Below are 242,688 nucleotides of genomic sequence, written 5' to 3'. Positions count from 1 at the left end.
ACCTTGCCTAGGTAGTTCACTGTGCTTTTGCCAAACTCACATTTTTCGAGATTCAACACCAAGGCTGCATCAGGCAATTTCAAGAAAACTGCTTCAAGTGTTTTCATATGTTGCTGCCAGGTATCTGAAAATATAATCAAATCATCAAGGTAAGCTTCACAACAAGGTATGCCCTTAAGTACTTTATTCATTAGTCTTTGGAAAGTAGCTGGGGCATTTCGTAGGCCAAAAGGCATCACAGTATACTGCAAAAAACTGTCAGGTGTAGCAAATGCAGAGATCTCTGAAGCTCTCTCAGAGAGAGGAACCTGCCAATAACCCTTCAGGAGATCCAATTTGCTAACGAATTTAGCAGAGCCTACCTTGTCCACACAGTCTTCCATACGAGGAAGAGGAAACGAATCGGGTACCGTAACAGAGTTAACACGGCAATAGTCTGTACACAAACGATATGTCCCATCAGGCTTAGGCACCAACACACACGGTGAACACCAAGCACTGGAACTGGGTGTGGCGAGACCATTGTCCAACAGGTAATCTATTTCCTTACTTAGCCGTAAACGTTTTTGTTGGCTTACTCTGTACGGATGTTGTCTAATGGGAGGATGACCTTTTACATCAATATCATGTGTGAGGACGAGTCCGAGTAGGTACATCCACAAAGAGAGAAGGAAACCGATCTATCAATGTACTAATATCCTTCTGGGCAGCTAGGGGCAAGTAGGAGAGTTTAGTGCACAGACCTTGTAAGGCTTCAGAGTTGGGAAGTCTAGCCGTAGGCACACAGTTCCTGCCTAGATTGAGATCATCTTGCTCTGAGGAGTAGGATGACATCACTGGTTGAATAGTGGATTGGGAGGCAATGGCTGTAACTGGCATGGGTTGTGGGTGTACAATATATGGCTTAAGCATGTTAATGTGGCACAGACATGTTTTTCGCCTACGATCCGGAGTACTCGGTATATAGTTCACAGGAGACAATTTCGTTTGGATCTCATAAGGACCAGAGAAACGTGTACTCAAAGCAGAACCCGCCACAGGTAAAAGCACTAATACCTGATCTCCAGGCTCGAATGAACGATCAACTGCTTTTTGATCGTAAGTCGCCTTCATGGAGACTTGGGCTGTTCCAAGGTTTTGTTTGGCTTTTGCACAAGCAGCCTGTAAACGCGCCTGAAGCGTACTTACATACTTGTCCACAGATGTGGCTGACACTGGAGCTAACCAAGAGTCATACAACATCTTAAGTGGTCCACATACAGTTCGACCAAACACAAGCACATTTGGAGAGTATCCTAGCGATTCATGAACAGTATCACGTATAGCGAATAATAGCAGAGGGACACCATCATCCCAGTCTTTCCCTGAGTCCAAGCAATATGAGCGAAGCATGTTCTTGAAAGTCTGATGGAAGCGTTCTAAGGACCCTTGGCTTTCCGGGTGATTCGCACTAGATGTTTGGTGCTTAATGTCTAATTCAGACATAACCCGAGCAAAAAGCTTAGACATGAAATTAGACCCTTGGTCAGACTGTACAGTTCTAGGTAGGCCAAACGTAGTAAAAAACTTCACCATGGCTTTGGTGATGGTTTTGGCATGGAGTGACCTTAATGGAATAGCCTCAGGGAATCTAGTAGAGGAACACATAAGAGTCAACAAATAACTATTGCCTGAAGAAGTTTTAGGCAAAGGACCTACACAATCAATGATTAATTTCTCAAAAGGTTCACCTATCACAGGAATAGGACGCAACGGAGCACGGGGAATTACCTGGTTGGGTTTACCAACAAGTTGGCATGTATGGCAAGATCGACAATAAGTAACTACATCATTTCGCATAGCAGGCCAAAAGAAATGTTGCAATATCCGACCCATAGTTTTTTTAATTCCTAAAAGACCAGACAATGAATGATCATGAGCCAAGGCCAATACATGTGCTCGGTAGGGCTTCGGAACAACTATTTGGCTTATCTCCTCAGCCCCTACCTTATCATTAGTCGGAGACCATGTTCTCATGAGTACCTCATCTACAATGTGATACCTAGTCGGTAAGACACTGTCAGTGATCGACTCAAAACAAGGCACAAGTGTTGCATCGGCCTTCTGAGCAGCAACCAAGGCAGCACGACTCACAGAGTCCTTACCAGATAAAGGATCCGGTATGAGGATAGTTTGCTCCATCATTTTAGTAGGTAATTCTGCACACGAGTCATTATTCATAAATGTCTCCTCCAGACTGATTTCATCCAGCTTCTGTCTTTGCCCACGAGTCATGACACATGCAGGAAATACTGACTCCATCCCTGGGCTAGACAAAACAGGTGAATCCACAGGGTTGTCACCACTTCAGGGAGGCTAACAAGAGAACCTCCCGCGATGTCATTACCCAAAATAAACGAAATCCCTTTCACGGGCAACGCTGTGCTAACAGCCACTTTAACCAACCTCATATTCCCATCTGTGCATAAATACACATAATGCAGAGGGACCCTCCGAAACCCTAACTCAATGCCTTGCACAAGCACGTCACTGCCACAATACGTATCACCAGAAAACGGTAGTATACCATCCAACACAAATGACTGGGCAGCTCCCGTGTCCCTCAGTATTTTAACCGAACGTTTCTGATCACCACTACTAGACAAAGCTATTGTTCCATGGAGTATGAAAGGATCAAAAACAGGGTCGACTGAAACAGTATCCGTGATGACATTCGGCATGTCTAGAGCTACCTTACGATATGTATTAACCTTCCTAATGACAGTTTTCATGCAAGCATTCTTACGCTGCAAGGCAGGACAACCAGCTACAATATGACCCGATTTGTGACAATAAAAACACTCACACGTCTCCGCTATGGCGTCACCTGGAGTCCTTGTGTTCCCACTTGATACTGGGGTCTCATGTCCCGTTTCACGGGAATTTACACCGTCAGCCCTGTCCTTTCGGGAAATCGGATTAAAAACAGTCTTGTGGGTTAGAACAAATTCATCCGCCAAGGTAGCAGCGGCATACAAATCCTCGGCCTTTTTCTCATTCAAGAAGACTGCCATACGCTCAGGCAAACAGTTTTTAAATTCTTCTAGTAATATCAACTCTTTAAGCTGATCGAAGGTAGTCACCTTACTAGCCATACACCATTTATCAAAGGAACTAAATTTCTCCCATGCAAATTCTATATAAGTCTGGCTGGGTTTTTTCTTCAGATTACGGAATTTTTGCCTGTATGCTTCGGGTACCAACTCATATGCTTTCATAATTGTGGCTTTCACACATTGGTAATCCAAACTTTGCTCCAAAGATAAGGAAGAACATACCTCCTGTGCCTTCCCTGTAAGCTTGCACTGCAACAATAACGACCAAACACCAGGTGGCCAGTTCAGAGTAGTAGCAATACGTTCAAAAATAGGGAAGTAGGCGTCTACTTCATGCTCCCTAAATATCGGAACCAGACCTATGTGTCTTCTGGCATCAAAAGTCATGGAGTCACCAAAGGAACTGGCCGAATTAGTCAGATGACCAGAGAGACTGGTTTTGACTGGAGCCTTGGTTCGCACGGCAGGCTTTGGCGATTCTGAGATTGCTTCAGGAGGAACAGACACAGGCTTCTCCAAACCCATGCTCATCCTCGCCATAGCAATCTCTTTGTCTGCCTCCAGTTCAATCCCACATACTCGTAAGAGCTCGGTCTCATGTTCCTGTCCATGAATTTCCAACTCCAGTTCTTTAAGTTTAAGTGCCAGCATCTGATCATGTTCCACAGCTCTGAACCCACTTGCATCTGACCCTGCCTTACCTTCAGGAGTAGTTGAAATGCTGGCAGGATCTGGTTCCTGCGGTTTCTCAGGAACAACCGCAGAAGAACTAACTCGAGGTGGAAGCACTCCCTCTTTCACCAACCAAGCCTCCAAAGCAACCTTAATCTCACGTTTCGGAGCTGAGCGTGATACTTCCACACTATAGAAATCCGCTATCAACAATAGGTCAACCTTACGGCATTTGTCAACCTGCTCCCATGAGGGATACACATTAAAGTCAGCCAAATCAAAGACAACCGACATGATGGCACAAAAGCGCTAATGCCAATGCAGCCAAGCTGCAAACCACACCCCCACCACACAAAAAAAACCAGCCAAACCCAAAACACAGCCACACCAACCCAAAACGGAGAGACAAAAAAAAAACCAAACCAAGGAGAGGAGAAAAAAAAAGTAGACGAGCCCCCAAACTGTTACGTCCCTTGTCTAGGTAAAGGCCGCAACGGTATGTATGTGTATAATCTGTACTGATAAGGGTGATGGAAGAAATGTAAATCCAGGACAAAGTTATCTGATTTCTGAAACAAGAAGTTTTACTGGCACTGGCAATCGTCAGGAGTGGCAAGGCCAAAATAACAAACAATCCCCCCCCCTTTTTGAAAAATAATATAACTACCCCTAAAACAAAAGTACAATGCTTACCTACACTGACAACAAACAATCACAAACCCACAAAAAAAAGCACCACTCCCTACAACCAGTATCTAAGCACAAATATTCTCCCACAGGGCTCACACGAGACAGAATACTTATCAAGGACAACACACACCAAGACACAAAGTTATACAACTACACAAGAGCTAGCACACAATATCACAAAATATCCAAACAGTAGTATCACACACACAAAGCCTCTCTATCTCCTCTCAATCTCTCCCCCTCCATCTTGGGATCTTCGTCCTCTTTATCCACGAGGCCTAAGTGGAGGGGCGGAGCCAGAGCGAGGTGGTAGCCAAATCCCGGCCCGGAGGATCAGGAGATGGATCCGGCAGCACAGGATGTAACACCTGGTGTAAACAGGAGCCGTGGGTAGTCCATTGTTCCGTGAGTTCCTCGACTTCACTCCAAGCGTGTGTACAATATCCCAAAGGAGCATCAGAACGAATAACACAGCTCCGCACTTATCCGCCACAGTCCCCAACATAATGACCAGATATAAACCTTATTAATATTACAAATTGACCTTAAAAATAGAGAAATACACCAAACAAACAAGCCAGATGTCTAGGGTCAGCACTCCCATATGCTCCCCTAGAGCAGGTATCACCAAATGGCGGACCGCGGTCCGGATCCGGACCCGAACGCCGTCCTGTCCGGACCCAATCACATTCCTGATTAACTGGATACGGACCCAAATGCCAAAAAAAATTTAACGGGAGACTATATTTTAAACCGGAGAATTTATTTTCAGACGAGTGTTACGTTCACCCCCCATTTGAGTGTTACGTTCGCCCCCCCCGCGGATCGCGGAAAGATTTAATTGATTACCCCTGCCCTAGAGGATACATACATAGACAAGATACAGTGAAGGAAACCACCCCAGGTATGTGAACCAAAAGTAGCCTCCCGATAAAGTCCCTCATAACTGTGTGCTCCCAGTTAATGTTTACTCTCTCTTATCTACCACAAACAGTGCTGAAGAGGCTCTTCCAAAGCATATGTGCTACTGTGATGACTTAGGCCACTCTGATGCCAGCAGTTGACAAGAACACAGTGAGGACCAAATGTTCCCAAGCACCAGTGTTTTCATAATGCAAAGTCCTCCCACACAGTACTGGGCTAGGCAGCACACCCAGACGCTCCCTACGCTTTGTCTGTCCTGATCTGTTCTGGCTACAGAGCACTCGGCACTGGGGCTCACCAGTGACTGACATTTATCACACTTTGATGGCATCTTGCAGACTAGGTGGTAATCCCACCTGTCTGGTGGAGTGGTTTTTTTTAATCAAGAGAAAGACGAGTGCAGTTCAGTAGCAGAGAAAGTTGTCCAGCAAATCTGATTAAGGACCCCTCAGTTCCCTAAAAGATCCATGTTATTGCATTTTTCCATCCATGTTTATGTGTGGTTACTATTACTACAGGTTTTGGCCCTAAGCAGTTTACAGTAATCAATTTCTAAACTATGGATCTATCTACATTGCTAATTTATGGGTTTTTCATTTGATGCTTATTTACAGATGTTCATGTAGACTTTGCTTAAACACTGAGGCAACACTAGAAACTAAGGTAAATAAACACCGGTCGCATACATTGGACGAGAACGAGATGTAATGAAATTGCTCCTATTTGAGGATAGATGTCAGTTAGCCTGTAAGTACTTATTTAAACAGCTGCTTATGTAAACAATGCCTCACCAGGTTTTGGGGCAGACCCAGAGTCTTCAAATGATAAAGTGTGGGACAGTGAGAGGCTGCTGGGAACAGAAGTTACAATACACAGATAGTGGCAGCAACACCAGTCTACACAATGGTCTATTTTTACTGAATTATCACATTTACTGATTTCATCACTGCACTGTAAAATGTGATAAGTTGACCTTACGTAAGCCTTAATGGAAGCTGGTACTGGATTAGAGAAAGGGATACATTCAGCAGAAAGTATGCTTCACCCTAGCTAACAGAAATTATTGATTATGTCATTTTTGGTGCACGGACCCTCGCACCGCTCACAACGCGTTAAAAAGCTGAATATAAGCCCAGCGCAATGAACAAAGTTGGGTTGCCGGGTCCATACACCTTTACAAGGTGGAATTCAAGCACTTGTACGTCACTTTCAAGGTCCATTTCAATATTTCCCAGCACGTTCAACATAATTAAGTTAAATATTTATACATATACTAGAAATCATTCGAAATAATTCACTTTTAATCACATTATTTAATGGTGGTTTATTTTCAAAATGCCCAATCTTAACGTCTTCACGTTCTCTCATGTTTCGTCACGGAATTACAAAGATTTCGTATTTGTTAACGTAATACAAGAGAACTGGGTATTCCACAAAGTGGGTTTAACGAACTCCTAACCTAACCCTGAACTCCGAGTTGACTTACCTCACCACGTCATACTCAGAGTTTTCAGTTCCACAGCAGCTGATCTGAGTTAGGTTACTCAACTCTGAGTAGGTTGACCCAGACAGAAGCGCGGTCACGCGTAACTATAAAAGGCATTCTTAATGGAACGCAGAAAATAAGATTTATCATGGATTTAAATGCGAAAATCAGCCAAGCATCGTATTTCACACCACTGTAGCTTGAAGTATTAATGACTGCGTATGCAGAATATTTAGATATTATTAAACATAAATGTAATACTGCGGTAGCTGGTAAAGAAAGGCAGTCAGCATGTCAAAAAATTGCCAACAGAGTTAATGCGTGAGTGAAAATGATATTTTTTTATTTAGCAGAAGGGCGCGATTATTTTATTATATTCTCCACATTTATAATACTGTATTGAGGTTTTAATTTTTTTTTATTGAACACTTACTAATTCCAGGTCTAATCCGAGTGGTGTAAAAAGCATATGGCATCAGATAAAAATGAAGTTTAAGAATGTAGTACAAAATGGTATAGCTGTACATAATTGGTGCATGATTTAATGTGAAAATCAGTGATTGCAGATGGAATCTCTGACAACTCTACCATCTCTGTTGTCACCCACATGCATAAGGTTTCTCGTCTGTGGGCATGTCTGAGTTGGTAGGTTGTCGCTGTCCCTGGATGGTTACAATGTTGTGTAATACCACATATGAAGATGATGATAGATACTTTATTAATCCCCAATGGGGAAATTCAATTGTCCAACAGCACACATAAATACAATATGAACACACAAAATATACAGAACATACCATACCCAATTAAAGTGCTTAGTGAGTGCTTGATTAATAAGTACACCTATTGTATGTTGTTGTTTAGCAACCTAACTCCCGCAGGAATGAATGATCGCCGGAACCTCTCAGTCTTGCAGCATAGAGAGAGGAGTCTATCACTGCGACAGCTCTTCTGAGCTACCAGAGTCCCATACAGAGGGTGACTGCTGTTATTGAGGATGCCATGCATTAAACACCTCATCCTCTTTTCCACTAACTCATCCACATAGTCCACTTTCCCCCCCCCATCACTGACACACACTTCCTTATAAGCTTATCCAGCCTGTTCCAGTCTTTTACCGACATGCTGCTTCCCCATCAGACCACACCAAAGAAGACAGCACTGGATACGACAGAATGATAAAATGTGTGTAGAAACTCATCACAGACATTAAATGATCTAAGCTTCCTAAGGAAGTAAAGCCTGCTCTGTCCCTTTTTGTATGCTGCCCTCGTATGCACTGACCAGTCCAGTTTGTTGTCCAGATGGACTCCGAGATACTTATAAGACTGAACATTCTCAATCTTCTGTCCATCAATGATAACAGGCTGATGGGACTGTTTCAGTTTCCGGAAGTCCACGATCATCTCCTTGGTCTTCAGTGCATTAAGGAGAAGGTCTTTTCTCCTACTCCATGCTGCGAAGGCAGCCACCAGATCGCTATACTCTCCTTCATCTCCACCTCTAATACATGCTACTACTGCTGTGTCATCTGAATATTTCTGGATGTGACAGAGTTCAGACACATGTTTAAAATCAGCAGTATATAGGGTAAAGAGGAAGGGTGACAATGCTGTACCCTGAGGAGCCCCAATGTTGGTCACCCATCTTGACATACTGTGGACGTTCCGTGAGGTAGTTGTAAATCTATGTTACCAGCGTAGAATCCACACCTATCTTCTCCAGCTGTTCCTTCAAAATATGAGGCCTGATTGTGTTAAAGGCACTGGTAAAATAAAAAACATGAGTCTCACACATCCCCCTGACCCCTCCAAGAACGAGAGGGTCTTGTGTACCATGTAGACTAATGCATCATCCACGCCCATGTTCTCCTGATAAGCAAACTGTAGCAGGTCCCCAGCCTGCTGCACCTGAGGCCTGAGTATCCAGAGCAAAAGCCTCTCCAATGTCTTCATAATCACTGAGGTTAGGGCCACTGGTCTGTAGTCCTTCACTCCTACCGGCCTCCCTATTTTAGGGACCGGCATGAGGCATGATGTTTTCCATTTGACAGGCACTTGTCCAGTGTGAAGACTCAGGTTAAAGATAGATTGTAGAGGCCTTGACAGTCCTGATGCACATTCCCTGAGTAGCCGAGGCGATACACCATCAGGACCAATAGCTTTCCCTGGTCGCAGCCTACGTAGCTCAGCCCGGACCTCATCCACAGAGAAGCCATGTGGAGTCACAGCAGTAAATCTGGGAAAGTCACTGCCTGGTGTAGAAAAGCAGGAGGTCACATCAGTAGGGGTGGTACAGCTGCTGGATGAAGCAGAGCAGGTGGTCACAGCAGAAGAGTTGGAGAGATTACTGGATGCCATTAATATGTGGCACGCCCTATCAGGGGTAACTCTGAGCCACTTCAGGCACTGGAACCTGGCCTCGATGATTCCTAGGGTCATTTCAGTTCTTGCCCTGGTTTTGCTGTGGGCCTGATTGTATTGGGACTGTGGTCCAGGTGCAGGATCTGAATAGGGAGTCATGAGGTAGGGCAGGCAGTGATACCCTCTGTCTCCATGAAGGACGCCGTCATGTCCTATAATCACACTATGGTTTTCAATTATTTAACTATTACACTGCATGTAACCAAATAGCAAAAGTACCGCAGGCCTACCCTGTTCAAATTTGTTGTACAGTGTGGAATCATGCACGGATCCTGGCCATCTGGCTTCAACATTTGTGATGAGGTGGGAAGCATCACATATGATCTTGATGGGGAGAACGGTCTGTTACAATAGCTACGTTATTTTTGTTACCATTAAAGATAAGTACATTATTCATTAAGGGTTATAAAGGTTAGTACCTGTACATGCATTCTATGGATGGATTTTCTGTTTATGTAATTGCCTTCATGTTTTAATGGTGCTGTAATAGGTAGCATATGTGGGTTCCATCAATCACTCTAGGAAATCCTTAAAATGTAAATGGAATGAAGTTCGTTATATATTGCTTCTCCTTTGCTTAATTTCTTTATTGTCCGTGTGAATTAAAGACAAACCAACGATGATGTGGAATTCCTCTTTGATGTCAATAATGCCCAGGAAACACAACAAAACTGGGCACTAGCCATTTTAATGCCAGACATACTTTTCAGACAGACCGACATACAGTAGCTTTAATTTGCTGACAGGTTCCGCATCTCCTACACCAGTGGTTCCCAAACTTTATCTGCAGTGCCCCCCTTTAGTAGATGAGAATATTTTTGCGCCCCCCCTACGCCCCCCCATATTGACTAGGGATGTGTTGAAAACTTACAAAAACAATAGGTTCACAACTTTGGTCAAACATGAAAAAAATAAATAGCAAGAAACCTTTTAAATGGTTCAAGAATTCTAAATATAATTGAAAATAAATAAGGAGATGAAATAAGAGAAACAGCAATACATATGCGGCTAGTTTGCAAGCGCAGACATCACGCAGAGCACAAAGCATGTAACGGCCAGAAATATGTGTACTGTCTCTTTAAGGGAGCGAGTTGAGCGCGCGTATGGAATATTGTTTTTTTAGCTTTCTGCCGTAGACCGAGTCAGACCACTGCTATTTAATTTATTTCTGTAAGTAACGCATTCAATGAGCTTTGGACAACTCACCAGTTCATGTATGAACAGTGAAGTATTGCTGGAGCCCAGGTTTATTTTGGTCAACCAGCAAATAAACGGACTAAGTGAAATACCACCAGCGCGAGTATTAAGGTTGAACTAACTCCGAAAAGCAAGCAATACAAGCATAGAATTAGACTGAATAGATCTGTTTTTATGGATCGGTCACATTGTCCCCGATACCCGATCTAGAATTTTTTCAGATATTAATATCGGAATCGGTGCATCCCTAATATTGACACATGTGCACATGTTTTACTTCCAAGCTCCGCGCCCCCCCTGCAATAGCTCCGCGCCCCACCTAGGGGGCGCGCCCCCCACTTTGGGAACCACTGTCCTACACTATAAAAAAAACTTCCACTAGCAAAAAAACGAAGAGCGATGTATAAAAATCTGGAGAGAATTGAGGGCTGCGATGTGTAATATTTGAAATGTGACGCGTAATAATGTTATGGCTGTAAGTAATGGATTGTGCTGAAAAACGATAACTTTCATTAAAAAATAATCCGAAAATGATAGTAGGCCTAAGTCTATTTGGGGTTTTATAAGGCGTTTCCGACGAAGAGCTCGGCGAATAAACTGCGCTTCAATATCCACATGATCTTCGAGGAAAGGACACGTCAGGATGACGTGTTGGTAAACTCTGGTTCAGGTCCAAGTTAACCTGCTGCCAGCGAGCAGGTTAGCTTCAGAGCACAAGTTGCTATAGTAACTGACTAAGGTTTTCTCTAAGCTCGGTTTCTGGGACGGAAAACCTTGAGTTTCCGTGTATTCTGAGTTAACTTACCCGGTATTCTCGCTTAACCCGCTTTGTGGAATACCCCCATGTTCAGTTAGACATCTATTTGTTGTGAAACGAAGTAGTTACAATGTCAAGTACTTTAGCCTAAATTCCAGCACTTTTCAATCCTGAAACACACTGAAACACAAAGCAACATTAAAATTTGTCAGGTAAATGTTCATTCCCCTGTTTTTGAGGGGTGTTTCTTTATACTACCACATATTGTTTTGGACAACACTGCAAAGAATGTGATGTGGAAAGTATAAACGTCTTCACCATTCACGGTGGTTCGCGCGAGGTTGGCAGAGTCGAGCACTACGGTCACTCGCAAAAGTATAAACAAGGCTTTATACTTGACGCGTCACGAGCGGCGTGAGTGCGTGCGGTAAAAATTATGTAATCGCAGTGGCGCCGCCCGTGCGCGAGGGCCTAGCGCGCTGTCGATTCGCGAGGTCGTGCACCTCTCGAATTTTGTAACTTCTTGTGCAGCGCCAGGGAACTGGTCTTGTGACTGGAGGGTCGTGGGTTCGATTCCCAGACAGGCCATGACTGAGGTGCCTCTGAGCAAGGCACCTAACCCCAACTGCTCCCCGGGTGCCGGGCTAGGGCTGCCCACCGCTCTGGGTACGTGTGATCCACAGCCCCCTAGTAATCACTAGTGTGTGTGTGTGTTCTGACTGCACAGATGGGTTAAAAGCGGAGGACAAATTTCGATTGGGGTGTAAAAATCACAATTGACAAAATATGGCTCATTTCATTTATAAAACAATTCGCTTTTTATCACATTATTTAATGGTTGCTTATTTTCAAAACGCCCAATCTTAACATCTTCACGTTCTCTCTCGTTTCGTCCTGGAATTACAAGATTTTTGTATTTGTTAACGTAATACAAGAGAGCTGTTCAGTCAGACAGCTATTTGTTGTGAAAAGAAGTAGTTACAATTTCAAGCATTTTTAAGTACTTTAACCTAAATTCCAGCACTTTTCAAACCTGAAACACAAAGCAACATTACAATTGGTCAGGTAAATGTTCCTTCCCATGTTTTTGAGGGGTGTTTCTTTATACTACCACATATCGTTTTGGGCAACACTGCAAAGAATGTGATGCGGCAAGTATAAACACCTCCGCCATTTGCGGAGGTTCGCACAAGGTGTGTGGAGTTGCGTGCTACTGTCACTCACGAAAGCTTATCCAGCCTTAACTAATACATGGCTGAACGGTTCATGTTTCAGTTTTGTTCACGGCCTCAGGGACCAGGAGACGTTATAAAAATGTTATAAAAATTTATAAAAAAATAATTTGCAACTAAATGTTGGGTTTATTATAGGAAATATAAATCACATTACAAATACAGTAATCCCTCCTTTATCGCATTCTGGAGATTCCAGAACTACCTGCAATAACCGAAAATCCGCGAAGTAGAAATGGTATATCGAATTGTATACGAATCAGAGAATGAACAAGAGCTCTCAGTTCATTGAACGAATCAGAAAATGAACGAGAGCCCTCAGTTCAGTGAACGAATCAGAAAATGAACGAGAACCCTCGGTTCATGAACGAATCAGAGAGTGAACGAGAGCCCTCAGTACAGTGAATGAATCACTGAGCATGCGCAGTTCCCTCACAAGGAATGTCTCCGCCTCCAGATTCGTGGTTGATTCGGTGATTCACAGACCACACAGCAGTTCCCCCGCTGGCCTGCACGGTCGCTGCTGAGCTCAACTTCTTCTTCTTCTTCTTTCGGCAATTCCCGTTTAGGGGTCGCCACTGCAGATCAAACTCCTCCATCTAGCCCTGTCCTGAATGTCCTCCACTGACACACTAGCCACCCTCATATCCTCTACCACTGCATCCATAAACCTCCTCTTAGGTCTACCTCTCCTCCTCTTGCCTGGAAGTTCCATCCTCAAGACCCACCTACCAATATACCTCTCCTCCCTCCTCTGTACATGTCCAAAACAGTAGTTGAGCTGCTGAGCTCAACTACTGATCTGAAAAAGAAACAAATCAGCTGAGGAAGTGAATCGATTCAGTTCGTTCACTCAAATGATTCATTCATTTGAACGAATCGTTTGCGAAAGACACAACACTAGTCACGAGGTCGTGCACCACTCGATTTTTGTGCATGAAATTCATGCACTTGTACAGCACTTTCAAGGTCCATTTTCAAAATTTTCCTGCACCTTCAGTTTAATTGACATGTTTATACAAATACACATATACTCAAAATAATTTGCTTTTTATTACATTAAAAGAGACGGTATTGTAATTGATAAGAGCAGAAGAATAAGTGTTTTACATAAGCTTGTTGGCATTTTAATGTACATATACTGGCCTTCCACACCTCCAACATCGAGTGATCGTGGCGGTGAGGGTGAGGAAGGAGACCACCCTTGGCCCTACTTAGAGACAATGTTTGAGGAAGGAGACCACCCCTGGCCCTACCTAGAGACAATGTTTTCATTTTCCAGAGTGAAATAAAAATCCAGAAGTGAAGAGCCTACTCATAAAGAGTTTGAAATATTGGCCTTCAAAAATTCATTTTCGAACTTGAAGAAACACATCAAGGTAAGTTACAAATATAACGCACAGAAGACACACCAGCTTGAGCTGTCGCGCTAATTAGGTTAGCTATCTTAGCTAACTAACCTAATTATGTTCATGATGTGCTGCAGTATTCACTTAACATTAGCTGGCAATCATAAATGCTATGTAACACTGAATTGTGTTTTTAGCTACAGTAAGCCGTGTCTCTTTTTGTGCTGACTAATCATGTGTAATCCCAGCTGACATTTCAACGTTGAATCAACATTAAATATTATGGTTGAATCAACGTTGGATTGAACATTTTAATTTATTAAAATTTATTTTTTCTTCTTACATAATATGCGCGGTATTATAGCATAGGGGAGACCGGGTATGGTTGTAACACTTTTTGCTTCAGCACCAGTAGCGAACCGTGACCATTAAACCTGGGCCCGCTCCCAACCCCCGAAAAAAAAAATAGTTTCCTCTTTTAATTAACTGCAATAAAGAAAAAAATTGAGATGACAGTACAGCTTTAGAAACGCAATAAGCAATAATATCTGTACTAGATAAATTCTTAAGCAAAATAAGGTTCCAACAAAATAAGGTTTCACAGCTCCGTGTTCCTCGGAAGCGGAATATGTAAACAACGTGCACTAGGGCATCAAAGGGATGAAACGAAACTAGCTAGCAGTGGTGCTAACAACAGCTAGCGTCGCCACTGCGGGCGGAAATCATCATATAGTTAAGCCCGCCCACTAAGAGGGAAGATTTCCTCCCCCCAACCACAATCCACTCCAGTCACTGGTCCCCCCCCCCCACTCATTCTTGCAGCTGAGGATGTTAGACGGGTGCTTTGTGCTGTGAACCCTAGGAAGGCTGCAGGTCCGGATGGTGTACCAGGGAAGGTGCTTAAGGCATGTGCTGACCAGTTAGCACAGGTCTTTTCCAAAATCTTTAACCTGTCACTGGAACAAGCCGTCATCCCAGCTTGCTTGAAATCAGCCACCATCATTCCAGTCCCCAAAAAATCACCTACAATCAGCCTCAATGACTTTCGCCCGGTAGCACTCACCCCAGTCATTACAAAGTGCTTTGAGAAACTAGTTCTGAAGCATATCAGAACCTGTCTCCCCCCTACTATGGACTCACATCAGTTTGCATACCGGACCAACAGATCCATAGAAGATGCAATATCCATCGCCCTCCATTCAGCAGTTAGTCACCTGGAGAAATGGGGGAGCTACATCAGGATGCTTTTCATCGACTACAGCTCTGCCTTTAATACCATAATACCGGACATTCTGATCCCCAAATTAGCCAATCTGGGGCTTCCACCATTGACCTGCTCCTGGATAAAGGACTTTCTGATCAACCGTCCCCAACAGGTGAAACTGGGTCCTCATCTCTCTTCCATCTACACCCTAAGCACTGGCTCCCCCCAGGGGTGTGTGCTCAGCCCACTCCTCTATTCACTCTACACATCTGACTGTAGCCCCACCCACCCAGAAAACATCATTGTGAAATTTGCAGATGACACAACAGTGGTGGGACTGATATTAGGGGGGGACGAGACAGCATACAGAGATGAGGTCCTGAAACTTGGTGAGTGGAGTGCAACTAACAACTTGGCACTAAATATCAACAAGACTAAAGAACTCATCCTGGACTTCCGACGGAACAGGGCCGCCCCTGCCCCCCTGCAGATCAATGGTGAATGTGTGGAGCGAGTGGAGTCTGTCAAATTCCTAGGAGTACACATCTCTGCAGACCTCTCCTGGACAGCCAACACCTCTGCACTGGTCAAGAAGGCCCAGCAGCGGCTACACTTCCTGAGGGTGCTCCGGAAGGAGCAACTAAGCACACGCCTGCTGGTGACCTTCTACCGCTCCACCATAGAGAGCCTACTGACCTATGCTGTGTCAGTATGGCACTCTAGCTGCACAGAGGCTGAAAGGAAAAGAATGCAGAGGGTGACCAACACCGCGGAAAAAATAATTGGCTGCTCTCTGCCCCCAATAAGTTCTGTATACAACTCTCGCCGTCTCAACAGGGCCAGGAATATTGTAACGGACAATACCCACCCCGGCAACCACCTTTTCAACCTTCTGCCTTCTGGCAGACGTTACAGGTCCATACCGGTCAAAACAAACAGACTCAGGGACAGTTTCTTTCCAAAAGCCATCACAATACTAAATAGGAAATATAGCCGCAAGCGGCGATAGGCGGGTTCACACACACAATAAGCAAAAGGAAGCCCAAAAGGTCCTTTAGACCTAAAAGTGAAAAGAAGCTGTTTGGGGTTGGCCAGTGTGTGCTCTACAGATAGTGTGTAATGACATCTGCATGTGTCAGAAAGGGAGACACAGAAACAGCACATCTGGCTAGGGCTGCATCTATGTGAACAATATAGGAAGGCCTGCATGTGTCTATACATGATTGGGCCTGTATATCACCGACAGAGATAGATTGAGGGAGCCAGAGACTATGCTTTGTTAATTCACTCTTTACACACCTAGCATGCCTAACATGACTGCCCATGTATTCAAAGTATGAATGTAGTCTGCAAAGCCTGGCATTACATGACTGACATGACTGGCATGACTGGAATGACATCACTGCCATGACGAACAAAATTAACATGACTGATATGACTGACATAACTGGCATGACTGTAATGATTTGATGATTTGACTGACATGACTGATATGACTGGACTGAAATGATTGGCATGACATGACTTACATGACTGGCAGAACATGACTGGCATGTCTGATATGACTGACATCACTGGCATGACTTACATATACTATACATATACTATAGATATGCATACAAACTACATACATTTAGGTAGAAGTGTGTGTGTGTGTGTGTGGTAGTGTATGTACTCAAACTATGACAACATATACTAATACATACATACATAAGTATACATAGAAACTATACATACATATAGGTATAAAGGTGTGTGTGTCTGTGTTTGTGTGAGAGAGAGACAAAAAAGAAGCCAAATATCAGTTTGTATGAGCATGTGTTAGTCACTGAGATATGGGTGGGTATGGCTAGGGAAGTGTCATTGTGAATGCTATAGGAAGGCCTGCTTGCGCCTGTATGTGTGTGTGCCTGGTTAATAGACACAGAGAGATCTAGGTAGCCAGAGCAATGTTTACTTAGGGCACAGAGATGGGAGGGGGAATGTGGGTGAGAGTGTGAGAGAGACTGAGAGTGTGAGTTTCAGCTTGCGTGCGTGTGAGAAGGAGAAGGTGACAGAGGGACTTTACATGCATTCTTATGCATTGTATATAATACTGCACTGTAGAGCCATACGATAACCGATTTAGATGAAACTTGACAAATTTGTTCAGGATGGGATTCTGAATGGGCTTGTGCATTTTGGTCAGAATTGGGTAAAATATGAAAGAGCTTTAAGAATATGAATATTATATGTATCGATGCTGTCCATTAAAAAAATATTTAGCAGGTATAAGTGTCCTCAAATCCAAAATCTTTAGATTGTTTTTTGATTTCACACTCTGTAGAGTATTATAAGACTTTGCTTGACATGATAGTATGAAAATCCTAGGAGGAGTATGAAAAGTGATGATTTCAAACTATTATTAACTGTAAATAAACTGTGCATTTTTTAATAGGACATGTAATGGGAAAGTTGTTCGCACTACTGCAAGGAATCAAAAGAGTCCAATTGCATGTTCCCAAGTGGAATTATGTAGGGGATACACTTGCTTTTTTTGCAATAGCGCCCCCCAGTGGCCAATCGACACCTGGCTGGATTATGTCATAGGGGGCGTGCACTTGTCCACACCCAAGAGGTTTCGTGCAGATCGACCAATGGTAAGCCTGTCAAACGCGTGCCGATCACTGATTGGCCGATTACGTCAGCCATTTTGGAAGTATGGAGTGTCTGCTTTAGGACCTGGTTCCCAGAGGCCCATAGATGATGTCTGCCAAGTTTCATGTGGATCGGCCAATCTGAGTGCATGGGGCAAATTTTTGCATGTTATAGCGCCCCCTAGCAGGTGAGGTATGGCAACCTCTGCGAGCTGCCCCAGACCCTCACAGGGAAGCTGTCTGTGAAGTGCCATCTCATTACATGCAAGTTTTCTTAAGTTAGAGCTCCATATGCGCAAAATTTACTATTGAATTTACGCCTCCTCATTTGATTGGCTTATACTGACTAGGTAGTGAAGAAATTAGCATTTTTGTTGGATAGATTTTAAAGTTCAGACTCTTCTGAACGTTTTGATACCACATATGTGCATGTATGTGAAAAATCCAGGGACTAGTTTGCGCTCAAATATGTGTGTGATTTTGCACATTATGCAAATTAACTCGAAATCTAAGTGGGCGGAGCTTAATGGTTGTATATTAATTGTCCTATTGAATTTAGTCAAGGAATGTATAGGAACTGGAATTTTGGTTCTAGGACTTACGGTGTAGGAGATATGGACAAAAAGTCAATATGGTCTGCTATAGCGCCACCATCAGGCCAATTTGGGTCCCTGTATGGGAATCTGGTCCTTGGAGTTAACTGAACCTTTTTGCCAAGTTTGGGGTTTCTAGGCATTACGGTCTAGGCTGCACAATACGTTTTAGGTCAAAAAATGGGACAAAGAATAATAATAAGAAAGAAATATAGCCGCAAGCGGCGATTGGCGGGTTCACACAAAAAAGGCAAAAAAGCCCAAAAGGTCTTTTAGACTAACAAATTGGCCTCTTGGCCTCAATAGGCAAAAAGAAGCCCATTAGGTCCTTTATACCCAAAAGTGAATAGAAGCTGTTTGAGTGGAAAAAATGCACAAATAAATCAATGTGACAAAACATTCAATTCAACTGAGGCACTAAAGGCCCAAAAGGATCACAATAATGTGTACTGGGAAATTGAGTCAGATCAAAAAGCTAAACCACATGCTGAGATCAGCTTTGTGTGTGTTTGTGTGGTATTTCATGTGAGCAATAGTTTTCAGTCAGTTCTGGAATATGGCCACTAGATGGAGGCCAAGTACTACCATACTGATATCTCATTAATCTCAGTAATGAAATAGGACATTTTGGTGAAATAAAAGGTTCATTTCTGGTCAGGCAGTGCACTTTTTGTTATGAGATGTAATTGCAAAGTTATAGACCTCATTGATCTGAATCATACAAGCCCCATTACTTGTCTGTATTCTGCATAACAACATTCCTGCATGAGTTTTTATGATTTCTTAGGTTTTTGGGTACTGTAGCGCCCCCGACAGGCCAATTTAAACCAACCTTGGCATACCTCAGAAGGACCTCAGGCTATAAAAGGCTGTCAAATTGGGAGTAGATTGCATACATGGTTTATGAGTTATAGCAATATAGGTCATTTATGGCATGGCCAGAAGGATATAATGGAAAAATGGACCTGCCTGAATATTTAAAAATCCAACATTTTTAAAAAAAAATTTTACCTCCAGAGTCTACAGATTATGCTCATATCATTTTTTCCATAATTGCATCAAATTCCTAGGACTAATTCCAAAAGAGCTATTTTCAAACAATTGATGAATGTGACAAAAGTATGCATTTTTTAATAGGACTTGTAATTGCAAAGTTGTCAGGTCTACTGCAAGGACTCAAAAGAATCAAGCGGCATTTTCCTAAGTGAAAATTTGGAGGAGTTATGCATGATTTTCACAAATAGCGCCACCTAGTGGCCAAATGTTTCAAAACTGCACAGCATGACACATAGTCCTGAGAAATGCACAGTGGTGAGGTTTCATGTTGATTGGGCAATGTTAAGTCTGTCAAATGGCCAATTAATTCAAATAAAAATTAATTGGCTCATGGCGGCCATGTTTTTTGAGTGATGAGGTCATCATTGTGTGCCTTGATACTACTTGGGCCCCTGATGATGCCTGTAAAGTTTGGGCTTGATGTGACTAATGGTTTCTGAGAAACAAATTTCCCCATGGTATAGCGCCCCCTATTGGACAATCGTGGCCAGCTTTGACCTGTGACCTCTGAGTCATGTGCCCTAACAACTGATAAATTTTCATAAAGATAGGTCAAAGCATTGCTGAGATATAGCTGCTGAAGTGAATTTGGCCACGCCTCAGAGCTATTGATTGACATGTCACAACGACACTGTATGCAAATGTAACAATTTTGTTCAAATTTATTGATAATGAGATTCTTTTGAATATTTTGACACCAAGATTGAACAAATCCGATGAAAAACCAGGGACTAGTATAAAAAAGTAGGTTTTGCATATTATGCAAATTAGCAAAAAATCTAAGTAGGCGGAGCTTAATGGTTCTTGAGGCTTTTTTGTTTGTCTGGAGCCAAGGAATGCACCTGAAGTGGAATTTTGTTTCTAGGACCTACGGGGTGGGAGATATGGACCAAAACGCAAAATGCTGCGCTATAGCGCCACCATCAGGCCAATGTGGGTCTCTGTACTTTAGCACGGTCCCGCAAACAGACTACACCAGTCTGCCAAGTTTGGTCTCCCTGGGCCTTACGGTCTAGGCTGCAGTATGCGTTTTATGCGGAGAAAAATAATAATAATAATAAATATAGCCGCAAGCGGCAATTACGGGGTCCAAGCTGAGGTTTGGCAAGATTTTGCACCCACTGGTACATCATGTAAAGGTATATGAAATGTACATGAAAGTATATGAAGCACGTTCGTGAATGAAGTACCTGCTCAAAAAACAGAATCTAAATTGCAGCTTTTTAAACTTATGGTGGAATACTGCCCAACGTGGGATTCGAACCCCCGTTGTCCACGTGCATTGTGGCTGGGAGCACATTGCTCTACCCATTGAGCTAATGGGTCTGACTGGATTACAGGCTCAACTCTAACTCTTTTGAGGAAAAGAATGACCTTTGATCTGCATGCATGTTCGGCATAGAAAATGAAAATATTCACAGTACAACCATTTGTGGATGGATTTGGCACAAACTTGGCAGATATCACCTCAGTGGTCTTCTGAATGTGTCTGTCCATTTTCATAACAAATCAGACATTATATAGGGGAGTTTTTGAAATATGCAGTTCATATGTCATGACGGTACCATTGTGATGCATATGAAAAATATTAAATTGCAAGAATCTTAGAATTTGTTCCACCAGTTTTGTATTTCACATGCTGCTGGATATTATAATATGTGATTTGAGGTGATGGAGTGAAAATCCTAGGACTAGTATGAAAAGTGTAAATTATATGTATTGGATTATACACAAAAATCTGTACTTTTTTGCAAAGCACTTGCAATTACAAAGTTGTTAATGATTTTGCATAGAATCATATGAGATCATGATTGTCCTTCTACATGAAAGCATGTAGGAGTAATTCAGGAATTTCTAGTATAGCGCCACCTAGTGGTGCAATTCCCGTCATACTTTGATATGTATTAGAGGGTGTGTAGATGAACATAATATGTGAGTTTCATGTTAATTGGCATATGATAAGCTTGTGAAAGGTGTACTGAAAGTTGATTGGTCGATAGCGGCGGCCATATTGGACATATGATGGTGCAGGTCAAGGACCTGTGTCATAGGTGCATATAGATGATGCGTACCAAGTTTGGAGTTATTTGGCCAATCGGTGTGGGCAGGAGAGTTTTTTGGCCGTTATAGCGCCACCTAGGTGTGCATGTCTGCCAAAATGTATGTGCCGGTCTAGACACCCAATAGGTACATGTGTGTGAAATTTGGAGTGAATACATGAAAGTATGCCTGAGATACAGCAGAATATGTGGATTTTTGGCGAAGGAATTTTCTACGCTTGACTTCTGATGCATGTGGCCACGCCCATGTGCAGAAATGTGCACTTTGGCTCCATAACAATTAAAGTTCAGACTCTTCTGAACGCATGGATACCACATATGTGCATGTATGTGAAAAATCCAGGGACTAGTACGCGCTCAAAAATGTGTGCGTATTTGCACATTATGCAAATTAGCTCGACATGTAAGGGGCGGAGCATATGGCTTCAATGGAACTTTTTTTAGATGAGCACATGCCTGATCAGATGCAGTTTGAATTTTATCTCTAGGACATACGGTTTAGGAGAAACACCTGTTTAAACTTTTTCATGCGTTTGTGTGCGCTATAGCGCCACCTAGGGTCGTATCGGGCTGGCGTGTTGCGCCTGAGTAGCGGAGAGGAGTACTACAAGTTGGCCAAAGGAGAAGTCTGTAGGTCTTACGGTTTAGGCTGTACAACGCGTTTTAGCGGAGAAAAAGAATAATAATAATAATAATAATAATAAATATAGCCGCAAGCGGCAATTACGGGGTCCAAGCACAGGGTATTGGCACCATCTGGCACACCTGAGATGCGTAAGCATGTGTGTGTAATCACTGGGTAGGTATGGGTGAAGCAATGTGTATATGAAATCTATAGGTAGGCCATTGCATGTGTGTGCATGTGTAAGAAAGATGTAGGGGTAATTCAGGAAATTCTAGTATAGCGCCACCTAGTGGTGCAATTCCCGTCATACTTGAGCATGTCTTAGAGAGTGTGTAGATGAACATAATATGTGAGTTTCATGTTGATTGGCATATGATAAGCTTGTGAAATGTGAACTGAAAGCTGATTGGTCGATAGCGGCGGCCATATTGGACATATGATGGTGCAGGTCAAGGACCTGTGTCATAGGTGCATATAGATGATGCGTACCAAGTTTGGAGTTATTTGGCCAATCGGTGTGGGCAGGAGAGTTTTTTGGCCGTTATAGCGCCACCTAGGTGTGCATGTCTGCCAAAATGTATGTACCGGTCTAGACACCTAATAGGTACATGTGTGTGAAATTTGGAGTGAATACATGAAAGTATGCCTGAGATACAGCAGAATATGTGGATTTTTGGCGAAGGAATTTTCTACGCTTGACTTGTGATGCATGTGGCCACGCCCATGTGCAGAAATGTGCACTTTGGCTCCATAACAATTAAAGTTCAGACTCTTGTGAGCGCCTGGATACCACATATGTGCATGTATGTGAAAAATCCAGGGACTAGTACGCGCTCAAAAATGTGTGCAAATTTGCATATTATGCAAATTAGCTCGACATGTAAGGGGCGGAGCATATGGCTTCAATGGAACTTTTTTTAGATGAGCACATGCCTGATCAGGTGAAGTTTACATTTTGTCTCTAGGACATACGGTTTAGGAGAAACACCAGTTTAAACTTTTTCATGTGTTTTTGTGCGCTATAGCGCCACCTATGGTCGGATCGGGCTGGCGTGTTGCGCCTGAGTAGCGGAGAGGAGTACTACAAGTTGGCCAAAGGAGAAGTCTGTAGGTCTTACGGTTTAGGCTGCACAACGAGTTTTAAGGCAGAAAAAAAATTGGCATATGAAAAGCTTGTGAAAGGTGTACTGAAAGCTTATTGGTCGATAGCGGCGGCCATATTGGACATATGATGGTGCAGGTCAAGGACCTGTGTCATAGGTGCATATAGATGATGCGTACCAAGTTTGGAGTTATTTGGCCAATCGGTGTGGGCAGGAGAGTTTTTTGGCCGTTATAGCGCCACCTAGATGTGCATGTCTGCCAAAATGCATGTGCAGGTCTAGACACCCAGTAGGTACATGTGTGTGAAATTTGGTATGAATACGTGAAAGAATGCCTGAGATATAGCAGAATATGTGGATTTTTGGCGAAGGAATTTTCTACGCTTGACTTGTGATGCATGTGGCCACGCCCATGTGCAGAAATGTGCACTTTGGCTCCATAACAATTAAAGTTCAGACTCTTCTGAGCGCCTGGATATCACATATGTGCATGTATGTGAAAAATCCAGGGACTAGTACGCGCTCAAAAATGTGTGCAAATTTGCATATTATGCAAATTAGCTCGACATGTAAGGGGCGGAGCATATGGCTTCAATGGAACTTTTTTTAGATGAGCACATGCCTGATCAGATGAAGTTTACATTTTGTCTCTAGGACATACGGTTTAGGAGAAACACCAGTTTAAACTTTTTCATGCGTTTGTGTGCGCTATAGCGCCACCTATGGTCGGATCGGGCTGGCGTGTTGCGCCTGAGTAGCGGAGAGGAGTACTACAAGTTGGCCAAAGGAGAAGTCTGTAGGTCTTACGGTTTAGGCTGCACAACGCGTTTTAGCGGAGAAAAAGAATAATAATAATAAATATAGCCGCAAGCGGCAATGAGCGGGCTCCTCGCAAGTGGCATAGGTACCGACTTGCATGCCTGCGGCGAAGGCATAGTAGATATGGCTAGGCCAGTGTGTATGTGAAACCTATTGGTAGGCCAGTGCATGTGTGTGCATGTGTAATAGAGAGAGAGAGGGGTTTGGTGTGATAATGTTTGTTTTCATCAGTTAGAGCTGTGTATGTGTGTGAGTGATTGCATATAATGGGCAGTCTTAGTTGTCACAGTGAACTCACATGTCTGACATGACAGTGTATGTGCTCAATTTGTGATGCATACACATAAGTAGGTGTATGTGTGTGTGTGTGTGTGTGTGTGAATTAGGTGTTTATATGTGTTACTCTAATGTATGAGTAGGCATGGCTAAGGCAGTGTGTATGTGAAGCTTATAGGGAGGCCTGTTTTTTCTGTGAGTGCATGTGAAATAGAGAGAGGGAGGGGGAGACAGAGACCATGGGTTGTTAAGTGTTAGAAGGTTGGGGGAGTGTGGGGGGGAGTGGATGAGAGGGGCACTCTGCGTGTGTGAGAAGTGAGTGCATGTGAAATAGAGAGAGGGAGTGGGAGACAGAGACATGGGTTGTTAAGTGTTAGAAGGTTGGGGGAGTGTGGGGGGAGTGGATGAGAGGGGCACTCTGCGTCTGCGAGAATGAGAGCGTGCGTGCCTGCAAAAGGCTCTCTACCGCTCCTTGCACTGCTGAGTATGGAAATTGAAAATATTCACTGTAGAGTCATTTGTGGACGGATTTAGCTCAAACTTGGCACATATCACCTCAATGGTCATGTGAATGTGCATGTCAATTTTCATAAACATAGGACATACTATAGCGGAGTTATTAAAATATGAATTTGATGTGTTATGATGGTACCATTGTGATGCATATGAAAAATATAAATTTGTGGAAATCTTAGGATTTTTTGCACAACATTTGCATTGCATAGTCTGCTGAGTATATCAAGGTGTGATTTGAGGTGATGGAGTGAAAATCCTAGGCGTAGTATGGAAAGTGGAAATTATACATATTTGATAATATATGAAAATCCGTACATTTTTGTAAAGCACTTGCAATTACAAAGTTGTTAAGGATTCTACGTAGAATCATATGAGTCCAAGTTTGTTGTTTTATGTCATACTATGTGGGCGTAATTCAGGAGTTTCTAGTATAGCGCCACCTAGTGGTGCAATTGCCATCATACCCCAGTATGTCTTAGAGGGTGTGCACCTGAACATGCCATGTGAGTTTCAGGTCAATTGACATATGTAAAGCTTGTAAAGCTTGTGAAATTGTATACTGACAGCTAATTGGTCGATGGTGGCGGCCATATTGGACATATGATGGTGCAGACCTAGGACCTGTCTCAGAGGTGCATGTAGATGATGCATACCAAGTTTCGTGTTATTTGGCCAATCGGTGTGTGCAGGAGAGTTTTTTGGCAGTTATAGCGCCCCCTAGGTGTGAATGTGTGCCAAAATGTATGGGCAGGTGTAGACGCCCAACAGGTACATGTATATGAAATTTGGTGTGAATATGTAAAAGTATGCATGAGATACAGCAGAAAATGTGCATTTTTGGCTGTGAAATTTTTGCCCCTTGACTTGTGTGGCATGTGGCCACGCCCATGTGCAGAAATGTGCATTTTTTGTTAAAGATTATTAAAGTTCAGACTCTTCTGAACGTTTTGATACCACATATGTGCATGTATGTGAAAAATCCAGGGACTAGTTAGCTCTCAAAAATGTGTGCGATTTTGCATATTATGCAAATTAGCTCGAAAACGAAGTAGGCGGAGCTTATGGGTTCTTGAGGCTTTTTGGTAGGTTTGGAGACAAGGAGCATGTATATGAAAAAATTTTTAATTTAGGACATACGCGGTACTGGCAATTTACTTGAATGCGTTTGCGTGAGCTGTAGCGCCACCTATGGGCGGATTTGGCTGGCGTCTTGCGCCTGAGTAGCGGGAGGGACTACTACCTATTGACCAAGTTTCAAGTCTGTAGGCCTTACGGTTTGGGCTGTGCGATCCGTTTTAAGGCAGAAAAAGAATAATAATAATAAGGAGAAAAATCCTAACAATTACAATAGGCCTCCAGCACCTTTGGTGTGTGCATGTGTAATAGAGAGAGAGAGGGGTTTGGTGTGATAATGTTTGTTTTCATCAGTTAGAGCTGTGTATGTGTGTGAGTGATTGCATATAATGGGCAGTCTTAGTTGTCACAGTGAACTCACATGTCTGACATGACAGTGTATGTGCTCAATTTGTGATGCATACACATAAGTAGGTGTATGTGTGTGTGTGTGTGTGTGTGTGAATTAGGTGTTTATATGTGTTACTCTAATGTATGAGTAGGCATGGCTAAGGCAGTGTGTATGTGAAGCTTATAGGGAGGCCTGTTTTTTCTGTGAGTGCATGTGAAATAGAGAGAGGGAGGGGGAGACAGAGACCATGGGTTGTTAAGTGTTAGAAGGTTGGGGGAGTGTGGGGGGGAGTGGATGAGAGGGGCACTCTGCGTGTGTGAGAAGTGAGTGCATGTGAAATAGAGAGAGGGAGTGGGAGACAGAGACATGGGTTGTTAAGTGTTAGAAGGTTGGGGGAGTGTGGGGGGAGTGGATGAGAGGGGCACTCTGCGTCTGCGAGAATGAGAGCGTGCGTGCCTGCAAAAGGCTCTCTACCGCTCCTTGCACTGCTGAGTATGGAAATTGAAAATATTCACTGTAGAGTCATTTGTGGACGGATTTAGCTCAAACTTGGCACATATCACCTCAATGGTCATGTGAATGTGCATGTCAATTTTCATAAACATAGGACATACTATAGCGGAGTTATTAAAATATGAATTTGATGTGTTATGATGGTACCATTGTGATGCATATGAAAAATATAAATTTGTGGAAATCTTAGGATTTTTTGCACAACATTTGCATTGCATAGTCTGCTGAGTATATCAAGGTGTGATTTGAGGTGATGGAGTGAAAATCCTAGGCGTAGTATGGAAAGTGGAAATTATACATATTTGATAATATATGAAAATCCGTACATTTTTGTAAAGCACTTGCAATTACAAAGTTGTTAAGGATTCTACGTAGAATCATATGAGTCCAAGTTTGTTGTTTTATGTCATACTATGTGGGCGTAATTCAGGAGTTTCTAGTATAGCGCCACCTAGTGGTGCAATTGCCATCATACCCCAGTATGTCTTAGAGGGTGTGCACCTGAACATGCCATGTGAGTTTCAGGTCAATTGACATATGTAAAGCTTGTAAAGCTTGTGAAATTGTATACTGACAGCTAATTGGTCGATGGTGGCGGCCATATTGGACATATGATGGTGCAGACCTAGGACCTGTCTCAGAGGTGCATGTAGATGATGCATACCAAGTTTCGTGTTATTTGGCCAATCGGTGTGTGCAGGAGAGTTTTTTGGCAGTTATAGCGCCCCCTAGGTGTGAATGTGTGCCAAAATGTATGGGCAGGTGTAGACGCCCAACAGGTACATGTATATGAAATTTGGTGTGAATATGTAAAAGTATGCATGAGATACAGCAGAAAATGTGCATTTTTGGCTGTGAAATTTTTGCCCCTTGACTTGTGTGGCATGTGGCCACGCCCATGTGCAGAAATGTGCATTTTTTGTTAAAGATTATTAAAGTTCAGACTCTTCTGAACGTTTTGATACCACATATGTGCATGTATGTGAAAAATCCAGGGACTAGTTAGCTCTCAAAAATGTGTGCGATTTTGCATATTATGCAAATTAGCTCGAAAACGAAGTAGGCGGAGCTTATGGGTTCTTGAGGCTTTTTGGTAGGTTTGGAGACAAGGAGCATGTATATGAAAAAATTTTTAATTTAGGACATACGTGGTACTGGCAATTTACTTGAATGCGTTTGCGTGAGCTGTAGCGCCACCTATGGGCGGATTTGGCTGGCGTCTTGCGCCTGAGTAGCGGGAGGGACTACTACCTATTGACCAAGTTTCAAGTCTGTAGGCCTTACGGTTTGGGCTGTGCGATCCGTTTTAAGGCAGAAAAAGAATAATAATAATAAGGAGAAAAATCCTAACAATTACAATAGGCCTCCAGCACCTTTGGTGCTCGGAGCCCTAAATATAGCCGCAAGCGGCGATTGGCGGGTTCACACACAAAAAGGCAAAAAAGCCCAAAGGGTCTTTTAGACCAACAAATTGGCCTCTTGGCCTCAATAGGCAAAAAGAAGCCCAATAGGTCCTTTAGACCCAAAAGTGAATAGAAGCTGTTTGAGTGGAAAAAATGCATAAGTAAATCAATGTGACAAAACATTCAATTCAACTGAGGCACTAAAGGCCCAAAAGGATCAAAATAATGTGTATTGGCAAAATGATTCAGATCACAGAACTAAATCACATGCTGAGATCAGCTTTGTGTGCGTTTTTGTGGTGTTTCATGTGAGCAATTGTTTTCAGTCAGTTTCGGTGTTTGGCCACTAGATGGAGCCCAAGTACTATCATACTGATATCTCATTAATCTCAGTAATGCAATGACATTTTGGTGAATTAAAAGGTTCATTTCTGGTCAGGCAGTGCACTTTTTGTTATGAGATGTAATTGCAATGTTATAGACCTCATTGATCTGAATCATACAAGCCCCATTACTTGTCTGTATTCTGCATAACAAGATTGCTGCGTGAGTTTTTATGATTTCTCAGGTTTTTGGGTACTGTAGCGCCTCCGACAGGCCAATTTGAACCAAACTTGGCCTACCTCACAGGGACCTCAGTGTATAAAAGCCTTTCAAATTGGGAGTTGATCACTTACATGGTTTATGAGTTATAGCAATAAAGGTCATTTATGGCATGGCCAGAAGGATATAATGGAAAAATTGACCAATCAGACAAATAAAAATGCAACATTTTTTCCATATTTAGTTAACTACAGTGTCTACAGATTATGCCTATGCCATTTTTGCCATCATTGGATCAAATTCCTAGGACTAGTTCTTAAAGAGCTATTTTCAAACAATTGATGAATGTGACAAAAGTATGCATTTTTTAATAGGACTTGTAATTGCAAAGTTGTCACGTCTACTGCAAGGTATAAAAAGAAACAAGTTGCATGTTCCTAAGTGAAAATTTGGAGGAGTTATGCATGATTTTCACAAATAGCGCCACCTAGTGGCCAAATGTTTCAACACTGCACAGTATGACACATAGTCCTGGGATATGCACAGTGATGAGGTTTCATGTTGATTGGCCAATGGTAAGTCTGTCAAATGGCCAATTAATTCAAATTAAAATTAATTGGCTCATGGCGGCCATGTTTTTTGAGTGATGATGTCATCATTGTGTGTGTTGATATCACTTGGGCCCCTGATGATGCCTGTAAAGTTTGGGCTTGATGTGACTAATGGTTTCTGAGAAACAGTTTTTCCCATGTTATAGCGCCCCCTATTGGACAATCGTGGCCAGCTTTGACCTCTGACCTTTCAGTCATGTGCTCTAACAACTGATAAATTTTCATGAAGAAAGGTCAAAGCATTGCTGAGATATAGCTACTGAAGTAAATTTGGCCACGCCTCAGAGCTATTGATTGACATGTGACAACCAGACTGTATACCCATGTCACAGTTTTGTTGATATTCCTTGATAATGAGATTCTTGTGAATGTTTTGACACCAAGATTGTGGTGATCAGATGAAAAACCAGGGACTAGTATAAAAAAGAAGGTTTTGCATATTATGCTAATTAGCAAAAAATCTAAGTAGGCGGAGCTTAATCGTTTTTGTACCATTCTTTTTGGCTTGAGCCAAGGAATCCATCAGAAGTGGAATTTTCTTTCTAGGACCTACGGTGTGGGAGATATGGGCCAAAATGCAAAAAACTGCGCTATAGCGCCACCATCAGGCCAATTTAGGCCTCTGTACTTAAGCGTGGTCCTGCAAAGAGACTACACCATCCTGCCAACTTTGGTGTTTCTGGGCCTTACGGTCTAGGCTGCAGTATGCGTTTTATGCGGAGAAAAATAATAATAATTAGACCAACAAGTGATATGAAGCTACTTCAGTCCAAAAAATGGACAGATAATGTAATTTGCAAAAAAATATTCAACTGGGGCAATAAAGGCCCAAAAGATCAAAACAAAATGTATTGGCAAAATGATTCAGATCATAGAAGTTAATCAAATGCTGTGATTAGCTTTGTATGTGTGTGTTTGTGTGTTTTTTCATGTATGCATTAAGGGCTTTGTTGGTTGGCTTGAGCCAATGAATACAGCTCAAGTAGAATTTTGTTTCTAGGCCATACAGTGTGGAAGATATATGCAAAATAATTCAGACCATACAACTAAATCAAATGCTGAGATTAGGTTAAAAGCACTGACCCAGGGGCCTAGTCAAATAAATATACCTTTGGCTGAATTTGACTGAAGTTGTGATCATAGCAGCAGGGGAGCTCTTGTTAATGCCCCACATGTAAACCCCACTCTTTAACCCTTTTCATTTAGCTGACAAAATCTGTCACATGTGAATCTCAAACAAACCAAAGAGTGATGGCTTACTATACAATAAAATAACACAAATATTCTTATCTTTGCCTGTTCATGATGTTCTCATCCCTACTCTGACATGTTCTCACTGTTGTGCCCTTAGTAGGGAGGCCACTAGGAATGTGTATCTAACAAGACTTTGATGATAAGTACAGCATGCAGTTATTTAGAGGTTGTGTGTGAAATGTGAATTACATGTCTCTGTCCTCTCTTATGTCATTTCAGGATGTATAGAGGGCATGTGTTGAGAGTGTGGATGGAAAAATAAAGCTAAATATCAGATAGTGTGTTGGAAATGGCTAGAGAAATGTATATATGTAGCATATAGGAAGTCCTGTGTGAGGGTGTGTGGAAAAAAGAAGTTAAATATCTGTATATTAGTCACTGGGTAATTGGTAGTAATGGCTAGAATTAGTGTGTATGTGAAACCTATAGGCCAGAGAGGCCTTTGTTTTTGTGAGTGCATGTGAAAGAGAGAGAGGGGGAGGGAGAGCCCAAGGGTTGTAAAGTGTTAGAAGCATGGGGGAGTGGAGGAGGGGGGCAGCGTGTGCGAGAATGGCAAACGTGCGTGTCTTATTCAACTGAGGCAATAAAGGCCCAAAAGATCAAAATAAAATGTATTGGCAAAATGATTCAGATCATAGAAGTTAATCAAATGCTGTGATTAGCTTTGTATGTGTGTGTTTGTGTGTTTTTTCATGTATGCAGTAAGGGCTTCTTGAGGCTTTTTTGGTTAGCTTGAGCAAAGGAATACAGCTGAAGTAGAATTTTGTTTCTAGGCCATACAGTGTGGAAGATATTAGCAAAATGATTCAGACCATACAACTAAATCAAATGCTGAGATTAGGTTAAAAGCACTGACACACTGACCCAGGGGCCTAGTCAAATAAATATACCTTTGGCTGAATTTGTCAGAAGTTGTGAACATAGCAGCAGGAGAGCTCTTGTTAATGCCCCACATGTAAACCCCACTCTTTAACCCTTTTCATTTAGCTGACAAAATCTGTCACATGTGAATCTCAAACAAACCAAAGAGTGATGGCTTACTATACAATAAAATAACACAAATATTCTTATCTTTGCCTGTTCATGATGTTCTCATCCCTACTCTGACATGTTCTCACTGTTGTGCCCATAGTAGGGAGGCCACTAGGAATGTGTATCTAACAAGACTTTGATGATAAGTAAAGCATGCAGTTATATAGAGGTTGTGTGTGAAATGTGAATTACATATCTCTTTCCTCTCTTATGTCATTTCAGGATGTATAGAGGGCATGAGTTGAGAGTGTGGATGGAAAAGTGAAGCTAAATATCAGTTAGTGTGTTGAAAATGGCTAGAGAAATGTATATATGAAGCATATAGGAAGTCCTGTGTGAGGGTGTGTGGAAAAAAAGAAGCTAAATATCTGTATATTAGTCACTGGGTAATTGGTAGTAATGGCTAGAATTAGTGTGTATGTAAAACCTATAGGCCAGAGAGGCCTTTGTTTTTGTGAGTGCATGTGAAAGAGAGAGAGGGGGAGGGAGAGCCCATGGGTTGTAAAGTGTTAGAAGCATGGGGGAGTGGAGGAGGGGGGCAGCGTGTGCGAGAATGGCACGTGCGTGTGGGCTGAGCAGCTCTCGTCTTCTCCCTGCACAGCTCAGTATGGAAAATGAAAATATTCACTGTAGAGCTGTTTGTGGACGGATTTGGCTCAAACTTGGCACACAGCACCACAATGGTCATGTGAATGCGGATGTCAATTTTCATAACAATCAGACATACTATGGCGTAGTTATTGAACTGTGAATTTGATGTGTTACGATGGTAGCATTGTGATGCATATGAAAAATATTAATTTGTGAAAACCTTAGGATTTTCTTGCTAATCTTAGCATTTCAGAGTCTGCTGAGTATTACAAGGTGTGATTTAAAGGTGATGGAGTTAAAATGCTAGGACTAGTATGAAAATGACAAGTTATATATATTTGATAATAGTGAAAAAGTGGTACATTTTTGCAAAGCACATGTAATTAGAAAGTTGCTAGGAATTCTGCATACAATCATATGAGTGCAAGCATTTCTTGATAAGTGAAAATATGTAGGAGAAATTCTGGATTTTCTAGTATAGCGCCACCTAGTGGTGCAATTCCCTTCTAACATGAGTATGTCTTAGAGGGTGTGTACATGAACATACCATGTCAGTTTCATGTGTATGTACCTATGGTAAGTTTGTCAAATGGCCAATTAATTCAAAGTAAAATTTATTAGCTCATGGCGGCCATGTTTTTTGAGTGATGATGTCATCATTGTGTGCCTTGATACCACTTGGGCCCCTGATGATGCCTGTAAAGTCTTGGCTTGATGTGACTAATGGTTTCTGAGAAACAGTTTTTCCCATGTTATAGCGCCCCCTATTGGACAATCTGGGCCAGCTTTGACCTTTGACCTCTGAGTCATGTGCCCTAACAACTGATAAATTTCCATGAAGATTGGTCAAAGCATTGCTGAGATATAGCTGCTGAAGTCAATTTGGCCACGCCTCAGAGCTATTGATTGACATGTGACAACCAGACTGTATACCAATGTCACAGTTTTGTTGATATTCCTTGATAATGAGATTCTTGTGAATATTTTGACACCAAGATTGTGGTGATCAGATGAAAAACCAGGGACTAGTATAAAAAAGTAGGTTTTGCACATTATGCAAATTAGCAAAAAATCTAAGTAGGCGGAGCTTAATGGTTCTTGAGGCTTTTTTGTTTGTCTGGAGCCAAGGAATGCACCTGAAGTGGAATTTTGTGTCTAGGACCTACGGGGTGGGAGATATGGACCAAAACGCAAAATGCTGCGCTATAGCGCCACCATCAGGCCAATGTGGGTGTCTGTACTTTAGCACGGTCCCGCAAACAGACTACACCATTCTGCCAAGATTGGTCTTCCTGGGCCTTACGGTCTAGGCTGCAGTATGCGTTTTATGCGGAGAAAAATAATAATAAATATAGCCGCAAGCGGCAATTGGCGGGTTCACACACGAATAGGCCACTTGGCTTCAATAGGCAATAGACCCAATAGGTCCTTTAGACCGAAAAGAAGCTGTTTGAGTGGAAAAAATGCACAAATAAATCAATGTGCAAAAAAATGTTCAATTGGGGCACTAAAGGCCCAAAAGGATCAAAATAATGTGTATTGGCAAAATTATTCAGATCACAGAACTAAATCACATGCTGAGATCAGCTTTGTGTGTGTTTGTGTGGTGTTTCATGTGAGAAATAGTTTTCAGTCAGTTCCGGTGTTTGGCCACTAGATGGAGCCCTAGTACTATCATACTGATATCTCATTAATCTCAGTAATGCAATGACATTTTGGTGAATTAAAAGGTTCATTTCTGGTCAGGCAGTGCACTTTTTGTTATGAGATGTAATTGCAATGTTATAGACCTCATTGATCTGAATCATACAAGCCCCATTACTTGTCTGTATTCTGCATAACAAGATTGCTGCGTGAGTTTTTATGATTTCTCAGGTTTTTGGGTACTGTAGCGCCTCCGACAGGCCAATTTGAACCAAACTTGGCATACTTCACAGGGACCTCAGTGTATAAAAGCCTTTCAAATTGGGAGTTGATCACTTACATGGTTTATGAGTTATAGCAATAAAGGTCATTTATGGCATGGCCAGAAGGATATAATGGAAAAATTGACCAATCAGACAAATAAAAATGCAACATTTTTTCCATATGTAGTTAACTACAGTGTCTACAGATTATGCCTATGCCATTTTTGCCATCATTGGATCAAATTCCTAGGACTAGTTCTTAAAGAGCTATTTTCAAACAATTGATGAATGTGACAAAAGTATGCATTTTTTAATAGGACTTGTAATTGCAAAGTTGTCAGGTCTACTGCAAGGAATAAAAAGAAACAAGTTGCATGTTCCTAAGTGAAAATTTGGAGGAGTTATGCATGATTTTCACAAATAGCGCCACCTAGTGGCCAAATGTTTCAAAACTGCACAGCATGACACAAAGTCCTGAGATATGCACAGTGGTGAGGTTTCATGTTGTTTGGCCAACGGTAAGTCTGTCAAATGGCCAATTAATTCAAATAAAAATTAATTGGCTCATGGCGGCCATGTTTTTTGAGTGATGAGGTCATCATTGTGTGTCTTGATATCACTTGGGCCCCTGATGATGCCTGTAAAGTTTTGGCTTGATGTGACTAATGGTTTCTGAGAAACAGTTTTTCCCATGTTATAGCGCCCCCTATTGGACAATCGTGGCCAGCTTTGACCTATGACCTCGGAGTCATGTGCCCTAACAACTGTTAAAATTTTATGAAGATCCGTCAAAGCGTTGCTGAGATATAGCTGTTTAAGTAAATTTGGCCACGCCCCAGAGCTATTGATTGACATGTCACAACGACACTGTATGCAAATGTCACAATTTTTTCCAGGAATATTGATAATGAGATTTTTCTGAACATTTTGATACCAAGCTTGTGGTGATCGGATGAAAAACCAGGGACTAGTATAAAAAAGTAGGTTTTGCATATTATGCAAATTAGCAAAAAATCTAAGTAGGCGGAGCTTAATGGTTCTTGAGGCTTTTTTGTTTGGCTTGAACCAAGGAATCCATCAGAAGTGGAATTTTGTTTCTAGGCCCTACGGTTTGGGAGATATGGACCAAAACGCAAAATGGTGCGCTATAGCGCCACCATCAGGCCAATGTGGGTCTCTGTACTTTAGCACGGTCTCGCAAAGAGACTACACCATTCTGCCAAGTTTGGTGTCTCTGGGCCTTACGGTCTAGGCTGCAGTATGCGTTTTATGCGGAGAAAAATAATAATAAGAAGAAAAAAGAAAAATTCGAGCAATTACAATAGGTTTCCCACACTACGTGTGTGAACCCTAATAATAATCGGAACAAAACCAATAGGGTTCCAGCACCGCTGGTGCTTGGACCCCTAAATATAGCCGCAAGCGGCAATTACGGGGTCCAAGCTGAGGTTTGGCAAGATTTGCGCACCCACTGGTACATCATGTAAAGGTATTTGAAATGTATATGAAAGTATATGAAGCACGTTCGTGAATGAAGTGCCTGCTAAAAAAACAGAATCTAAATTGCAGCTTTTTAAACTTATGGTGGTGTGCTGCCCGACGCGGGATTCGAACCGCCATTGTCCACATGCATTGTGGCTAGGAGCACCTTGCTCTACCCATTGAGCTAATGGGCCTGACCCGATTACAGGCTCAACTCTAGCTCTTTTGAGGAAAAGAATAACCTTTGCATCAGCATGCATGTTCAGCATGGAAAATGAAAATATTCACAGTACAACCATTTGTGGTGGTTTGTAACAAGTTTGGAGTTATTTGGGCAATCGGTGTGGGCAGGAGAGTTTTTTGGCCGTTATAGCGCCACCTAGGTGTGCATGTCTGCCAAAATGTATGTGCAGGTCTAGACACCCAATAGGTACATGTGTGTGAAATTTGGAGTGAATACGTGAAAGCATGCCTGAGATACAGCAGAATATGTGGATTTTTGGCGAAGAATTTTTTTACCTTTGACTTGTGAGGCATGTGGCCACGCCCATGTGTGGAAATGTGCACTTTTGCTCTGCTAGAATCAAAGTTCAGACTCTTCTGAACATTTTGATACCACATATGTGCATGTATGTGAAAAATCCAGGGACTAGTTCGCGCTCAAAAATGTGTGTGTATTTGCATATTATGCAAATTAGCTCGAAATGTAAGGGGCGGAGCTAATAACTTCAAATTAATTTTTTGTAGAATGGAAGATGACTGATCAGATGCAATTGGAATTTTTTGTTTATGACATACGGTGTAGGCGTGACAATTTTTTGCGCTCTATAGCGCCACCTATGGGCGGATCGAGCTGGCGTGTTGCGCCTGAGTAGCAGAGAGGAGTACTACAAGTTGGCCAAAGGAGAAGTCTGTAGGTGTTACGGATTAGGCTGCACGATGCATTTTAGCGGACTGAAAGCTGATTGGTCGATAGCGGCGGCCATATTGGACATATGATGGTGCAGGTCAAGGACCTGTGCCGTAGGTGCATATAGATGATGCGTACCAAGTTTGGAGTTATTTGGCCAATCGGTGTGGGCAGGAGAGTTTTTTGGCCGTTATAGCGCCACCTAGGTGTGCATGTCTGCCAAAATGTATGTGCAGGTCTAGACACCCAATAGGTGCATGTATGTGAAATTTGGTGTGAATACGTGAAAGCATGCCTGAGATATAACAGAATATGTGTATTTTTGGCGAAGGATTTTTTGACCTTTGACTTTTGAGGTATGTGGCCACGCCCATGTGCAGAAATGTGCACTTTTGCTCTGCTAGAATCAAAGTTCAGAGTCTTGTGAGCGCCTGGATACCACATATGTGCATGTATGTGAAAAATCCAGGGACTAGTTCGCGCTCAAAAATGTGTGCGTATTTGCATGTTATGCAAATTAGCTCGACATGTAAGGGGCGGAGCATATGGCTTCAATGAAACTTTTTTTAGATGAGCACATGCCTGATCAGATGAAGTTTACATTTTGTCTCTAGGACATACGGTTTAGGAGAAACACCTGTTTAAACTTTTTCATGCGTTTGTGTGCGCTATAGCGCCACCTATGGTCGGATCGGGCTGGCGTGTTGCGCCTGAGTAGCGGAGAGGAGTACTACAAGTTGGCCAAAGGAGAAGTCTGTAGGTCTTACGGTTTAGGCTGCACAACGCGTTTTAGCGGAGAAAAAGAATAATAATAATAATAATAATAATAATAATAATAATAATAATAATAATAATAATCGGAACAAATACAATAGGGTTCCAGCACCACTGGTGCTTGGACCCCTAATAATCGGAACAATTACAATAGGGTTCCAGCACCTTCAGTGCTTGGACCCCTAATAATAATAATAAATATAGCCGCAAGCGGCAATTACGGGGTCCAAGCACAGGGTATGGGCACCATCTGGCACGCCTGAGATGCGTAAGCATGTGTGTGTAATCACTGGGTAGGTATGGGTGAAGCAATGTGTATATGAAACCTATAGGTAGGCCATTGCATGTGTGTGCATGTGTAAGAAAGATGTAGGGGTAATTCAGGAAATTCTAGTATAGCGCCACCTAGTGGTGCAATTCCCGTCATACTTGAGTATGTCTTAGAGGGTGTGTAGATGAACATAATATGTGAGTTTCATGTTGATTGGCTTATGATAAGCTTGTGAAATGTGAACTGAAAGCTGATTGGTCGATAGCGGCGGCCATATTGGACATATGATGGTGCAGGTCAAGGACCTGTGTCATAGGTGCATATAGATGATGCGTACCAAGTTTGGAGTTATTTGGCCAATCGGTGTGGGCAGGAGAGTTTTTTGGCCGTTATAGCGCCACCTAGGTGTGCATGTCTGCCAAAATGTATGTACCGGTCTAGACACCCAATAGGTACATGTGTGTGAAATTTGGAGTGAATACATGAAAGTATGCCTGAGATACAGCAGAATATGTGGATTTTTGGCGAAGGAATTTTCTACGCTTGACTTGTGATGCATGTGGCCACACCCATGTGCAGAAATGTGCACTTTGGCTCCATAACAATTAAAGTTCAGACTCTTCTGAACGTTTTGATACCACATATGTGCATGTATGTGAAAAATCCAGGGACTAGTATGCGCTCAAAAATGTGTGCAAATTTGCATATTATGCAAATTAGCTCGACATGTAAGGGGCGGAGCTTATGGGTTCAAATGTATTTTTTGTAGAATGGAAGATGACTGATCAGATGCAATTGGAATTTTTTGTTTATGACATACGGTGTAGGCGTGACAATTTTTTGCGCTCTATAGCGCCACCTATGGTCGGATCGGGCTGGCGTGTTGCGCCTGAGTAGCGGAGAGGAGTACTACAAGTTGGCCAAAGGAGAAGTCTGTAGGTGTTACGGTTTGGTCTGCACAACGCGTTTTAGGGCAGAAAAAGAAGAATAATAATAATAATCGGAACAATTACAATAGGGTTCCAGCACCTTCAGTGCTTGGACCCCTAATAATCGGAACAAATACAATAGGGTTCCAGCACCGTTGGTGCTTGGACCCCTAACAAGCGGCAATTGCGGGTTCACACACGAAAATTCAAAAAAGCCCAAAAAATTGGCAAAATGATTCAGATCAGAAGTAAATCACATGCTGTGATTAGCATTGTGTGTATGTGTGTTTGTATGTTTTTTGATGTAAGCAGTACATCTTGGCTTGAGCCAAGGAATACAATAGAAGTAGAATTTTGTTTCTAGGCCCTACAGTGTGAAAGATATTGGAAAATAAAAGTGAAAAGAAGCTGTTTGGGTTTGGCCAGTGTGTACTCTACAGATAGTTTGTGATGACATCTGCGTGTGTCAGAAAGGGAGACACAGAAATAGCACATCTGGCTAGGGCTGCATCTATGTGAACAATATAGGAAGGCCTGCAGGTGTCTATACATGATTGGGCCTGTATATTACCGACAGAGATTCAGGGAGCCAGAGACTATGCTTTGTTAATTCACTCCTTGCACGCCTAACATGACTGTCCGTGTATTCAAAGTATGAACGTAGTCTGCAAAGCCTGCCATAACATGACTGACATGACTGGCATGACTGACATAACTGATATGACTGGAATGACTTCACTGGCATGATGAACAAAAATAACATGACTGATATGACTGACAACTGGCATGACTGGAATGAGTGACATGACTAGCATGACTGATATGAGTGACATGACTGGCATGACATGACTGATATGACTGACACGACTTATGTCTGACATGACTGGACTGACATGACTGACATCTGCTTGTGTCAGAAAATGAGACACAGAAATAGCACATCTGGCTAGGGCTGCATCTATGTGAACAGTATAGGAAGGCCTGCATGTGTCTATACATAATTGGGCCTGTATATTACTGACAGAGAGAGATTGAGGGAGCCAGAGACTATGCTTTGTTAATTCACTCCTTGCACACCTTGCATGCCTAACATGACTGTCCGTGTATTCAAAGTATGAATGTGGACTAACATGACTGATTTGACTGACATAACTGGCATGACTGTAATGATTTGATTATTTGACTTATATGACTGACATGACTGATATGACTGGACTGAAATGACTGGCATGGCATGCCTGATATGACTGATACGACTGACATTGCTGGCATGACTGACATATACTATACATATACTATAAATATGCATACAAACTATACATACATTTAGGTAGAAGTGTGTGTGTGTGTGTGTGTGTGTGTGTGTGTGTGTGTGTGTGTGTGTGTGTGTGTGTGTGTGTTTTAGTCAAAGAGTAATGGGTATACATGGCTAGGGCAGTGTGTATGTTAAACCTATAAGTAGGTGTGTGTGTGTGTGTGTGTGTGTGTGTGTGTGTGTGTGTGTGTGTGTGTGTGTGTGTGTTTTAGTCAAAGAGTAATGGGTATACATGGCTAGGGCAGTGTGTATGTTAAACCTATAAGTAGGTGTGTGTGTGTGTGTGTGTGTGAGAGAGAGAGAGAGTGTGTGTGTTTTCAAAAACAGAAGCTAAACGTCAGTTTGTGTGTTTGTATCTGGGTTACTCATAGAGAAATGGGTAGGTATGGCAAGGGCAGTGTGAAAGCTACAGAGGCCTGTGTTTTTGTAAGTGCATGTGAAAGAGAGGGGGAGGAGGTAGAGCCCATGGGTTGTAAACTGTTGGAAGCCTGGGGGAGTGTGAGGGGAGTGGAGGAGGGGGGGGCAGAGTGTGTGAGAAAGGCACCTGCGTGTGTCTCTAATCCTCCCTCCACTGCTGAGTATGGAAAATGAAAATATTTACTGTAGAGCTGTTTGTGGACGGATTTGGCTCAAAATTGGCACATCGCACCACAATGGTCATGTGAATGTGGATTTCAATTTCCATAACAATCAGACATACTATGGCGTAGTTATTGAACTGGGAATTTGATGTGTTATGATGGTAGCATTGTGATGCATATGAAAAATATTAATTTGTCAAAAACTTAGGATTTTCTCGCTAATCTTAGCATTTCAGAGTCTGCTGAGTATTACAAGGTGTGATTTAAGGTGATGGAGTTAAAATGCTAGGACTAGTATGAAAATGACTAGTTATATATATTAGATAATAGTGAAAAAGTGGTACATTTTTGCAAAGCACATGTAATTACAAAGTTGCTAGGAATTCTGCATACAATCATATGAGTGCAAGCATTACTTGATAAGTGAAAATATGTAGGAGAAATTCTGGATTTTCTAGTATAGCGCCACCTAGTGGTGCAATTCCCTTCCAACATGGGTATGTCTTAGAGGGTGTGTACATGAACATACCATGTCAGTTTCATGTGTATGTACCTATGGTAAGTAGGTCAAATGGCCAATTAATTAAAATTAAAATTAATTGGCTTATGGCGGCCATGTTTTTTGAGTGATGAGGTCATCATTGTGTGTCTTGATACCACTTGACCCCATGATGATGCCTGTAAAGTTTTGGCTTGATGTGACTAATGGTTTCTGAGAAACAGTTTTTCCCATGTTATAGCGCCCCCTATTGGACAATCGTGGCCTGCTTTGACCTGTGACCTCCGAGTCATGTGTCCTAACAACTGATAAATTTTCATGAAGATTGGTCAAAGCATTGTTGAGATATAGCTGCTGAAGTAAATTTGGCCACGCCTCAGAGCTATTGATTGACATGTGACAGCCAGGCTGTATGGAAATGTCACAATGTTGGCGATAGGTTTTGATAATGAGATTCTTCTGAGTAGTTTGATACCAAGATTGTGGTGATCAGATGAAAAACCAAGGAGTAGTAGGCAAAAGTAGGTTTTGCATATTATGCAAATTAGCAAAAAATCTAAGTAGGCGGAGCTTCATAGTTGTATATGAAATGTCCTATTGAATTGAGCCAAGGAATGCATAGGAAGTGGAATTTTGTTTCTATGACTTATGGTATGGGAGATATGGGCCAAAATGTCACATAGTGTGCTATAGCGCCACCATCAGGCCGATGTGGGTCCCTATAAGTGAGTGTGGTCCTTTTGACCTAGAGAACAAGTTTGGCAAGTTTGGTGTGTCTAGGCCTTACGGTTTAGGCTGCAGTATCATTTATAGACAGCAAAATGGGCAAAAGAATAATAATAATAAGAATATAGCCGCAAGCGGCGATTGGCGGGTTCACACAAAAAAAGGCAAAAAAGCCCAAAGGGTCTTTTAGACCAACAAATTGGCCTCTTGGCCTCAATAGGCAAAAAGAAGCCCAATAGGTCCTTAAGACCCAAAAGTGAATAGAAGCTGTTTGAGTGGAAAAAATGCATAAGTAAATCAATGTGACAAAACATTCAATTCAACTGAGGCACTAAAGGCCCAAAAGGATCAAAATAATGTGTATTGGCAAAATGATTTAGATAACAGAACTAAATCACATGCTGATATCAGCTTTGTGTGTGTTTGTGTGGTGTTTCATGTGAGCAATAGTTTTCAGTCAGTTCTGGTGTTTGGCCACTAGATGGAGCCCAAGTACTACCATACTGATATCTCATTAATCTCAGTAATGTAATAGGACATTTTGGTGAAATAAAAGGTTCATTTCTGGTCAGGCAGTGCACTTTTTGTTATGAGATGTAATTGCAATGTTATAGACCTCATTGATCTGAATCATACAAGCCCCATTACTTGTCTGTATTCTGCATAACAGCATTGCTGCATGAGTTTTTATGATTTCTTAGGTTTTTGGGTACTGTAGCGCCCCCGACAGGCCAATGTGAACCAAACGTGGCCTACCTCACAAGGACCTCAGTGTATAAGAGCCTTTCAAATTGGGAGTTGATCACTTACATGGTTTATGAGTTATAGCAATAAAGGTCATTTATGGCATGGCCAGAAGGATATAATGGAAAAATTGACCAATCAGAAAAATATAAATGCAACATTTTTTCCATATTTAGTTAACTACAGTGTCTACAGATTATGCCTATGCCATTTTTGCCATCATTGGATCAAATTCCAAGGACTAGTTCTTAAAGAGCTATTTTCAAACAATTGATGAATGTGACAAAAGTATGCATTTTTTAATAGGACTTGTAATTGCAAAGTTGTCAAGCGTACTGCAAGGACTCAAAAGAATCAAGCGGCATGTTCCTAAGTGAAAATTTGGAGGAGTTATGCATGATTTTCACAAATAGCGCCACCTAGTGGCCAAATGTTTCAAAACTGCACAGCATGACACACAGTCCTGAGAAATGCACAGTGGTGAGGTTTCATGTTGATTGGGCAATAGTAAGTCTATCAAATGGCCAATTAGGTCAAATCAAAATTAATTGGCTCATGGCGGCCATGTTTTTTGAGTGATGATGTCATCATTGTGTCGCTTGATACCAATTAGGCCCCTGATGATGCCTGTAAAGTTTTGGCTTGATGTGACTAATGGTTTCTGAGAAACAGTTTTTCCCATGTTATAGCGCCCCCTATTGGACAATCGTGGCCTGCTTTGATCTGTGACCTCCGAGTCATGTGTCCTAACAACTGATAAATTTTCATGAAGATTGGTCAAAGCATTGTTGAGATATAGCTGCTGAAGTAAATTTGGCCACGCCTCAAAGCTATTGATTGACATGTGACAGCCAGGCTGTATGGAAATGTCACAATGTTGGCGATAGGTTTTGATAATGAGATTCTTCTGAGTAGTTTGATACCAAGATTGTGGTGATCAGATGAAAAACCAAGGAGTAGTAGGCAAAAGTAGGTTTTGCATATTATGCAAATTAGCAAAAAATCTAAGTAGGCGGAGCTTCATAGTTGTATATGAAATGTCCTATTGAATTGAGCCAAGGAATGCATAGGAAGTGGAATTTTGTTTCTATGACTTATGGTATGGGAGATATGGGCCAAAAAGTCACATAGTGTGCTATAGCGCCACCATCAGGCCGATGTGGGTCCCTATAAGTGAGTGTGGTCCTTTTGACCTAGAGAACAAGTTTGGCAAGTTTGGTGTGTCTAGGCCTTACGGTTTAGGCTGCAGTATCATTTATAGACAGCAAAATGGGCAAAAGAATAATAATAATAAGAAAAACGCTAACAATTACAATAGGGTTCCCACACTATGTGTGTGTGAACCCTAAATAGCCGCAAGCGGCAATTGCGGGTTCACACACGAAAAGGCAAAAAAGTCCAAAAAATAGGCAAAATGATTCAGATCAGAAGTAAATCACATGCTGACATAACTGATATAACTGGCATGATGGAATGACTTCACTGGCATTATGAACAAACATAACATGACTGATATGACTGACAACTGGCATGACTGGAATGAGTGACATGACTAGCATGACTGTAATGACATGACTGATATGAGTGACATGACTGGCATGACATGACTGATATGACTGACATGACATATGTCTGACATGACTGGACTGACATGACTGACATCTGCTTGTGTCAGAAAAGGAGACACAGAAATAGCTCATCTGGCTAGGGTTGCATCTATGTGAACAATATAGGAAGGCCTGCTTGTGTCTATACATGATTGGGCCTGTATATTACCAACGGAGAGAGATTGAGGGAGCCAGAGACTATGCTTTGTTAATTCACTCCTTGCACACCTTGCACGCCTAACATGACTGTCCGTGTATTCAAAGTATGAATGTGAACTGACATGACTGATATGACTGGACTGAAATGATTGGCATGACACCACTTACATGACTGGCATGACTGACATGACTGATATAACTGACATGACTGGCATGGCATGCCTGATATGACTGATACGACTGACATTGCTGGCACGACTGACATATACTATACATATACTATAAATATGCATACAAACTATACATACATTTAGGTAGAAGTGTGTGTGTGTGTGTGTGTGTGTGTGTGTGTGTGTGTTTGTGGTAGTGTATGTTCTGACATTAATCAGATTAAGCAAATAAAGTCACCCATTGTCAATTGTCTTGAATCTCAAGAAGATATGCAGGGGCCCTTGGGCCATATAGGATATGAGCATTGTTTAGAGTAAATAATTAACCTTGGATTTGAATACATGTAGCATGCTCTGAAGTATCAGTGTCCATTTAACTGGCTTATGAGTCACCAAGGCCCAAAAGGTCACAAAACATTGTAATGGCAAAACAATTCAGATAATAGATCTAAATCACTTGCTGAGATTATCTTAGTGTGTCTTTGGATGACAAAAATAAGCTAAACATCTGTTAGTGTGTTGGAAATGGCTAGAGAACTGTGTATATGAAGCATAATTGTAGTCCTGTGTGTGAATGTGTATGGAGAAAAAAGTTAAATATCTGTGTGTGTGTGTGTGTGTGTGTGTGTGTGTGTGTGTGTGTGTGTGTGTGTGTGTGTGTGTGTGTTTTAGTCAAAGAGTAATGGGTATACATGGCTAGGGCAGTGTGTATGTTAAACCTATAAGTAGGTGTGTGTGTGTGTGTGAGAGAGAGAGAGTGTGTTATCAAAAACAGAAGCTAAACGTCAGTTTGTGTGTTTTTATCTGGGTTACTCATAGAGAAATGGGTAGGTATGGCAAGGGCAGTGTGAAAGCTACAGAGGCCTGTGTTTTTGTAAGTGCATGTGAAAGAGAGAGAGGAGGGGGGAGGTAGAGCCCATGGGTTGTAAAGTGTTGGAAGCATGGGGGAGTGTGAGGGGAGTGGAGGAGGGGGGGGCAGCCTGTGAGAAAGGCACGTGCGTCTGTCTCTACTTCTCCCTCCACTGCTGAGTATGGAAAATGAAAATATTCACTGTAGAGCTGTTTGTGGACGGATTTGGCTCAAAATTGGCACATCGCACCACAATGGTCATGTGAATGTGGATTTCAATTTCCATAACAATCAGACATACTATGGCGTAGTTATTGAACTGGGAATTTGATGTGTTATGATGGTAGCATTGTGATGCATATGAAAAATATTAATTTGTCAAAAACTTAGGATTTTCTCGCTAATCTTAGCATTTCAAAGTCTGCTGAGTATTACAAGGTGTGATTTAAGGTGATGGAGTTAAAATGCTAGGACTAGTATGAAAATGACAAGTTATATATATTTGATGATAGTGAAAAAGTGGTACATTTTTGCAAAGCACATGTATTTACAAAGTTGCTAGGAATTCTGCATACAATCATATGAGTCCAAGCATTTCTTGATAAGTGAAAATATGTAGGAGAAATTCTGGATTTTCTAGTATAGCGCCACCTAGTGGTGCAATTCCCTTCTAACATGAGTATGTCTTAGAGGGTGTGTACATGAACATACCATGTCAGTTTCATGTGTATGTACCTATGGTAAGTCTGTCAAATGGCCAATAAATTCAAATTAAAATTAATTGGCTTATGGCGGCCATGTTTTTTGAGTGATGAGGTCATCATTGTGTGTCTTGATACCACTTGACCCCATGATGATGCCTGTAAAGTTTTGGCTTGATGTGACTAATGGTTTCTGAGAAACAGTTTTTCCCATGTTATAGCGCCCCCTATTGGACAATCGTGGCCAGCTTTGACCTGTGACCTCCGAGTCATGTGCCCTAACAACTGATAAATTTGCATGAAGATTAGTCAAAGCATTGTTGAGATATAGCTGCTGAAGTAAAATTGGCCACGCCTCAGAGCTATTGATTGACATGTGACAGCCAGGCTGTATGGAAATGTCACAATGTTGGCGATAAGTTTTGATAAGGAGATTCTTCTGAGTAGTTTGATACCAAGATTGTGGTGATCAGATGAAAAACCAAGGAGTAGTAGGCAAAAGTAGGTTTTGCATATTATGCAAATTAGCAAAAAATCTAAGTAGGCGGAGCTTCATAGTTGTATATGAAATGTCCTATTGAATTGAGCCAAGGAATGCATAGGAAGTGGAATTTTGTTTCTATGACTTATGGTATGGGAGATATGGGCCAAAAAGTCACATAGTGTGCTATAGCGCCACCATCAGGCCGATGTGGGTCCCTATAAGTGTGTGTGGTCCTTTTGACCTAGAGAACAAGTTTGGCAAGTTTGGTGTGTCTAGGCCTTACGGTTTAGGCTGCAGTATCATTTATAGACAGCAAAATGGGAAGAAGAATAATAATAAGAAAAATAGCCGCGAGCGGCAATTGGCGGGTTCACACACCAAAAGGCCTCTTGGGCTGTATAGGCAAAAAGATCCCCAAAGGTCATTTAGAACTAAAAGTGAAAAGAAGCTGTTTCAGTGGAAAAAATGCATAAATCAATGTTCAAAAAAGGTTCAATTGAGGCACTAAAGGCCCTAAAGGTTCAAAATAAATTGTATTGGCAAAATGATTTAGATCACAGAACTAAATCACATGCTGAGATCAGCTTTGTGTGTGTTTGTGTGGTATGTCATGTGAGCAATTGTTTTCAGTCAGTTCCAGTGTTTGGCCACTAGATGGACCCAAGTTCCACCATACTGATATCTCATTAATTTCAGCAATGAAATAGGCATGTTGATGAAATAAAAGGTTAATTTCTGTTCAGGCATTGCACTCTTTGTTATGAGATGTAAATGCAATGATATAGACCTCATTGATCTGAATCATACAAGACCCATTACTTGTCTGTATCCTGCATAACAAGATTGCAGCATCAGTTTTTATGATTTCTTAGGTTTTTGGGTACTGTAGCGCCCCCGACAGGCCAATTTGAACCAAACTTGGCATACCTCACAAGGCCCTCAGGCTATAAAAGCCTTTCAAATTGGGAGTTGATTGCTTACATGGTTTATGAGTTATAGCAATAAAGGTCATTTATGGCATGGCCAGAAGGATATAATGGAAAAATGGACCCACCTGATTATTTTAAAATCCAATATTTTAAAATCAATTTTTACCTCCAGAGTCTACAGATTATGCTCATACCAATTGTTCCATAATTGGATCAAATTTCTAGGACTAAGTCCAAAAGAGCTATTTTCAAACAATTGATGAATGTGACAAAAGTATGCATTTTTTAATAGGACTTGTAATTGCAAAGTTGTCAGGTGTACTGCAAGGAATCAAAAGAATCAAGCTGCATGTTCCTAAGCGACAATTTGGTGTTGTTATGCTTGATTTTCACAAATAGCGCCACCTAGTGGCCAAATGTTTCAAAACTGCACAGCATGACACATTGTCCTGAGATATGCACACTGGAGAGGTTTCATGTTGATTGCCCAATGGTAAGTCTGCCAAATGGCCAATTAATTAAAATAAAAATTATTTGGCTCATGGCGGCCATGTTTTTTGAGTGATGATGTCATCATTGTGTGCCTTAATACCACTTGGGCCCCTGATGACGCCTGTAAAGTTTTGGCTTGATGTGACTAATGGTTTCTGAGAAACAGTTTTTCCCATGTTATAGCGCCCCCTATTGGACAATCGTGGCCAGCTTTGATCTGTGACCTCTGAGTCATGTGCCCTAACAACTGATAAAATTTCATGAAGATTGGTCAAAGCGTTGCTGAGATATAGCTGCTTAAGTAAATTTGGCCACGCCTCGGAGCTATTGATTGACATGTGACAACCAGAATTTATGCAAATGTCACAGTTTTTTTTGATAATTATTGATAATGAGATTCTTCTGAATATTTTGACACCAAGATTGAAGAAATCCGATGAAAAACCAGGGATTAGTAGGAAAAAGTAGGTTTTGCATATTATGCAAATTAGCAAAAAATCTAAGTAGGCGGAGCTTAATGGTTCTTGAGGCTTTTTTGTTTGTCTGAAGCCAAGGAATGCACCTGAAGTGGAATTTTCTTTCTATGACCTACGGGGTGGGAGATATAGACCCAAACGCAAAAGGCTGCGCTATAGCGCCACCATCAGGCCAATTTGGGTGTCTGCACTTTAGCACGGTCTCGCAAAGAGACTACACCATTCTGCCAAGTTTGGTGTCTCTGGGCCTTACGGTCTAGGCTGCAGTATGCGTTTTATCAGTAGAAAAATAATAATAAGAAAAAGAAGAAAAATTCGAGCAATTACAATAGGTTTCCCACACTACGTGTGTGAACCCTAAAAACGCTAACAATTACAATAGGGTTCCCACACTATGTGTGTGTGAACCCTAAATATAGCCGCAAGCGGCGATTGGCGGGTTCACACAAAAAAAGGCAAAAAAGCCCAAAGGGTCTTTTAGACCAACAAGTGATATGAAGCTACTTCAGTCCAAAAAATGGACAGATAATGTAATTTGCAAAAAATTATTCAACTGGGGCAATAAAGGCCCAAAAGATCAAAACAAAATGTATTGGCAAAATGATTCAGATCATAGAAGTTAATCAAATGCTGTGATTAGCTTTGTATGTGTGTGTTTGTGTGTTTTTTCATGTATGCATTAAGGGCTTTGTTGGTTGGCTTGAGCCAATGAATACAGCTGAAGTAGAATTTTGTTTCTAGGCCATACAGTGTGGAAGATATATGCAAAATAATTCAGACCATACAACTAAATCAAATGCTGAGATTAGGTTAAAAGCACTGACCCAGGGGCCTAGTCAAATAAATATACCTTTGGCTGAATTTGACTGAAGTTGTGATCATAGCAGCAGGGGAGCTCTTGTTAATGCCCCACATGTAAACCCCACTCTTTAACCCTTTTCATTTAGCTGACAAAATCTGTCACATGTGAATCTCAAACAAACCAAAGAGTGATGGCTTAGTATACAATAAAATAACACAAATATTCTTATCTCTGCCTGTTCATGATGTTCTCATCCCTACTCTGACATGTTCTCACTGTTGTGCCCTTAGTAGGGAGGCCACTAGGAATGTGTATCTAACAAGACTTTGATGATAAGTAAAGCATGCAGTTATTTAGAGGTTGTGTGTGAAATGTGAATTACATGTGTCTGTCCTCTCTTATGTCATTTCAGGATGTATAGAGGGCATGTGTTGAGAGTGTGGATGGAAAAATGAAGCTAAATATCAGATAGTGTGTTGGAAATGGCTAGAGAAATGTATATATGTAGCATATAGGAAGTCCTGTGTGAGGGTGTGTGGAAAAAAGAAGTTAAATATCTGTATATTAGTCACTGGGTAATTGGTAGTAATGGCTAGAATTAGTGTGTATGTGAAACCTATAGGCCAGAGAGGCCTTTGTTTTTGTGAGTGCATGTGAAAGAGAGAGAGGGAGGAGGGAGAGCCCAAGGGTTGTAAAGTGTTAGAAGCATGGGGGAGTGGAGGAGGGGGGCAGCGTGTGTGAGAATGGCAAACGTGCGTGTCTTATTCAACTGAGGCAATAAAGGCCCAAAAGATCAAAATAAAATGTATTGGCAAAATGATTCAGATCATAGAAGTTAATCAAATGCTGTGATTAGCTTTGTATGTGTGTGTTTGTGTGTTTTTTCATGTATGCAGTAAGGGCTTCTTGAGGCTTTTTTGGTTAGCTTGAGCAAAGGAATACAGCTGAAGTAGAATTTTGTTTCTAGGCCATACAGTGTGGAAGATATTAGCAAAATGATTCAGACCATACAACTAAATCAAATGCTGAGATTAGGTTAAAAGCACTGACACACTGACCCAGGGGCCTAGTCAAATAAATATACCTTTGGCTGAATTTGTCAGAAGTTGTGAACATAGCAGCAGGAGAGCTCTTGTTAATGCCCCACATGTAAACCCCACTCTTTAACCCTTTTCATTTAGCTGACAAAATCTGTCACATGTGAATCTCAAACAAACCAAAGAGTGATGGCTTACTATACAATAAAATAACACAAATATTCTTATCTTTGCCTGTTCATGATGTTCTCATCCCTACTCTGACATGTTCTCACTGTTGTGCCCATAGTAGGGAGGCCACTAGGAATGTGTATCTAACAAGACTTTGATGATAAGTAAAGCATGCAGTTATATAGAGGTTGTGTGTGAAATGTGAATTACATATCTCTGTCCTCTCTTATGTCATTTCAGGATGTATAGAGGGCATGAGTTGAGAGTGTGGATGGAAAAGTGAAGCTAAATATCAGTTAGTGTGTTGGAAATGGCTAGAGAAATGTATATATGAAGCATATAGGAAGTCCTGTGTGAGGGTGTGTGGAAAAAAAGAAGCTAAATATCTGTATATTAGTCACTGGGTAATTGGTAGTAATGGCTAGAATTTGTGTGTATGTAAAACCTATAGGTCAGAGAGGCCTTTGTTTTTGTGAGTGCATGTGAAAGAGAGAGAGGGAGGAGGGAGAGCCCATGGGTTGTAAAATGTTAGAAGGGTGGGGGAGTGGAGGAGGGGGGCAGCGTGTGCGAGAATGGCACGTGCGTGTGGGCTGAGCAGCTCTCGTCTTCTCCCTGCACAGCTCAGTATGGAAAATGAAAATATTTACTGTAGAGCTGTTTGTGGACGGATTTGGCTCAAAATTGGCACATCACACCACAATGGTCATGTGAATGTGGATGTCAATTTTCATAACAATCAGACATACTATGGCGTAGTTATTGAACTGTGAATTTGATGTGTTACGATGGTAGCATTATGATGCATATGAAAAATATTAATTTGTGAAAACCTTAGGATTTTCTCCCTAATCTTAGCATTTCAGAGTCTGCTGAGTATTACAAGGTGTGATTTAAAGGTGATGGAGTTAAAATGCTAGGACTAGTATGAAAATGACAAGTTATATATATTTGATAATAGTGAAAAAGTGGTACATTTTTGCAAAGCACATGTAATTAGAAAGTTGCTAGGAATTCTGCATACAATCATATGAGTGCAAGCATTTCTTGATAAATGAAAATATGTAGGAGAAATTCTGGATTTTCTAGTATAGCGCCACCTAGTGGTGCAATTCCCTTCTAACATGAGTATGTCTTAGAGGGTGTGTACATGAACATACCATGTCAGTTTCATGTGTATGTACCTATGGTAAGTCTGTCAAATGGCCAATTAATTCAAATAAAAATTAATTGGCTCATGGCGGCCATGTTTTTTGAGTGATGAGGTCATCATTGTGTGCCTTGATACCACTTGGGCCCCTGATGATGCCTGTAAAGTTTGGGCTTGATGTGACTAATGGTTTCTGAGAAACAAATTTCCCCATGTTATAGCGCCCCCTATTGGACAATCGTGGCCAGCTTTGACCTGTGACCTCTGAGTCATGTGCCCTAACAACTGATAAATTTTCATAAAGATAGGTCAAAGCATTGCTGAGATATAGCTGCTGAAGTCAATTTGGCCACGCCTCAGAGCTATTGATTGACATGTGACAACCAGACTGTATACCAATGTCACAGTTTTGTTGATGTTCCTTGATAATGAGATTCTTGTGAATATTTTGACACCAAGATTGTGGTGATCAGATGAAAAACCAGGGACTAGTATAAAAAAGTAGGTTTTGCATATTATGCAAATTAGCAAAAAATCTAAGTAGGCGGAGCTTAATGGTTCTTGAGGCTTTTTTGTTTGTCTGGAGCCAAGGAATGCACCTGAAGTGGAATTTTGTTTCTAGGACCTACGGGGTGGGAGATATGAACCCAAACGCAAAATGCTGCGCTATAGCGCCACCATCAGGCCAATGTGGGTGTCTGTACTTTAGCACGGTCCCGCAAACAGACTACACCATTCTGCCAAGATTGGTCTTCCTGGGCCTTACGGTCTAGGCTGCAGTATGCGTTTTATGCGGAGAAAAATAATAATAAATATAGCCGCAAGCGGCGATTGGCGGGTTCACACAAAAAAAGGCAAAAAAGCCCAAAGGGTCTTTTAGACCAACAAATTGGCCTCTTGGCCTCAATAGGCAAAAAGAAGCCCAATAGGCCCTTTAGACCCAAAAGTGAATAGAAGCTGTTTGAGTGGAAAAAATGCATAAGTAAATCAATGTGACAAAACATTCAATTCAACTGAGGCACTAAAGGCCCAAAAGGATCAAAATAATGTGTATTGGCAAAATGATTCAGATCACAGAACTAAATCACATGCTGAGATCAGCTTTGTGTGCGTTTGTGTGGTGTTTCATGTGAGCAATTGTTTTCAGTCAGTTTCGGTGTTTGGCCACTAGATGGAGCCCAAGTACTATCATACTGATATCTCATTAATCTCAGGAATGCAATGACATTTTGGTGAATTAAAAGGTTCATTTCTGGTCAGGCAGTGCACTTTTTGTTATGAGATGTTATTGCAATGTTATAGACCTCATTGATCTGAATCATACAAGCCCCATTACTTGTCTGTATTCTGCATAACAAGATTGCTGCGTGAGTTTTTATGATTTCTCAGGTTTTTGGGTACTGTAGCGCCTCCGACAGGCCAATTTGAACCAAACTTGGCCTACCTCACAAGGACCTCAGTCTATAAAAGCCTTTCAAATTGGGAGTTGATCACTTACATGGTTTATGAGTGATAGCAATAAAGGTCATTTATGGCATGGCCAGAAGGATATAATGGAAAAATTGACCAATCAGACAAATAAAAATGCAACATTTTTTCCTTATTTAGTTAACTACAGTGTCTACAGATTATGCCTATGCCATTTTTGCCATCATTGGATCAAATTCCTAGGACTAGTTCTTAAAGAGCTATTTTCAAACAATTGATGAATGTGACAAAAGTATGCATTTTTTAATAGGACTTGTAATTGCAAAGTTGTCAGGTCTACTGCAAGGTATAAAAAGAAACAAGTTGCATGTTCCTAAGTGAAAATTTGGAGGAGTTATGTATGATTTTCACAAATAGCGCCACCTAGTGGCCAAATGTTTCAACACTGCACAGTATGACACATAGTCCTGGGATATGTACAGTGATGAGGTTTCATGTTGATTGGCCAATGGTAAGTCTGTCAAATGGCCAATTAATTCAAATAAAAATTAATTGGCTCATGGCGGCCATGTTTTTTGAGTGATGAGGTCATCATTGTGTGCCTTGATACCACTTGGGCCCCTGATGATGCCTGTAAAGTTTGGGCTTGATGTGACTAATGGTTTCTGAGAAACAAATTTCCCCATGTTATAGCGCCCCCTATTGGACAATCGTGGCCAGCTTTGACCTGTGACCTCTGAGTCATGTGCCCTAACAACTGATAAATTTTCATAAAGATAGGTCAAAGCATTGTTGAGATATAGCTGCTGAAGTAAATTTGGCCACGCCTCAGAGCTATTGATTGACATGTCACAACGACAATGTATGCAAATGTAACAATTTTGTTCAAATTTATTGATAATGAGATTCTTCTGAATATTTTGACACCAAGATTGAAGAAATCCGATGAAAAACCAGGGACTAGTATAAAAAAGTAGGTTTTGCATATTATGCAAATTAGCAAAAAATCTAAGTAGGCGGAGCTTAATGGTTCTTGAGGCTTTTTTGTTTGTCTGGAGCCAAGGAATGCACCTGAAGTGGAATTTTGTTTCTACGACCTACGGGGTGGGAGATATGGACCAAAACGCAAAATGCTGCGCTATAGCGCCACCATCAGGCCAATGTGGGTCTCTGTACTTTAGCACGGTCCCGCAAACAGACTACACCAGTCTGCCAAGTTTGGTCTTCCTGGGCCTTACGGTTTAGGCTGCAGTATGCGTTTTATGCGGAGAAAAATAATAATAATAAATATAGCCGCAAGCGGCAATTGGCGGGTTCACACACGAATAGGCCTCTTGGCCTCAATAGGCAGAGGCCCAAAAGGTCCTTTAGACCCTAAATGTGAAAAGAAGCTATTTGAGTGGAAAAAAATGCACAAATAAATCAATGTGCAAAAAAAGGTTCAATTAGGGCACTAAAGGCCCAAAAGGATCAAAATAATGTGTATTGGGAAATTGAGTCAGATCACAGAACTAAATCACAATGCTGAGATCAGCTTTGTGTGTGTTTGTGTGGTGTTTCATGTAATAGTTTTCAGTCAGTTCCGGAATATGGCCACTAGATGGAGGCCAAGTACTACCATACTGATATCTCATTAATCTCAGTAATGAAATAGGACATTTTGGAGACTTAAAGGTTAATTTCTGGTCAGGCAGTGTACTTTATTTTTAAAAAAAAAGATTCAGTTGAGGCAGTAAAGACACAAAAGGTTCAAAATAAATTGTATTGGCAAAATGATTTAGATCACAGAACTAAATCACATGCTGAGATCAGCTTTGTGTGTGTGTTTGTGTGGTATTTCATGTGAGAAATAGTTTTCAGTCCATTTCGATGTTTGGCCACTAGATGGAGCCCAAGTACTACCATACTGATATCTCATTAATCTCAGTAATGCAATATGACATTTTGGTGAATTAAAAGGTTCATTTCTGGTCAGGCAGTGCACTTTTTGTTATAAGATGCAATTGCAATGTTATAGAACTTATTGATCTGGATCATACAAGACCAATTACTTGTCTGTATTCTGCATAACAAGATTGCAGCATGAGTTTTTATGTTTTCTTAGGTTTTTGGGTACTGTAGCGCCCCCGACAGGCCAATTTGAACCAAACTTGGCATACCTCACAAGGACTTCAGGATATAAAAGCCTTTCAAATTGGGAGTTGATTGCATACATGGTTTATGAGTTATAGCAATATAGGTCATATATGGCATGGCCACAATGATATAATGGGGAAATGGACCAATCAGATAAATAAAAATCCAACATTTTTTTAATCAGTTTTTACCTACAGAGTCTACTGATTATGCTCATAGCAATTTTTCCATAATTGGATCAAATTCCTATGACTAGTTTGTAAATAGCTATTTTCAAACAATAGATGAATGTGACAAAAGTATGCATTTTTTAATAGGACTTGTAATTGCAAAGTTGTCAGGTCTACTGCAAGGAATAAAAAGAAACAAGTTGCATGTTCCTAAGTGAAAATTTGGAGGAGTTATGCATGATTTTCACAAGTAGCGCCACCTAGTGGCCAAATGTTTCAAAACTGCACAGCATGACACATAGTCCTGAGATATGCACAGTGGTGAGGTTTCATGTTGTTTGGCCAATGGTAAGTCTGTCAAATGGCCAATTAATTCAAATAAAAATTAATTGGCTCATGGCGGCCATGTTTTTTGAGTGATGATGTCATCATTGTGTGTCTTGATATCACTTGGGCCCCTGATGATGCCTGTAAAGTTTTGGCTTGATGTGACTAATGGTTTTTGAGATACAGTTTTTCCCATGTTATAGCGCCCCCTATTGGACAATCGTGGCCAGCTTTGACCTATGACCTCGGAGTCATGTGCCCTAACAACTGTTAAAATTTTATGAAGATCCGTCAAAGCGTTGCTGAGATATGGCTGTTTAAGTAAATTTGGCCACGCCTTGGAGCTATTGATTGACATGTGACAACCAGTCTGTATGCAAATCTCAAAATGTTTTTAAGCACCTTTGATAATGAGATTCTCCTGAATATTTTGACACCAAGATTGTGGTGATCGGATGAAAATCCAGGGACTAGTATAAAAAAGTAGGTTTTGCATATTATGCAAATTAGCAAAAAATCTAAGTAGGCGGAGCTTAATGGTTCTTGAGGCTTTTTTGTTTGGCTTGAGCCAAGGAATCCCTCAGAAGTGGAATTTTGTTTCTAGGCCCTACGGTTTGGGAGATATGGACCAAAACGCAAAATGGTGCGCTATAGCGCCACCATCAGGCCAATGTGGGTCTCTGTGCTTTAGCACGGTCTCGCAAAGAGACTACACCATTCTGCCAAGTTTGGTGTCTCTGGGCCTTACGGTCTAGGCTGCAGTATGCGTTTTATGCGGAGAAAAATAATAATAAGAAGAATATAGCCGCAAGCGGCGATTGGCGGGTTCACACAAAAAAAGGCAAAAAAGCCCAAAGGGTCTTTTAGACCAACAAATTGGCCTCTTGGCCTCAATAGGCAAAAAGAAGCCCAATAGGTCCTTTAGACCCAAAAGTGAATAGAAGCTGTTTGAGTGGAAAAAATGCATAAGTAAATCAATGTGACAAAACATTCAATTCAACTGAGGCACTAAAGGCCCAAAAGGATCAAAATAATGTGTATTGGCAAAATGATTCAGATCACAGAACTAAATCACATGCTGAGATCAGCATTGTGTGCGTTTGTGTGGTGTTTCATGTGAGCAATTGTTTTCAGTCAGTTTCGGTGTTTGGCCACTAGATGGAGCCCAAGTACTATCATACTGATATCTCATTAATCTCAGTAATGCAATGACATTTTGGTGAATTAAAAGGTTCATTTCTGGTCAGGCAGTGCACTTTTTGTTATGAGATGTAATTGCAATGTTATAGACCTCATTGATCTGAATCATACAAGCCCCATTACTTGTCTGTATTCTGCATAACAAGATTGCTGCGTGAGTTTTTATGATTTCTCAGGTTTTTGGGTACTGTAGCGCCTCCGACAGGCCAATTTGAACCAAACTTGGCCTACCTCACAAGGACTTCAGTGTATAAAAGCCTTTCAAAGTGGGAGTTGATCACTTACATGGTTTATGAGTTATAGCAATAAAGGTCATTTATGGCATGGCCAGAAGGATATAATGGAAAAATTGACCAATCAGACAAATAAAAATGCAACATTTTTTCCATATTTAGTTAACTACAGTGTCTACAGATTATGCCTATGCCATTTTTGCCATCATTGGATCAAATTCCTAGGAATAGTTCTTAAAGAGCTATTTTCAAACAATTGATGAATGTGACAAAAGTATGCATTTTTTAATAGGACTTGTAATTGCAAAGTTGTCAGGTCTACTGCAAGGTATAAAAAGAAACAAGTTGCATGTTCCTAAATGAAAATTTGGAGGAGTTATGCATGATTTTCACAAATAGCGCCACCTAGTGGCCAAATGTTTCAACACTGCACAGTATGACACATAGTCCTGGGATATGCACAGTGATGAGGTTTCATGTTGATTGGCCAATGGTAAGTCTGTCAAATGGCCAATTAATTCAAATAAAAATTAATTGGCTCATGGCGGCCATGTTTTTTGAGTGATGAGGTCATCATTGTGTGCCTTGATACCACTTGGGCCCCTGATGACGCCTGTAAAGTTTGGGCTTGATGTGACTAATGGTTTCTGAGAAACAAATTTCCCCATGTTATAGCGCCCCCTATTGGACAATCGTGGCCAGCTTTGACCTGTGACCTCTGAGTCATGTGCCCTAACAACTGATAAATTTTCATAAAGATAGGTCAAAGCATTGCTGAGATATAGCTGCTGAAGTCAATTTGGCCACGCCTCAGAGCTATTGATTGACATGTGACAACCAGACTGTATACCAATGTCACAGTTTTGTTGATGTTCCTTGATAATGAGATTCTTGTGAATATTTTGACACCAAGATTGTGGTGATCAGATGAAAAACCAGGGACTAGTATAAAAAAGTAGGTTTTGCATATTATGCAAATTAGCAAAAAATCTAAGTAGGCGGAGCTTAATGGTTCTTGAGGCTTTTTTGTTTGTCTGGAGCCAAGGAATGCACCTGAAGTGGAATTTTGTTTCTACGACCTACGGGGTGGGAGATATGGACCAAAACGCAAAATGCTGCGCTATAGCGCCACCATCAGGCCAATGTGGGTCTCTGTACTTTAGCACGGTCCCGCAAACAGACTACACCAGTCTGCCAAGTTTGGTCTCCCTGGGCCTTACGGTTTAGGCTGCAGTATGCGTTTTATGCGGAGAAAAATAATAATAATAAATATAGCCGCAAGCGGCGATTGGCGGGTTCACACAAAAAAAGGCAAAAAAGCCCAAAGGGTCTTTTAGACAAACAAATTGGCCTCTTGGCCTCAATAGGCAAAAAGAAGCCCAATAGGTCCTTTAGACCCAAAAGTGAATAGAAGCTGTTTGAGTGGAAAAAATGCATAAGTAAATCAATGTGACAAAACATTCAATTCAACTGAGGCACTAAAGGCCCAAAAGGATCAAAATAATGTGTATTGGCAAAATGATTCAGATCACAGAACTAAATCACATGCTGAGGTCAGCTTTGTGTGCGTTTGTGTGGTGTTTCGTGTGAGCAATTGTTTTCAGTCAGTTTCGGTGTTTGGCCACTAGATGGAGCCCAAGTACTATCATACTGATATCTCATTAATCTCAGTAATGCAATGACATTTTGGTGAATTAAAAGGTTCATTTCTGGTCAGGCAGTGCACTTTTTGTTATGAGATGTAATTGCAATGTTATAGACCTCATTGATCTGAATCATACAAGCCCCATTACTTGTCTGTATTCTGCATAACAAGATTGCTGCGTGAGTTTTTATGATTTCTCAGGTTTTTGGGTACTGTAGCGCCTCCGACAGGCCAATTTGAACCACACTTGGCCTACCTCACAAGGACCTCAGTCTATAAAAGCCTTTCAAATTGGGAGTTGATGACTTACATGGTTTATGAGTTATAGCAATAAAGGTCATTTATGGCATGGCCAGAAGGATATAATGGAAAAATTGACCAATCAGACAAATAAAAATGCAACATTTTTTCCTTATTTAGTTAACTACAGTGTCTACAGATTATGCCTATGCCATTTTTGCCATCATTGGATCAAATTCCTAGGACTAGTTCTTAAAGAGCTATTTTCAAACAATTGATGAATGTGACAAAAGTATGCATTTTTTAATAGGACTTGTAATTGCAAAGTTGTCAGGTCTACTGCAAGGTATAAAAAGAAACAAGTTGCATGTTCCTAAGTGAAAATTTGGAGGAGTTATGCATGATTTTCACAAACAGCGCCACCTAGTGGCCAAATGTTTCAACACTGCACAGTATGACACATAGTCCTGGGATATGCACAGTGATGAGGTTTCATGTTGATTGGCCAATGGTAAGTCTGTCAAATGGCCAATTAATTCAAATAAAAATTAATTGGCTCATGGCGGCCATGTTTTTTGAGTGATGAGGTCATCATTGTGTGCCTTGATACCACTTGGGCCCCTGATGATGCCTGTAAAGTTTGGGCTTGATGTGACTAATGGTTTCTGAGAAACAAATTTCCCCATGTTATAGCGCCCCCTATTGGACAATCGTGGCCAGCTTTGACCTGTGACCTCTGAGTCATGTGCCCTAACAACTGATAAATTTTCATAAAGATAGGTCAAAGCATTGCTGAGATATAGCTGCTGAAGTCAATTTGGCCACGCCTCAGAGCTATTGATTGACATGTGACAACCAGACTGTATACCAATGTCACAGTTTTGTTGATGTTCCTTGATAATGAGATTCTTGTGAATATTTTGACACCAAGATTGTGGTGATCAGATGAAAAACCAGGGACTAGTATGAAAAAGTAGGTTTTGCATATTATGCAAATTAGCAAAAATCTAAGTAGGCGGAGCTTAATGGTTCTTGAGGCTTTTTTGTTTGTCTGGAGCCAAGGAATGCACCTGAAGTGGAATTTTGTTTCTACGACCTACGGGGTGGGAGATATGAACCCAAACGCAAAATGCTGCGCTATAGCGCCACCATGAGGCCAATTTGGGTGTCTGTACTTAAGCACGGTCCCGCAAACAGACTACACCAGTCTGCCAAGTTTGGTCTCCCTGGGCCTTACGGTTTAGGCTGCAGTATGCGTTTTATGCGGAGAAAAATAATAATAAATATAGCCGCAAGCGGCAATTACGGGGTCCAAGCGCAGGGTATGGGCACCATCTGGCACGCCTGAGATGCGTAAGCATGTGTGTGTAATCACTGGGTAGGTATGGGTGAAGCAATGTGTATATGAAACCTATAGGTAGGCCATTGCATGTGTGTGCAAGTGTAAGAAAGATGTAGGGGTAATTCAGGAAATTCTAGTATAGCGCCACCTAGTGGTGCAATTCCCGTCATACTTGAGCATGTCTTAGAGAGTGTGTAGATGAACATAATATGTGAGTTTCATGTTGATTGGCATATGATAAGCTTGTGAAATGTGAACTGAAAGCTGATTGGTCGATAGCGGCGGCCATATTGGACATATGATGGTGCAGGTCAAGGACCTGTGTCATAGGTGCATATAGATGATGCGTACCAAGTTTGGAGTTATTTGGCCCATCGGTGTGGGCAGGAGAGTTTTTTGGCCGTTATAGCGCCACCTAGGTGTGCATGTCTGCCAAAATGTATGTACCGGTCTAGACACCTAATAGGTACATGTGTGTGAAATTTGGAGTGAATACATGAAAGTATGCCTGAGATACAGCAGAATATGTGGATTTTTGGCGAAGAAATTTTCTACGCTTGACTTGTGATGCATGTGGCCACGCCCATGTGCAGAAATGTGCACTTTGGCTCCATAACAATTAAAGTTCAGACTCTTGTGAGCGCCTGGATACCACATATGTGCATGTATGTGAAAAATCCAGGGACTAGTACGCGCTCAAAAATGTGTGCAAATTTGCATATTATGCAAATTAGCTCGACATGTAAGGGGCGGAGCATATGGCTTCAATGGAACTTTTTTTAGATGAGCACATGCCTGATCAGGTGAAGTTTACATTTTGTCTCTAGGACATACGGTTTAGGAGAAACACCAGTTTAAACTTTTTCATGCGTTTTTGTGCGCTATAGCGCCACCTATGGTCGGATCGGGCTGGCGTGTTGCGCCTGAGTAGCGGAGAGGAGTACTACAAGTTGGCCAAAGGAGAAGTCTGTAGGTCTTACGGTTTAGGCTGCACAACGAGTTTTAAGGCAGAAAAAAAATTGGCATATGAAAAGCTTGTGAAAGGTGTACTGAAAGCTTATTGGTCGATAGCGGCGGCCATATTGGACATATGATGGTACAGGTCAAGGACCTGTGTCATAGGTGCATATAGATGATGCGTACCAAGTTTGGAGTTATTTGGCCAATCGGTGTGGGCAGGAGAGTTTTTTGGCCGTTATAGCGCCACCTAGATGTGCATGTCTGCCAAAATGCATGTGCAGGTCTAGACACCCAGTAGGTACATGTGTGTGAAATTTGGTATGAATACGTGAAAGAATGCCTGAGATATAGCAGAATATGTGGATTTTTGGCGAAGGAATTTTCTACGCTTGACTTGTGATGCATGTGGCCACGCCCATGTGCAGAAATGTGCACTTTGGCTCCATAACAATTAAAGTTCAGACTCTTCTGAGCGCCTGGATATCACATATGTGCATGTATGTGAAAAATCCAGGGACTAGTACGCGCTCAAAAATGTGTGCAAATTTGCATATTATGCAAATTAGCTCGACATGTAAGGGGCGGAGCATATGGCTTCAATGGAACTTTTTTTAGATGAGCACATGCCTGATCAGATGAAGTTTACATTTTGTCTCTAGGACATACGGTTTAGGAGAAACACCAGTTTAAACTTTTTCATGCGTTTTTGTGCGCTATAGCGCCACCTAGGGTCGTATCGGGCTGGCGTGTTGCGCCTGAGTAGCGGAGAGGAGTACTACAAGTTGGCCAAAGGAGAAGTCTGTAGGTCTTACGGTTTAGGCTGCACGATGCGTTTTAAGGCAGAAAAAAAATAATAATAATAATAATAATAATAATAAAAATCGGAACAAAAACAATAGGGTTCCAGCACCGGTGGTGCTTGGACCCCTAATAAATATAGCCGCAAGCGGCGATTGGCGGGTTCACACAAAAAAAGGCAAAAAAGCCCAAAGGGTCTTTTAGACCAACAAATTGGCCTCTTGGCCTCAATAGGCAAAAAGAAGCCCAATAGGTCCTTTAGACCCAAAAGTGAATAGAAGCTGTTTGAGTGGAAAAAATGCATAAGTAAATCAATGTGACAAAACATTCAATTCAACTGAGGCACTAAAGGCCCAAAAGGATCAAAATAATGTGTATTGGCAAAATGATTCAGATCACAGAACTAAATCACATGCTGAGATCAGCTTTGTGTGCGTTTGTGTGGTGTTTCATGTGAGCAATTGTTTTCAGTCAGTTTCGGTGTTTGGCCACTAGATGGAGCCCAAGTACTATCATACTGATATCTCATTAATCTCAGTAATGCAATGACATTTTGGTGAATTAAAAGGTTCATTTCTGGTCAGGCAGTGCACTTTTTGTTATGAGATGTAATTGCAATGTTATAGACCTCATTGATCTGAATCATACAAGCCCCATTACTTGTCTGTATTCTGCATAACAAGATTGCTGCGTGAGTTTTTATGATTTCTCAGGTTTTTGGGTACTGTAGCGCCTCCGACAGGCCAATTTGAACCAAACTTGGCCTACCTCACAAGGACCTCAGTCTATAAAAGCCTTTCAAATTGGGAGTTGATCACTTACATGGTTTATGAGTGATAGCAATAAAGGTCATTTATGGCATGGCCAGAAGGATATAATGGAAAAATTGACCAATCAGACAAATAAAAATGCAACATTTTTTCCTTATTTAGTTAACTACAGTGTCTACAGATTATGCCTATGCCATTTTTGCCATCATTGGATCAAATTCCTAGGACTAGTTCTTAAAGAGCTATTTTCAAACAATTGATGAATGTGACAAAAGTATGCATTTTTTAATAGGACTTGTAATTGCAAAGTTGTCAGGTCTACTGCAAGGTATAAAATGAAACAAGTTGTATGTTCCTAAGTGAAAATTTGGAGGAGTTATGTATGATTTTCACAAATAGCGCCACCTAGTGGCCAAATGTTTCAACACTGCACAGTATGACACATAGTCCTGGGATATGTACAGTGATGAGGTTTCATGTTGATTGGCCAATGGTAAGTCTGTCAAATGGCCAATTAATTCAAATAAAAATTAATTGGCTCATGGCGGCCATGTTTTTTGAGTGATGAGGTCATCATTGTGTGCCTTGATACCACTTGGGCCCCTGATGATGCCTGTAAAGTTTGGGCTTGATGTGACTAATGGTTTCTGAGAAACAAATTTCCCCATGTTATAGCGCCCCCTATTGGACAATCGTGGCCAGCTTTGACCTGTGACCTCTGAGTCATGTGCCCTAACAACTGATAAATTTTCATAAAGATAGGTCAAAGCATTGCTGAGATATAGCTGCTGAAGTCAATTTGGCCACGCCTCAGAGCTATTGATTGACATGTGACAACCAGACGGTATACCAATGTCACAGTTTTGTTGATGTTCCTTGATAATGAGATTCTTGTGAATATTTTGACACCAAGATTGTGGTGATCAGATGAAAAACCAGGGACTAGTATAAAAAAGTAGGTTTTGCATATTATGCAAATTAGCAAAAAATCTAAGTAGGCGGAGCTTAATGGTTCTTGAGGCTTTTTTGTTTGTCTGGAGCCAAGGAATGCAACTGAAGTGGAATTTTGTGTCTAGGACCTACGGGGTGGGAGATATGAATCCAAATGCAAAATGCTGCGCTATAGCGCCACCATGAGGCCAATTTGGGTGTCTGTACTTAAGCACGGTCCCGCAAACAGACTACACCAGTCTGCCAAGTTTGGTCTCCCTGCGCCTTACGGTTTAGGCTGCAGTATGCGTTTTATGCGGAGAAAAATAATAATAATAATAAGAAAGAAAAATCCGAGCAATAACAATAGGTTTCCCACACTATGTGTGTGAACCCTAAATATAGCCGCAAGCGGCGATTGGCGGGTTCACACAAAAAAAGGCAAAAAAGCCCAAAGGGTCTTTTAGACCAACAAATTGGCCTCTTGGCCTCAATAGGCAAAAAGAAGCCCAATAGGTCCTTTAGACCCAAAAGTGAATAGAAGCTGTTTGAGTGGAAAAAATGCATAAGTAAATCAATGTGACAAAACATTCAATTCAACTGAGGCACTAAAGGCCCAAAAGGATCAAAATAATGTGTATTGGCAAAATGATTCAGATCACAGAACTAAATCACATGCTGAGATCAGCATTGTGTGCGTTTGTGTGGTGTTTCATGTGAGCAATTGTTTTCAGTCAGTTTCGGTGTTTGGCCACTAGATGGAGCCCAAGTACTATCTTACTGATATCTCATTAATCTCAGTAATGCAATGACATTTTGGTGAATTAAAAGGTTCATTTCTGGTCAGGCAGTGCACTTTTTGTTATGAGATGTAATTGCAATGTTATAGACCTCATTGATCTGAATCATACAAGCCCCATTACTTGTCTGTATTCTGCATAACAAGATTGCTGCGTGAGTTTTTATGATTTCTCAGGTTTTTGGGTACTGTAGCGCCTCCGACAGGCCAATTTGAACCAAACTTGGCCTACCTCACAAGGACTTCAGTGTATAAAAGCCTTTCAAATTGGGAGTTGATCACTTACATGGTTTATGAGTTATAGCAATAAAGGTAATTTATGGCATGGCCAGAAGGATATAATGGAAAAATTGACCAATCAGACAAATAAAAATGCAACATTTTTTCCATATTTAGTTAACTACAGTGTCTACAGATTATGCCTATGCCATTTTTGCCATCATTGGATCAAATTCCTAGGACTAGTTCTTAAAGAGCTATTTTCAAACAATTGATGAATGTGACAAAAGTATGCATTTTTTAATAGGACTTATAATTGCAAAGTTGTCAGGTCTACTGCAAGGTATAAAAAGAAACAAGTTGCATGTTCCTAAGTGAAAATTTGGAGGAGTTATGCATGATTTTCACAAATAGCGCCACCTAGTGGCCAAATGTTTCAACACTGCACAGTATGACACATAGTCCTGGGATATGCACAGTGATGAGGTTTCATGTTGATTGGCCAATGGTAAGTCTGTCAAATGGCCAATTAATTAAAATAAAAATTAATTGGCTCATGGCGGCCATGTTTTTTGAGTGATGAGGTCATTATTGTGTGCCTTGATACCACTTGGGCCCCTGATGATGCCTGTAAAGTTTGGGCTTGATGTGACTAATAGTTTCTGAGAAACAAATTTCCCCATGTTATAGCGCCCCCTATTGGACAATCGTGGCCAGCTTTGACCTGTGACCTCTGAGTCATGTGCCCTAACAACTGATAAATTTTCATGAAGATAGGTCAAAGCATTGCTGAGATATAGCTGCTGAAGTCAATTTGGCCACGCCTCAGAGCTATTGATTGACATGTGACAACCAGACTGTATACCAATGTCACAGTTTTGTTGATGTTCCTTGATAATGAGATTCTTGTGAATATTTTGACACCAAGATTGTGGTGATCAGATGAAAAACCAGGGACTAGTATAAAAAAGTAGGTTTTGCATATTATGCAAATTAGCAAAAAATCTAAGTAGGCGGAGCTTAATGGTTCTTGAGGCTTTTTTGTTTGTCTGGAGCCAAGGAATGCACCTGAAGTGGAATTTTGTTTCTAGGACCTACGGGGTGGGAGATATGGACCAAAACGCAAAATGCTGCGCTATAGCGCCACCATCAGGCCAATGTGGGTTTCTGTACTTTAGCACGGTCCCGCAAACAGACTACACCAGTCTGCCAAGTTTGGTCTCCCTGGGCCTTACGGTCTAGGCTGCAGTATGCGTTTTATGCGGAGAAAAATAATAATAATAATAAGAAAGAAAAATCCGAGCAATAACAATAGGTTTCCCACACTACGTGTGTGAACCCTAATAATAAATATAGCCGCAAGCGGCGATTGGCGGGTTCACACAAAAAAAGGCAAAAAAGCCCAAAAGGTCTTTTAGACTAACAAATTGGCCTCTTGGCCTCAACAGGCAAAAAGAAGCCCAATAGGTCCTTTAGACCCAAAAGTGAATAGAAGCTGTTTGAGTGGAAAAAATGCACAAATAAATCAATGTGACAAAACATTCAATTCAACTGAGGCACTAAAGGCCCAAAAGGATCAAAATAATGTGTATTGGCAAAATGATTCAGATCACAGAACTAAATCACATGCTGAGATCAGCTTTGTGTGTGTTTGTGTGGTGTTTCATGTGAGCAATAGTTTTCAGTCAGTTCTGGTGTTTGGCCACTAGATGGAGCCCAAGTACTACCATACTGATATCTCATTAATCTCAGTAATGTAATAGGACATTTTGGTGAAATAAAAGGTTCATTTCTGGTCAGGCAGTGCACTTTTTGTTATGAGATGTAATTGCAATGTTATAGACCTCATTGATTTGAATCATACAAGCCCCATTACTTGTCTGTATTCTGCATAACAGCATTGCTGCATGAGTTTTTATGATTTCTTAGGTTTTTGGGTACTGTAGCGCCCCCGACAGGCCAATGTGAACCAAACGTGGCCTACCTCACAAGGACCTCAGTGTATAAAAGCCTTTCAAATTGGGAGTTGATCACTTACATGGTTTATGAGTTATAGCAATAAAGGTCATTTATGGCATGGCCAGAAGGATATAATGGAAAAATTGACCAATCAGAAAAATATAAATGCAACATTTTTTCCATATTTAGTTAACTACAGTGTCTACAGATTATGCCTATGCCATTTTTGCCATCATTGGATCAAATTCCAAGGACTAGTTCTTAAAGAGCTATTTTCAAACAATTGATGAATGTGACAAAAGTATGCATTTTTTAATAGGACTTGTAATTGCAAAGTTGTCAGGCGTACTGCAAGGACTCAAAAGAATCAAGCGGCATGTTCCTAAGTGAAAATTTGGAGGAGTTATGCATGATTTTCACAAATAGCGCCACCTAGTGGCCAAATGTTTCAAAACTGCACAGCATGACACATAGTCCTGAGAAATGCACAGTGGTGAGGTTTCATGTTGATTGGGCAATAGTAAGTCTATCAAATGGCCAATTAGGTCAAATCAAAATTAATTGGCTCATGGCGGCCATGTTTTTTGAGTGATGATGTCATCATTGTGTCCCTTGATACCAATTAGGCCCCTGATGATGCCTGTAAAGTTTTGGCTTGATGTGACTAATGGTTTCTGAGAAACAGTTTTTCCCATGTTATAGCGCCCCCTATTGGACAATCTGGGCCAGCTTTGACGTGTGACCTCAGAGTCATGTGCCCTAACAACTGATAAATTTTCATGAAGATTGGTCAAAGCGTTGCTGAGATCTAGCTGCTGAAGTAAATTTGGCCACGCCTCAGAGCTATTGATTGACATGTCACAACGACAATGTATGCAAATGTAACAATTTTGTTCAAATTTATTGATAATGAGATTCTTCTGAATATTTTGACACCAAGATTGAAGAAATCCGATGAAAAACCAGGGACTAGTATAAAAAAGTAGGTTTTGCATATTATGCAAATTAGCAAAAAATCTAAGTAGGCGGAGCTTAATGGTTCTTGAGGCTTTTTTGTTTGTCTGGAGCCAAGGAATGCACCTGAAGTGGAATTTTGTTTCTACGACCTACGGGGTGGGAGATATGGACCAAAACGCAAAATGCTGCGCTATAGCGCCACCATCAGGCCAATGTGGGTCTCTGTACTTTAGCACGGTCCCGCAAACAGACTACACCAGTCTGCCAAGTTTGGTCTCCCTGGGCCTTACGGTTTAGGCTGCAGTATGCGTTTTATCCGGAGAAAAATAATAATAATAATAAGAAGAAAAAAAAAAAAGAAGAAAAATTCGAGCAATTACAATAGGTTTCCCACACTACGTGTGTGAACCCTAATAATAAGAAAGAAGAAAAAACCTAACAATAACAATAGGTTTCCCACACTACGTGTGTGAACCCTAAATATAGCCGCAAGCGGCGATTGGCGGGTTCACACAAAAAAAGGCAAAAAAGCCCAAAGGGTCTTTTAGACCAACAAATTGGCCTCTTGGCCTCAATAGGCAAAAAGAAGCCCAATAGGTCATTTAGACCCAAAAGTGAATAGAAGCTGTTTGAGTGGAAAAAATGCATAAGTAAATCAATGTGACAAAACATTCAATTCAACTGAGGCACTAAAGGCCCAAAAGGATCAAAATAATGTGTATTGGCAAAATGATTCAGATCACAGAACTAAATCACATGCTGAGATCAGCTTTGTGTGCGTTTGTGTGGTGTTTCATGTGAGCAATTGTTTTCAGTCAGTTTCGGTGTTTGGCCACTAGATGGAGCCCAAGTACTATGATACTGATATCTCATTAATCTCAGTAATGCAATGACATTTTGGTGAATTAAAAGGTTCATTTCTGGTCAGGCAGTGCACTTTTTGTTATGAGATGTAATTGCAATGTTATAGATCTCATTGATCTGAATCATACAAGCCCCATTACTTGTCTGTATTCTGCATAACAAGATTGCTGCGTGAGTTTTTATGATTTCTCAGGTTTTTGGGTACTGTAGCGCCTCCGACAGGCCAATTTGAACCAAACTTGGCCTACCTCACAAGGACCTCAGTGTATAAAAGCCTTTCAAATTGGGAGTTGATCACTTACATGGTTTATGAGTTATAGCAATAAAGGTCATTTATGGCATGGCCAGAAGGATATAATGGAAAAATTGATCAATCAGACAAATAAAAATGCAACATTTTTTCCTTATTTAGTTAACTACAGTGTCTACAGATTATGCCTATGCCATTTTTGCCATCATTGGATCAAATTCCTAGGACTAGTTCTTAAAGAGCTATTTTCAAACAATTGATGAATGTGACAAAAGTATGCATTTTTTAATAGGACTTGTAATTGCAAAGTTGTCAGGTCTACTGCATGGTATAAAAAGAAACAAGTTGCATGTTCCTAAGTGAAAATTTGGAGGAGTTATGCATGATTTTCACAAATAGCGCCACCTAGTGGCCAAATGTTTCAACACTGCACAGTATGACACATAGTCCTGGGATATGCACAGTGATGAGGTTTCATGTTGATTGGCCAATGGTAAGTCTGTCAAATGGCCAATTAATTCAAATAAAAATTAATTGGCTCATGGCGGCCATGTTTTTTGAGTGATGAGGTCATCATTGTGTGCCTTGATACTACTTGGGCCCCTGATGATGCCTGTAAAGTTTGGGCTTGATGTGACTAATAGTTTCTGAGAAACAAATTTCCCCATGTTATAGCGCCCCCTATTGGACAATCGTGGCCAGCTTTGACCTGTGACCTCTGAGTCATGTGCCCTAACAACTGATAAATTTTCATAAAGATAGGTCAAAGCATTGCTGAGATATAGCTGCTGAAGTGAATTTGGCCACGCCTCAGAGCTATTGATTGACATGTCACAACGACACTGTATGCAAATGTAACAATTTTGTTCAAATTTATTGATAATGAGATTCTTCTGAATATTTTGACACCAAGATTGAACAAATCCGATGAAAAACCAGGGACTAGTATAAAAAAGTAGGTTTTGCATATTATGCAAATTAGCAAAAAATCTAAGTAGGCGGAGCTTAATGGTTCTTGAGGCTTTTTTGTTTGTCTGGAGCCAAGGAATGCACCTGAAGTGGAATTTTGTTTCTAGGACCTACGGGGTGGGAGATATGGACCAAAACGCAAAATGCTGCGCTATAGCGCCACCATCAGGCCAATGTGGGTCTCTGTACTTTAGCACGGTCCCGCAAACAGACTACACCAGTCTGCCAAGTTTGGTCTCCCTGGGCCTTACGGTCTAGGCTGCAGTATGCGTTTTATGCGGAGAAAAATAATAATAAATATAGCCGCAAGCGGCAATGAGCGGGCTCCTCGCAAGTGGCATAGGTACCGACTTGCATGCCTGGGGCGAAGGCATAGTAGATATGGCTAGGCCAGTGTGTATGTGAAACCTATTGGTAGGCCAGTGCATGTGTGTGCATGTGTAATAGAGAGAGAGAGGTTTGGTGTGATAATGTATGTGTTCATGAGTTAGAGCTGTGTATGTGTGTGAGTGATTGCGTATAATGGGCAGTCTTAGTTGTCACAGTGAACTCACATGTCTGACATGACAGTGTATGTGCTCAATTTGTGATGCATACACATAAGTAGGTGTATGTGTGTGTGTGTGTGTGTGAATTAGGTGTTTGTATGTGTTACTCTCTAATGTATGGGTAGGCATGGCTAAGGCAGTGTGTATGTGAAGCTTATAGGGAGGCCTGTTTTTTTTGTGAGTGCATGTGAAATAGAAAGAGGGAGGGGGAGACAGAGACCATGGGTTGTTAAGTGTTAGAAGGTTGGGGGAGTGTGGGGGGGTGGATGAGAGGGGCACTCTGCGTGTGTGAGAAGTGAGTGCATGTGAAATAGAGAGAGGGAGGGGGAGACAGAGACATGGGTTGTTAAGTGTTAGAAGGTTGGGGGAGTGGGGGGTGGGGAGTGGATGAGAGGGGCACTCTGCGTCTGCGAGAATGAGAGCGTGCGTGCCTGCAAAGGCTCTCTACCGCTCCTTGCACTGCTGAGTATGGAAATTGAAAATATTCACTGTAGAGTCATTTGTGGACGGATTTAGCTCAAACTTGGCAAATATCACCTCAATGGTCATGTGAATGTGCATGTCAATTTTCATAAACATAGGACATACTATAGCGGAGTTATTAAAATATGAATTTGATGTGTTATGATGGTACCATTGTGATGCATATGAAAAATATAAATTTGTGGAAATCTTAGGATTTTTTGCACAACATTTGCATTGCATAGTCTGCTGAGTATATCAAGGTGTGATTTGAGGTGATGGAGTGAAAATCCTAGGAGTAGTATGGAAAGTGGAAATTATACATATTTGATAATATGTGAAAATCCGTACATTTTTGTAAAGCACTTGCAATTACAAAGTTGTTAAGGATTCTACGTAGAATCATATGAGTCCAAGTTTGTTGTTTTATGTCATACCATGTGGGCGTAATTCAGGAATTTCTAGTATAGCGCCACCTAGTGGTGCAATTGCCATCATACCCCAGTATGTCTTAGAGGGTGTGTACCTGAACATGCCATGTGAGTTTCATGTCAATTGACATATGTAAAGCTTGTACAGCTTGTGAAATGTGTACTGACAGCTAATTGGTCGATAGTGGTGGCCATATTGGACATATGATGGTGCAGACCTAGGATCTGTCTCAGAGGTGCATGTAGATGATGCATACCAAGTTTCATGTTATTTGGCCAATCGGTGTGTGCAGGAGAGTTTTTTGGCAGTTATAGCGCCCCCTAGGTGTGAATGTGTGCCAAAATGTATGGGCAGGTGTAGACTCCCAACAGGTACATGTATATGAAATGTGGTGTGAATATGTGAAAGTATGCATAAGATACAGCAGAATATGTGCATTTTTGGCGGTGAAATTTTTGCCCCTTCACTTGTGTGGCATGTGGCCACGCCCATGTGCAGAAATGTGCATTTTTTGTTAAAAATTATTAAAGAGCTGACTCTTCTGAACGTTTTGATACCACATATGTGCATGTATGTGAAAAATCCAGGGACAAGTTTGCTCTCAAAAATGTGTGCGATTTTGCATATTATGCAAATTAGCTCGAAAACGAAGTAGGCGGAGCTTATGGGTTCTTGAGGCTTTTTGGTAGGTTTGGAGACAAGGCACATGTATATGAAAGAATTTTAAATTTAGGACATACGGGGTAGTGGCAATTTACTTGAATGCGTTTGCGTGCGCTGTAGCGCCACCTATGGGCGGATTTGGCTGGCGTCTTGCGCCTGAGTAGCGGGAGGGACTACTACCTATTGACCAAGTTTCACGTCTGTAGGCCTTACGGTTTGGGCTGTGCGAACCGTTTTAAGGCAGAAAAAGAATAATAATAATAAGAACATGAAGGAGAAAAATCCTAACAATTACAATAGGCCTCCAGCACCTTTGGTGCTCGGAGCCCTAATAAATATAGCCGCAAGCGGCGATTGGCGGGTTCACACAAAAAAAGGCAAAAAAGCCCAAAGGGTCTTTTAGACCAACAAATTGGCCTCTTGGCCTCAATAGGCAAAAAGAAGCTCAATAGGTCCTTTAGACCCAAAAGTGAATAGAAGCTGTTTGAGTGGAAAAAATGCATAAGTAAATCAATGTGACAAAACATTCAATTCAACTGAGGCACTAAAGGCCCAAAAGGATCAAAATAATGTGTATTGGCAAAATGATTCAGATCACAGAACTAAATCACATGCTGAGATCAGCTTTGTGTGCGTTTGTGTGGTGTTTCATGTGAGCAATTGTTTTCAGTCAGTTTCGGTGTTTGGCCACTAGATGGAGCCCAAGTACTATCATACTGATATCTCATTAATCTCAGTAATGCAATGACATTTTGGTGAATTAAAAGGTTCATTTCTGGTCAGGCAGTGCACTTTTTGTTATGAGATGCAATTGCAATGTTATAGACCTCATTGATCTGAATCATACAAGCCCCATTACTTGTCTATATTCTGCATAACAAGATTGCTGCGTGAGTTTTTATGATTTCTCAGGTTTTTGGGTACTGTAGCGCCTCCGACAGGCCAATTTGAACCAAACTTGGCCTACCTCACAAGGACCTCAGTGTATAAAAGCCTTTCAAATTGGGAGTTGATCACTTACATGGTTTATGAGTTATAGCAATAAAGGTCATTTATGGCATGGCCAGAAGGATATAATGGAAAAATTGACCAATCAGACAAATAAAAATGCAACATTTTTTCCATATTTAGTTAACTACAGTGTCTACAGATTATGCCTATGCCATTTTTGCCATCATTGGATCAAATTCCTAGGACTAGTTCTTAAAGAGCTATTTTCAAACAATTGATGAATGTGACAAAAGTATGCATTTTTTAATAGGACTTGTAATTGCAAAGTTGTCAGGTCTACTGCAAGGTATAAAAAGAAACAAGTTGCATGTTCCTAAGTGAAAATTTGGAGGAGTTATGCATGATTTTCACAAATAGCGCCACCTAGTGGCCAAATGTTTCAACACTGCACAGTATGACACATAGTCCTGGGATATGCACAGTGATGAGGTTTCATGTTGATTGGCCAATGGTAAGTCTGTCAAATGGCCAATTAATTCAAATAAAAATTAATTGGCTCATGGCGGCCATGTTTTTTGAGTGATGAGGTCATCATTGTGTGCCTTGATACAACTTGGGCCCCTGATGATGCCTGTAAAGTTTGGGCTTGATGTGACTAATGGTTTCTGAGAAACAAATTTCCCCATGTTATAGCGCCCCCTATTGGACAATCGTGGCCAGCTTTGACCTGTGACCTCTGAGTCATGTGCCCTAACAACTGATAAATTTTCATAAAGATAGGTCAAAGCATTGCTGAGATATAGCTGCTGAAGTAAATTTGGCCACGCCTCAGAGCTATTGATTGACATGTGACAACCAGACTGTATACCAATGTCACAGTTTTGTTGATGTTCCTTGATAATGAGATTCTTGTGAATATTTTGACACCAAGATTGTGGTGATCAGATGAAAAACCAGGGACTAGTATAAAAAAGTAGGTTTTGCATATTATGCAAATTAGCAAAAAATCTAAGTAGGCGGAGCTTAATGGTTCTTGAGGCTTTTTTGTTTGTCTGGAGCCAAGGAATGCACCTGAAGTGGAATTTTGTTTCTACGACCTACGGGGTGGGAGATATGGACCAAAACGCAAAATGCTGCGCTATAGCGCCACCATCAGGCCAATGTGGGTCTCTGTACTTTAGCACGGTCCCGCAAACAGACTACACCAGTCTGCCAAGTTTGGTCTCCCTGGGCCTTACGGTCTAGGCTGCAGTATGCGTTTTATGCGGAGAAAAATAATAATAATAAATATAGCCGCAAGCGGCGATTGGCGGGTTCACACAAAAAAAGGCAAAAAAGCCCAAAGGGTCTTTTAGACCAACAAATTGGCCTCTTGGCCTCAATAGGCAAAAAGAAGCTCAATAGGTCCTTTAGACCCAAAAGTGAATAGAAGCTGTTTGAGTGGAAAAAATGCATAAGTAAATCAATGTGACAAAACATTCAATTCAACTGAGGCACTAAAGGCCCAAAAGGATCAAAATAATGTGTATTGGCAAAATGATTCAGATCACAGAACTAAATCACATGCTGAGATCAGCTTTGTGTGCGTTTGTGTGGTGTTTCATGTGAGCAATTGTTTTCAGTCAGTTTCGGTGTTTGGCCACTAGATGGAGCCCAAGTACTATCATACTGATATCTCATTAATCTCAGTAATGCAATGACATTTTGGTGAATTAAAAGGTTCATTTCTGGTCAGGCAGTGCACTTTTTGTTATGAGATGCAATTGCAATGTTATAGACCTCATTGATCTGAATCATACAAGCCCCATTACTTGTCTATATTCTGCATAACAAGATTGCTGCGTGAGTTTTTATGATTTCTCAGGTTTTTGGGTACTGTAGCGCCTCCGACAGGCCAATTTGAACCAAACTTGGCCTACCTCACAAGGACCTCAGTGTATAAAAGCCTTTCAAATTGGGAGTTGATCACTTACATGGTTTATGAGTTATAGCAATAAAGGTCATTTATGGCATGGCCAGAAGGATATAATGGAAAAATTGACCAATCAGACAAATAAAAATGCAACATTTTTTCCATATTTAGTTAACTACAGTGTCTACAGATTATGCCTATGCCATTTTTGCCATCATTGGATCAAATTCCTAGGACTAGTTCTTAAAGAGCTATTTTCAAACAATTGATGAATGTGACAAAAGTATGCATTTTTTAATAGGACTTGTAATTGCAAAGTTGTCAGGTCTACTGCAAGGTATAAAAAGAAACAAGTTGCATGTTCCTAAGTGAAAATTTGGAGGAGTTATGCATGATTTTCACAAATAGCGCCACCTAGTGGCCAAATGTTTCAACACTGCACAGTATGACACATAGTCCTGGGATATGCACAGTGATGAGGTTTCATGTTGATTGGCCAATGGTAAGTCTGTCAAATGGCCAATTAATTCAAATAAAAATTAATTGGCTCATGGCGGCCATGTTTTTTGAGTGATGAGGTCATCATTGTGTGCCTTGATACAACTTGGGCCCCTGATGATGCCTGTAAAGTTTGGGCTTGATGTGACTAATGGTTTCTGAGAAACAAATTTCCCCATGTTATAGCGCCCCCTATTGGACAATCGTGGCCAGCTTTGACCTGTGACCTCTGAGTCATGTGCCCTAACAACTGATAAATTTTCATAAAGATAGGTCAAAGCATTGCTGAGATATAGCTGCTGAAGTAAATTTGGCCACGCCTCAGAGCTATTGATTGACATGTGACAACCAGACTGTATACCAATGTCACAGTTTTGTTGATGTTCCTTGATAATGAGATTCTTGTGAATATTTTGACACCAAGATTGTGGTGATCAGATGAAAAACCAGGGACTAGTATAAAAAAGTAGGTTTTGCATATTATGCAAATTAGCAAAAAATCTAAGTAGGCGGAGCTTAATGGTTCTTGAGGCTTTTTTGTTTGTCTGGAGCCAAGGAATGCACCTGAAGTGGAATTTTGTTTCTACGACCTACGGGGTGGGAGATATGGACCAAAACGCAAAATGCTGCGCTATAGCGCCACCATCAGGCCAATGTGGGTCTCTGTACTTTAGCACGGTCCCGCAAACAGACTACACCAGTCTGCCAAGTTTGGTCTTCCTGGGCCTTACGGTTTAGGCTGCAGTATGCGTTTTATGCGGAGAAAAATAATAATAATAATAAGAAAGAAGAAAAATCCGAGCAATTACAATAGGTTTCCCACACTATGTGTGTGAACCCTAAATATAGCCGCAAGCGGCGATTGGCGGGTTCACACAAAAAAAGGCAAAAAAGCCCAAAGGGTCTTTTAGACCAACAAATTGGCCTCTTGGCCTCAATAGGCAAAAAGAAGCCCAATAGGTCCTTTAGATCCAAAAGTGAATAGAAGCTGTTTGAGTGGAAAAAATGCATAAGTAAATCAATGTGACAAAACATTCAATTCAACTGAGGCACTAAAGGCCCAAAAGGATCAAAATAATGTGTATTGGCAAAATGATTCAGATCACAGAACTAAATCACATGCTGAGATCAGCTTTGTGTGCGTTTGTGTGGTGTTTCATGTGAGCAATTGTTTTCAGTCAGTTTCGGTGTTTGGCCACTAGATGGAGCCCAAGTACTATCATACTGATATCTCATTAATCTCAGTAATGCAATGACATTTTGGTGAATTAAAAGGTTCATTTCTGGTCAGGCAGTGCACTTTTTGTTATGAGATGTAATTGCAATGTTATAGACCTCATTGATCTGAATCATACAAGCCCCATTACTTGTCTGCATTCTGCATAACAAGATTGCTGCGTGAGTTTTTATGATTTCTCAGGTTTTTGGGTACTGTAGCGCCTCCGACAGGCCAATTTGAACCAAACTTGGCCTACCTCACATGGACCTCAGTGTATAAAAGCCTTTCAAATTGGGAGTTGATCACTTACATGGTTTATGAGTTATAGCAATAAAGGTCATTTATGGCATGGCCAGAAGGATATAATGGAAAAATTGACCAATCACACAAATAAAAATGCAACATTTTTTCCATATTTAGTTAACTACAGTGTCTACAGATTATGCCTATGCCATTTTTGCCATCATTGGATCAAATTCCTAGGACTAGTTCTTAAAGAGCTATTTTCAAACAATTGATGAATGTGACAAAAGTATGCATTTTTTAATAGGACTTGTAATTGCAAAGTTGTCAGGTCTACTGCAAGGTATAAAAAGAAACAAGTTGCATGTTCCTAAGTGAAAATTTGGAGGAGTTATGCATGATTTTCACAAATAGCGCCACCTAGTGGCCAAATGTTTCAACACTGCACAGTATGACACATAGTCCTGATATATGCACAGTGATGAGGTTTCATGTTGATTGGCCAATGGTAAGTCTGTCAAATGGCCAATTAATTCAAATAAAAATTAATTGGCTCATGGCGGCCATGTTTTTTGAGTGATGAGGTCATCATTGTGTGCCTTGATACCACTTGTGCCCCTGATGATGCCTGTAAAGTTTGGGCTTGATGTGACTAATGGTTTCTGAGAAACAAATTTCCCCATGTTATAGCGCCCCCTATTGGACAATCGTGGCCAGCTTTGACCTGTGACCTCTGAGTCATGTGCCCTAACAACTGATAAATTTTCATAAAGATAGGTCAAAGCATTGCTGAGATATAGCTGCTGAAGTCAATTTGGCCACGCCTCAGAGCTATTGATTGACATGTGACAACCAGACTGTATACCAATGTCACAGTTTTGTTGATGTTCCTTGATAATGAGATTCTTGTGAATATTTTGACACCAAGATTGTGGTGATCAGATGAAAAACCAGGGACTAGTATAAAAAAGTAGGTTTTGCATATTATGCAAATTAGCAAAAAATCTAAGTAGGCGGAGCTTAATGGTTCTTGAGGCTTTTTTGTTTGGCTTGAGCCAAGGAATCCATCAGAAGTGGAATTTTGTTTCTAGGCCCTACGGTTTGGGAGATATGGACCAAAACGCAAAATGGTGCGCTATAGCGCCACCATCAGGCCAATGTGGGTCTCTGTGCTTAAGCACGGTCCCGCAAACAGACTACACCAGTCTGCCAAGTTTGGTCTCCCTGGGCCTTACGGTTTAGGCTGCAGTATGCGTTTTATGCGGAGAAAAATAATAATAATAATAAGAAAGAAGAAAAAACCTAACAATAACAATAGGTTTCCCACACTACGTGTGTGAACCCTAATAATAAGAAAGAAAAATCCGAGCAATAACAATAGGTTTCCCACACTATGTGTGTGAACCCTAATAAGAAGAAAAAGAAAAATCCGAGCAATTACAATAGGTTTCCCACACTACGTGTGTGAACCCTAATAAGAAAAACCCGAGCAATTACAATAGGTTTCCCACACTACGTGTGTGAACCCTAATAATAATAATCGGAACAAATACAATAGGGTTCCAGCACCACTGGTGCTTGGACCCCTAAATATAGCCGCAAGCGGCAATTGCGGGTTCACACACGAAAAAGGCAAAAAAGCCCAAAAAATTGGCAAAATGATTCAGATCAGAAGTAAATCACATGCTGTGAGTAGCTTTGTGTGTATGTGTGTTTGTGTGTTTTTTGATTTAAGCAGTACATCTTGGCTTGATCCAAGGAATGCAACAGAAGTAGAATTTTGTTTCTAGGCCCTACAGTGTGAAAGATATTGGAAAATAAAAGTGAAAAGAAGCTGTTTGGGTTTGGCCAGTGTGTGCTCTACAGATAGTGTGTGATGACATCTGCGTGTGTCAGAAAGGGAGACACAGAAACAGCACATCTGGCTAGGGCTGCATCTATGTGAACAATATAGGAAGGCCTGCATGTGTCTATACATGATTGGGCCTGTATATTACCGACAGAGAGAGATTGAGGGAGCCAGAGACTATGCTTTGATAATTCACTCCTTGCACACCTTGGACGCCTAACATGACTGTCCGTGTATTCAAAGTATGAATGTGGACTGATATGACTGACATAACTGGCATGACTGTAATGATTTGATGATTTGACTGACATGACTTATATGACTGACATGACTGATATGACTGATATGACTGGACTGAAATGATTGGCATGACACGACTTACATGACTGGCAGAACACGACTGACATGACTGGCATGACTGACATGACTGATATAACTGACATGACTGGACTGACATGACTGGCATGGCATGCCTGATATGACTGATACGACTGACATTGCTGGCATGACCGACATATACTATACATATACTATAAATATGCATACAAACTCTACATACATTTAGGTAGAAGTGTGTGTGTGTGTGTGTGTGTGTGTGTGTGTTTGTTTGTAATAGTGTATGTTCTGACATTAATCCGATTAAGCAAATAAAGTCACCCAATGTCAAATGTCTTGAATCTCAAGAAGATATGCAGGGGCCCATGGGCCATATAGGATATGAGCATTGTTTAGAGTAAATAATTAACCTTGGATTTGAATACATGTAGCGTGCTCTGAAGTATCAGTGTCCATTTAACTGGCTTATGAGTCACCAAGGCCCAAAAGGTCACAAAACATTGTAATGGCAAAACAATTCAGATAATAGATCAAAATCACTTGCTGAGATTATCTTAGTGTGTGTTTGGATGGCAAAAATAAGCTAAACATCAGTTAGTGTGTTGGAAATGGCTAGAGAACTGTGTATATAAAGCATAATTGTAGTCCTGTGTGTGAATGTGTATGGAGAAAAATGTTAAATATCTGTGTGTGTGTGTGTGTGTGTGTGTGTGTGTGTGTGTGTGTGTGTGTGTGTGTGTGTGTGTGTGTGTGTGTGTGTGTTTTAGTCAAAGAGTAATGGTTATACATGGCTAGGGCAGTGTGTATGTTAAACCTATAAGTAGGTGTGTGTGTGTGTGTGTGTGTGTGTGTGTGAGAGAGAGAGAGAGAGAGAGTGTGTTTTCAAAAACAGAAGCTAAACGTCAGTTTGTGTGTTTGTATCTGGGTTACTCATAGAGAAATGGGTAGGTGTGGCAAGGGCAGTGTGAAAGCTACAGAGGCCTGTGTTTTTGTAAGTGCATGTGAAAGAGAGGGGGGGAGGTAGAGCCCATGGGTTGTAAACTGTTGGAAGCATGGGGGAGTGTGAGGGGAGTGGAGGAGGGGGGGGCAGAGTGTGTGAGAAAGGCACGTGCGTGTGTGGCTTAGCAGCTGTGTATGCCTCCCTCCACTGCTTTGTATGGAAAATGAAAATATTCACTGTAGAGCTGTTTGTGGACGGATTTGGCTCAAAATTGGCACATCGCACCACAATGGTAATGTGAATGTGGATTTCAATTTCCATAACAATCAGACATACTATGGCGTAGTTATTGAACTGGGAATTTGATGTGTTATGATGGTAGCATTGTGATGCATATGAAAAATATTAATTTGTCAAAAACTTAGGATTTTTTCGCTAATCTTAGCATTTCAGAGTCTGCTGAGTATTACAAGGTGTGATTTAAGGTGATGGAGTTAAAATGCTAGGACTAGTATGAAAATGGCAAGTTATATATATTTGATAATAGTGAAAAAGTGGTACATTTTTGCAAAGCACATGTAATTACAAAGTTGCTAGGAATTCTGCATACAATCATATGAGTGCAAGCATTACTTGATAAGTGAAAATATGTAGGAGAAATTCTGGATTTTCTAGTATAGCGCCACCTAGTGGTGCAATTCCCTTCCAACATGGGTATGTCTTAGAGGGTGTGTACATGAACATACCATGTCAGTTTCATGTGTATGTACCTATGGTAAGTAGGTCAAATGGCCAATTAATTAAAATTTAAATTAATTGGCTTATGGCGGCCATGTTTTTTGAGTGATGAGGTCATTATTGTGTGTCTTGATACCACTTGACCTAATGATGATGCCTGTAAAGTTTTGGCTTGATGTGACTAATGGTTTCTGAGAAACAGTTTTTCCCATGTTATAGCGCCCCCTATTGGACAATCGTGGCCTGCTTTGACCTGTGACCTCCGAGTCATGTGTCCTAACAACTGATAAATTTTCATGAAGATTGGTCAAAGCATTGTTGAGATATAGCTGCTGAAGTAAATTTGGCCACGCCTCAGAGCTATTGATTGACATGTGACAGCCAGGCTGTATGGAAATGTCACAATGTTGGCGATGGGTTTTGACAATGAGATTCTTCTGAGTAGTTTGATACCAAGATTGTGGTGATCAGATGAAAAACCAAGGAGTAGTAGGCAAAAGTAGGTTTTGCATATTATGCAAATTAGCAAAAAATCTAAGTAGGCGGAGCTTCATAGTTGTATATGAAATGTCCTATTGAATTGAGCCAAGGAATGCATAGGAAGTGGAATTTTGTTTCTATGACTTATGGTATGGGAGATATGGGCCAAAAAGTCACATAGTGTGCTATAGCGCCACCATCAGGCCGATGTGGGTTGACATGACTGGACTGACATCTGCTTGTGTCAGAAAAGGAGACACAGAAATAGCACATCTGGCTAGGGCTGCATCTATGTGAACAATATAGGAAGGCCTGCATGTGTCTATACATAATTGGGCCTGTATATTACCGACAGAGAGAGATTGAGGGAGCCTGAGACTATGCTTTGTTAATTCACTCCTTGCACACCTTGCATGCCTAACATGACTGTCCGTGTATTCAAAGTATGAATGTGGACTAACATGACTGATATGACTGACATAACTGGCATGACTGTAATGATTTGATTATTTGACTTATATGACTGACATGACTGATATGACTGATATGACTGGACCGAAATGACTGGCATGGCATGCCTGATATGACTGGTACGACTGACATTGCTGGCATGAATGACATATACTATACATATACTATAAATATGCATACAAACTATACATACATTTAGGTAGAAGTGTGTGTGTGTGTGTGTGTGTGTGTGTGTGTGTGTGTGTGTGTGTGTGTGTGTGTGTGTGTGTGTGTGTTTTAGTCAAAGAGTAATGGGTATACATGGCTAGGGCAGTGTGTATGTTAAACCTATAAGTAGGTGTGTGTGTGTGTGTGTGTGTGAGAGAGAGAGAGAGAGTGTGTTTTCAAAAACAGAAGCTAAACGTCAGTTTGTGTGTTTGTATCTGGGTTACTCATAGCGAAATGGGTAGGTATGGCAAGGGCAGTGTGAAAGCTACAGAGGCCTGTGTTTTTGTAAGTGCATGTGAAAGAGAGGGGGGGGGGGAGGTAGAGCCCATGGGTTGTAAAGTGTTGGAAGCAAGGGGGAGTGTGAGGGGAGTGGAGGAGGGGGGGGCAGAGTGTGTGAGAAAGGCACGTGCGTGTGTGGCTTAGCAGCTGTGTATGCCTCCCTCCACTGCTTTGTATGGAAAATGAAAATATTCACTGTAGAGCTGTTTGTGGACGGATTTGGCTCAAAATTGGCACATCGCACCCCAATGGTCATGTGAATGTGGATTTCAATTTCCATAACAATCAGACATACTATGGCGTAGTTATTGAACTGTGAATTTGATGTGTTATGATGGTAGCATTGTGATGCATATGAAAAATATTAATTTGTCAAAACCTTAGGATTTTTTCGCTAATCTTAGCATTTCAGAGTCTGCTGAGTATTACAAGGTGTGATTTAAGGTGATGGAGTTAAAATGCTAGGACTAGTATGAAAATGACAAGTTATATATATTTGATAATAGTGAAAAAGTGGTACATTTTTGCAAAGCACATGTAATTACAAAGTTGCTAGGAATTCTGCATACAATCATATGAGTGCAAGCATTTCTTGATAAGTGAAAATATGTAGGAGAAATTCAGGATTTTCTAGTATAGCGCCACCTAGTGGTGCAATTCCCTTCCAACATGAGTATGTCTTAGAGGGTGTGTACATGAACATACCATGTCAGTTTCATGTGTATGTACCTATGGTAAGTCTGTCAAATGGCCAATTAATTCAAATTAAAATTAATTGGCTTATGGCGGCCATGTTTTTTGAGTGATGAGGTCATCATTGTGTGTCTTGATACCACTTGACCCCATGATGATGCCTGTAAAGTTTTGGCTTGATGTGACTAATAGTTTCTGAGAAACAGTTTTTCCCAAGTTATAGCGCCCCCTATTGGACAATCGTGGCCAGCTTTGACCTGTGACCTCTGAGTCATGTGTCCTAACAACTGATAAGTTTTCATGAAGATTGGTCAAAGCATTGCTGAGATATAGCTGCTGAAGTAAATTTGGCCACGCCTCAGAGCTATTGATTGACATGTGACAACCAGGCTGTATGGAAATGTCACAATGTTGTCGATAGGTTTTGATAATGAGATTCTTCTGAGTAGTTTGATACCAAGATTGTGGTGATCATATGAAAAACCAAGGAGTAGTAGACAAAAGTAGGTTTTGCATATTATGCAAATTAGCAAAAAATCTAAGTAGGCGGAGCTTCATAGTTGTATATGAAATGTCCTATTGAATTGAGCCAAGGAATGCATAGGAAGTGGAATTTTGTTTCTATGACTTATGGTATGGAAGATATGGGCCAAAAAGTCACATAGTGTGCTATAGCGCCACCATCAGGCCGATGTGGGTCCCTATAAGTGAGTGTGGTCCTTTTGACCTAGAGAACAAGTTTGGCAAGTTTGGTGTGTCTAGGCCTTACGGTTTAGGCTGCAGTATCATTTTTAGACAGCAAAATGGGCAAAAGAATAATAATAAGAAGAAGAAGAAAGAAAAATACCAGCAATTACAATAGGGTTCCCACACTATGTGTGTGAACCCTAATAATAAGAAAGAAAAATCCGAGCAATAACAATAGGTTTCCCACACTATGTGTGTGAACCCTAAAAAAACCCTAACAATTACAATAGGGTTCCCACACTATGTGTGTGTGAACCCTAAACAAACTGTGATTGTCTGTGGGCTGTGTGCCTATCTGTTGTCTGAGTGTTGTATGTTTGAAAACCCCTTGCACAATAGCACTTGCACAACAGCACTTATATGTTTGAAAACCTTTTTGCACAATAGCACCTTTTCTTCTTTGCAGACTAATTTATTTAGGTTTTTTTTGTTGATCATATGTTTACATATTGCACCTTGTTCTCGTCATTATATGTTTACATACACTTGTAAGGAGCAGCTTTCCAATCTCGTTATACTATGTATACCGTGTGTGCTGTGTATAATGACAATAAAGGCTTTCTATTCTATTTCATTCGATATGATTGGTCAATTTTGCTGTCATTTGAAACTGGTATTGCGCTGAATTATAACTGCCAGGCCCTCTGTAAACGAACAGCGGGCATCACAGTCCTGATAGGGGGAGACACAGGCTCACAGGCTTCCACTTAACCCCTCACCTTCCAACACAGATTGAATAGACACGGGTGAATAATTTATTTGCTTATATTTTTGTAATTGTTTAGATGCCGATTGTCAAACTATAAGTAGATAAAATAAAATTGGATAAATTATATTATATATATTTATGTTTTAAGAATATTTGTAGGCCCTCTGAGAGGGCGTAGAGGGCCCTGACGGTTCCCCACTGTTCAGCACCTATAACTCACTGAATTTTTGAGCTAGAGGTCTCAAACTTTTATACAAAGTACTGACATTTGTCTGCTACAAATGGCATCAATTCAAACCTCAATTCAAATATCACAGCCCTCGTGAGTTGATGTCAAATACAAGGTGTTCCCTTGTTACAACCTACCCCACTACCGGGGTAGGTTGTAACAATTAGACAAAAGAAGCAAAAACAGAGGCCACACCATGCAATATGCTTCACATTTTTTTTATTATAAAATAACAATCCAGAACAATGTCTCTCTCTGTGACTGACCATAACTCATATCCACTTTCTCTTACTCAGGAGTGTGTGTGTGTGTGTGTGTGTGTGTGTGTGCGTGCGTGCCAGCCATTGTTTAACTAGCTGTATTAGCAAGGTGATTTGAAATTAACAGGGGAAAAATGCATCACAATTTACCTGAGAAACTACAGTTTGACAGTGGGGAACCGTCAGGGCCCTCTACGCCATCTCAGAGGGCCTAAAATATTCTTAAAACATAAATATATAATATAATTGTCTCCCTCTATCAGGACTGTGATGCGTCCGAAGAATGTTGGTGATTGGTGGGCCCGCTGTTCGTTTACAGAATCCATACCAGGGTTAGCAGCAATCGCTACGCCAGTACAACTCATTACCGTATCTTACAACGGTTGACCATCACTTTCACGACTACGATAGGCCTTCAGCATGTTGATATGACAGACACGTTTCTTACGTTTGCGGTCGGGAGTACAAATGACGTAGTCCGTGTCATTAAGCTTCTCGTCAATCATGTACAGTCCAGAAAACTTAGCTGAAAGAGACAAACCAATAACAGGGAGCAACACTATCACTTTGTCACCTGACTGAAACTGTCTACAAACAGCACGTTTGTCATAGACTCGTTTCATCCGTCCTTGGGAAACACTCAAAGCCTCACGGGCTAAAGCACAAGCATTATGTAAGCGCTCATGGAAAGTACTGACATAATCCAATATGTTCTGTGGTTTACGGTTCTCATTTAGAAATGTCTCTTTGAGAACCTTTAAAGGACCTCGCACTGTATGAGCGAATATTAGCTGAGCAGGACTGAATCCTAAGGATTCCTGAACAGCCTCACGAATAGCAAAGAGCACCAAGGGTACCCCCTCATCCCAATCTCGGCCTGTTTCCAAGCAGTATTTACGAAGCATAGACTTCAAGGACGGGTGGAAGCGCTCTAACGCACTCTGTGACTCAGGATGATAGAGACACGATGAGTGATGTTTAATGTTGCCAAAACTTGTGAGAAAAGTTTAGATAAAACATTTGAGCCCTGATCAGTCTGTACAGTCTTGGGTAAACCAAATGTGCTAAAATATTTAATCATCGCTCTAACTACAACTGGAGTAGTGATTTTCCGCAACGGAATAGCTTCTGGAAATCGAGTCGTAGCGCACATAATAGTCAACAGGTACTGATGTCCAGCTTTCGTTTTAGGTAACGGACCTACGCAATCGATCAAGACCCTCTCAAACGGTTCAACAATCGCAGGAATAATACAGAGAGGTGCTGGAGGAATAACCTGATTAGGCTTCCCAACACGTTGACAAACATGACAAGACCGACAAAAATCTGCAACATCTTTCCGAAGATGAGGCCAAAAAAAATGACAAAGAATACACGAGTATGTTTTAGTGATCCCCAAATTGAAAAGTGCTGGAATTTAGGCTAAGTAGCCTACTTGAAAATGCTTGAAATTGTAACTACTTCGTTTCACAACAAATATCTATCTGACTGAACAGTTCTCTTGTATTACGTTAACAAATACGAGCCTCTTGTAATTCCAGGACGAAACTTGAGAGAACATGAAGACGTTAAGATCGGGGGTTTTGAAAATAAACCACCATTAAATAATGTGATAAAAAAGCGAATTATATCGAATCATTTCGACTATATGTATAAATATTTAACTTTAAGTTCAAAGTGCTAGGAAATATTTAGTGCAATAGTGCACTTTAACAGTGTAAGGAACTGTGTGACGCAGAGCAGAGAGGCGGACACAAACGCTGAGGAGAGTGAGATTTATTGAATGGACAGAGTCGTAATAAGGGGCAGGGGTCATAACAGGTAGGCAGTCCGAACATGAAATATAAACGGGCATGGTGGCACAAAGAATAAAACAAGGCAGGGGAAACAAAGACTAGGCTGAACGTACTTATGACGAAGACGAAACAGAAACAGTTAAATCCACTAGAGCACGAACGAGGCAAGAGAATAAACAGGTAAGTAGCACAAAATAACCGATACCGACATGGGAGACACAGGGACTAAATACATTGAACTAGACTAGAAACAGGCAGGGTTGCCAGGTCCTACAAAAATATCCAAAGTCAGTGTAAAACCCGCCCTTCAGCAGCCTAAACTAGCCCAAAGCCCAAAGTAGTTGACGGGGGGGAGTGTTTAAAATGGAGACAAATTAAGTATTATATCGCGATCGATTCTTTGTGTTGACTTGTAACACCCGTGGTGGCCCAACTCAAAAGTAGCCCAAAGACCCGCACCCCGCGACCCCAAAATTTTTACCCACAGCTGGATTTTCTTTTTTTTTTTGGCCCACATCCACCCCCTCCCCATCTTTGGAGGACAACTTTGTTTTTATGTAGAGATTAAATGGCAATTATAACAATTCTGTATAATATATAGTATAGTGATAACAATATATAATATAGTGATAACAATATGCAAAGTGATATTGGGGTTAGGTGGACCAAGAAAAGAGGGGGAGAGAAAGAATAAAAAGGGAAAAGACAAAGAGGCAGGAAAAGAAAGAAGAAGAGAAAGAAAAAAAAATTTATAATAATAATAAAAAATAATAATGATAATAATAAAATAAAACACGCAACCAGCTCAAATGACCACTGCAAAGAAGAACAGAAAGTAAACCAAATACATATAGTACAAATGAGTGCGATGTATGGGTGTGTGTGAGTGTGTGTGTTTATGTGCAACCTAAAAGTGCAACATAGGATAGATGTATGGAATGTACTTACCAGCCAGGGTGGATTCCCCCAGAGGCCAGAGGCGGGCAGAGAAAGACCCGGGAATCATACCCGCCCACGGCCCCCCAAGGAGCGGTGGAGTACCAGAGCCGCACTTCCCAGAAACCCTCACATGCCCGCCCCCACAGGCGGGAGAGAGAGACCCCGGACAGCGCCCCACCAGTCAAGGAGCGCAGATCCGGGGGAACCAGATGGAACAGAGCCCCCCCCCCCCCCCCCCCAGGATGCCCCCCCGTCATGGGCCAGCGGCAAAGCCACGGCGCCACTCACCCGGAATGCCACCCACCACCCGGCAGGGCCCACCTCCCGCCGAGGAGCACCCGGCCGCCCCGAACCACAACCGCCCAGGAGAGCAGACCAACCGCCCCCCCGCCGGGGAGCCAAGCCAGACCCCGGAACCCCAAGGCGCCCTCCTCTGGAGTGGTGCAGTGATCTCAGGAGAGCATCCGGGAGTGAACCGGGCACGACCAGCCCCGTCCCAGAACCAGCTGTCCTCACCCATACACTCAAACTCAGATTTGCATTCGCCCCTATACACCCCTACCATGCAAACACCCTCCCCCATACACATATACATACACTCAAATTCACCCTCACACGTAGACCTTTACACATATACACCTACATGCATGTTCACCCCAACATAAATTCCTTCACACATTCGACCACACCCATAGACACTCCTGTGCACATATATACACCTCCAAATTTACCCACACATGCCCATATATCCCCTCCCTCCAACACGTACTCATTCGTCCACTTATTCAAAAAGAAACAAGGACACACACGTATCCAAACTAGCACGCCCTCCGCGGCGGGGGCAAATGGATTGACCAGCAAGGACCGGTAGTAGTCCTAGGAAGCCACCAGCCCAGTCCCGCGCCAGCGATCCACCCCCGCCCCGGCAGGGACCAGGAAGCGGGTGAAGGAAGGCCTTCCCACCCCTCCACCCCCAGTGCTGTGTTGTGTGTAGGTGTTGGTGTATATGCATGTGTGGTAGTGTGTGATACTATGGTGCAGTTAAAATTGAGGGGACAGGTGCTAAGACAAACGTGGGCAAGGCACCGGGCCACTGGTCAGTGTATGTCCACACTGTCCCCTCAAAGGCCCTCAATGTCTAAAGTGCAATAAAAACTGAGGTACAGACAGTGGTGAGGAGACGGGTGAACCATGGCAGCAGGCCCACCTCATCAACCTCTGAGTACATGCCTGCCCCCAGAATCCTAAATGTACAAGGACTGTATGTGTGTGTGTGCGTGTGTGTGTGTGTGTGGGGGGGGTGGGTGGGTGCAGAGGTCCAGAGGAAAGGGTCCTCTGGAAGAGGAGAGCCAGCTTGCTAGCTGGCTCATTGAGCACCGAGCCTCGCTGCCCCCCCAGCTCAAGGCAGGGAGCGGCCGACCCGGGGAGACCAGGGTGGCAACCCTCCCCATCACTACATCCAAGCTCAGATCCACACCACCCCCACCACAGAGAGCAGCCGGTCCGGACATCCACATACATCTAGACACTCATTTCCTTCACACACGTATGCACTCACACATATTTAACCCATAAATATATACATATATACACATATACATACATACATACATATATATAAATATATACATACACATACATACACATACATACGTACATACATATATATCTACACATACATATACACCCCTATACACAACACCCCTGTGTAAGCACCCACAGCCATACCAATCGCACAGTGAACAAACGATGACAGACATCAACAGTATTGAGGACATGCTGGTCGGAATCCGGAACCCTACCTCCCGGCCCACCCCAGACATCCCCATCATCCACCACCCCACTCCCACCACCCAGGCACCTCAGAGCCACAAGGCCCAGACCCAACGCCCCGACACAAGGCCGACCGACCCACCCCACCCAGCGTTGCAACCGCAGCGGCGCAGGTCCCCCGCACGGGCAGGGCCCTAGCTCGGGGTCGGGGGGCCCCAGGCATCGGGCCCCGGGTCCCGCCACCTGACCGGAGGCCAGCCACCCCGCCGAGGGCCAGCATCTGCTCCCCCCGCACCCCGGCCCCACACCCCAGATCCCAGAGGGAGCGCCACCCAAGCCCCCCCACCACCGCCCGCCAGGGCAAACACATGATATCCCAGGTCGGCAGCCCCGGCCCTCCAGCCCAGAAAGTGGCCGGCACGAGCAGTCTCCCCGGGGTCGACCCCCAGCCACCAACCGGCCCTCCGGGAGCTGAAGTCCCCGCCAACCACCCCGACTAGCTAATGGAACTGATCAGTGGGAACCAAAGAGAATTAAATTCCTCCAACTGGTCTTTAGAGGAAGCAGACATTCTCTCCAGACAGATGTGATCGAGTAATAAATTTTGTAATGAGTAATATGCAGGTTCTTTTTCGTTTTCCAATTGATGAGGATGGTTTTCTTGGCGATGCATAGGGCAGTGAGAACTATGTGTGATATGTTTGCCTCTGTATCTAATTCACTGACGTCTCCTAAGATGCACAGTCTGGGGGAAGTTGGGATGCAGCTTTTAAACCCCGTGGACAATTCTACACATACCTTCTGCCAGAATTCCTGGACAGGCCTACAATCCCATATAACATGCATATAGTTATCAATTATATTGCCTGTACAGTGGGTACATATGTTTGATTGTGCTAGGCCCATTTGGAACATCCTTTGTCCTGTATAGTGTGTTCTATGAAGGACTTTGTATTGTATAAGTTGTAAGTTGGGGCTTTTACTTATTTTGAAGATATTTATACATATGTCGGTCCAGAAATGTTGATCTGGATTAATAAATAGGTCTCGTTCCCATTTGGCTATCGGAAGGGAGATTGAGTCATCAAATTTTAACAATAATTTATACAGTTTTGATAATAATTTAGGAGTATATAGATTTAAAAATTCAGTTACCCATGGTGATATTTCTAAATTCAGTTGATTGCGGTTGAATCTTTGTTGAATGATGGATTTTAATTGTTGATATTCCAGAAATCTACTGTTGTTTATTCCATATTCTGATACAAGTTCCTGAAATGTGACAAAGTTTCCATCTTTAATAACATGTTCTAAATTTTTTATTCCCTTGTCATGCCATGATGTGAAATGTAGTACTTTCTTGTTCTGACAGATGTCTGGATTGTTCCAAATGGGTGTTAGTTTGCATGGGATGAGTGGGGACCAAGTTAATTTAAGGAATTCCCACCAGGCTGTCAGTGAAGTATTTATACTATAGCTTTTAAAACAGTCCTGACGCTTAATATTAGAGCTAATGTAAGGTAGGTCTGAGAGTTTTATTTTCCCGCAGAATGCCTGTTCTAGGTCTAACCATGGCCTGTCTATTAAGTCGTATTTGACCCATTTTAAAATGTACTGTAATCTATTGGCTAAGAAATATTGATAAAAATTTGGTAATTCTAAGCCACCATTGCGTTTTGGCTTTTGCAAGGTTTTCATACTTATTCTTGATGGCTTGTTTCTCCATAGAAATTTTGAGATGTTTGAATCTAAGGATTTAAACCAAGCAGCAGAGGGTTTATTTGGGATTAGTGAGAATAAATAGTTAACTTTGGGTAGAACCATCATTTTAATGGTAGCGACTCTCCCCATGAGTGATATAGGTAAAGCGTTCCAACGTGTGAGATCATCTTCTATTGTTTTTAATAGAGGGATATGATTTAACTGCACCAAGTCTAACAGTTTAGCAGAGATATGTATGCCTAAATATCTAATATTACCTGATTGTAGTGGAGTGTTGGTCGTGTTCTGGTAACTACAATTTATAGGCAAAACTGTTGATTTGCCCCAGTTGATGGAATATTCTGTTATAGAAGAGAAGCTGTCTATAAGCTTGATTGTATTCGGAAGGGAAGCTTGTGTGTTCTGTAGGAAAAGTAATACATCATCTGCGTAGAGACTTATCTTATGGTTTGTGGTTCCTGTGTTAATTCCTGTAATATTTGCATTTTGTCGAATTGCTGCTGCTAATGGCTCAATGAAGAGAACGAAAAGTGAGGGTGATAGTGGGCAGCCCTGCCTGGTGCTCCTCTGCAGAGTGAAGCTTTGTGAGGTGGTGTTGTTTGTCCTAACCCGTGCATTAGGAGAACTATGTAAGGCTTTGATCCAGTTTATGAAGGATGAGCCAAATCCAAATTTGTGTAGAACTGCTAATAAATATTTCCAGTTTACCCGGTCAAATGCTTTTTCCGCATCTAAAGATACAATGGTAGACTCTAATTTGTTAATTGTGCAGTAATCTATTATGTTTATTAGTCTGTGTGTATTGTTGGCAGATTGTCTACCCTTGATAAAACCTGTCTGGTCTGGATGTATTATAATCCACAGCTGGATTTTCAAACAAGCCCAATTTGCCGTGAAAACCGCAAACCTGGCAACTATGGAAACAGGTGAAGACAATAACGACATGAGCGTGGCAGACGTGGGGAAACCATAGAAACACACAACAAGGTGGGCTCAAGGAGCAGGGAACAACAGACACGAGGAACAGGGAAACCGGAGTGACAGTTAGGAGAGGGGGGCGTAGCCCTTCGTGACACAGTGTCATGTGTGTTGTTTACATTTTTTGTAGTGCTGTCAATTCCAGGTGCCGCTGGCTCTCCTCTTCCAGAGGACCCTTTCCTCTGGACCTAAGCATTCCCACCCACCCCCCCCCCCCCCCCCCCCCCCACCCACACACACACACACACACACACACACACACATCCTTGCTCATTTAGGATTCTGGGGACAGGCATGTACCCAGAGGTTGACGAGGTGGGCCTGCTGCCATGGTTCACCCGTCTCCTCACCACTGTCTGTCCCTCAGTTTTTACTGCACTTTAGACATTGAGGGCCTTTGAGGGGACGGTGTGGACATGCACTCACGTTTGTTCTAGCACCTGTCCCCTCAATTTTAACTGCACCATAGTATCACACACTACTACACATGCATATACATCAACACCTACACACAACATTGGGGGTGGAGGGGTGGGAAGGCCTTCCTTCACCCGCTTCCTGCTCCCTGCCGGGGCGGGGGGAGGGTCGCTGGCACGGGACTGGGCTGGTGGCTTCCTAGGACCACTACCGGTCCTTGCTGATCCAGCCATTTGCCCCTGCCGCAGAGGGTGTGCTAGTCTGGATAAGTGTGTGTCTCTGTCCTTGTTTTCTTCTTGTTTCTGAATGGGTGGATGAATGAGTGCGTGTTGGAGGGAGGGGACATATGGCCAGGTTTGGAGGTGTGAGGGTGAATTTGAGTGTATGTGTGTGTGTGTGGGGGTGGGTGTGTGCATGGTGGGGGTGTTAGGGGCGAATGTAGTGTGGGTTTGGGTGTGTGGGTGAGGACAGCTGGTTCTGGGTCGGGGCTGGTCGTGCCCGGTTCACTCCCGGACGCTCCCCTGAGACTACTGCACCACTCCAGAGGGGGGGCGCCTTGGGGCTCCGGAGTCCGGCTTGGCCCCCCGGCGTAGGGGCGGTTGGCCCGCTCCCCTGGGCGGTGGTGGTATGGGGCGGCCGGGTGCTCCTCGGCGGGCGGTGGGCCCTGCCGGGTGGTGGGTGGCTTTCCGGGCGCGTGGCGCCGTGGCTTTGCCGCTGGCCCCTGGGGGGGGGCATCCTGGAGGGGAGGCGCTCTGTTCCCTCTGGTTCCCCTGGACCTGCGCTCCTTGACTGGTGGGGCGCTGCCCGGGGTCTCTCTCTCCCGCCTGCGGGGGCGGGCGGGTGAGGGTTTCTGGGAAGTGCGGCTCTGGTACTCCACCGCTCCGTGGGGGGCCGTGGGCGGGTGGGGTTCCCGGGTCTCTCTCCGCCCGCCTCTGGCCTCTGGGGGAATGTTGTCGCAGCTACCCACCCTTGCTGGTAAGTACATTCCATACATCTATCCTATGTTGCACTTCTAGGTTGCACATAAACACACACTCACACCAGTGGTGGACAGTAACGAAGTAAATGTAATTCGTTACTGTACTTAAGTAACATTTCCATGTATCTGTACTTTACTCAAGTACTTTTATTTGGTAAGACTTTATACTTTTACTTCACTACATTTCAAAGCGAAACTTTTTACTTTTCACTTCGTTACATTTACAGAAACATCTCGTTCCTTTTCTATTTTAAATCAACGCTTAATAAAAGACTATAACCAATCAGCGCTCAGTAAGAGTTTAAGATTTGTACGCTAATTGGCTGAGGATCTGACATGGCTGCAACAGATGGCTTTCCCCAACACCCCTGGCTTTTTATTTAGCCCAATAGTTTAAATTCCTCGAAAAGAAAAATGATTCGTATTCCTTCAAGTGTCTCCTCTGCATTCCGAAGAACACATCGCTGTCATCATTTATGAACTCGCCGTCAAACTTGAAAAAACACATCGAGGTAAGTTCGCCATTAGATGAGTACTAGCAACAGGGTGGTTTATATACCCTGGTTAATCACATTGAAATACACAACTTTTAACAGATGCTTTTATCCAAAGCAATGTGCTAGTACCCAAATTGCAATCTGTGGAGATGCTAAGCGCCAGTTTAACACAGGAGACTCCCACATCAAACGTTAAAGCCGGGGACACATACACGCGAATTTGGCCAAACGAAGCGAACTTCGCAATTCATTCCTATGAGGGAGGCAAAGGCAAACAAATATGAGCGAAGCGAAGCAAAATTATAAAAATTATTATTATTATATTAATTATTTACGCAATAATACACTCGAGGTTCGTGCTATAACGGGTAATATTGGCACTGCTGTGCTGCGGTCGTAGATCAGCACAGCAGTGCCAATATTACACGTTATAGCACGAACCTCGAGTGTATTATTGCGATTATACCACAGTTCAATTATCGCTGTTTATTGAAAGATTTTGAGTTAAAGAGGACGAGAAAATACGACCTGTTTGGTTAAAAACACTCCGCCAGTTAAAATAGTTCCATTCAATGGCTCGCTGCTAAACTTACACAACACTGGAACAGCCTTACCCAATAAATATTATAGAGGTAAATATACACAAAAACAACTGTTGATGAAATTGTATTTATTAAAAATAAAGTACAACAATTATTGACCATCCACGGCTGATTGGAGGTTCGTTCAGGTATCTGTTCAGTCCAGCTCTTAAACCAACGACGCTGCTGATGCTATATAACTCTCCCTTCACGTTTCTGACGGATCCATAAAACGTCGTAAAAGCTGATTCATTTCATTTTGGTTAATACTAAAATCGACTGCAATGTCGTTGCTCTTTAACCAGGATGTAAATACATTAAGGACGTTTGTTTTACGGTATTAACTTCGTTTCTCTGCATTTCCAGCTCATCCAAATCATTGTTTGTAAGCGTGACAAACCTTGGCTCATTGGAAGAATCAGGCTGGTCATTTATAGCTTCATCCTCCAGTTTCAGATCGAAACAAATGCTTTCGAAGCCAATAGATTTAACGAACTCCCTGTAATTCATTTTGATAATGTTGCTGCTTGTTTATAGTTGCGCTGTTTGGCCTGTAAACGCTGCTGCGTTGCTAGGTTACCTGTATGTGGCGGAGTAATACATGGAGAGCTTCGGTTACAGTGATCGCCTCTCAGCCAATCGCATTGTAGGGTCAGAACTAACTGGTATAATAATTATTATTAATTATTTGGCCAAGTTTAATATTATGAGTTCTGTTGGTTGGGCTGCACACAGTTCTAGTTGCTAAGCTTCCCTGTCCCGCCATGTAGTGGACAACGTATAACCTCTTCATATACTGTATCGCCTCTTCAAAACTTAGGTAATGCTTCATCAAATGTAATGTTTATAGTGAATGATTTATCAGTTGTGTTTTTATTGATTTTCATCAGTTGTGATGGTGTTTGTTATTTTTTATTAGTTTTTTGACAACCGAAATGAATGAAAAATAAAATAATGAAACTTGAATGAATGCTTTTTGCGTTGTTGCTTCAAAAGCACTTGGTCTTACTTAAATATAATATAGTTTTGAGTATTTTGTGTTTGCTAGGCAAATGTAAGGCACTGTTTCATTGTTCACTTGTTGATCGAGTAGGCCTAGGGGTTTTGATGTGACGCTAAGAAAAAAAGTGTTTACTTTTACTTTTAATACTTAAGTATTTTTGAAGGCAGATACTTTTGTACTTTTACTCAAGTAAAAAATTGAGGTGAATACTTTTACTTTTACTTGAGTAATATTCAATGCAATGTAACTGTACTTTTACTCAAGTACATAATTGCTGTACTTCGTCCACCACTGACTCACACACACCCATACATCGCACTCATCTGTACTATATGTATTTGGTTTACTTTCTGTACTTCTTTGCAGTGGTCATTTGAGCTGGTTGCGTGTTTTATTTTATTATTATTATTATTATTATTATTATTATTATTATTATTTTTTTTTTTTTCTTCTTTTCTTTTTCTTCTTCTTTCTTCTCCTACCTCTTTGTCTTTTCCCTTTTTATTATTTCTCTCCCCCTCTTTTCTTGGTCCACCTAACCCCAATAATTATCACTTTGCATATTGTTATCACTATATATTGTTATCACTATACTATATATTATACAGAATTGTTATAATTGCCATTTAAATCTGTACATAAAAACAAAGTTGTCCTCCAAAGATGGGGGGGGTGGAGGTGGGCCAAAAAAAAAAAAAAGAAAATCCAGCTGTGGGTAAAAATTTTGGGGTCGCGGGGTGCGGTTCTTTGGGCTACTTTTGAGTTGGGCCACCACGGGTGTTACAAGTCAACACAAAGAATCGATCGCGATATAATACTTAATTTGTCTCCATTTTAAACACTCCTCCCCCCGTCAACTACTTTGGGCTTTGGGCTAGTTTAGGCTGCTGAAGGGCGGGTTTTACACTGACTTTGGATATTTTTGTAGGACCTGGCAACCCTGCCTGTTTCTGTGCCGCGATTAAAAGTCCTCACCAGGATTTTGCTCAGGCTTCCTGGATTGTGTTGATTCCACTAATTTTACCTGGATTGCTAATTAGAAAATCTAGCAAGCTTGAGCAAAATCCTTTTTTTAATCGCGGCACCTGGAATTGACAGCACTAATTTTTTGTTTATAATGTTTGCACATGGACAATTGCAATATCATTCATTTAAATCTGCTTAAAAAGAAAGCTTTGTAGCCCCAGTTTTTTTTTGTTTTTTTTTTTTATGGAAGATCGTGATAAAAAATCAAAATCGTGATTTTATGAAAAAAATCGTGATACTATTTTTTCCCATATTGCCCACCCCTAGCACATTATGATCCAAAAAAAATGCAATTTGTTTGTCAGCAAGACACTCCACGCTACTTGCATCCAAGAAGTATTTCTCTAGTCCAGCATCTGCTTTCTGGAATTCAACAAGCTGATCACAACTCACAATCACACTAGCAATATCTACCTCCTCATTCACATTATGCTTTGGGTGAAGTATTGGTGAAGCTGACTTGGCAGGATGTAACGAACACTCGCTGACTAAGAAAGTATCGGACAAATCAATGACGTCTCCCAACTTTCGAACTTGAGCGTATCACCACGCAAGCTGGAAACACCGAGTGATCATCCAACTCAGGGTTTTCACTCACAGGGTTATCGATGACCTCCAAAACTGGAAGCACTTTACCTCCCACAATGTCATTTCCCATAATAAACATAACCCCTTCAATTGGTAACGCAGGACAAACTCCGACTTGATAGGTACCAGTAGCTAAACTCGACGACAATGAAATGCGGTGCAAAGGAACCTTGATATATCTCATTGCGATACCCCAACAAAACACGTATGAACCGCAAAATGTTTGATCCGAGAAGGGCATTTCACCGGCTAAAACAAAAGATTGCATAGCACCTGTATCACGCAAGATCGTAATTGGATACGGAGTGTGTTCGCTACCTTCAACCGAAATAGTACCTCAGGTAATAAATGGCTGGTAACTTGGGTCTGGCTTACCAGGCACTACAGAACTTACCAGAGCAGCGCACTGGTTTTGAGCAGTATTCAGGTTTCTTCATTCATTTTTGCGCTTCAACACAGGGCAATGTGCAATCAAATGACCGGGTTTACAACAGTAAAAAAACTCATCAAATAAACGAGCAGGTTCTGTGGGTTTAGGTTGTCGTTCATGTGTCATAGGTACCTCTGATTTGGACTCTTTAAACACAACTTTATGCGTTAAAATGTACTCGTCAGCAAGAATCGCCGCCTCAGACAAAGAGGACACTTTACGTTCGTTAGGATACACAATTCGTATTCTTGATCCCTACATACTCTCTATATTTGCACAAATACACCGAATTACACACTATCCTGTAAATTACCCTACCTGTATATCATGTTTATAGTAACTTATATCCCTTCTTTATATCATGTTTATAGCAACTTATATCTATCTGTATATCTGGTCTACAGCATTGACATTGGCATATCCCATCTGTATATAGTGTTTATATCATCAATCAATCAATCATCAATTATTTATATAGCGCCTTACACAACCTGAGTTGACCAAAGCACTGTACACAATAGAAGTCAATAACCAATTTGTATGATCTTAAAGATAACATCTGTGTGCAGTTGGTAATGATACAACTTGCAAATAATTAGATGTTGAAGGCCATCCTAAATAGGTGTGTTTTAAGTTTGGCTTTAAATATTGGCAGATCAGTGATGGAACGTAGAACAGTAGGCAAGGCATTCCACAATTTAGGACCTGCTACCGCGAAAGACCGATCACCCCACTGCTTACACCTAGACCGTGGAACCTCCAGTAGGTATTGTCCACCTGAATGAAGATCTCTGCCAGGCTGATGTAACTTTAAAATGTCACAAATGTAGGGAGGTGCAAGTCTATGGACTGCACAGAAAACAGCAGGATTTTAAACTGAATTCTAAATTTTACTGGGAGCCAGTGAAGAGCGTAAAGAACAGGAGTAATATGATCATGCTTGCGAGTGTTAGTAAGAAACCGGGCAGCTGCATTCTGAACCAGTTGCAGGCGGTGGAGCGATGCTTGACCTAGTCCAATGTACTTGAGTCCAACTTTACCCCCAGATTTGTAACCACTTCACTGCAGTGGGGATGTAAAGCACCCAGACTAGGTGTGACTGCATCAAGCAGGTGTGTTGTGCCAAACAGAATACACTCAGTCTTGCTCTCAGAGGAAATTCTGAGACAGCCAGAGTCTGATGTCGCTCATACACCTTTGGACAGACTCCATGGCAACTATAGAGTTCGGCAAAGTGGGTAAATAGATTTGTAAGTCATCTGCATACAAATGGAATGAAATATTGTGCTTCTGAATTAATGATCCTAATGGGAGCAAATACAAACTAAACAGAACTGGGCCCAGGATGGACCCCTGTGGGACACCAGAGGTCAGAGAGGCTGACGAGGAGGAGAAATCATTAATCATTACAGAAAAAGTTCTATCAGTGATATATGATCTGAACCACTGTAGTACAGATCCTTGGAGGCCCACATGATGAGCCAGACGTGCCAGGAGGATTGAGTGGTCCACGGTATCAAACGCTGCAGTAAGGTCCAACATTACTAACAGCACAGGTTTTTTGCATCAAGAGATAGGGGAATATCATTTTGAACTTTCAGAAGTGCGGATTCCGTGCTGTGACGTGATCTGAAACCAGACTGAATTTTCTCAAAAATTTAATTATTCTCCAAAAATGGCTGCAACTGTTGGAGTACCACTCTTTCCAAAACCTTTGACAGAAACATTAGATGGGACACTGGTCTGAAATTTGACAGCACTGTTGGTTTTTTCAGAAGAGGCTTGACCACAGCATGCTTGAACACAGTTGGAACAGATCCTGAACTGAGACAACTGTTAATGAATGGAAGGAGGCTTGGTCCCACTGTGCTAAAGACCTGTTTAAACACCCTAGAAGGAATAATATCCAGTGGACAACTGGTAGGTTGCAGTCCTTGATCCACCTCAGACAGCCGGGATAGAGATACTGGCTCAAACATATCAAACCTTGTAGAGCTGACAATAGAGGGAAACATATCAAAACCTTCCGCTACAGTCCGAATGCTCTGTCTAACAGAGGCCACTTTATCTATGAAGAATTCTAAAAATTCGTTACAGGTAGCCTCTGATACCCTTCTCAAAACATTGGTAGATGGATTTGTAACAGATTGGGATGATTACAGCTAGTTGAGATGACATTTGACAGGTATTGACATTTTGCCTCTTTAACAGCTTTTTGATAGTCATCAAGACTGGTTCTCAGAATTCCCAGTGAAACTTGTAGCTTGTCCTTATTCCACCTTCGCTCGGCTTGTCTACAGCTACGTCTAAGGGCACGGGTTGAATCATTCAACCAGGGATCTGGCTTAGATTTGATTGTGACAAACCTAAGTGGAGCAATAGTGTCCAAAATGTCAGAACAAGTGGAATGAAAAGAGGAAATAAATGTCTCTGGGCACGGAGAAGGAGGAGAGAGTTCTTGACGTATGTAGAAATTTGTGTCCATGAAAGCATCAGCAAAATCTGCGGGCGTGGTGGAGGTGATAGTTCGACGGTATGAGGCTGGAGTGAGACAATTGTTTTTAGGAGCAGGAACAGTAAACTCAAATATGATGGGAAGATGATCTGATATACAAATGTCACATATTTCTATGATGGATACTGGAAATCTGTCACGGTACGGCGGCCCCCTACTGGTCGCCCCCGTCTACAGCAGCAGCTTGTCCTGTGGGTGTGGTGTTGTGTTCGTCCCTCAGGTGGGCGGAGCCCGCGATCCGTCTCACCTGAGGGTCGTTTGTTCGTCTATATATGTCTTGTCTTTGTACCAGTTGACCGCTGGTTATTATATCCTTAATTCGGATCAGTTCACGGGTTTTGGTTTGCGCACTTTACATATTAAACCATCCTATTTCCCTGAGACTTGGCGTGATCGCTTCCATTTATTTTCGCTCACCCTACCCGTCACAAAATCCATATGAAATAACGAGGTCCAAGGTATGCCCGTTTTGATGAGTGGGCATATTTACAGACTGAGTCAAGTTAAAAGATGATAAAAGGTTCCGGAACTCATCAACCAATTGATTAGATGGACAACAGACATGGATGTTAAAGTCTCCACAGATCAGCAGACTATCATATCTGGGCATTAGATCAGCCAGCAGATCAGAGAACTCCATGATAAATTCTTTATTAAATTTTGGTGGTCGATATACCACCACGCACAGTACAGGACATGTAAATTGTACCAGGAGTAGTTGTAACTCAAAGCTGTTGTAGCATTTAGATGGAAGTAGACGGCAGTTAAAACTCTGTTTGAAGACAGAGGCCAGACCACCTCCATGGCTGGACTCACGCTGCGTACTCTGAAAGGAATACCCAGGTGGGAGTAGCTCAGAGAAAGCGCTATTATCCCCTGGTTTTTGCCAGGTCTCTGTAAGAAATAGGAAATCCAGATTCTGAGAGGAAATCAGATCGTTCAAGATAAAAGTCTTATTCGTGAGCGATCTGGCATTCAGAAGAGCTGTGCGGATCTTCACGCTTCTAACAATCTGCTTTGGAGCACGACTGAGCGGGCGGAGATTTCCTAGTACACAGCCCCGGCTCTGGGCTCTCGCCAACTGGCGACACGGAAGCGGAGACTCGGCATTAGGGAAAACCGGCCGGAGCCATCGATAGCTATACTCCAGAGAACAATGCAGGTCATAATTTCCACATTCTGGGGGTAAACCGTTTGGCAAACAGCCACAATCATCCAGACGGACAGAAGCCAGGTAAGCTTTGAGTTTGACATGAATTCCTCCTCTCTTTCCGCGTTTCTTGCGCCTCTTGCAGCGAGGCAGAGCGCAAGCAGGACGCCATAGGTAAACCGGTACAGACCATTGTAATGTCCATTGTACGCATAATGCAGTGGTTCCCAAAGTGGGGGGCGCGCCCCCTAGGTGGGGCGCGGAGCTATTGCAGGGGGGGCGCGGAGCTTGAAAGTAAAACGTGCACATGTGTCAATATTAGGGATGCACCGATTCCGATATTAATATCTGAAAAAATTCTAGATCGGGTATCGGGGACAATGTGACCGATCCATAAAAACAGATCTATTCAGTCTAATTCTATGCTTGTATTGCTTGCTTTTCGGAGTTAGTTCAACCTAATACTCGCGCTGGTGGTATTCCACTTATTCCGTTGATTTGCTGGTTGACCAAAATAAACCTGGGCTCCAGCAATACTTCACTGTTCATACATGAACTGGTGAGTTGTCCAAAGCTCATTTAATGCGTTACTTACAGAAATAAAATAAAGAGCAGTGGTCTGACTCGGTCTACGACAGAAAGCTAAAAAAACAATATTCCATACGCGCGCTCAACTCGCTCCCTTAAAGAGACAGTACACATATTTCTGGCCGTTACATGCTTTGTGCTCTGCGTGATGTCTGCGCTTGCAAACTAGCCGCATATGTATTGCTGTTTCTCTTATTTCATCTCCTTATTTATTTTAAATTATATTTAGAATTCTTGAACCATTTAAAAGGTTTCTTGCAGTTTATTTTTTCACGTTTGACCAAAGTTGTGAACCTATTGTTTTTGTAAGTTTCAGGTTCTTTGGTATTATTTATTTTACATTCAATGTTATATTCATAATTGCACTGACTGAACAAATGCAAGTTGTGTTGTTTTTACATGTTTTATGTGTGTTTAAGTGTGCTATACTGGTGCAGAGTTTTCAATAAACTTGTAATTCAGTATGTCTGTGTTTTAAAAAAAATGCTTTAAGTCGATTCAGCACAGTTTTACTCTATCAGATCGGTATCGGCAGAGGCGGTCTTTGCATAGAGGCATGGCTAGGCAACTGCCTTGGGCCCCTCCCACTGCAGCCCACTGTAGGGGCCCCCTGATTAGCTGACTTATTTTTCGCATATTAATGTTGATGGGCCCCCTACCTAATTTCGCCTTGAGCCCCCAAATTGCTAAGTCCGCCACTGGGTATCGGATCAGTATCGGCCGATACGAAGCCTCAGATATCTGAATCGGTATCAGAAGTGAAAAACGTGAATCGGTGCATCCCTAGTCAATATGGGGGGGGGGTGTAGGGGGGGGCACAAAAATATTCTCATCTACTAAAGGGGGGCACGGCAGAAAAAGTTTGGGAACCACTGGCATAATGAGATGAATTTTTGACTGTTTCGCCGATTTCTAACAGGATCAGGCGGTCATACACCCACATAGAGACCACATTCTGGATGACAGGTAGAATTAGCGCAAAAGTCCATAGCAAGCTCCACAGACGACGATACCTCAGAATCCTCACAAAGATGATTCACTGGCCACAGAATCAGCCCTTTGCTATAGACCTCCCACTCCAGTGACCAAAGCCCTAATTTTCAATCCTGTAGGATGAGCTGAAGAAGAGAGACTTCAGGCAGGGCCCAGGGATTCTGGAGAGATCTGGAGAAATTTTGGATGGTGAAATAGTCACAGATCCTTTAACACAAGTCCTTCACTATATCTTGGGCTATGGCTTGTTATTTTGACAAAGGAGAGAACATAAATATATTGGTGACAATGAGTATAACCTCACTGAAGGCATTCTCTCATATTTTCCATTTAGAATCAAACTGATATACAACAAGACAATTTAGTACCAAAGCAATTTAGCCTTTTTTATCTTTATCAAGGCAGCAGACAGCAGGGCGGTCTTATTATTTTCTGTTTTCAGAGTGCTGATTTACAGTGCTACTTTTTCAGTGTGTTCTTCGGTTCCTACTGCATTGCCAAACGTCGCCGCTATGCTTCCCATCAGGCATAGTGAGGAGTCGTTATTTCAAGCATTTGAAGACCACAGTCTCATGAGGCATGAGCACTCCTCAGTTCAGAGGAATTAAGATAAGCGCTATATGACTGACACCCTCCACCAGACCCAGCAGATTAATCTGGTTCTGAGAAGAACCATGAAAGTGGTGTTGCTCCAGGCCGGGCAGTCCAACCCCCAAAGGCAAGTTTCACGGGCACTCTTGGAATCTCTTCTCTTAACCCTGTCAATATGGAGTGGAACGATATCCGTGGGTGTGCTTGGTGGGGGGGGGTGTGTAGGGAGGGTGACAACGGACACCCGGAGGCATGCGTGTCATTCTCCTGCTCTTCCAGTCGAAGGTGGGAACACACACATAGGGTAATGAGACAAAACCTGTGTGTCTGGAAGAGCAGTCATCTGCTGTGTCTGAACCTAATGGGTATAGTGTGTGTAGGAAGATGAGTGAGAGTATTCTATACCTGAGCTTCAAGCTTATTAGTGTCTGGAGTCATTATACATTTCCTTTCATACTGTACAATAATAATGTTCTGGTTCATTAGCCAAAATCAATTAGGTCACTATTTTAGTTTTTTTTTCAGAGACTGTATTTTTTAGAAGAAATTATGGAAAAAGACCATGCATTAATGAAATATGATTATATTAGATTACACAGCAAATTCAGAAGTGTTAAATTTCCAGTGTTGTTGTTGCCTGTTAAAAATACAGTGTTAATTCAACACTTGTTTACTCTAGATCAACGATATTAGTGTTTTTTCCCAAAAGAGTTGGTGTTATTCCGGGGAGTTAAATTTGTGAAACTCTGTATGGTGTTGAGTTTAAAATCAACACCTGACAGAGTTTCTCCCAGAATTCCTACGTATACTACGTAGCACACGCCCACCAAATTTTTTTATGTTTTAAAGCGTTTTAAAGCGTATAAAAACTTCAAGTTTTAACACTATAGTTTTTTTTCACATCAGAATATTTTGACGGCACCCCTGAGGAAGACAGACGGCACCCCAGGGTGCCGCGGCTGTCAGGAATGCCACCTGATCTTTCTTTATCAACCTCACCTGCCCCTCATTACCACGCCCCCTTCAGCCTTACTTAAGCACTTCACCAGCACATCTCAGTTGCGAAGTATTGCCGACTCATGCCGCGTACCAAGCCTTTCTTTATCCTGTCTGCTCTCCTGTGTCCTGTCCCTCGCTTACGTCCCCGACCTTGTCTCCTGCCTAATCCCTATGTACCTCCTGACTTCTGCTTCCCCGGTATGACCCTGGACCGTCCTGACCACGCCAAGAACACGCTGTTACTACTGATCCTAGTACTCGTGATTCACCTGCCTGTGTTTGTACCAGCGTCTCATTTCAATAAAAGCGGTGTTCTTCCGCATTTGGATCCCTCTCTGCCTGTTCAATACGTTACAGCGGCACCCTGGTTGAGAAACAAGCAGTTTCATGGAGTCTGGAGCTGATGTCGTGACTTCTGTTGTAGCTATTGCAAAGCCAGTGCTGTTTTAGGTGGTGTGCTTGTTTGATATACAGGTGAATTCAAAGTGCAACTTGTGTGGTTTTCTTTCAAGTGTTCTTGTTCCTGGAAGTGAATTTGGGGATTATTGACTACTAGAAGTATTTAAAATTTCAGTTTTCTATGTTGAGCTATATTTAACACTTTCCATCGAGTTATTATATTTTGAACCTTAATCGTTGTTGAATTAACACCGTAGATGGTGTTAACATTTGACACTACACTCTAGTGTTAGATAAATTCAACACTGATCTGTGTTAAATTTCAACTATTGAGAGTGTTGTTTTAACACTATCACAGTTAACACTTTCAAAAGTGTTATTTTAACTCAATCCCGTGTGGACCAATATAGACACTTTGAAAGTGTTGAATTTAACACCCTAGGAGTTGAATTAACACTTCCAAATTTGCTGTGTATATATTAGATTATATAAGAAAAAGAGTTTAATAATGAAAAAGAAATAATGGTGGTATTACTGGATAATTACTGATGAGGCAGGAAGATCAGTTGATAAGTGCACTAAATTTAAAAACTTAACTTTTAAAATATAATCTTTAATCATATTTATATTCATGTATAAACACAGAACAATGGTAGAAACATTTCTAAAGCTTACTGATTACTTTGATAATTATGGGTGATTACAGTGATTATTAGTTCTTTGAAGCAAGTCAAGTGGCTTGATTAATAATCACGGGTTGACTAATACTCAGGGGTTGGTCACAATGAGCAGTATGAGGGCATAAGCCACAAATTATACTGGTTGCTTTTTTCTACTTCCTGTACTTCCTGTTTAATTCATGAATTATGGAAAGTACACAAATCATTACACAATACCTTCTAAAAACCTATGCATTTCTCTCAGTTGTCCTGGTTCCTCTTTTTTCCTCCGCCACACTTCTCAGTTCCCCTGACCTGGTGCTCAGAGACCAACGTCAGAGTCCACCAGGGGTGCCCTGGGTTCCATTTCCTCCGAGCTGGAAGTCAGGAAACTAGTGTGTTGAATCAGAGCTGAATGCATACTCAGCTAAGCTTTAAACCTTTTCACATCAGAAACTAAAATGACATTTATGCGCAGATATATTAAAGACTTTCAAATATTGTGTGTAAAAATGAAGTGCAATTTTAGCATCTGAAAATCCCATAATAATCTAGACCTGTCTGTAAAATTATTTCTGAATAAGTGTTTTAAGCATTTCGTCCAAATTGTCCCTTTTTTGTCATTGGTGTCTTTGCTTCATAATAAGTTCTTTGTGTCACATCCTGGCCACAAACCCCAACCCCCAATACCTGTAGCCACGGTCACCTGTACATTGTGCCTTGAATGCACTGTAAGCATTGTTCCCATCTGAACCTGAAACCTCCTGGTAATGCCATCTGCCCCTCACCAAATGATTCCACTGCTTTTACTCAGCAACTATTGGGCCACTGTGACATGGACACTACTGTCATGATTTTCAAATAGTTCAAAATGCCACAGCCAGAGTTCTGACCAGAACTAGAAAATTTCAGCATATCAGACCAGTCCTATCAGCCCTGCATTGGCTCCCAGTTAAATTCCATATTGATTTTAAAATTCTTTTATTAACTTATAAAGCACTGCACGGGCTTGCTCCTGAATACCTCTAGGAACTTATTTCCTATTATGAACCCCCACATCCACTAAGATCACAGGGTGCTGGTCTTTTATTAGTTCCAAAAATTAATAAGGTAACAGCAGGGGGAAGAAACGGCCTTTTCTTGTAAGGCCCCCCAGCTTTGGAACAACCTTCCAAAATGCGTCCGGGACTCTGACACAGTCACAATCTTTAAGTCTAGGTTGAACACTCGCTTATTTAGTTTAGCGTTTGATAATTAATATCCCCCCTTAGATAAAGGTACAGATCCAGGGGTTCATAGACGAAGGGTTTTATGGTAGACTGGGGGGCTGGTGCTGTCATCCTGTCACTGCTTGTGGTCACTCAAGTTTGTTGACAGTGCAGTGGATGGATGCCATTGTCTCAGAATGCCCCCAAGCCTATGTTACCTTCTGGTTCTGCCTTTTTTAGCTAGGCTGTAATAAGTTAACTTAATGCCGGAGTTGCTGCCACACTCCAGAAATGTTTATGATTTCATCTGTCCTGTATATGTCCTCATACAGAGTTAATTTTCCCTGTTTTATTTTCTCCACATGGCTGCCCGCCTGCTCAAGGAACAATGAGATGAGGAGAGACAAGCGATCCATCCTGGGCCGGCCACCTCCTGTCTAACCGGATATGCCTACACCAAGATGGACATTATCCCTTACATCTTTTCCTTTTCTTTATTTCTTTCTGTCTAAATTGTTGTTGTTGACATGGTGACCGGTGTTGGCCAGAGGAGGATGGGTTCCCCCCCTGAGTCTTGGTTCCTCTCAAGGTTTCTTCCTCATGCAAAAAAAAAAAAAACTAGGGAGTTTTTCCTTGCCACTGTCGCCCTTGGCTTGCTCACTGGGGGCTAGGACTCGGGACTTGTAAAGCTGCTTTGTGACAACAACTGTTGTAAAAAGCACTATATAAATAAAATTTAATTGATTGATTGATTGGACACTGATCACTCAATGGCACGATATGTTTATACCTATTTAGATTGCTTAAAATGAAAATAAATACTCTGATGCTGAAAAAAATCTACATAATTAACAAAAAATATTGGTAAAATCCACTAAAGAGCTGTAAAACAGACAAGACAATATACAAAGAAAGATAGCACTTTAAATGATATTGGATAAAAGAGCTTTTGAATACTAACATGCCCCCTACTAAATCCTGTAGTACCTGTGTTTACTGTGGTCGTGGGATGGCTGTTGATACATGGCCACATAGCCACTCCTTTGCAAAAATGTAGCTCCTACACTTTGTGAGTTGCTTGGCTGCTCATGACATTTTTCATGTTTTTGCATGGCACTTTACATGTGTCAGCCATCTGACCCACATTCATGCATTCCCTAAAGTACACAAAATACAAGAGGAGACGTATTTTGCATGTTCCAGAAGCCTCGGCCTGCCCCCGTGACGTCCCCTCTCTCGGCAATTCCTTCTTTTCTCTGAACAGTGCTCATTTGTAAGTGTGGCGTTGCCTTTCCAGTTTATGCATTCCAGCCTGATGTGTCTTTAGCTATCTCCTCTTAGGCACAACATGACAGCCTTAAATTGCTGAACCCTGGAAGTGGAATTTCACAGAAATGTGTTGTTATATTATGAACGAAAAAAGTATGCTCCGCTTCATCGAGAGCGTCTTCAGTATTAGTAGTTTACGAATCTGTGTTTGACCTTTATAAGGCGAGACCAACTGCGGAAGCTCAGTCTATGACCTTAGCTTGGAGAAGAGACATCCTCTCAGCACTCAGATTGATCTGTCTAGCATCAGCCCTTGCCTTGTCCAATATTCAATTAAAATGAATGATGAATGCCTTCCTCCCAGGACAAAGGAACCATCCAATGGCTCATAAAACAGATTTCATTGTTCAGCACTGGAAAATAGAGAGGGAAGAGCCTACAATGTGTAGGAGCGGTAGGGTGTGTGGGGTGGAGGTGGGGGGGGATTGTTACAGATATCAGTACCTCCCTCCCTACGTCCACAGTGTGCTGGCCTTTGGGGAGGCATGGTGGGGAGTTGAGGTGGTGTCAGTAAGGGGATGGGAGTTTTGTCGCCCTCAGAAAGTAAGGTGAAAATCAAACAAATAATTCACTTCATATACAAATATATGCTTCATAACACTGGTGAATGATGTTGTGGTGCTATTAGAGCCATATTTAATATTTTGTGTGACTTCCACAAGCTTGAAGGCCTGCATCCATGTGGTTCGACAATGATTCATACAATTTATTGATGAAGTCATCAGGAATAACAAAGAATGCAGTCTTACATGCCTCCCAGAGTTAATCAAAATTCTTTGTTTTCTTCCAAGCTTCCTCTTTCATCCTACCCCAAACATACTCAATAATGTTCATGTCTGGTGACTGGACTGGCCAGTCCTGTAGCACCTTGATAATCTTCACCTTGAGGAACTTTGATGTAGAGATGGATGTATGAGATGGAGCACCATCCTGCTGCAAAATTTGACCCCTTTTATGATTGGGAATGTAAGATGTAGCTAATACTTCTTGATATTTTGGGCTATTGATATTGCCTTCCACCTTGCAAATGTTTTGCATACCTTCATACTGAATGTAACCCCAGACCTTGATCTTTCCACCACCAAACTTGACTGTTTTCTGGGTGAATCTTGGATCCATACGGGCTCCAGTAGGTCTCCTGCAGTATTTGCGGTGTGGTGTAATTCAACTGAAGATTCATCTGAGAAATCCACCTTCTGCCACTTTTCCAGCATCCATCCGTTTAGCCTTTTGTTTAGTGCTGGCTTCTGGGCACTGATTCGACCATGGAGGCCATTTTGAGACAGAATCCTACAAACTGTTCTAGTTGACAGAGGGACTTGAGGTGACCAGGCCTGGTGGAGCTCTGCTGCAGTGGAAGAGGGACTGGCTTTGGATTTTCTAACCAACAAACGTTCCTCCCGAGCAGTTGTCTTGTGGGGTCTGCCAGACCTGGGCTTGTCAAAAACATCTCCAGTCTCTTCAAATCTTTTTTTTATTCTTTGTACTTGATGCTGAGACACATTAAAGGTGCCAGCCACCTCTGCAGTGGATTTGGTCTTCAGTATCTTGATAATCAAGGCTTTGGTCGCAGGATGAATTTTTGGCATGTTGTCAGAGGTCAAGTTGCAGTGCAAGTGAAGGTCTGGGGTACTGGAGTTCTTTTTATACACACCCACTAATTAACCAATCAATTAGTGAGCACAGGTGAGGCTGTAAACTAGGATTGGGTGCATTATATGGCAAGGTGACAAAACTTTTGTCTTGCCAAAATCTGACCTTTCTGTGTTCACTAAATGATCAATATTTCTGCAGTAAAGCAAATTTATTTTGATTTGAGAGGGTTTCAGCTTTCATATGAGTCATTTCTAAAACCAATCGATGAATATAAATTCAGGCTATAAGCTTTTGTTTCCACAACATGGATAAGCGACAGAACTTATGTCAGGGACTGTACATGCAGAGTTGCCAGGTTCGCGGTTTTCACGCCAAATTGGGCGTGTCCCCCCCCCCCCCCCCCCCCCCGTCCACAGATTACACTATCCACAAACCCCCCCACAAACCCCCCGTCAACAACTTTGGGCTTTGGGCTAGTTTAGGCTTCTGAAGGGCAGGTTTTACACTGACTTTGTGCGGGATATATTTGTAGGACCTGGCAACCCTGTGTACATGTGACAGGGTGTGTGATGAACATACACACGACATTCTCTGCTTTCTTCTTTCAGTGCCTTCATACAGAACGCCCTACCCACTCAGATTTACAGCTCTAGTCTAATGACATTTGGCTAGCATGCAAACCATGTGATTTGAACAGAAACGAAAAGCCTTCCCACACCAATGCACGGCACTGTTAAAAGACCTTTTTGATGTGTGTTAAGACATTTCCTATATATAAGTATTTGCAGGGACTAATTAGAATCATACTCCGTGGGCCAGAGTGGCGCTTACCGTGTAATGAGTCAATGGTCACAGTAATCATATGTCTATGTCAGTAATGTGTGTGCCACTTTCAGGAAAGCATTCCACATAATTATCTTTCCCAAGTGTTGGGGTTTGAGGAAGTAGATATGTAGTACTCCATTAATAAATACAGTGGTATTTTATCCATATTTGTTATTTGTTATAAATCCACTGAGAATATCCACAATATGATATTGTGGAGATTTTTTTGACTGCACATTTCAGCCTTGATATACACAGAAACAACTGCCTTTTAACATTTAGCATGAACATTTTTCTAGCAAATAGCTTGTCTACTGTATTATAAAGAAACACTCCCTTGTGCGCCAAACCACACAAAAACTGTAGTTAAATGTCAGGGTCACATGTGGAGTTTTCCTCTTCTTCCTGTCCAGGAACTTTTCTTTGCTCAGTCGTGTGGGCAGCTGCCCTCTGGGCAAACATCCCAGACCTGCATCTCAGCATTGCTCGTTTCACAGTGTTGTTTAAACCAGATAAAACAGAGCTGGAAGTAATGTGATCAGATCACTGTTTGGGGCCATCAGGCATAGCACTGGCATTGGAACTAGATCTACTTAGTAAAGTAACAAATACTTTGCTTGCGTCTCCTAACTTAGGTTTAGCCAAGCAATATAACCTCTGTCTGTCTGTCTGTCTGTCTGTCTCTCTCTCTCTCTCTCTCTTTCTGTCTCTTTGGTTTTCCCTCAAGTTACTGTTTGTATTGTGGTGAAGAGGGAGCTACATTTTTGCAAGGGAGTGGCCATGTTTCAAGAATGGAAAGATGAATATGCTAATTGTTCTGTTAAAAGGAAAACATGTAGGATGTAGCTAGGCTGTTCCTGTCCAAACCTTTTTCTCTCTTACCCTCTCTGTCTTTCTCATGTCATTGGATCAGGCTTCAACTGTAAACCACTTAGCAAGAATCCAGGTCAAGCGAGATGAGGGCGTCATGAGAGCTGCATCATAAGCAGAGCCCAGCCCAGGACTCATTTCATCAGCTGTCTTTAATGCCCAAAGAGGTCAACTAATTCCTGGAATGCATCTCTTTCAGCATCTGCCTCTGGCATCTGAGAGGGCCCTGGTATATTCCCCAGATACTACACAAGCTAATGTAAACCACAGCAATGGACAGTCTGGCCTGTGTGAGAAGCATTCAGGCATAGACGCCATGAGTCTGCACACTCTCTTCCCCTCTTCTGCCTTCCCTGACACTTGTTTGGAATACATGTGAATAAAGAGGCCGGCATGTTTGACCTGCGTATACATTTGTCTTGGTGGGGGCGATATCGAGCTGTCACCGTTTACACGAGCAGGGGGGCGGGGCAGGGGGTGGAGCCACTGGCAGAGTGCCAGGTGCTGCACAAAATCCCAGTTCCTTTTGAAAGCTTCTCAAGTGAAGACAAAGATGCGCCTTTATGAAAACTCTGTGGTAGCCAGGACTGGTTCATATTTTTTAACAACGGCATAGATAACCTGGCTACAGAATGAATTGACAGTGGAAGTTCAAGAATGTTAGCAGTTAAAGCAGCACAAGACTGATGGTTTATGGTGGAATGATTTGTAGAGAAACGGAATTGGATACCTCTGTGGTCTCCGCGTAAGTGGTGTGAATGTCCAGCAAGGCAGTTTCTGGGGGATCTTCTTTATGAAGAAGATCTTCTTTATGAAGATCCCCCAGAACACACACACACACACACGTAAACAGGAGAAACTATATTTACCCTGTGTAAGAGATGCATGATTCCTTGTTGCCTTGGTTACATAACGCACACAGCAAATGAACAAGGAGCTGTCTGTAATTATGAAATGATGTATCTCTTGGGCTTTCATCTAGGGGATGGTTAGGCCTTCCCAGCTTCTCTGCAGCAGTTGCACATCCCCTAGAGCAACCAACCAGGCTCCTTTAGAACAGAGTGCGTAAATGTCTTAATCACAGCAAATGCCTCCTTCACACACAGCAATTTTCACATTTGCGCTTATCTGACAGCAAGAGGCTGCCCCTTTCTCTGTGTGCACCATATATTATTTGCACGTGAAAGGATTTCATGGGGAACTTTATCTTTCTGCACCTTCTTTCACAACAGTTGGGCTTGTGTTAGAATAAGCTGAAAAATCTGTTAAGGCTTAACAGAGGGTAGCCCTCCTCCACTATCCCCACCATCACCAGCCCCACCACCATCAGCCCCACCAACCCCACCACCACCAGCCCCTCCAGACCCACCACCACCAGCCCAACCAGTACCAGCCCCACCAGCACCAACCACTCCATCACCAATAGCCCCACCCTCCCCTGGGGCCTGCTGCTCACTCCCATAGACTGCCCTTGGGTGAGCAAAATACCAGAAAAAGTACATTGCATTTGTGACTTGCTACAATGGCGCCTAGGCTACCCCTCTCATGAAGAAGAAAAGAGTTTTCTTTTGTGGAAGTGTGAATGGCCAGTTCTGACAACTTATTCAGACAAGATGGTTTGCGGGCCATACGTGGTGGGGGTGGGGGATAGACAGGAAGGAAGCTCTCTGAGGATTTCTAATCTTTTCATGTCATCAGAGCAACAGCTTTTAATAGACTAATGATTTGATACAGATATGGTAGTTATTGTGTGGGAACTAACACACTTTCAATGCATAATTCACTTCACAAATACATTTCAATTAGCCTTAGAGAGGATTCAAGGATAGAAAAAATTAGCATCAAAATTTTAATCTGCAGCCTTTTTTGACAATAACACTTTAAAGAATACTTCACATGCCTCATATGTTATAACAAGTTAACTGACTGACAGGGCCAGGTCCTTACTACCTTAGGACAACTGTATTCGAGTTCCACATTTCCCAGCACAAAATCTCAGCAGTCGATACAGTCTGCAGTACATTTCATGAAATGCTACCTCCCATTAACAAGTGGGTGAAGAAAGCTAAAAAATTTATTTCATTGTATTTTGCATGCATTAGCCACAAGGGTTCTGTATCTTAATTTAAGCCTGTGACATGCTAACAATACCAAACTGCAAAAACTTTCATCTACCCGTTGGTGTCTCCTTACAGCCGCATACTGTTTGGTTTGTCCCTTTTGAGAACTGCAGACAATAAAGCACTGGGCCCCACAGTAACTTGGCTGGCTGGGGATAGGTGGGAGGATCCAGGCCTGGTGATTGGCTGTGGTGTTCTTATGCAGCTTGCATTGTGTCAGCTCTGGTGCACCTCTCTGAAGCTGCTCTGCTCTTGTGGAACTCAAAGGGAGGCCAGGAATCCAGGCTTCAGGAGAAATCACAGGGCCAGTGCCCATCATCCACAGACACATCAGCATGGAAAACTTCAGGCCTCAGCAAGCAGCCATAGCACTCCAGAATGGAATGAGGGCCACGGCTTCTCACAACACTGGCACCTTTGACCTCACTGCTGATCTCTCTCTGTCTCTCTCACTCTCTCTGTCTCTGTCTATCTGGCTGTCTCTCTCTCTGCTCTTCAGTTCTCTTATTTAACCCAGGCACTCCCATCTAAGTTTACAGTGACGGACTGACAGGGCTGTGATCAAGGCAGGTAAGTGGCCATAGGAGACAGTGGGACATTCGTTACAGCGTGTGCATTTATCAAGCACTGACAAAACCTTTGTTCTGCCAGGCCTGTCTATGCCATTGAGCTACTAGAACAGACCCTGATAACCAGACTTACTCATGGATCACTGTAACCAAGATGTGTAGATATAGGAATCAGCCTGTGGAGAAAACCCAGAAATTTGATTGTTTTAGGTCTAATATGGGTAATGCTATGGTAAAATTAATTTAAAATGACAGAAACTGGTCATAACGTAGTTTCTTCTGGTTTGGTAAAATATTTCCCCAAAACTGAGTAATATATCAATCAAAGTAAAGGTCTCACTCACCTTATAAATCTAGGCTAGAAGTAACTGCAGCTTTTATTTTTTCTATTTTGTCTTCATACTGTGGTAGGCTTTGTCTTGAAGGCTCACATTACTCTAGAATGCAATGCATTCTTCATCTGACTGGATTTAAACCTTTTTTTAAAAATGAAAGACAAAAATTTGTCAATGACCAAGGCCTGGGCTGACCTCAGCTGGGGTTAGGGTTTAATGCGTATACATCAGAAAACCATCAAATATACATCAAATGTTAGATACACGGTTGCTAGTATCCTCAAGTGTTAAGATGTACTTGTATTCTGACTACAGCAATCTGTGATTTGCATGACATATTTCTTACATTGTTTGTAAGTGCAGTTTGTACTCTGTCTATAAGAGGATCTGACATGTCATAACAGCAAAGGCAGTTCTGAGAAAATGTTTTTGAAGAACTACAAAACTGCATCTCAGGTTTTCTTGTCAAATGCATGGTTTGCAAAGTTAGTTTCACAGAACACATTGTACTGTGTCTTTCATTGACACCAAGCCAAATGAAGGACTGTCATACCAATATATCAAGTACGAGTTTATGGGAATGTGCCGGCTTTATGAGAAGCAGACACACCTGTCCCCGATTTGAAAATTCACCATTCATTTTATCATCACAATTTCCCCATTAGATAAGATTGTATAATTGGCTCAAATTGGCTCTGAGTATGTTGCACAAAAAGATATATTTTAATACTCATGTGGGCCGGGAGATAAAAGTTTGATCGCAAAAAAAAAAAAAAAAAACAGAAGAGAGGAGATGATCAAATAGATGCCCAGCACAATACACCAACTGCTGTCACGCAGCCCCGTCAAGGAGACTACAGAATGCCAGGTGACATCTGCCACTTTCCTCTTCTTCACAATATTGACAGCACCTGACTGTCATTAACTACTCATATTTAGGACAGTTACCTTCCACTCACCTTTGCGAAGTATTGCCTCATTTAACATGACCAGCATACCAAGCACTACTCTGCATGACCTACCGGTTTGACCCTATTTCTTCTATTCACGCTCCCTCTGGTTCATTCCCTGTCGGTACTTTAGCCTGGTGTGTTGCTTGTTTTGGATTTATAGGATTCTGACAGCTCAAGACATTACTATTGGATCGAGCTCATCCTCAGCTTCTGAACTCCTCTCCAGTACAGAATACACTTGAGAATAAAACCAGTTTCTGTTCAGTCCGCATTCGTCTGAGTGCCTGAGTTGTGTGTTTTCACAACATCACAACACCACCAGTGTTGCAAATAACGCCGTTAAAAATAACGGCGTTAGGTAACGGCGTCATTTTGTTAGTAACGGGATAATATAATTAATTACTTGTCCTGTCGTTACAACGCCATTGACGTTACTGGTCATTAAAAGCGGTGCGTTACTATATATTGATATACTAACAGTAATGCGAGCGGACCGCTGCCCAGACTAGTGAGAAGTAACAGATCTCGATAGATCACGGTTCTCGGTTTAACACCTATTTAACTTAACAAGTCAGTAAGCGATTGTCTAAGGCAGCGTTATGGTAGCCAATCAGAGCCAGTGTTTTTACACACGCGCCGAAGCACACGACACAAACGGAGAGGAGACAGAAATGGCGAGTCAGGAGCAAGACGAAGAAAAATGAGCATTTTCAAGGTGGCGATATAAACATTATTTAAGTTCCTGAATGTCTACCAGACTGGGTATTTGAATTATTTAATTAAAAATAGAGGTTGTATTGTTAAGTTTACTTCTGTTGTGAACAAACAGTTGTCTCAGGTTGAGAGAATTAAATTTTATTTGATAGATGTAAATGCACTTTATATAGTGTAACTGTGTAACGTGGCTTGCGCCACGGAGCGAGGAGACGGACACAACCGCTGAGAGGAGCGAGATTTATTAAAGGGAATACCATACTCGTCGTCAGAAAGCCAGGCAGGGTCCATAACGGGAGGGCAGTCCGAATAGCAGGCGAACACGGGCATAACGAAGACAGGGGAACACAAGAACAGACTATGAATCACAAAACAAAAACACACGACGGCCAGGTATACAATCAAACGGTCCAACATCCAAAATATCAAAACACCAGACAAAGGACAAGGGAGACTCAGGGGTTTATATACATGGGACAGAAAACGAGGGACAGGTGTGAACGATAATACAGGGGCGTGGTAACAAACGAGGAATCACGAAGACAAACGAGCTGGGCGGGATGAACAGGCAGGGAACACGGACATAAGGGAACCCAGAGTGGCAGCTACGAGAGGGGGCGTTGCCCTACGTGACATAATCCCCCCTCAAAGCGTGCCACTCCGGGGCACGCAAGGGCAGACAGGACAGGGACACCGACCAGGACAGGACAGGGAACTACGGCACACGGCGAGGGACAGGAACAGAAGACACAGGACAGACCAGAGGGACAGGACCGGGCAGAACAGGACATGGGACCTGGGGCATGGCAGGGACAAAGACAGGGGACATGGAGACTGGCCAGGAGCTGGGCCGGGACACGGTATGACACGGGACACAGGGGGGCAGGACAGGGCCAGGGCGAGGCACAGGAGCAGGACTGGACAGGACAGGACTGGGGACAGACACGGGAGTCGGGCCAGGGGACAGGGCAGAGGAGAACACGGAGGCAAAGACAGCATGAACAACAGAGACGGGCACAGGCACAAGGTGGGTGACAACTTGGGGAACAGACATGGGGACGGGGACAGAGACGACACCACAGGAAACAGACACGGGAACAGGAACACAGACCTTGACAGACACAACCACGGGGACAGGGACCAAAACAAAACCAGGGACAGGACCAGGGAGCAAGGGGAACACGGGCAACGGAACATAGGAGGCACAGGGCGGAGCAGGGGGAACACAAAGTCCATGCCCAACAGGGGGCAGCACAGTCTCAAGGGCAACAGGCGGGGCCCGCCGTCGTGCAGCGGGGACAGGCGGGGTCCGCTGGCGGGCAGCGGGGACAGGCGGGGTCCGCTGGCAGGCAGCGGGAACAGGAGCCGGCAGGCAGGCAGCGGGAACAGGAGCCGGCAGGCAGGCAGCGGGAACAGGGGCCGGCAAGGACGACCCCTCCTGGGTCGCGGAGACAGGAACCGGCGTGGGTGAGACGTCCTCGGGGGGCGGAACCACCATCGGGCTGACGTCCTCGGGGGGCGGAACCTCCATCGGGCTGACGTCCTCGGGGGGCGGAACCTCCATCGGGCTGACGTCACCGGGGGGCGTGTCCGCCATACTGACGTCACCGGGGGGCGTGTCCACTGCGCTGACGTCATCCCAGGTCCGAGCCAGCCACTCCCGGGGTGCGTGGCTACTGCGTCCCCCCAAAAAATTCTTGGAAATCATCTGCAGTTGATGATTGCTTGTGCTTATGGTTTGAAGTTGGCCTCTTGTCTTTCGCAACGTCATTGAGTTATTGATGAAGGGTCTTATAATCCTGTTTATGTTATACAGCAGCAAACATTCCAGGATTCATATTTAGTGCACTGAATCATAGGCTTTCTTGTAGTCAATCCTGGTGGTGCACAAATGTGTCTGTGTGTTTTAGCAATACTTTTCTGATATATTCAGTACTAACAAAAATTTATGAAATATCCTTCAATTTGAATTACCCGTATTTTATATTGTTTCCAGCACTGCGCGAGTGGCAGACAGTTACAGCAGCTCCTGCTCATCATGAGCTTTTTTGATCTTCTTGTAGTATTATTTAAGTTCAAGTTTACACTGTCCGCACACCATGGACATTAAACTAGGGAAGTTTGCACTTTTTTTGTTTTGTTTTTTTTCGTTTATTACACACGCAACCGCAGAACCCGTTGGCGATTTTTTGTTTACAAAAATCTGTGTTCTGAAAATCTGTGCTACCTGTCAAGCTGTCCTACCTCGGGCTACTGCGCATGCCCATGCTATCATTGTGATGGCCCACTAAGGCCCACATGTGTAACAGCATAGGGGTTGTGTGTGTGGGTTGGTAGTGTTGGGGAGTTTATGTGGTTTTAAATGTTTAAATGTAGCTCAATGAGCTTATAGGTATAAAGACACCAAAAAAAGACACCAGTGAATATGAAACCATACATTTGTAGGATGTAGGTAGCTCTTTTGTAGCTCTCTTTATAATATGTGTAACACTGTTCATACCTTGTGCCAATGGTTTAGCATTTTTAAAACATGTACTTTTCTATGCTAGGAGGGCACACCAGCAAGAAGAGTCAGACCATAGGTAGGGACAGTGGTAGCATTTTATTGAGCTTACCCAGATCTGTTTTCCTGCCTTCTGTGTTTGTTCCCCAGGAGCCATGTCTGCAGCGTGGGTCAGTGGGGGTGCTTAAGAGGGAGTGCGGGTTTACTGAGCCTGTCTTTATAGACCTGCTTGGACTTCTGGGAAATGTGGGCTAGACTATCTGGAACCTTTCTAGGGGGTAAACCAGAGGTATTCAGAGAGCTATGTGAAATATAGGTAACTTTCTTGTCTTTATGCCTAACATGGAAGTATTATGTTGGGTGTTGGGCATGGGATGAGAGATGGGAAATGGCTTTATTGAGCTATAAGTCTTTGTTGAGGGGGAAAGTATTTGGTGAATTGTGTATGGTCTCACCCCTGCTGTTAAAAGTGGCCATGTTGCCATGTGTTAGAGGGCTTTTGGTTATTTGTCTGGCCAGAATATACACTACCGTTCAAAAGTTTGGGGTCACTTAGAAATTTTCTTATTTTTGAAAGAATTTCAATTTAGCTAACATTAAATGCATCAAAAATACACTATATACATTATCAATGTGGTAAATGACTATTCTAGCTGTAAACGTCTGGTTTTTAATGCAATATCTACATAGATGTATGGAGACCCATTTCCAACAACCATCACTCCAGTGTTCTAATGGTACATTGTGTTTGCTAACTGTGTAAGGAGGCTATTGGATATTTAGAAAACCCGTGAAAACCCTTGTGCAAGTAGATTAGCACAGCTGAAAACAGCTATAACACTGACCTTCCTTTAAGCTAGTTGAGAATCTGGAGCATTACAATTGTTGGTTCGATTAAACTCACAAAATGGCCAGAAAAAGACAACTTTCAATTAAAACTTGACAGTCTATTCTTGTTCTGAGAAATGAAGGCTATTCCATGTGAGACATTGCCAAGAAACTGAAGATTTCCTACAATGGTGTGTACTACTCCCTTCAGAGAAGAGCACAGACAGGCTCTAACCAGAGTAGAAGGAGAAGTGGAAGGCCCCGCTGCACAACTGAGCAAGAAGACAAGTACATTAGAGTCTCCAGTTTGAGAAATCGACTCCTCACAGGTCCTCAACTGGCAGCTTCATTAAATAGTATCCGCAAAACGCCAGTGTCAACGTCTACCGTGAAGAGGCGACTCCAGGATGCTGACCTTCAGGGCAGAGTGGCAAAGAAAAAGCCATATCTGAGACTGGCTAATAAAAGAAAAAGATTAATATGGGCAAAAGAACAGAGACATTGGACAGAGGAAGATTGGAAAAAAGTGTTATGGACAGACAAATCAAAGTTTGAGGTGTTTGGATCACACAGACGAACATTTGTGAGACGCAGAACAACTGAAAAGATGCTGGAAGAGTGCCTGACACCATCTGTCAAACATGGTGGAGGTAATGTGATGGTCTGGGGTTGCTTTGGTGCTGGTAAAGTGGGAGATTTGTACAAGGTAAAAGGGATTTTGAATAAGGAAGGCTATCACTCCATTTTGCAACACCATGCCATACCCTGTGGACAGTGCTTGATTGGAGCCAATTTCATCCTGCAACAGGACAATGACCCAAAGCACACCTACAAATTATGCACAAACTATTTAGGGAAGAAGCAGGCAGCTGGTGTTTTATCATAATGGAGTAATGTAATGGAGTGGCCAGCGCAGTCACCAGATCTCAACCCCATTGAGCTGTTGTGGGAGCAGCTTGACCGTATGATACGAAAAAAGTGCCCATCAACCCAATCAAACTTGTGGGAGCGGCTTCTGGAAGCATGGGGTGAAATTTCTCCAGATTACCTCAGCAAATTAACAGCTAGAATGCCAAAGGTCTGCAATGCTGTAATTGCTGCTAAGGGAGCATTCTTTGACGAAAGCAAAGTTTAAAGTAGAAAATTATTTCAAATAATAATAAAAAAAACATTATTTCAATGTCTGGACTATATTCTATTCATTTTGCAACTCATTTGATAAATAAAAGTATGAGATTTCAGGGAAAGCACAAAATTGTCTAGGTGACCCCAAACTTTTGAACGGTAGTGTATGTGTCCCCATAAGGGGTAATAAATGTATAAATTGACTCTCCTTGTTGTGCTCCTTTGCCTTCGGTCACACCCTGACAATCATATTTAATCATATTGCAACGTAAATCTTTTTGCATTTTATTGTTTTATCGACAATTGTTAAATATTTTTGTTAATATCCTAGGAAAGACCTCGTAAATATTACTACATTATGTGTTTCTAACACGTGGAGTTTCTAAATGTCTGCTGGTCAGTTTGTTTTACCCATGCCAATAAATAACCGTTCTCGATTTTATCCATCTGTTTATTCCGTCCTACACTAACTGGTTTTAGTTGATTGACCTTGAAATGAGCACTTCTTAACGCTTACCGTTAGTTCTGTTTGGCTATTAAATGATTGTACCTACAGTATTAATGCTAGAAGCACGTTCCGATAAGGTAATATAGCCTATAAAATGATCGTACCTACAGTATTAATGCTAGTGGCATGTTCCGATAAGGTAATATAGCCTATAAAATGATTGTACCTACAGTATTATTGGTAGAAGCATGTTCGGTTAAGGTAACATAGCCTATAAAATGATCGTACCTACAGTATTAATGCTAGAAGCACGTACTGATAAGGTAATATAACCTTTAAAATGATCGTACCTACAGTATTAATGGTAGAAGCACGTTCGGATAAGGTAATATAGCTTATTAAATAATCATATGTACAGCTACTGCTGCGGTAGTACATTTTGACATGGTAGTATGAATTGATAGATATGTCTATAATTTTGTGCTTCATGTGTGCGCTGACACTGATGTGAAATTAGCGTGCGCATGCGCAGTAGCCCTTGGTAAGAAAGTTCGATGGGTTGCACAGATTTTCAGAACACCGGGATCAGCTGCTAGCCCAAATGAATGACCAGAGATCCCCCGCAAGCTGCGGAGGAAGCCTCGGGGGTGCGGCATCTGCGGAGTCTGGAATAGTCTCAAAACTATTGTTATGACCCTGTCTTTTTATGTGTTCCAGGGAAGTCCAGTCCATGCTTGTTACAGGTAGTCCAGTCCATGCTCCACTTCAGGAAACCCTGATGTCCCTGGGAACATCAAGTGACGTCTCCGCCCTTGGCTTCCTGGGATAAAAAGAGGACACTGGAGGATCCCCGGTTGCGATCCAGCCTTGCCAACCTTGTGTTAGAGTTTGTGGAATTTATGATATTGATATACTGTGTATGACCTTGTGGATTTGTATTTTGGATTTGGATTTGCGTGCCCCTTGAATATAATTGTATAGAGTTGTATATATAGATATATATATGTATATTGGTGGTTTGTGTGTGCACACGGTGAGTAGGAAGTGGCTGCCATTTTGTTTGGGTTGTGGGTTTGTATCTGTTTTTGTATATAGGGAGTCAGAGTAGTGTTGTCTTTTGTTTCACCTTGTTAGTAGAGTTATATCTGTTTATTTCAAGTGTGGTTTTTGTTATTTTGGCCTGGGTCACTTCTGACGTTTGTATTGGTGTGCACTTTGTATTGTAAATATATTCTGTTTGTGAACATTTGTAAATACACCATACTTTATATTTATTTGAACCACTGTGTCATCCATATTCCACCCCTTCACACCCCTGTTACAGCCTAGAGCCTAGATAGGTCATAACACTATTTCAGGCCACAAGAAGTTTGACTCCCAGGCAGTGGGGGACCAGAAGTGGGTGAATAAACTCAGTCTATTCTTCAATAGAATAGAAACACCGCTGCTGGATTCTCCCTGTCTGGCACTACCAGCACGGTGCCCTCCCCCCACTCCCACACCCACCCTGCTCTCTCCCAACACTGTGGGGGTGACTGGATTAAAATTGCATAGAAATTTAAAAGTGTTTTCATCTACCACTCCTGATTGTTTGGCATTTTCCAGAATTTGATGATATTCATTCATCATACTTAGAGTAGGGTTGAGGGTCAGTTTCTGATAGTATTTCGGATCATTCAATTGTCTTTGAGCCTCCTCAACATATTGTTTTTTGTCCCACACCACTACCGCCCCACCCTTATCTGCTGGTTTGATAATGATGTGTTCATTGTCATTGAGTTCTTTTTTAAATTTCTATGCAATTTTAATCCAGTCACCCCCACACTCTACCTTCTACCCAAAATACACAAAGGCAAGGGAAATGCGCCCCCTGGCCGTCCCATCGTATCAGCTAACAATTCACTTTTAGAGAAAGCATCAAGTTACATTGACCATCACTTACGCCCTTTGGTGGAGGCCTTGCCCTCCTATATCAAAGATTCTACATCGGTGTTGAATGTCATGAACAGTCTCAACAGTGTGGATTTTGATTTTTTTCTGTGTATGGATGTAGAATCTCTATACACCAATATATCACATGACTCAGGTCTAAATGCAGTTAAGTTTTATTTAGAAAATAATGATACTGAGGAGAGAGAGAGGGATTTTCTGCTACTATTACTGGAGTGGTCACTGACCCACAACTATTTTACATTCAATGGTGACTATTACCTACAGCTGTGCGGCACCAGTATGGGCTCCAAATATGCTCCCCAATTTGCTTGTCTCTTCATGGGTTGGTGGGAGGCCCAGTTCGTCTACAATAAGACCAACAATCCTTTTTTTAATCATTTAATATATTACGGTCGTTATATTGATGACATTCTTATCTTATTCAAAGGCACTGAAGCCAATCTTCTAGCATTCCATGATTACATTAACAACACACACCCTTGTGTCAAACTGACCCTAGAGCACTCCAAATCAGACATTCATTTTTTAGATCTTACCCTATATAGAGACCTCAATGGGTGGATTAACACTACCTTATATCGTAAACCCACTGATGTGAACTCTATTTTACATTGTAATTCATTTCATCCACATTTCATGAAACGAAACATCCCAAAAGGCCAATTTTTAAGGACACGACGCATCTGTAGCTCAGACCATGAATTCAGTGTACAAGCCAACATGATGCAAGATAGATTCACCCTAAGAGGTTACGACACCACTGTAATCCAAGAGGCCCGGGAAACAGCTTTTAACAAAGCTAGAAGTGACCTTTTAACCATAGACCGTAAACGAAATGTTGATAAAGGGATGAATATCAATTTTATCTCCACTTACAACACATTATCCTATAAATTTAAGAGAATTATTATGAATAATTGGGAAATCATTAAAGCAGATTCCTCCCTTACACCACTCCACCAATACACCCCTAGATGCATTTTTAGAAGAGCTCCTAATTTGAGGGACAAGCTGGTTCACAGCCATTTTAAAACTAACAACACTGCATCTTGGCTCTCCAAACCGACAGGTTGTTTTAAATGCTTTAAGTGTAATCACTGTAATGAGGTGGAACAGTGTAAATTTTTTAAAACACACACAGCAGGGAGAGAGTATGAGATTCGACAGTTTATTAACTGTAATTCTTGCTTCATCATTTATCTGTTGAAATGCACCTGCGGGGTTTTTTACGTGGGGCAGACCAAAAGACGGCTACGTGATCGCTTGTGGGATCATAAGTATGCCATTAGAAAAAAGAACACAGATTACGCTATGGCCAAACACCTCTCTCTCGCCTCAGAAAGAACCTCTCATGCCATTAGCATCATTGGCATTGAACAAGTGGCCCCCCTGGTTAGAGGGGGTGACCGTCTTAAGAAATTGGCACAACAGGAAACTAGATGGATCATTAGGCTGCAAGCTGACAAGTATCCTGGCCTCAATGATGAGGTAGATTTTAAATGTTTCTTGTAATTTGTCCATCACTATTTGTTTTGCAGTATTTCTTGTCTTTTAGATTTAGGCCAGGTTCCACTCTCCCCCCCCCCCCCCTTTCAGTAAGATGGTACGGTCCCGGGGGAAAGGTGCCCTCGGATTGGACATCACAGATGACATCATCATTTGTTTGAGCTTTATAAGCTCTGTGGATTGTGTCACTTGCCATAACTCTACAGCCCCGTTGAAGGTGATTTGGTCACCGAAACCGGTAGGCTTTTATATGGCAGGTCCATTTTTTTGAATAAAGGACCTTTTACTTTACCTTTTTACTCTGGGTGTGTTGCCTGTTTCCATTGTTTTTCATTGCTGACTCTTATGTCCACGGAGCACCACCAACAAACATCATTGAAGAACTCCTTTAGCACCTGAGCACCTGTCCCACTGCTTTGCTAGCTTGTAGTTAATGTTTAACATTGCTACCACATGAAGAACAATGTGCAATCAATACGGCAAATGTGCAATATTCAATACGTCTATGCAATATCTCACCATGCATCAGATTATAATGTTTTTCAATATCATATATTTTGTAAACCTTTGTACATATAGATTTTTGTTTACATTTTTTTTATCTTATACATTGTTTTTATACTTATTTTCTCTGTCCCTTCTTCTCTGCTGCTGTAATATTGCAAATTATTTTCTGGACTATAGAGCGCACCTCAATATAAGCCGCACCTACAAAGTAAAAAAAAATGGAAAATGTTGTATAAGCTGCATATATCTACTGAACTGAATACATTTAACTAAACTGATCCGTTTCCGAACAGTGCCTGTAGCATTTCACATGCGACAGATTTGGCTTTCAGCCAGCATTGTGCCGAATTCCGACTTCCCAGCAGAATCCAACTCCCCTTGTTTATTTGCGCATAAAGATGCTACAGATTAGGCTATGCTGTTGATTTACATTTCTATGCATAAATAAGAGCTAGACTTTAATTATCCATCACAGCAAACTGCACGGCATTATCTATGTCCAAAGCCACTCTGGCTCAAGGGTATTAATTATTTTTAATAAAATACACACTGGCTATACCGAAGTTCACCTCTGACCACATTACTTCGCAGTATTACAGAAGTATTATGTCAAAATATCTAGTTAGGACAAAACTAGTGTGCTCAATGAACTAAGTTATAATCACTGTAACTCCCGAATATTATCTGTAACGTCTTTATGCGTGTACAAACGAAGGGAGTCGGATTCTGCCGGGGAGTCGGAATTTGGCACAACACGTTGGTTTGAAAAATATTCTCTGTCGTGCCTGCTGCTTGCATGTGCTAAATGAAAATGAGCACTTTCTTCTTTGATTTACAACGTTGACCTACCTGATTAAATTTTTGCTCCGCCCCTTGACATGAAGAAAAATACAGAAATGCCGCACCTCATTATAAGCCGCATGGTACAAAGCGTGGGGAAAAAAGTAGCAGCTTATAGTCCGGAAAATACGGTACTTTCAGTAACACTTAATTTTAACATTTAAATTAATTGACCATTATTTGAATCCACAACAATGCAAATGAAAAGTTCTCAGTTGACCCACCCAACAGTCGAGAAATTAATCAGTAATTCTGCAGCACTGGCACCACAATGTTAATGACCTACTGTTTATTAAAACATTCTGACGTTTTTTCTAGCCCACCCTAGGCCCTTTGAAGTTGCAGAGAAACCAAAGTTTCTTTCTTATTTCTTAAAACCACCCATGGAGCTTCTCCTTGCCACTGTTGCTTTCTGCTTGTTCATCTGGGATTTTGAAACCATACATTCGTAAACTGTTTTGTGACATTGTGTTGTAAAAAAACACAATATAAATAAATTTGACTTGACTTTTGATTCAGTGACCCGCTTCAGCAGGTATTCCAAGTATATGACTGCAATTTGAGGTAAAGGTGCAAGATCATTTTTGAATAAGGTACCTTTCATGGACTTGTACTTACAAGATGTAAAAATGTTCTATGCCAGTCCATTACAGCTTTACTGTTGACTCAGCAACCACAACATAGTGAGATAAAAAACAATGTGTGCATTAGCGGGATGTGTGATGAGCAATGTATGAATACATCAAATGTTTATTTCAACAGCCATTTAAAAGAGATTGACCTTCTGTGTTATGAACTTGGTATGGATACACAAAGAAAAAGAAACAGTTGAGATAGAGGAAGAGAGAACAGTGCTTGAGAGAGCAGAGAGAAGCAATGAGAAGCGAAGAAGAGCCTGACAGTGTAGAGGACCATGTTTTAGTTTTGTTTAAATATATGTTGGTGGGTGATGCATTTCACAAGGCCCTCCTATATCACTGGGCATTATTTCAAAATTAGGAGAACTGGTGAATAGAAGGCAAAAAGAAAAGAGCAAGTCCAAGTGCAGCGAGGCTGTTTCTGCAAGGAGAGCACAAAACAGAGGCACTCGTATGAATGGGGTAAGGGGCCTTGCTTTGCTGAAGAGTGAATTCTTAAAAGATAGATTAGACATTCACAGAGGGGGCGGGGAGAGAGAGAGAGAGAGGCCTTTTGTCATGTACCTGGGCCAATCTTTCAACCCATGGATAGATAGAGAGAGAGAGAGAGAGAGAGAGAGAGAGAGAGAGAGAGAGAGAGAGAGAAAGAGAGAGATGGAGAACAAGAGACAGAATCTGACACAGAGAGACAGACAGGCTGAGAGACATTCAGTGACTGAGAAACAGAAACCAATGGAGAGATAGGAGTAAATAAAACAGATCTACCACAGTAACAAATTAGAGAAACAAAAGCAATCATTTATAGTGTCTGCAAACCCTCTACCCACTTCAGTCTTATGCCTCTTTATTTATGTTCACCCCTAACTTGCCAAACACAGATCCTGTTTCCAAAATGCATCAATGACTGCTTGAGGAAGCTGTTCTACTTTGATACTTGAAGAAAAAAAAACCAATAAAATGTAGGCTACTCGTGTTCAACGGTTTATTCAGTTAAACATGAAAATAGTACTGTATGCCTACATACTTTAAGAGGGCATATTCAGTCAAACATGAATTTGTAAGCCTACATACTGTACATTAACCCTCCTGTCGTGTTCGGGTCAAATCTGACCGATTTACAACTTAAACCACTCATAAATATTGTGTTTTACATCTGATTGCTGCAAGGCCTTATGCCATCCTCCACACTATGCACTGGAACATATAAAAGTGATGATCATCTTTTTCATTGAATTTTGAGTGTTTTAAACCAATGTTTTACATCTGTGTTGTTGCCGGTCAAGCGTGACCATCACAGGAAGTGAATGGGTATTCAGAATATATTCATCTATGAGACAGAAAACATCCCCATACACACTCACACACACACACCTACACACACCTACACACACACCTACACACACAGACACACACACACTCACACACACACCTACACACACCTACACACACAGACACACACACACAGACACACACCTACACACACACACACTCGCTCTCTCACACACACACACGCACACCTATACAGACACCTAAACACACACACACCTACACACACACACCTAAACACACACAGACACACACACACACCTATACACACAGACACTCACTCACTCACTCGCTCACACACACACACCTACACACACACAGACACACACATATACATACACACCTACACACACACCTACACACACAGACATGTTATGCCTATGTTTGCAAGGCCCCTCTGATCTGAGTGTGACATGCCACTCATGTGCATGAATTCACACACACACCTACACACACAGACACACACACAGACACACATACACACACACCTACAGACACACACACGTTATGCCTATGTTTGCAAGGCACACTCTGATCTGAGTGTGATGAATTCACACACACACACAGACACACACACAGACACACATACACACACACACCTACAGACACAGACACACACACATGTTATGCCTATGTTTGCAAGGCACACTCTGATCTGAGTGTGATGAATTCACACACGCACACACACACACTCACTCACTCACACACCTACACACACACCTAAACACACACAGACACACACACACCTAAACACACACACACACACACCTACACACACAGACACACCTACACACACACCTACAGACACAGACACACACACATGTTATGCCTATGTTTGCAAGGCACACTCTGATCTGAGTGTGACATGCCACTCATGTGCATGAATTCACATGCGCGCGTGCACACACACACACACACACACACACACAGACACACACACACTCACTCACTCACACACCTACACACACACCTAAACACACACAGACACACACACACCTAAACACACAGACACGCACACACACACACACACACACACTCACTCACACACACACCTACACACACACCTACACACACACACACACACGCTATGCCTATGTTTGCAAGGTGGTGAAAATTTTTTTTGTGTGTTAAAACAGACCGGTCTCTGAAGACCGGGAACACTAAAGTAAAAAACGTGAGGTCAACAAAACCGAAGGGTTAAAAGGGGTTGATAACATGTTTATTCAGCTAAACATGAGATTTGAAATGTAAGCCAACATTTAGTACATTTAACCTGTTTTCGGCGGCGATGACTCTTCCCCTGGGCTGCATCAGTGCTTGATCCAGCGTCAGCAGCATTAGCAAACGGGTGCTTTGCGTTTAAATGGTACTTCAGACTGGTAAAACTCCTACAATAAACTAATTCCGCATTGCATAAGGTGTAAACAACTTTAGTCTTGTCAATGTCTCCATTAGGAAGCTTCTTAAAAATTAATTTTCCATGAAGAAAACCTGGCGGCTTCATGGCTGCATCCATGTAAGCACACGTGCGATTTGTTGTGGGTGGTAATTTACAGGTTTGAAAACTCGTTCTTGCCCCCTACTGTGTACTTTGGTTAGGAATACAGCCGAGACAAACTATCAAGGTGAATGTCATCAGTTTGCTTACCTATTTTGACCCAGTTCCCACCATTAAGAATAGATTAACGGCAATATTTTTTATATCGCCCGATAAGAGTATCACATTATCGAACGCCGTTAACGCCGATAACGGCCCACCACTAGTTTATATCCATATTTTATTAGTATGATAATAGCTGTCTCTGCCCTGGTTCCTGCTTCTCACACCATGTACACCCATGCCGAATGCCAGCATGACTAATCTTTGGCTCTAATTTAAACAGGAACAAAGGGCAGCTGACAATCCCAGTCATAAAGATTTGGGCTTTGGATCACTTCACTCACAGCTCACTGTTCAAACTCTCCACAGCACACCATGTTATGTAAAGGGATGCATGGGTTTAATCTATTATTACACAGCCTTTTGAGCATTTGTAATATTACATATTCTGGTATAAATAACAGTTTGTGAATCAGACTGTTTCCCCTATGGCTTCTGTGATATCAGAAGCTAAATTCTGTGGAAAAGAGAATGCTTAAACATAAGAATCATAAGAATCAGTGGTTATGCACATTATGCATTAAATACATATTGCTTCTGTTCTTGCTTTAGTGCTCACCCAGCAAAGAAAAAAATTAAGTTTTTCATGTCTGTGAAATAACATTCTAATTTCAATATTCTAATTTCAGTAATTTTGAAATGCTTTTTCATTTCAAAAGCAGACCATTTGTCATGTATTATACTAACCTGGGTTTAGAGAATATGCATGAAAATGTTAGATGGAAGTTAAGAAAAGACTCCAGTTATGTAGAACCATGGTGGCATTTCCTTTTGTATATGTCTTTTTGAACTTGCTATAAGCTCTAATGAGGTCTGTCTCAGCCAAATCTATGAGACGTCTTTGATGTTTAAGAAGTAAAAGCATAGGAAAGGACAAACGGTCATCTTGGGGTTGAAATAACTGCTAAGCACCGTTTCTCCCACTCTTTGGAAGTGCCTTCTCCCATAGGTGGCTCAGAGAAGGTGAACAGCACACGCTAAATAGTGTTTGTCTGGGGAGGGTGAGAGGGTGGAGGGGGAGGTGGTTATGGAATGTTGGCGGGTTATAGACAAAGTTCCTAGAAGAGGTATGTTGCCACACATAAACAATTAGGTCCAAACGCTGAGCATTAAGACCTGCAATATGAGTGAAACTATCATAATCAGTTCTGCTTACAGGCATATCTGCTGTCTACTTCAGTTTGAGCTCAAGGAGTACAGTATTCAGTAAGTTTACAGTTGTACAGCATGTTCCACTAACAAATTCTTTGAACTGTGGTGAACTTCTCAGTATCTAGTATTGCGTAACTTAAGTAGTGTGGCTGAATTAGCTGAAAATGCAACCAGCGTGGCACAGAACTATGATACAACACGTAGCCCATGCAATAAACAATCTCCATCAATTCTGTTGCGTTGTTTCATAATTCAGTAAATATGAGCAGAACTTTTGGGTGGCTTCAGAGTCTCTGCAGCTGCTAAGCTTGACTGACGCCAGGGGAGAGATAGGCCTCCATTGTCTGCTTTTGTCAGAATATTCACACAGCACAATCAGTTGGCTAATGGTCATGGAATATTGTACATGGGATATTGAGTTCTTTAAGCCACTTGCTGGAAGCTCCACATCAGAATTACAGGGACCCAATGGCATGGTGAGATCAATGACACAAAATCAGACTGTAGTCAGAGTGATTATTTTATGACAGGTTGTTCACTTGATTTGAACTTTCACTATATATGATCAACCTTTCAGATGTTATCATATAGGCATAAAAAGAAACCTTTGCTCTTGCACAAGTTTGAGATTGACATGGATAATGTCAAGCAGATATTCTGCACCAACCTAATAAAATAAACATACAACAGACTTTAGAAAATCCAAATAAATCTACACATCATACAGTATTACATCACGTCAAGCCACAGGGAAAAGCCTCCGTTTGTGCATTTTACACATCAAATGTCAGTCAGATAGGTACTCTTCAAAAGAGTAAGATAAATATTTTAACCCATTAAATAAAAACATACAGAGACCTTAACAATTCCTAAGAAATCTGTACATGTTGACTGTCTGTGCAAACATACTTTCAAATTTTCAAGTCAGAGGGCAAAGCCAACATTTTAACCTTAGACTCAGACTAGATGAGTTTCCTCCTTATCACTGGGGTCAGCATCAATGCACTAGCTGTGTAGTCAAATGGTTGAAGGCACAGGTCAATTTTTTTTAATAAGATGGTTGAATGCATGTCTGGGTTTTCTGGTTAGGTGACTGAGGTCTGTATTTCCATTACCAACGTTCCTGCTTCTAGTGTTCCCAGTAATTTAGGATCAGACAAACAAAGGAAACAGTCATTCACTGCTATTCATTTAATTTCAATTTATTTTATTCTATTTCATTTTTTGTTCATGTCAGACTGTCTAATTACATGTATTTCCTTTGAACTTTCATATTGAAGGTCTACAACATGAGCTATTTGCTCATTTAAGCTGGACTAGTTCAGTGTACTGTCAGATGTACATCTGCTGTGTATTTGGATTCACATTTAGATCAGTAAATGTGAACAGATTCAAACAGAAGGAAGAAAACTTGCATGTTTTGCTAAGTGCCTCTGTTTTTCCACAGGAATGCTCGCCATGCACACCCAAACACTTACCATCTAATCTTTTCTCCGCCTCTTACGGGTGGGAGGGACTTCCCTCCTTTCGTTCAGCTGTGAGAGGCCTTCAAGGCCTAATTCGTATTCTCCAGTGCTCCTTGATGCTTGGACAGTAGCACTGAACTACCATGGGGATTTCTACTTGCTAACCTGTCCCATAATTAGGCCACCCACATTCACAGTCATGTGTATGGAGTTGGATAAGCTATTCTATGGGAGTCTTGTGTGGTCCATACTGAATGTTGACTGACAGAGGTTAATGGAACACAGGAAATGGCTCTTTCTCTGAAGAAGACCTTAAAGCTTTTCTTTCACTATTTCTGAAAGTTGTATTTATTTACTTAATATTGCAACATATATTGCAGGGTTTAAATAAACAGTAGTAAACAAGTATAAACAAGTTTAATAACATTGCACTCATTAAATTGTCAGACTTAGATAATTTCTCAATTGTCAGGTGTCATCAAATGTTTACATTACCATAATATTTATTTTTAAAAACTTGATGGTAGAGTCATAAATTTAAAACTTCGTGTTAGCTGAGAAATAAACAGAAAATTACAGTTTGATTACCATTTACAGGACCCATATGAACCTTTCTGTTCTAACAAAAAAATGACAAAAATAAGGAATGAGACCTTAAGGAATAAGACTAATTTGACCTGGTTTGATTCCAGTGCTCTCTCTTTCTCAAGATATTTTATTTTTATATATATTTATTTTATATTCCATCTGAATCACCAAAAGATTTCCCATTTCCCTATGGGAGTAGTGGCTTCTGGATATTAGACTACATTTTAGGAGCTCCTGATAACGTTGCTCATTATGTTCTAAGAAGGCTCAGTGTTAGCTACAATGCTGAGAAACGTTGCTGGCAAGAATCCTGACAGTCTTTCAACTATGTAATTTACAATAATGATGGGTGGAGAGTGAGAGACCACAGATTATTACCATGTATGCTTCATACATTTTCTATATTCTGTTTTTTCTTCTTTTGAAATGAATGCCTGTATATGAGAAGGGAAGAATAAGAGATTAAATTATGTCAGAAGATCACTATAATGAGGCTGATAAGGAAAGTGATACAAATCCATTAAACATTTTCTTCTTTACATCAAAAATCACTTAAATACAGAATTAATTTCTCAGATTTTAGATTATACAATAATACATTATGGGCAGTAATACATTACTGCAACCTGCTTCATAACGTAGCTAAATCAGTATCAGCTCATTATAAACTGAAAACAAAATGGAAGTTACGTAACACCTTAGGAACGTTTCATGTGAACTAGTTTTGCATTGCTTGCAAAGTAACAGTCCAGACTTAAGTCACTCGTTTACAGGCATTCAGTCGCTCGAAGGCGGAGTATGTGTGGTGTCCGCCGATGATGCATTTTGATGGACGTGGCTGACTTGGCCGTGCCTGGGAATGAGTTCTGCTCATGCTGCAGTTGCTCGGGCGGAGTCGTCGCGACGATCCTCGTCTTCAAGTTGGGATATTTGAGTAAAACCCTGTTTTGAAGCGAAATATATTATGTAATTGGACATTATTTCCGCAAAAAGTCATTATCTGGAGTGGACTTTCATAGACGTGTAATTCGGTTACGTATGTAAAGCTGTTTTTTCAAGCTAACTAACAGCAATTTTTTACAGAAAGTAAAGATTTTCTCGGCCCGACGTTGACGCGTTCTTGTACAAGTTAGTTACCAAAGTGAGTATTGTTTGGGGTTTGTGCTGTTTTACTTCTACGGTTGATTGTTCTCGTTGTTATGCAAAAGGTAGCATTTGATGAACTTATTATCTAATTTACCTGCATGCACAACTTTCTAAAAGCAAGCTAGCTAGAATGCTAAATTGCTTTACCGTCGTGCCGAGCTGTAAGGCTCCGGTTGTCTGGAACAGCTTGTTCAGTCACGACGCAGCCGAGTCCCGTGAGCGCTTGAGTATCCTAGCCGCTTGTTCTGTTGCATACAGTGGTATGTGTAGCATTGAAATAGTCTAGTATTGTTTGCTAGTTTACGCATATTGTTATTAGCGGGCTTGCTAGCTAGTTAACTCCATAGCTAGCTACGTACATTCTGGACTGTAATGAACACAAAGCCTGTAGCTGGTAGCGAGCTAACCTGAACATTTTCTAACGCTGGCAGCTAACTAAATGAGCGTGTTTGTAGATAACTCACTAGCTAGCATATATATCTCAATGTTGCCAGTAGAGCGAATTTAATTATACCGAATGATGACATAACCTACCATATCCTACTGGAATTGATTACGGTGTATTTTTGTGTTCACATGTAGCATTAGCTGATCACACAATAGAGAGTTGAGACCTAAAGTCTGTATGATGGTTAGCACTCCAGGAAGCTTCTCAAATGTCTCAGCTAGTTAGCTAGCAAGATAGCTAGATTTCTCAAGCGTCATTTGATGTATCTTGTTACATACCCTACTTGGTTAAATAGATGGCTAGCTAGATAGCTAAATTGCAGACATTAACAGGGGTGATGATTACCACTGGTAACCAAATACTAGTGAGTTGTTCAGCTAAAGATCAGTTAAATTTCACTATGGCGCCTTGTACATACATCTGCGTTACTTGTAGTTAATTAGTACATTTGATTTAAGCCAGTCTTTATATACCATAATCAATATATACTATTTTACTTTATGCTATTGCAACAATATTTCCTGCTACGTAATCTCTGTCGCGTGTTGGTGAAAAAATGAAATTGGACATAATGCTTCGGCGTATTCCACCGAAAAAGCAAATTTAATGATTGTAGTATATATTTAGATCTCACTTAAAATCAGTGCATAAACATGCAATAACTTGATTGTGTTTAAGAGCTATTTAGTTGCCTTTATTTAACTATATTGCTTCATAATTAAAAATGTTGGTTTTAGGAGTTGGTGGTTTCAAAAAGAAAGCTGTACCATCCATATAGACTGTATTGTGCAGCACTTAGCAAATTGCCTCTCTGTGTTGTAGGTCGTGGTTGCTTATGCCAAAGGACTGGAGTGGACTTTTCACAGATGGGAACACTGTGTCTGAAGCACCGTGAAGGTGCTCGAGAGTTCTGGAGAATCAGTTTAACATAAGTACACACGACGGAAGAAGCACGACTGCAGCATATTTGAGTTGATGGGTTTCAGAGCGAAAGATCTTTCACGCTAGATTCCTAACTTGTATCCATGAAGTGGTTAAAAAAGGCCATTACAGCGAACCGATAGGGGGAGCAGTAAAACCCAACCCAATTTGATAACTTTTTTCGTTTTGCAACTACGCAAAAGTAATACTAAAATATCAAGATGAGCGCAGAAGGATATCAGTACAGAGCACTCTATGACTACAAGAAAGAAAGAGAGGAGGACATAGACCTCCATGTTGGGGACATACTCATAGTTAGTAAAGGTGCCCTGTTAGCACTTGGCTATAGTGAAGGTCTTGAGGAGAGACCAGAGGAGGTGGGCTGGCTGCCTGGTTATAATGAAATGACTCAAGAAAAGGGGGACTTCCCTGGTACCTATGTGGAGTTCATTGGTAAGAAGAAGATTTCCCCTCCAACACCTAAACCAAGACCTCCAAGGCCCCTGCCTGTGGCCCCAGGGCCAGCCAAGGAAGCCCCGGACTCCGAGCAAGGAGGTGAGTTACCTCTGCCTCAGCTGAAGCTTTCAGTGGTTTCTACCATAATTTGCAGCTGTCCACCATTTTGTGTAGCTGTGAGAAAGATTGGTTTGGTGCACAGAGAACTTTTGAGGTTCTTTTTAGTACCCTTTTTGAGACTAATATGAGCACTTTGAGCACTTATGACCCTTAATTTTATATCAGGATAATTAATAAAAAGCAATAAAAAACATTCATGTACAAACTCTCATTCTCTAAAATACTTCATCTATAACTCCATTTTAGCAACTATCGACCAATTTGTATGCCAAGGTTTTATCAGTAGTTCAGGTTTATTGTGACTGCTTCATGCAAATGCTCCTGATTATCTTGGGATGCTAAGTGTTGTACTAGGCACAGGTCATAATTGCAAACATGGCAGGAAGCTTGGAGAAAAGCCTGTCCATTTAAGGTCTACTGGGTAGCTGTCTGGGGTTTTTAAGGCTAACTTATTTCCCAGCAGCATCAGTGGGTGATCTGGCAATGTACAGCTTCACACAGCCCTTTCTGCACCTCTCCCAGAGATTATTCCAGTATTGTTGTTCTTCTACCCTGACCCCATAGCAGTCTGAGTTATTACTATAGGGATATAGTTAAGAAAAGCAGGCTTCTGATACAATGGGGGTAATGTCTACTTGAACTGTTGCCATGCCCAGCGTAGAGCTGTAATGTAACAAACCTTCTGTATGTAGTTGGAACTGGTGGTTAATGTTTCTAAAAGTGTTCTTGGGACCATGGCAATTTTCACTCGCACATGAAAGGAAACTGGTGGATTGACTAAATTAAAGTGCACATACTGTGCCCAACCACCGCTGTGCAGAGTGCGTCAGCAGCTGTCTTCTTCCGTAGCCCGCATTAGGTTCTGATTAAGAAACATTGGAAGTAACAGTGTTGCCATGGTGGCAGAGTGACTGGAAGTGTTTTGATCGATAGTGAGAACATTAGATTATAAGTGAGATATCGCAGCCCAGTAATCGTTAGTGGTAGTCAGCCTCTACTTCCTGACCACTTGTGGTAAATTTTTTTTCTTTTTGAGTGTTTCATGCTATTTTTAGGTGACGCTACCCAGAACCTTTTCCTCAGCCTTTCCCAGAAGAATAAAAGATACTGTGCAGGTGCTCAGCATTGCTTTGGTGCTAAATACTTAATTTGAGAAGAATAAAGACGTTCTGCTTTAGATATATGGTGAAGTATGGCCATGGTTTGAGAGAGGAGAGGATTGTGTGGGGTACAGTTGCAGTGTTGATCATGGAGGTGAGCTTTTGGAGCTGTGCTGAATACACACCAGACCTTGAACAATTTGGCTGAGGGCCAGAGCCCAGCACACTGGGGTCATGCACCTGGCATCAACCACCAATGACAGGACTCCTGCTCCCCCTTTTTTTTCTCTTCTAAGTAAAAACAGATAAAATAACCTCTCTTTGACATACAAAACTTAGCTCCTTTAAAAAAATATCTGGACTAGTTATTAGGCTAGACTTGGTAGCCTAATTCTAAGTCCAATTCATTAATGAATATGACTCGGGTCATGCTGTTGGTTTTAATCCAGTACTTGCGGCACCATATTTGCAATTTCTTCAATTTTTGTTCTTACTGTTTGAGAACATGCTCAAATCAGTCAGTTTTTGTGGCATGTTGACGCTAATCTTATGCCAGTTCTTAATACTTAAGGTTGATGTTCTGGTGCTGGAGGCTGGAAAAAAAACCTCAATGTAAAGGGGGGGGGGGGTAGCTAGCCACCCCCCAATGGGCAGGTTCCTCTGGGGTCCTGTAGTCTCTGTGGGACATGATTTTGAAATTCCTGCAGGGTCTGATGGGGTTACTGTCCACATGAAGGCTGGCAGTGTTGAGTGGCAGCCCCAGAGCTTGGCTTAAGGCTGAATGTGGCATCGGGAAAAGAAAAGTCTGTGTTTGTGTGGGCGGGAAGGAGGCGGAGAGAGGGGCCGAGGCCTGCAGCAGGGACCCGGGGCCGCAACCTGGATTCTTGTTGCTTCACAGCGTTTGTGATTTATTACCTGCCACTGAAGGATCTGGCAGATCTCTCCTGCTTGCTTCTCCTTTTGGGCCCTCCTCTCCTCTTCCCCTCTCTCTCTGCTCTTCTTTTCATGTTTTGATAATGTTGCTGGGGCCTGGCCCATCTAGGGGAGGGAGGAAGAGAGGGAAAAGTTGAAGAAGAGCAGGGAGAGAGGCCACAAGGGGAAGGGTCAAAGGCGGGGGCTTTTCTCTCCCTTTCTGTTGGGCGCTCTCTCTCTCTCTCTCTCTCTCTCTCTCTCTCTCTCTCACTCACTCACATATTCTTGGAGCCCCAGGGGCTTACTTCAGAGAGTAGCAGATGTGGAATTCCGGCTCATTCCGGCTCCCGAGCTTTTAAAAACACTAATGTGCTCCTTTCGGTGTGCCTCTAGAATGAGGAGCTGTGTGGCCTGAGCGGCAGGCCCAGCCCTACACTGGATTAGCTCCGTTCATAAACACTCCCTTTTTCACTTTGATTTAGAAAGTAATCTGCAACAAACACGCACTCAGTTTAAGGGTATAGCACATGAACGGACATGGTGGAGAAAGCCTTTACAGTCCATTACCAACATAACCAGACTGTTGAAAATCAAAAAGTGCAGTGTAGCTTTATTCCTCATTATTATTATTGTTCATTTCCTCAGAATGCATTTTATTTGTGTCCAAATCAGATGCAAGCATTAGGGGATGCCATAAAAATACATGGAGCATAGGTAATTGTGTTGTGTGGACAAAGGGGTTAAAATAAAATCTGGCATCCAGTAGTCATCATTCTGTGCAGAAATGTGCGGTTTGTGCACAACTTTGATAATTCCTGGAAGGCCAGTGTTTGTAATGCAGGACAGTCACACGTGTAACTGTAACCACATCAGATAAGAGTTAATAAATTTATCCACATGAATGAATAGCACAAGCCCATACACCATGAATTGTCTTTGCCCAGTGTTCAGTAGCATCTCTGTTGTTTGCAGAGCAGGTCATCGATGAGTTCCCACTCCAGGTGGAGAGAATTGGCTCTTCCTGTGTGGATTTGCTATTTTCTTTACTGTAAAACAAATCTTTTGCTTCCTAAATTTTCCCAGCTCTGTTGGTGGGACATGTGCTGTCTCTCTGAATATTTGTGCTGCGTGCTCCAGTGCGATCGCTTAGCCTTTCAAAACAATAAATCTTTTTGAAAATGTTAAACCCTAATTATGATCACACGTGTTGCGCATTTTTGCACACATTTTGAATATTTTTTTATGCTTTGCTATCACATAGGATGTTTTCTACTACTTCCAGTGGCTTCAATACATTCAGAGAAAACCTGATTAAGGGCAGAACAGAATGACCCAGGACTATATTTGTGCTACACACATGTACACACACACATGCACGTGTACTTGATGACATTGTTGCAATATTTCCCTGTCCTCCACCTTTAAGACTGGAATCTCCCTCACCATAAAAAAATTTTTTGATTTCAATTTCACTTGTATATAATTACATGCATCTATTTTATTGAGCCATTATTCTTCTTTTAAAACAAATGATCTGATTGCTAGGGGTGTGTTTAAAAAATCGATTCAAATTGATCTTCATTTGAATGATTCAATATCGATTTATGAAACCTGAGATCGATCTTTAGAATTAGCAAATTTTTCCCAGCATACGAGTACCGTTTTAACGTGTCGCGTTTTATCTCGCGAGATCATCCTTTTTTTCTCGAGCACCGTCACTTGGCTGGGGTGATCAGTTAAGCATGGCTGCAGCAAGAGTAAAAAAAAATGTACCTCTGATCCACATCTATGATTCAATGAGTTACTAGTTCGCTCTGGCGCCAACCACTGGCGAGCGATCGATCGCGATATAATACTTAATTTGTGTCCATTTTACACCGCCACCCCCTCCAGGTTCAAATCTCACTCCAAGCGATCTTGAAAAGTTGGCAACCCTGCAGATGTATGGTTACACTTTGGATTCAGAAACCATGATGGTAGGGAAGAGTTGGATAAAAGCACAGCCGTGTGTAAACTGTGCAACATGGAGGTGAAATATTGTGGGAATACCACAAATCTGAGAAATCATTTAATGCCACACCATCCTGATATTGAATTCCACCTTTTTAAAGGTGTATGAACCCTGCAAACATGACTTTGTTCATTGCGCTGAAGCTCAGCGTGCGCTAAGTTACAAAATTTGAGACGTGCAGGACCTCGTGAAGCGACAGTGCACGAGCGGAGCCACCGCGATTACGTCGTTTTCGGCGCGTGGACCCTCACGCCGGTTGCGACGCGTCAAGTATAAAGCTGTGAAGTTTTCTCAACAGCTGGCAATATTGTTACTGCAAAAAGGAGCTGTCTCACTCCTCAACATGTTGATCAGCTCCTTTTCTTGCAGAAAAATTTGACAAGATGTCAGAAAGCAGTCATGAATAAATCTTAGTTTTTGGACCTATGTTCATAAATGTTTTTGTTGCATGTTAAAAAAAAACAACTTAATTTGCACTTTAAAAGGCTGTTCAAAACCACTTTCAATGCCTTTTCTGGTAAAGGAGCTATGTGGAAGAGTGCATTAATTGATATTATAAAAAGAATGTAACTGTTGTTCACAGTATAAACACTAATATCTTAATACATTTTAATAAAGTTTGAGTGCTCCTTGTATTATTACAACATTTCACATTCAAACTACACTTTTTATTGTAACTGAAATGTCCCTACAAGAATCGATATTGAATCGGATCGAATCGAAAATCGAATTGAATCGGGACCTTGTGAATCGAAATCGAATCAAAATGGGATATCAGTGGTGATACCCACCCCTACTGATTGCTCAGTCAGAATCAGGCAGGAGCCACTCAAGTGCTCTGCCCCGTTCAGCTCTACCCCACTGGAATGGCTGTGTATGTGGAAACAGCAGATGAAATAATAAGCCACACCCACCTGGCCAGCAGTGCTGTGTTTGCAGAGGGCTGTGGTGTGTCTGATTCTCCTAGTTCTCTAGCCTATTCACTCTTCAGGACTCACCGATGTGCTTTTGCAAATGGAAGTAGTTCCTGAATATGAGCAGTGTGGCTATAGGTCTCGTACTGGACTGTGAAGTGATCAGCATACACAGGACCTTGGTGTTCTGGACTTACTTTAGCTTTCAGATGAAAGTTATAGATAACTGTGCTACTGAGGGTACTTCTAAAATGGAAGTGATATAACTTCTGCTTTGGTAGAAGAGAACTGGTTACTCCATGCAAGTCTGTGCAGGGCCTACGTGCTTTGTCATGCACAGGGAAATTTAAACTCCCCCCCCCCCCCCCCCCCCCCATTTGTCAAGATAGTAAGCACTGAGTGTCTGTGCAACGCACTAATTTTAAGGGGCTGAGCATATTACAGATTATTTACCTTGAGGCAAAACAAAAGAACCTTGTTCGATTGCAACATTTCCTCATAGTTTCATCTGTCAGTAGATCTTGTAGGTAAGCTTCAATCTGCAAAACCTAGGAAGGCCTTTATATTCTGTTTTTAGCACAGTTTGTGGGAACAGTTCTTTATATTGAGAGCACATTGAAGATTTAAACAATTAACTTTTGAAAGGAAGAGAAGTTTAAAAAAGCCCGTTGTGTGTGTAAGCAGACAAATCATTCGAAGAGTGCCCTTAGTCATGACTGCACTCTGAAAGAGAGGTATCGGCAGTAAGCTGGAAAACCAGAGGGAGGGAGAGTGAGTTGGGGTGGGCAGGGTAGAGTACATGTTGCATAGCTCCAGTTTGAGATAATGTAGCGCTCTCCTTTTCGGGGGCCTCCTCAGCACTGGGCTGAAACTGCTGCGCAGAGCTGATCTCTAAGGGAGGACTGTTGCTCAGCTTCACAAAGAATGTGCACTTTTCCTTAAACGCAGGAGTAGGGAGCTGGGGCGGTGGGATGCATACTCACCTGTCCAGCTTCCACAGCAAAGTGGATATAGTCTAGTTAGACATTCTCTAGTTAGATATAGTCTAGAGTTCATGCACAAACATCCTGAGGTTGGGAAAAACCCAAACAAATGTTTAGGACTGCAGCTTCTGTCCAAGACCCACCCTCCTGCACCAGCTCAGAACATGCTGTACCCTGCAGACCTCAGCACAGCCTTTCCATGCCATGTGTAGGATAAATGGGTGTGTTGCCGACGAGGACTGCAGCGCCACGACAGCCGGAGCTCCTGGCAGTGCCCTGTCCAGCACTACCCCAGCTCCTGGGGCTCCAGTTATAGAGTCAGAACAATGCTGTTCCAAACTGACTACTGCACAACTTCTTGTAACTTAAAAAGAACAAAAATCCATCTATGAGTTTGATGAAAATGGAAAAACTGCAAGAAATGGGCGGTGGTAATTTACTGGAGCCCCCCCACCACCACCACCACATTTTTTCCCCTCTTGCTCTGTGAGTGTGCACTCGGGCACCCCTCCGAGTGACCCGTTCATGCTGATGGGGCCCTGTGCGTGCGAGTGTGCACATGTGTCTTTCATTACACATCGCCTCCAGAGACGTAGGGCCGAACTGGCAAATCATCTTACTGGAGGACGGAGACGTCTGTTCAACGGGTTAGCAGCACGTTGCAGGGAAGAGAAAGACCAAAGGAGAACTGAAATCTGCACATGGATAACTGAAAGACTGAAAGTGTGTGATGTCATGATTCACCTCCTCTGTCTTTTTGTGACTTGACCTGTGTGATTGGAACGCACACTTCCGCTTGAGGGTAGACACAAACTGATTAGCCTGCATGACTATTAGCCTGTGCTGTTTTGTTTCTTTTTCTTTTACTCTATAGCCCTATTACAGTGTAATATTAGAACTGGCCTCCAGACCTCTAGCTGTGTTGTGCTGCACTGTGCAACCCTCCCATACTTATTATTATTGTGAAACTGCAAAATTTTGTATTGGTTTTCCAGCTGACCTGAAGAGTAGTTTAAAACCCAGTCCAAGGGAATAAAATTACATCTACAGGAAAACACAGGTGCTTGAAAAACAGGTGCTTTTTAAAAATGTTGCAAGACAATTAAAGTGCAGTAAAGTGACTAGTACGACGGTGATAGAAATTCTGTTCTTTTTACACTATGGCGTATGATTGGTTACCACAGAGATTATTTTTATGCATTTTTCAGTACTTGAAATAGAACAGAAAACCTTATTGATGAAGATCTGAACAGAGTGCTGGAGTCTTCATTTAAGGCATTTCTCATTCCAGCTAGCAGTGTTTATTCCTCACATGATGGCACAAAGGAAAACATGGTTAATTACTTGAAGATGAGGTAGCTCCATAGCCAGAATATTCCTACCCATGGAACAATGGCTTTATTATAAAGCTATTTTATGCTCTTTATTCTTCCACAGACTTCATGGATGTGCTTCCTTTTTTCGTCTGTAGGGGGAGACATAGTGGCATTTTTCAAATGGTAATGGTCTGGGTGTTATTTTGTAATACAGCCTAATCTGGTTTGATTGGAAATTCTTAAAGGACTGTTGGTTATGACATACATCTGATAGCTTACCATGTCCTCTGAGCTGAGGCATGGGTGAATCAAGCCAACCTCTTCTGAAAATCTGCTTTGCTGAACTTGCATAAATATCTCCAATAACAAGTACTCCTTTAGATTTGAACTGGAACAGCAGTTAACATCATTAGCATCAACTGGCCAGGGAGTAAGTTAATGTGGTGGCCATTTGGGGATTTTATAGCATTTAATTTTATTATTTTTGTTCACTTTTTTTACAAACGTATTTGGTAGATATGTGTTCATGTCATGAGAGAGAGCGCGCCAGCTAGGTTGGGAAAGCGGGTTACATGATCGGAACCCCTAATTTTAACTCATGAGTCAACTATCTTTAGCTCTGCTAGGGGTTTCTGGCCATTCAGTGCAGTTCAGACGGTTCAGACTCTTCAGCTGAACCAGATGGTGCACAGCCACACCAAGGAAACTGCCCTCATCATGTCCTGTAGTTCCCATGTCTCTCAAACTTACAGGACGTAAACGGGAGAGGCTGCTTGCATACCACTCATGGCTCGTGCTCACTGTCTCATGGTGGTCCTCTTATTCCTTCTGCTGTTACCTTGGTAACCAGAGTCATCGTGGCTGCTCCTATTGGTCAGCTGAAACAGAGCTCACACAGCATCACGTAACATCACGTGTTTCTTGTGATTGGGCTGATTGTTCTCTCAGAACACAGGCACCTTGTCCTATTAGGACAGAGTCCTCCCTACCTGATGGTCAAACACATATTTTAAAAGGCCAGGACTAGTGCGGTTTGGCGATGAGTGAAGGCAAAAGTTTCTTCTTTGTGCCTCATCCTGTTTTGAGGCTTTTTTTTGTTGTTGTTGCTGTTATTTCAAATCCCTTCCTCTTTTTTCCAGCTTGGACTTTCTAGAGCCTCTGAGCGCATGCTGGAGTGCTGACTCCCTTTGTGTGAAATCCCAAAACTCTAGTGTAGGTCAGCACGAGCGTAGAGTAGAGGTGAGCATGCGTGAAGGACTGTCGAGCAGGGGCAAGTAAAACTTCACGCAGGCGTTAGGATGGACTGCTTTCTGCCCTGTCCTGTGTGGTGCTCCACAGCTCTGTGCAGTCACCGACTTCTGTCCAGCCGATAACCCATCTGAGCAGAGGCCTTTCGGAGAAACACTGCAACTATGAGCCAAAGCATCTCAGCAATTTTTCTCGGTGTCATTCAATCTGAGTGCCCTGAGGGCCAGTGCTATCGGGTCACTCTGAGTTCCTGGGAAGCAACCCAATCCAACCCGTTCCCTTGTCAGGCTGCCTCTGCCTCCACAGGCTTCCACCGGGAAACCAACACAGGGTGCTGGCCAGGATGCTACTGGAGGCGCTGCTCCAGAATAGAAAAGACTCTGAGACTTATGGTCTGGCTTCTTTCTTTTTTCCTAAACATTTGTGATGTTCTTTTTTTTTTCTAATCTCACGCATTTTTAAATTTTAAGTAATACACATTGCCATATCCTTCCATTTGCATGTTTTGGTACTATGGTAGCAGCCATTTGGGTTTTGAACTTTGGTAGCTTGCCAGCAGTTTTAGTTCTGTAAACCATACAGGAGGCTCCCAAGGGTTGCTCCCTGCCTGTATCGTCTTTCTTTAGTTCTGTGAGGGAACAGTGAAAGAGATCTGTCAACACACATTACAGGTGAAGAGTAGGAAGCTGTAAAGGATGAGGTACATTGGCAGTTTGTAAAGATGGCCCTAAAGCAGCGTGGATGGGTAAAATTAGCCCAGCTTTCATGAAACTGGCTTCTGAGAAGCAACTGGCTGGTTCTGGCCAGCAGCCGTGGATAAGGTGTCTGTCTGGGCTAAAGGTTACACCTTGAATGCATGCAGGAACAGCACTGCTGTCTGAATCTCTATATGAGGATGGCCTCTTGATCTCTGTGTTTCCATACTTCTTAGAAAATGAACAACCTGCATTCCCAGCCCCCTGCTGGGTCTCCTCATTTGGAGAAAGAGAAATAAACATGTGATCTCAAACCTTTCATGTACGTCTTGGTCACTTTGGCCTTAATGCCTGAATCATTTAGCCAGATCATTATTTGTAATGTGACTGGACCTCTGTCCGTGGAAGTTTTTCCTCTGCTAGATGAGAAAGTTGCAGCTGTGATTTTGGATAAGCTACCAGGGGGTGGGGTTCCAACAACTTTACTGCTGAAAAGTTCAAAATGGAACGCGGTCTAAAGGGGCCCCATTCATAGCATCTCCTGTTTAACTCCTGCCACCTTCGACCCGGTGAACAGCAGATCCTTTGAGAGCTGCTGGCTTCCTTACACACCCACCCTAGTGTCCAAATAAGGTAGCCCACCAACTGCCTGCAGCTCTTTGAAGCGCGCACCTGCACCCTGGCACTCCGCCCCGCTGCCAGGCTCTGCCCATCAGCCGTTGTTTGCTTAGCCTCCCCGGCCACCTCCATTCCCCACTTAATCACATCCTTCCGCTCAGTGCCAACGTTCACATCAGGCCTCCTTGTTTCCGCCAAGTCGCAGCCCCAGAACACACTTAGATGTGCTGTCCAGAATCCTGTGCCTTTTTTCCTTAATTGACGCAGCACATAAAGGTGGCTTTTCAGAACATGCACTGGCCCATCGGCCATGCTGGCTGTGTGCAAAGGGCACAAAATGGCCGACGTCCATTTCTGATGAAGCATGACAGCTTTGTAAAAGTCAGTTGCACTGGCTGGTGTTGCCAGGTCATTTTATTAGCCCTCCCCTTCTAGCCCCTGCAGGTCCCAGCACTCTACTAGACCTGACCGAGCAGTTCACCCCTCCAGATGTGGCTCCGCCAATGCTGTTCAAACTGCTGGAGGCCATTGAGAGAAAGGGTGAGTGTCTTGTTTTTTTATTCCCTCTTCCTCTCAATCCCCCCCCCCCCCCCCCCCCCCCCCCCCCCCCCCCCCCGTCCCTGGACCTGTCCCGCGTGTAGACTAAACCCATTCCTTTTGGCAGGTCTGGACAATCCGACCCTCTACAGAAACTTCACTGCCGGGGGAGGACTCGATGTGCGACAGATGTTTGACAGTGGTGAGTGGCCTTGGGCTCTGATCACAGCCTCTTACTCAAAGTTCATGTCTTCAGTCCTGGGTGTCTGATAATTTGTGTCTGAATTAGATACCCCTTCCGTGGACCTGGAGCAGCTGGACTTGCAGATGCTGTGTGACAGTCTGAGGAGATACCTGCTAGACCTACCCCAGCCCCTCATCCACAGTGCAATCTGCAATGAGATGGTACATATTGCCCAAGGTGAGAACATGCTGTACACAGCCCTCTGTGCCAAAAGTCATGTTGCTTTCTACCAGCCTGGTACCATTTCAGCAGTTATGTTAATATGGTTCAGTTTTGGCAGTTATTTAAACAACCTGCATCCCATTGCAAATCTTCTGTCAGTTTGAAATAGGCAACGAGACTGACCGTATCTTCTCATGTGCTGTTGAACACTGTGTTCCTGAGAGAAGTCAAACTCACTCTGATGAAAGTGTGAGAGCAAGAGGAACCTTTTTTTTCTTTCTTTTTTTTTTCTTTTTGTTCTTCATCTGCTGTGCAGGCTGGTTATCATGCAGTCACATTGCACGGAACAGGATATCTGTGGTTAATAAGACCTAAAAAGACGACCGAAAGCTTATCTGCAGCATCGGCCACGTCAGCCAGTCAGCTCGCGGTGTACCTTACACTCCTCCGTCACTGTCACCCTCGTGATCTTTGTGTGGTTTGAAGCGCTCTAAGCAGTTTTCCACCTGTATGTGCTGTAGCACTCTTTAATACCCACCTCACTCACTCTTTCTCTCCACATGGAGAGGATGACTTTGCTGCTTAGTGCACGCTTTATGCAACGGGACTGAGCAGCTGAGGCAGTTATTAACTCTGGGAATATTTCAAATATTTAAAGTGTGTGTGTGTCCACTTTCCCTTCTGATTACAGAGGTGCAGGGCTCAGAGGAGTGTGCACAACACATGCGGCGAGTTGCCAGCTCCTCGACAATCCCTCCCCAGTACTGGCTGACACTGCAGTGCTTACTGAGGCATCTTGCCCGTGTGTGCCAGGCCTCCGCAGGCAACCTGCTAAACGCGCGTGCCCTGGCCGAAATCTTCAGTCCCGCACTGTTCCGGCAGCCGGCCACCAGGTGCCCCCCTTTTCTCCCGCTCTACACACTTCACTCTCGGCCCCAGACACAACACTTGCACGCCAGGCTCACAGATACACGGGGTGGGGACCTCAGACGGCCTTTGGGGTGACGTATTTCGCCGTTGGGTTCTGTGTTTTTCTGTGCAGCTACATGCTCACGGTGTGGACTGAGCATGCTCTCCCCTTCTCTCTGCTTACAGCTGCGAGCCCATCCCCGAGGCCCACGTCCGCATCCTCGAGGTCCTGGTGAGCAGCGAGTGGAGCAGCAGCCAGGCAGCTCCAGGTGAGGACCTCTCCTTTCCCGCCCGACCATTCTGAGTTGCCGGTGTGCCTACACCGTGGATCTGCTCCAGGCCTTTTTTAAGAGAGTGACACCAAAGGACAAAACGAATGGCTTAGATGATCTGAGCTTGTGGTGCAAGAGCTGGGACCAATGCTAAAGTGATCAGCATGGCAGGGTAGCATGGATGAGACTGGATGTGGCAGCCGGGTGGGGGTGGGCTGCTATTATTAGCCAGTCTGCCGAGTTGAAGGTGAAAGCATTGTCACTGCAGCAGCCTTTGCAGCATGGGGGCCCAGCTCACTCACACAGGCCCTCAGTCCTTCCCCTGGAAATACGCACACAGGCACACCCATACACACCCTCATCCCACACATCAGTGTCGTGGCATGACACCGACATCCCAACGTCACCCAAAGCGCTATGGCCACCCCACGTCACTAAGAGCGAGGTGTGTGAGGCCTTCCGATAGATGAGGGATGCAGCCCTATCTGGTTTGCCCTGGTGACAAAATCTTAAGAGGCACTGCAGAACATGAGCTCCTGCATTTGGGGGTTGAGTTGTACAAGTAGGCTATGGAGTGGAGCTGAACAAAATGTAAGTATTCTGGTGTTCACTGTTGTGGAGATGGCACTGTCCATAAATGTGTGTGCATATACACTGCTCTGTGCACAGACTGTTTAAAGGTTTTATTACCTGTTGGGGCCTATTTATACTCTCCTCCCGGTGTGGGCTGTGCTCAGCTGTCAGTAATTTGCACCTGCAGGAGCTTGGGCAGAGCCAGACTGAACACACACTTTTACTCTCCTGCTTTCTGTTTAGGCAAACTGGTTCCTTCCTGTGTTTTACATACACACACAAACCTAAGAGGGTTACTTCAAGAGCTGCCTCAGGCACATATTCGCCGTGTCTCATTTGCTTGCCTGTACATGACTTGGTCTCTGCACATGTGGCAGCCGTGTCTGAAATTATGTATGTTGCCATGTGCAGGAGGGTGCATGTATTAGATATGTTTGTGTGTCTGTCTATGTATATGTCTTTTCATGTGTGAGCGTGCGTGGCTGTCCGCTCCCAGTTACAGACAGGCTATTTTAAGCTGTCGGCCAGGGGCCCACTTAAATTTGGTTGGCTAGAAGCAGTGTCTCCTCCACAGAGCAGCAGCCACTTGCACGTGCAAGCTCCACAAAAAAACACCCGCTTCCCCGGGCGCCACTCTACCACCCGCCAGCCTCCCTCACCACCCGCCAGCCTCCCTCCCAGAATGCATAAGTGCCTCGCTCAGCAAATACTTGAAGGGAATCAGAAGAGTGTTGCTGGTGAGCTGGCCCAGCAGTGAGAGCGTGAGCACACAGCAGCCCTGCCGTTCCTGAAGGGCCAGGGCCAGCAGCGCTGCAGATTGCCTTCCCTTGTGCAGTGCCTCAGTTCCCACCACATCTGGAGGGACTGGAGAGCTATACCCGACGCCAGTGCACTTAGCCTGGGCTGAGGAGCTATATGGATGGTACGAGTCATTAATCCAAGGAACCGAACCACTCTTGAGGAGAGCAGTTTCTGGATTTACTACATAAGGAAATAGTTGATCACAGTTCTTCTGGTGATTATGCTGCTGGTTCAGTGAAACATCTCCAGAACATGCACAATATACAACGTAAGTTTGGTGTTTAAAGGCTTTGGTGGAAAGTCTGGAGCAAAATTTTCAGTCTTGTGCATAAAACAGAAATTGGCAGAAAAAAAGAAAAAAGTGTAAATTAGGACTGTGCTGTGTAAGTGTGAATGTAGTTTTTTTTTTTTTTTTTAAGTGCTCATTAGTGGGGCAGTCAGATCTGCTCCCAGTCTCACCTCCCCCCCCCCCCCCCCCCCCCCCCCCATATTAGCGGGTCCAATATATCCGTACCTCTGTCACAGATGGTTGATAAGTACAGACACTGTGACCACAAAGTTCAGAGTACAACGTGCTTAAAAAGAAAGGAAAGAAGTGTGCAGACCAGTTTGACTTGGCCTGATCTTGCCTCAGCACGTCGAGAACGAGCCACATTATTCATTGATTTTGCCCAATCAATGCTGCATTTTCAACATCAGTAACCAATATTGATTTTAAGTGGTATGTCCCTTTTGCAGCTCTGACTTGCTTTTAGTGTTTTTTTTTTTTTTTTTTTTTTTTTTTTTTTTTTTTTTTTTTTTTTTTTTTTTTTAGCACAATAGGTAAATTGAACAGGTTCTGATTTCTGCGGTGTTCTCAGACCTAACATTCTTGGGCTTCTCTGAGGTTCTTGGCCAACCCGCCCTGCTCTGTAGCCGCCGGCTTTAGCTACACCTCTTGGCTGAGCCGTCATTAGAGAAGTGAGCCAGACAATAGGCCTGTTTCCTGGGGCTTCTTTTAACACCGCAGAGAACTCCTGGCTATTTAGAGTGCCTCCCAGGAGTCTGTCCACTGGTCTGCCCCTCCCCTGCCCCCTGCCGTTTGGGGATTACAGGCGGTATTTGTGAGACGTCTCCTGCCAACGACCTGGCTGTGGGCTCGCCATCGCAGCTGCCTACGTGTGGCCGCAGCAGCGATCAGAGTCTTTGTGTGCCTGTCAGCACACGGCCCAGGCACAGGCTGCTCGCTCACTGGAGAGGAGGAGCCAAGGGGACCTACAACAGAGCGAGGGAGGGAGGGAGGGAGGGACAGAGCCAGAGAAAGTAGAGAGCGAGGCACCAGATCCACTGTTCATTTGAAAGATGCTGCGCCACTGTGCATTTCACATGTGACCGTCGTCTCTCCCTGGTTTGACGTCTTTTCTGTGGCAGACTGTGGATTCCTTGCTTGTATTTAGACAGTGGATGCTACTGAATGAGATCTTTTTTTACCTTATTTTTTGCTGGACTAAAAAGACAGTGTGCTTTTATGATGACATCATCACATTTGGGAAATGTTCGATATAGTGGCAAGCGATGAGGCAGGAGTGGCCAGCAAAAGTCCCGCAGCACCATTGGCTGGGGTAAGTGATGTAATGACTTCACTTGACCCTGCTGTTCCCAGGCTATCAAAAACTCATTTTGGAGCTGTAAACGGAGAAATGTAGCATTTATTGACTCCAAGAAGTGGGGGAATTGTGTTGAATCTCTACGATGTGCAACGCAGCATTAACCATGACTGATGAGAATTGTCCATGCTTGGATCTCTGTTGCGGGACTGACCTCCTCTTTTGCATAGAAGTAGACTCACCAGGTAACTGGAGTAGGCGCATGACTGTGCCATTGATGACTATTACTATGTTACAGCTAGTAGTTGTGCTCTGTGCTGTTTAAACTGATAGTTCTGAATGCTCTGTATATAACTGGTTAAGTTGCCTATAGCTGACTGTCCACAAGTTGGCATTTTAATTGCTGTAGTATAATTGTTGTGTGGTCTTTGTCTGTTAGTAATGTTAGTTTCTATCTCTTTGTAATTAGGCACGTTTCCCAAGGGCTTGTGATCTTTAGTGCGTCATTTTGCAAAACGCATATATCTGTGTTGGCGTATCTGTATTAATGTGTGACTGAGAGACTTCTGGGCTGCTACTGCAGTGGGCTGATAATGCATAGTGACTGAAGTGAACAAAGGAGAGAGTGGGCAGATGAGGGGGATAAAAATAGCCCACTGCTCAGCTCTGCCTCTCGCTCCACAGAGACCACACGGCCCCCGCAGCTGCCTGTCACTCAGCTCGGCAGCCAATCAGCTGCCGCCTTTTCCTGATACCATTGATGCAACATGTCTTCAGTGGTTGGTTAGAGAGAGCGGAGTCTTGCGAGAGTGTGCATATGTGATCTTTAAGCAGCCCTCTGCCCATGACCGTGATGTCATTGACATTTTCTGTGCTTAGTTTTCAGCAATCTCATAAGTGGTAATCGTGCTCTGGCTTCACTCCCTACTGAATGTCGGAAAGAGGTTGGGTGATTTAATCAGCTGCCTATCCCACTCTGGGGCTGATTTATTGCTGCATATCTCACTTCTGCAAGCAGAATGGGGAGGGCTTCTCTTTTCTTTCCCCTCCTGACTCACCTTCTGTCATGGCCAACCTCCTTGCTGGAGAGAGCAACATTCTTAATTTTGCTTAATCCAGTGGGGGGCTATCCAGCAGAGGCATCTATGTGCATTAAAAATGGAACTGTTACTCGAGCTTATTGAATGGAACGAGCTGTTTTTGTCCTGTGCTGTTTTTTTAACGAGACCCCAGAAAAGTGTTGTCTGTCTAACATTATAGACTTTGCTCCTGGACACTGCATAGACATGTCCAAGCATATGCACTGGTACTTGTCTGTGCACATTTAATGTGTAAATGACCTTGACTGGAAGTGGTACATTTGAATGTAAATCACCTCGGGGTGTGTTAATTAACCTACTGGCCTCTCCTCTTCACAGCACTACCTCCGAAGCCACCCAAACCTACCCCTGTTTCTAATAACGGCATGAACAACAACATGGCTCTTCAAGATGCCGAATGGTACTGGGGCGACATCTCAAGGCAAGCACCTTTTCAGCAGTTCTTCAAGCATCTTTTTCGTTCGAACTGCATGAAAGTCATTACGTCATTACATTTCATTACGTCATCTATAACTTGAAGGTTTCTCTTGCAGGGAGGAGGTCAATGAGAAGCTTAGGGACACAGCTGATGGAACATTTCTGGTTCGCGATGCCTCCACAAAAATGCACGGGGACTACACCCTCACACTAAGGTAACTTCTTACAGGAAACAACTGTTCACTGCTGCCTCCATGTTCTATTGTCAGAATATCTTTGTGTTGCACTCCGATTAATTTATGTTCAAACTGGCCTACAGGAAAGGGGGTAACAACAAGCTCATCAAGATCTTCCATCGCGATGGGAAGTACGGTTTCTCTGATCCTCTGACTTTCAACTCTGTGGTGGAGCTAATCAACCACTATCGGCATGAATCCTTAGCCCAGTATAATCCCAAGCTAGACGTGAAACTGCAGTATCCTGTGTCCAAGCACCAGCAGGTAAGGCTGGCCTAACACATGAAGGTGATCAGCATCCTGAGTGTTTGATCTTGTTCTCAACTAGTGAGAACTTCTGCAAGCAGAATGGAGGGCTTCTCTTTTCTTTCCCTTCCTGAATGAAATGGATTCTCCCTGACTTACCTTCTGTCATGGCCAACCTCCTTGCTGGAGAGAGCAACATTCTTAATTTTGCTTAATCCAGTGGGGGGCTATCCAGCAGAGGCATCTATGTGCATTAAAAATGGAACTGTTACTCGAGCTTATTGAATGGAACGAGCTGTTTTTGTCCTGTGCTGTTTTTTTAACGAGACCCCAGAAAAGCGTTGTCTGTTTAACATTATAGACTTTGATCCTGGACACTGCATAGACATGTCCAAGCCTATGCACTATTAGGATAAAGTATTCATTATTGCATTAGGATAAAGTGCTAAAATGAAGTGCTTTTGGTCTTTTGTAGGATCAGGTGGTGAAAGAGGACAATATTGAGGCTGTGGGCAAAAAGTTGCACGAATACCACCTGCAGTACCAAGAGAAAAACCGAGAGTACGATAGACTGTATGAGGAGTACACTAGAACGTCACAGGAGATCCAGATGAAGAGGACTGCCATTGAGGCCTTCAATGAAACCATCAAGATCTTCGAGGAGCAGTGTCAGACGCAAGAGCGCTATAGCAAAGAGTACATTGAGAAGTTCAGGAGGGAAGGCAATGACAAAGAGATCCAGAGGTAGGCATTAGAGATGGAATCTACAGCACATCAGGTCTGGTTTGGAGACAGGGGTAAATGTTCACCGCATGCACAGTTTCTGTTGTTAACGAATGACTCGCTCTCAGGATCATGGGGAACTATGAGAAGCTGAAGTCGCGCATCAGTGAGATTGTGGACAGCAAGCGACGCTTGGAGGAGGACCTGAAGAAACAGGCAGCAGACTACAGGGAGATCGACAAGAGGATGAACAGCATCAAGCCTGATCTCATTCAGCTCAGGAAGACCAGGGATCAGTACCTCATGTAAGTGCCCAGCCCTCGTAGGCTCCTCATATCTGAAGGCCTCATGCTGCAGCAGACCCTGATTAGGAATGTGCTGTCTTGATCCACAGGTGGTTGACACAAAAAGGAGTCAGACAGAAGAGGCTAAACGAGTGGCTGGGAATCAAAAACGAGAACCAGGAAGAGTAAGTGTGCATTATCTCCTGGCCCATTCCGCCACGCATGCTGCAGCACTCTTGTGGAGGTTCCAGCCAGAGACTGATTCACTATTTGTATTTCATCAGTCAATATTCGATGGTGGAGGACGACGAGGACTTGCCTCACCATGATGAGCGCTCCTGGAAGCTGGGCAACATTAACCGCATCCAGGCTGAAGCTCTGTTGCGGGGCAAGAGAGACGGCACATTCCTGGTCCGAGACAGTAGCAAGCCCGGTTGCTATGCCTGCAGTGTTGTGTACGTGTTCCACAGCCTTGTTCTAAAAGCTACAGTGCCGTTGAAGCCTGTGCATGTTATACTGCAAACACAAGATAGCTGGCTAGTTCTACATTTTCAATTTAGTTAACCCTGGTTAATAGGAGTAATACAACTTGATTATATGTCAGTGCTGAGGGTTGGTATAACTAGTGTCAATAAAGGACCCCTGTGTATATGAGGTTGTTAAAAGGCCTAAACACTATATCTCTCTTTCCAGTGTGGATGGCGAGGTCAAGCACTGCGTGATCAACAAAACCCCCACAGGATTCGGCTTTGCCGAGCCCTACAACTTGTACAGCTCACTGAAGGAGCTGGTCCTGCACTACCAGCATACGTCCCTCGTTCAGCACAATGACTCTCTGAACGTCACATTAGCATACCCAGTGTACGCGCACCAGAGGCGATGAGGACTAGTGGACACGCACACACAGTCTCCCTCGCGACTCTTGAGATGGGAGCTTCACCCAGCTCGGCCTTCACGCCCACACTCGACCTTTCCGACACACGGATAGCTTCTTGTTTTTGGCCTTTTGAGCAGCCCCCCATGCCCATTTTTCAGCCACTGAGACTTTGAGCAGTGCCGAGTCTTGAATGTAGTTTTCTTCTTGATTGAGTGGAAACTGCTGAGCTTAATTCCCTCTCCAAAATGGAAGACTTTGGAGGCCTTGTCCAAAATGGTGCTTGTTCATTTCAAAGCTTTACCTGCTGTTGGAACCCTGGATTGCGTCTTATTTTATTTTTTATTTTTTGCGTTACTTGGAGCCCTAAACCCTCATGCCACCATTCAGTTTGTTTGCGCGTGTCTGTGCGCGTGTCTGTGCGTGTGTGAATGGCTGAGTGGAAGTCATGTGACCAAAACTCACAGTACCTGGAAGCTATTCATTGTTGGGGATGTTCAGGATGTTGACATGAGAAACATTTGTGAACAGACTATGGAATCAGTTGATAAATGTAGCAAGATGGCACTTTTGAAAACAATATATTCTGTTTTCCCTTAAAGGACTCCTATACAAACAATTGAGCGACTGAACGTCTCATCTCAAAGGAGCAAAACGGAGAGGGTCGCAGACGTGTGGCATTTCCTTTATAAGCATTACATTTACAGACAATTGACTTCGTCCCCTACACGGCCAAACAAGCACGTGAAAGGGCCTGAAATGGACATTCATGCTGTACATATGGACACTGTCAGAAATGTGACGGAACCATATTGTACCAAAAAACAAAAAGAAATTCAGTTATTTTTCAGTTGTATTCAATCTGCTATGCAAATTCTGTATCTCCTTTCTTCCTTCAAAGTTGATTTTATTTTTCATGTCGCTACCCATAATATACTTTTGTTTTTATGGCTTGAAGTTATTTTTTCCCCTGATTTTTCATGCAAGATATTTAAAGTGTCAAAACTGCCAAGATGGCTTCAGTTTTACAACAGAAATGGAAAAAAATACTTTATTACAAATTTCTTTATCCACAGCTGATAAGATTAAAGATTTCACTTTGAGCTAATTTGTTCCTGGGCAGAGCCCTGGAGTACTTCAGAGCTGCTTCCAATAGTACCCGTGATGTATTTGAACATTTCAGCAGTGCAAAGAAATCTTGACATCTCCGCAATCAAAAAAACACGTTAGCTTATAGTCCTCTCTTCGCAAACAAGGACAAAAGTTTATTTTGTGATACATTTTTCACAAATGGAGAGCAAAGCGAATTGATCCTCTGGAATGTTGGACATTGTGATGACCCGTTTTAGATGGTGAAAAAGCAACATCCCCTTCATTCCTTATCCACACAGTATTTTTTCTGTATCAGAAAACCCTTACTAGTGTTTACATGGATGGATCAACTCATTTTGACTTGGACACAATACTAGACTGCTTTTCACACAATGCTGATGATAAATGCTAATTTTACCATTTGAGGAAAATAATCAATTTTTTTTCTTGACTGCCAGCTTTTTTTGGCCATATTTGTCATTGGTGTCTTTGAATTACAGTATTCTAAGCTTTACTACAAGTGAAGTCTGGCATAGAGTTTTGCCTCCAGCTCAAGTCATGTCTATATTACAGTTATGCATACAATGAACCAATGATATTTTGCATAAATAAACATCGTTGTGACACCAGTAATCAGCTTGATAACTCATTAATGAGCATATTTGTTCTGCTGGTTGCTCACTTGTTTGTCAGTTTATCACCAAAGCCAGGTCAGTACTAAAGTGATTTGACTTGTTTCTAGGCCAGAATGCCTTAAAGTGAGTTTCTGTTTGGTTCTAGTTTTTGGAGGGAGGTGTCGTTTCTCTTTTAGACTTTATAAACGTAACATTTTATTCCATTTAACATTTAGGAACTTGTATTAAAAGAAGAATGCATGTCCCAAATGCTAATTCACACAGATCAGCAATAGTTTTGTAGGATACTTAAACTGATGCCACAAGTTAGCATTTCTTATAAAGGGAGACTGAACGTTACTGAGTTTCAGTGTGTTGCGTTTCTGGTGTAGGTTCCTTTGTTTACTGAATAAACTAGGCATTTATATGAAAAGTTTATAGATAATGATACATCCTGTGCTCTATACAAGTTAACTTACAAGTCTACTTGATTCATTTGACACCTGAGAACGTATATTTGGAAAAATTTGAGACGGTTCCCCAAAAACTGTTATAAACTAATAAATAATCTTAATTATTAGACAGGATATTCAAAGTGATTCTTGCTCTGACCCCCAATAGTTCTCTTTGTGCTCCAGTGTGCTTAGGGAAAATCCCCAGAGTTCTCTCTGTTGACCTTGAATTCTGCAAGAATAGCATTTTCAGATGGTCCAAGGAGTACTTGGTACGAAATCAGATGATTTACTTTTGTCAGATCCTGTGATCTAGGTTTTTTTTCTGCTTCAGGCCTAACAGTGGCTTCTCACACTTCCTGGTTTAATGCTATCTGAAAAAGCAGTTGTGCTGAAGTATTGCAACAGTTTAAAGAATCAGTTTTTCTCCTTTGAATCTGTTGTATTCATTTACATAAATTGTAATCCCAATACTAACATCTGTGTCCTAATTCTCAAACCTCTACAGACCTTTAATGGCTTTGTTTAAATAAAGAATATGTGTTTTAAGAAATAAAACTTTTGTGGATCATTACTTGGTAGGGTGTTGACCTCTGTGCTGGAGTATTTGAGGTTATGCAAATTCAGTAGTCACATGATTGCACACCATCTATGTCACCAGTCCCAACTGAGGACAGGAGGTGACAGTACTTTCTGTTCTTGGCCTTGCTACAGCTCTGGTCTGACATGCAGCGACATTTGTTTTTGAACAATCATTTGTCATTTTCAGATAAGGCTTGGCACGTTGATGTGCATCAGCACAGGGCTAGTGCAGTGATGCATGTGGTTGTCAATTTCACTCTGAGATGAATAAAGTGATCTATCTATTGAAAATACAAAATGTAAACGTGCATTTAAAAATAGCAACTTGTACACTGAAGAACAAAATTAGTTGACTGTATCTGAGGTTTTGCATACTCATGCAAGATGATTGAGAAAAAAAAAAGCATGTTGTTGGCCTCTTACATAATTGTCGACCTCGACTCAAAGCACTGCCTGGTCCAGGAGTTGTACCAGCCAACCTCACTGATCGGCTGTTGAATGTGTATTTAAAGAACTGAAGCCAACTCTATATATAAAGTAATACTGTCAACAATGGTGTGTGTGTGTACTAAGGGCTTAGAAATCATCAAAAGTTTCCAATGACAATACATCATTGTTCATAAAACCTGAGGATTTATGCCAATTGCAGCTGTTTCACTGCCGCGTTCCAGCTCGGAGTTAGGGGTCCAGCATTCTGTCTTCTGAATTCCATACAAATGCATGTGAAAGCACTGCTGACCTAATTCTTTCCATTGTGCTCGAGTGTTTGGTTGACCATGCAGTTCCTCTTGAAGGCTCAGCCTCTTTGTGCTTTAGCATGAGCACAAGGGCCGGAAATGGTAAGCCACAGACACGCACGACACGAATGCTGCTGTTCTCAAGACTCCCGATCACCAGTCTTCTTCCTTCACACAATACATGACATGCCCAGCCACATGCACCTCTCATTATGGTCTGTGTAACATGGTATGAAGCCCAGGAATGCATTGACACTATTTTGAGAACGACTGATGGACTCTGTCGACAGTAGCACTGCCAGTGTGCTTTGGAGTAGCTGGTCTCTCCCGTTTGGTCCTGTTAATCTAAAATTAAAACAGGCTGAATAAACATGCAGTGGTGTAGATGTGAAATTGTACATATCTGACAGAAAGCTCAATTTGTAGCTTGTCCTTTATATTAGTATTATTAGTAGTAGTAGTAGCATTGTAGAAAACATATTGCTGTTCCATGGGATTGCAACTGATGGCATATAAGGTTTAGAAGATCACCTGATTAATAAATGTGCAGACATATGACAGCCAAGTTCTTAATCAGGAGAAAAGAGGTCACTGGTTTCCAACTACTGCTTATGTGGCTTATGGGTTCATCTTTAAATGTTTTAGCATAACCCACATTACATTTAGCCCCTTCTAAAGGGAAATCTGCTCTTTGAATGACAGGAAAAGCACGGCCATCCCTTCTGCTGTGCAACTGTATTGAAACCGGTAGTGCCTGTAAGTTTGCTGCATTGTTTTTGGTGGTGCTGTATGTTACAGGTCCTTCTAAAAAAATTAGCATATTGTGATAAAGGTAATTATTTTATGTAATGTACTGATAAACATTAGACTTTAATATATTTTAGATTCATTACACACAAGTGAAGTAGTTCAAGCCTTTTATTGGTTTAATATTGATGATTTTGGCAAAAAAGTAAAAAAAAAAACAATCCCAAAAAATTTCAAAATATTAGCATATTTCATCCGACTAATAAAAGAAAAGAGTTTTTAATACAAAAAAAGTAAACCTTCAAATAATTATGTTCAGTTATGCACTCAATACTTGGTCGGGAATCCTTTTGCAGAAATGACTGCTTCAATGCGGCGTGGCATGGAGGCAAGCCTGTGGCACTGCTGAGGTGTTATGGAGGCGAGGATGCTTCAATAGCAGCCTTAAGCTCATCCAGAGTGTTGGGTCTTGCATCTCTCAACTTTCTCTTCACAATATCCCACAGATTCTCTATGGGGTTCAGGTCAGGAGTGTTGGCAGGCCAATCGAGCACAGTAATACCATGGTCAGTAAACCATTTACCAGTGGTTTTGGCACTGTGAGCAGGTGCCAGGTCATGCCAAAATATGAAATCTTCATCTCCATAAAGATTTTCAGCAGATGGAAGCATGAGGTGCTCCAAAATCTCCTGATAGCTAGCTACATTGACCCTGCCCTTTATAAAACACAGTGGACCAACACCAGTAGCTGACATGGCACCCCAGACCATCACTGACTGTGGGTACTTGACACTGTACTTCAGGCATTTTGGCATTTCCTTCTCCCCAGATTCCCCAGTCGTACCCATGATTGCGGTTTTGAGTAATGAACCGGGCTGGGAGTTTTAAAAATCCTCAGGAATCTTTTGCAGGTGTTTAGAGTTAATTTGTTGATTCAGATGATTAGGTTATTAGCTCCTTTAGAGAACCTTTTCATTATATGCTAATTTTGTGAGATAGGAATTTTGCGTTTTCATGAGCTGTATGCCAAAATCATCAGTATTAAAACAATAAAAGACCTGAAACATTTCAGTTGGTGTGCAATGAATCTAAAATATATGAAAGTAAAAATTTTATCATTACATTACGGAAAATAATTAACTTTATCACAATATGCTAATTTTTAGAGAAGGACCTGTATATTTGAAATTCTACAATTGGTTGGTTGGTGTGTCTGATTTGGTGACTAGGCGTCAAAAAATTTATAGGAAGAACTAAAACCTGCACAAATGTGCACACCCTGTATTGTGTGTCCAGAAGTCACTGCTGTCTTGTCGTGTGAAATACTTGTTTTGTTGATTACTTTTTCTTTAACTATCAGCTGGAAAGAATTCATCCAGTTCTTTACAAAGTACATTGGAAAGTGTTGCAAAATATACATCGCCAGGTGACCGGCATCAGTAAGAGGAGGATGAGATCCCTCCTTGAGTCTTGGTTCCTCTCAAAGTTTCTTCCTCATGCTTTTAGGGAGTTTTTCCTTGCCACTGTCACCCTTGGATTGCTCACTGGGGGCTTAGACTCGTACATTTGTAAAGCTGCTTTGTGACAACAACTGTTGTAAAAAGTGCTACATAAAAATCTTTTTGATTTGAATGAATTCATTTGCAATAATTGTTAATGACTTTGGCTGCTGAGGAGTCAGATGCACTTGAGTGTGTTGAAGGACAGGGGAATCCAGGCAAATGTAATGTGGAGTGTAAAAGATCAGATAAAAGTTCAAAGTGCAGCCTTGATACAATGCAGAAAGTTCATTTGTGATTACACCATGGTCTGTTAATGGTTTACTAGACCATATCCGTCTGATTGCAGCAGAGCTTCTAGAATCTGCCCCTGCTTTTCCCTTTCTCTAGTTCTGAAAGTATGCTCGGTGTTCACAGGCCAAGTGACAGATTTTCTAGTCATTGTTCAAATTGTTCAATTGAGTCAGTTCAGCCAAAGGAGGTAAATGTATTCTTAGACCTCTCCTTAGATTCTGTCAGCACATACATTTTGGGAAAATTATCTGTTAAGTCTTTTAAATTCAGGAGCCACATCGAGAGACTAACCACAGCCGATGAAGTCACACCACAGCTCTAACAGGTCCCTCAAACTGCAATCTGCACAGGGCCTATAAATGCGAGGGGCCACCATTGAGAAGGCACAGACCCTCACCCCCATGGCACTGCTAGGAGAAGACAAAAGTTAAACTGGAATATGCACAGTATGTGTCTCCTTTCTTGTCTAGAATTAATTCTCTGCTTGGTAAGGTAGACCTGAGGCTCAATTTGTACTAATGGGCCCAAAGTGTGGCAGGAACATATCCTCCACATCATTGCACCACCACCACCAGCCTGAACCATTGATACACGGCAGGATTGATCCATGCTTTCTTGTTGTTGACGCCAAAATTCTGAGCCTACCATTCAAATGTCGCAGCAGAAATCGATGCTCATCAGACCAGGCTATGTCTTATCAATCTTCTATTGTCAATTTTGGTTAGCCTGTGTGAACTGTAGCCTCACTTTCTTGTCCTTAGCTGACAGGAGTTGCACCCGGTGTGGTCTTCTGCTGCTGTAGCCCATCTACCTCAAGGTTCGACGTGCATGTCTCAGTTGTAACAAACCGACCCGCCTAGCACAAACAACCATGCCAGGTTAAAGTCACGTAAATCACCTTTTTCTCCATTCTGATGCTCGGTTTGAACTGCAGCAGATCGTCTTGGCCATGTCTACATGCCTAAATGCATAGAGTTGCTGCCATATGATTAGCTGATTCGACATTTGCGTTAATAAGCAGTTGAACAGGTGTACCTAATAAAGTGGCTGGTGAGTGTATGTAATTAAGTTTGTTGAAGTCTTTAGTTCAGCAATGGCTGGTGGTTTCTATGTCTGAATAGATAATGGGTTGTTATTTGTCTAGTGCAGAGAGGTTTTGGGATAGATTTAGAGAATGAATAGTGGACAGGACATACATGTCGAGAGTGCATCCATTACACTTATCGATGTGCAGGGGTAAAGATGCAAATGTTATGTAACTCCCAAGCTACCCAATTAAATCCGACAAGCTGTTTTTCGTGACCTACATGGACAACTACCCGAACCAGAGTAACTTATATGTACATTCACCAGCTTCTTTATTAGGTACACCTACACCTGTTCATCTGCTCATTAATGCAAGTATCTAATCAGCTAATCATATAGCAGCATCTTAGTCCATGGGGAAGCAAGATGAGTTAAGTGACTTTTAATGTAATACAGTTGTTGGCGGTACACAGGCTAGTTTGAATATAAAAAAAACTGCTGAGGATCTACTGGGATTTTCAAGCATAACAATTTTTAGGGTTTGCAGATCTCAAATATGGGGAAAGACTGAGAAAATGTTAAAATAATAATAATACATTTTATTTATAGTCGCCTCTCACGACTCTCAAGGTCACCGTACATAAAAGAATAAAATCAAAGCAAAGAACATAAACAACAAACAACATAAACTACAAAAAGCAGGGAGCAGATTAGAGACTATATGCAGTCCTAAACAGGTGTGTTTTGAGGCGTGATTTAAAAACGTCCAAGGAATCAATATTTCAGATGTCCGTTGGAAGAGAGTTCCAGAGATGGGGAGCTGAGCGACTGAAAGCTCTTAGCCCCATGGTGCTCATACGGGCCAGGGGAACAGTGAGACTGATGGACGAGGAGGATCTGAGAGTGCGGCTGTGTCTGTTAATGTTTAGGAGCTCAGTGAGATATGGAGGGGCGAGGTGATGGATAGCCTTAAATGTGAAAAGTAGAAGTTTATAATCAATGCGAGATTTAACAGGGAGCCAGTGATGCTGCTAAAGAACAGGACTAATGTGATGAAAGGATGGGGTTCTAGATATAACACGGGCAGCAGCATTCTGAACCAGTTGTAGCTTATGGAGGGATTTGAGGGGGAGAGCGAACAATAGAGAATTACAATAGTCCAGGCGGGAAGTGACCAGGGAATTAACCAAGATGGCAGTATTGTCAGGAGTGAGAGCGGGATGGAGATAGTTAATGTGACGGAGATAAAAGTATGCAGACCGAGTGATGTTATTTATATGGGTTTGGAAAGACAGAGTGCTATCAAGGACAACACCCAGACTCTTCACCTGAGGGGAGGGAGGAACAATAGTGTTGTCTATGAAAATGGAAAAACTTTTTACTTTTGCAAGAACTGATTTAGAACCAATGAGGAGGACCTCTGTTTTATCACTGTTGAGTTTGAGAAAATTTGAGGAAAACCAAGACTTGACTTCCTGTAGACAATCACAGAGGGAGGAGGGAGGGAGGGTGGAGTTGGGTTTGCTAGAAACATACAGCTGGGTGTCGTCCGCATAACAATGAAACTGGACTTTATATTTATGAAAGATGTGACCTAAAGAAGGTAAATGATGAAAAGAATAGGACCAAGGACTGAACCTTGGGGAACACCAGAAGTGACCCCTCACTGAGATGTGGCTGAGATGTGAATGTCTTCAATTGAATAAACTGAGTGCGTTCAGAGAGATATGAGGTGAAACAGGCCGTATCCTTAGGATACGTCAGGCACACGGCCTGTGTCTGACTAAGCGTTGGACTTCAGGACTCTGGCGGCCAGCACCAGAATGATGAAGCACTAGTGGACGTTTTCTTAGCCAGTCTTAAGCTGGAGCTGCGGGCCAAGTTGGCCTGCCGTCAGGAGGGTCACTCTTTAATCAGGTGGTCTGGCTGGCTGTTACTTACGACTGCCTACTGCAAGAGAGAGGGAACCGCGTGCCGCCCTGCTCGATTTCCAGCACCCCTGCATCACCAACCCCAAGGGAGCGTGCAACACCAGAGCTGATGCAGCTGGGAGACCGCTCGCCCGGGCGGTGGCAGAGCTCGGGTGAGTAACTCCTTGACTGGGAATTTGCTCTCCATTTCAGCATCGGTGTCTTACAAGGGCTGCTCTGTGGGGGTTTTTGCCCTAGTCGAATGAGCACATCTCATTTTACGTTCTGTCCAACCTGCATTACTCAGTCACCTTAGGGCTCCCTTGGCTACGTTTGCACAATCCCTTCATACGTTTGTCATCAAGTCATATCTTACATTGGTCCACTTCATACAGACGTGCATATTGTTGGCCTCCTGCACGTCTCATGACCACCAGCATAGAGAGCCCCAATGTAGCCAACTCACAAGCAATCCCCAGCCAATATAGGCATCTCGCGGAGGCCTTCAGCACCACCAAGGTAGCCCAGCTTCCGCCGCATCGCCTGTGGGACTGCACTATCACGCTCAAGGACGGCACTACTCCACCTAAAGGCAGAGTGTACCCTCTCTCACAGGAGGAGGAGAATGTCATGGGCCAGTACATCAGGGAGGCTTTAGCGCAGGGCTACATCACTCCGTCCACCTCGCCTGCCACAGCCAGCATCTTCTTTGTAAAGAAGGACGGTGGTCTGAGGCCTTGCGTAGATTACCGAGGACTCAATTCCCTCTTGGTGAATTACTCCTACCCGCTTCTGCTCGTGCCATCAGCACTGGAGCAGTTGAGGGCAGCGAGGATATTCACCAAACTCGATCCAGGATGTAGGATGAGGATGCTCCCGATGGAAGGAGGCGAGCATGGAGGGGTCCAGCACCTGGGAAGCTACAACCTCATCCGCATCCGTGAGGATGATGAGTGGAAGACGGCGTTCAGTACGTCCACTTGACACTACCAGTACGGAGTCTTGCCTTACGGCTTGGCTTCGGCTCCATCGTTCTTTCAGGCGTTTATTAATGAGGTCCTTAGGGAGTACCTGAACAGATGCATTGTCGCTTACATCAAGGACATCCTCATCTATTCACCCTCCCCGGACCAACATGTGCATGATGTGCGTGCTGTCCTGGGCACTCTCCTGCACAATAGGCTCTATTGCAAGCTTGAGAAGTGCGGGTTTCATCTCTCCAAGGTAAACTTCCTAGGTTACATCATTAGGCCAGGCTCTGTGCACATGCAACCCGGCAAGGTGGAGGCTGTGATAGGATGGAATCCGCCTCACACATGGCGCGAGCTTCAGCGTTTTCTGGGCTTCGCAAATTTCTATAGGCGTTTCTTCCGATCATACAGCCATATAGCCAAGCTTCTCACTGACCTGCTGCGCGGGGGGTCCAAGAGGGTGCAGTGGAGTGCCGAGAACGAGAAGGCATTCGGTGAGTTAAAACAAGCGTTCACTTCCGCTCCCGTGTTACACCAGCCAGACCTGAATAAGCTGTTCATTGTGGAGGTGGACATCTCAGATGTGGGAGTGGGAGCCGTTCTATCGCAGTGCTTCAAGAAGCACAGCTCCCCTAAACCGCTAGCCTTCTTCTCTAAGAAGTTAAGCCCGGCTGAACAGAACTATGAATAGGTGACCACGAGCTACCAGCCATGAAGCTAGCCTTTGAGGAGTGGAGGCATTGGCTAGAGGGAGTAAAACACCCATTCACCGTCATTACTGGCCACAAAAACCTGGAATATCTCGAATCAACCAAGAGAATGAACGCACGGCAGGCACGCTGGTCACTGTTCTTTTCCAGGTTTCACTTCCAGGTCACCTACCACCCCGGTGCAAAGAACGGACACGCTGATGCTCTCTCCAGGTCATTCCCTGAAAGCCAGGAATCCACGGAGGAAGAGCCAATCCTCCCAGTGGACTGCTTCCTCAGTGCTGTGGATTGGGACATCAATAGAGCCATCAGCTCCACTAATCTTCATCCTTGGTGTCCTCCTCACCGTAGGTACGTTCCACCAGCCCAATGCACACCTCTCATTAGTTGGGAACATACCTCTCTGGGCAACAGGTCATCCTGGATCCACCCGAACGTCTTAGGTGCTGACAGCGCTACTGGTGGCCAGGGATGCACAGAGACATAATGCAGCATGTAGCCTCCTGCCCGGAGTGCGCCAGAAGCAAGGTGCCACGCATGCCTCTGGCGGGTAAGCTGCTGCCCCTTCCCATACCTAAACAGCCCTGGACTCACATTGCTGTCGACTTCGTTACAGACCTGCATGTGTCAGAGGGGGGGACCACCATACTCACCATCATTGATAGGTTTTCCAAAATGGTATGGTTTGTAGTGCTGCCAGGGCTGCCGACAGCTTGGGAGATGGCAGAAGTGCAGTTCAGAGAGGTGTTCTGACAGTTTGGCTTGCCTGAGGACATCGTCTCAGACAGAGGTCCCCAGTTCACATCACGGCTGTGGAGAGAGTTCCTGGCGAAGCTCAACATCACCGTCAGCCTCACGTCTGGCTATCACCCGCAAGCCAACAGTCAGGTGGAACGCGCTAACCAAGAGCTAGGGAGGTTTTTACGTGCGTACTGTAGTGAATACTCTGATACATGGTGTTCGCTACTTATCTGGGCAGAGTACGTACAAAACTCCTTGGTTCAATCAAGCACTGTTAAAACCCCATTTGAATGCGTGTTGGGACAACAGCTGCCATTATACCCATGGAATGCTGCCTCATCAGACCAGCCAGTGGTGGAGGACTGGTGTAGGTAGAGCAAACGTGTATGGGCAGACACACATTGCAAACTGCAATCTGCTGTGAGGTGCTTTAAGGCTAAGGCAGATCGCCAGAGAAGCGAAGCTCCTGCCTACAAGGTAGGAGAAAAGGTATGGGTGGATACCAATGATGGTCGACTGGGACCCAGAGGTAAGCTGGCGGACCGTTATGCTGGTCCCTACATCATAATCAAATGCATTAATCCTGTGACTTATCGGCTGAGCCTGCCAGGGGATCGTAGGGTCTCGCAGGCCTTCCACGTCTCTGCCCTGAAGCCCATCCAGGAGGGACCCCTGAGTGCTGAAGCGAGGACCAGTCCACCCCCTCCTCTGCAGATGGGTGATGGTCCTGCATACATGGTGCGGAGACTGCTGGACTCAAGACGCAGAGGTAGGATCCTGCAGTACCTGGTGTTCTGGGAGGGCTACAGACCTGAGGAGAGGTTGTGGGTTCCAGCTTCCCAGGTGCTGGACCCCTCCATGCTCACCTCCTTCCATCAGGAGCATCCTCATCGTCCGGCTCCTCACCGTCCGGGCCGTGCACGGAAGATTCAGCTGGAGGGATCCTTGGGAGGGGGGGGGGGGGGGGGTGATGGGGGCTCTGTCACAGTGGGTCAGCCCAGACGCAACCAGAGGGCTCGTGCATACACTCCTTCCTCCACACACACACCCACTTTGACTCTGCCCACGCCCTCTAACTCCTGGTCACTCCCTCACTCCCAGTCACCAGAGTATTAGCACCTGACACTAATTGGACTCAGGCTCTTTAAATCCTCACAGGTCCAGTGTTGCCATAGTTACTTTGAAACAGTAATCCGACTACTGACTACTGACTACTTCTTTAAAAAGTAACTCAGTTAAGTTACTGACTACTTGCTTTTAAAAGTAACTAAGTTAGATTACTTTTAGTTACTTTCAGCAGAGGCTGATCCCCCGCCCCTATAACATGAAAATGACTACCAGTTCTGCCAATACTCACTTTATTGACATGTATTTTAACCGGAACATCAAAAATGACACTGGCATTTGTAAACTTTTTCTTGAAATAGGCTTACATGTTTTTTAAATAAATAAATAAGACAGTCTTTCTGTTCAACTCCGCCCACTTACAGGGTTGCCAACTGTCACGCATTGAGACACACGCATTTGACTGTCTTCACACGCTTACGCCACACTTCCGATATCTCACGCCGAAAAAAAAATCCAGTTTATTTACCTCTGATCCACATCTATGATTCAATGAGTTACTAGTTCGATCTGGCGCCAACCACCGGCGATCGATCGATCGCGATATAATACTGAATTTAGTCAATTTTACACCCCGCCCGGTAACAATTTACGTTCGCCGCCAAGCCCCGGTTTTTTTTTTTTTTTTCAGGTTTGACGTTGTGTTTTTGAAAGTAGACAGCACTCTGTCGCCAGGACAGAGTGTACAACGGACCTTAATGTTGTCTTCCTTAGCCGAAATAAAATCAAAATAATGCCTGTATTTCCAGCTGCTAAAGGCGAACCTCTCCTTCCATCTGACTTTGGCGCCGCAGAGCAGAGATGACGTAACCGCGTAAGAAACGTGTAGCCAAAAAATAAGAATGAATAAATATAACCTACGTTCCCCCGAAATGCAGAAATAGTAACGCACGATGTTTTAGATAAGTAACTTTAATCTGACTACTAGTTTTTAAATAGTAGTTGCGTTAGACTACTCGTTACTGAAAAAAGTAGTCCGACTACAGTAACGCGTTACTAAGTAACGCGTTACCGGCATCACTGCACAGGTCTCACCGTCACAGTGGGTCACAGTGGGTCAGTGGGTCACAGTGGGTCAGCCCAGACGCAACCAGAGGGCTCGTGCATACACTCCTTCCTCCACACACATGCCCACTTTGACTCTGCCCACGCCCTCTAACTCCTGGTCACTCCCTCACTCCCAGTCACCAGAGTATTAGCACCTGACACTAATTGGACTCAGGCTCTTTAAATCCTCACAGGTCTCACCGTCCAGTGCTGCGCATACAGCCTGCACCCCTCACCTCGCTACGTGGGAACGCCTGCTCATCACTGGATCTGCCATACGCTCTTGGATGCATTACTTACCTTCGTTTACTTAAGTATTCTGTTGTGTTTCATCTGCCAAGTGGCCTGAGTATTTCTGTTATCGTTATGGATAATAAAGCCTTTTGCTCACAGCCTCTGCCTCCTGCTGCCTCTGTCCCCACGTCACAAGAACATGTCTGTTATTTCAGTCTGGATTTAGAGCTCATCACAGCACTGAAACGGCACTGACTAAAGTACTGAACGATCTCTTAATATCCTCTGATAAAGGAAACATTTCTTTTCTCATACTGCTAGACCTCAGTGCTGCTTTTGACACCATTGATCATAATATTCTACTTAATAGGCTGGAGACACTCATTGGCATAAGAGGTCAAGCACTCTCCTGGTTCAGGTCCTACCTGACAGATCGTTACCAATTTGTACTAGTAAATAACGAATGCTCAGAGCATTCTAAGGTAAAGTATGGTGTCCCACAAGGATCTGTACTGGGCCCCATATTATTCTCATTATATATGCTACCACTGGGCACTATCATTTGTAGGCGTGCTATTAGCTTCCATTGCTACGCAGATGATACTCAGTTGTATATATCTTCTAATCCGGATGATATCACTACAACTCTCAAGATTGAGAACTGCGTCCAGGACTTTAAAAACTGGATGGCGTCTAATTTTCTTCAACTAAATTCTGATAAGACTGAGGTGCTGATTCTTGGGCCTAAAGCTGCTAGAATTGGGCTGATATTCCCCTTACCATAGATCAGTGGTTCCCAAAGTGGGGGCGCGCACCCTAGGTGGGGCGCGCAGCTATTGCAGGGGGGGCGCGGAGCTTGGAAGTAAAACATATGCACATATGTCAATATTGGGGATGCACCGATTCCGATATTAATATCTGAAAAAATTCTAGATCGGGTATAGGTGACAATGTGACCGATCCATAAAAACAGATCTATTCAGTCTAATTCTATGCTTGTAACGCTTTTCGGAGTTAGTTCAACCTTAAATATCCACTCTGTCCCGGATAGAAGTGAACTTGGACAGGTAACAGGCAAGTGAAACACAAGCACACAGAGGAGAGGTGAATCACTGACTCGTACTCACGCTGGTGCTATTCCACTTAGTCCGTTTATTTGCTGGTTGACCAAAATAAACCTGGGCTCCAGCACTACTTGACTGTTCATACATGAACTGGTGAGTTGTCCAAAGCTCATTGAATGCGTTACTTACAGAAATAAAATAAAGAGCACTGGTCTGAGTCGGTCTACGGCAGAAAACTAAAAAAACAACAATATTCCATACACGCGCTCAACTCGCTCCCTTAAAGAGACAGTACACATATTTCTGGCCGTTACATGCTTTGTACTCTGCGTGATGTCTGCGCTAGAAACTAGCCGCATAGGTATTGCTGTTTCTCTTATTTCATCTCCTTATTTATTTAAAATGATATTTAGAATTCTTGAACCATTTCAAAGGTTTCTTGCAGTTTATTTTTTTCATGTTTGACCAAAGTTGTGAACCTGTTGTTTTTGTCTGTTTCAGGTTCTTTGGTATTATTTTACATTCAATGTTATATTCATAATTGCACTGACTGAACAAATGCAAGTTGTGTTGTTTTTACATGTTTTTATGTGTGTTTAAGTGTGCTATACTGGTGCAGAGTTTTCAATAAACTTGTAATTCAGTATGTCTGTGTTTAAATAAAACGTTTTAAGTCGATTCAGCACTGTTTTACTCTATCAGATCGGTATCGGATCAGTATCCGCCAATACTAAGCCTCAGATATCTGAATGGGTATCAGAAGTGAAAAACGTGAATCGGTGCATCCCTAGTCAATAAGGGGGGGAGGGGGGGCACAAAAATATTCTCATCTACTAAAGGGGGGCACGGCAGAAAAAGTTTGGGAACCACTGCCATAGATGGTTTTTCAGTTACACATCAATCTACTGCAAAAAGTTTAGGTGTCACTATTGATTCAGATCTTTCATTTGACACACATATATGCAATGTCACTAAGGCTGCCTTTTTCCATTTACGTAATATCGCCAAGCTGAGACACTTAGTTTCATTAGCTGATGCAGAGAAGCTGGTCCATGCTTTTGTTTAGTCGAGATTGGACTACTGTAATAGTCTTCTAATTGGATGCTCTAAACCAGGGGTGCACAACATACGGCCCGCGGGCCATTTGCGCCCCCCGCTCAACAATTTAAACTCGCGCCCTTCATGCAGCTTTACATTTAATTTTGGCTCCTTCAAGTTGTGCATCCCTGCTCTAAACTGTCCATAAATAAGCTACAACTTGTACAAAATGCTGCAGCTAGAGGCTTAACTAAGGCTAGGAAATTTGATCATATTAGTCCCACTCTCACAGCATTACATTGGCTTCCGATTAAATATCGCATTGAATTTAAAATTCTTCTGTTAACCTGTAAGGCATTAAATGGTCTTGCCCCACAATATCTGAGTGAACTCATTGCTTACTACAACCCATCTAGCCCTTTGCACTCCCAAAATGATGGATTTCTCCTAGTTCCAAAAATTTGTAAGACTACAGCCGGAGACAGAGCTTTCTCCTTTAAAACCCCTCAATTATGGAATAGCTTTCCAGCTCAAATACGAGATTCTGACACAGTTCCAATCTTTAAATCTAGACTTAAGACTCGCCTATTTTATCAAGCCTTCAGCTAATATTCCCCTTGTAAGGTGTAGGGGCTCGGGGGCCCCCAGACGTTGAGATTTCTGGTAATCTGAGATGTTGATGCTGTCATCCAGCTGTGTCGTGGCATCACTCTAGTTGTGACAATGACTTGACTGGAAAGCAATGTCTCAGTGAGCCCTCATGCCTGTGGTCACCTCTGAACCCCTCCCTTTAGTTATGCTGCTATAGATTAGCCTGCCGGAGCCACATGCTGATCACTGGCATGTGAGCTATGTACATTTAAATCAATGGTGGTTTAAATTGATGTCCACTCAGTCTGTATTGTCTATCTTTTTGCATGCCTCTACCCAAGACGATTGGATACAGGCACCTGCAGGCTCCTGGGGGATGGTCTGGCTTGTCGGTGGATGTGCTGATGCTGGGTTTGGATGTGCCGTTGCCACGGAGGGTCGTGCTGGTGCTGGCTCCTGTCTGAGGCCCACCGCCTGCACCGAGGGGACTGAGGCTGCTTGGCCGGGGAACAGGAGCCTTGACTGTTGCTGTGGAACTCTGGAACCACCCTACGTCCACGGACTTGTGCTAACGGGCTGCCCAATGGAGGATGGGTTCCCTTTTGTGTCTTGGTCCTCCCGAGGTTTCTTCCTAATCCCCACCCTATAGGGCAGTGGTTCCCAAAGTGGGGGGCGCGCCCCCTAGGTGGGGCGCGGAGCTATTGCAGGGGGGGCGCGGAGCTTGAAAGTAAAACGTGCACGTGTCAATATTAGGGATGCACCGATTCCGATATTAATATCTGAAAAAATTCTAGATCGGGTATCGGGGACAATGTGACCGATCCATAAAAACAGATCTATTCAGTCTAATTCTATGCTTGTATTGCTTGCTTTTCGGAGTTAGTTCAACCTAATACTCGCGCTGGTGGTATTCCACTTATTCCGTTGATTTGCTGGTTGACCAAAATAAACCTGGGCTCCAGCAATACTTCACTGTTCATACATGAACTGGTGAGTTGTCCAAAGCTCATTTAATGCGTTACTTACAGAAATAAAATAAAGAGCAGTGGTCTGACTCGGTCTACGACAGAAAGCTAAAAAAACAATATTCCATACGCGCGCTCAACTCGCTCCCTTAAAGAGACAGTACACATATTTCTGGCCGTTACATGCTTTGTGCTCTGCGTGATGTCTGCGCTTGCAAACTAGCCGCATATGTATTGCTGTTTCTCTTATTTCATCTCCTTATTTGTTTTAAATTATATTTAGAATTCTTGAACCATTTAAAAGGTTTCTTGCAGTTTATTTTTTCACGTTTGACCAAAGTTGTGAACCCATTGTTTTTGTAAGTTTCAGGTTCTTTGGTATTATTTATTTTACATTCAATGTTATATTCATAATTGCACTGACTGAACAAATGCAAGTTGTGTTGTTTTTACATGTTTTATGTGTGTTTAAGTGTGCTATACTGGTGCAGAGTTTTCAATAAACTTGTAATTCAGTATGTCTGTGTTTAAAAAAAAAATGCTTTAAGTCGATTCAGCACAGTTTTACTCTATCAGATCGGTATTGGCAGAGGCGGTCTTTGCATAGAGGCATGGCTAGGCAACTGCCTTGGGCCCCTCCCACTGCAGCCCACTGTAGGGGCCCCCTGATTAGCTGACTTATTTTTCGCATATTAATGTTGATGGGCCCCCTACCTAATTTCGCCTTGAGCCCCCAAATTGCTAAGTCCGCCACTGGGTATCGGATCAGTATCGGCCGATACGAAGCCTCAGATATCTGAATCGGTATCAGAAGTGAAAAACGTGAATCGGTGCATCCCTAGTCAATATGAGGGGGGGGGGGGGGGTGTAGGGGGGGCACAAAAATATTCTCATCTACTAAAGGGGGGCACGGCAGAAAAAGTTTGGGAACCACTGCTATAGGGAGTTTTTCCTCGCCACTGTCGCCTTTGGCTTGCTCATTAGGGATCTGGACCCATATGATTGTAAAGCTGCTTTGTGACAACGTGTGTTGTGAAAAGCGCTATATAAATAAATTTGACTTTGAATTTGACTTAACTGTTCGTGTAGGTCTCTTACAACTCCGTTCCTGTTTGTGTTCTACACCCTGTGTTTCTTGCTCATGTCAGCTGTCCCTAGACTTAGTTAATCAGTTAGTTAGGTATTTAGTTCCTGGTCTCAGATTCGTTGGTTGGGAGTTATTGTCCTTTGTTTTGTGCTACTTTGTTTTATATCCGTTATTTTTCTAGTCTGGTGTATTTGCAATAGTTTAGCAATTACTAAAGCATTCAGGCCTTTAGAAACTTTAGTCAAAAGCCAACCATGACCACCATCAGCTCTCTTGCTAGACCTGTTAAGCAGTTTGCTATGCAAACTCTGAATAAAACTCCAATCTGAATAAAAATCCAATTGTTAATGTATTCAAATACACTAGGAAAACATACTTCTGACACACACACTAACCAGCCTCTTTATTAGGTACACTTTGCTAGTACTGGGCTGTCAGCTGCACATCCATGATGTGAATCTCCCCTTCCACCACATCCCAAAAGTGCTCTATTGGATTGAGATCTGGTAACTATGGAGGCCATTAGAGTACATTGAACTCCTTGTCGTGTTCAAGAAACCAGTCTGACATGTTTCGTGCTTTATGACATGGCTCAAACCAGTCTGGCCCTTCTCCTCTGACCTCTGCCATCAATAAGGCATTTGCGCCCACAGAACTGCCGCTCACTGGATATTTTCTCTTTTTCGGAACATTCTCTGTAAACCCTAAAGATGGTTGTGCATGAAACTCCCAGTAGATCAGTAGTTTCTGAAATAGTCAGACCAGCCCATCTGGCACCAACAACCATGCCATGTTCAAAGTCACTTAAATTACCTTTCTTCCCAATTCTGATGCTCGGTTTGAACTACAGCAGATTGTCTTGGTCATGTTTACATGCCTAAATGCATTGCATTGCTGCCATGTGATTAGCTGATTCGACATTTGCGTTTATGGGCAGTTAAACAGGTGTACCTAATAAAGTGAGCCGGTGAGTGTGTGTGTGTGTGTGTGTGTGTGTGTGTGTGTGTGTGTGTGTGTGTGTGTGTGTGTGTGCATATATTGTTACGTACCCCGTCTAGGTGGGGACTAGTAACAGATAAAGTGAAAGTGATGGACCAGTATATGGTGAACTGTGACGGCCGAATGCCAAAAACAACACCCACAAGTTTTATGCATTTACCTGTAGTGAAAATATTTATATGAACACTCAGCAGCCACACCTGTCCAACTGCTCATTAACGCAAATGTTGAATCAACCAATCACATGGCACCAACTCGGTGCATTTAAGTATGTAGACATGGCCAAAACAATCTGCTGCAGTTCAAACTGAGCATCTCATAATGGGGAAGAAAGGTGATTTAAGTGACTTTGAGCATGGCATGTTCGTGCCAGATGCCAGGATGGTCTGAGTATTTCAGAAACTCCTGATCTACTGGGATTTTCACGCATAACCATCTCTAGAGTTTACAGAGAATGGTGCGGCAGTTCTGTGGGTGCACCTGCCTTGTTGATGCTAGAGGACAGAGGAGAATGGCCAGATTGGTTCAAGCTGATAGAATGGCAAAACACATTTAAATAACCAGTCGTTACAACTGAGGCATGCAGAAGAGCATCTCTGAATGCACAACACGTCAAACCTTGAGGTGGATGGGCTACAGCAGCAGAAGACCACACCGGGTGCCACTCCTGTCAGCTAAGAACAGCAAACTGAGGCTACAATTCGCATAGGCTCACCAAAATTGCAACAACAGAAGATTGGAAAAAACATTGCTTGGTCTGATGAGTCTCGATTTCTGCTGCAACATTTGGATGGGATGGTAGGTTCAGAATTTGGCATCAACAACATGAAAGCATGGATCCATCCTGCCTGCTATCAATGGTTCAGGCTGGTGGTGGTGGTGCAATGGTGTGGAGGATATTTTCCTGTACCATTAGTACCAATTGAGCATCGTGTCAACGCCACAGCCTACCTGAGTAATTGTGCTGACCATGTCCATTCCTTTTTGGCCAGTGTACCCATCTACTGATGGCTACGTCCAGCAGGATAAAGTGCCATGTCATAAAGCGTGAATCATCTCAGACTGGTTTCTTGAACACGACAACACGTTCACTGTACTTGAATGGCCTCCACAGTCACCAGATCTCAATCCAATAAAGCATATTTGGGATGTGGTGAAACAGGAGATTCCCATCATGGATGTGCAGCTGACAAATCTGCAGCAATTGCGTGATGCCATCATGTCAATACGAACCAGACTCTCTGAGAAGTATTTCCAGTACCTTGTTGAATCTATGCCACGAATATCAGTTCTGAAGGCAAAATGGGGTCCAACCAGGTACTAACAAGGTGTACCTAATAAAGTGGCCGGTGAGTGTATAGCTCAAAATAGAGTAACTTACAGACTGTAAAAAGGAGATTATTGTCTATAATATCTTTCATGTGCACCAAGGAAACTCTTCAAAGAACCAAATTCCTTGCAATTTACACACTCTGAGAATTTCTTCAAGCTTTAAAATACAAATGTTTATCCCATTAATGGGATTATGGAATCCTTCACTATCACTCCTCCATCATCACACTTTTCAAGTCTCTAAAATGCAGATGAGAAAGCCACACAGGATACATCCCTGGCTATCACTGTGGCAGTGGCGTTCTTGGAATAGCATCCTTTACTCTCAACACATTAACAAATACATTATGCTTATTATAAATGTGCTTATGATTGTGTGTATGAACAGCAGGGTTGTCAACTCTCACGCATTTAGCATGAGACACACGCATTTGACCGTTTTCACACGCTCTCACGCCACACTTCCGATATCTCACGCCGAAAAAAAAAATCCAGTTTATTTACCTCTGATCCACATCTATGATTCAACGAGTTACTAGGTTGCTCTGGCGCCAACCACCGGCGATCGATAGATCGCAATATAACACTTAATTTGTGTCCATTTTACGTTTACCGACGCCCACCCACCCCCCGCTCAACAATTTAGACTCGCCACAATTTACACAGGTTAAAATCTCACTCTAAGCGAATGTCAAAAGTTGGCAACCCTGGAACAGTGAATATGACAAATACATACAATCTCACATCAGTCTCACATCCTCATTTGCATAGCCTGATGGAACAAACTCTTACCAAAGGACCTGACCCTTGATCTACATGCATGATTTCATGTTATCATGGAATTATTTAAACATCACTCAATGTTCTTGCCTTACTTGGCAACATTAAGCTTGCAAAGTACTCCATTTTCAGTGACTAACAATATTGTATATAATATATATATATATATATATATATATATATATATATATATATATATATATATATATATATAGTATATAATATACTAACAATAAATTTCTTCAAAGCCAAAGCAATTAGCTAAATTAACTTGGCCATAATTCTCTAGTGAATCCACGAAGGCTATTGGAGGGCATAATTCATAGTGTCCATAGACAATGATGCCCTGGTGTAGAGAAATCATAGGCCAGTTTGTCGACATCATGTCATGTAGCATGATGAGAAATTACTTCATATGCTTCAAATGTAACTAGTGTAGAATACTCATTACATAACATATGCTAACAAAACTTTAGTATGTTCATTTCCATTTTTCCACACCACATAATGGAAAGTTGTCGTCTTGTTAAACATGATACCAGATATCAGGTAGATATTGACTGGTATAGGCTGGCTAGCCCTAAGAGAATTATTATCTCCAAGCTTTAATCTGTTCAAACATGCAGCCAGGGCTCAACCAATGTTTCAGCTTTGCTTTTGACAGGGATTACACATGATCCAAAATAACACAAACAAACCAAAATAAATCTATTGTAGGTACCTCAGTACAATCCAAAATCCCAAAGTGCTGATGAGCCATATGCCCATGGTGTATATCTATATCTACATTCTTGTGTATACTTTGCTTTCAGTAACAGAAATCACCATGTCTCTGCAGTAGGCACTAATGTCACACCCACAATGTTATGGAAAGTAATATGAATGTGCTAACCATCGTGCCCCAGTCATAAAGGCCAAGCAGTGTTTCTAGCATATTCACATGGCAAACCACAGTACACAGTACCTATGTTACATTAACAAAAAGTACACTTTATGCATATATTTTGACTTGGCAATGACATGGAGAAACAATAATCTGTACATATCTGTATGTTCAGAGATGTCTGCCATGAAGGAACACCAGCAGTGAAAGTACAGCCAAGACAAACATCACATGGGCATTACAAACATCACAGGGAGCAAACTCAAAAATGGGGTGGGTTCTGCTGAAATAGTTTCCAACATTTGATTTAAGACCATGGGATGAAGCAATAAAATCAATATTTTTTGTTAAATACCTCTGTTAGCACAAATAAACATATTCTTATTTTAATAATATAGGCTATAGCTCTTTTCTTGATATATGTAGAGAACTCCATAAATGTCCACTAAATCATGTGTGCTTATTGACACAGTTTTCAGTTTTAGAGTTCCTGACAAAGACCTTCAGTTCCTTGGCCACTCATGATATCTTAAAGAACAAATTGTCAAAAGTAGATGAAGCCCTTTGAGTAAATAATGGCACAGCCCCAAGCAAACAATGAGAGCAGTAATATGCAACTGCACAGTACTTCCACAAATCATTATCTAAATGTGTAACACATGAATTAAGTGGCGACTCTCTTTTCACCCTCAGGTATTAACTTAATGGGCCACATTTCACATTAAGATCTTTGGTCTGGCAGATCATTGTAAAGCAGTGAATTATCAGTGATTTTATCTTAAAGTCTCATAGCATCACAGAATCAATTTGGAAGACACAACATGTATCTCTCTGATTGGAACAGTTTAAATACATCCAAGTGAACAATATTCATTTGTAGGCATTAAGCTCATTTGAATGAAGACTTACATCTCAAAAAGGAAACTATCAATATAAACAGACTGAGCCCAAGGGAGCTACACCCTCTGTATGATTCACACTAGTTAAAGGTTCCTCTTTATATAAAAACAGCTTATGGAAAGTGTAGTGGTGTATCAACATGTTTTTCTTTTTTTTTTAACCTACAACAAACTCTCAGACTGTGGTTTAATATGGAGCAGCATATGAAAGCTATCAAAGTAATTGTTATCAAAGTGATTATGCCTTGAACAGACTAGGCAGTCTGCAACTGAACGGATGGAACCAGACCCCACCATTAAAACCAGTTCAGTTCAATAAACTATTTTGTTGGAGCTCTGCCGATATTTCAACATCCAAAGGCAGATAGGTAGCAGAAAGCTGAAATATTAACCTGGATGCTAAATGAAACGTCATAGATAACAAGTGGCAGAACATGGACTGAATTATTTTATTTTGAAGCTACTCTAATTGTTGTTTATTAATGGATCCAATTGTTAATGTGTTCAAACACACTAGTAAAACATACTTATGACACATACACTCACCGGCCACTTTATTAGGTACACATTGCTAGTACTGGGTTGGACCCCGTTTTGCCTTCAGAACTTCCTTAATCCTTCGTGGCATAGATTCAACAAGGTACTGGAAACATTCCTCCGAGAGTCTGGTCCAAACTGACATGATAGCATCACGCAAATGCTGCAGATTTGTCAGCTGCACATCCATGATGCAAATCTCTTGTTCCACCACATCCCAAAGATGCTATTGGATTGAGATTTGGTGACTGCGGAGGCCATTCGATTACAGTGAACTCATTGTCATATTCAAGAAACCAGATGATTTGCGCTTTATGACTTGGCACTTTATCCTGCTGGAAGTAGCCATCAGTAGATGGGTACACTGTGGTCATAAAGGAACGGACATGGTCAGCAACAATACTCAGGTAGGCTGTGGCGATGACATGATGCTCAATTGGTACTAATGGGCCCAAAATGTGCCAGGAAAATCCTTCACACCATTGCACCACCACCAGCCTGTACCGTTGATACAAGGCAGGATGGATACATGCTTTCATGCTTTGATGCCAAATTCTGACTGTACCATCCGAATGTCACAGCAGAAATCGAGACTGAACAGACCAGGCAATGTTTTTCAAATCTTCTATTGTCCAATTTTGGTGAACCTGTGCAAATTGTAGCCTCAGTTTGCTGTTCTTAGCTGACAGGAGTGGGACCCTGTGTGGTCTTCTGCTGCTGTAGCCCTCGTAGCATGCCTCGGTTATAACGACTGGTTATTTGAGTTACTGTTGCCGTTCTATCAGCTTGATACAATCTAGCCATTCTCCTCTGACCTCTGCCATCAACAAGGAATTGCCGCTCACTGGTTGTTTTCTTTTTCGGACCATTCTCTGTAAACCCTAGAGATGGTTGTGTGTGAAAATCCCAGTAGATCAGCAGTGTTTGAAATACTCAGACCAGCCCATCTGGCGTCAACAACCACGCCACGTTCAAAGTCACATAAATCACCTTTCTTCCCCATTCTGATGCTCGGTTTGAACTGCTGCAGATCGTCTTGGCCATGTCTACATGCCTAAATGCATTGAGTTCCTGCCATGTGATTGGCTGATTTAATATTTGCGTTAATGAACAGTTGGACACGTGTAGATAATAAAGTGTCCGGTGAGTGTATACACTTACAGTACTAAAACACACACTTTTTAAACTGTAATCATGATTCATTTGTGATCTTTATCATACAAATGATTTAAGAGTTCAAGACCACATTGACTTTTAATTGACTTTTAATAGCTATGTGATATTATCTGTAGTTCCAGTTAACATGTTAAATTAATTTTATTTTTTTTATTAGATTTATTAATTTCATTATAAACAAATTAAAACTTATGCACAAAAGAAGAAAGAATACAATTCACAAATAAAATGAAAGGCAGCAGAAAGAAGAATAAAATCTTATAATATCTGCCCCTTATTTCCCAAGAATAGTTTCAACTATAATATTTTGTAAAAAAAACGAAAAAAAAAACATAACTAAACATAACAAAACAAAACTAAACAAAAACAAACCAGAAATCAAATCCTTCTCTAACAACAGCTCAACACACTATTTCATATTTTTTAAACAAACACACTTTTACCATTCTTTTAAACATACATATGGATCTTGCATTTTTAACATCACTATTCAAGTTATTCCATAATCTTATTCCTTGTATTACAGTACACTGCTCCTTTAAGCTAGTTCTAAATTTAGGTTTTTCAAACATTTCTATCCCTTTTAGGTTATAACAGCTCTTTCTCTTTACAAATTTTAATTGGATGTTTGATGGTAATATGGTTTTATGTGCTTTATACATTAACAATAAAATATTCAGATCAACCAAATCATTTAACTTCAATAATTTTAACTGATAAAACAGTGTATTTGATGGGTGATTGTAATATTTTCTGGTGATTATTCGTACAGCCCTTTTCTGTAAAGTTATAATAGGATTGATAATTGTTTTGCATGCTTTACCCCAGACTTCAATACAATAGTTCAGGTGTGGAGCAATTATTGCATTGTACAGTATATACAGAGCTTTATCAAATAAATAAATCCCTTACTTTGTACATCAGTGAAATAGATTTGGCAATTTTTGTTCTTATATGATTTATGTGTGGTCCCCATGTCAGCTTTTCATCAATGATGACACCCAAAAACTTTACCTCACTGACTCTACATACCTCAACACTATCAACTCTAAATGGAATATCTATAGTTTTCTTTCTATTACTGAAAATCATATAATTTGTTTTATCCAGATTCAATGATAATTTATTAAGTTGAAACCAAGTTTGTATTTTTACAAATTCTTTCTGTGTCATATCCAGCATGCGTTCTATATCATTCCCCGAACAAAAAAATGTGGTATCATCTGCAAATAATATACATGTAAACAGTCTTGATACATTCACCAAATCATTCACATATAAAATAAATAGCTTTGGACCAAGTACGGAACCCTGAGGTACTCCACACGTAATATTACAAAGTTCAGATCGTATATCATTTAATTGTACAAATTGTTTTCTATTTTCCAGATAGCTAGATACCCACAGTAGTGCTGTTCCTCTAATCCCGTATTTATTCAATTTTCCAAGAAGAATATTATGGTCAATGGTGTCAAATGCTTTCTTTAAGTCAACAAATACGCGAACACAGTACTGTTTTTGATCAACAGCCATTGTTATCTGTTCCATCAGCTCAATGAGGGCCATTGATGTTGAATTATTTGTTCTAAACCCATACTGACTGCTACTTAAAATATTTTGTTTATCAATAAATTGATCTAATCTTTTCACAAATAATTTCTCTAAAATTTTTGAAAACTGTGGCAACAATGATATTGGTCTATAGTTTTCAAAGAGAGATTTGTCACCATTCTTATAGAGAGGAACTATTTTAGCTAACTTCATATTATCAGGAAATATTCCAGTTGAAAATGATAAATTACATATATATGTAAATGGCTCTACAACACAACCAATTATATCCTTCACTAACATCATATCCATGTTAGCCCAATCTTTTGATCTTTTATCTGTAAACAATGCTTAGTATTTCCTCTTTATCAGTTTCACCAAGAAAGATGCTGTTGACACAACCCATGACTGTATGGATTGTATTATTATCATCTTTTGGTATTTTATCTGCAAGACTTGGGCCAGCATTCGCAAAGTATTGATAAAATTCATTCACAATTTCACTTTGATCGAATATTTCTTTATCATCTTTTACAAAATACTGTGAAACACCTGAAGTTGTTTTATGATTTTTCAAAACACTATTTATTACTCCCCATGCTGCTTTCATGTTACCCTTACTTTTATTTAGTAAGGCACTATAATGTTCCTTCTTATGTTTACTTAAAATCCATGACAACTTGTTTTTATACTTCTTGTATCTCTCTTCTGCTTCTTTTGTTCTCAATTTCAAGAAGCATGAATACAAGTAATTCTTTCTTCTTTTTCTAAATTTCACCTTGCTATGATCATGCTGATGGCTTCTTTTGTAGCTAGATAAATCAAGTCAAATTCAAGTCAAATTTATTTATATAGTGCTTTTTACAACACATGTTGTCACAAAGCAGCTTTACAATCGTATGGGTCCAGATCCCTAATGAGCAAGCCAAAGGCGACAGTGGCAAGGAAAAACTCCCTATGACTGTGGGGATTAGGAAGAAACCTTGGGAGGACCAAGACTCAAAAGGGAACCCATCTTACATTGGGCGGCCCGTTAGCACAAGTCCGTATTTGTGGACAAAAGGTGGTTCTACAGTTATAGTTAAGGTTCTTGTTCCCCGGCCAAGTAGTCACAGTCCCTTCGGTGCAGATGGTGAGCCTCAGGTTGGAGCTAGCATCAGTACGTCCTCTTGCAGCAATGGCATATCCAACCCCAGCATCAGTACATCCACCAGCAAGCCAGCCAGACCATCTCCTAGGTGCTTGTAGGTGCTTGCATGCAATCGTCTTGGGTAGAAGCATGCAAAAAGATAGACAATACAGACTGAGTGTGTGGACATCAATTTAAATCACCATTGATTTAAACTCACGTGCCAGTGATTAGCATGTGGCTCCTGCAGGCTAATCTATAGCAGCATAATTAAAGGGAGGGATTCAGAGATGACCACTGTCATGAGGGCTCACTGAGACATTGCTTTCCAGTCTAGTCATTGTCACAACTAGAGTGATGCCATGACACAGCTGGATGACAGCATCAACATCTCAGATTACCAGAATTCTCAACGTCTGCCCCCCCCCCCCCCCCCCCGAGCCCCACACCTTACAAGGGGAATATTAACTGAAGGATTGATTAAATAGGTGAGTCTTAAGACTAGATTTAAAGATTGGAACTGTGTCAGAATCTCATATTCGAGCTGGAAAGCTATTCCATAATTGAGGGACTTTAAAGGAGAAAGCTCTGTCTCCGGCTGTAGTCTTACAAATTTTTGGAACTAGGAGAAATCCATCATTTTGGGAGTGCAAAGGGCTAGATGGGTTGTAGTAAGCAATGAGTTCACTCAGATATTGTGGGGCAAGACTATTTAACGCCTTATAGGTTAACAGAAGAATTTTAAATTCAATTCGATATTTAATCGGAAGCCAGTGTAATGCCGTGAGAGTGGGACTAAAATGATCGATTTTTTTTGCCTTAGTTAGGACTCTAGCTGCAGCATTTTGTACAAGTTGTAGCTTCTTTATGGACTGTTTAGAGCATCCAATTAGAAGACCATTACAGTAGTCCAATCTTGATGAGACAAAAGCATGGACTGGCTTCTCTGCATCAGCTAATGAAAGTAAGTGTCTCAGCTTGGCGATATTACGTAAATGGAAAAAGGCAGCCTTAGTGACATTGCACATATGTTGTTGTCTGAGTGTTGTCTGAGTGTGTGTGCTTGTATGCCCAGTGGTGGATGGTGCTCTGCTACTAGGGTCTGTCCTCTCTCCCCTTCCTGCACCCCATTCAGTCCCCCAGGTGGCTGTGGATCCCGGTAGAAAGTACGCTGTGCGCAATTGGCTGCCGCTTCTTGCCGGTGTGTGATTGGTTGTCTGAGATGTAGCTGTGTTAACAATTGTAAAGCGCCTTGGGTATCCTGAAAAGGCGCTATATAAATTGAATCATTCATTCATTCATATGTGTGTCAAATGAAAGATCCGAATCAATAGTGACACCTAAGCTTTTTGCGGTATTTAGGTGTTAGTGAAAAATTATCTAGGGTAATGGGAGTATCAGCCCAATTGCTTCTAGCAGCTGTAGGCCCAAGAATCAGCATCTCAGTCTTATTGGAATTTAGTTGAAGAAAATTAGATGCCATCCAGTTTTTAATGTCCTGGATGCAGTTCTCAATCTTGAGAGTAATAGTGATATCATCCGGATTGGAAAATATATACAATCATCTGTGTGGCAATGAAAGCTAATACAATGCCTATGAATGATAGTGCCCAGTGGTAGCATATATAATGAGAATAATGTGGGGCCCAGTACAGATCCTTGTGGGACACCATATTTTACATTAGATTGCTCTGAGCATTCTTTATTTACTAGTACAAATTGGTAATGATCTGTCAGGTAGGACCTGAACCAGGAGAGTGCTTGACCTCTTATGCCAATGAGTGTCTCCAGCCTATTAAGTAGAATATTATGATCAATGGTGTCAAAAGCAGCACTGAGGTCTAGCAGTATGAGAAAAAAATGTCAATCAATCAATCAATTTTTATTTATATAGCGCTTTTTACAACGGTTGTTGTCACAAAGCAGCTTTACAAGTGTCCGAGTCGTAGCCCCCAGTGAGCAAGCCAAGGGTGACAGTGGCAAGGAAAAACTCCCTAAGGCCATGAGGAAGAAACCTTGAGAGGAACCAAGACTCAGGGGGGGAACACATTCTCCTCTGGCCAACGCCAGTCACCATGCCAATGACAACAATTTAGACAGAATGAATAAAAAGAAAAGGAAAAGATGTAAGGGATAATGTCCATTTTGGTGTAGGCATATCCGGTTAGGCAGGAGGTGGCCGGCCCAGGATGGATCTCTGGAAAAGGCTTGTCTCTCCTCATCTCAGTGTTCCTCAAGTAGGCGGCCAGCATGTGGACAAAATAAAACAGGGAAAATTAGCTCTGTATAAGGACATATACAGGACAGATGAGATTTTAAACATTTCTGGAGTGTGGCAGCAACTCCGGCATTAAGTTAAATTATTACAGCCTAGCTAAAAAGGCAGAACCAGAAGGTAACAGATTTGGGAGCATTCTGAGACATTGGCATCCATCCACTGCACTGTCAACAAACTTGAGTGACCACGAGCAATGACAGGATGACAGCACTAGCGACCCAGTCTACCATAAAACCCTTCGACTATGAATCCCTGGATCTGTACCTTTATCTAAGGGGGGATATTAATTATCAAATTAATTAATAAACTAAACTAAATAAGTGGGTTTTTAACCTAGACTTAAAGATCTGACTGTGTCAGAGTCCCAGACGCATTTTGGAAGGTTGTTCCAAAGCTGGGGGCCTTACAAGAAAAGGCTCTACCCCCTGCTGTTACCTTATTAATTTTTGAAACTAATAAAAGGCCAGCACCCTGTGATCTTAGTGGATGTGGGGGTTCATAATAGGAAATAAGTTCCTGGAGGTATTCAGGAGCAAGCCCATGCAGTGCTTTATAAGTCAATAAAAGAATTTTAAAGTCAATACGGAATTTAACTGGGAGCCAATGCAGGGCTGATAGGACTGATATGATGAAATTTTCTAGTTCTAGTCAGAACTCTGGCTGTGGCGTTTTGAACTATTTGAAGTTTATTTAGATTCCTATTTGAGCATCCTTACAGTAGTGAGTTACAGTAGTCTAATCTGGAGCTAACAAAGGCGTGCACCAATTTTTCTGCATCATCCTGTGATAATGCATTTTTTTATTTTGTTGCGGAGATGTAGAAAAGCTATCCTAGTAGTATTATCTATGTATGTATTAAATGATAGGTCGGAGTCAAGTATGACACCTAGGTTTTTGGCTACTGTGCCAGGTGTAATGGGGTAGTCTGCGAGATTAACCATTAGATCTGGAATTTTCTGTCTTGCGGCCTTAGGCCCCAGGAGGAGAACTTCTGTTTTGTCCTCATTAAGTTGGAGGAAGAATAGAGACATCCAGCATTTAATATCTCTTACACAGGCCTCAATTTTTCCTAACCTGAGTTTGTCATCAGGTTTGGCTGATATGTAAAGTTGAGTGACATCTGCATAGCAGTGAAAATTGACACCATGTTTGTTTATAACTGTGCCCAGTGGTAGCATATATAATGTAAATAATAGTGGTCCTAAAATGGAGCCTTGCGGGACCCCATATTTCACTTTTGTACATTTGGATGGAATATTATTGAGCTCTACAAACTGATAGCGATTAGTTAAGTATGTGTCCTTTATCAGAGGATATTAGGAGATTGTTCAGTACTTTTGTAAGTGCTGTTTCAGTGCTGTGATGGGGTCTAAATCCAGATTGAAATAACCTGTAAGAAGGAAGAGAGTTGTGAAGAAACTAGGGCGCCATGTAAAATAAATGGGTCTTCTTATTTACATTACTTAACCCCCGTGGCGCCGGCCCTGCTGGGGGTTAAGACCATGTTTTTAAATTAGCGGCTTGATGACTGCAAGTTTAAATGAACTGGGAATGTAGCCCAGGCTCAGAGAATAGTTAATTATAGTAAGCAAAGGTTCTACATTGCTATGCAGTAATTATTTAAGTAGATGGGTTGGTACGGCATCTAGTATGCATGTGGAGGGCTTAGCAGATTCCACCAATGAAATAAGCTCCTCACGACCAATTGGGGAGAAGGTGCATCAGAGAAGAGGCATCGGGGCATCAGAGCTGACCAGACAGCTGTCAAGGTGCATTGGCATGTTGACAGGCTCTGAGATAACACGACAAATTTTTTCCCTAATTTTATCAATCTAATCATTAAAGAATTTCATAAAATTGTTACTGCTACGCTCTAGTGGGATTAGTGAATTGATTTGTTCATGGCTCCTCGTAAGGCTGCAAACAGTTTTAAATAGGAGTCCTGAATTGTTTTTATGTTTTTCTATTAAAGCCAATACGTATGAGGATTTTGCTGTATGGAGGGCATGCTTATATTCAATAAGGCTGCTTTTCCATGATAGTCTATACACTTCTAACTTTGAATTTTGCCATTTACGTTCCAGGATCCGCGCGGCTTGTTTGAGACTACGCGTGTGCTCGTTGTACCATGGCGCTATTTTTCTCTCAGTGGCTCTCTTAAATTGAATGATAGTGTCCAGTGGTAGCATATATAATGAGCATAATATGGGGCCCAGTACAGATATATCTTGTCTAAAGCTGTACAAAGAGAAGTCTCGACGTGTTCGTAAAACGCGCTAGTCCTTCCGGAGCTACAGGTGGATCAATGTTTTCAGACCCGGTAAAATATCAGTGAGCGCGGCTATGGTACTAGGTGTTATATTTTAATTTGGTAGCTCGTACGTTTTGAGGCTGTGGTCAGAAATCGCCTCACTGAGGAAGAATTGCTAAACTGGATATGTTAATACCAAATGATAAGACCAAGTCTAAAGTATAACTACAATTATGCATAGGACCCACCACATTCTGAGTGATACCCATTGAATGAAGAATTGCTTGAAAATTAATGTTAAAAGAGTCACATAGATTTTCAAAATGGATGTTAAAATCACCGTTGATCATTCTGGAACTCACAGTGCCCTGGGAAGAACGTATGGAGGAGGCAAATGAAAGGAAGCGCGCCAAGTACCAGGAGCTGGTGGAGGAGTGTAGGAGCAAAGGCTGGAGGACATACTTTGAACCTCTGGAGGTGGGATGCAGAGGATTTGCAGGGTGGTCCCTTTGCCAAGTCCTCACTATGCTGGGCCTCACCGGTGAGGCAAAGAGGAAAGCCATCAGGTCTGCAACTGAAACTGCAGAAATAGCCGCAAGATGGCTTTGGATCAAGAGTGCTGATCCGTGGACGAATGCTGCTGGAACACAGACCGGAGTCTGATCTATTCCGGTCGGGTCGCCTGGGTGAGGGTGTCTGATGTTGAAAGACCCAAAACACCCAGTGACCCCAGGATACATCACTGATGATGTGTCCCAGCGCATCAGCAAGATGCATCTTTCATCAGATTTTCAAAATGGATGTTAAAATCACCAACTATAATCACCTTATCAGCTGATAGCACTACATGAGACAGGACGTATGAAAACTCCTGCAAGACTATGAACCAGGGGGGTGGTAAATAGTAATTAACAGACGTGTGGACTCGAGTCACATGACTTGGACTCGAGTCCGACTCGAGTCACTAAACTGATGACTTCACTGAAGACTTGCGACTTGACTTAGATTTTACCTTTACTGACTTGGACTTGGAATCGGACTTGAGCTTTAAGACTTGAAAAGACTTGAAATCCTCATTTTAACATAATAAATAAGTAATATAGAACCACATAACTGGATCATTTTGTATTAAATGGTGCTGTAAAATGTGAACTGCTCAGCTCAGTTTATCCGTAATCTAGCCACAGGTGAAGTTCTGCAGCCGATAGGGGGAGGGGGGTCAGCAGCGTTGAATTTGTGCGGAGATGACCAGCAACATGGAGATGCAACCACTTCAAACTTTGTTCGACATTTGAGGCTGCACAAACAAAAGTAAGTCTCTGCTATGTATATTTAACATAAGGATATAACGGTTAGCTAGCTAGCTGGGATATGATAACTCAGGGGTCGAAAATTAACTTTTACAAGGGTCCACATGAGCAACTTGACTTGTGTGAGCGGTCCGCACCAATGATAATTCGAAAGCAGGGGGGACGAACGAAAGTCACTGGGAGGGGGGAGAGGGGCGGTAGGTGACGACGACAATTGCGACGACATCTCACTCAAGCGAACCGAAACACTCAAACGCCTAACGTTAGTTAGTCTGACTAACTTAATATACTACTAATCCGCTGCATGAATTGTGTTAAATATTGAAATCACATCTGGTGACTTGACTGGGACTTGAAGTTTAAGACTTGGGACTTGACTTGAGACTTGATTGTATTGACTTGGGACTTGACTCAAGACTTGATTGTGAAGACTTGAGACTTACTTGTTACTTGCAACTTAGTGACTTGTTCACATGTCTGGTAAATAACATAAACGACTGCAACGCTTTGTTGGTTGTTAAATTTGATACATTTGATACAGTGAGAATGAGATGTTCGAAAGAATTAAACTTGAAGCTGAATTTTTAATAAAGTTAATAAACCAACTGTAAATATCATGCATTTGTAGGATTGCGTGGACCAATGTTAAGTGAGTGTATTCCACAGTATATGGATGAAGACTCAGATGTGGGTAAATGATTAATTTATTACAAAAATATAAATAAGGCAAATTCCAGAGCCTATTTTTTTCTTGTTTTTGTCATTTTCTTGACTTCTGGTTATAACTCCAAAAGACTTCAGGTTAGTTTGCATTAGATTAACATTCAACACATAATAGGGTCTGCTAGTTGACTTAACATGCATGTATGGCTTTCTGGACACAGATTAAATCCAGTTCTACACATGAATGATTTCCAATATACTAGTTGCCAGTATAACAAAACCAAGACTAGTCATTCAAGAACAGCCAGTGTGTGGGACACTGACCTTACATACATCGCCTCTTGTTAACACACAGTATCACACAGTTTGCAGCTTAAAACTTTTCTTTTTTATTACAAATGTGCCTTTCAGTAGAAAATTAAATGTTCTATGTTCATATATTTTGGTGCTTATACATTTCCTAATAAGGCTGAGCTAAATGTCAGTTAAAGTCAAAGCAAAACTGAAACCAGACAGCCAGTGAAAGACATTTATAGAGTTTCTATTTTTGTTCTCATTCCATCCAGAGACATGGTTCACATGGTGCTCTGGCTTGTTTAAAAAGACTAGTCTGGGCAGGCTCAGATTAAGGCCACCTTCATATATGCTCACACCTTTAAAAACACCCCCAATATGCCATTAAAGACCTGGCAAAAGGTCATGACACCACTGTTTCCCTCGACTTTATGTTTCTCTCCACTTTATTATTTTATTACAATACAAAATATCAGTCGTCGAACCTGGCTAGTGAGGCTGTGCAACAGGTGTGTTCAGGCAAACTACTGAAGATTTAAAGGGAGTGATAAGATAAGATAAGAGCCGATAAGAGCAAAAAGGGCAGAGATTATGCGATGGCTGATATGAATTCTAGGCAAAGGTTCTCTATGCTCCAATTATTGCCGTCACTGTTTCCTTTCAGTGTATGTTACTATAGCACTGAAAATATATAAGCACTTTATAGAGGCAAAAGCCAGATATGTGGTTAACTTGATTACATACACTTATGTCATGTAGAACTGAAAATTCACCTAATACATGTATGATTGTCTTGTAAGCATTGACAAAATACTAATGTCTTAACAGAGGAGTTCTGTTGCAGTTAAAATCGTGATTGTTGTTTTGGGTACAGCTGTCTGGATGTGATCTCATGGAGACAAGTGGGCTGGGAAACACTGTATGTATGTGTGCGTGTTTGTATGTGGTTGGGGGTAGGGAGGTGGAGGGGCAAGTGAGTTAGCAACAGTGTTGCGAATAACGCTGTTAAAAATAACGCCGTTAGGTAACGGCGTCATTTTGTTAGTAACGGGATAATATAATTAATTACTTGTCCTCTCGTTACAACGCCGTTGACGTTACTGGTCATTAAAAGCGGTGCGTTACTATATATTGATATACTAACAGTAATGCGAGCGGACCGCTGCCCAGACTAGTGAGAAGTAACAGATCTCGATAGATCACGGTTCTCGGTTCAACACCTATTTAACTTAACAAGTCAGTAAGCGATTGTCTAAGGCAGCGTTATGGTAGCCAATCAGAGCCAGTGTTTTTACACGCGCGCCGAAGCACACGACACAAACGGAGAGGAGACAGAAATGGCGAGTCAGGAGCAAGACGAAGAAAAATGAGCATTTTCAAGGTGGCAATATAAACATTATTTAAGTTCCTGAATGTCTACCAGACTGGGTATTTGAATTATTTAATTAAGAATAGAGGTTGTATTGTTAAGTTTACTTCTGTTGTGAACAAACAGTTGTCTCAGGTTGAGAGAATTTAATTTTATTTGATAGATGTAAATGCACTTTACATAGTGTAACTGTTTACTATTTTTATTTTACAAAGATTTGGGATATTAAAGGATTTTATCCTGCACTGGTCTGTGGATGTGCAATAAATATCAAAAGTTAAACACCTTTCTGATCTACTCATTTCAACTCACTGTAAAAACTGCTTTTTCAAAAAAAATCCTTATTCATTGGCATATAACTTTTTTTAACTGTAACGCAAATAGTTACTTTCTCTGGTAACGAGTTACTTTTATTATAGAGTAATTCAGTTACTAACTCAGTTACTTTTTTGAACAAGTAGTGAGTAACTATAACTAATTACTTTTTTAAAGTAACGTTCCCAACACTGGTTAGCAACCACGTTGGGCTGCACTTACGTTGGGCTGTCTTATGATGTCCCACCTCTAGAGGCCCTTCTCATTCCTCCACAGTTTGTACAGTGTGTGAAAGTCATTCATTCAAGTCTGGAGTGTGTTTGTGTGTGCATGCACGTCTGGGGGGAGGGAAGGCAGGATTACACTCAAATCCTTTTTTTTTTTTATTTCCTCTCCCCATTCCCAACAGAGCTCACCAATGCTAAGTACAGTCACTGCATGTCCAAGGCCTTTCCAATTCCAAGTGGCTAATATAACTCTTACTTACTGTATGTGCAGTCAAACACCTCCAATGAAGAGCCAGTCTTCTCACTCTACACACTGCAGGTGATGTCATCACTCCTCCACCCAGCCCTGTGCTTGCCAGGAGAAACCAGTTTCACTGCACTCTTATATAATGCTGTGGTCACCCTACACAAGCCTAGGCTCCAATCACAGATTCGACATGCTGCAGAAAGGTGGGGCCTGGCTACTATTTTCGCCAGAGGATACAACTGTGAACTGTGTGAAGGATGACACTAATGGAGTAACACACCCTGACCCATATTTCAAGCGCATATACAAACATAATAAAATGTCATTTTTACAATAAAGAGTTCAGTTCTAATTATTAATCGCTGATATTAGTGAGCTAATGTGCATGCTTATTCTGGCCAAAGCAAATGCAAAGATCAGACAAAATGCTCATTCCAAAATGAACTATACATCAATGTCACCTATATTACTGAAACTATGATAAAGCTTTGATATATAAAATATACACATGTAAGAAAGGCTCAAAGTGAGTTAATACAACTGAGTGAAGATGTGTACAGTACTTGTGAATAATGTGAAACCTCTGATGTGTGATATGTTGACTTACACTGTAATGCACCCAATCAGTTTGCTCATGATAACTTCCATGGTACATTAGTCGGTCATTCATCTACCACTTTTAAATCACTAGTGAACTGTAAATATTATAACACTGCCATCTAATGGCATAGTCAACATCAGAGTTTAGCTTGCATACTCACACCATCACCTGAGGGGTATTCCAGAAAGCGGGTTAAATGACGAAACCGGGTAAGTAAACTCAGAGTTAACGAAAACTCAGGGTTTTCCGTTCCAGAAACCGAGCATAGAGAGAACCTGAGTCAGTTGCTATAGCAACTTATGCTCTGAAGCTAACCTGCTCGCTGGCAGCTTAACTTGAACCTAAACCTAAAACCTAAAAAGGTCATGACCTTTCCTTGAGGATCCTGTGGATATTGAAGCTCAGTTTATTCACCGAGCTCTTCATCAGGAACGCCTTATCAGAATCAGAATCATAATAAGTTTTATTGTCGTACGTTGTACAGGTACAAGCATGAAATTACATTCCCCAGGGACCAGTGTTAAAGCACTGGGAGCCCTGAGTCAGAGAAGCCGCAATAGCATGATTCATGCGCAGCCCTATACTCTTCAGGGCGGGGGGAGAAACATAGAGAGATAACATTAGGAGGAGACAAAAAAATATGACCACAGATTATTCTCACAACAGGACAACATTCTGTGAGCATGCAAAAAATCCCCATAGCACATACACATACAGCATTGATTCCATCTGCGATCACCTCCAAGCTTTTACCAACAGTCACAGTCTGTGTTCCAACAGCTCTACCCACCGCATCAATCATGTTGGGCACTTGACGTGGACGTTCGATGACTGACTCCACTTTATCAGTTTTCCGATACACCAGGGCAATGCCTAATCCAATCAGCAGAGCCACAGCGATCAAAGTTCCAAATAAGAACACATCCTCAACATCTTCCAGGGAGAGAGCCGCATAACACAAACTACGCCAGGTCCCCCATGAGTCAAACACTTATCCAGATGTGAACGTACCATCCGAGTATGTGGGTTCTCCCGCACCATGACTCCTCGTGGAAAAAATAGTTTCAATTGCGTTGAGAGACCACCTGATAAAATTCATTTTCTCATTGAAAAATTCGAAGAGAAACGTCAGGTTACTAAGACAAGACAGAGAATCTAAGCCGAGCAGGGCAGAAGGGAGGGAGTGCAGGAGCAGAGATAAAGTGCGACTGCCTCTCTTGAAAGCCGTTATAAAACCCTGAATAGACATAGGCCTACTATCATTTTCTGATTATTTTTTAATGAACATTATCGTTTTTCAGCACAATCCATTACTTACATTAATAACATTAAGCATCACATTTCAAATGTTACACATCGCGGATCAGCCCTCAATTCTCTCCAGATTTTTATACATCGCTCTTCGTTTTTTTGCTAGTGGAGGTTTTATAGTGTAGGAGATGCGGAACTTGTCAGCAAAGCTACTGTATGTTGGTCTGTCCGAAAAGTATGTCTGGCACTAAAACGACTAGAGCGCAGTTTTGTGGGGTTTCCTGGGCATAAGCCAGTTATGGACATCAAAGAGAAATTCCACAGCACCGTAGGTTTGTCTTTAATTCGAACGAACAATAAAGAAATAAAGCAAAGGAGAAGCAAAATATAACGAACTTCATTCCATTTACATTTTAAGGATTTCCTAGTGTGACGGGCAGGGTGTGCAAACTAAAAAGGAAGCGATCATGCCAAGTCTCAGGGAAAAAGGATGGTTTAATAGAAAGTGTGCAAACCAAAACCCGTGCAATAGATCCAAATTAAGGATATAATGACCAGCGGTCAACTGATACAAAGACAAGACATATATAGGCAAACAAACGACCCTCAGGTGAGACGGATCACGGGCTCCGCCCACCTGAGGGACGCACATGACGTCACAAAACAACAACAACAGCCGCTGTGGACGGAGGTGACCGGTAGGGGGCCGCCTCACCGTGACAGACCCCCCCACCAAGCCGCACTCCCCTCCACTGGGTGTGTGGCACACAGCGGCTGCACACAAAACACGAAGGGGCAGGAAGGCAGGGACAGGCACGGACACCTCCTGCAGTCCGGGAGCTGGAACACAAAAACACACATTATTCAGCTCGCCTCCCCGGGCGGGACCCTGGACCGACCAGGCCGTTCACAACACAAAACCACGCCCTGACCGGCCTTCAGCCGGTGAGCCCCACCAGTGTGAGGACGAGGAGCTACAGCTCCTTTCTCGTCCCTCGTGTATGTGTGTGGGTGCAGGCTACCTCTCCAAGGCATGGCTACTTCACCTCCTGGACCTACCTCCTCCCAGAGCTGACCCCTGCCTTCTGCTAGGGGTCACCCCAGCCTCCTGGGGAGCCAACCCCTCCCGGGGCACCTCATCGCAAGGTGGACTCCTCCACCCAACCCAGGAGCGCCAGAGACCGAGGCCCAGAGCACCCCCGACGCGGGCTGGGGAGCAGCCCCAAGGGCCTCCTGGTCACCCCGGGCAGGAGGGAGGATCTCCATCCCCAGCAGGAGCTTCTCAGACCGGAGCCCCATGGTCCCCAAACATCCGGGGGCCCCAGCCCTCTAGGGAGGGGCTCTTCATGACCGGGCTCCGGTCACCCCACAACACAAGGGGGCTCTTGCCAGGTGGAGACCCCCACAAGGTCCAGGAACACCGCCAAGGAGAAGCACCTGCACAGAGAACAGCACACACACACACACACACACACACACAAAAAACACAAACTCACCCTACCCATTCAGGGCCTCCCTCGGGAGCGACGCCCTCCGTGCCACACCCCCTGGCACGGGACCACAACCAGTCCCCCCCCAAACACACATTTAAGGGGAGAAGCAAGCGTGGGTTTACATACAACAACGACATTTCACAAGCACGCTAGGACAAAACGAACACACCAATACTAGACAATCAAACAAAAACGGTGTACAAACAAACAGACGGGACCCACACATGCGCGCTTTACATATACAAACACATAGTGACGTGCCACTCAGAGTCGCAGTCGCTCCCCACATTAAAACACAAGACACACGGGGAACGAGGCAACAGTGACAAGCGGCGACACATAAAACATTTAACATCGAACACAACGAGCACACACACTGATCCACACGTCCGTCAACAGTGTTGCCATAGTTACTTTGAAACAGTAATCCGACTACTGACTACTGACTACTTCTTTAAAAAGTAACTCAGTTAAGTTACTGACTACTTGCTTTTAAAAGTAACTAAGTTAGATTACTTTTAGTTACTTTCAGCAGAGGCTGATCCCCCGCCCCTATAACATGAAAATGACTACCAGTTCTGCCAATACTCACTTTATTGACATGTATTTTAACCGGAACATCAAAAATGACACTGGCATTTGTAAACTTTTTCTTGAAATAGGCTTACATGTTTTTTAAATAAATAAATAAGACAGTCTTTCTGTTCAACTCCGCCCACTTACAGGGTTGCCAACTGTCACGCATTGAGACACACGCATTTGACTGTCTTCACACGCTTACGCCACACTTCCGATATCTCACGCCGAAAAAAAAATCCAGTTTATTTACCTCTGATCCACATCTATGATTCAATGAGTTACTAGTTCGATCTGGCGCCAACCACCGGCGATCGATCGATCGCGATACAATACTGAATTTAGTCAATTTTACACCCCGCCCGGTAACAATTTACGTTCGCCGCCAAGCCCCGGTTTTTTTTTTTTCTTTCAGGTTTGACGTTGTGTTTTTGAAAGTAGACAGCACTCTGTCGCCAGGACAGAGTGTACAACGGACCTTAATGTTGTCTTCCTTAGCCGAAATAAAATCAAAATAATGCCTGTATTTCCAGCTGCTAAAGGCGAACCTCTCCTTCCATCTGACTTTGGCGCCGCAGAGCAGAGATGACGTAACCGCGTAAGAAACGTGTAGCCAAAAAATAAGAATGAATAAATATAACCTACGTTCCCCCGAAATGCAGAAATAGTAACGCACGATGTTTTAGATAAGTAACTTTAATCTGACTACTAGTTTTTAAATAGTAGTTGCGTTAGACTACTCGTTACTGAAAAAAGTAGTCCGACTACAGTAGCGTTACTAAGTAACGCGTTACCGGCATCACTGTCCGTCAACATGTACACACATTCATAACACACACGAGAGTTTTCCCAGGCAGACACCCTGGTCCTCGCTGTGCCACACACAAACAAGCGCACGGCGGAACTCTCGCAACAAACAACGGACACAAAAAGCTGTCTCAGGGCAGACAGCCCTGGTCCGCGCCGTGCTACACACACACACAAAACACATAAGCACGGCGGAGCTCTTCAAACAAAACACCACGCAGACAAACACTTACCACGAGACATGACCACGAATGAAGGAGAAAGAAAAAGACACTGGCGGCTTCCGAAGGGTGGCTGGTCATTCTGTGACGGGCAGGGTGTACGAACTAAAAAGGAAGCGATCACGCAAAGTCTCAGGGAAAAAGGATGGTTTAATAGAAAGTGTGCAAACCAAAACCTGTGCAATAGATCCAAATTAAGAATATAATGACTGGTACAACTGGTCAACTGGTACAAAGACAAGACATATATAGGCAAACAAACGATCCTCAGGTGAGATGGATCACGGGCTCCGCCCACCTGAGGGACGCACATGACGTCACAAAACAACAACAACAACAGTCGCTGTGGACGGAGGTGACCGGTAGGGGGTCGCCTCACCGTGACACCTAGAATGATTGGCTGGATTGATGGAACCCACATATGCTACATATTACAGCACCATTAGAAAATGAAGGTGATTACATAAACAGAAAAGCCATCCATAGCATTAATGTACAGGTACTAACCTTTATAACCCTTAATGAATAATGTACTTATCTTAATGGTAACAAAAATAATGTAGCTGGGTCATTCCAGGATTTTGGTACATTTCCTGTCCCACCACTTAAATTTCAAATGTACATATCCAAAATATCTAAATGACTATTTTTTTAAACAATGTACTTGTTATAAGACAAACTGTAAAATTTGGTGGAAAATAAGCTCCTTAGATATTATTCAAAAGCAGTGTTGAGAATAACGCCGTTAAAAATAACAGCGGTAACAGCGCAGGTAACAGCATCATTTTGTCAGTAACGGGATAATATAATTGTCACGTTACGGTCCCCGACCCCTCCCTTTTGGGTGTGTGTTTACGTTGTCTACGTCGAATCGTCTGCGTCTGTGAATCTCCGTGGGTGCGGTTACATCTTGTGACAATCCATCTCACCTGTGGCTCGTCTCTTCATCACTTGGGGTTTATGCGGTTTGTCTAATGTGCGTTCTCGCAGTGTCCTGTGCTCATTGTTGTTTAAGTGTGACACATTCAGTGTTATCGTGTTTTGTGTGCGCCGTCTGCGCTTTATTTGTATAATTAAAAAGTGACGTTTTGCTGTGCATGTTGGACTCGTGCCGTGTCCTTCACAGTCCCGCAAGCATTACAATAATTAATTGTATATAATTAATTAACTGGTCATTAAAAGCATTGCGTTACTATATATTGATAGTAATACGAGCGGACTGCTGCCCAGGCTAGTGAAGAGTAAAGCCTGGTTTATACTCGACGCGCCGCGAGCGGCGCGAGGGTCCGCGCGGCGAAAATGACGTAATCGCTGTGGCTCCGCCCGTGCGCGAGGGCCTCGCGCGCTGTCGCGGCGCGAGGTCGTGCACCTCTCGAATTTTGTAACTTCGCGCGCGCGCCGCGCTTCAGCGCGATGGACAAAGTCATGTTTGCCGGGTTCATACACCTATACAAGGTGGAATTAAAGCACTTGTACGTCACTTTAAAGGTCCATTTCAATATTTCCCAGCACGTTAAACTTAATTAAGTTAAATATTTATACATATACTCGAAATCAATCGAAATAATTCGCTTTTTTATCACATTATTTAATGGTTGTTTATTTTCAAAACGCCCAATCTTAACGTCTTCACGTTCTCTCATGTTTCGTCCTGGAATTACAAGAGGCTCGTATTTGTTAACGTAATTTCAACATTTTAATGTACTTTAGCCTAAATTCCAGCACTTTTCAAACCTGAAACACAAAGCAACATTAAAATGCGTCAGGTAAATGTTCATTCCCTTTTTTTGAGGGGTGTTTCTTTATACTACCACATATAGTTTCGGACAACATTGCAAAGTCATATTTATGTTTGATGCCTGGTGTAAATATACGGTCTCTGGTCAGGTAAAATGTTCTTTCACCGGTTTTGCAGGGGTTTTTTATTCTCCACTGCCACCTATCGCCACCTATCGTTTCGGAGAACGCTGCAGCGACGCTCGCGACACTCGCGAAAGTATAAACCAGGCTTATCAGATCTCGATAGGTCGCAGTTCTCGGTGTAACACCTGTTTAACTTAACAAGTCAGTAATCGATTGGCGAAGACAGCGTTATGGTAGCCAATCAGAATCAGTGTTTTTACATGCGTGCCAAAGCACACCAGTGACACACGACACAAACGGAGAAGAGGCACAAATGGCGAGTCAGGAGCAAGCAGAATAAATTTGCATTTTCAAGGTGGTGATATAAACATTATTTAAGAAAATACTTGAAGTTCCTTAATGTCTACCAGACTGGGTATTTGATTTATTTGTTGACCTCACGTCTCTTACCATAGTGTTCCCGGTCCACATAGACCGGTCTGTTTTAACACAAAAAAACAATTTCACCATGTGACGGTCGTGGACGGACCGCACATTTCCTCCATCTTTTCCCTTTTTTATTTCACGCACGCACACACACACTCATACACACACACGCGTATACGCACATGCTCATACGTTTGCTCACATACTGACGTTGGCGTTCAGTTCCCCAAAGGCGCTGGATGAAAGCGCTGCCCAGAAACGCTATGAGCTAATCGGCAACCAAGAGACTTTTTGTCCCGTTATGGACTGCGGCGGAATGAACGAAATATTTAAAATGAAAAGAGGACGCTAGACAAATTGTTTCCAATGCTTGTCTTTTATTGTGCTTACAAAGTTATTGGTGTTTCTTTTAAGTACAAAAAGAGAAAATAACAAGAGTTCATACCACTGTTTGTTCTTCAGGGTCGACGGACTTGTGGGTGGCATAAAGGGGTCGGCGAGGAACAAAGGCCTGTTTATTTGTTCCGGCCGGAAACGGCCCGGTTCAGCTTGCCGAAATGTCAGGGGGTTGACTGAGATGGGCTGTGGCTGAATGGTCATCTATTAAATGTTGGCTGCGATGTTGGGCAATGTTAGATTTAGATTGTTATTCGTGAAAATTGTGTTGTAAATTGTGTGTAATGTTTTACTGATGCATCAGAGTTTGTCTAATGTATGTTTTGTCTGATGAATGTTAAGTGTTCCCCTTTTGTGTAGGAATGGTGCTGGCCACCTTCTTTATACGTGTAGTCTGAGTCCTGTAGTGATGGGATTTTCGGCTCTATTTTGAGATGCGGCTCTAATGGCTCTTCTTACTGTGGAGAGCCGGCTCTTTTCGGCTCCCAAACGGCTCCCCATATATATTTTTTACATTATTAATTAATAGCTTAAACCTAATTTTATTTCATTTTGTTTCATTATTGACATTGTTAAGCACTTGTGATGAGTAAAAATGCTGCATAACAATGCTTTATAAATAAAACTTTATTATAACCAATTATTAAATTATCACAAAATAGAACGCAATACAGCTTGGTCAATTGCCTGCCGTTTCCACAAAAAAAGTGGAGACTTTTTTCTTCAGTGTTTTCCCACCACATTATTAACTGAAAGCTGCGTGTGATTGGTCAGATGTGTGGAGCACACGCTTGACATGCGGGCAGTGGAGACATTCTTTGCAGTGTTGTCCGAAACGATATGTGGTAGTATAAAGAAACACCCCTCAAAAACAGGGGAAGGAACATTTACCTGACGAAAATTAATGTTGCATTGTGTTCCAGGTTTGAAAAGTGCTAAAGTAGGCTAAAGTAGGCTACTTGAAAATGTAACTGTATTTTGTTTCACAACAAATAGATGTCTGACTGAATCGATGTGATAAAAAAGCGAATTATTTCGAATAATTTCGAGTATATGTATAAATATTTAAGTTTAAGGTGCTGGGAAATATTGAAAATGGCCTTTTTCAATATTGAAAATTGACGTACAAGTGCTTAAATTCCACCTTGTAAAGGTGTATGAAGCCGGCATACACGACTTTGTTCATTGCGCTGAAGAGGTGCACGACCTCGCTTCGCACGGGGGTCCTCGCGCAGGGGCGGAGCCACCGCGATTGCGTCATTTTCGGCGCACGGACCCTCGCGCAGGTCGCGACGCGCCAAGTACGCTCTACCACTGGCAGAAACAGAGCAATACGCGCAAGGAGAGGGAGAGACAGCGAGGCACCGAAGGACTAATAAAAACGATGTTGGAAAAAAAACTGTGGCACTTGCAGAGCACAAGCGCAATACTGAAGGAAAAAGCGGCTCCCAAATAGGATCTTAAAACGGCTCCCATTGTGGAGCCGGTTCCAATCGTTCACTTTAAAGAGCCGGCTCTTAGAGCCGGATCGTTCGCGAACGACACATCACTATGTGGGAGGCAAAGCGTTTGAGCTTGTATAGGGAATGACCCCCTTTTTGAATTCTGCTGCCATAGTGGTTTCTGACTCTTGGAGAGAGACTCAGCAAGTTGAGGTTTTTGGAATAGTATGTTTCTTTTGATATGTTGATGCTTGATTATTGTTATTATTATTTTTGAGTAATTATTTGCACAAATATTCACTTTCTAAAGAAAAATAATAAAAAGAAGAGAAAAAGAGAATTTTTGCTTGGACTTTGTGCTCCCTCTGCTATCTTGGCCTGATCCACTTTGCATTTTTTTTGCAAGTGCTCGTCCAATCCTTCACACACCACCAAATTTATTGGTTTTCTTAAACACTTTTAACTGTGAACAACATCTCAGATAGTTATCATGAATTTATAGAATTACACATAAAATATCTAGTGAAAATACAAATGCACTGAAAATATATTACAAAAGGAACATGTAATGAAAAAAAAATACCAAACTCAACATGGTGTGTGTGTGTGTGTCTGTGTGCACGCGCGCATGTGAATGCATGCACATGAGTGGCATGTCCCACTCAGAGTGGGCAAAGTGGGCCTTGCAAATATAGGCATAACGTGTCTGTGTGTGTGTAGGTGTGTCTGTGTGTGTGTGTGTAGGTGTGTCTGTGTGAGTGAGTGTCTGTGTGTGTAGGTGTGTGTGTGTCTGTAGGTGTGTGTGCACGCGCGCATGTGAATTCATGCACATGAGTGGCATGTCACACTCAGATCAGAGTGGGCCTTGCAAACATAGGCATAACGTGTGTGTGTGTAGGTGTGTGTCTGTGTGTGTTTAGGTGTGTGTGTAGGTGTGTGTGTGTGTGCACGCGCATGTGAATTCATGCACATGAGTGGCATGTCACACTCAGATCAGAGTGGGCCTTGCAAACATAGGCATAACGTGTGTGTGTGTCTGTGTCTGTGTGTGTAGGTGTGTGAGTGAGTGAGTGAGTGAGTGACTGACTGAGTGACTGAGTGTGTGTGTGTGTGTATGTGTGTGTAGGTGTGTGTGTGAGTGAGTGTGTGAGTGAGTGTGTGTGTGTGTGTGTTGGTTTTATTAAACACTTTTAACTGTGAACAACATCTCAGATAGTTATCATGAATTTATAGAATTACACAAAAAATATCTAGTGAAAATACAAATGCACTGAAAATATATCACAAAAGGAACATGTAATGAAAAAAAAAAACCAAACTCATCATGGTGTGTGTGTGTGTGTGTGTGTGTGTGTGTGTGTGTGTGTGTGTGTGTGTGTGTGTGCACGCACGCATGTGAATTCATGCACATGAGTGGCATGTCACACTCAGATCAGAGTGGGCCTTGCAAACATAGGCATAACATGTGTGTGTGTGTCTGTGTGTGTAGGTGTGTGTGTCTGTGTGTCTGTGTGTGTGTCTGTGTGTGTGTGTGTCTGTGTGTGTAGGTGTGTGTGTAGGTGTATGTGTGAGTGAGGGAGTAAGTGTCTGTGTGTGTGTGTCTGTGTGTGTTTAGGTGTGTGTGTAGGTGTGTGTGTGTCTGTGTGTGTGTGAGTGTCTGTTTGTGTGTAGGTGTGTGTAGGTGTGTGTGTGAGTGAGTGAGTGTGTGTGTGTGTGTGTGTGTGTGTGTGTGTGTGTGTGTGAGTGTGTCTGTTTGTGTGTAGGTGTGTGTGTTTAGGTGTGTGAGTGTGTGTGTGTATAGGTGTGTGTGTGTGTGTAGGTGTGTGTGTGTGAGTGTGTATGGGGATGTTTTCTGTCTGATAGATGAATATATTCTGAATACCCATTCATTTCCTGGGACGGTCACGTTTGACCGGCAACAACACAGATGTAAAACGTTGGTTTAAAACACTCAAAATTCAATGAAAAAGATGATCATCACTTTTATATGTTCCAGTGCATAGTGTGGAGGATGGCATAAGGCCTTGCAGCAATCAGATGTAAAACACAATATTTATGAGTGGTTTAAGTTGTAAATCGGTCAGATTTGACCCGAACACGACAGGAGGAGAATAGAGGTTTTATTGTAAAGTTTACTTCTGTTGTGAACAAACCAGTTGTCTCAAGTTGAAATAATTTAATTTAATTTGATAGATGTAAATGCACTTTATATAGTGTAACTGTTTACTTTTGCTTTTTTTTTTTTTTTTTTACAAAGATTTGGGATTTTAAAGAATTTTATCCTGCACTGGTCTGTGGATGTGCAATAAATATCAAAAGTTAAACACCTTTCTGATCTACTCATTTCAACTGACTGTTAAAACTGCTTTTTCAAAAAATCCTTATTCATTGGCATATAACTTTTTTTTAACTGTAATGCAAATAGTTACTTTTCCTGGTAACGAGTTACTTTTATTATAGAGTAATTCAGTTACTAACTCAGTTACTTTTTTGAACAAGTAGTGAGTAACTATAACTAATTACTTTTTTAAAGTAACATTCCCAACACTGTTCAAAATACCGAATACCTTTGGACCACCTCAAGAAATGGCCGTTTTCTCTTGTCCCGCACATTGGGTGACCAACTCCTTTGCCAAATTTAACAATTAAAATAAGCTCTACATAAATTACTTCCTCTTGTATATTTTTGAAATGCATCTCCTTTACTTATGAAAACAACTTATTTGGTCTACATTGTAGACCATTGTATTGCATGTCACAGTTTTTACACTATTAAGTTGTGTCCCACAACATGCGTGCAGCCCTGTTACCATAAGGAATTTTATCTGGCAGAGAAATGGTTAAAAATATTTGCATCACAAGGACATTTCCTGCCCACATGGCAAGAAAAATGGTAAGTGCTCTAACAATTTTCAAGGTTTTTTTTTCAAATACGTTTGTCCAAGTTGTGTGTGTCACTCAGTGAATGCAACTCTGTTCCTCATATTGTAAGACTAATATTGAGTAGAATCAAAATTTACTTTATATACTTATATAACCATATTTGTCCTTGATCTTGTATACATAGCTAAATTTTACAGTTAGCATCTATTCCTGGGGTAGACCACAACTTAGACTAAATTTGCAACCCTGTTAGTTGCAACCCTGTTACTGCATACCAATTTACATCTAATAAAAAAACTGCTTCCATACCTGAGTTTGACAAATCAAACTTTTTGATAGTCTATAACCTGTAGCTCATAAATGTGTGACTAAAATGATCAAATTGAAGATCAAATTTTCAGAAGTGACCACCCATGAAATGTACCAAAATCCTGGAATGACCCAGCTATTGTAACAGACTGTTCTCCCCATCAACAGTGGCGGAGCCAAAGGGGGGGCAGGGGTGGCAATTGCCACCCCCAACAGAGCCCTTGCCACCCCTAGTGCCTCACCTGTGGCTCATCTCGTCTTCACGTGGGGTTTATGGGGTTTGTCTATTTAATGTGCGTTCGCGCAGTGTCCTGTGCTCGTCGTTGTTTGAGTCTGCACGTTGTATATGTTTGTGTCTTTTTCGTGCGGTATCTGCGCTTCTTGTTAAAAATAAAAGTATTGTCAGTGCAAGCCGGAGTGGACTCGTGCCTCGTCCTTCTAGCCGCACCAAGCGTCACAACTATATTCTTATAGCCTACTTCATTTTTATCTGATGCCATGTACATTTCACACCACTTGGATTAGATCTGGAATTAATAGGTGTTCGATTAAAAATAATTTTAAAAAGTCAATACAGTATTATAAATGTGGACAATATAATATAATCGTGCATTTCTGCTAAATATAAAAATATCATTTTCACTCACGCATTAACTCTGTTGGCAATTTTTTTGACATGCTGACTGCCTTTCTCTAGCAGCTACCGCAGTATTACATTTCCATTTAATATCTAAATATTCTGCATACGCTGTCATTATGTCACTGTCACAGCTCCGGACCCTTCCCTGTGGGCGTGTCATTATGTCGGCTGCGTCTAGTTATGTCCATGTTTGTACTTCCGTGGGCGTGGGTTGTCTGTGAGCGTGTTCGTAGTCGCACCTGTGCCTTGTCTCGAGATCACGAGGGTCTGTGTTAATCACCTATATAATGTGCGTTCACGCAATATCTTGTGCTCGTCTTTGTCTACAGTTTCGTGCCTGTGTGAGAGGTGTGTTTTCTGTTTGCACTCCGCACGGAGCTTCACGTGTTTGTTTGTTCACATTAAATGTTAAGTATTGCACAGTTCGACGTTCGTCGTGCCTCATATTTCGAGCGTCACAGAAAGACAAGCCTTACAATGCCAGGGTACACGTCGGCACACAAAAAGGGCAAGAAGAAGGCCAAACGACATCATACCTCTTCCCCTGCGCGTCGCCACGAGGTACAAGACCCGGATGAGAGGATGCAGCAGGACCCCATCTGTGCGAGCCTGGTGCGTAAAGCCCAGGCGGCCGAGACCGAGGATGAGGCAGAGTGCTTCCGACTGGCCGCAAGCAGGGTATGGAGCGAGAGGCACGGAGCTCCGCCCCTGGCATACCCTGCAGAAGTGTCCTTCCCCCCAGCAGACCTGGAGGAGACTGGGCCGTTCTACTTCGGCACCAGTGAGTGGGTCTTCGACCCCCCCCCCCCCCCCCCCCCCCCCCCCAAGGTCGAGTTTGGGAGCGGGGAGTCTGAGGAGGAGGAGAGTCCCCTCCAGTCCGAAGACTCCGAGGAGGAGACGGAGAGAGGTGCCAGCTCTGCTTCGTTCGAGCACTCTGCTCCCCTCGTGACCGAGGAAGCCAGCCCTCTACCCTCCGTAGGTGCTGAAGCAGCATGTCTTGTGCTCATCTTTGTCTAAAGTTTCGTGCCTCCGCATGGAGCTTCACGTGTTTTTGTTCACATTAAACGTTAAGTATTGCACAGTTCGACGTTCGTCGTGCCTCATATTTTGAGCGTCACACATTAATACTTCAAGCTACAGTGGTGTGAAATATGATGTTCGGCTGATTTTCGCATTTAAGTCCATGATAGATCTTATTTATCTTTATTCCATTAAGAATGCCTTTAATAGTTACACGTGAACGCGCTTCTGTCTGGGTCAACCTACTCAGAGTTGAGCGACCCTGATAACTTCCCATAAAATCAACCACCTCTCCAGAGTATGTCTTTACAAACATTTTTAAAGGAATGGGCACATCACCACTGATTTTTGCAGTAGTGGAAACATGTTCTGTGAGGTGATGAATCAAGATTTTCTAATGGAGGAGTCTGGGTTTGGTGAATGCCAGGAAAACGCTACCTGCTTCTTTACATTTTGCCAATTTGTAGGTTTGGAGGAGCAGGGATAATGTTTTGGCAATGTTTTTCAGGGGTTGGCCTATGTTTCAGGGAAGGAGAATCCTAATGCAACATACATACCAAGACATTTTGGGGAAAAAACTATACATCCATCTAGGTGGGAACAGTCTAGGGAAGGCTCTTTTCTGTTCCAGCATGAATGTGCACAAGCACACAAAGCAAAGTCCATAAAGGCACCACTGGCTCACACAGATCCCTGACCTCAACCCCATCAAGCACCTCTGGGATAAACTAGAACAGACATAATTAACCAAACCCTCTCGTCGACCAACAGTGTCTGACTTCACAAATACTCTTCTGAATGAATCGATCAGCAGAATTTCCCACACACACACACACACACACACACACACACACACACACACACACACACACACACACACACACACTAGAAGAGTTGAAGCTGTTATAGCTGCAAAGAGGGGATCAACTCTATATCAATGCCTATGGATTTAATATGGGATGCCACGAAAACACTTTTATGTGTGATGTGAAGGTGTCCAATGCTTGATTGCTACCCAAAGAAACCTTGAGCATTCTGGTAGGTTGGGGCGTTATCATAGAACTCCCTTGTGAGTACATGCCATGTTCGAGGACATACTTCTGCAGAAAATTTGGCAGAGAGACTCTACAGGGGAAGTGTCCAGACCAAGGACATGAGGAGAGGAATTCATATGGAGCCAGTTGCAGTTCAATAGTACTGCATTCTGAAAAATGTGAATTATTTTGATTTTGTTGTGTGTGCTCAGGAGGACACACTAGTTGAGCAAATTTACAAAAATCAAGAAGCGATGCACACCATTAGAGAAAAAGTGGATCATTTGTTTTTTTACCATTACATACAAAAGTGTTTGCAGTAAATCATAAATACAATGATTACCTGTATAGTGTCAGATTAATTATCTGTTGTTCATTAAGAAATGATTTGTTTATTGTGTTTTTCTGTCAATGGATGAATTCCACTGTTTTTATGTATTCCTTTAAGTGCAGACATTAAAAAAATATGAGAAGGATTTTTGATTCTTCAAGCCAAGGTTTATTACAGCAGGTTATTAAGACCAGTAATAATAAAGTTTCAAAAGCATAGCATGGTGTGTGTGTCTATATACATATTTACATATTTTCGATATTTAAATGCATACATTCTAAAATTTGCTCCATGCCTTTACAAGTGGTCCATTCTGATAGTTCACAAGCAGACAAGATTCAGTAAATAGCTGATTTATGCTGCCTGAAATTGACATGGGGATGACAGTGTCAAACAATTTGTGCTCCTTTACTCGTCAGATGCACCGTTCAACCTCTGGCTACAGACTGTGTGTGTTTTACAGACATTTGTGTGCACCTTTTCAGGAAAACTGGCCTGTGGATCTTACATTGTACAAGATCGTCTACCAGGAAGCCCTTATCCACCGTTATTGCCATGTCAGGGGTAAGTAGAGGAATAATTCCTGACTGTCTGAACATCTCCCTGTCACTAACAGACCCAGCATAGAGTCCAGACACAAAGGGAGTGGCACCATGGGGTGCCATTCCAATTAAGCCCTTGAAGGTACAATGAGACTTATAATTGGAAAAGACTTCACTCTGTAACAGCAGGGATGATGGTGTTTGGCAGCGGAGCTCTGTACAATCCAGGATAACCTGTGTGTCCTGAAAATTCCCAAACTCCTCTGGCAGGTAGGTTTGTACTTTGTCTTTGGGCATCCAAATGCAGACAGACCCTAAAAGAAAATAGAGGAAGTTGGCCTAAGTTTTATATATATAAAATATATATACTCTATATATATGATAATTTCAAATATATATATATATATAAAATATTTATATATATTATATTTATATTATATATATATATATATATATATATATATATATATATATATATATATAATGTGTGTGTGTGTGTGCGTGCGTGCGTGCGTGTGTGTGTGTGTGTGTGTGTGTGTGTGTGTGTGTGTGTGTGTGTGTGTGTACGTACTTTTATTTTGAATGCTGGCGTATGCGGAAACGATCACATCCCTTTAAGTGACGCCATAGCTAGTATCATTTATTAATTCCTCGAGCTTAGGTTCTAACCGAGGAGAAAACTCTTGGTTTACATTTGTTTGTTTACTTTGAACAAACAAATAATGGGAATTCTGGTATTCACTGCTGCTCACAGTTTTACAGGGACAATAACAGAAGCTTAGGACCTTAAACTATTTGAATGTTTTAACTAGCTAGCGAAACTACGATGTTTTGCTTCAGTCAGTTCCCAGAGATAGGTTAGCTAGCAAGCTAACTTCTCATAGTCGTCATATTTAGTCAGAAAATTTAAATACCTGCACACTTTGCTTTGTATTGAATTGTTTACGTTCAGTCTCAACAGAAACAATGGATGACAAATACAGCAGTAATGTTATATCCGGTGGAAAGCTTGGACGCGTTGACGTACCAGATGCCAAGTAAGGTTTCCAGCTAGCTAACTTTCATCTTGTCACCATGTGATAAATTCCTTTGCTGTTTAATACGGCTATAAGCATATATGTAAGCAGACATTCAGAATATAAAATGAGAAATATGACTACTTGCTTGCCATCTGACAACACAATTTGTCTTTTTTTGTCTTTGATTTTAGGTTGACTAGATATGTCATATTACTGTTGGTCACCAAGCTCTTGAAGGCTGTAGGAATTTTTGAATCTTATGACCTCCTCAAGGTTGTACATATTGTACAGTTTCTTTTCATACTTAAGTTAGGGTAAGAACTGGAATTACACATACTTTGAAACGTCCTTGTGTTAAGAACTTTATTGCTCGTACTAATTAAGTTTTTTGTTCTTCTTCACGAACAGGTGTGCAGTGATTTTACTTTTTTTCCAAAAACCTTTCTCGTCAGGAAAGATGGTTGCCAGAACACAGGTATATTTTAGGTGTTTCAGATTTAAGAGCAGTTTTCCAGAGGTGTATAATCCAGGTTCAGAAATAGTTCTCACCAGGATTTTGCTCAGGCTTCCTGGATTGTGTTGATTCCACTAATTTTACCTGGATTGCACTAATTAGGAAATCTAGCAAGCTTGAGCAAAATCCTGGTGAGGACTTTTACTTTCTGATCCTGGATTATACACCTCTGCAGTTTTCTATATTCTCAGTCTTGTCAGGGAATTACAATTCCTATGCAAGATTATTTCAACCCATTTACACCAAGTGTTTTCCTTTTAGTGGATCAAAATCCTCAAACATGCTGTCATCAGTAGTGTAATCTCTCTGTTGGGGTTCTTTGGCCTTACACTCTGTGGACCATTGAGGTAAGGGAGAATGTCTTTAAATTCTGTATTTATAAATCTGTATACATTTTTGCATTTATCATGAAAAGAGAACTAAGCAAATTATTTAAATTTGTCTGTTTTTTAACAGGACATTGCTGTTATTTGAGCACAGTGATTTGGTAGTCATCTGTCTTCTTAGCGTTCTCTTCACCAACTCTGGTGGTGGACCCTCTAAGGTTGGGAATGTCTAAAAGAACCTTTTCAGTAACAATGTCAAAATGTTACACAATTTCATTGTGTGACGTTTTTTTGTAGACAAGAGGTGCCGCTTTCTTCATCATTGCAGTAGTTTGTCTGTTGCTTTTCGATAATGATGACCTCATGGCAAAGATGGCAGAACACCGTATCCTTTTTACATTTCTGTGATGTTGCCAGTGGATTTTCTTCTGTAGTTTTGCAAAGTTTCTACCTCTTAACTTTCTGACCTGCAGCTGAGGGTCACCATGATAGTGCTCTCATCCATGCATTATACACAGGGATCTCCTTTTTAGGTGTGGCTGACCATAAAGTAAGTCATGTATCTGCTAAATCATGGAACACTATCTTCTGCATGAATACATCTGAACAGCTGCAAAATGCAGACTCCTATTCCACCCAGAAAAATGGTATTGGAGGTTTATTTGTCTTTATGTCCAATATTTCCTTCAGGGTGGGGTGGTGCTGTTAGTTCTGGCCCTGTGTCTAAAGGTGGCCTTCCACATGCACTCTAGAAAGCTGTCAGTGGAGATTGGTGGAGCTAAGCGGCTATACGCTCTGTCCAACCTGGTCTCCTCTGTTGTGCTGCTGCCATGGGTCATTGTACTCTCTGCCACCACAGAGGTAAGGAACTCCAATTTTCTCTGCCTTAGACCATGGAGCCTCAATTGATAACCTCTGTGAACCCACAGAACAAGGTGGAGTCCTGGTCCAGCCTGGCACTGCCCTTTGCCCTGGTCGTATTTTCCATCATGATCCTGGACTTCTACGTGGAGTCCATCTGCATGGCAAAGCTGGAAATGCTACGCTGTGCCCGCTACGGCTCCACCTTCCTTTTCCTCAGTGGCCTGCTGCTGGCCAACTTCTGGACACACCCACTGACAGACCAGCTGCGCGCCATGAGCAAGCACGGCCAGCAGGCTGGCACAGAGCATGTGCTCTCCGGGGGAGTGTTAGTCAGTGCATGCTTCTTTGTCATGGGTGAGTCTTCCCTCATCCTTCCTCAGGACAGTGTGGAGTAACATGTACTCCATGTTGATATTTCCTTAAAGGTCCAAAAAGCATCTTTTTTTTTACCTGTAATCTTGTAGGCCAATTTAAGATTGAGAAGTATTATTTATATGTCCTTTGTCCCTTTGAATGTAAAATCACTGTGGATTTATTCACAAAATTAATATGAGGCTATTGTTTTGTTTTTTTTTCTCTTTTTTAAAGCAATTACAATTTTTGAATGTGATGTCTACTTGCATTTCTTTCCCCATTGCATATCATTCTGCAGCTGACGGTATACTGTCCTCTCCCTCGAAGAAGGGGCAGAAAGGCACACTGGTGGGCTACTCTCCCGAGGGCATGCCTCTCTATAGCCTAATGGGAGATGCACTGCAGCACAGCTCCCAGTCTCTACCGCGCTTCATCAAAGACTCGCTCAAGCAGATCCTGGAGGAGTACGACTCCCGCCAGATCTTCTACTTTCTCTGCCTTAACTTGGTGAGGGATTTATGGACACATTCCTATGTATGTGTTTCATGACTGTCAGTTTTTAAGAAGGTACAGTACTTTTTTTGAGTACTGAAATTAGTTACTCGAAATTGAGTACATTAGACGCAGTGTTTTTGATATCGTTTTTGCATTTTGACCAGGCCTTCACGTTTGTGGAGCTTTTCTATGGTGTGTGGACCAACAGCCTCGGTCTGATCTCAGATGGCTTCCACATGCTGTTCGACTGCTCTGCTCTGGTGCTGGGGCTCTTTGCTGCCCTCATGACCAGATGGAAAGCGACTAAAATATATTCTTATGGGTAGGATGTCACAGTGTGTGAGTAGTTAAGTTGTGGTGTTCTGGGTTTGTTTGTTTGTTTTTTGTAACTTAAGTGTGAGTTCTTTAGAGTACCATTTTAATGTTTACTGTTTTAATAAGTGTTTCTGGTTATCTTTTTAGGTATGGCCGTGTTGAGATCCTTTCGGGATTCATTAATGGCTTATTCCTAATGGTCATTGCCTTTTTTGTTTTTGTGGAGTCAGTCTCTCGACTTATTGACCCTCCCAACATTAACACAGTCATGCTAGCAGTAAGTACTTTTTTCTGGATTTTAGTGAATAATGATTTCCTATGGGTCCCAGTAAAGACCACAGAAGTATTGCAGTCATGCTTTTATCTATGCCATGCTTTTGTGCTTAATATGAGGTACTCTAAAGGTTGTCAATGAGCAGGAGCTCTAGACTAACTTTTTGCACTGGTTGCACTGGTGCGCCTAACTTTTTTTCTTAGGTGCACCAGCACAAAAGTTAGGTGCACCCAAATTTTCCAACTGCATCACATTTAACACTGCGGTTTTACCGGTTTCACTTTTTTTATTGCTGTCCATATAGACAATATTGACTTGTAAATAATTAACTAACAATTTGTCGCACGCGACATCATTGCTGTACGTCAGGTTTACGTTCAAGCCATTTTTCTTCTGAAGAATTATTTCTGACTTGAATTTAGTGAAGGGAAGTTCTTCTTTTGCAATATTGTATGCAACGTTAAACTTGATTATCATCTCTGCCTCATCTGATGATCTGTGTGCTGCTGCCTGCCGGTGAAAGGCAGAGGGGAGCAGTGTTAATTTGGACAGCAATTTTTGATTTAGTTTTAGTCTTAGTCTTTTGACTAAAATGTAATTTAGTTTTGGTCATAAGTTAGTCATTGGAGTTGTTTTTAGTTTTAGTTGACTAATTATCATTAGAATTTAGTTGACTAAAATATAAACAGTGTTGCGAATAACGCCGTTAAAAATAACGGCGTTAGGTAACAGCGTCATTTTGTTAGTAACGGGATAATATAATTAATTACTTGTCCTGTCGTTACAACGCCGTTGACGTTACTGGTCATTAAAAGCGGTGCGTTACTATATATTGATATACTAACAGTAATGCGAGCGGACCGCTGCCCAGACTAGTGAGAAGTAACAGATCTCGATAGATCACGGTTCTCGGTGTAACACCTATTTAACTTAACAAGTCAGTAAGCGATTGTCTAAGGCAGCGTTATGGTAGCCAATCAGAGCCAGTGTTTTTACACGCGCGCCGAAGCACACGACACAAACGGAGAGGAGACAGAAATGGCGAGTCAGGAGCAAGACGAAGAAAAATGAGCATTTTCAAGGTGGCAATATAAACATTATTTAAGTTCCTGAATGTCTACCAGACTGGGTATTTGAATTATTTAATTAAAAATAGAGGTTGTATTGTTAAGTTTACTTCTGTTGTGAACAAACAGTTGTCTCAGGTTGAGAGAATTTAATTTTATTTGATAGATGTAAATGCACTTTATATAGTGTAACTGTTTACTATTTTTATTTTTTTTTACAAAGATTTGGGATATTAAAGGATTTTATCCTGCACTGGTCTGTGGATGTGCAATAAATATCAAAAGTTAAACACCTTTCTGATCTACTCATTTCAACTCACTGTAAAAACTGCTTTTTCAAAAAAAATCCTTATTCATTGGCATATAACTTTTTTTAACTGTAACGCAAATAGTTACTTTCTCTGGTAACGAGTTACTTTTATTATAGAGTAATTCAGTTACTAACTCAGTTACTTTTTTGAACAAGTAGTGAGTAACTATAACTAATTACTTTTTTAAAGTAACGTTCCCAACACTGAATATAAATGGTCATTATATACACTTGCACAAAATGAAATTTATTAACCAGTTACAGAATATTATCGTTTGTATGTGCAATATATACAAAAACAGATTTCCAAACAACTTTATTGACCTGAACTTAGTTATTGAGCATAACAATAACAAAACATTGAAGACCAGTAGGCCTGCTCTACCTGAAAAAACATGGAGTTTGTTATGAACAATACATATTACATTTTATATAAAACAGTGTGCCGTAAAAACAGCAATGCCATAGCCTGCAGATGTCATTTCATTTGTCGTATTTTTCCCGATGTCGTCGTCCCACATGGTTTACACACCGACTTGTTTTTCCTCAAAGTCAAAGGAGAAATGTGTCCATATATCACCTCTTATCTTTCTCCCTGCTGACATTGTCGAGTTAACTTCGAGTTGAATTTCATGAGTGACCACAGTTCACAGGCTGGTATGGTCTTCCCGGGTTCTGAGCGATGTGAAGACGTTAGTTCTGATTGGATGGTTACCCGGTTTGTCCCGCCTCTCCGTGTACGCTAAAGTAGTTATGGTTGGATCTCTTCTATTCTTATCCCTACCTTTCTCAAAATAAATCAGGTCTGATTGGATGTTGTCTCTGGCCAATATTTTTGTCTCGTTTTTATTTGTTGACGGAAATGTCCATTAATTTAGTCATCGTTTTTATCCCTTCGTATAGTTTTTATTTAGTTTTCGTCATGAAAAAAAGGTTCGTTGACAAACTGACAATTTATTCGTCAACGAAATTAACACTGGTCTGTTGTTGAACCACAGGGACCACAGAGACTTTTTCCCGTCGAACAGCTAGTTGCACCGGTGCGATCTCAGATTTTTTTTTGTCGCACCATTGAGAAATTAGGTCGCACGTGCGACCTAATGTTCCAAATTCGATGTTCTATTCTATATAGTATTTGTATTATTTGATCAGTTTAGTTATGATTGAGTTGAAAAAGAGATTTGTTATATGGTATGCTAACATTTCTGTGCACTGAACTGACATTCATATTTCTTTTAATTTTTCCCCCACTTTTTCTTCAATTTTGCCAATCGAGCTTCTTTTTGGCTTCCAGATGCCAGTTAGCTAATGTTAAGTTAGCCAGAGCATGTAGAATAGGCAACTATGCAGTTAACTAAGTATCTTGGTCTGCTATTGATTGACCTATGATCGATTTGTCCCTTCTGTTCATGGCTTGCTCTGGCAAGCTGTACAAGCTGATTTGATCTACTAGCACACAGTTCAAAATGTGTTTAATTTATTTTTTTATTTTTGTTGGTTTTCGAAAACCCAATTTTCATACCACAGAGAAACTCTTTTAGATTTCTGACAGGGCTGCATGACATGAGACTTCAGTGATCTATTATGACTTTGCTTCCCAAAAGCATTTCATGAATGTTACTGTAATCTGATTTATTGAAGGATTGTAAAAATTATCAGGAGAATCTGAAATCAAGTCTTTCTAAGTATTATTTTTATTCACACGCAGCCTGTGTCTGTGGGTGGACTCCTTGTCAACCTGGTGGGCATCTGTGCCTTTAGCCATGCCCACTCCCATGGAGCCTCAAGAGATGGCTGCTCCAGCCATGAACATGGTCATTCTCACCATGGTCATGGGACTGGGGAGCATGGCCACTCCCACAGCCACTCCCATGGAGGACATGGAAACTCCCATGGCCATGGACACTCCCACAACCCTGGAGGAAGAGGCATGAATGCTAATATGAGAGGTACTTACATTTTTTTTATGCTTAATACTGTTGTAAATAAAATAAAATTGAGGCTATGCATGATGATGATTCAAGCAAGGATTAGATACTTTGACCATTATTGTCTTATTTTGGTGACTTTTGTCCAAATCGGTTAAATTAAATAATTATAAGTCTACAGAAAGAAACTTGTAGATCAGAATCAAGTCCTGAATAGTTAACAAGTAAAGGAAGTACTGCATTTTCCAGTTTAAAAATGATGATACTTCAATCAAAATCTCTTCAACACAACCTGCATCTTTAAATTCGTTGATGTCAATGGAGTGTATTGGCACTAATATTTTCTCTGAATGGTTCCAGGAGTCTTTTTGCATGTGTTGGCTGATACAATGGGCAGTGTTGGAGTCATCATATCCACAGTGCTCATCAGTCAGTTTGGCTGGCTGATTGCAGACCCCATATGCTCCCTGTTCATCGCCGCACTCATCTTCCTCAGTGTCATTCCCTTGCTGAAGGATGCTTGTGAAGTCCTTTTGCTGAGGACCCCCCCTGAGCATGAGAAAAACCTCAACATTGCCCTTGAAAAGGTATAAACTGAGTAGTAGGCAATTAAAAGTATTAAATGATTTTGGCCTATTTTTAAAACTATATACTTGTTTTTCAAAGCTCACAGTAAGGACAACAAAAATTTTATTTGAATCTCAGGTACAGAAAATAGAAGGTGTCTTGTCTTACCGTGACCCACACTTCTGGAGGCATTCTGCCAGCGTTATTGCTGGGACCATTCACCTACAGATCATGTCTGATGTTGTGGAGCAGCGAATTATACATCAGGTCAAACAGCAACACTTCATAGCACATCTTCACACTAGAACTTGTATTGCTCAAAAACCAAGGGAACATTTATCACGAATTTATCTTGTACAAGAAATTGGTGATTGGTGTGTACTATAAAACTTAACAAAGCATACATTTCTTAAATCTTGGGTTTTTGATAACAGGTGACTGCAGTGCTGAAGGATGCAGGAATAAATAACCTAACGGTGCAGGTGGAGAAGGAGGCCTATTTCCAGCACATGTCTGGCCTCAGTACAGGATTTCACGATGTCCTGGCAATGACACAGCAGATGGATTCCATGAAATACTACAAAGATGGCACATGTATCATGTAACCAGTTGTGTAAAAATGTAAATGGTTTTCATTAAATAAAAATAATTTTAGTTGTCATTTTAATTGGCTCAAGACCTTTTCACTGTGTAAAATTTGCTTGGTAATGAAGTGCCAGCAGGCTTCTGTATTCAGTCACCTAAAACCTGTTCATCCTGTCCATCAGTCATGGTCATTTTTGTGAATTACTCATGATTCCAAAATTTTTGAACTTTAGAAAAGTGGAAAATTCTGTTTATTTGCTGTAATCATGTAGGTATTAGGTGAGTTATTCAAAGAAAAATCCCTGTATTAACAATTTGCAATTTGTCTTATGCAAAGTACTGTTTTCCCGTACTGGACTGGTTAGGAGAAACGGGATCTGAGACTTATACACATATGCCAAGACATTAGGGATTATATAAACTTCCCCTCCTGTTGTCTGTGCTTGCTATAACAAAAGAAAAACTACATCACATTGCAGGTTTTTCATTGTGATTGCGAACTAAGCACTCTCCTCTGGTGTTTAATTTAATTAAATCTACTGTATCTCCAGAATGCTCAACAATGAGAATTGGTCTTCAATTGTAAACTAGACTTTTAAGCCCACATGTTTTCTCTGGGATTTACCTCAGGAAATTAGTTGTTTCAAGATCCAACCATTAGCTACTTTTAGCTTCTTACTGAATGCTAGGAGTCTAGTACTGTGTATCCAAAAACGATTATTATTAGCCAAACTTCAGGTGACTTTGGTGGCTTGCTGACCAATTTCTACAATTGTCCAACTGCACTTTTTTTCTTAATTGGTATGTGAAGAGAAAATTGCATCACATTTCATGTAGGTTGTTGGGTTGCAATAGCTTATGTTTTAATTGCCATGGCCTTACTTATAAACATGTCGACTGGCGCCACACATTTGTGGCAAGTCTATTTTCGGTGAACTCAGCCGGAAACTAATAGACTCCGGTACATTAGGTGGCGATGGAAACCACCGAGACTGTCATTTGTACTGCTAGATGATAAACGAAGAAAATGTTTAACCAAAGAGCACCAGTAGTGGTATCATGTGGCTTTCAGTTGTCATAGGAACGCATTATCATCAGGTGTAGTTGCACCAATCAGATTGTGCGAATTTTAGAACGCAGCGAATCACATTCGAAAGAGCGACGATTTAAACCAGAGGAAAAAGCCGAGTTGATCAGCGACGATTTAAACCAGAGGAAAGAGCCGAGTTGATCAGCAATAACATTTTGTGCCTGGACCTCAGAGCGACACGAGTTTTGAAATGGCTCTTCGAATCACAAGGGTGAGTGTATAGTTAGCTTTTAAATATTATGTTGTTTCGTTAAGGAGGTCGTATGCATGCGCTGTTTCATTTAGAATTGATTTTTACTAGTTAGCTAGGTTGGGAGAGTAGGTTCTTTTCTGCTTTCCTCCTGAACTATTGCGTTAATAGTTGTCTAGCTATCTAGTTAGACATCATGGTTGGAGTAATGCTGCAGTATAAGCATAAGTTAACTCCTCGTTTGTCATTTCAGAGCACTCGCCTGCCCAGTAGTGAAAATCAGGACGTTGTTACTGTGAAAGCGGTCGTTGCAAACAAACCTGGGCTAAGGCCTAGGGCTGCACTTGGCGAGATCGGCAACGCCGTATTGCCACGACAGCCCCTGAGGAAAAAGGTAAACTAATGTTTAATGTCCACTCCCCTCCTCCTTATTACAATTTTATCGTGACGCGTAACATTTGTGTAGAATGTGAACTAGCTAACAGATCGCTCAAACAGGATTTGAAGACCGCACCCGTGGTACTCGAGAACAAGACTCATGAGAAAGTTCAGCGAGCGAAGGAGGTGGCCAAAGTTGAAAATGGGGTTCAGGTGAGATGGAGTACTAACTAAAGTTGTCTTGGCTTGGTTAAATATAATGCGATAGTCTCTGGTTGTTTACGTCGCTGCAACGTCGAACTTCCGAGTATTATTAGACTTTAATTCAAATTTATGTACCCTATTTTGTCAATTGTGATTTTTACACCGCATTCGAAATTTGTCCTCCGCTTTTAATTTTAATTGGAGGTCAATGTGAGGCGCTGGTTCTTTGAAACGACGATGGGACTCGCGCATAAATCGACAGGTTAACTTTTTATTTCTTCCCCTATTAAGACTTTGTCAGAGCCTTCATCTCCCGTGCCTATGGAAACGTCTGGTTGTGCATCAGACGATTTGTGTCAGGCTTTCTCCGACGTGCTGCTTAATATCAAAGATGTGGATGCTGACGATTATGACAATCCCATGCTCTGCAGTGAATATGTAAAGGACATCTACAAATATCTCCGGCAACTTGAGGTTGGGTGTCTTGTATTCATTTATTTAGTCTTGCTTAAACTCTTACTCTTACTCGTTTTGAACGACTTGACTTTTTGTATGTAGACTGATCAGGCTGTCAGGCCAAGGTATCTGGAAGGAAGGGAGGTCACTGGGAACATGCGTGCCATCCTTATCGACTGGCTTGTTCAGGTCCAAATCAAGTTTAGGCTTCTGCAGGAGACCATGTACATGACCGTTGCAATCATCGACCGCTTTCTTCAAGTAAGTTGCTTCAGACAATGAGTTTCACTATTTCCTGCTTCCAGTACAGGGGTGTCCAAACTTTTTAGTGAAGGCCAGAATTGGTGAGATGGGGACCGAACATTACACCCACCCCCACCCTCGAATGCCGGGCTGATAGTATACACTGCCATCTTCTGGAGAAATATAAAATGAGCCAGTTCTGAAATCCTGCACATTTCCCGGTGCTTTATGCAGGCCTGAGTTTTCAGGCGCCACGCCAGAATTCCGGGGGGGGGGGGATCCGTCAAATCATTATAATGAACCCCACACACGCACATGCTATCTGTTTTGAGGCCGAAATATGATCCTCTCACTGGCTCATCAGTGCTGGATGGATGACTGCGGTGTCACTTGATTGACTTGCGGGTCATCCCGCCTTCTGATTTTCGGCCATTATGTAAAAAAGCTACCTCCCTCCTGCCTTAAGTCCAGTTTGTTTTGGTTGGTTTGTTTTCAACTTGATGGGTCGTGCTGAAGACATTGATGCTCCGATTCAATGCGGTCCGCTTATCTTTATTTTGATGATTTTCTAATTTTATCAAGGTTTTTTTTTTTTTTTTTTTGAAGCCGGTACAGGTGGTCAGACAATCTGAATGTTTTCGGTGCTGCCATTTCTCGCAACTCGCCGTTATTTTTCTTTGCTTAACTTTGTTTAGTGGGGTGAAGCACCGTTTCCATGATTTGTTCTTTCTAGTGTTGAAACTGAAGTGCAACAGAGTTGAGCTCAAGCTGCTTGTGTGGACTGGCTGTAGTTTGGACACCCCTGTTTCAGTATAACGTGCAGGTCCTTTGAAAGTGGATGCATGAACTAGGTGTTCACTTGGTTCAGCCATTGTTGGAAACGTGTCATTATCATGTATTTACAATAGGTAGTGTCTTGCTTACAGGATCATCCAGTTCCTAAAAAGCAGCTCCAGCTGGTGGGTGTGACGGCAATGTTTATTGCCTCAAAGTATGAAGAGATGTACCCACCAGAAATAGCAGATTTTGCCTTCGTCACGGATCGTGCTTACACTACTGCTGAGATCCGAAAGATGGAGATGGACATCCTGCGAGTCCTAAACTTCGGCTTTGGCAGGCCTCTGCCTTTGCAGTTTCTCCGGAGAGCCTCAAAAATTGGAGAGGTACAAAGTACTTCATTTCTTAAATGCAAGTTGTTGAATTGCACCTTGAGTCTGGATATCTGCCAAGACTGAACAAATGCTTCCTTTGTAGGTTACGGCAGAGCACCACACCTTGGCCAAGTACCTTGTTGAGCTCACTATGGTGGACTACGACATGGTGCACTTTCCTCCATCTCAGGTTGCCAGTGCTGCCTTTGCCCTCATGCTAAAGGTCTTCAATTGTGGTGAATGGGTGAGTTAGTTCTTTTCCATCTGAAGCTTGTCTCTTTTGTGGGATGCCACTTATTGCCTTTGCCTGGTTCTGTGCAGAACCTCACACTCCAGTATTACATGGGATACACTGAGGACAGCCTCATTCCAGTGATGCAGCACATAGCAAAAAATGTTGTCAAAGTCAATGAGGGACACTCGAAGCATCTGGTGAGTCAGGATTTATTTGGTATGACACTTCATAAATTACTGGCTAATGAAACAAATGGCTTTAATCAACATGTGATCTTTTGCAGGCGGTTAGGAACAAGTACTCCAGTCAGAAACAAATGAGGATTGCATCCATCTCTCAGCTCAAGTCGACACTGATCAAGGACCTTGCCACACAAATTTTGTAGCAGGATTTCAAGAGACTCTGGCACCATGTGCTGACTTTTGTAAAATGTGTAACTTAATTGCATGCTTTTAATTTGTCTTTTTTTGGAAGGTTTGCCTTTTCATGGTTTGCATTATACACTGCCATAGCCTGAATGTTGGGCAAATGTAATCACACCTCCCTGATTTTATTTCCAATAAACCTTTTAATAGTCTTAGTGCTGGCTAGAGGAGTTTTACTATGAAGCATTCATGCAATAGAAAACTAAATGAGCAATTCACCAAGCAGAACTCTTAAGGAACATCAGGGTAGTCTTCCTGGCACTAGGAACCTGATGAATCCTTTTGTCATGTACTAAACCACCATGCAAAATAAGCTGCTTGTGAGGTAGTTTGTGGCTCATTGACCCCTCCCCCATTTGGCTTGAGCATTTTGTAAGCTCGTCACCCAGGCTGTGACCCCACCCCACTGCCTTATGTGATTTCTGGAGTATGACTAATGTGTAGAGTACTGCAGAGGGAGCAAAGGCTGTTTTACCATGGACTTTCCAGCAGATGTCGCTATTGTAATTTTCAATTTTCCGTTCATGTTTTACTGGTCTTGCTCATCCTTTTCCTGCACAATCTAACATGGTGTGTTTTCTGGAAGACATCTTTAAGAAGGGGTGTGTGTAGAACTTCACAAAGCAAGTCTGGTCAGAATTGTTTTACAGAAGTCTTGGCCTAGACATCTCATGAACAGCCCAAACTGATGGTGCAAAGGCTTTCATGAAACAAATTTGCCAGTCGGAGAAGCGGAACCCATTCTTTTGCATCATATTGAGAATAGCCTACTGAAAGTTCAACCAGAGGTGAACATGCTTTTTTTTTTTTTTTTTTTTAAATAAGTAACTAATTGCTTACGTTGAGCGTTCAATTTGCTTTTGAATTATTTGATATTGTATTGTCATTGTTTTCAGAATACCAACATTTGTCATTTATAGACTTGGGATAACTTGCATTAAATGAGCCTGCTTCACAATACTTTGAGTCATGCTGTTCTCCATGGTAATCCCCTAATTACAGCCGATGGACTGCTAGTGAGGTAGAATGCTTGTTTTGAGCTAACCAGAGCAAGGCACAGCATGGTCTGGGAAATTCCTTTTGGTCATTAAAACACAAATTTTATGCCATTTAGGGGGTGATTAATTGATGTGAAGCAAATGTCAGCTGTTTGTTCTGACTTCTAAGTAGCTAATAAAAGACATTGTGGAATTTCTATTAATTTCTGTTCTTGTGACTGCTTCAATCTATCTTTAACAAGATCATTCTGCAGTAGCATATAACAGCTTTCAAGCTAGAATAATGCTACTTCATGGAACAAATTCATTAAAGGTTTAAAGACAAAAGCACCTACACTTTTTCAATATGGAGTTCAGCATCTTACAACCATCAAATGCTGACCGTTCAGAGAGAATATCCATCAGCAACTGCAGGGCTCTCCTTCCTTCTGAATTCTAAGATGTGCGATTCTCCCTCTTTATCTTTCTGCTGACTCTATGAAGATTGTGCTGCTGAGAACCCATTCCTGCAGGCTGAAGTCACAGCTGGCTAGTGAGATCGCTTTACAACTTAGATTTCCAGAAGAATGGGGCAAGTGCTCACTGCACATATGGCTAACTTTGCTCTCAGCACAGCATGGTGTTCAATCTCTCCTGGATGGCAGTTGGCTCTGCTAGTGGTGGGATGACTAACAGAGCATAGTGTGTCTACTTTTAAAGATGCCAGAACATCAAGTGGCACAGCTGGCTTCGAGGTGACACATCCCAGCTTACTTGATCGAGTCCTCCAGAATTGTCTAAAACTAGGGAAAAGGACCCATTGCCTTTGCATTGGTAAGTCCGGATAAATCAAATTGCCACTCAAGCCAGAAGAACCTATTCCTCCCAAGACCTGTGTCTTTGCATCTCGGGTAGCCCAGGTCGGCGCCATCTGAGCATCTGCGGACCACTGAGGAGGGCAACTGGCAACTGAACCGAACTGGAGCATAAATAAACACAAAGGCATTCATTTTCAGAATTTATAGGTTTTCAAATAAAAGTCCAATGTGCCTCCTGAACTTTAAAGAGCTCTGCAGCTCCCATGAAGGGAAATAAAGATTGCTATTGTGGCCTAGACACTGGGTTCCGTTTCAGCCAGGTGTGAATGGGCAATGGGGCTTTCAGTTCAGTGTGTGTGTGAACGCATGTGTGGGAGTGCAGAAAAATACCTCTCATGGTCACTTGGTCAGGAATGGTAACATCCCTTCTGAAATCTGAGCTCTGTTCAGGAAAAGGCTCAAAATAGTTACAGATAAGAGTGAGATACAGGATTTTTACAGTGAAGGCAATGATATAATATAAATCAAAAGAAAGTATTTTTTTAGTAAGATTGTGTTCAGTATGAAATGAACACTATACGATCTATCTATACGATCTCATGTTTTGATTTTAAGCATGGGTTAATGTCATTTAGGGCATGATCATGATGTAAAAATTTCCCATTGATGTTACAATTTCTCAATATCACATAGTTTGATGCTGTAAATTAATCTCAATGTGGAGTTTTCCCTGACATATAATTTCTAAACATAAATGATTCAAAGCATTTTTGGTATTATCATAATCTCAATTAAGAGGAGGAACTAGAACTGGAGATGAGCACTAATTCAGTTCAAATATGTCTGCTTAACTTCATTTTCCACAAGGTCTCATTTCCCAGTGTCCTGTGCACACAGGGCATATTGATTACATTTAGTCAATAGTAGCCAGTTTCCTCCACTCTTATCCTAATGCACTTATGGAAAAGGTCCCTGCCTAAACGACTGTCCAGGTCCATAGTGTGCAGTGTGCTGGGCTCCTTAATTATTTAGGAGTCCTCCACCATCCCAGACCTCCATTAATGATGTCACCCAACCCTGCGGAGCCAGATGCTTTTCCATGGGACAGCAGGATGGAGTCTGGGGTGTGTGTTGCTCGACATGACCTCCCACTCCCTATGTTTGGAGAAACGTTTTTCAAATCCACAGAAAAACTGAGGGGAGGGCAAGATGCAGAACTAGGGCAGATAAAAGTGAAACTATCTGAAATGCCTCACAAACATTTACTGTGTACTCAGTTAGAATGGCATACAGCATGAGAGGTTACTGAATAAATGTGACATAGTAATGCCATCCTTTCAGAAACCACAAGGGTAACAGACATATTTAGTTTGTTTTTGGTTTTGAAAAAGTGGTCAGAGTTCTACATTTTTAAACTATATTGAAAATGTTTGCTATTACAATTTCAATTTTCAACTATTTCTCATGAAACTCAAAGTGTTCCTGGAGCACTGAACTCCATCTGTAAGCATATTCCCACTGGTCTTCTGCACTGCCCTTACCAATGGGAAGTTAGCTGAAAGTGTACTGCTTGGACACGCCATGGAAAATCAACATGCTGACACTCTTCTGTAGATCCAAAAAACGGTGGTTGGTGAGCCAAGCGCTCTTGCTGCTGAACTGAAGGCCTCTGCATAGCTGGAAAGACATTCAGCTTTTATATTATTAGCCTGAGCTCACATCCAAGCTTTTAGTGTTTCTAAGCCGTTGGGAAATCCTGGAACCCTTTTGAGGTATTTGGTTTTATGAGTTAGCCATCATGTGTGGAGTGAATTCAGGATGGGTGTGTGTGGGGGAGAGTGATAGTGTGTTTGTGAGAAATATTTACAACTGTTTTAATGTGAATCCATCAGCTTCTTTGCTTTTAAAATGTCTAATCTGAATCCCATGGATGAAAACCTTAAAATGTAGTCATCAGTACTGATCAGCTTCAACTTAACTACAACTAATCCAGTGGTTCCCAAACTTTTTCTGCCGTGCCCCCCTTTAGTAGATAAGAATATTTTTGTGCCCCCCCTACACCCCCCCCCCCCCCCCCCCCCTCATATTGACTAGGGATGCACCGATTCACGTTTTTCACTTCTGATACCGATTCAGATATCTGAGGCTTCGTATCGGCCGATACTGATCCGATACCCAGTGGCGGACTTAGCAATTTGGGGGCTCAAGGCGAAATTAGGTAGGGGGCCCATCAACATTAATATGCGAAAAATAAGTCAGCTAATCAGGGGGCCCCTACAGTGGGCTGCAGTGGGAGGGGCCCAAGGCAGTTGCCTAGCCATGCCTCTATGCAAAGACCGCCTCTGCCGATACCGATCTGATAGAGTAAAACTGTGCTGAATCGACTTAAAGCATTTTTTTTTAAACACAGACATACTGAATTACAAGTATATTGAAAACTCTGCACCAGTATAGCACACTTAAACACACATAAAACATGTAAAAACAACACAACTTGCATTTGTTCAGTCAGTGCAATTATGAATATAACATTGAATGTAAAATAAATAATACCAAAGAACCTGAAACTTACAAAAAAATAGGTTCACAACTTTGGTCAAACGTGAAAAAATAAACTGCAAGAAACCTTTTAAATGGTTCAAGAATTCTAAATATAATTTAAAATAAATAAGGAGATGAAATAAGAGAAACAGCAATACATATGCGGCTAGTTTGCAAGCGCAGACATCACGCAGAGCACAAAGCATGTAACGGCCAGAAATATGTGTACTGTCTCTTTAAGGGAGCGAGTTGAGCGCGCGTATGGAATATTGTTTTTTAGCTTTCTGTCGTAGACCGAGTCAGACCACTGCTCTTTATTTTATTTCTGTAAGTAACGCATTAAATGAGCTTTGGACAACTCACCAGTTCATGTATGAACAGTGAAGTATTGCTGGAGCCCAGGTTTATTTTGGTCAACCAGCAAATCAACGGAATAAGTGGAATACCACCAGCGCGAGTATTAGGTTGAACTAACTCCGAAAAGCAAGCAATACAAGCATAGAATTAGACTGAATAGATCTGTTTTTATGGATCGGTCACATTGTCCCCGATACCCGATCTAGAATTTTTTCAGATATTAATATCGGAATCGGTGCATCCCTAATTGACACATGTGCACGTTTTACTTTCAAGCTCCGCGCCCCCCCTGCAATAGCTCCGCGCCCCACCTAGGGGGCGCGCCCCCCACTTTGGGAACCACTGAACTAATCTGATTTTTCTTAACTGTGTCTATTTGAACTGATCTTTCCAAATATCCCAATCCAAACGAAGAGAGTAAAATGGTAAATTGAGTAAAATAAGTAGAGTGAACACCAACAAGCAAGTTTTTCATTGAGTGTACTCTAACCAAATGTTATATAGACCAATTACATGTCATACACACATATAATTGTCTGTGCTGTTGCTTAATGGATTTTGATTGGTTCCCTATCCCCCAGCACTTTTGTATAAGGCTGAAATACTGTTACACCAACATAAAAAAGATTGGATTTCATCCAAATGCATGTACAATATCTCATTTAGTTCAGCTTCAGAAAACAAGAGAAATCTTTCATGTATTTAATATTAATATTGCAAAAGTATTGTTCTGTTTGCTTTTGCATTTATTCAGTGTGAGACTCAGTGGGGAACTGTCAGGGCCCTCTACGCCCTCTCAGAGGGCCTAAAAATATTCTTAAAACATAAATATATATAATATAATTTACCCAATTTTATTTTATCTACTTACAGTTTGACAATCAACATCTAAACAATTACAAAAATATAAGCCAATAAATTATTCAACCGTGTCTATTCAATCTGTGTTGGAAGGAGGGGTTAAGTTAAGTGGAAGCCTGTTAGCCTGTGTCTCCCTCTATCAGGACTGTGATGCCTCTGCAGAATGTTGGTGATTGGTGGGCCCGCTGTTCGTTTACAGAGGGCCAGGCAGTTATAATTCAGCGTAATACCAGTTTCAAATGACAGCAAAATTGACCAATCATATCTTCCCTCTTAGTGGGCGGGCTTAACTGTATGATCATTTCCGCCCGCTGTGGCGACGCTAGCTGTCGTTAGCGTACCACTGCTAGCTAGTTTCGATTCAGTCCTTTGATGCCCTCGTGCGCGTTGTTTACATATTACGCGAGGAACACGGAGCTGTGGAACCTTATTTTGCTTAAGAAGTTATCTAGTACAGATGTTATTGTTTATTGCTTTTCTAAAGCTGTACTGTCATTTTTTTCTTTATTGCAGTTAATTAGGAGAGGAAACAAATTTTTTTTCGGGGGTGGGGGGAGGGGGTGGGAGCGGGCCCAGGTTTAATGGTAAAGGTTCGCTACTGGTGAGACTTGGTATATCCAAGCACACTTACAAAAGTTATGACAAATGTCACAGTAAATAGCATATCACAGGCAGTTATGGCCTGGTGTTAGGGAACTGGTCTTGTGACTGGAGGGTCGTGGGTTCGATTCCCAGACTTGAGGCCATGACTGAGGTGCCCTAGAGCAAGGCACCTAACCCCAATTGCTTGCCAGACTAGGGCTGCCCATCGCTCTGGGCACGTGTGCACCACAGCACCCTAGTAATAGTGTGTGTATGTGGGTGTGTGTGTATGTTCTAACTGCACAGATGGGTAAAAAGCGGAGGACAAATTTAGATTGCAGTGAAAAATATCAATTGGCAAAATATGGCACATTTACATTTTACATATTCTGATATGGCTAAGTTGGGCAGTGAAGATATGTATTCACTTTTATTGTCAGTGACATTCAACATAAAACTTTCCTACATTTTGTTTTTATTTCCTGTGAAGTAGGGCATTTGGATTTAAAGGGACAGAGGTGGTACACAAGAATAAAACAGCTTCCAGATGTCTGATTTTCCCCTTTAAACTGTAATTATTTTGAAGAATGCAGGTTCCCTTGCCAATGCAATTTGCAAGTATTTAAAATCCACTGGTGTTTATCTATATATTCAAGCTTTTTGCTGTACAAGCAGTCCTGTTAGGAATTATCGGGTTCTCCAAAATTACAGATTGTTTTGGTTTTCTTTTTGAAGATTAATAGCACTGCTCAATTAATACACTCAAATATCTAGATGAACGCTAGATTGCAGCAATTTGTTTTGAGGTTACAGCAAATCAATTCAAGTATGTCTACTGAATCGAACACCTAACTTGTAGTCTTTAATGCATAAAATTCATTTCCTAACACAATGGGTCCTGACATTTATCTGCAAAACTGATTAAATTGTTAATTAATTGATCCTATGGCACCAGTTTATTGCAATTATATTTTCATTTTCTTGTTTTTATGTATTGTTACTTTATGAGACTAAACACATAGAGGGACATTAATTTAATCTGCTTCAATCACTTTTGGTGTGGCAGAAATTCCCTACTGCAGCAGTTGTTATTTTGATAAGCAAGTGCAAAGCCATTCTCTGTGGTAATTTAATTTATAGGACATTCCAAGGTTAATGTTACTGAAATACTCTTACTCCATTGTCATTAGTATGGATTCATTCCATTACACATTCAAGACGTCTGTACTGATACTTGGCCACAGGACTAGAATACAGCTGAAGAAAAGAGCAAACAAGGTTATGGGTTTTAAAGTTTACTGGGTTTAAGGTTTACTGGTTTTTAAGTCGTCAGCCCACATTCAAATCACGGATGTGTGTATAGATATGTTACCAACCGTTAATTGGTTTGTAGTGGTAATGGCCTCAAACTGCATTCAAAATTTTCCCAACCACACTTTCAAAAACACCTTCATTTTTGGCACACGCCTCAGTGGTATATTTCACTTTAGTACTCAACTGTAACATATTAACTAGATTTTCCATGATTCAGTTCATAGAGTAATTTCTGCCCCTAGAATTTGTGTGCCATTTCTGAAACACAGTCCCTTTCTAAGCAGGGACAGATTTTTTTAATTACTATTCATGGAGACCTTAATTGTTGCATAAGTAAAGTGAACAAACAGTAAAGTGAACACTGACAGAAGCAGTATGTCTGTGCTGGGCACTTCTCAGAATTAGGAGCAATATGATGATATTTCTTTATAAATTTTCAAAGCAAGGTCTCGTCTACTTTTATGCACATTCATTTCATATTTGTATACCTACACAGAGAGCGGAAGAGAAAGTTTGATGCCCTTAATTAATGGAGAAGTTAAGAACCTAACTTTTCCCCCACTGTTCTCTAGCTATAAATATTCACTTATACACTTTGAGCACGGACATGTCAAGAATGGTTCTTCCGACAGCCATGTGGAGGTCATTAAAGTCAAAGTCAAATTTATTTATATAGCGCTTTTTACAACACATGTTGTCACAAAGCAGCTTTACAATCGTATGGGTCCAGATCCCTAATGAGCAAGCCAAAGGCGACAGTGGCAAGGAAAAACTCCCCATGATGGTGAGGATTAGGAAGAAACTTCGGGAGGACCAAGACTCAAAAGGGAACCCGTCCTCCATTGGGAAGCCTGTTAGCACAAGTCCATGGTGTGCAGGGTGGTTCTACAGTTCTAAAGTAATAGTTAAGGTTCTTGTTCCCCGGCCAAGTAGTCACAGTCCCTTCGGTGCAGATGGTGAGCTTCATTACACAACCAAATTCAGACAACTATTCCCCAGTAACTGCAGTGATGATTGCAGCCTATGAAAGGATCATTCAGAAACACTACCACGGCCATCTGGTAGGGGACAGTAAAAAGAATGCATATCACTGCAAACTAGCATAACCCCTTGCCTCTAAATGTCTAAATCAGGGCTATCCAAACTTTTTTCACTGAAGGCCACATACATAAAAGGAGGGGCTGGGCCACTTATTAGAAATTAGATATATAGCCTTAACTTTAGTGTATTAAAGTTAGAAAAATCTATTAAAAGTGTTCAAATATTTTATGTTGTTGAATATAATTCAATAAATGGATCTTTATTGATTTATTTAAAAAAACTTTGGTAGCATAGGAAGTTTTTCCTTGCCACTGTCGCCTTTGGCTTGCTCATTAGTGATCTGGACCCATACGATTGTAAAGCTACATGTGTTGTGAAAAGCGCTATATAAATAAATTTGACTTTGACTTTAGCTTTTTCTCAGAACAGCAGCCTCAGGTTTCTTCTTAAAAGATTTACAGTTGGCCTACAGAGAAAAAACAATAAAGGGGGAAATGCGACGGGTACATTTTAAGCTCATTATTTAAGTTATTAACATTCATTTGAAACGGTTATCAACATTAACAGACTGAATTGGACTCAACAGGAGTGCATATAATTTTAGTAAATTATTCTGGTGCTCTATGTATGTAAATCGGCCCATCCAGCTGCGGTGCTGATCCGAAGCCACTTGTGCCGTCATACATTATACCAGAGGCAATTGCTCCAAGACTGCAAGGGAAGCTCAGCTTCCGCTAAACTGAGAAAATAAGTGATCAAATATATACTCTTGTGCATAGGTGTGCAGACATAGACATCAGGTGCTAAAGCACCACCAACTCTGCCCTTTAAAAACATTTTTTATTATAACATTTTACTGAGGTCGGTTTGAATTGATCTTTTGAAACCTGAGCGATTAAAAACAATGCCCTGAAATGAGCCACCACCTCGCACACCCGACCTCTCTCTTCCTTTGTCACACCAGATGCGCTGCAGCAGCAGTTCAGTTCAGCGAGTGGAAGGAAAGGTTCTTGTTCCTAAAATTGGCAAAATTTTGAACATGGCAATAAATCCGGAAAATTCCTTGCTAATCAGTCAAAGCTTAATAAGGAAAAAACAACTATCTCTTCTATTAAGAACTCAACAGGTAGCATTATTCATGACCCACAACAAATAAATAAAGCTTTTAAAGAGTTTTATAAAGCTTTATATACATCACAGATTAGTCCATCTGATTCAGCTATTGAAGAATTTATTAATAATATAAATCTCCCAAAACTGGAAAACGAACAAGTTGATGCACTGGATTCACCACTTGCTCTGCCCGAATTACATGAAGCCCTACAGCAGCTACCAAATAACAAAGCTCCAGGACCAGATGGATTTCCGGTAGAATTCTACAAAGAATTATGGTCGGTGCTAGAACCAACCTTTTTTAAAATGGTAAATCAAATTCAAAATGATCACGTACTGTCCCCAGACATGAATTCTGCTAACATTAGCGTACTTCTAAAGCCAGGCAAAGACCCTACACTTCCTTCCAGCTATCGCCCCATTTCACTCATAAATGTAGATCTTAAAATGATTTGCAAAGCACTTGCCAGAAGATTAGAGAAAATCACCCCACTTATAATACATCCAGACCAAACAGGTTTTATCAAGGGTAGACAATCGGCCAACAATGTGGCGAACTACTAACACATCATGTATAAACCAGTTAAAATAAGTGGGGGGTCGCTGTTCCCCCGCTACACACTCCCACTACACCACTGGGGGGGATGCATCCCCCCTGTTAAAATAAGTGGGGGGTCGGCGTCCCCCCGCTTCTCCCCCCTACACCCCTGATCAAAACCCTACATAGCTCTCCTAATGCACGTGTTAGGACGAACGATATCACCTCACAAAGCTTCACTCTGCAGAAGGGTACCAGGCAGGGCTGCCCACTATCTATCTTCTATCTTAAATCTACCCAAAGTCAATTATTTATTCTCACTAATCCCAAATAAACCCTCTGCCGCTTGGTTTAAATTTTTAGACTCAAACATCTCAAAATTCCTATGGAAAAACAAGCCTTCAAGAATAAGTCTGAAAACCTTGCAAAAGCCAAAACTCAATGGTGGCTTAGAACTACCAAATTTTTATCAATATTTCTTAGCCAATATATTACAGTACATTTTAAAATGGAACAAATACGACTTAATAGACAGCCCATGGTTGGACCTAGAACAAGCATTCTGTGGGAAATTAAAACTCTCAGACCTCCCTTACATTAGCCCTAATATTAAGCGTCAGGACTGTTTTAAAAGCCTCAGTATAAATACTTCACTGACAGCCTGGTGGGAATTCCTTAAATTAACTCGGTCTCCACTCATCCCATGCAAACTAACACCCATTCGGAACAATCCAGACATCTGTCAGAACAAGAAAGTATTACATTTCACATCATGGCATGATAAGGGAATAAAAAATTTAGAACATATTATTAAAAATGAAAACTTTGTCACATTTCAGGAACTTATATCAGAGTATGGTATAAATAACAGTAGATTTCTTGAATATCAACAATTAAAATCCATCATTCAACAGAGATTTAACTGCAATCAACTGAATTTAGAAATATCAGTGTGACGCGTTGTGGAGGAGGCAGACACAACGACGATCGTAGTGGAACATATAATTTATTAGGACACAAAACGGAAAGCCCAGCACAGACAGTGTAAGCACTGCTCACACAGGCATGAACTTTAGACAAAGACGAGCACACGACACTGCGCGAACGCACATTAAATAGGTGATTTTACACAGACCCACGTGACCTCGAGACAAGGCACAGGTGTAACTAACGAACACGCTCACAGACAACCCACACCCACGGAAGTACAAACATGGACATAACGACACGCAGACAACGTAACGGCACGCCCACAGGGAAGGGTCCGGAGCTGCTCCGTAACAGAACCCCCCACCAGGGGCTCGCTACTCCCGGAGCGTCCCGCGCAGCTGGAAAGCCCCGAACCAACACCGACGGGCAGGTCCGGAGCCGCCGGGATCACGAGCCTCCGAGAGCAGTCACCCCCGATGGCGGCAACCGCCGCGAACAGCCCTAGCACACCCTCCCTGGGAAGACAGGGGAGAAAACATTAAACACGGGCACAAGCACAAACATGCACACAGGAACATGAAACACGAGGCACGAACGGGAAAAGGAAATTAGGGAGACACACGGGGATAGACAAACATATAGGGACTGGCAGCCATGGCGTAGCTCCGGCTGCTTGCCACGGTGCAAGCGGAGGCGCGGTCCCTCCTGGGGGCGCAGACGCAGCGGGCGGTACAGGCGGCGGAGTCCCTCCGTTCTTAGGGTTGCGACTCCGCGCGCGCGTTGCGCTGCTCGGGACTCCCACTGGCCGTGCTCCCGGTGGTCTCCCTCGGGTAGCTTCAACGTAACGGCACGCCCACAGGGAAGGGTCCGGAGCTGTTCCGTAACAATCAGCATGGGCAGGGCCGGAGTGGGACACATTTTCAGCCCGGGAGTTTCATGTCCAAATCCGGCCCAAAATTATTTTTCCCTCCCAATCGGCCCAAACTAGAGACTGACATGAGCCGGCCCATCGGGAATCCTCCCGAATCTCCCGATTAGCCACTCCGGCTCTGAGCATGGGTAACTGAATTTTTAAATCTAGATACTCCTACATTATTATCAAAACTGTATAAATTATTGTTAAAATTTGATGATTCAATATCCCTTCCAATAGCCAAATGGGAACGAGATCTATCTATTAATCCAGATCAACATTTTTGGACAGACGTATGCACAAATATTTTCAAAATAAGTAAAAGCCCCAACTTACAACTTATACAATACAAAGTCCTTCATAGAACACATTATACAGGACAAAGGATGTTCCAAATGGGCCTAGCACAGTCAAACATATGCACCCACTGTACAGGCAATGTAATTGATCACTTGATCACTTGTGTCGGGGCGTCGGATCTGGGCCTTGGGGCTCTGAGGTGCCTGGCTGGTGGGGGTGGGGCGGAGGCTGTCGGGGGTATCTGGGGCGGGCTGGGGGCGCAGGGTTCCAGGCTCAGACCAGCTTGTCTTCATTCCTGTGGATGTCTGCTGTCGTTTGATGTGCGATTGGTATGGCTGTGGGTGCTTACATAGGTGTGTTGTATATATGGGACAAGGTGTGTGGGTGTATATGTGTGTGAGATATATATAAGAGATCAATGTGTGTGGGTGTATACGTATGCGAAAGAGAATATGTGTTTAGGTGTATGTGGATGTCCAGACCGGCTGTTCTCTGTGGTGGGGGCGGTGGGGATCTGGGCTTGGATGCGGTGACAGAGGGAGCTGCCCACCCGGTCTCCCCGGGGTCGACCGCTCCCTGCCTCGAGTCGGTGGGGCAGTGAAGCTCGGTGCTCAATGAGCCAGCTAGCTGGCTCTCCTCTTCCAGAGGATCATTTCCTCTGGACCTACGCATTACCACCCACCCACCCCCCACACATATACACACACACACACACGCACGCACGCACACAGTCCTTGTACATTTAGGATCCTGGGGGGCAGGTGTGTAACCAGAGGTTGACGAGGTGGGCCTGCTGCCATGGTTCACCCGTCTCCTCACCACTGTCTGTCCCTCAGTTTTTACTGCACCTTAGACATTGAGGGCCTTTGAGGGGACGGTGTGGACAAACGCTGGCCAGTGACCCGGGGCTTTGTCTACGTTAGTCCCAGCACCTGTCCCCTCAATTTTAACAGCACCATAGTATCACACACTACCACACATACATATACACCAACACCTACACACAACACAGCACAGTGGGTCGCACGCACGGGGCCGGGCTGGTGGCGTCCTGGAAACTACTACCAATCCTTGCTGGTCCAGCCATTTGCCCCGCCGCGGAGGGTGTGTTGGTTTGGAGGTATGTGTGTCTTTGTCCTATCTTTTTATACAGGTAGGTGAATGAGTACATGTTGGGGGGAATATATGGGTATGTGTGTATATATTGGGGTGTGGGCACATTTGGGGGTAGGCCCATGTGCGCAAGAGTGTATATGGGTGTGGTCGGATGTGTGGAGGAAGTCATTTTGGGATGAATGTGCATGTGCGTGTAGGTGTATATGTGTGAGGGTCTACATGTGAAGGTGAGTTTGGGGGCGCGTGTGTTTATGTGTATGGGGATGGGTGTGGGTGTGTGCATGGTAGGGGTGTATATAAGATGTATAGGGGCAAATGCATTTATGAGTTGAGTGTATGAGTGAGGACGGCTGGTTCTGGGTCGGGGGCTAGTCGTGCCCGGTCCGCTTCCGGCTGCTCCCCTGTGGTTACTGTTCCGCTCCGGAGGGAGGCGCCTTGGGGTTCTGGGGCCCGGCCTGGTGCTCCGGCGTGGGGGCGGTTGGTCCGCTCCCCTGGGCGGTTGTGGCCCGGGGCGGCTCGGGGCTCCTCGGCGAGAGGGGGGCCCTGCCGGGTGGTGGGTGGTTTTCCAGGGTGTGTGGCGCTGGGGCTTTGCTACCGGCCCACGGCGGAGGGGGGGGGGCCATCCTGGGGGAGGCTCTGTTTCCTCTGGTTCCCCTGGACCTGCACTCCTTGGCTGTGGGGGCGCTGTCCGGGGTTCTCACTCTCCCGCCTGTGGGGGCGGGCATGCGAGGGTCACTGGGAAGTGCTGCCCTGGGGCTCCACAGCTCCTGGGGGGGCCGAGGGCGGGTGGGATTCCCGGGTCTTTCTCTGCCTACCTCTGGCCTCTGGGGGAATGTTGTCGCAGCTTTCTACCCTTGCTGGTAAGTACATTCCGTACATTTATCCTATGTTGCACAACTAGGTTACACATAAACACACACTCACACATACATCACGTCATTTGTGCTAAATGTCTTTGGTACACTTTCTGCTTTACTTTGCTGTGGTCATTCGAGCTGGTTGGTTTTTTTTTTTCTTTTTCTTTATATATAATTATTATTATTATTATTTATTTATTTATTTTTTTCCCCTGCCCTTCTGTCTTTTCCCTTTTTATTCTTTCTCTCCCCCTCTTTTCTTGGTCCACCTAACCCCAATAATTATCACTTTGCATATTGTTATAATTGTTATAATTGTCATTTGAACTGTACATAAAAACAAAGTTGTCCTCCAAAGATGGGGGGGTGGAGGTGGGCCATTTAATAAAAAAATAAAATTAAATTAAAAAAAGCGAGTGGAAGGAAGCGTCTTCAGCACAGCACGCACGGTCAAAGATTCACGGACTTGCAAATTTAACATTAAAGCAAAGTGAAAATTCATTAATCTAGCTTCAATTCCTATGTAAAGCACTTTGAATTGTTGTTGTGTATGAAAGGTGCTATATATATTAATATATAACTTGCCTAGCTCTGTCTTGCATTACACAAAGACCAAAGAGAAAATTGTATTTATATACCTAATTTAATTGCATGATTCAGGTAGGTGGCATATACATCCTTATTATTGAAATTGGTATTCTGGAACATAATCACTGGTCAACAATACATTTCCATTCTTCATCTTGTCACCGAATTCCACCAAAGGAACTACACTTCCCAGCATGGACGGTAGACTCTTCCCACCATGCACCTCATGGTGTCCTTCTTGACAGTCCCGCTGGGACTGTGGTCCTGGCTCACATCTCTGCGATCAGCACTCAGAAATCTCTCAGGTAGGCTCAGCTGGTTCCTTCCCAGAAACTTCAGGCCTCTCAACATTTTGGAGTCTGCCACTAGAATGATCCTAGAAGCAGCAGAACTCAGTGGAATGTCTGCCAGTCGTTCACCAAGAGCCTCCTGATCAAGATCTAGCTCTTCTGTATTGGATACTGGAAGAGCCTCTAATTGCAGGTTGCCCCCAGATAAGACAGCAATGGTGAGGAAGATGGATAAAACTGACAGCTTCATCATGGAGGTTTTCTTTGGCTGTAACACTGTTGTCTGTTGATTCATGCAGTCAGTCTGACAACTGTTTTTGTCTCCTTATATACCTCTTCAGGTAGAAGATGCCATGTCATCTCAGGAGGAAGTGATTAATGCCTTTTCTTTTGTTGTATTTTATGATATTAAACACAAACTCTTCATGAGAAGATGACCCCAGACAGCACTGAAGTTTTCTGTTTGGTAGAAGCTTTAATTAAGATTACCTACAAGAACACTGCAAGTTCTCCATAGTACAACAGTGGGGTTTCTTTGAGTTTGCACTTCCAAAGACAACATAATCCTAAATTCCTCACAGAGAAACAATCTAGGGGATTATGGATCTCTTGACAATCCATGTCTTGTGGTGAGTGTTTGTCTATGTGGTGTGTGTTTGTCGTGTGTGTTGTGTGAGAGTGTGCTGAGTCTGTCTCCGCTCGTCCCGCCGTGTTTAAGTGTTGTGTTTGTATTGAGAACAGTAAGTTCCCTTACAAAAAAGAAGTTTATTCAAGTGTGCTATTAGTATACTTCTTTTAAACTAAAAATAAGCAAGTATGCTTTCCGTTTACTCTTTATGCACTTATCAGTGATGTACTTAACACAGTTATACTTAAGTATACTTGACTTATACTGACAAGTATACAGAATAGTTTAAGTATATGTGGCCTTTACTTGTACTTAAACCTTTGATCAATATATACTCTTGCCTTATACAGAAGTATACTTGACTTGTAGTTTGGGGTGGAATAGCTTAGAGTAAATAGTACATGGGCGGAAGTGAATCAGATCTTTATGTACACAGAGTTATTAACCAGTACAGAAACAGATAAACAATTGGCTAATTCTATTGACAGTAGTTTTTCAAGGTTGGAGAGGATTTTAACAAGCTTGATTCATATTATAATACATAACATTATACACATGCACACACATATATAAAACATATTTTTGTAAGCTCATCACAAAACATTAGGCCAAACATCAGTAAGTATCTTAAAGTAATACTGTCACGCTACGGTCCCCGAACCCTTCCTTTGGGGCGTGTGTTAACGTTGTCTGCGTCTATTCGTCTGCGTCTGTGTACCTCCGTGGGTGCGGGTGCATCTTGTCATTATCCGTCTCACCTGTGGCTCGTCTCGTCATCACGTGGGGTTGATGTGGTCTGTCTATTTAATGTGCGTTCGCGCAGTGTCTTGTGCTCGTCGTTGTCTAATGTTTGAGTCTACACGTTACGTGTGTAAGTGTCTGTTTAGCGTGCGCTATTGCGCAATAACCTGTATGCATTAAAACGTGTCGTTGTGCCTGTGAAGCTGGATTTGTGTCTCGTCCTTCGCCTCGCACCCAACGTCACAGAACGACGAGCCGTCAGAGACACAACAAGCCATGCCAGGCTACACCACCCGGCCAAAGAAGGGCAAGAAGCCCAGCAAGCGCCGCCATGCCTCTGCTCCTGCCCAACACCGCGCCGCCACCGTTACTCCCGAACTTATGGAGCAGGACCCTTTATGCAGCATCATGCTGCTCCGGGCTCGGGAGGCCAGCACTGGGGAACTGGCGGAGTATTTCCGCCAGACCGCGGTGCGGATGTGGAGGGAGCGACACCCCTCTCCCACCAGAGACCTCTCGCCCCTGAGGGTCGGCTCCCTCGAACTCTGCTCCACAGAGAAGACCCCTGAGAGCGAGTTCGAGGGGGAGGAATCGGAGGGCGAGGAGGAAGAGGAGGATCATGCTCCCTCGGTTTGTTCCGCCTCCACCGTGGACTACGGCGAGGAGGAGGATTACCCTCCCTCCGTGTGCTACGCCCCCACAGTGGATTATGGTGGGGGAGAGGGGAACGAGGAGGACTACCCACCGTCCGAGTGCTCCGCTCCTGCCGTGGGCTACGGCGAGAAGGAGGAGGAGGAGGAGGACGACGATTACCCTCCGTTCGAATGCAACGCACCTGCCGTGGGCTACGGTGAGGAAGAGGAGGAGGAAGACTATGATTACCCTCCGTCAGAACGCTCCTTCCCCGCTGTGGGCTACGATGAGGAGGTGGAGGAGTTCGAGTCGGAGGAGGAAGGCAGTCCGCCTCCCTCTGAGTGTTCCGCTGGGACTGTGAAGGGGAGGTGGACACCAGAGACGGTCCCATCCTCCGATCGTTACGGTGGAGAGAGGATGGACTGCTCCCGGGGTGGCAGCCCGGAGCAGTCCATGGAGTGGGACCAAGAAGAAGAGGAGGAGGAGATGGAGACCGCAGGGGATCTCCCAGGCGGTCCGCTCGGGGCGTCTACCGGCCGCGCTGCACCCGGCGCCAACGCCGGTCGCGCAGCACCCGGCACGTCCGCCGGTCGCGCAGCACCCGGCACGTCCGCCGGTCGCGCAGCACCCGGCACGTCCGCCGGTCGCGCTGCACCCGGCACGTCCACCGGTCGCGCTGCACCCGGCACGTCCGCCGGTCGCGCTGCACCCCACGGAGGGTCTGCTGCGAGGACCGGAGGAGGACCGTCCGCTGCAGCACCGGCAGCTCCCGATCTCTCTCCCCTTATCGCTCTACTCCTGGCGCGTAGTCTGGCGCCTGTTTCATGTTTGTGTATGCCAGTGTTCATAAGTCTAACCCATTTGTGTGCCTAACCCGTTTTTCCCTTTCGTGCCACTATGTGTAAGTGTACCTGTGTGTGTGTTTGTGAATGTCCCGTTAAATGTGTCTAACGTGTTTTCCCCCGTCTTCCCAGGGAGGGTGTTCTAGACTGTGCGTGGCGGACTCTCCGCCGAGGGCGGTCATCCCCCAGACGCAGGACTGGGCGCTTCAGATCCGCCCATCGACGTGGGTTCGGGGCACTCAGTCCTGTTGGCACCCCGGGACGGGTAGTGCCCTTGGTGGGGGCGTCTGTCACGCTACGGTCCCCGAACCCTTCCTTTGGGGCGTGTGTTAACGTTGTCTGCGTCTATTCGTCTGCGTCTGTGTACCTCCGTGGGTGCGGGTGCGTCTTGTCATTATCCGTCTCACCTGTGGCTCGTCTCGTCATCACGTGGGGTTGATGTGGTCTGTCTATTTAATGTGCGTTCGCGCAGTGTCTTGTGCTCGTCGTTGTCTAATGTTTGAGTCTACACGTTACGTGTGTAAGTGTCTGTTTAGCGTGCGCTATTGCGCAATAACCTGTATGCATTAAAACGTGTCATTGTGCCTGTGAAGCTGGATTTGTGTCTTGTCCTTCGCCTCGCACCCAACGTCACAAATACAGTGGCTACAACACTCAATTTTTGATTAAACTCATGACTGTTCTTTTAGTCCCATTCATGGCGATTTGGCAAAGGTGTAATGTACAATTTGTCAACTGTTTCAACAACACATTTCATTGTTATCATGTCTGGCCATATAGCACTGACATTTCCAATCTTCCTCACCTCATGTGTAAAAGTACACTGTACATTTATTTGTGAATCTTTACACAATGGCCTGCTAGATGTAGCAAGTACCTCAACTAATACACAGCAATGTTTGGTACATGCACAATTTGCAGGGCTTTGATGTGCACAGTGTATGTAATCCACTGGTAAGTCTACTTAAAGTACAGTTAAAGGTATATTTAAAGTGTAAAAAATTGAAACTAAATTGAAATAATTGTATACTTAAAACATATAAGTAGTAAACTATAATTATTGTGTTAAGTTCAAAAGTGTCACGGTGAGGGGGCCGGGTCGCCACCAGAGGGTCCCAGCACACACCCCCGCGCATGCAACCACTCCCACAGTCACAATCACCAGCATACTGAACACCTGTTTCTTATTTACTTTGCTCTTCTTAAGCCCGCAGGTCGTCTGGTCCAGTGCTGCACATTGCCGTTACATGAGCGTCTCTGGTCCCAGCGAGTCCGTCACTGTGTTCCCTACCTGTGTGCGCTACAAGCTTTACCTTGCATCACTTGCAGTGTGTGCGCTAAGAGCTTTACTGGTTTGGTTGCCATGGATAATAAACATCCTTCTGTTCAACCCCCGTCTCCGGCTGCCTCTGTCCCGACGCCCCCGGCGTCACAAAAAGTAAGCTTATTTGTATACTGTTAGTTTACTAGTTATATACTTATATCCCACTTTTAAGTGTATGAAAGTACACTTTTAAGAATACTCTTAGTAAACTAGCAGTATACAAATAAGCTTACTTTTAGTCTATTAACAGTACAAAATAAAACCTAAATGTAAACTAGTTGTGTACTCAAAGTTTACTATTCTTACACTTAAAGTATACTTAACAGTGTACTTTCATAAACTAAAAACTAGACTAGAAGTATATAACTAGTAAACTAACAGTATACCAGTAAGTTTACTTTTAATATAATTGTAGTACAAAATAAAACCTAAATATAAACTAGTTGTGCACTCAAAGTTTACTACTCTCTCACCTAAAGTATACTTAAAAGTATACTTTTATAAACTAAAAAGTGGGCCAATTTAGTCCCGAGAAGTATTGAATTAGTAAACTTACCAGTATATCATTAGTACATTGATATTAGTATACTTACTACATAAAGTATACCTGGGAAATATACTTAAGTTTACTTAAAAAAATAACCTTTAAGTATACTTTTTTTTGGTAAGGGTTACCACGGCGGTGACTGCTGCTCTCTTCCAGTGAGACCGCGAGTGACTCTCATTATGCTCGTCCGGCGTTTGTTAATGTCTATGTATGTGCTTGTATTGTTGGAATCACCGACGCGGACTTGAGCCGATAAGGGAGTTTTCCCATGTGTGAATGTTTCCCTGTTGTGTTTGTGTGTGGACAGGCAGACCGGAGTGCGCTGCATGCGAGACGCGAGAGCATCTCGGCTTTTTCGCCTCGCTCACCAGATATCCCGTGTGGAAGGGGGTGAGCGACTGCGAGCCGGAGGGGCGCATTCCTGTAGGCATGACGCGAGTGCCGCTCGTTTATTGCTCTCTCTCCGTTTATCTGCGGATGCCATTGTGAAAATGGTGAGATTGAGAGCTGGAGTAGGTGCGTCAAGCCTGGTTTATACTTGACGTGCCGCGAGCGGCGCGAGGGTCCGCGCGGCGAAAATGACGTAATCGCTGTGGCTCCGCCCGTGCGCGAGGGCTTCGCACGCTGTCCGTTCGCGAGGTCGTGCACCTCTCGAATTTTGTAACTTCGCGCGCGCCGCACACACCTAAACAAGGTGGAATTAAATCACTTGTACGTCACTTTAAAGGTCCATTTCAATATTTCCCAGCACGTTAAACTTAATTAAGTTAAATATTTATACATATACTCGAAATGAATCGAAATAATTCGCTTTTTTATCACATTATTTAATGGTTGTTTATTTTCAAAATGCCCAATCTTAACGTCTTCACGTTCTCTCATGTTTCGTCCTGGAATTACAAGAGGCTCGTATTAACGTATCGTTTCGGACAACACTGCAAAGCCATGCAGTGACGCTCGTGAAAGTATAAACGCCTACATCGCTCGCGCAGGGTCGCGCGAGGTGGGCGGAGTTGCGCGCTATGGTCGCTCGCGAAAGTATAAACCAGGCTTCACGGTGTACAGAGCGCGCACGTGTGTAGGTCCAGTCCATTTGTTTGTATTTTGTCTTTGCGTGCTCATTTTGTCCTAGCGTGTTGCGTGATTTGTTTTATGTAAATTCCTCGCATGCACCTCCCCCTTTAATGTGTGTTGGGAGGGGGTCCAGTGGCGGTCCTGTGCTATGGTGAGTGGTACGGAGGGTATAGCTCCAATGGAGGCCCTGACCAGGGATTCGAGGGTGTTCTCCGGATCCGGTAGGGGCCCATCCCCTGCTGAATGAGGGGAGTTGTTTGATGTTCCATCCTGCTGAGATGGAGACCCTTCCCCCCGGGTGCGGGGTGCCAAGATGGTCAAGATTCTGTACGTACATGTGGTGCGTACTCATGGTTGTGAAGTGCTGTGTGTGCAGGTCCTGGTGACGAGAGGCGGCTCTCTCGGACAGCGTGGGGTTCTCCAGAAGGAGACCCTCCCCTCCGAGCTCGGGGTGACCAGGGTGTTCCTGTGGCGGATTTGCCAGGGCCCTGGTCTCTGGTGCTCCTGGGTTGGGTGGAGGAGTCCACCTTGCGATGAGGGGCCCCGGGAGGGGTTGACTCCCCAGGAGCCTGGGGTGACCCCTAGCAAAGGCAGGGGTCAGCTCTGAGAGGTAAGGTAGCCGGGAGCAGTTAGTGGGTGGAGTAGCCGTGCCCCAGGGAGGTACCCTGTGCACTCAGGCACCACGGACGAGTGGGGAGCTGTTGCTCTCCGTTCGCACACCATGGGGGGGCTCAGCGGTCAGAAGTCCGCTGGGGTGCGATGGCCCTGTGACCGACTGGGGCATGGTTGTCATCTCATTGATGGCCCAGTTGGCCCAGGGTCCCACCCAGGGAGGTGAGCTGACTTATGTTTGTGTTCTGTGTTTCAGCTCCTGGACTGCAGAGGGTGTGTCCCTGCCGTGTCCCTGCCTTCCTGCCCCTTTGTTTTGTGTCCTGCCGCTGTGTGCCGCACAGCCGGTGGAGGGGAGTGCGGCTTGGAGGGGGGATCTGTCACGGTACGGAGGGCCCTCTACTGGTCGCCCCTGTCAAGTGTGGCGTTGTGTTCGTCCCTCGGGTGGGCAGAGCCCGTGATCCGTCTCACCTGAGGGTCGTTTGTTTGATTATATATGTCTTGTCTTTGTACCAGTTGACTGATGGTTATTATATCCTTAATTCGGATCGACTCACAGGTTTTTGGTTTGCACTTTCTTCATTAAACCATCCTTTTTCTCTGAGACTTGGCGTGATCGCTTGCATTTTATTTCGCTCACCCTGCCAGTCACACATTCCTTTTATAACCCAAGACGTAGAACCAACATAAAGGAGGCAATAATAGTGAAATGGTACTTCTTATTTTCTAGAACATTTCTAAAATATGAATCAATTTATCAAAAATGCCATTCCTAAAAAGTATTTAATAGGTGACCTTACAGATGGACATATGATTATGCTCTTGGCAGTTGTGGTAAAAAGATATAGTAGTACTGTAATGGTTAAACTAGAGCAGATGAGATGCAAATGCGGGAGAGGCGGGTTTATTGAAACACATACTAATATAACACGAGCAGGGACATGAAAATGCAGTCATGAAGTACAAATACAACGAGAGACTGACAAAACAACTTAGAATGAGGATGCAGGGTTAGCGGAGGGAACAAAGAATAACCAAAACATACCAACATAGGGGAGAGGGACCTGAACACAATACCTGAGAAGCAGGAAACATGAACAGAGAACAATGACCGACACTGAGGTGCAATACAGCAGGGATTAAATACACAGAGACTAAATGGACACAGGTGGGATTACTGATAACAGTGACAGACAGAAGGGGAACCATGGTAACAGAAAACAAGGTGGGACTAACAGACATGGAAAAACACTGGCACATGGAACAGGATGACAGGGAGTGACAGCTAGCAGAGGAAGGCAGAGCCGTATGTGACAAGTACTTTGAATAGTACAAAACATGGACCCATATGCAAATGAAACAGTAAACAAAATCATTGATAGTGAGATCATGAAGTTTTTATTTATAATAATAATAATAATAATAATAATAATAATAATAATCTTTATTTGTATAGCACCTTTCATACGTACAGTGTACGCCCAGCTTAGTGTCCTGTTTAATTCTTAGTATCGTCATGCCTGTTTATTTGTCAAACCTGGATGGCTCGCCCGTTATGACCCCTGCCTGTTTGAACGACTTTGATCATGGAATTCCTCTTAATAAATCTCTCTCCTCAGCGTTTGTGTCCGCCTCCTCGCTCTGTAGCGCGAGCTACGTTACAGCGACACATTTACCTG

At 42.4% G+C, this 242,688-nt stretch overlaps 4 protein-coding genes and 2 long non-coding RNA genes across 10 annotated transcripts; 4 read left to right on the top strand and 2 right to left on the bottom strand.

Moving 5' to 3' along the window:
• Positions 1-93,209: 93,209 nt before the first annotated feature.
• LOC143518216 (uncharacterized) lies at positions 93,210-206,754 on the top strand. Its single transcript, XR_013132090.1, has 3 exons — positions 93,210-93,466; positions 206,429-206,507; positions 206,672-206,754. It is a non-coding gene; the product is annotated as an uncharacterized LOC143518216 (long non-coding RNA).
• On the bottom strand, positions 132,835-133,995 carry LOC143519036 (uncharacterized). Its single transcript, XR_013132335.1, has 3 exons — positions 133,713-133,995; positions 133,326-133,423; positions 132,835-132,974 (listed from the first exon to the last, which is right to left on the bottom strand). It is a non-coding gene; the product is annotated as an uncharacterized LOC143519036 (long non-coding RNA).
• On the top strand, positions 132,863-155,609 carry pik3r1 (phosphoinositide-3-kinase, regulatory subunit 1 (alpha)). Of its 5 annotated transcripts, XM_077012046.1 has the most exons (16): positions 132,863-132,998; positions 133,116-133,173; positions 134,449-135,102; positions 145,356-145,460; positions 145,585-145,659; positions 145,747-145,878; positions 146,555-146,756; positions 146,959-147,041; positions 151,423-151,525; positions 151,638-151,736; positions 151,841-152,021; positions 152,479-152,747; positions 152,855-153,031; positions 153,121-153,195; positions 153,295-153,465; positions 153,704-155,609. In XM_077012046.1, exons 3-16 carry the CDS (start codon positions 134,769-134,771, stop codon positions 153,891-153,893), a joined length of 2,196 nt encoding a protein of 731 aa, XP_076868161.1. In that variant the 5' UTR covers positions 132,863-132,998; positions 133,116-133,173; positions 134,449-134,768; the 3' UTR covers positions 153,894-155,609. The 5 variants fall into 5 exon arrangements, with proteins under 5 accessions (XP_076868161.1, XP_076868159.1, XP_076868163.1 ...); XM_077012044.1 differs by having other exon boundaries at positions 132,932-133,173; XM_077012048.1 differs by lacking the exons at positions 132,863-132,998; positions 133,116-133,173; positions 134,449-135,102; ... (3 more) ...; positions 146,555-146,756; positions 146,959-147,041 and adding an exon at positions 148,395-148,686.
• Positions 206,755-207,103: 349 nt separating the features above from the next.
• Positions 207,104-215,185, top strand: slc30a5 (solute carrier family 30 member 5). The gene is made up of 16 exons (XM_077012042.1): positions 207,104-207,522; positions 207,696-207,818; positions 207,913-207,979; positions 208,280-208,365; positions 208,475-208,562; positions 208,642-208,729; positions 208,818-208,894; positions 209,035-209,205; positions 209,274-209,562; positions 209,861-210,069; positions 210,222-210,379; positions 210,520-210,649; positions 213,732-213,972; positions 214,312-214,538; positions 214,657-214,785; positions 214,953-215,185. The coding sequence occupies exons 1-16, from the start codon at positions 207,452-207,454 to the stop codon at positions 215,121-215,123; spliced, it is 2,325 nt and encodes a 774-aa protein (XP_076868157.1). The 5' UTR covers positions 207,104-207,451; the 3' UTR covers positions 215,124-215,185.
• A 1,059-nt stretch (positions 215,186-216,244) lies between these two features.
• Positions 216,245-219,630, top strand: ccnb1 (cyclin B1). Its single transcript, XM_077012043.1, has 9 exons — positions 216,245-216,404; positions 216,637-216,777; positions 216,882-216,974; positions 217,257-217,439; positions 217,524-217,682; positions 218,591-218,827; positions 218,919-219,059; positions 219,137-219,247; positions 219,334-219,630. The coding sequence occupies exons 1-9, from the start codon at positions 216,384-216,386 to the stop codon at positions 219,433-219,435; spliced, it is 1,188 nt and encodes a 395-aa protein (XP_076868158.1). The 5' UTR covers positions 216,245-216,383; the 3' UTR covers positions 219,436-219,630.
• Positions 219,631-234,378: 14,748 nt separating this feature from the next.
• On the bottom strand, positions 234,379-234,970 carry pmchl (pro-melanin-concentrating hormone, like). Its single transcript, XM_077010687.1, has one exon. The coding sequence runs from the start codon at positions 234,904-234,906 to the stop codon at positions 234,502-234,504; it is 405 nt and encodes a 134-aa protein (XP_076866802.1). The 5' UTR covers positions 234,907-234,970; the 3' UTR covers positions 234,379-234,501.
• Positions 234,971-242,688: the final 7,718 nt, after the last annotated feature.

Source organism: Brachyhypopomus gauderio, chromosome 7 (assembly GCF_052324685.1).
Source record: "Brachyhypopomus gauderio isolate BG-103 chromosome 7, BGAUD_0.2, whole genome shotgun sequence".
NCBI lineage: Eukaryota > Metazoa > Chordata > Actinopteri > Gymnotiformes > Hypopomidae > Brachyhypopomus > Brachyhypopomus gauderio.
Note: the sequence above shows the minus strand (reverse complement) of the source record. Positions and strands in the feature narration are given on the sequence as shown.

Coding starts and splice junctions, on each gene's coding strand:
- pik3r1 (XM_077012046.1), top strand. CDS start 134,769: ATGAGCGCAGAAGGATATCAGTACAGAGCACTCTATGACTACAAGAAA. Junction 145,879..146,554: donor GATGGTACATATTGCCCAAG/GTGAGAACATGC, acceptor TTCTGATTACAG/AGGTGCAGGGCTCAGAGGAG. Junction 152,748..152,854: donor AATGACAAAGAGATCCAGAG/GTAGGCATTAGA, acceptor ACTCGCTCTCAG/GATCATGGGGAACTATGAGA.
- slc30a5 (XM_077012042.1), top strand. CDS start 207,452: ATGGATGACAAATACAGCAGTAATGTTATATCCGGTGGAAAGCTTGGA. Junction 207,819..207,912: donor CTTTTCATACTTAAGTTAGG/GTAAGAACTGGA, acceptor CTTCACGAACAG/GTGTGCAGTGATTTTACTTT. Junction 210,380..210,519: donor ACTAAAATATATTCTTATGG/GTAGGATGTCAC, acceptor TTATCTTTTTAG/GTATGGCCGTGTTGAGATCC.
- ccnb1 (XM_077012043.1), top strand. CDS start 216,384: ATGGCTCTTCGAATCACAAGG. Junction 218,828..218,918: donor GAGCCTCAAAAATTGGAGAG/GTACAAAGTACT, acceptor CTTCCTTTGTAG/GTTACGGCAGAGCACCACAC. Junction 219,060..219,136: donor TCTTCAATTGTGGTGAATGG/GTGAGTTAGTTC, acceptor GGTTCTGTGCAG/AACCTCACACTCCAGTATTA.
- pmchl (XM_077010687.1), bottom strand. CDS start 234,906: ATGAATCAACAGACAACAGTGTTACAGCCAAAGAAAACCTCCATGATG.